This window comes from Labrus bergylta, chromosome 20 (genome assembly GCF_963930695.1).
Source record: "Labrus bergylta chromosome 20, fLabBer1.1, whole genome shotgun sequence".
Taxonomy (NCBI): domain Eukaryota; kingdom Metazoa; phylum Chordata; class Actinopteri; order Labriformes; family Labridae; genus Labrus; species Labrus bergylta.
In genome coordinates, this window is record NC_089214.1 from 5,138,076 (window position 1) to 5,409,727 (window position 271,652).

At 40.7% G+C, this 271,652-nt stretch overlaps 12 protein-coding genes and 1 long non-coding RNA gene across 26 annotated transcripts; 5 read left to right on the forward strand and 8 right to left on the reverse strand.

The window, feature by feature from the left end:
- Positions 1 to 21,243: 21,243 nt before the first annotated feature.
- On the reverse strand, positions 21,244 to 27,810 carry and1 (actinodin1). 3 transcript variants are annotated; one of them, XM_065948973.1, is made up of 7 exons: positions 27,644 to 27,810; positions 27,073 to 27,166; positions 25,230 to 25,274; positions 24,391 to 24,536; positions 23,430 to 23,837; positions 22,851 to 23,105; positions 21,244 to 22,723 (listed from the first exon to the last, which is right to left on the reverse strand). In XM_065948973.1, exons 2-7 carry the CDS (start codon positions 27,143 to 27,145, stop codon positions 21,695 to 21,697), a joined length of 1,956 nt encoding a protein of 651 aa, XP_065805045.1. In that variant the 5' UTR covers positions 27,146 to 27,166; positions 27,644 to 27,810; the 3' UTR covers positions 21,244 to 21,694. The 3 variants fall into 3 exon arrangements, with proteins under 3 accessions (XP_065805045.1, XP_065805046.1, XP_065805044.1); XM_065948974.1 differs by having other exon boundaries at positions 24,391 to 24,533; positions 27,073 to 27,169; XM_065948972.1 differs by having other exon boundaries at positions 27,073 to 27,169.
- Positions 27,811 to 29,423: 1,613 nt separating this feature from the next.
- Positions 29,424 to 35,443, reverse strand: cops9 (COP9 signalosome subunit 9). The gene is made up of 3 exons (XM_020633664.3): positions 35,275 to 35,443; positions 33,628 to 33,700; positions 29,424 to 29,644 (listed from the first exon to the last, which is right to left on the reverse strand). Exons 1-3 carry the CDS (start codon positions 35,335 to 35,337, stop codon positions 29,607 to 29,609), a joined length of 174 nt encoding a protein of 57 aa, XP_020489320.1. The 5' UTR covers positions 35,338 to 35,443; the 3' UTR covers positions 29,424 to 29,606.
- A 687-nt stretch (positions 35,444 to 36,130) lies between these two features.
- Positions 36,131 to 37,760, reverse strand: otos (otospiralin). The gene is made up of 4 exons (XM_020633583.3): positions 37,678 to 37,760; positions 37,455 to 37,520; positions 36,998 to 37,021; positions 36,131 to 36,645 (listed from the first exon to the last, which is right to left on the reverse strand). The coding sequence occupies exons 2-4, from the start codon at positions 37,510 to 37,512 to the stop codon at positions 36,458 to 36,460; spliced, it is 270 nt and encodes an 89-aa protein (XP_020489239.3). The 5' UTR covers positions 37,513 to 37,520; positions 37,678 to 37,760; the 3' UTR covers positions 36,131 to 36,457.
- Positions 37,761 to 38,453: 693 nt separating this feature from the next.
- apodb (apolipoprotein Db) lies at positions 38,454 to 43,119 on the reverse strand. The gene is made up of 5 exons (XM_020633684.3): positions 43,003 to 43,119; positions 40,669 to 40,784; positions 40,468 to 40,589; positions 40,137 to 40,222; positions 38,454 to 39,125 (listed from the first exon to the last, which is right to left on the reverse strand). Exons 2-5 carry the CDS (start codon positions 40,777 to 40,779, stop codon positions 38,893 to 38,895), a joined length of 552 nt encoding a protein of 183 aa, XP_020489340.1. The 5' UTR covers positions 40,780 to 40,784; positions 43,003 to 43,119; the 3' UTR covers positions 38,454 to 38,892.
- Positions 43,120 to 44,282: 1,163 nt separating this feature from the next.
- LOC109983799 (rho GTPase-activating protein 21) lies at positions 44,283 to 125,010 on the reverse strand. Of its 6 annotated transcripts, XM_065948603.1 has the most exons (26): positions 124,628 to 125,010; positions 123,120 to 123,374; positions 81,449 to 81,637; positions 78,775 to 78,796; positions 69,323 to 69,415; positions 68,096 to 68,174; positions 67,669 to 67,723; positions 64,790 to 64,813; positions 61,382 to 63,356; positions 57,058 to 57,204; positions 56,851 to 56,953; positions 56,599 to 56,635; positions 56,030 to 56,149; positions 55,385 to 55,684; positions 54,230 to 54,294; positions 53,973 to 54,124; positions 53,338 to 53,480; positions 53,017 to 53,175; positions 52,604 to 52,682; positions 52,412 to 52,485; positions 51,920 to 52,009; positions 51,694 to 51,819; positions 51,558 to 51,599; positions 51,291 to 51,396; positions 48,506 to 48,537; positions 44,283 to 47,132 (listed from the first exon to the last, which is right to left on the reverse strand). In XM_065948603.1, the coding sequence occupies exons 2-26, from the start codon at positions 123,195 to 123,197 to the stop codon at positions 45,459 to 45,461; spliced, it is 5,964 nt and encodes a 1,987-aa protein (XP_065804675.1). In that variant the 5' UTR covers positions 123,198 to 123,374; positions 124,628 to 125,010; the 3' UTR covers positions 44,283 to 45,458. The 6 variants fall into 6 exon arrangements, with proteins under 6 accessions (XP_065804675.1, XP_065804674.1, XP_065804672.1 ...); XM_065948602.1 differs by lacking the exons at positions 123,120 to 123,374; positions 124,628 to 125,010 and adding an exon at positions 113,952 to 114,047; XM_065948600.1 differs by lacking the exons at positions 123,120 to 123,374; positions 124,628 to 125,010 and adding an exon at positions 86,278 to 86,984.
- Positions 125,011 to 129,856: 4,846 nt separating this feature from the next.
- prtfdc1a (phosphoribosyl transferase domain containing 1a) lies at positions 129,857 to 139,889 on the reverse strand. Of its 2 annotated transcripts, XM_020633682.3 has the most exons (10): positions 139,763 to 139,888; positions 139,524 to 139,621; positions 138,563 to 138,669; positions 138,301 to 138,484; positions 135,861 to 135,926; positions 133,990 to 134,007; positions 133,506 to 133,588; positions 133,080 to 133,126; positions 131,678 to 131,754; positions 129,857 to 130,160 (listed from the first exon to the last, which is right to left on the reverse strand). In XM_020633682.3, the coding sequence occupies exons 2-10, from the start codon at positions 139,554 to 139,556 to the stop codon at positions 130,113 to 130,115; spliced, it is 663 nt and encodes a 220-aa protein (XP_020489338.2). In that variant the 5' UTR covers positions 139,557 to 139,621; positions 139,763 to 139,888; the 3' UTR covers positions 129,857 to 130,112. The 2 variants fall into 2 exon arrangements, with proteins under 2 accessions (XP_020489338.2, XP_065805143.1); XM_065949071.1 differs by lacking the exon at positions 133,990 to 134,007 and having other exon boundaries at positions 139,763 to 139,889.
- Positions 139,890 to 140,027: 138 nt separating this feature from the next.
- On the reverse strand, positions 140,028 to 142,116 carry enkur (enkurin, TRPC channel interacting protein). Its single transcript, XM_020633658.3, has 5 exons — positions 141,959 to 142,116; positions 141,583 to 141,728; positions 141,281 to 141,504; positions 140,956 to 141,102; positions 140,028 to 140,331 (listed from the first exon to the last, which is right to left on the reverse strand). The coding sequence occupies exons 1-5, from the start codon at positions 142,036 to 142,038 to the stop codon at positions 140,158 to 140,160; spliced, it is 771 nt and encodes a 256-aa protein (XP_020489314.2). The 5' UTR covers positions 142,039 to 142,116; the 3' UTR covers positions 140,028 to 140,157.
- A 428-nt stretch (positions 142,117 to 142,544) lies between these two features.
- On the forward strand, positions 142,545 to 146,822 carry LOC109983776 (threonine synthase-like 1). 2 transcript variants are annotated; one of them, XM_029277273.2, is made up of 3 exons: positions 142,545 to 142,787; positions 143,070 to 144,473; positions 145,228 to 146,822. In XM_029277273.2, exons 2-3 carry the CDS (start codon positions 143,100 to 143,102, stop codon positions 146,029 to 146,031), a joined length of 2,178 nt encoding a protein of 725 aa, XP_029133106.2. In that variant the 5' UTR covers positions 142,545 to 142,787; positions 143,070 to 143,099; the 3' UTR covers positions 146,032 to 146,822. The 2 variants fall into 2 exon arrangements, with proteins under 2 accessions (XP_029133106.2, XP_020489313.2); XM_020633657.3 differs by having other exon boundaries at positions 142,546 to 142,867.
- An 8,314-nt stretch (positions 146,823 to 155,136) lies between these two features.
- On the forward strand, positions 155,137 to 159,533 carry LOC109983796 (patched domain-containing protein 3). Its single transcript, XM_020633678.3, has 4 exons — positions 155,137 to 155,885; positions 156,327 to 156,448; positions 157,407 to 157,552; positions 157,791 to 159,533. The coding sequence occupies exons 1-4, from the start codon at positions 155,172 to 155,174 to the stop codon at positions 159,359 to 159,361; spliced, it is 2,553 nt and encodes an 850-aa protein (XP_020489334.2). The 5' UTR covers positions 155,137 to 155,171; the 3' UTR covers positions 159,362 to 159,533.
- An 806-nt stretch (positions 159,534 to 160,339) lies between these two features.
- LOC109983797 (uncharacterized) lies at positions 160,340 to 161,986 on the reverse strand. Of its 2 annotated transcripts, XR_010664833.1 has the most exons (4): positions 161,846 to 161,986; positions 161,539 to 161,648; positions 160,807 to 160,948; positions 160,340 to 160,478 (listed from the first exon to the last, which is right to left on the reverse strand). It is a non-coding gene; the product is annotated as an uncharacterized lncRNA (long non-coding RNA). The 2 variants fall into 2 exon arrangements; XR_002277974.3 differs by lacking the exon at positions 161,846 to 161,986 and having other exon boundaries at positions 161,550 to 161,633.
- Positions 161,987 to 162,240: 254 nt separating this feature from the next.
- On the forward strand, positions 162,241 to 224,426 carry gpr158a (G protein-coupled receptor 158a). Of its 2 annotated transcripts, XM_029277274.2 has the most exons (12): positions 162,241 to 163,125; positions 172,567 to 172,672; positions 190,651 to 190,753; positions 195,963 to 196,189; positions 198,599 to 198,667; positions 210,908 to 211,017; positions 212,819 to 213,057; positions 214,562 to 214,700; positions 216,863 to 216,968; positions 217,434 to 217,580; positions 217,686 to 217,769; positions 218,176 to 224,426. In XM_029277274.2, the coding sequence occupies exons 1-12, from the start codon at positions 162,245 to 162,247 to the stop codon at positions 220,057 to 220,059; spliced, it is 4,095 nt and encodes a 1,364-aa protein (XP_029133107.2). In that variant the 5' UTR covers positions 162,241 to 162,244; the 3' UTR covers positions 220,060 to 224,426. The 2 variants fall into 2 exon arrangements, with proteins under 2 accessions (XP_029133107.2, XP_065804925.1); XM_065948853.1 differs by lacking the exon at positions 217,686 to 217,769.
- A 15,442-nt stretch (positions 224,427 to 239,868) lies between these two features.
- On the forward strand, positions 239,869 to 246,896 carry anxa13 (annexin A13). The gene is made up of 11 exons (XM_065948992.1): positions 239,869 to 240,028; positions 241,169 to 241,244; positions 241,363 to 241,457; positions 241,558 to 241,728; positions 241,843 to 241,876; positions 243,513 to 243,592; positions 243,971 to 244,039; positions 244,128 to 244,229; positions 244,547 to 244,622; positions 244,826 to 244,938; positions 245,516 to 246,896. Exons 1-11 carry the CDS (start codon positions 240,014 to 240,016, stop codon positions 245,633 to 245,635), a joined length of 951 nt encoding a protein of 316 aa, XP_065805064.1. The 5' UTR covers positions 239,869 to 240,013; the 3' UTR covers positions 245,636 to 246,896.
- A 1,076-nt stretch (positions 246,897 to 247,972) lies between these two features.
- Positions 247,973 to 254,731, forward strand: LOC109983772 (coiled-coil domain-containing protein 106). Of its 3 annotated transcripts, none has more exons than XM_020633638.3 (5): positions 247,973 to 248,131; positions 252,129 to 252,409; positions 252,596 to 252,808; positions 252,917 to 253,123; positions 253,773 to 254,731. In XM_020633638.3, exons 2-5 carry the CDS (start codon positions 252,133 to 252,135, stop codon positions 254,150 to 254,152), a joined length of 1,077 nt encoding a protein of 358 aa, XP_020489294.2. In that variant the 5' UTR covers positions 247,973 to 248,131; positions 252,129 to 252,132; the 3' UTR covers positions 254,153 to 254,731. The 3 variants fall into 3 exon arrangements, with proteins under 3 accessions (XP_020489294.2, XP_020489295.2, XP_020489296.1); XM_020633639.3 differs by having other exon boundaries at positions 252,599 to 252,808; XM_020633640.3 differs by having other exon boundaries at positions 252,195 to 252,409.
- Positions 254,732 to 271,652: the final 16,921 nt, after the last annotated feature.

Sequence of the window (271,652 nt, forward strand, 5' to 3'; positions counted from 1 at the left end):
CACTCCGTCTGAGAGGGGTAGCCTCTTGCTGTGAGGCGCACATGTGAACAAGCAACTGAGGAAGATTTCCAGCGCAGCCTGAGGAAAACGTTCTACTAATTTTCTGGAGTGCATATGTGGAAAATGGTTTTCCTTATCTGGAGGGTATCCAAGTCCTGAAGATCTCTCAAGGTCAAACATGACTTAAAAGTAAACAAACATGGCAGATGACGGGCAGGAATAATTGGCGATCATAGTTTTTGGACTACCCTGTAAATTAATGACGTAAAAAAAAGGAAAAAATTGGGATTACGTCTTGGAAATAGCTGTTTACATGCTCCAGCACAAGCTGAAGGTGAGTGAAGGTTGGTCTTCTGTAGTTGCTGTTCTTCCTTTTTTAGTTTCTTCCTGATTGGCTATCGTATGGTTCCTTGTGACAATCCACAGAGTGCATGCTTTGCTGTCCTCGGGTTCCCTAAAACAACAGGTTCTCAGATTGCAAATATAGAACATTTTTAGTATTTGTGATTAGATATCAGATAGAGGGAAGTCATAGCGCTCGTAACATCCCTCACACCTCAGGAAAACCTGGAAAGTTGATCTAAAGGAACCATCAAATCGACTTCTCTTGTGGTGTGTACCTTGGTTTAATTGTGCATCACCATTCTCTCTTTACTGTAGTAGAAATCCCCAAACATGACCATTGATTATATCCTTGACATGATCCTTCAAGATCCTTGAAATAAGTGAATCAGCTGGGTTTCATATACATTGCTAACGTTAGTGCACAAATAGCCCTTTACAGCATTTCAGAGTTTCACTTTAAAGATTCAACAACATCAAATCTGCACCGTAAAATAGATCTATATCTGTCTGTGTTTAGATAACGCTGTCTGTCTAGGATGCAATAATAAACACAGAGGAGTGAATGAGCCTTGGTCTTATCACACACAGAGACACAGAATATATAACCAAACTGATTAAGTATGGACTGATTATCAGTTCCAGACATCCAAACTAACAGCAGCCCTGTTTATGCAATTTCTAATAAATTGTTGTTCTGTTGTGATGGAACGTCAGGACACAGAGTTCATATTATAATTAAATTACAATGTCGAGTTGCAGCCAATAAATGTCACAAATTGAAGTGTGCAGTTGTAAGTCTGCTCAGCTCCATATGTTTATGTAATGTTTTATATTTGAAGTGTAAATCAACCATATTTGATTAACACAAATAGCAATATTTCTTAGAGCAAGCAAACATTTTTGAGCAGAAAATAATAAAAGGGATTTTTAAGGTAAAGTATTACAAAATCTTGACGCAAAAAAAACTTTCTCTCACTTTGCAACATTAATGGCTACACACCAAATTTTTGCCCATGGCAGGAAAGCAGTTAACCTTACCAACTATTTGTCTGCCTCTGTCATCAACCTCAACCCACTGATGATCTAAAAAATAGAAACAAACAACAAACTTGGTCCCTGATTTCTGTTGATTCATTTGTAAAAAAACCGAGCATTACATGCAGCTAATGCTACAGCTAACAGGAGGAGGTAGGAGAAGCCGCGTTTCTGCGCATAGATGTGCCTAAACATGCACAGGACACATGGAAAACACACTAAAGAGCAGATAAAACCAGAAAAAGCAGAGTATGGGACCTTTAAGTCGTCCCATAGTAGCACTTTCAATGTACTCGAGACCTAAAGATGGTTAAAGAGATGTCAGTGTCGATGATCACCAACGACCTTTAATAATATGGATTAACTCATTTGACTCTCAGTGGTTACAGCAAGTAAACATTGATTTACACACTGAAGATGAGTCAGCAAAGATAAATGAGCTCATTTCCAGAGTCCCTTTGTTGCCAGAAACTCAGAAACAGCAAGTAAACACCTCCATTATTAACAATTCAATGCATGACATGTCCTCAGTGTGTCCCTTCTCTGACTCTGTTGTTATTGGATTAAGCAGGGTTGTTCTCTCACCAAATCACTGCGTCATTTGTTACAGGATCGAATCCTAGCACGCTCACATTGGAAAAGTGAGCGTGTCTCTCCACGAAATCGTTACATGCATCCTCATTAGCAGACTTATGAAGAGAGGGGGTTTAAATTGGTTTTTAATTGTTGTGTTTTTCAGGGTGATTATGGATATTGGTGAGGAGAAAATGTCAAAAAGATTCAGTTGTTATGGAAACCCATATGTCATTTAGAGGTCTGATCTTTTACAGTAACTATTTATTGCCCTGAATTCAAATTTAATGAGTTTTATTTTTGGATTCAACTTCAGAATTAAATTCTCTTTGGCTAAGAATGTAAATTATGAACGTAAATTCAAAATCTTTCCAGTTCTGTAAAAAACAAACAAAAAAAAACTCAACATTTTCAAGCATGAAAAAGGACAGTTTTTCATTGATGACTATTTTACATTTTATTTTAAATGTTTATATTCCTTTAGAACTCGTCATCAGAAATTCTTGTTCTGTCTAAAGATCGCATGCACATTTAAAAAAAAAAGATCTGCTGCTTAAAACATGTTGACCACTCACAGGTCTAAGTGGTGAACTGACATTTCTGTTGTGGTAAAAGAGAAAAACAAAGACTACATGGACCGCACTTGTATAGCACTTAAGGACCACCTCAATTGCTGCTTTCACACATTCACTCAGACAGCAGGGGGAATTTGCAATTGATGATGCATCAAAGCTGTTGAGCTATGATAGCTTCTCCATTTTTGATTCCTCCATCTGTCAGATCAGGGTCAGTACTGGCAAGGCAGTTTGATGTTCCAACATTAAATAATAAGGCTAATACTTACAAACAAAGTCTCTAATAAAGTTATACAGATAACTTGAAGCACTACAAGGAAAGATGGTTTTATTAGCCTGGGACTTTACTTGGGATGGATGACTTTCTGCACCCGGTAAAGCTGCTAAATGTTACGTTGCAATCTTTCATTAATATCTGCAGGGATGTGCACTCTGCTGTCTGATTGTTGCTTTCCCATTAGCAGTGAAACAGATCATCCTACTTGCAGTAGGTAGTAGTTACATTATGCAACCATGCATTTCTAATATGCTACGTTTGAACATTGTGATTATGAATTACTGCTGCTTAACGAAGCTCTTGCCAACATGTAAAAGCCTGTCCAATATTTCCTCAGGTCTGGCTTCATGTCTGGCTTCTTGCTTGGTTACTCTCTTTCTTTTTGTCTTCTTATGTCATGATCCATTCTTTAGTTTGTATTTTGTCTATTTCAACGTTTAGGTTTCCTTGTTGTTTTTCCCTTGTGCGTTTCTTAGTTTAGTCTTCAGTGTTTCCTGTGTTATTTTGTCATTTCATATCTTGTGTCCCTCTATGTTGTAGTGTGTCTTGATGTTTCCCTCCAGTGTTGATTGCCCTCATTGTCTTCACCTGTGTCGTTAGTCTCACCTGTGTCTGATTACCCCATGTCTATTTAGTCTCTGTGTTTCTTGCCCTCAGTGTCAGTTCATTGTTGTTTGTCGGTGGTGTAAATTCAGAGTAGTTGTCCGTCAATGTCAGAGTTTCTAGTGTTTCCCTGTTTCCCCTTTTTGGATTTTGTTCTTGTAAGTTTCTGTTTTGCATTTCGCATCTAGCCTTTTCGTTAAAATAAATAGTTTTTGCTAAGCATCTCCATTTGGGTCCGGTTCGTTCTCAATCTTTGACAGAATGAACTGACCAGACCATGGACCCAGCGGGATTATTTTCTTTTGAATTGCGTGAGGTTACTTATAACCTCACGTGCCTAAGAAATGACAAAATAACACTTAAGACTAAACTAAGAAACACACGAAGGAAAAACCAGCAATGCTAGGGAAGAACAACAAGGAAACCAAAACTTTGAATTAGACCAAATACAAACTAAAGAATGGATCATGATATCTTAACTTCAACTAGTCCTCTTCTGTCTCATAACCTCGGCCATTGTATTAAACAGTAGAGAGTATTATAAAGTGACAAACAGCTTGGTTAGGATTATTAAAATAACATGAACAAAGCCCTAGAAGTCCAAGTTTCTGGTATTAGTTTACACTTAATGATAATAATGCTAACACCGTGGTTTAAATCTTTGAAGTTTCTGAATAAAGACTTAACGTCTGTAACAATTAGCCTACAGCTCCACCATTCAGGATAAAGACTTCCTGCTAATAGATCACCATCATTCTGCACAGCACTCCTCTATCAACAGGTCGATCGTAAGAAAGGGCTCTGGTGAAAGAGCCACCTGAGACGAAACCACAGAAACACTAAAGGAAACACTGATCACCCACTTCTTCAAAAGCTGCTGATTGAGAATCCATCACGGAGCCTCTGCTTGAGAATCAGAAACTGCAATTAAAACTCATGGTTTATGTAGTCCCGCTGGAGAATTGATTCCCCTACTCTGAACTGTAAGCTGTTGACATGGAGGTTGGATTATGGTACCTCAAATCTGTCAAAAATAATTGATAGATGTGGCAGTTTATGTTAAAATGTAGGATTTTTCAAGACAGTATAGCACTCGGGGCATAAGCACAACACTGAGGAGTCCTGAAATGGAGATGCAGTGCATGAAATTGACTGGGTAATCTGTTTTTGTTACTGTTAATATTTAGTACCAGTGACTTGATAATTGTATCACACAAGACAGGATTATGCGCTGCCATAATCGATATTTTGTAACGTCCAAATTGGCAATTGCCCATTATCCAAATCAGATGGTAGTCTTAGAAAACCTATTTCTTTGAGAATAAAGAGGACATTGCAGTGCAGTAATCAGAAAAAGAAATCAGGTTGTCTACTTTCCTAATTGATAATCACACACCTTTAAACTCAGATGAATGCTGTACCAGCTGTGTCCTTGTGGGACTTAATTAGTCAATAGATGATTAACTATGAATCTCTTGTCGACTGGGCAATTCAGTGTAACCAAGACATTTTCTCACATCATCCACACAAACAAACACAAGAGCCAGTTACCTGTCAATCTGCTACAAATAACTAGCCTTATCCAACTATAAACATCCATGATAAGTGGTGGTGAAAATGGTCCTCTGGAGAATTACTGACTTTATTTAACATTTGACCGGTGCCGTCTCCTACACGCTGGAGAGGCTGACAGCTGGCTACCTCATAAGCTCCCAGCATGCATCAGCAGAGAGACCAGCAACTCTCTTGAGCCTGCACTGTTTATTTTTTCTTGTAACCCCTCTTCTCAGTGCTTGAGCCCGCTGTTTATTTCTCACCTCCCTGTGTGATCATTAACACAACGCATGCTTCAACGCTCTGTCTCTCTCTCTCACTGATCTCTCTCACCCCTGCCTCCTCTGATTGCCTCTGCTTTGTGTTCTTACTCTATCCCCCCCCGTTCAAAATGTGTTAACAATGAGCAGGCTAAGTCTGATTATGCAGTTTGGGTGGAAAAAAAAAACCTGTTTTCAGTTTGTTGCATGAAGACCTTTGAAGGTTTAAAAACAACGAACCAAATGGCCCAATCCTTTCTGATTATGAGGACAAGATGTGATCATCATTTATATTAAGAACATGTGACACAAATGTTTTCTAACAGCGTGTTAACAGCATGCAACGCGAGCGAGCCTCAGCAACAAAATCAGATTGATTACGTCGTATCCCACTGGAGTATCCTTATCGTCTGCCCTGTTTTTACACTGACGCCCCATTTCTGCTTCCTCTCCGTCACAGGCAGAGAAACAAGGAAGTAGAGCCTCTAGAAGGTGCCAACGGTGTCAACAAGAGTTTGTTTTTCTTGATTTTCTTCGCTTCTCTCATTCAACAGGGCTTGTTTGGCTTGTTTTACAAAGTGGAAAATGTTGGTGAATTATTAATATTTACATCCATGACTTAAATGTTGTGCTTTGACTTGAGTCAACTCGGGAGAAAAACCTCACCTCGGCTCACCATGAGTCGTTTATTGACGAGCCTTGAAGTGGTGTGCTTACAGGCAAAGACTCGTCAATATAAAGCACCGCACTTCCATTCCTGCAAAACTTTTGCAGCTGGAAAATAACTTGAGATAAAAATCCAATCGTAATTTTTCACCTCAACACGCCTTGTCGACAAGAGCTGTCAGTTAGAATGGCGCTAATTGGGACTAAAGGTGTAGGCAGTGTCATACATTGACTGAAAATCCCTCCGGCAGCTGCAAGTATACGAGCATGAAAATAATGAAAGTTTTTCATTTATGACTCATCTACCTACCTTCAGCCAGTCAGAGTGAACAAAGTGAACATCTGGTGAACTGAAGAGTAAAATAAATCTGTTATGCATCTCTCCTATTATCACTGATTCTGTTTATTTATCCAAAATCATGCTTTACCTGTCCTTATTGTCATTTGTTTACCAATATTGACTCTATAAAAACTACTATGTATGTGTGTGTGTGTGGATATGAGAACTCTACGGGAACAAGTTGAGAGCATTTATTTGGAAAGAAACACTGAAGTAAGTTAGAGAATAAAGCACAATTATCTTGATACCTAACTATTTCACGTACCAACATGTCATGTATTTCATGGCGGCCACTGTGACAAGACACATCCCGCTTCAACTATATAAATGATGGCTTTCTCTGGCTTTGATAACTGTTGGAAATATTTGAAGTAATGTGAGTACTCAACAAGAAAAAATACATAACATATATTTATTAGATTTGTCGTTTTAGAGTTTCTCCTTGTATTTTTTTCCCAATGCTTGTTTCTGTTTTAATTTTTTTTAAAAACCTTCAATAAAATAAAATTTAAAAGAATTTGTTAAATCATTCTAATAAATTCCAAATATTGGTCTATGTTTTCATTTCTTGTTTTTAACATCGCTCGATGCCCCTGCAGAGCTCTTTGAATTGCCTTGCCTCATCTGTCCTCCACTGGCTCACAGCTGTGAGCTCACACGGCTCTGCTGTAAACAAGACTTTTCCTCACATGCAAACATGCACATACATATTCATGCATTTTCCACTCCCTCTTTTTCTGTTTGTCTTTTTCTTCGGAGCGCTGAAATAGCTCCCGAAGGAAATGTCAGAGGGCATGTTTAGTAATGAGAATATTCATCACAGCAAATGACTCTTCAACAGTTGCACACAGACTCTCTGATCCACACCTGGGCACGTAAATATGAGCACAGAGCCGTGTGACACTTAGTTTATGGTCCTTCTGTTTCCTTCAATCCATCATCTCTCACCTTTCTCTCCATCCTGCAGCTCATAACAGTGAAAACAAGTGCCACTGCTGATCGTCTCCTCTGAAACAAAATCCTTACAAAACATCCTTGACCTGTCTTCTGCCTGAGTGTAGCAGTTCTCTCCCTCTCTTCACCATTTGCTCTAAGTTTCTAGTTTGTTAACTTAAGAACCCCTCCCTCCACCCCCCCCCCCCCCCCCCCCTGTGGCTTCAGTTATAACATTAAACTGAAAAGAAACTGTCCTGCCGGGGAAGCTCAAAGAGGCGGGAAAGGTTTCAGCATTTTGTATTTTATACTTGTGTAACCTTCTTTGTAGCTGCCAGTTGCTGTGTTTTCCTATAACATTTTACATTATTCGGGGCCACTGACAGAGCGTGTGCATAAGTTTCTCATTTTCATATAAAATAACACAATTGAATAAAGACTTTCTTGCTTGTTTGATGCTTAACAGTTGTGAACATCTTGGCAAACAAAAAACAATGAACAAGACAAGGCCAGCCAAGCCCAGCTGGACTGTGGTGGATCCTGTGGGGAAAGTTGTCGAGGACTAATGTGGGTTTTTCTTTTTAGGCTTCCTCCTCACTACTTGAAGTCTTTGGAACTTTATTTTGTTTTGTTTTGAACAGTCCTCTGCTGCAGATTTAGTTTGTGCACCAAATATGGATTGTAGTGCTCTCACTATGGATTTATTTGTGCAGTTTTGTCCACATGCTGAGCCTTTTTTCCTTTGTTGGAGACCCACTGGCAGCTGTCAAATACTACACACAAAGACTGTTTGACCTATTTTGCTGCAACAAAATTATTGCTCAGCCTTATTCATGACATGTTTCAAACCAGGAGAATTAAGTAAACTTAAGAGATAAATCGTGTGAGCGGTCGCTAACTGCAACACTTGAGGATTCAGCCACACGGACAGATTTCAGACCACAACATTCAGACTCATTCATGTATGGAGGCATTGCTCCTTCAAGCAGGCGGCCCAGGTTCAAATCCCACCTGTGGCTCCTTTCCCGCATGTCATTCCCTACTCTCTCTCCCTGATTTCCAACTCTATCCGCTGCACTGACTCTGCATTAAAGGCCCAAAAATAAATCTTTAAAATTAATAGTAATTTAGCATAAAGCACAACATCGCTAAACTTTTAGGAGAGGGCTTTAGTCAATTAGGGTGCACTCACACTAAATAAAGTTGTCTCGTACCAGGCATGAGCGGATCGCAGCACTCAAACTAGGGCTGGGCAATATATCGAGTTTTTAAGATATATCGATATTTTCAAACAAAATATAGGGTAAGACAGTATCGTTAATATGGATATAGTTTATGTTGCATTAAAATAACGTTCTCGAGGTGCCAGATCACCTTTTTCTCATCTCACTGATGATGACTGTCTGTCCCTCTTCACCCTGCTCCTCCTCTCTCTCTCTCTCTTTTATTGTATTTAAGGAACATTTTTATTTTATAATATAACTTTTTTAATTCACAAACAGGTAGTTTATTTTCCACGTGTTTTCACTGTTAATAAAATACATATCCATATATATATCGAGTATCGCCATTCAGCTAAACAATATCAAGATATGAGTTTTGGTCCATATCGCCCAGCCCTAGGCGACAGCACTAACTCACACTAGTCAAACAAACTGGACTTTAGGTGTGAAGGGTGTTTGGGCATGTTAAGGATTGTGCCCTTAATATGCCCTTTGCACTGTAGGGAGCGCAACAATCTCTGAAACATTTCAGACTAAACAGAAATGAAAGCTCAGTTCAGTGACCTTTTCATCCTGAGTGTTGCATGCAGCATCAGACTGAAACAAAAAGATTTGCTCAATTTCTGGCTGATACCCTTTGAAGAGTGAGGCAGCATCATGCTTTTTCTGCAGCCGTGACTGGGAAGAAAAGGTCCCACTGCACTTGACTTGACCACGACAGCCAAAGTGAACAAGCCAAACTTCAAGCTTCGTTGAAAATATTTTGAGGAACCTGAATATAGCAGGTCACAGATGTGCCCCATCTGAAATAAATAGAGTTTGAGAGAATCTGAAAGGAGGACAGGAGAAACTGCCAAAGCATGCAAAGCTGGTGGAAGTAGACGATGCCAATGATGATCCAACAAAGACAAGAACGGAGGCTATAAATGTTCATGTACTAAGATTCAAGAGCTGCTGATGCATTCACCAAGTTGTCCCTTTGTCACTATGGGACAATGACTGTGGACTCATTACGATGAAATGTGACATAATGATATAGATTAATTAATGAGAAAATAAAAAATGAAGCAAACCAAGAAGGCAACTTCTTCATTTCCAAAGAGAAAGCACATCAGACTGAATACATCAGGACAATCTGTTTTGCATACTTGAGCATGAGGAGTTTATTGAATTGAATGCATACTTACTCAACCGTTTTTTGGGGGGAAAGTTTAGATGAAAAAGTCAACTTTTAAGTGTCAGTGAACATCAGCTCATACTGATGTGGATAATCTAATCAAATTTTCATGTTTGGTTGTTGTTAAGATCACAAAAATGGTGGTGTTGTAAATTACTGAGTCTATTGGAAGTGCTACTACTCTCACACTTTTTCACTGATCTTTTCATCCTACCAGGAAATATAATCTTTGAAACACGTCCCTCCCTGATGTATAGCTCACATCTCACAGCATATTGATGCTGCACAAAAACCACTTGCCTTCTCGCAGATCATCGGAGAGAAGAAACATAGAGAAGAGATGAAACCCGAGAAAATGACATGAAGAAGTTAGAAGTTCTTTTTCCCAAACTTCTTTTATTTTAGGGTGGGGAGGGGTGGGGGGGGGGGGGGTGGGGGGGGTAAATAACAAGCTTAAGCAAAGGCTGTTTAAAAGAAATGCAAAGACGAGAACTATCGGCAGGCCCTTTTATTATAGAGCGTTTTGGCAAAATGTGTATACTTGTCAGCTCGGCAATTTGACTGCTTGTTTCACTTTCTTGTTTGCATGAGTTATTTCTTCCACAACAGCCATTATAAGGTAACGCAGCTCTAAAAGAAAACCCATCATACACCACCTGACCCACCAAACAGCCAGTTAGTGACTAGCCAGTGCAGATACTAATGCATTTAGGAATAAAGAAAGTCCCTCGGGAGACAATTGAGGTCAAAAACAGAGATGAGAGAGTAAATTGTCCACTTAGAATTGGTGGTGTGTTCATCAGGAGTAAAGCAGCATGACTCAAAATAATGATTTGTTATGTAGCTGCAGCATATGTAAATAAGCAACTGTTTGCCAACACTGTCTCTTTTCTTTGCTAAATCGACTTCAACACAATGACAGAGTAGTGAAAGCATCACTTCAGTTGCTCCCAAGTGAACGAAACAACAGTTATTGAGAGTCAATGTTCCCAAACTGTAATAGAGGGGGGGATTCTGGAGGAAGATTTTTAATGTTGTATGTGATGGAAGGGCTAAGCCTGGGGTTCTCAACCCGTGGGTCGGGACCCAAAAGTGGGTCGTGGTGCAGTTTTCAGTGGTTCGCAAATGTGTGCCTGTAAAAAAGAAAATGTGTCAATATAAAAGGTGTCGTTTGTTTTCTTTGTGGTATTAAAGAGTAAAACTATTTTCTTATTACTCCTATAACAAGCAGACCAGGCTTGGATTAAAATGTGTTCCTTGTACAACACAGAACAAAAGGTTCTCTGTTTTAAAATAATGTTTTGACCAATGTGAATGTGATTCTTTTAATTTGCAGGAATTAAATCGATGTAGAAATAAATCAGTTTGAGGCCTGGAGGCAGTTCTTGTAACGTTGTGATAACCTCACATTGGCAGAAAAACTGGCAGATTGGCAGATCACTCTTTTGCTTTAGGAGCTCCATTTTCTCTTTCCGTCAAGGGTTAAATGTGAGGGGTCCTCAGGGGACTGAAGGAGGGTCCATCTGTTGTCATTTCAAACAGCTGCTTCTCCAATGTACACACACATCAGAGGCATCGTTGCTCCAGATGGCACCGCTTCATTGCCAAATATGAAAAGTTTGGCATAAAGGTACCAAGGAAGAGATCCACTGACATATTTCAGAGACACACATGCTGACACAATCAGACAAATGTTATTAGGATGGACTGTGTCACGCTGGGCGAGAGGCAGCTCCGCTTTCACGGCCCTTCACGTTTAATTTTCACATCGTTCCATTACTTTGCTTTAATTAAATGTGCGAAAAGGAAACACACAGAGAGTAGAGGCAGAGCAAATCCTTCATCTGTTCACTTCTAGATGGAAGCAAGTTTGGAAAGCAGTCATTACCAAACCGGACTTGCGGGGTGAAGAACCCCAAACACAGACCTGGCACTGTTTTAAAAAGTGATTAATATTTAATCAGACACGCAGTTTGCCAGAGACGTGCTCCCGTTGAACAGCAGGATGATGAATGGGTGCTCACGGCAAAGGATGGGAAGATAAACACCAGAGCATCGCCAAGACGACAGCGGGAGGCGGGGACATCTATCACACCAAGGTTGCCAGGACAACCTGTCGTCGGTTGTCGCCAGGCGACCGCTTAGTGCCCGCTTGACTCATAGTGCCGTGGCCCTCAAGCAGCGCATGGTGCAGGAGCCAACTAATCACCAAGTCATACAACGACAGGAGAAGGAAACCAACGGAGGGGAGGGGGATTTTTAAGTGGGGACAAAACAACAGTCACACACACTGAGGAGCGGGTGTGTGTGTGTGTGTGTGTGTGTGTGTGTGTGTGTGTGTGAGTGTGAGACACGAGGCCCCAAAAACTTTTCTCTCCGTTTGTTTTTAAAGAACAACCAGTACGAGGAGCAGAAATAAAATTACATTGCTATAATAATGTCTGCATGTGGGTCAAATAATTGAATCCAATATACCTAATATATCTGAGTAATTAACAGTAATTTTCATGTAAATTTGGTATGAAATTAGTTCATGTTTTTTTTAGTCTCTGAGCAGCCCTGTTTCACACCGATAAGACCCCCCCCCCCCCCCCCCCCACTCTTCTTCTCTGCAGGCAGCTTCCTCCCCGTGTCCTTGTTAGCACAGCGTCTTTTCCCTCAGGGAACCAGAAGACCCTTAAAGACTGATCTATAAGAGGAAAGACCGTATGTCTTCAGTGAGAAAAGAAGTTGAACATTCTGTATAAGGTAAATAGGAAATGGACTTGAGCTTGTAAAGCGCTTTTCTAGTCTGCTGACTACTCAAAGTTTACACCGCACGTCACACCTACCCATTCAAACACTGATGGTAGTGGCCAATAAAGGTAGAAAAAACATTTGTCAATAAAGACATTCGACCGAAGTAGAAAGAGTAATGGCGTTTATTTCAGACTGACATAATGGGTTTTATAGACTGTATAAAAAGATGAGCTCCTCCTTCTGGCTGGCTGCAGTACAGGTCATAAGCTCCGCCTTCTTCATGTGTACAGATGGGACATGTACTTTAAAATAAAAGTACATGTCAAATAACTTGCTCTCAAACATGGTTTCTGAACTTATAGGTTGTTAATATCACACTGATTTAAATATCAGAGTGTTCACTTTTTTGAGAAGTTTAGATTTCATTGGTTATTTTAGGCTAAAGGGGGATTAACACCGAGATGACAAATCCAGCTCTTCTGGCGCTGTGTGCAGCGGAATAGCAGAGTAGAGGAGATTTAAACACCAACACAAGAGTCATTCAGACTTCTGATGATTGTAAACGTCCACCGCATACCGACACAAGAAGCCAGAAAATGATTCTGCTGAGTCTCCGCTATTATTTGTTGAGCTGTTTTTAGTATTAGTGTCAACATCATACCACATAAACAATAAAACTCCAGTGTTTTTAACTCATTAACAAAGGCAAAAAATCTTCTTTTAAAATGATCTGCAGTCTTCATAAGAAAGTTTAGGTCCACTTATTTACTAACCGCCTTAGTTAATCAAAAGATTGAATCTGTTTGATTTAAAAAGAACAAGATAACTCCTAAATTAGTTTTAGAGATTCTAACATAAACTCAATAACAAAATCTCTTTCAACTTCTGCAAACAATTTCACTTCAACCAAACTAAAGTGGATGAGTCAGAGGCTGCCTGATTAAAATTACCTGTACACTCTGAGACTGCAGGTATCTGATGTCCTTGAGCAAGAGCAAAAGCAAAGTCAAGCTGCGACAAAGTTGGTATAATGCAGGAGGGGGGGTAAATGAATAAGGATTCTGTATAATATGGGAGGTAAAAGTTTTTTTAAATCCCCTTATATTCATATTGTGGACTCTTCTTCAGTCTAATCCTGCAGATGTAAAGCCGAGAGAATCTACCGGGGAAAATCTGCTGACTCTGTGTTCCTCTGACCTCTCTCCTCCTCTTCACTGTAGATTCACCTGTGCTCACAATCAGAGGTGATACATGGGGCTTTCTTACTCCGATGTCACCTTTGACCTTGTGGTCCTACAGTAGAAACTGGATACTTTCGGCCAGACCATTTTAAATGTAATTAAAGAACTATCTTAAAAAGTTAACTTATTACTGCAAATCGTCATATTGAGATGTCTTTCTATTCTGCTTTTTCTGGTTTTATATACTCTTTAGTGTGTTTTCCAAGTGTCCTGTGCATGTTTATTCACATCTATGTGCAAAAAGTCCACGGAAACGCGGCTTCTCCTACGTCCTCCTGTTAGCTGTAGCATTAGCTGCACGTAACGCTCGGTTCTAACCCCCCTCAAAAAAATGTTTGCCAGTGTGACGTCTTGTCAGTGTGAGATCACTGATCTAAGCCCATTGGCTCATTGTGGTAAGCCCTGCAGCTCATGTTGCACGCCCATTACCTTCTGTAGCACGCCCACGATATGCCGCAGCCTGCGGTAGCACAGTAGTGCTAAGTTGCTAATGTTTTTGCTCCACTCAGAGCCAAAGTGGCTGCATTCCCAATATGGTAAAAGGGGCGGGACATTTTCGAGAACCGTGCTGAGCGACTGACCAATTACGGCAGAGCCGACAGGCCGACCAATCAGACCAGACTTGGCACACATGGAGACTCTGAACGTGGGCACTTCAGAGCCTTAGAGAGAGAGTCAGAAGAGAGCCGGTGCATGGAGCGGCAGGTCATGAAAACAGACACTTTTTTAGAACTTTAGCTATTGTGAACATACTTTAGTAGGTACATAGATTAAATATACGAACCCCAAAAAGGGCATAATGACCTCTTTAAGTACTGCTGCACTTCTAGATTTTTAGAGTAGCTACACCAACAGTGAAAATGTCCTCAAATACATTGAACTGACTTTTGCTCACATCAAAATATTTGCTTTAATTTTAATTTGCAATACGAGCATTTATTCTGATTCATTTTGTCATAGTGTAAAGTTCAACCATTCTACTCTAAAACAAACTGGGCTGTAAAGGTCATTTGTGCCATGGGGGCTTTCACAACATTACACACTTCAGTACACACACCTACAATGCAACCACACAGACACGGTCCACCTGTTAACTTACTATGTCGGGTTTGGCGGCATATAAAATCTACCTTTTCTGCCCACTATGACAACATGTTGCCCTGACACGCTAAAAAGGATCTTTCAATGTTTCTCAGGATTTTAAAGGGCATTAAGTCGAATATGACCTTTACCAATCTATACTGCTGAAGACCAGAACAAGCTGCAGGGAACATCACTTATTATCTGAACCACCTCACCTCTAACAGTCGCTGATGATTTAGCACAGTGCGTTTCTGTGTGACAAATCTACCTCTCTGACGTATAGGGGGAAAAGAGGAAGCGGAGAACCATTTATCCTTCACACCATGACGTCTTTAAAACGGTGACATGTCCTGGAGTATTTCTGTACATGGAGACACTCTCTGAACGCAGCCTTTCAGCAACAAGTCCAATGTGCATTCATATCTTTCACATTCCCTTTTCTATATATGTGCATCTTCCATCTCTTCCGCCCTCTCCAATTTTTTTCCACTTTTGTCAGTTTAGCTATGGGGGGGGAAAGGATAAGGGATGGACCCCTCCCAAACCCCTGAGGCTTCATTACGTCTGGTAGCAGTTTTTCAGCTCTGAACACAAGGTGACAGAAGTAACACCTTTTCTTTTAGGTAACACATCATGCCGACATACCGTCTCAGTTTGTGAGTCATTTCTAGCAGTCCATTATCTTAACCACAGGATAAAAAGCTTCCTTAGACTTTGAGGCAATGTGGCAGCATAATGCATTTAGATTTTAATATCTCAATCTCTGTTTAAAGTATGGATACAGATTTAATTTGAGGGTAAGAATAATATTTCCTGGCTTTTAGGGTAATCTTTTCAAAGGTCCCTGAGACCTGAGAAGTGGAGAAAATGCATCCTTCTTCTTCTATAAGGGAAACAAAGTTAAGTTTTTCTACACGCATTTTTGACTGACTGCCTTTTTTTTATTTATACATTTCTGGACCACCTTCCAATTTTTTTCTTTCTTTCTGTGGTTCCGTTTTTGATCGCGTCTCAACATGAAAGTCTGGGGGTTCAAACCCCAGCTCTTGCACTCGTGTCACAAGTCATTAGCTAACAAACTTAACTATTATTTTTTATCCACTGTCACAGATGCTGTTGGCGTTTGTCAGGTTTTTTGTTTCTTGAAAGGTTTTCAGTTTAATTCAAACAACAAAGACATATTGCCCAACCCTAACTAGAGCACTAGTCTTCAAGTCCTCATCTTTTGGGGGGATGCCGCCATGAAATGCACCTTCTCTGCTTATCTTTGATTGAGAAATATTTGTTATTTTCCATGTCCAGTTTGATGGACAGAAAAGTTTCTACAAGCTGAATACTTTTGACACTGACTGATTCTTTTTTATAAAATCACATTTGGCGACCTTCAACAAAAATTCACCAGATGTTTTTATTGTTCGAAGATCAACCAAAACCCCCTTCACTATTTTAGAGCACTTCCAATTGTTTTGTTCTAAACCATGATGCCGCATTCTGATCAGGCAAAAAAAATCAATAAACTTCAAAACAAACCGAGTCAACAACAGTGAAGCTTTTCATTTCTGTCAGTGCTGCTCTGGTTTGAAATGGGAAGCTTAATGAGAGCTCTTAACATTCACCATGCTTCATGGTCAGATTGATTCTTGTTTAGTTGTGTAAAATCTAAGATAAACACAATTTTCAATCAACAAGAAGTGGGCTCAGACAGTTTTTTGTGTTAAAGTACAAATTTTGAGTGACAGTGTAATGTGAATAGCAAGACAAGAAAATTATATTTATATTGTCCAATACTGCAAACCACACATTTGCCTTAATAGGTTCAAAGTGTGTACAGCATACGACACCCACCACCTCTGGTATATGCTTGTTTGAACTTCACCTTATCACATCAACATGGTGTAAAACAAAGCATGCTTTTTTTCATAAAATAATCTGCAGTTTGCAATAAAGTCAAACTAAAGAGATGCGTTTATTACAAATTAGCGTTAACATCGAAATAATTTTAGAGCGCAAACCTGAAAAAAAGATAAATGTAAAAATCCTTTAAAATAATAACAGACACATTGATAGTAAATTAACACATGTCCATAAAGGGAAACGCACTGAAATCTATGATTTAATATGATAAAATGTACTTGTGATAATTCCTCATAGTTGCCAGTTCCAGTTATTAATTAGTTTGAGGTGAGTTAAGGGCCTTTTCCAAGTTTAAGGTGGTATATAAAACATCTTTTGAGTGTGAATAATGCATTGATTTAACAGCTGATGACAGGACAGAGGTGTTAAGGATGTTAGTGAAGACCACTAATTAGTCTGACAGCGTGCTCTATTGTTAGTCTATGACAAATAATCAGTTTTGACTGTTGTTGACAGTAGTGACGTACATGTAACGTGTCTCTACATCAGCAGCCACTAGAGGGAGTCCTGGCTTACAGTGTGTGTGTGTTTGTGTGTCTCTCCCTGTGTGTGTGTGTGTGTGTGTGTGTGTGTGTGTGTGTGTGTGTGTGTGTGTGTGTTCCTGTCCTTGCAGGGGGTTTGACTTTGAGTTAGTCTGCCTCCAGCTGCTGACAGATATTTTTAGAAGCGTCATTCACTTCATACACTTGGTTTGAGTTTGCCTCATGCTGTCTTTCCTTTGATACGTTTCTTTTCATCGTCTTTTTGCCCCGAAGGAGCCCATGAACACACACGTAAAGATGGAAGCCTCTTTCTTGTGATGATGCCCTTGCTTGTTTCTCTCTCTTCAAACACTGTATTTTATATTTTTCTTTCTTTCAATAATGGGACCAATTGTGCCACTATAGATTTTATGTTTATAATGTTTCCAGAGGGAGTCACAGAAGCCTGGTTTAGTTACAATAAGTGAACCTCTGCTCACTGAGACTCAATGCTGCCCCTTTGTTTTTGTTTTTAAGAATACAGAGCTTAATACTTAGGCAAAAAAAATGTCTTTGTTGTGAATTAGGATATTTAGTCAGCAATTTGAATTGTAAATTATGTTTCTTTCAAACAGTAAAGACTATTATGAAATGTTTCAGTTTTTGTAAAATAGGACAACCTATGGAGTTAGAGCTGTAGCAGTTTAAACTGCTTTTAAAAATACTTTAAAGGGTTAACTTTATAAAGACGCGGCTTGGTAATAATCACATAAAAGGAGAGAAATAGAATAGACATCAATCAGCTCTTTCAACAGAAAGCAGATACTGCTGTCATCACTTCACCTGCAGTGGAAACCTGTCAGAGTAAAGTAAAGGTAAGTCTGAGGGGTTTTCCCACACCCAAGGAAAATGAACCTATCAAACAGGAAAATGTCAATTTCAGGATAAAAGCAGGTAATGACAGGGCTCAGGTTTAGTCTGCAGGCACATGTGTGTTTTCTGACCCTGCAGCTGCAAAGTACAACAAGAGAGAAGGAGGAGCGGGATGATACCGACAATGACTTTTTGAATTTTGAGGGCTTCATGCTTTAGTGATACCAATCAATACATCCTTCAAACCATGTTTAAAACTTGTAACAACACCGCATTAGCAACAACAAACAAGGCAGCAGGTAGTCTGGAGCTTCACAGTAAAATAGAGCACATCTGTCTTGTCCTTTCACTTTAACTCTGCATCAACAATTTATCGAACCCATCAATATAAGAATAACAACTGTACAACAATCATAAACCTATTTAGTACGCTAATATTAACGGCACAATGAGACACCGTTACAGATGTTACACAACTGACGTCATGATACGGTCCATTGCACCACTGCGTTTGTCGAGGCAATAAGCAAATAAAAAAACTAGTACCGTTTGACAGTTTCCAGCCAGTGTTTGACTCGCTCACAGTTTGGCTGCCATAGCTTCCCATTCATTATCAAACTCAACAAAAACACATTTGAAAGTAGCGCTCGGAGCCAGAGACTGATCAAAACACGACAAGTTCATCTATACAACTTATAAAAGATATTTGAAATATTTCTTACATCATTTGAAGTTTCGGTGACTGTAGTTTTAACTTCAGGTGTTAGCAGACTGTGTGATGCGACCAGTTATGGAAGGTGATTAGGGTCAGGCAATAGAAATAAACAATGGCAGGAGGAAGATGTCCTTCGTTATGCACTTCCAGAAACAAGAATAAATGTCAAGAATAAAATTAAAAAACTTACAATTTTGAGAATAAGGTCGCAGTTTCTACCCTTTCTGACGACAATGTCATCTGTTTTTGTGAACTCTGATATGAATTTAAGAGAATGTTTAAAAATTTTTCCAGGGCAGCATATTATTTTCTAGGACATTTTGTATATTCTCTTATTGTCCATGTGTTTGCCATGACTGAAACATTGTTTTCTTTGTTTTCCAGGACCCTGTAGATTTTAAGATTACTGAAGAAATTGAAGAAACGTTGAACCCCAAAATCTGTAAGTTCTGTAATCAAGCTCCAATTTTTTTTTTTAGAAGGTCATTTCCTGTCTGATTTGACATGTTTGAATCATTGTAATTCAACTGTCTTTCAAAGATTGGGTTGGTATTTCCTGACCTCTATCGCCTCTTTCTCAGAAACTGGAACAAACGACAAAACTTTATCTATCTTTCTTCTTCCTCTTCTCTCAATGCTTGTTTTCTTAGTCTCAAAGTAATAAATATATGACAACAAAAAATGTTTTCAGTGTTAATTGTCCCAAAAAGTCAGTGTTTAGTGTTTACCCTCGCAGTCAGTTAAGTTACAACTGCACACAATATTTTGTTGTACAATTAACTAAAAAATCCCAACACCTAAAATATTGTTAATCATACTTTGAGAGCAACCGAATAATCAGAAACTACTTTAATTGCTTTGTGCTTTACTCCCTTTAATATTTAAAACCAATGCTGTGTAGATTTTACAAACTTTGTACAAATGACTTAATTAAAAAAATATCTATCTAAAAAAAAAGATGCTTTTCAAACTTAATCTAAAGATATTTATAGGATACAATTTACAACAAAATGTATATCAGTTAAATCTTAAAGGAGAACAATGAGAGTCTAACATCTCTGAGCCCTCGTCTGTTGTTTTTGTTTTACTATCAAATCTCTCTCTCTTTCTCTTTTCATCTATAGCTCTGGTGAATCATTTTAGAAATAGCTTCTCTGTAAGTATCACAGCACTACAGAGCTTCCCTATGGACCAGCCCTGTATGGCTGCAGAAGCTAAAGTGTCTTTGTCTTGGATCGATACAGTCAAGTCTCTGCTCTTTGTGGCCCCAACACCTCGTGTTGTGTGTGTCTGGAGACTGAGAGAGAGATGCAGCAAAAGAAATCCCTTTTTAAAAAACAGGCTTTACTGCTCATCTGTAAAGGTTCAAGTGTTGTTTGAGGGTTTCTAACAAACCAAACAAACAAAAACAATTTTTTTATGATTTTAAAAATGACAAAATGAAAGTTTTTGGGAGATACGGGAAGAACTCGACTGCGGGAAGTATACTTTGAAAAATGACAGGTAACATTATAAAGAAAAAAAGGTTTATCGCAGATAAAAGTGTACAGTATGTTACTCGGTAATGCAAACACAATTCCATACACTGCTAATGAACATAGCAAATACATAAAGAGAACAACCATAAAACAGTAACGGTCAGATTCAATAATCAGGTGTTCAATTGACGATATTTGGTTTTCTATCCATAGGTGTTGCTTGGAAGCACAGGCGCTGCCCCAGTGGGTCCCCCAGGATTGTGACATGCTGTGACACAAAAAACACTACAGGACTGACAGCTACATATGAGGGCTGCAGCTGTAACCAGCAGTTAGCTATGAAGAACCCCCCTTTGATTTTTACAGTCTGACTACAATTGTACAATTCACTTAGCAGACGCTTTTATCTAAAGTGATGTATTCATGCATTCATACACCACCACCACCGGGGTTAAGTGTCTTGCCCAAGGACACATTGGACATGTTGCTCAGCTGGGGATTGAACCCCCGACCTTCCGGTTGAGAAGTGACAACTCTACCAACTGTGCCACAGCTGCCCTTGATTTGCAACTTCAGAAGGGAAAAAAAGTTTCAAAACAAAGTTTAAAAGTCAAATTGTAGGCTGCACTCGCCAGCAGATATATCTTAAAATAACCCTAACCCAAGTCATTTGAAAATATGATTAGTTCTTTAAAATTCTAAGACAAATCAACATGTCAATATACTTTACCCCCCAGGAAAATGTAAAATAATTATTTTTGGGAGCTCAAGAATTCTGTCTCAACACTTCAAACTCATGAAATTTGCATACGCCTTCAATGTCCTTTGTTAATTGGTAATAAGTCAATATTACTTAAATTAGCAAACCTACAAGGGCACACCTTTGTAGCATCAGCATTGTAGTAAGGATGTTGTGAACTTTGCTTTGAGCTCAGAGCTCTACTGAAGCACAGTCTCATAGAGCTGCTGTAGATTCTAAGTACTGTTTAATGTGTTGTCTGTGCATTTCTGGTCTTTACAGTAGAATAAAACTAACGACTAACTTTTAATGATTTTCCATAAAAAGCTGTACAAAGACATACAAATGTCTGCTTTGTGAGTCAGATGTCCCATGATGTTGCTTTGGTGGACTTGTACGGTTGAGTCAAATGCAAGGATTCAGTAAAACACAAAAAACACATCTTTCAAGAGCTTTTTATTCGAACATTCAAAATGAAAAAAAAAAAAAAATCTTTACATAAACCATCAGACAAAAAGCAACAAACAAAATTAAAAAAATGTGAGCTGCATAGATACAGAAGCAAGCTGGGCATTTAAAAAAGTCAGAACGCATTAGAGTGGTTTTTAGAAAGGTGAGGTTGAAACTGGAAAAGCAACAGGTCTAAAGCAACTATAAAAAAGATGAAAACATTGCAGGAACACACTCTGCTTTTTGCGCATGCTCCGACAGCTGGAAGCTATGTGTGGATGTACATGCATGTACTTGCTCATTGGGTCCATAGGCTTCTCTTAGTGTCCCATATCAGGTCCAGGTAGGACCTACTGCTTGTCGCGATCAAGGGCTAAGCTACAAGAACGCACGGGACTGTGTAGTCATGTCCATTTGCATGCATGTGTATGTTAGCACGTCTATTTGTTGCGGTAGTCGTCTGCGTAGCCTCTGTGATCCTCCTGCTCTGGGAACTGGTCTCCGTAGCGCCTCAATATGTCCTGGAGGCTCATACCCTGTGAGAGGGGCTGGTAGGACATGTGAGGTTCCTCCTGGCCGCTCTGGAAGGGCTCGGCCTCATATGGGTCCTGTTCCTGCTGCTCGTGTTGCTGCTCTGCTGCCCCCTGGTGTTGGTCCTCCTCAGCGTAATGCTCGGGCTGGGCGACGGCATGCGACTGCTCCGGCTCGACGCGACGCAGGCGGCAGTCAGGGTCGTGTTCAGGGTCACAGTGTGGGTTGGTTGGCTCCAGGACGCCGCTTCGGGAGCCGTCGGCATTCAGGTGGGGTTCGTAGGCTTCAGCGGAAAATGCGATTTGGCGATGAACCCCGGAGCGAGGATTGCTGGGCTTCGCGGGAAAGCAATCGCGATCGTAGCCGATGAAGCAGTCGTAGCCCTCCTTGGTCTTACCTGGGGGGCCCAGAGGGTGGCGCTCCTCCCGGGTGGGCTCTTCATAATTGGGATTGGAAAAAGGATACTGCTGCCTGGGGGTGGGATGACCACGGCGATGCATGGCGGCCGCGGCCTCACGGATTGCAGCGAAAGGATCATTGGGGTTGGACTCCGGAGCGGCCTCCATTTGGGGAGCAGCCTCCATCCGGGGAGCATATGGGTCGCTTGCTTGAGCTTGGGCCATGAATCGGCGCAGAAGTGCATATGGGTCGTTTGCTGGAGGAGAAGCTGGGGCGCTAGGTTGGCGATACATAGCATAAGGATCTGAAACTCTGTTAGCATTAGCATAAGCGTCCCTAAACATAGCATACGGGTCGTGGTTCTGCTCTGCAGGAGACGGGGCAGCACGAATGGCAGCAGCCTCCTCTCTCTTGTCAGATTTGTATGACTCAGGTGGAGTGGCAAATCTGGTGGCTGTAAGGGGGTTGCAGCCTTCCTCGAAAAGAGGGTTGCAGGATCCAGGACCAGCAGGGGCAGGGGGGTTAGGGGCCCGCGGTGCCTGGAAGACAAGTCATCATTGCTAAGGCATGAGAGCACATTATAATGTGAAGTTACAAAAGGCAGATGTTAAAAATCTAATGGACTGAAATTACAGAAATGCATTGCAGTAATAAAATAAAGCATACCACAAGGGAGGCAGAGTAGGCGCAGAGCGGGTCGCGGACTGGATCACAGTTGGGGTACTGCAGGTAGAGACCAGAGGGGGCTTTCTGCACCAGCTTGGCTTTGCATTTAGGGTCTTTGCTAGGGTCGCAGCCAAGGTGAGCGTAGGAGGGCGGAGGTCCAGCAGAGGGTGCATAACCTTGGGCCGCTCTCAGGTGGTACTGCAGACACTCCACGTCTTCAGATGAACAGATACGCAGGAGTTCAGCCTTCTGCTCCTGATGTGGGAAATACAGACAGACTTGGTACCTTGGTGACATAGTGTTTAGAGGAACTATTATATCTCACAGTAATCCTAGAATCTTTTCATTTTTGCTTTTGTAAGGACAAAGTTTAGGATTTTTTTGAAAGACTCTACAAATTAAGACGAAAATAAGTTTAATTTAACGTTGTCTTCAGGCCTTGATTTTTAGTATTGACGCTGCCAAAGTGTGTTCTTTACCTAATACACTTTTACATCATGTGTTTTATTTTATTAATTGAATAATTGAGTCTAAAGTGGACTTTAAGAACTACATTTGAAAAAGTGTCTGAAAGCATACCTTGGAAAGGAAAGGCACTGCGGATGGAGAGTAGTAGTGAAACCCTGACTGTGGGTCCTTGGCTTGAGCAGCAGACCTGACGTAGAGAGGTGCAGGGGCCTTCACTGGTGCTGGGGCGGCATCTGGGATCACCAGGGGCAGGTAGGGGCTCTTGCCCTGGACCAAAGCAGCATACAGACAGTAGGGGTCCTTGGTGGGATCACAGGTTTTTACTGGTGCAGGCTTGGGGGGTTCGGGTTTCGGTTTGGGCCTGCTGGTGTAGGAAGCCACACAGTTGGGGTCATCGGAATCAGAGCAGGACTTGTATACCTCCCCCAGATGGCGCAGGTAGGCTTTGTAGGAGCGACGTCCCTCAGCGCGATTCTTGTTCTGGAGGTAAGCCAAGTAGATGCGGTCCATCTCCTGAACCTGGGAGAGGAGGAGGCGGAGGAGGAGGAAGGAGGAGGAGGAGGAAGAGGAGCAGGAGCAGGAGCAGGAGCAGGAGCAGGAGAAGGAGCAGGAGCAGGAGCAGGAGGAAGAACTTTTTCAGAATATGCTTGAGCACAAAAGCATAGACTTCATATATGGTATCACTTTGAATTGTCTTTAGTATCAAAGAGTTGTTGTCTGCTTACAGGGTGGCATCTAGCAGAGCACATATAGCTAGCATTAGTTACATTTCCGGGGAACTGCAGAGTTTACTTCTAATTCTATGTGGAAATACTGGTGCAAGTCACCTGACAAGTTACAAAGGTGTATGACTCATTGGTTATTTAAAATTATTGAAAACTGCATATGCTTTTTGTTTCATCTGAAGACTTATATTTACAGTATATATTAGTCACCTGCAATGTTTCTTAATTTCACATATTAAAATTCTTCACTGTTTTGCATTTATTCATAATTTTTAAACATCTAATCACTGTTTTTCTGTCTTCCTAAACTGTCTTGTCTTGCCTTCAGTATTTGTGTGTTCACTTACTGCCTCCGTATTTCCATTTTCAGTGAAGAACTTGTACCATCCCCAGAAGTCGGAGTGCTGTTTGTACCAGCTGATGTTCCTGCGGTTGCGGCTCAGCCTCCTGTGTAACTCTGCAGCAGCCGAGCTCTCCTGAATATTCTCTCCTGCTGAGATTTTAAAAAAAGAAAAGATGGCACAGCTGATCCTAATTCTTCAACGCTCACTTGGACATCAAATTCTTTTTTCATGACTTTGAAAGTTCGCGACAAGATATTCAAGGTCTTAAACTTGTTTACCAAGGGTTAGGCGTCATTAAGCCATAATTGTTGTTACTTGTCGACCGTGTGATGATGGATACCTAATGTGATATAGCTGTGAGTCTGGTAAGTGCTGATGATACATTGAAGCAAGGTGAAGTGTGGCGATAAATCAAGGTGTTACTCTTTAATCTAAAAGTACCACCTTGGACTCATATTTCAAGAACTTTTTTAGTCTATTATCCCTGGGAACTTGCAGCTTAATACTTTGAATTAAAGAATTGATTCGAGCCGGGCCGTCCACTTTGAGGACTATGGTCTCCGTACGTGGGGCGCCACTTAACCGCTAGGCTATCTGCACCCCACAGTAGCTAAGTTAACATACAAAATACGCTGTTATATTTGAAATCTGGAAATATGTTACATGCATTTTCGCTTTCTAGACGACCAACTCAAAGCAGTGTTATGATATCAACAGTTTGAAACTATTAATAACTTACCACAGCAGTTGACTAAAAACAATTTAACAGCAGTTGATCTGTAAATAACTGCATTGTGAATAAGGTGAATGTGTATGCAACACGATAAAGTTCACATATTTACCATCTCCCTTCTGCTTCTTCACAACTGGTCCAGCAGACAAAAATGCTAGAAATAAAGAGAAAAAGAAAAACAGATTTAAATCCAAAAACTTCTATAAGTGTTTTTTTAATGTGCCTTTAATATATAAATTACAATAAATGACATTAAAGCTCAAATAATTCCTGCGGATATTGTTCCTTAAGTAGGGCGGGGGTAATTGGCTCTGCCTGAAGCTCTGGAGACTGCAGCTCTTTGTAGATTTTATAGGTGAGCCTTTAACTTCAGGCCCCACGCTGCGCTTCCAAAGAGCTGTGTTTGCACTTGTCTCATGTGTTCGTATGTGCACTGTTTGACCCCATGCAGCGAAGGGAACAGCAGATTCAGCTTGGTGTTTCTTTCATCTCGGCGGGGAAAAGGTGTTAATGCCTTACAGAAGGAGAGGGGAAAAGGATGAAGAAGTGAACAGGTTTAAGAGAGAGCGATCCAGAGGGGGATAATTCAGGGTTATGTGACGCGTGACAGAGTTGGGAAAACACCAATCTTCTGATTAAAAAAAAACAAAAAAACAAAAAAGAGTTGTGATAAGCTTTGATGGGAGTAATCAGGCAGATGTGGTGCTCACTGTAGCGTGGAAGGTCAAAGATGAAGGGTAACAAGCATGAATTTACAGAGGAAAGAAAACAGAATCAAAGAAGAAGCTGAAGGTGACCCGGGGTGATGGAGAGATGTCAGGGAGGAAGGGGAGGAAGGGGAGGAAGAGGAGGGAGGGCTAAATGATGCTGTCTCAGTGGATCGGCTGTTTGTTTCTTTATGAGCCTGTAAAATACTGGCTGGCACATCTGGAAACAGAAGCGCTTTAAGAGGGCAGAGGAGGAGGTGATGCTGACAGGTACTAATTTTTTACAGGACCAGGAATGATGAAAGAAACTCCCCCCCCCCCTTTAACCATCAAGACGTGCGATTTCTAAAACCACCTTTAAAGGGAAGATAACTCTGCTCTGCTGTAAATATGCCAATCATGTGGAAACAGGTGGTGCAGCCGGTCTTTATGTTGAAGCTTTATAGATGATTTATGAAAACCACGGGCTGTGTTAGAGACACATTATGATAAAAAAAAAGCTGCACAGTTGAGTTACAATCACTCTTAGCCAGCTTAGCAATGACAAGATCTTTGACCATGAACTGATGGAGGGCAGAAACCCTGAGCAGGCCGACTAACCCATCGCCTGAAACCTTGCAGGCCGGATTACGCAGCTATAACTCAAATGCCTTATTATCTATTCAGAGGTTTAAAAAAAAAAAAAGCGGAGTAACACTGAGGCTTCAGAGCAAACTGAAGAATGATACGCAGAATGTAGAAACACAGGCAGAAGGAGATAACGTGTAAATGTTAAGCGCATATTTTAATGAAGGAAATGCTCTCTACTTCTAGTCCACTGTATTTTCATGACACATTACTTTAATTTTTAAATCCATACATTTCTGGAGAGTATGAATTTAGAAGCTTTGAAGATACAAATTGATTTTTACTTAACAAAAAAACCCACAACAAAAACATATGTCCATATCCTAAAAGTTGCCCTATGATTTTAGGATTTTATCACAATATAATCCAGCTCTACAAGCTGAAAGCAAGAAATTTAACCGTAAAGAAAATATAGAAAAAAAATGGATTTTTTATTTATTTTTTAAATCATATATAATTACAATCAAAAGTCCGCTGTTGAAAATCTGCATTGTACTTTTACTTAAATAAAGAATCTGAATACTTCTACTTGAGCGAGTGATTGCATATGCTTTCATTTTACCATTGACTCCCTGCTACAGATGTTTGCAGATGTTCTGGTCCTCACTGTGTACTCACCAGGCAGCAGCATCAGGGCCAGCAGAGTGGCGACCATCACACCAGAGAAACTGGTTTTCCTCCTTCCAGTCATGACTTCACCTCCTCCTCTCTCCTGCTAAACACAGACACACGTTCAAAGTCAGGCTGTCCTCTATTAAAACACTCAACACCATCACTTTTACACCTTAAAACTCCTCGTTTTAATCTCCAGATCCACTTTTAATGTGAGCGTAAAGTCACATTTTTTGTTGCTCCAAATTCGAGGGGGGTTATTGCTAAAATAATAAGGTTAAATTTCAAGTTTTTTTCTGTACAGCTGCAGATTTAGTTGCAGAACTCAGAACAAAAGCCCACAAAGATGATTTGTAAGCAGCCAGAATTCTCCCTTTTGAAGACAAACTGCTTTTAAGGTGTTACATTTCCCTTCTTAAGATGTGCATGTTTACACCTGGAGGGCTGTGACCTAAACAAACATGTTGCCACTTAGCTGCTGGCTCGTCATAACCAGATGTTGTTTAGGGCTCAAACTTGACTCCAGCCTGAACTTGGATCCCTGGAAAGTACCTAAAGTAAACATTAAGTCTCTTACCTGTGGTTATCTTATCAGCCTGTCTGTCTGTAGATCCAGATGTGGACTCAAATGATGACTCGGCCCACCTGGACTCAAACACTAATTTTGTGTGAGTGTGTTTTTGTGCGGGGTTGTGAAAGAGGTTCCTCTGCACCCTGTCCCTGTGGCCCTCCTGACAGACTGCTCTGACGGAGGAATCGGACGACGGTTTTAAACCGAACACACACACACACACACACACGCAACAAACACTCATTAACAGCCACACAGTAGAAACACATGTAGGGAAGCACCTGAGGGGGTCAAGGGCCACCGCAACGAGACGCCTGATTGGTTGGAAAACTTTCAGAAAGTTCTACCCAATTGGAGGAACCGTAATTAAAGACAGAAAAAGAGGGAAGGTGGGAGGGCTTGAAGCAGACATGGAGACGTGGAAAAAGGTACAGGACGTTGTCTTTTGAAGTAAACAAACTTCACAATTCATTATAAATATTGTATGTCATGTTGAAGGGTTAGAGTCAGAGTTTAAGTCGTGTTTTTTTAAATGCAATAATCCTCCAAAACGTGTAAAACAATAAAGAACAAAACATCATTAGAGAGCAGACATGAGGATATAATGAAGGGGGGCTGAGGTGCCACATAAGCACTTCTCAGAGACCCTCAATGATGCCTAAACCACAGCTTCACACATGCAGGGGACAGCTGGTCTACACATGAGGAATTTGTTAATCTACAGTTTCCTCCTCACTTTAACTGTGTTCAGGCATGCCAGCCTGGTAAGACACATACACAGGCCTTTCTTTTTTAAGGGTCTCTGTAAAGCCTGTATAGCTGCAATGTGTGATGCAATATCAGCACATATGACTGGATCAGCCTGTAACACTCAGGAGTCTTATGAGGTTTGAGTGCAGACCGGCTTCTGAGCGGCTTTTATTAGTTTATGCAGAGAAAAGGGTCGGCTTTTTCATACCTGAAATGATTTAACTCGAATCATTCATGTTTATTGAAGACAAAATGAGTTTTTAATCAGAGTAGAACTCAGTGAGAGGATATTGTCTTGGGAAAATAACCTCCCTTTGAACAACTCGTGCACAGGTTCGTTTAAGCACAGAGACTAAACTTCTTTGATTTTCCTATTTCAGAAAGCTGAGACGTATTTTCAAAGCACACTCATAGTGCTTCTTGTAATCTTGAGTCTGTTTGGGATTGGTCTCTTGAAGGATTTTAGGGACTTTTCTTTTTTAGCCTTTATTAAGTCTCTGAAGAGAGACAGGAAATGTTGGGAAGAGAGAGTGTGGGATGACATGCAGCAAAGGGCGGAGGTCGGATTCAAACCCACAGCCGCTTGGATGAGGACAATAGCGTCTGTACATGAGGCGCGCGCCAAAAACCCGCTAGGCGCCCCGTCACAAGTGATTGTTATCTGTAACGATGAAGTAGAGCTTTAACATTCGGCCTCTTTATGATCACTGACTGCATCGTCACTCTTTGGCTCAGACGATGATTTTACAGCCGGAGTCTGCACCTGAACAAGACCGCTTTATTTGCTGTTTTATTTTAGTATTTCCACATTTTTTTGCAGCCCCCTTTTCCTGTCCCGTCCCGTCGTGAGCATTTAGCGGTCATGTTAACACTGAATCTCGTATGTAATTAACGTTTGCTAACAGGTGTTTCGCAGAGCCAGCAAACCTGCAATCCAGCCAGGAGCAGATTCAAACACGACAGCGCCAAAACCATACTCATAATTTTCTCTGAAGCTGGAATGTGAGCGATCCTCAGAATTTAAAAAAACACCTGGTTCACCAATGAAGACAGCTTTTTTTATTTTCTGTACAAAAAGAGAGAAAAAGGCTTTATTCAAGTGTGGTGGTGTGGGACATGTTGGGGATATAAATAAGACAGAAGCTGTGGTCAGAATGAGCACGATTTCATTTTCTTATCGACACGTTCACAGTGAAGCTCAGGTGTTCAGGGGATGTCGTCACTGCAGGTCGTCGTCGTCGAACAGATCCTCAAAGTCTGCAGGTAGAAAAAAAAAGAGAAAGACACAAAAAGGAGAGCAGGGTTAGAAGAGGTCCAGCTGTTTTATCAACTATACATCCTTACCTGTGAATTACGTTTTGGGCACTTTTCTGCAGCTTTTATTTTGTTAACGTTTATGGTTTACTTATTAGATTAGTAAAATGAAGCCACATGTACGAGTAATACGACACTTCACATGCGCTGGTTGACTAAACACATAGCGGCTTGTCTCTAAGCTTCACCTGACGAGTAAAATAAACACTGAAGATCATTTTCCAAAGTGTCCCCAGAAGGAAGATGCATTTTTAAACTCTATGCAGAGCAAAACAAGAGGTGCAAAATAATTTATCATTTAAAAAACTGGATTTGTTGACATTTCTTTCAGAGCTTTTTGAGCTTACGAGTCAACGCTGTATTTAGTTTGTAGTTTCATCTGCTGAAAGTGAATTAAAAAAAGTTTTCTTTTTTAATTGGTGCTACTTTGACCACTAACATCTTTTGCTTAAGTGTCGTTAGTTCCAAAGTAAAACGTACTCTGACCATGTGAGTCGTCTTTTGGAGACACATCCACCACGATCTAACTGTTGAAGAAAGTACAGAAATATTCCTCCAGGGTTTTTCAAACTAAAAGTGATTTGCAGCTGTAATTAAACACTATAAAGCATCACATGATGTCGGCTTTAATCATACTTATTTACACCAATCAGCTCAAAATGTCCACGGGCTGAACCTGTGTCAGCTCACCAGGCTTTGGGAACTCTTTTCTTTCATGTCTGTGTGGTTTCCAGGAACAGGACATTCCTGTGTTCAGCCTAATAAGGGACAGAGTGAGTCAAAAAAAGCCTTCCCCACGGCTACCCATAACCCCTTGCAACTGTGAACACTGTAAACAAGCCCCCCTGACCCCAACACTATACCTTCTTTTCACAACCTGCTCACAACCTGTATTTCACACCGATAAGTTGACCTTTTTAAAAAGGCTTTAACATGATGGTGTCATGTCCGCGTCAGGTCAGAGAAAACCTGAAGTATGGAAGACGTGGTGCAGGCTTTTGTTTCACATCCCTTGACTTGAAGTTAAAACCTCATCATTGCAGTTTGCTGTTTTCTAAGCCGGATCTTATCCACAGGGTAAATGCGTAACAGGACCACAGCATTAGTTTGTTTGCTGTAAACTGTTTTTCTGCTCCTCCACTGATATGTTGATACGTAAAACACAAAAAGACAAAATACCAGTTAGCAGTTGAATTCTTTTTTTTTTTTTTAAAGTGGCTTAAATGAAAATTTTGCAGATATTGGATCAATCACAGAAAAGTAGATCTGCAGGGGCGCTGGTGGCGCAATGGTTGGTGTGTGCACCCCATGTATGGAGGCTGTGGTCTCAAGCGGCCCGGGTTCACATCCCACCTGTGGCTCCTTTCCCACATGTCATTCCCTACTCTCTCTCTCCCTGATTTCCAACTCTATCCGCTGTCCTATCTCTCCATTAAAGGCATAAAAAGACCAAAAATAAATCTTTAAAAAAAGAAAGTAGATCTGCAAGCTCCACCACCAGTGTTTCAATCCTTTTAAAGGGAATTAATCCCAGAACTTTAAGACCCACAGGCTCTGTGTCCGCAGGCTGATCACGACCTGTCCAGTAGTCTTTGTTAGTGTTTCCACTGCACACTTCATCGCGGTCTGTCCCTGAGTAACATGTGTTTTTGTACGTTGTTCTCTTTATTCCTGAGTGATCTTGTAGTTCTCCTGAGATTTTTCATCTTTACCGCACACACAGAGCCCGTTGGGTCTCAGCGTGAAGGTTGAAAACCACAGTTTCTTCAAATGTTTCTCGATCCTGAGGAAAGTTTCTGCAGCAAAAAGGGCTTCAGGTTGTAGAGTTCCTTTAGTGCTTCAGAAAAAAACACAACATTCTGTTTCTAATAAAACCTTTAAGTTGCATCATTCTGTTCACAAACTGTCTGTCAGTCTAACTCTGACTGAAACACAGCATTCAAACATTTTCAGTGGATTTCATTATTGTCATGAAGGGACCTGAGGGGACTCCGGGCGCCTCGAGCAAGTTGGTACCATTCATGAGATTTCACCAACTGACAGTTTCACAGTGTTTACAACCCAGGTGATCTCAAACCTGGGTCCACATGGTGTGTGTGTGTGTGTGTGTGTGTGTGTGTGTGTGTGTGTGTGTGTGCGTGTGTGTGTTTTTAAAGCAGCTGACTGGCGAGGTGTCCCGCTGAGTTTCAGTCTGACTGCAGCCATAAACTCTCTTTACCATCCTCCCTCGCTCTCTCCTCCTTTCCTCTTTCGTTCTCTTCTTTTTTAACAATCAGCTCTTTTTTTTTTTTCTAGGTCATGTGCTGCTGAGACAAAAATTGTTTTGGCCTGCAGCCCGACGCTGCAAGACGGAAAACCGATTAGCCTGGTGCTTTTGTGCGTCCTCTGCGTGCGTGTGTGAGGAACACATTCACTTGTGTTTACAGGGAAATAACTGGATTTTTGAGGGTTAGTTAAAAGAAGACATTGTGGTTTAAGCAAGAAAACAGGATAACGTGCTTCCACTAAAATTCCCTTTTTAATGCAGATTGTTAATCAGCTGTTTCTCCCATTTATTCATATTTTTAAATACTGGAATATTCTGGGTGTTCCTAGTGATATAATGCAGCCACTTAAAAGATGTTTTATTATGTTTAGGTGTTGGAACAGTTCTTCCTGATTCAGCTTCCTGATCTCTTAAGTTATAGAATAGAATTACTTTATTGATCCCAAACTGGGAAATTGTGGCGTTACAGCAGCAGGTTATCAAACAATAACAGTAAATATGAGTAAAAAACACAATGTTAGCAAATTTAAACATAATATAATATTAAATACAAAGTAAATAAGTACTAGAAATATCAAAACTAAGAATGGAAATATATACAACCAGGATTTAACTAAGCATTACTAGTCTTAAATAGGAAGATTAAATATGGAAGATTAAATGTAAATGTGCAAAAACAGAGTTGTAAATGGACAGTTTTGACATAAGTTAAAGTGCATGAGTGTAGACATATAAACTATACAATGTAACACACCTCAAGTGAAAGCTTAACACGCAGTAGGTGAGGCTGAGTCTTTTGATGCTTCTTCTGTAGCATCATGCAAAATGTCTTTGCTCATACTGAATAGAGTCATGATACAAATAAAAGAATATAACATATATTTCTCTGCTGTGGTCTGCTGGGGGAGCAGCATTGGAGCTGGTGACACTAAGAGACTGGACAAACTCATTAAGAAGGCCTGCTCTGTGATAGGCTGCAAGCTGGACTCTTTATAGTAGTGACACTTAACAAACTGTTATCCATTATGGATAATCCTGATCACCCTCTGCACACCCTACTGGACAAACAGCGGAGCAGCTTCTCCAACAGACTGATTCAACTCTGCTGTCACAAGGACAGACACAAGAAATCTTTCTTACCGAAGGTCAGAACTCTGTACAACAGCTCACCTCATGCGAGCAGAGAACTGTCATCATGATCATATCTGTCTCTCCATACTGTCATCTGTTCTGCACATGTTACATTTACAAATTATCCCTGCACTCATGTTCACTTCATTTGGCTGTCTACTCGCCGTTATATTGTATAGTTTCTGCTTATAATATGTCTACACTCCTGCACTTTAACTTATGTCAATACTGTCCATTTACAACTCTGTTTTTGCACATTTACATTTAATCTTCCATATTTAAGACTAGTAATGCTAAGTTAAATCCTGGTTGTTTATATTAACATTCTTAGTTGGGATCAATAAAGTTATTCTACTATATTCTATTCTATAAAAGCCTGTTGATGACACTTGTTTTTAGTTCAGCTTTTAAATACTTCAGCAAGATTTGTGTTTAAAATATGAATCACATTTATTAAGAATCTATTTAATTTCTCATCCACTCTATATTGAGTCACTTAGATGGGAAATAAAGTAAGATAGACCCTTACCATTAAAGAAATCAGAGTGAACTGCTTTCTCATTGGCTGCCAGGTCCATCAGCAGGCCGCTGCTGCCCCCTGCCTGTCAACACACAGCAGTGCAAACACACATTACTCACTACTTTTAAATTCACAAACACATGGCATAATGATAATAATATTAATTTACTTACCTTTTTAATGTAAAATAATCAGTAAATACACAAAATCCAGAAACGGGACCCTCTGCACATCCAGTACTCATACTTGTGTCCTAAATATTTTTATTGTGTGTTTATCTTCATTACATTTATGTTGGATTAATCATACACTGCCTGCCACACACCGCCACCAAAAAAAAAGGTCACACACTCTGATATTTCATTGGAGCGCCTTCAGCTTTGATTACTTCACGCATTCGCTGTGGCATTGTTTCCATAAGCTTCTGCAACGTCACAAGATTTATTTCTGTCCAGTGTTGCATTCATTTTTCACCGACATCTTGTACTGATGATTTGGAGAGTCCAGGCCATTCCAGGTGTGAAAAAGACGTCTCATGCACCCTGAACCACTCCACCACAGTTTGAGCCCGATGAATCCTGATGAATCATCTTGGATTATGCCCGTGCCATCAGGGAAGAAACAAATCCATTGATGGAATAACCTGGTCATTCAGTATATTCAGGTAGTCCCCAGATCACAGCACTGCCCTCCACAGGCTTGTACAGTAGGCATGATGGGTGCATCACTTCACCTGCCTCTCTTCTTACCCTGATCACTCTGGAACAGGGGAAATCTTCCTTCCAGTTTTTAATAACGCGTTGGACAGTTCTCAACCTAACTTTAGTAGTTTCTACAATCTCCTTAGATGTTTTCTCTGCTTGATGCATGAGACTGATTTGACCCTCCTCAAACAGACTTAACATCTTTTCCACGACCACAGGATGGGTCTTTCAACACCGTAGTTTAAGAAGTGAGAAGCTACTCATTGCATCAGTTGGGGTTAAATAAGTTGTTACCAGCTGAAAGATAATCGCCCATGCAGTTATTATTATCCAATGGGAGGCTCTTACCTATTTGCTTAGTTAAATCCAGGTGGTGACTTTTGTTTTTTGGACAGGCAGTGTACTGGAGCTTGTCTTTCTACAATGTTTACTATTTAGTTCCGATGTGAAACGACCAAAGCGCTTCCCTTCAGAGAGAGACCAACTTAAAAAGTCGGGCAAAGATACAATTTCTAATCTTGGTCCTATAATCAACGTTAAAGATTCACTTTGTAAAACATTTAAAAAAAAACAAATGAAAAACATCCAGTATGAGGTAACAGACTGAAAAACACATAAAAAATTAATGTTTAAACAAAAATCAATGAAAAGATACTAAAACATGTTATTAACATGTTATCAACATGTTATTAACATGTTAATAACATGTTAATAACATCTTAATAACATGTTAATAACATGTTATAACACCTTCAAAAACCCGAAAAAAAATATCATAAAACATTTAATACGTGTTGTATTAAATGTTATGAGAGCACTGACTTCATAATCTAATTTATAATTTGTTTTCTTAATGTTTACATTCTTCTAAGTAGCATTGAGCTAAGCTAACTTTAGCTAACGTCAGCCTGAAAATAGACATTTTCTCTCCACATCTCCACAACAAACGTACCTCGTCCAGGTCCACGTAAGGTCCGGCTCCTTCAGGAAACATCTCGTCCACTGCAGGTTTCATTTTGTTGTTTCGGTTCGACAGTAATTAACTTACAAAAATGTTGTTTGGGAGTCACTGAAATAGATCGCTCACATAAACAAAACAACGGTGTCACACTTAAATGGGCCCGGCGGCTAACTCTTGAACTGAAAGGTTCCGTTCTTCTTCTTCTTCTTCTGCCGGGGATTATAAAAGGCGGTTGGTATCCAAAATGTTGCATCACCGCTTTCTACTGGTTTCAAATAAATGTACAATATCCTGACTACTATGAACTTGTGAAAGAACAAAAATAGCTTTCTTTATCTTTATAGCCAAAATTCCGCCCAAAACTATAGAAGCATGTAGGCTGTTTCAAATACAGCATTTGTCTAACTATATTTTCAGTTTTAAGGTTTAATTAACCCAGAAACAGCTCTCTTACCAACACTATACAATCTGTAGATATCAAATATAGTATCATAAATATAGTATAGCAAATTGTATATAGATAGATTGTATATATAGAGAGATTATAAGGATCACAGGAAGTTAATTTAATGTAATAAATATTAATTATTGAGCTGTGGAAAAGGGGTAGGGTTAAATAAGTTTTATACTTTTTTTATACAGGCATATCAATTGAATATATGTAATTTTATTTTTATTTTTATTTTTTTGTGAAATAATTTGAACATTGTTTATTGTATTTTCGTGCTTTTCATTTTGTTTTGTATTTTTGATATGTTTGATTTTATTTTGATATGTCTGAAATGAATGTAATCAATCAATCAAAAACTATAAATTCAAGAAAAATACACAATACAGTTTGACGTGATTGAGAATAATCATTTAATAATAATCATTTTATTATAATAATAAAAAAAGGAGAACCATATCCTTTTAAAGACATTGCTTAAGTTGGCACATGCTTATTCATTCATGGCATATAGCATTATGATATTGTACAATTCCTCAAAGGGGCTACATCTGTTCTCTCTATATGTTTGGCTAGCCTACAAACAGTATAACACTTGACACTCTATGCCTTAACTTCTTTCATTTAACGTCTGTAAAAATGTCCTCAACTCTTATTTCAATTGTGTACGGTATTAAAAGAACAAATTCTGAACAGCCGCCTTGCTGCTCTCTTCCTGCTCATCTCTCAGTGCTCATGTCCCGCGTTGCTCTCATACCCCAGGGTGTCCCCGAGGTGCTGGTGGGCAAAGAAGGCCCGGGCCAACTCGTTGATGTGGTTATAGGCACCGATGGTTCTGAAGTATTCAACGTAGTTCCAGAAGTCAGAGGTGGAGTAAGGCCAGTAAGGGACAGCTGGAGGTTCATCATAAGGCACTAAAGATGGGCAGGACACAACCGTTACCATGGTGATGTGGTCACACTTTGTGTTCATGTATACACTATATATCAGTAGAGTAGAGTAGGTATTAAACATTTTAATATGCAAAGTAACTAAAGCTCTCAGACAAATCTATAAATAGTAAAATATTTTCCTTTAGTATGCAGACGAGTGGAATTTAAAGAAAAGACTACATTCACAACTTTTCTTATATTTCAAGATTAAAATCAAAAGAAATATAGCAGAGAAGGAAGTGAAAGAAAGAGAAATCTGACACTTTTATATGGAATGTATCGTGTCAAAATATGTATGCATCTTAAAAAAAGAGATGTTATTTATTTACTGTACCTCCTTCTGGGATGACTCTGGCCTCTGTGAGGAGGAGGAAGGAGAAAAAAAAAAAATTAACATTCCCAAACATTCCTGGGCTTTCCGAACACAAAGACGGGATTCAAGATCGGAAAACTGAGCTCTCTGCCAGAGGACTTCAGGATACCCTCCTCAAATATTATTTTTGACCAATCCACACACACACACACACACACACACACACACACACACACACACACACACACACACACTTGGACAGAGAGCTCTTTGTGCACATGCAGTCACTAACAACAAATGATGTCCTTTAAATGTGACAAATCACATCGAGGAGAATCATTCATGACTAAAAAACAGATACAAGTATTAAAGCATGCATATACAGATTATGTAATACTTCATCACTACTGCATTTCATTACCATAAAAATGAACTTAACTTGTCTTTAAAAGAACATGTATTCTGTATAAAAACTCACCACTATGATGAACTGCAAAAAGGCAGAGGAGAACACCGAGCAAGACCAACAGCTTCATCTTTCCTCCTACAAGAACAACAAAGCCCACAATGCTTCAGGTTTCAATCCAATAAGCACAGTCACAGTACGTTCATGCAATATGTCATAGACATAAAATTCTTCAAATCTGTATTTGTCTAGCTATTAAAGAAATTGTTTGTTGAAAGAAATTTTTTTTTTGTACCTGTGAATGGTTTTTGTGAAGCCCTGCAGAGACGCTCTCCCTCCTGGTTCACTGTGACCTGTGGTGTGAGGCTCAGTGTGGAAGAGCCGACAGACCTACACACACACACCAAATGCAAACACACACTCATGCACACACACGCACACACACACCAAATGCAAACACACACACAAACACACAGCTCACTGTGCAGGTTACACCGTTTCCAGAGAAATTCTTCCATGATTTTTCCAGCTGGCAAAAATGTGTTTGTGTGTTTTATTTCTGTTTTTATTGTGGATGCAGATTCAGTTATTCCCCTCGGTTGCTTTAATTTATATATTTGCCTCGAATATTTGTTAGTTTTCTTTTAAAAAACTCAATTTCAGAAAGGGGGTCAGTGAAATACTTCAACCAACAATCTGTCCTCCACCTCATTAAGGAGCGCTACTAATGATTGTTTTCATTACGTAAGACTTAGTGGGAGGATTCTTTTTGATGAATAGATTTCTGTTGTTTGTAAAAGATAATAAAAATGTGTTGATAAGATTAAAAGATCATCATAGATATCAAAATCCTGAAGTGATACCTTTACATTTCTCCTTTAATCACCCTTTTCATTGTTACTAGTGAGCTATTGATTGAGCTGTAAATACTGTGAAATGAACACCAAAGGATTTTCTTTTGCAAGAAAGAAACCTTTATTCAGTGATCAAAGCTTGGACGTCAAATTACAATATTCCTCTCCTACAATGGAATGGCAATAAAACGTGAATGAAAAGTACACCACAAGTACCTCAAGTATGTAGAAGAATGTAGTAAATTTATTTTACATGATTAATGTAACATCACCTTAAAGACAATCAAAGTACAATAACTTTATGTAACTTCACTGCTGATGAACCCAAAGAATGTCCTTCATCTGTAACCCACTAATCATTCATTTTTTGCAAAACAAAGTAGAATTGGTAATTGAATAATATAATGAGTTCATTTAAATTATTGGTTAACTTTTTATTTAAATGATGAAAAATGTATATTTAATGCAAATTGTATTTTAAGCAACATTTCTGCATCTTTAAATACAAAATATAGTCAACACCTGATCCTCTACCTAAGAATGAGCACAGTAATGTTTATATCAGGAGGATTTGAGATACAGTCTTGTTGAACCAGTGTTCAGACCAGACTTCTCTTACTGGTTTAGGGCACTAACGGGAAACTCTTCATTTATTTCTAGTTGTCTTTGCAGCCGGTCTGATCCGTTGGCTTCATCCTGAAAATATCGATTCCTTCCTTCACCAGCAGTTGTTTGGCATGCTCAACGGTGCCAAAAGGTATGAAACGTGAGCGTCCGAGGATCCAGGCGAAGTCGATGTGGAAAATACGGAGGAAGTCTGTGCAGGAATACACGACGGCCACAGTGGAGTAGTCGGTGGAAAGAATCCAGTACGGGCTGTAGGGAGTGACTACGAGCAGAGGGAGCAGACATGAAAAAGAAAGATGTTTAATATTATACAATACATTCAATTTCTGAAGTGTAGCTTTTATTTAATAGCTGGAGAATCATAATTCATATAATCACTTAAACATGACCTTGTTCATCTTTAGTGAGACTTAAAAAGCACTTTGACCATGTAATGCTGCGTACATGGAGTAAAAACAACTGACTAGAGTTGTCTCTTGGAGATATAACAATAACTGATTATAGTAATTTTTTTATTATTAATATTTAAGTCAGGGATGGGCAACTTTGGTCACAGCAAGGGCCACATTCGTTCAATTCTCACTGCCAGAGGGCCAAATTGTAGAATACAAAAATGATTACAGTCGATTATGTCTCCAATTTAACTCGACACATACCAGGGATCAAATATTATTATGGACATATTTCTGGTTTTCATGATTTAATGGCAGATTTTGTCATGTTTTCTTCATGTTTCCAATTAATTGATATGTAAAAATTGAGCTGAGGGCCACGTTGAGGGTTGATGGGGGCCGCATGTGGCCCCCGGGCCACCAGTTGCCCCCCCTGATTTAAGTACAGATGGCTAGTAATCAGAACCAAGCATGAAGTCAAGATGTTTAATGAAAAAAGCCCCCGAAAGGTTCTGCTTGAGGCCCTTAGAGGTCGGACTTGAACCTGTTGCTTTAACAGATGTGTCAGTGATGTAATGCTCATGTTGGCTAAAACGGGACGTAAACATCTACTGATAACTAAGATGTCCAAAATAGATGATTCACAGACAAACAAACAGGCTTATTGTCACTATGATAACAAATGCACTGAGGCTGTGGCGCCATATGTCTGCTGATATATCATCACTCCAAAGGTATGTGTGCACAAATAAGCTCGGGGATGAGGGAACAGTCTGCTTTAAAAGTTATTTTTGTTCTTTGTCCATTGAAAGACTTCATAAATATAAGAACAATATTCAAACCTTTCGACTCGTCTCTTAAGGATGAAGATGAGGACTTACAATACGAGAAGCTGACTCCAAGCTGTGCTTGTTCTCTCGGGTCTGGAATCACTGCGGTCCCTTCTGCTACCCTCGTCTTCTCTTTACTGAGACACAGACAGAAATAAAAGATGACATTTTGATGGGCATTGCAGCTTTTTTTCCCCATGTTATCTCTTAATAAGTCTGTTGAACAAGAATTACATAAACTTATAGTTTCACACTCTGGTTTTTGTACTCTTTAGGATATGAATACTTCAATATATTCTGACGGAGGTTTCATATTGACCTTTTTTTAAAAATACAACTGGCTGAATATTAAAAACAACAAAACAAACTTTTCAATACTCACTAGAACTGAGTGTTGCGCACTTGAATGGTGCCATCTTGCCTCACAGCGTAGTTCGCCTCGATGCACTTTCCTCTCTCAAAGGAAGCAGGCAGCTTCTCGATCTCGTACCAGCGTCCGAGATACTAAAAACAAACAAGGCTCGATGAGTTCTGTGTAGTGCAGAGTGGACCTGAATGACTGTTTTTACTTGTGCTTGTTTACCAATTGAATGTTGAAGCCGGGCTGGACTTTAGGAACAGGACAGGCCCCCCAGTGAAGGGTCTGCGCTGACACCAGAGGGAGTAGCAGGAGGAGAAAGTAGACGGCTGACATGGTTCCTTCAGGAGAGGAGGGAAGATAAGATGTTGATGTGAAAAAAGTTTGAGAAACTGCTCTCTGGAATAGACTTTCACAATCAATCACGTCTGCTTTAGACTGCTATAAGAGGCTACCCAAAGGCAGAACGGGACAAGAGTTGGAAATTAGCAATAGCTATAAACACTCTGTGCAGCACATCAGTTCCATGCTCTGTATTGAAATGTATGTATGTTAAATTTTCTTTTCCTTAGTAAATAAATAAATTCAATTCAAATTCAAACTCTCCATCCCTGTCATGTGTTTTTTTATATCATTTTTTGTTTGTTCAAAGTCCTGTTTTTTCTTTTGTGTATTATTTTTTATTACCGTTTTTTCTGTCTGGTTAATTCAGGGATTAAAATCCATAAAAACATTTTCCCAAAAATGCTCTATGCCTCAGCTTAAGGTTATCAATCAATCAATCAATCAATTTGTATTTGTACAGCGTCAACTCATAACAAGTGTTATCTCGAGAAACTTGGTGTCAGGTGGTTAGTGACTGAGATTTCCAGATAGATACATGCAGTAATATGATGTACTGTATGTGCACAGAGAGAGAGAGAGAGAGAGAGAGAGAGAGAGAGAGAGAGAGAGAGAGAGAGAGGAGCTCAAGGTGCCAGTTCCCCCGGTAGTCTAGTATTATATACTACATTCAATTTGATTATAAGAGACATCATTTCTTGTCATGTTGTCTGACCACGTTACCTTTCTGTTTCCATTCTTTAAAGTTCACTGAAACTTCAAATACAACCAACAGAGTGTAATCTATACCACATACTGAAAATACAAAAGATAAAAAAATAAAAAGATGTATTTATTTGAATGTTGTCTGAAGCCGACTCATTACAGTACAGCTTTAAGTGTTAGGTGTGTGAATAGGCCTGAGTGTGTTGGACTCACTGACCCTCAGACTTGTGTGAGCTTTTGTTTTCAGTAACTTTTGACTCAAGTCGGTATGATGGAAGATATTTGTCAAACCTGTACTGTTAACATTTCAGCTTCTATTGTTCCCTATAGAAAGTTCATGGTATGGTGAAATAAGATAGGAGTACAAAAATCTCTCTCTCTCTCTCTGAGTGAGCAGCTCACGTGCAGCTCAGGTGTTTGTCCCTTCATGTCTTTTGTCTCTTTTTATACAAATGTCACCACACCTGTTCCTCGGGTTTCACATAACAACTGTTAATGCATGCAAGCTGAATCTTTTCAGAAGGAGGTAACAAGAATGCACCAAACTCAGAAACCACAGGTTTGATCACCTTACCATCGAAAAATAAAAACATGACCTGACCCAAAAGCTTTTGATAACAAGGCAAAACAACGGCTTCAACAAAGGCAAATGTGTGAACACTGAGCTACATGTTTTATTTTATAGCACAGCTTATTTAACTCCTCTTTTTCTTTATGGCTGTTCTTAGTTGTTATGTTGATCATTGTCATCAACCTGCCAATGTCTGCTTCACTGTTGTATCATGTGTTTTATTTCCTAAAAGCCTAACCAGGGACACACACTGCAAATTAATCATGCCTAGAAGTCCTATACAATGCACTGGTTGCATTTTATTTGAATTTTTATAAACATATTTTTAATGAATTTCACATTTATCAGGACATGTACAGTATATGTATATGCATGTAACAAAAGTATGACATAAAACAACCCTCCCAAAATAGAACATGTGGCAGTACATCAATAACACAAGAATAATAAAAGTAATTTGTACAATACAAATGAAAAAATAAATAAGTTAAATAATAAACAGTCACATTTGACACATACTCGCACTAGTGACAGTTCACAGTCATGCTCTCAATACATTGTCCAAGTCAACATTTTTAACAAAAAAACCTCTCAAATTTTACCAAATTCTGAAGCTTTCTTCCTAACTATATATTTAAGTTTTTCAAGAGCCAGACTTGCTGATAATTCTTTAAACCAACGTCCACTGGTTGAATTTTAATTAGATGTAACACTGCCTGTTTGTAGAGTCCCTGACAAATAAACTGATAAATAACATACATAAAACTATTATATCTAATCACTTATCTAATGTCAAGAGGTTTAAGTGATGCAATAGAATATTATAAATTAATTTAGTAACAGGATAAAACAAAATGCAAAACCAGTTATACACGGGAAGATCACAGAGTGGTGAAAAGTTAATTTCTGTATCAACATTAAATTCATGAAAACGTTCTTACCTGAGGTATAAAGGTGTTAACTCCGTCCCTCCTGTTTCTGCTGATGATGTAAACTGTCTCGAGCTCTCTTTACAAAACACACTCTGGGAGTGTTCACGTTCACGTGACGTCACCGCGGCAGCACGAGGCAGCTCGTTAACTGAATTGTCTTCACGCGCACATTCCCGCCCTGTGACAATGCAGCTCACTGTGATAATGGTTGAATATTTTAATCCGTTTTTTTTTCCCCACAGCACCTTTCTCCTAAAGCACAATCTTTTTATATTCATCCTTCATGTTTGATTTTCGAAAGAACTAAATATTTTATAAATAAACATTCATTAATTTATTTCGATATACTGATCCATAATTTTAGCAAAATTAACAACTTATATATTTACTGATTTCAAATGTGTTTGTCGGTCTTGAATTATTATTTTTCCCTCAAACATTTCGTTACATATGTGTATATATATTTATATATTTATTTTATATTTTCTTATTTAGGGTACTTGTTCAATGTATTTATATTTTATTCTCCCATGCAAACTGTAGTTGGGGTATTTTGTTTTATCATTTTAATTAAAGATTGATAAATAAATAGTATTTATTATAACCATTAACATTATTATTGCTCTTATTCTTATTTGTTTATTAATGGTTATAAAATGTACCTGTTCAATCAACTTCTTTTCTGGGCTGTTTGCTGGCACGGTTTTCTTGTCCCCGTCGTACATCAATGTGTGATACTTAATGTAACCACTAGGTGTGACCAAAGTAAAATAAGAATAAAATCAAATCTAAACATTCAGCACATTTTATATTGTAAATTAATGCTTTAAATCATGGTCTGCAGACTTTGAGCCAATCTCTGATAACTGGTTAATATTTCATCCTCTTAACACTAAAGAGGAAACAGTTAAAACACTTCTGAAGTTATTTTTCACATTATTAGTAAGACATATATTGAAAGGTTTGTTTTTCAAGGATCCATAGACATACGTCTGAAGAAGCAATGCAGATATGTAAATGTATACAAATAATATCGTTCAATATCTCCACCTCAAGGCTCAAAGTTAAACAGAAAGTAAATCATCTTTACATCAGCACAGTGAAATGATGCTGTTGTCATATTGTAGACAGGTGAACTCAATGTAACATCGTCAGTGATAATAGAAAGACTGAATGGAAAGAATAAGAATACATCTCTGTGTATTTAGGTAAAAAGTAAGCAAATAAGTCTTTAATCATTTCCAAATGTTTCTGTGATATAAAACAATGACACCAAAGAGACACAAGGATCTAATAAAGATGATTTATTTCCAGTGTTTGTTGAGGGAGGGCGAGATGTTCACTGTTCAGAAAAACGTCATCTCATGCAGTTTCAAAGATTTCAAAGTCTGTCGTCGCTTTCTCCCAGGTTTTGTTTTAGCGCCCATGCATTTGACTGCACTTGGAAACATACAGAGAGGAGAAAGTAAAACTACGAAAAAAAAAAACATGGACGTACATTTGAACACTTTGATGTTGCTGTGAGTTTGACTAAAAACAGAAAAAAAAACAGAAAAAAAAGGAAAATCTCTGGAATGCCTGTGAGTTTTTTTTTTTTTTTTTTAGACCACCGTAAATGTTTTAAAAATTCTTCTTGTCTTCACAACTGTTGGTAAAAACAGTTTAAAAAAGAAAAAAAGAGGCACTTTTTGAGATAAAAACAATTCACACACATGTAAAACTTATTTTTGAAGTATAACTGGACAAAGTTCAGAAATTAAAAGCACTGTACCAAGCATTACATACTCTAGTATCAGCATTTCATGACTGTTTTTTTTTTCAGTCTTTATTTGATAAAACTATCATAATCCTCCGGTCCTTCCAGCTAATATCTGGCTGCTTTGAGTGTGCTGTGAAAAAAAACCAAAAAAAAAAACCTTCCCACAGCACGCAGCTCAGAAAGCAGCCCTCAGTTACATCCACACGCTTCAAGTACAGGCAAATCAAAAACATACATGTCGTCTTGAAAATGACAAAAAAATATTGTCATGAGCAACTAGTGTTAGTCCAAAGAGAGATTACATTCTTCATAATGCTTATAAGAGGAAGAACTGAAGCATCATTCCTTAAAAAATAGGCTTCCCTATGCTTTCTTCAGTAATAGTCGAGTTGAATCTTTTTCATTAGTGCTGAGTAACAAGAGTCCACATGAAATGTCTTTTTGCATTTTTGCAGGAGGAAGTCTTGAGTTTTTTGTTTTTTTTCCATCGTCTGTTCCAGTATGGCCGACAATTCAGAGGAATCACACACATAAAACATCTCTGTAGAATTATTCCAGTAACAATCAAAGAAGCCTATACACAGTATGTACAGTAGATACATAAAGTATACTTTGTAGAAAAAATATTGTGCAGTAACCTCGGCTACAATACACACATTCGTACATTTAACGCATTCATCCTCCAGATAAAACCACTGTTTCACTTTCACAGATACTGGTAGAACCGCGAGCGGACCACTTGAGCTCCAGACAGTTTGTGTGGGTGAGCGTCCGGCGTCAGGTTGGTTTTGTTTTTGCCTTGCAGCCCGCCGCCGTTGACCTGCTCCCCTGTGAGCGGCTGAGCGCCCGGAGACGCAGAGGGGGGCGGTCTTTCTTCCGCTCTGTCGCGTGCGTCCGGATGGTCGTCCTCGGGGACGGCTCTCGGTGCGACCTCGCCGCTTGAATCCGAGCCTCTGTGGCGATCCCTGGAGATCCAGCCTCTGATGGAGAAGTCCTGAGAGGAACATCTGGGCTTGAGGCGATCCTGAGGCGACAGCTCGGCCGCCTGGTCCACGCCGCCTTGCTCTCTCCAGTCGTTGATGACCGCCAGCTCTGCGAAGTCCCTCTGCCCTCCCATGGTGTGCCGCCGTCGGATGTTCTTCTTCTTCGCTCGGGCTTCTTGAGTCCGGGTCTTCTGCGCGAACATGTCGTCGGCTGATGTCCGGATCCTGAACTTTAGTCGCTCGGTGATCTTAAGGTGCCAGGCCGGTTCGGGACGCTCTGATTCGCTGCGTGAGGACGAGCTAAGGCTGCTTGTGGACCGCCCTTTTTTCATCACCTCCAGGACTCTTGAGAGCCGCGTGGAAGACTCTGCTCTTCCCTCGCTGCGCTCTGTACTCCCAGACACGCCCTCTACTGATGATTCACTGTCTGTTTTCTGCCTCAGGGACCACCGTCTGGAGAGGGTGTCACACTCGATCATTCTGTGCGACGGGAAGAGGCGCCGTGCTTCCATTTTTGGTGTGGCGCTCCCCTCAGCTGATCCTCTTGGTTCAGTTTTCTCCATACTCTGATCCGGGCAGGGCGTAGACTGACTGCTGCCTCCACCGGGCGCAAAAACGGGGAAGTCGCTCTCACTGTCTGTCTCCATGGGTCGTCCCTCGCTTATCAGCTCACTGCGTTCATCGTCCGCCTCCTCCCCTCCTTGCAGCTCCGGGCTGAGAGCGCTGGACTCCGCTCCGGTGAGGAAAGTGATGGAGGATGTTGTGGAGTAGTCTGAGGTGATGGAGCTCACCTCTGCACCTGCAGACGCTCCTGGGCCTGCAGCAGATCCGATCGCGGCAATCGCTCCTGCAGGAAGCTCGAGGGACGTTCCTGCTGTCCACTTTTTGGGTCTCGACCTCGGGACGGACGCTCCGGAGCTCATGGTGCCGAGGTCTGAGGTGTTCTCATCCAGCAGGGAGGGGGGATCTGACAGAGAGGACTTCCCCTGAGGAGCTGCTTGGTAGCTGGAGATGATCGGGGAGGGCGAGGGTGAAGGGTGCCTGGGTGGAGTTTTATCCTTCAGGAATAAAGAGTTCCTATGCTCTCTCTTGGCTTTAGGTGTGAGCTCCACAGTCCTCCCATTCTCCTTCCTCTCCTCTGCTCGCGCCGGCTGCTTGGCGTTGGGTTTTGCGTTGGGGCTCAATCGAGTCTCGCTCTGCGCCTCAGTCTGGAGGCCGTGGTGGTTCGGCTTCTGAACGGGGATTTCCTTCTTGGGGAACACGGCGTCCAGATCGTCGTCTGAGCTGCTAGGCAGCGGCTTCTCCTTTGACTTCTTTCTTTTGCGGCTGGCTGCAGCAAAGATGGAGGAGACCAGGAGCTCGCGGCTGCACTGGTCCTTCCCTGAGCCCCAGGAACCCTGCAGAGAGAGGAGAGAGAGGAGGAAGAAAGAGAGAGGAGGAGGATGCTGAAGTGAGTATTTCTGACGCAGAGACACAAAGAAAGGGCACAGAGAGAACACAAACCCTTCACCCCCTGTCTGGAACTTAAACCTGTTCTCCACCTGCTCCCGTGAAGCGCCACAAACCAGAGAAGTGGACAGAGAGAGGAACATTAACAGACAACATTAACAGGGAGCACATCAGTGTTTCCATGCCGACCTTAAAGCAGAAGCAGGACGAGCAGCAGAATGACTTCAAGCTGAAGGAAAGCAGCCACATAGGAGCAGTGCAGTGATGGAAAGCACCCGCTTACGCTGATGACCCCATCGCAATTATGTTTCTCTCATTACGAGCAGCTGAATCAGCCTGAGCTCTCCAGCAACAACATTAAGGACCCTGAATGTGTCACTGAGCAGGAATCTTAAAGTTGAGTGACTTCAGCTCATTGGATGTACAGACGGCTTTGTCTCCTCAGTGCTGACAGACTTTACATTACGTTAACTTAAAGGGTTGGTTCACCCAAATTACAGAAAAATATATTTGTATGTCCTTCTCAGTTTATCAAACGGTACCAAGCCATGCAGATTGTTTTGGTTTTATTTATCTCTGTATCGAGGTCAGATAACTGAGATGTCCGCCCTGATACTTTGGATTTAAATTAAGTATGATTTGTTGTCAAGCAGCCAAAAGGTTTGACATCCTGGTTACTCTGGATTATCAGCAGAACATGCTGTTTACAGTTTTCATTTTGACCATTTCTGCAGGAGAAAGTAGTGCCAAAAGAAAGTTGTAGTGTATGATATTAAACATGGAGTATTTTAAACTTCTGCTGAGTGGTTCATGTAGAGAGAATGCAGTTTGTACACGGCACTGATTACGGAAAACAGAAAAAAAGACGATTGAAATATCACAACACTTAATATATTCTGTTGGTCAGAGTATCTGAACTCGTGCCTACAAAGATGTAGTTTGTAGCTGCACTATCTCTGGGAGTTAGACTGAAAATGTTTCAAAGCTCATCTCATGACTGTGGGATTTTGAGCTATTACAAACACAGCTCTTTTCATTTTTATTGTTGCACTACAAACTGATTTCTACTCTGCTGTACTTGGATTAATGCAGAACATGGGATAACCTAATGTAAGCAAATCTGCACAGCTAGAAACACCACAGGCAATTAGTTTGTTTTTTGTTTTGGGTGAAACAACCCTACAAGGAAGAATTACGATTAGTTAATTTAATGCTGTTTTTTATGGGTGCGGAGGAAATCTCTCCAGCTCGTAACCTACCTCCTGTCATCCTACACTAGCAGTGGCCTGAGAGGTTTCAACACTGGACACAAAACACTCACCTTTGATTTAGCTGAGTCACTGGTTGGTGAATCTGCGGGTAAAAGAAGAAAAACAGGAGAATTAGCTGGCGTGGAAAACACAGAAAAACACATCTCTGAGGTGCAACACAGGAAGATGAATCAGGGAGAGAAAAGGAAAAAGAACCGTGTTGATGAGGAGGAGCGTGTGGAGTGAAAACACAGAACAGAGTGATGAAGAGTGAGCGCAGACATGAGCAGACGACAGGACATGCTTCACACACGGACAGATGAGCTTTATGTTACACTCAGGTCCACGACGTCTACCTTTCAAACCCATGACAAACATGAGCAGAGTCAAGTTCTGGTCTGGTCCCCCGAGTGATTCTGAGTGCAACTTCAGCAACAAACACAACGAGAACACTGAACAGCAGCCCAACAGTGAGGCAGAGAAAGTGCCATGCAACACATCGATGGTGTTTGATTTGATGAAGGTAAAGAAACATCCAGGTATGCAGACATGAACCCTAGTGTATTATTAAGAGCATTTGTAACAGAAAGGCGTTGTGTTGTTTTTTAAAGGGACATTTATGAACTGTTAAATGTGGTCTCAACCTGTGCTTCCATTTACTTTAAGTTTGAAGAAATATCAACTTCCAGCCTGTTGTCTATATTGTCTTGTGATAACTGCATCCAGCTTCAAATGGAACTTAAGTCAATCCATTTTTATTTCTTTGTTATTCTAAGGTTAAGATGCCCAGAGTTTTTTTCAACATCAGGGTTGCAATAGCATGGGATCATTAGGTTACAATAACCGTCCAAGAAAATGTATTTTTAGAGATAGGACAGTGGATAGAGTCAGACATTGGGGAGAGAGAGAGTGTGGGGAACAAAATGCTGGAAGTTGGATTTGAACCCGGGCAGCACACTTGGAGGACTATAGCCTCGGTACATGTGGCGCGCACACTAACCACTAGGCTACTGACGCCCCAGACTACAATATCTTAGTAAGAAAACTTTAAAATGTAAACTCCGCTGATACAAGCAAATGTACTAAGAATAATTTTGTTCATTTTCATATTGCTGCAACCATATTATCAAGAAATCCTTCAGTAGAATGAAATCTGTGATACCAAGTCAGCTGATGTGTGGTTTCATGTTCATAAAATGATCCTATCTAAGAATGAGTTTGCCGTCTCAGACTGTTTTACTTCTAAATCTAAAATAACTGGCATGGGGTGAACCTGTCCAGTATTTTAGAAAATTAAAAAAAAGCAGCTCGTACAGGAGTGAACTTTTTGTGGAACAAGAAAGTTATTCATCGCTTTTTATGATCTCGCAAACCATTCATTTCGATTTGAGCCCCAGCAGGTCGAGATCCACTGGTTTGAACCTTAAAAAAAAACCTCCTGGTGTAATAGTAACTACATTATAATGAAGATCTGGAACTAGATGATCAGAGGTTGTGTGATGTGATCATGTGTCACTCCAGACCAAACAGTATGTGAGTGTGACACCTGAAGCCGGCCTGCACACAGCTCTTTGCTCCCTAATTGTGATGCTGTTTGACAAAGTGATGAGACGTGATGAGGGCTGCCATGACAACAGTGACACAGTGATGACTATGGAAGAAACCAAACAGAATATAAGTGAAGTGACAGGGGGGTCACAGAGGGGCTAGCTATATGAGAAGAGGGGACACTACATGAGAGAGAGAGAGAGAGAGTGTCGGCAAGGAAATCCTATAATCAGTCCTCACCTGCTCTGAAATCACATCTATTCATGTCGTCCTTCATTTCCAGCTAAAATTTGCTCTTGTTTGTTTGTGTGACATAGCCGAGCCCCCCTATACACCCCTTTGCAATCACATGATGGCACGATATGCAGGTGCACAGTGACTGGAGACGTAGAAACCATACCATGCTATCTCTCCTGTTGGCAAGCTTGCAGGACAGTGAGGAGAGACAGCGGAGAGCCTTTCAGACAGTAGCACCGGCCTGTGTTAGGTAAACTCTGATACAACACCGGACACTGTACAGTACCGTGTAGCCGCTTCGCTTCCCCACTTCTCCGTCACGGTTTCTGTTTCTTTTTTTTTTTTTCTCTTTGGCTTTTCTCGCTCTCAAAAGAACTGCGGGTTCCTGCAGACTAGGCAGCTACACTGCGGGCAACAATCCTCCTTCTTCCTACAGTTCCAGCTGTCCATCACGGACACTACAGAGTCCATCAGTGTCATCATGGTGTGATAGACTCCGCCCACTTGGCCTGTGTCAAGATCAGTATGTGTGAATTGCTGGGAAAGCCTTTAGGACACCCGACAGAGCCTCACTAGAGACAGAGGAATCAGAGGTCGCCTTTCACTGTAAAAACATCTATTGGTGACGAGGGAAACAACATGCCGTATTAGTGCAACAGTAGGCGGGAAAAAAAGGGGGAGTTGGACGAGGCAAACGAGAAATTAAAGGGCAGAAGGATTATTCAAAAAGAAAGAGGACTTCTTACATTTATCAGAAACCGACAGGGGGCTAATTATTTTGAAAGCAAATGAAGAAGCGTAACAATTTATTGCATTGAGATGCAGATAAATTGCCCACTGAAACCCGCACAGGCGCTTGGACTCGTGGTTGGCCATAGACATTTCTATCTAGTGGCACCACACAAAGAAGCAGAAGGGGAAGCTTAGCCTGAGGGAAGAAGCAGCGTTATCATCAACATCTGTTACTAGTTCACACACACACACACAGGTCCCGGTTAGAGTGCAGCAGAAAGAGGGTAGAGAAAGGTAAAAACCCACCAAAGAGTTGGTCTGCCAAAGGCAGCACGTTACCTGATACTTCACCCTGCGACGTGCCCGTACGGCCGATGTTAGTGAGCAGGTGGTCTATGTTGGGGACGGGCTGCGACTCCACCGCGCTCTCATCATGCGACGCAGTCTGTAGGGAGCGATTGTGACACAGTGAGGAGCAGATTCACAAAGACATTTAAGAGTAACATGCCGTCAAAAGCAAACAAATGACAGCTGTTTTTTAATGCTTTGAAAAATGTGACATTAAAATGTAAGAAAACATTTAACAGCAGTGCTGCCTGTACTCACCACTGGATCTCTGTCTCCATCTTCAGTGAAGAACCAGTCGTACTAGAGGGAGAAAAACATTCAAATGTAAGTCTCTGTGTTTGAATCTGATGTTTAGTGAAGGATCCTTAATATGAGTTAAAGATCTGCTGCTCACATTTTGGATTAGGGCCTCAACTATCCTGTACTGATCCGGCATGTGTGTCACCATGTGGGTCATGTTGTCCTCTGTGGTTCGCACCAGCGTCGGACCAAACACGATGGCCAGATTCCTCGGCTCCATCTAACAAACAGAAACAAAACATCACAGTTTTAATGATACACTGAAAGTCCTCTGATGAAAACTAAAGGCTTAGATAATTGACATTTTCTGAAGCACACACCTTATTCTTCTCCGAGTTATCAGCCACAGTTTTCAAATGGCATGAGAGAAACTTCAGAGTCTCATAATGATGATCCGGCAACTCATGAAGCTGGAAGTACAAAGAAAAAAGAAAAAGAGACAAATGTGAATGTTATTTCTTTATTTTTCTTTGCTGCATTCATGCTTTTTCGATTCTTATCGTGTTTATCAAAGGAGGTTTCTTCATTTAGTTTGAGCTTCAGAGGCCTTATCTCTCCAGACCTTTAATCAAACTAGTTGTAGCAATAATCAATCTGTCTATTTAAGATATGGCAGAAGCAACTATGACCAAAACTGTAAACTACAAATATTCTTTGTTGAATTTAAAAAGGATTTGCAGGTTACAGTGCACAACACCTGATGAGTCAAGGTAACAAAGAAAGAAAACAAAAACATGACTGTAGCTGTTTACAATGGGATGACTTGGGCATAAAGTAAATAGCTTCAAAAATAATAATAAAAAATAACTCACCATTCTCTTGAGCACTTTGAGTCTCTCCACTGGGTCCTCTGTTCTGTTGGCCTCGATAAAATCTGCGTACCTATCTGCAAAGACAAATTAAGAAAGGCTGCAGGATCAACACAGCATTTTTTTTTTACAGGGTTGTAATTCTCATTATTGGCCACTAGATGGCATGCACGCTGTCTAAAAATAACAACCTACCATTGGTGAATAACGGCTCTGGAAGTTTACGGAAGAAGGATTTGAGTAAACTGCTGATCACATTGAGGTCCCTCCATTTCTGCAAAACATGACATGAGAGTTTAAGTTGGTATTATGCAAAAAAAAAAAAAAAGTTAATACTTATAGACTCATATTTTTGTTACATCCACCATCAGGATGCTCCTGCTCTCTGATTGATGCAACGGTTCAACTTTCTGGAAATGCAAGTTTCTGCTTTGTCTGAAAAATCCCCAAAATATAATAATTCATGACATACATTTAAACTCTCGTTTCTGTTTGAAGTACACACATCTGCATCTGCTCCAAACACATCAAGGACAGCAGCCCTGCAGAACGCGAGACTCCACTTAGAGTTTAATTATAGCAACATGGATCGATAAAGGGACACTCACATCGTCCTGGACATCGATATCGTTCATGCCCTTGTTATTGAGCTCCTCCTGCATGTTGGAGATTGCAGCATTGTTTCCTGGGACTCTGTAGATGCCCGTGTACTCCAGCCCCCTCTCCTCCACCAGATTACAGCAGACCTCCACGATCAGAGGCACAAACTGGAATACAATAGAAATGGTTTAGTCTATGATGAAAACTGTATTTATATGTAACAGAAAAAACCTCACAAAGCATGTCTGACATCTTTAATACAGATGCAAACAACTTCAAAAGCAGATTTTCCTTTTCCTTTCTTCATGAAAACTCAAATCAGTACAGACCTTGTTTGACTGTGCAGGAGGACAGTCGTCCAGCCTCACTCCAAACGTGACTCCAGGAGACGGCTTCTTCTCAAAAGGCTTCCTCATCAGCCCCGGGATGCCCTTCCTCCACGTCCCTTTATCCTTGGGAGGGCTGGTGTCATCTGCAAGGCACAGTGCAAAAGATTCAGTAAAATGAGAGCACACAAGTCAGCCACGTTTCACACCTTCAAAGAGGGCAGCTGTCCTACTTCTCCGTGCTCTAAACTTTGCATCTGGTGTTTTTATCTGTACTACAGGTAAGCATTAATCAGAATCAATTAGAATATTTTTTAATGTCACTGCAAAGCCCTATGTCACCTTTTTATGTTTTCATTTTATCTATATTTCACAAGGAAGTCTAATTGAGATTAAAAACCTTTTACATGCGAGACCTGGCCAAACAAGCAGTACAGGCAAAGTCATATTTACAACTATGATGTTTCAAACAGAGTTTAAAGTGGAACACCTTGGGATGTTTGAGTGAAATACTTGAAATCAAATATCTATCAAGCCAAAGAATATTTACAATTAAAATGTTTCAAATATCAGAAAATCAATAGTTTTTCCTCTTGCAGACACAGTCAAAAGTTAATTTGAATTGTGTCTTTTTCTACCTTTGTGCATGTTCTTTCTCTCCTGCTCGGCTTGTTTGGGTGAGTGTGGACTTGTCGCTTTGGTCTCTCCTTTCCCTCCCAGCAGCGTCTGTCTGATGCTCAGAGACTGGCGTGAGGTTCGGGGTGACGGCTCCGTCTTGCTGCCGGTCGGGCTGTTTGAGACGTAAAGCACAAAATGAGATCTCCAATCAGAGATAACCATCACAGCAGCACTGGGTTTCATGTTCCAGACGTAGGGTCCCTCCCTTTTCATTTACCTCATCAAGGTGTTGTACTCCTTGATCTTCCTGCTGATGAGGTCATGGCTGGTGAAGGCCGCGTTCTAAAAAAAGACAGAAAAAAGGAAGGAAGGAAAGAGGAGCAGAGCAGGACAGAGGACACAACAGGTTATGGTGGAGGCATCAGGTGCAGCAGCCCCCTTCCCCCGACCCTTTACACGCCATAACCGATCTTTATATAACCTGTTGCTCTCAGGTGACACAGGTAAGACCATTGGAATGTCATAGCATGGATGAATAGTAAGGTCTTAAAAAGGAGGGGAAGATGAGCTTTAAGTTCTTATGGATGGAGACTCGGCTATGATAAGAGACCATATTGTGAAATATATTTGATAAATGTTGAATGATGTTTGATGACATTTGTAATGGGTTTGGTTCTTTTGCACTGTTTTTGTTCGACTGTTGAATAGTTTGGTAAATTTGATTGAGTTTGTTTTTTTATGATTGTGTTATGGTCTTAGCTGCAGTCTGTAGTTTGTACTCTGTACTCTGGATTTATTGGTACTTGTAATTCTGGAACAATTAAGGTTGAATCTAAAGGTCTTATTGTGAATTTGAAATGGGTAATGCTAAGCAACAGAATCGAATAAACAAAACCAAATCAGATTCAAACAACGTTTTAAGTTCCTCAACAATTCTCACTATTAATGTGCAGTTTTCTCGTGATAATGTTACAAAACGTGTTCAGAAAAGTCCAGTTAGAGGCTCCAGGGAGCCGGGTGGTTGGTTTGCACGCCGAGTGAAGGCTGAAGACTCTATCCACTGTCTTGGTCTTTCCCATTTTTAAGGATCTTGTAAATAATCAGCTTGATTAATTGCTCATAAAAGCAATCCCTAGTTAATATTTTGATGACAAGTATGCACCGAATAAAAAAGATACTTTAAAACCTCCAAGTACATTGTAAACCAATTAGAATGATGACGTGATGAAATATTTTAAGTGAATCTTTTCCTTTAGGTTTCAGGCATATTTTACTTATAAAAATAGTTTTGAAAAAATACATTCAGGCAATTTTATCTTCAGATCAGTGGCTTCTTCACCCTTACCCTGTCACCATCTATACATTATACAACAGGACTTGACTGCTATGCATCTGTTTGTAAAAGGGGTTGTATCACAATTAACTATTTTACCTCCTCATCCAGGTTGCTGTTCTCCTGTATGACTCTGATCCAGGCCAGCATGTCCTCCCGGTCCTCTGCTTGAAACAGGTACTCACAGTCGGACGTCGTCAGCCGCAGCACGTTCTTACGCTTGGTGTCGCTGTACGAGATGTCGATCAGACAGGCCTTGATGCTGATCGACACGGGCTCGTCTACTGCTTGGCAGTTGGCGTGAGCCTGCCCCTCCTTTTTGTCTTTATACAGGCAGAGGTAGTGGCCTCTCAACACGGCGTACATCTGTTTCCACGGACGCATCCCCCCTCCGACACGCTGCAGAAAGAGGTCAGGAGTAAGAGACGAGTTTAAGGTAAAATAGAAGAGATTAAACTGTAATCTTTCTGTAAATGTTGCTTTTGTTGGAATAGTTACACATAATCACTGCCTTGAGGGACATAGGGGAGACAATGTGAGACCTCAAACAAGGAGGTCAAAGACAGGTATGAGTATAAACTTGTCTTACAGGTGAGTACAGCATATACAGGTCAGACTCTGGGAACAAGGGCAGCCTTACTACTGTTTGTAAACCAACTTCTACAGTAGGTCACATCATGCACACACGCTTTCTGTGCCAGATAGTGAACTGTTTGATGTTACGTATGACGAGATGGTTCCCACCTTGCCCTTGTCTGTATTCAGCTGCTTAAAATGCAGCAAACCCTCCTTTGTGGCGTCACAGAAGACGTCTGAAGAGGAATCCCTCCTGGAGCCCGAGTCTTCAGATGAACGGTCTGCAGCCTGTGATGGATAAAAAGTAACACATGAAGCTGTGTTGTATGTGTCTTATGGTGCTGCTGCAGCCAGCCTCAAGCGGACACTCGATGGACTACATGCACTTCTGGTTGTCGCTTGTGTTGACAAGGGTTGCACTGTTCTTCAGTCAAATTTTTAAAATGATGGTGTACAGAGACAGCAAACACACACACACACACACACACACACACACACACACACAGATCGATTCCTACTTTTTAAATCAATGATTCACTGACTAATCTTGAGCGTCACTTCTCTATATCCATAATAATTTCACATTTCACTGTGAGATGTCTTATCTTCTGGGTGTGAGCAAATAGGCTCATAAAAACCTCAGAGCAGGAAATTCAGATAAACCACTCGTGGCATGTGAGCACAGCTGGCACAGAACAAACAGAACTGTCTGATAAAATATTGTGGATTAGACTCACCTTCCTGAGACTTTTCAGACCAGGTATTAAGGACCTCCTACATTGAAGATGAAGAAATATTTTAATAATGACAGAGCTGAGAGGATTATGAGAGGAGCAAGAGCAACAGAGCATGATGAAAGTGCTAGAAAAACATTCAAAGTTTTGTGTTATGATGTAAAATCCATCGTATAAAATAGACTAAATAAGTAATTTAAACAGGTTTTCTTGGTAATGCATGTTTGTGATGACACTAGAGTCTGTATAACTTACCCTCTGCTTTCTTCCCGGTAGTTATCCAGGCCTTCATCATACGACTTGGACCGCTCAGATTTCGTACCAGAGTCTGACTCGATAATTGTGAGACGGAGAGAATCTATTAAGAAAAGGTTGAACAATTATTTAGAACTTTTATGAAACTGTACGGTCAAGTTAAGTCATCAACCCGAGGCTCAGTTTGCTGCGTTGACGTGAACATACCTTGGTCGTGCGACAGCTGCCGTCGAATGAAAGGCGACGGCGAGGTGGGGCTGGGTGGGATGGTGGTGATGATGGGTGCTCCAGATATCACAGAACAGGCAGGTATGAGGGAGCTGTCCAGTTCAATACTGGGACTCGATGGTTCATCTGAAGACAGAAACAGGATACATGTAGATATAGAAATATAAAAATGCTTAAAACAGACTTTTAGCTTAATTAATTAAACAAATATACTTTTAGTCCTGAGACCCCTTTGACCAGCTTCTGCATCAGCAGGACACATTACATGATCAGCCAGAGACTCAAAGGCCTAATTTAATTAGCTGGCTTTATAAGCTATCACACTAAATGCTTTAACTGATAAAATCTGACAGCAACTGTTGTCATTTTAGTGAATAAAATCTACAGTCTGGAAATAATAAGCCTGCTGTTGTCTACCTCTGTCTGGGATAAAAGACCAATTATTTAAAAAAAACACTGAACATTTGGTCAATCTGAAACCATTACCACTGCAGCTAATGTTCTGTTTTTAAAAACAGAAAGTCTGACAGGCATAGCAACAACAACTAAGGGGTCAGACAGGACACTCCTGTAAATCTTTAGCCTAAGTCCATGTGTCATCTGCAACAGGATATGTAAAAATGTAATTTAAATGAACCAAAAAACAAAGTCTTATTCATCTCTGCTATCTTCAGCTGAATAAACATTTCAGCAGCCGGCCATAAAAAGCTGTGATAGGGCTAATTGAGAGTAAGCAAAGTGATGCAGACAGAGGCGCAGTCAGTCAGTAGATCGGTGTTTCAGTTCTGATAAACTGGTACACACCTTCACTTTAAACACCCAGACGTAGGGTAGTCAGCCAACATTACATCACTACAGACGAGACAGTGTCATAACATCTGATATCAAATGTCAGCAAACCCTAAAAAGCAAATTAATAAACTTGTACAATGAACAACCAGCTTGAGAAATGAGTCATATCAACGGCTCTGCTGATGCATGAAGTCAGGTGAGATCAAAAGCAGCACTACGACCAGTATTAATAATCCCTTTAGAATAAATAAGGACCAAAGAAAAACATGTTGAACACTGAATCAAACAGTTGTGTGTTTTGATACGTACTTTGGTTAAAATTCTAACCATCCTAAATGTATCCCATGAACTGCAACTGTTAATTAACTTTATATCCTTATAAAGAACTGGGGAAAAGCAAGATCGACATGATTAAATTCCTCCAAGTTGCAAAGCAGAGATTCAAATCTTCAACTTTCAAATGGCACAACTTAACATGAAACATCTGATCAGCTTGTTAGATGGGTACAGAGCACTGCTGTGAAATCCCCCCCCCCCCATCAAACCTCAAAGACTTCTCCCAGTACACTGCAAACCTCATTTCTGCCAACCTAGACAAGATGCCCATTTCATCTAATCACTTCCAATCCAGTTTCTGGGAAACTGGCAACAGTCAGGGATGTCTGACATGTACAATTACAATTTATTCTTCATGGGATGTCATTTGTAGAAATCAAGATGGAATTGAAGTTTAACAGAAGATGCAGATCCATAAATATTCAAACAAGCAGTTATACATTAAACATTTTTTTGTTTTTTTGCTAAGAAGTAGATAACGTCATCAATACTACTCACATAGTTTTCACTTGATTATGAATTCACAGTAGGAGATGGTTGTCTGAGCCTCAAAAGACTTTCCAGCAGGGCTGGGTCCGACAAATACGTTCATTACTGATTCATCTGCCAATTGCTTCCAAGATGAACAATTCATCATTTGATTTATAAAATACTGTAAAATAGTAAATGTTTGGCAAGTCCAGGGCGATGTCTTCAAATGTCAAACCCAAAATGTATTTTGTTTAATATCAGACAAAACAGAGGAATACAAACCTCCATATAATAGAGACTGAAGATAACCTTTTCTGCAGGTTTTGCATGAAAATGACTTTAAGAATTATTCAAATCAACTAATAGTCATTGCTGTGAAATGGGACTCCAAGGGGGAATATCCATTTCCTAATAGGAAATCTGAATACCCTTTAAGAGCACAATTTGTAATTTTTCAATGTATGAACAAACATGATAATTACATTCAAGAGCTTGTTGTGTGTTTTTTTTTATATCCTTGGACAGAGTAGGTTAGGCTATTTCACATTGCTTCCAGTTTTCTGTCTAGCGAAAGAGTGATATCAATCTTTCAAACCCTGAAAATGTATCCAAAATGTCAACCTACAATTTTAAGTTCTGTCAAACTAAAGCATCACTGATGTTAAAATAAGAGCACGGAGAAACCTTTTTATTTAATCTAGAGAAAGACAGGTGGAAAATGGTGTGTGTTAACATTGAGCAAAGTGCTGGAAGTTGATATATCAAGTTTTACACCTGCAGGATGTGGGCCACAATGAAACAAAAGAGCTGCTCCCATTGGTCGGTGATGAGTCACTAACGTGGATTCAAATGTGACTGCAAGGTCAAGTTTAAGCTTGTCGGGTTATGTCAGCCAATAAGTTGGGAAAGATGTAGAATTACCAGAAGAAAACATACTTACACATTTTCCAGACAAAGACAAGCTAATACAGAGCTGCGTTACACTCACATGACATTGCTTTGACATGAATGCTTTCAGTTTCTTAGGAAAAAACCCACAGGCTTTCTGCTCATTATAAATGGAGGGGGACGTGACACTTTGCATGTGCTTTAGCAGCACCAAATGCAATCTATTCTCAGTACATAATGTTTGGCAGACGCCTAACAATCGGCAGTTGTTCCACTCATTGTTTGGACTGTACTATGAAATTTAATTGAAGCAGATTGCTGCAGGAATGCTCTTATTTCTCTGTTATGTCACAGTCTATTAGGACAATGTTCTTGGGTTTCTCTTGCTGTACTTCACTGAGGGAAATTTGAGACTTTTCAGGGAGTGGGTGGGTGGAGAGTGTACTGAGTTGTGTGTAATTGTGTGTACTGGTGTGCACTTATTGACTTTATTTTCGGTGCTGTCTTACTCGGATGCCAAAGGGTTTTTTGAGTACGTCACGTTGCCTGCCGTACAGTGTCACGCCGTCACATAACCGCACACCTGGCTCGATGTCAATGCTGAGTTCAAAATGCCATAAGCACCCAATTTCTGTTAGAATTTAAAAACCTATTTATTATATCATGCTATGGTTGTAACACGAGTAATATGCAATATGTATTTGTGACACTATCTTCAAAACCCGGGACAAGTGTTGTCAATGGCAACATGCCACATTGCACAGACTTTTTTTGTTTTTCTAACAGGCGATAAAATTACTGGGGTATTTCCTGCTACTAACTATAACTTGTGATGATCCACAGAGATGACATTTAGACACAATGGATTTCCTTGTAGCGTAATAAGTAGGCCTTACACTTGATTTTCAATGCATTTTTGTAAATTAATGCCAAAACTTACAAAGCGTAAGGGAGCTCTAAAGACACTAGATATGCCATCGTCTTTGCAAGGTATACACCTCGAAGTGAACATACCATGAAAATCCCACCAGTTACACCTTGCAAGAAGAGAATAGCATAATGCATAACTGCCTCCACATGCTAAATATACACTTTAGCTACTGATACACATCCCCTATTTTGCTGCAGGAGTTATTTTCTCCTGTGATTGCTGGAGGTATTAGAGCAGAAAAACCCTGGATAGAATTTCACAATGGAAATAATATACACCTTACAAAAATAACGCCCAGTTTTTTCTCACATCTATTGTATATGGAGCTTAGAATCCCCTGTTTTTTCCATTCTGGTGACATTACAAGTTTCAGAACAGATACTAAAACATCTTAAACTGTCAATAAAAACTTGTCTTTCGATATTACTTCCCAAAATTTTAAAAACTTTTAATGCATCAAAATGAATGATTCCTTCAGCACAAGCAGCTCAACAATTTGAGCAGCAGCTCTCCCTTAAAATAGTCTAAAAATGTCCTTATTTGCATCCACAGCCTTTCTTCATTTACATGAAAGAGTTTCAGATTAATATGCAAACGAGATAAAAATCAGGCCAAGCATTTTGATGCCCTTATTCAGTGCTTGATGGCAGGTCTGGGCTCATAAATTACATGGTTTGAGCCCAGTCCCTACTACTCAGCCAAATTTCCATAAAAAATATGGTGTGAATCCAGTCCACCAAGCTTTCATGCATAAACATACTTTTCCACTCACACAAACACATGCTGTGTCATTTCTTCACAAGACGACCCTGTCACTGCTGTTGCTATAGAAACAGGAGGAGCTCAAAAAGGATGGAGGTAGTACAGAGTATAATGCAGTCTTACCTATGAAGGGTATTGAATCCAGGGAGTCATCAAGGTTGTTGGAGCCTGACTTATGTCGTGTGTCTCCAAGCCTTCTTTGATGCATGTCATTAGACATCCAGCACATCGCTGCATCTGCAGAGCCTGCCTTCACCAATGGTGGAGACTTATGCGTCACTGCTCTATGGTTGTCATTAACAGCTAGCACGTAGGACGGAGGTCGGATGTGAGGAGTTCCAGAGTTTTTGTCTCTTCTTAGGACAACAACTGTTGCATCTAGTCCTTCTACACCCTCTGAAAGACCACCGTTAGTCCGTACATTTGCTTTTGGCTTTTGGGTCACAGCTCCATTGGTAGTGGTGGAACCAGAAGAAGAGGCAACAGCTACACCTTGTAGTTGTCTCTGAATGGGCAGTTTAGAAGAAGGACCAGAGCAAGAGGAAGATCGGGCTGCCAACCCAGCCTCAGACCTGCTCTCCATTTTCAGACTGTCAGCCCTGCTTCTGAACTGAAGGTGCAGAGGGGATGAGTAGCCCAGGTGGTTGCCCATGATGTTAGCTCTTTGGTCTTTAGGAGGGTCCTTGGTTTTGGTGGACGATAAGGCAGACGAGAGGTCTGAGATGGAGTTCTTGACAGGCAAACGTGATGGTCTCAAAATTACACTGTCTGTCCTTGATGGTAGAACAGAATCTGCCGTACCTTTAGTAAACACAGGAGCAGCTAAAGCAGAGTTAGATAATCCACTTCTTCGAACCTCTGGTTCCTGGCCACTGAGACTCCTGTTCAGGTGAGGTAAAACTCTCAGACCTGCTCCTGGCCTGCTACTACTGGCTTCCTCGATCTGGCAAGTTAGCGGCATGTCCTCCAACCTTGCTCTTTCTTCAAAGAACGCCCCACCTGGCTCTCCAGGTCTATGCCCCAGGTAGTCACAAGACCGGGCCCGAGCTTTGGTGACTGCTGTGGGGCTCGAGAAAGGCAGAGCATCTTCTGACGCACTTCGAGGCCAATTCCTGATTGGTATTGTCCTCTCTGTTCCACCCCCAAGCCTCTCTTGGGAGGCACTACGTAATGGGGTCAATGCAGAACCGTGGATACTAGCATCCACCCCACGGTCATTGGAGGTGCTTCTTCGTCTGCCCTGGAAGACTGGCACCCCTCTTTGACTTGTGCTTGGGGGAGGGGGTTGACGTTGCTGGGCATAAGCTGATGTGGAATTGGCAGCTGCACGCAAGCTGTCCAAGCGCTCCTGGATTGTGCGGCAGCCATATGTGTGCAGCCTCTTTGAGTCGATATAGTCCTTATAGGTGGTGTAGTTCTTCCAGTCAATGTTCTGGTGAGGAGATGTTGATGGTGCTGTTGGAGAGGGTGAGTAGACGTTGGCGCTTTGTGAAATGGCAGCAGAGAATGTGTCTGGTGAGGCAAGGGTAAGAGGTGCTCGTACAGATGGAGAAAAGGTGTCGGGATAGATTGGGCTAGGTCGAGAACTTGAGGAAGGCGAGTAGACTGGGGATACTGTCTGACGGGAAGATGGGTACTGCAACTGTGCACCCCCAGGTATTGAGGGAATAAGTGGCCTGGGTCTAGCTGAGCCGGAATCAGCTGTTGGACTGTACCGGTTTTCTTCTGTCCTATGGCTGGGACCAATCCGAGCCACCCGGGACCCCCTATCTACTGGATCAGGAGGCATGGCAACTGTCCTGACATTCTCATTGCAGACACAAACCACCGTCTGAGACTTTGTCGTCTGTTGGGGTGGAGGGGATGGCGGAACAGGGATTTCCACCCTGTAGCTCTTTTCTGTGGCCGTTCCTCGTCTTTCTGGTCCCTGAGCCGGCTCTCTGGGGGTCTCACTTACGGTGGCAGGCTCTGACGCTTGAGCCATGCCCGCAGCCTTCACTTCTATCCGTGGGTAGCATATAGGAGGGGGCTCTGGGATGTTTTGGGCATTTCCGCTGTATGCCTCATTTCCTTTGAGGTATGCATCCTGGGAATACGCCTGCAAAAGATTACAGAACATTATGTCACTTACGTTTGGTGAGAGGTTAAAGCTCTTAAATAGATCACATTAAACCCCTAGAGAACATCATACCAGACCAAGGGGAGGATACCTAAGACACCTCTAAAAGACATGTACAGAACAGGGAGTACTGTAAACCTGTTAAGGGCAACGTCTTCCGTTGCTACATGACACATTTTTTTGCACTACCTCACCAATTACTCATGTCAAAAACTCTGTTTGTTTTTTTCAGCTACAATTTAAACCTTTTTTTCTATTATACCCTAACTACACCATGGCAATGTCTTTTCTGGCATCTTGAGAGTAGAGAAAAAAAAATGGTTATAGAAGTCATTTACTGACAAGAGTCTTTGTGTAAACTGATGAGATTATCAGCAAAGTAAACACGGTTACTGCATTCCCTCAGAGAACTGTAAGTGACAACTGGATTCAGCTTGTCTATAAAAACAAAACAGCAGCATGCTAAAAGTAGACACAGCGCCCCAGCTCGCTCCAAATCAAACAACACTTTGTTAACAGTTTCTCAATCTTTCCCAAGGAAACTGAGAACAAAAATGCAGCATGCAATGAAACAAATTAGCAGCCCTGAGAAACAATAGTTGTCCAAGAGCCAGATAGGCAAATAAGTAGAAAGAGAATGCTGGAAAGTACACAATAACCCCATGGAGCCAGAGTTAGGGATTAAGCTCGAGGGGCTTACCCACCTTTGGTACTGGAGAGTGTGACCTGAGGCATGAGGTGAGGGTAAACGGGGGACGCCTCTGCCTGCGTTTGGCAGTTAACATTACTTCTGTCAGCATGGCTCCACAACTATATCCTTACTGTAGCAACTGCAGTACTTTCCTTGATTATAACTGGAAGAAAAACCTTCAAATGTCTCTAGATGTTAGCCTGCTGTCTGTCCAGTGAAAGATCACAACGGGTTGCTTCAGGAAAGAAACTCCTGGTGGCATATTGAACGCTATGATTCCTCTCTCATCCCTTCGGCACACAAGCTCTTGAGAAAATGAAAGGGAGAGCGTCGTGCTGTTGGACTTTAATCGATAGCACTCTACCTGGGGTGTCAGATTACAATTTCAATTCAGCTACAGCAGTAAGTGTGCTGCTGGATGGCTCCCTCTGGATTTGCATAAGTCATACAGTCAAGTTGAAACCAATTTCCTTGACATGGAAAGTACAGAGCAATATGTTTGAAGTCGTCGGACATATGATGCCCGCATAACCTGCTACTCAGGGAAATGAAAGAAATTCCAGCACAAAACCACAACCACATTACAAATACAGAAAAGTAGAGGAAGTATATTTTGGAAATTTTAGGGACTTGCCCGCTTTTACATGTGAAAATACAGGCTCTAAAGGTGATGCAACATGTCATGAGAAGTGTGAGGGAAGAGATTAGTTAACCTTCTTACCAGAGCAGTGATATCTCTTGAAAACTGTAGTCCACATGTGAGAGAAGTGCAAGCAAGGAGGAAAAAAGAGAATAGAGAAAAGAAGGCAGGTGAGCAAAAAGAAATTAAGAGCTCTCAGATGGAGGTGAGACAGGCAACTTCCAAGTCTTCAGCACAGGATAAAAATACATTCTGGTTTGGAAACGCTGAACAGAAGCATCAGTCATGAGTAGAAGAAAGAAGAATAGAGGTCAAATTCGTCCTTCTCAGACCTGAATATCCTCAGAGTTCCTCTTCATCCCCATTATTTTCTCCTCTTACCAGTTGTCTTCCTCTACCCACAACACAGCTGCTGTCAAAATACAGTAAGCTGGTTTCAGCTGGCTTTCTCTCTCTCTCTCTCTCTCTCTCTTTCTACTCAGCATTTCTTTCCTTTGCTCTGTCACTCTCACCTGCTTGCTGTGGTACCTCCCCTCCCCCTCTCTGGTTTCTGGAGCATGTCAGCGAACACACACTCTCTCCTAGCCTCTTTCCTCCTCTCTGTCAGCCTTACGCTCATCTGTTAGACAATTCGCTTTATCATATGTTCGGCTTTTGGGTGAGCATAGCAGCGTGCCTGCCTGATCTGCGCTGGCTTCCTCCCTCACTCACTTACTCACTCCTGTAAACAGTGAGCTGAGAGGGAGTCAGCTGACTGCAGCTGCACTCCCTCTGGTAGTGGGAGTGGGATCAGTGACTCCCAAAACACAAAAACAGACAAACAAAAACACATTTTAAACCAAACACTGATAAATATAAAGACTCCTCCTCCATTGATCCATATCAAACAACTCGGATGGAATTATGTTATTCTGAACTCTGCAACAATAACTTAAAATTGTCGGTGAAAAACCAAGTATTTATTTTTTGTGTGTGTCTTTATTCTTGTTCAAATGAGAAAAATATGTCAAACATAGCATCCTTAAGTGGCATAGTAGTAAATATATTTTTACTGGAATTATTCTTTAATTTCTTTTGATCTATGTAGTTATTTAAATACTGAGAGAAAGCAAATTAAATCAGAAAGAAAATAGAAACATATGCCGCTTTAATCACATCTTGTTTTCATATTTTCTTGTATAACTTTCATACTCACTGAGATACAAACATAGAGAAAACAAAGTTAAAACATGTACAGCAAGACACATGACCCAGTGTAATCACATCTTGTTTTCATGTTTTTTTCATTTGATCTTTGATACATATGTTTATTGCAACATTATGCACCATTTAAAGGCAATAAATCTGTCTAATGGCAGCTGGACTTCACAGAACTGTTAGCAGAGAACAAACCCAATCTGGCACATCTGACACTGAATTGAATTGCTAGTGAAGTTTTCGCTCAATAACAAAACAACAGCTAATTGCTCCATTCAAATCCCTCAGCCTTGTGAGCGCTCAGACTCTTTCCAAAATGCCAAAAGCAAGTTTCTGTGGCTTTTGGTGAGCTGAGGCCAAGCTATGTGTGGAATTTAGCAACACAGTGGGATCTGACTCAGTGCTCTGCTCCGAGAGAGAATTTCCCAAAGAGAGATGAATAATGTGTGACGACTGATTTGAGGTGGCCAGGCGCTGTTTTTTATCGTCTGTGGGGCTCTGGACCCTGACTGATGGCGTGGGGTGGTTGTTTTTGCATCAATGAGCTCATCAGTGTGAAGACCACAGGGGGGCTGTGGTATGAAGGTTAGCGCTTCTCCTTCTTTTAGCTGTTTTCTTACTGAATAATAAAGTTCTTTTTCTTTTTTTTAAACTAGCACACCATAAATCGATGAGTCAATCAAGAGCAGAAGTACGCCGACAAGACCGATTGTCACCTTTAACCAGAGGCCTCCCCACACCGTCCATATTTTTTACATGTGTAAAACTGAGCCTAAAGAACAATCTGTCAACACATCAGACCACTTTGTTATCATATTTCAAATCTTTAGCATAAACTTACCACCCACTCTTTTACAAAAACTCAGAAATGATCCTTGCTTTAACCATTCCAAAGACGCTGTCTGTTAATCATAAACCCAAGACACATTTTATTTCATCTTGAATCATCATACCGTTGTCGTAATAATCCTCTGCGTCCAATAAAATAATTAAGGTCCAATCAAGACTGAGCCAACATGAGGCTTATCAGATAAGTTCTGGATAGCATGTCAACCATTTCGCTCCATTTCTGTCACTCAGTCAGACTGTGGCTTCTGCTTTATAGAACATTTTCTAGGCTACTGCTAAAGGAGTAGTATTCTCATGATTTTGGCTTTTTCATCAGAGTGACGTATGGGTTGATTTTGATCTCAAAGGTTTTAGCTCAGCATAGCTTAGCATTAGTCCTAGAAGTATTGAGAGAACGACTGACCTGGCTCTATTCCAAGTTCAAAAACACGCCTCCCGCCAACATAGAAGCTAATCAATAAAAAAGTTGTTTTTGTTAGTTTAACCTGTGTACTGGAAAGTAAAAATAACTTGTTTTTGTTGTAGGGCGTGGAGGTATTTCTCTGTAAACAACAGTTAAGTGAAGTGACCTAACAGGGAAGTTGTTTTCAGACAGAACAACCTGTGTTCACTAACCAAATCTGACAACCTATAAAAGTAAAGTTCAGACATAGCAGCTGGATGGATATCTTAATCAACTCCCCTGCCCATAAAACCACAATGTGTCATTTTAACACTACTCAGAGGTTGAACAAACAAGACACGGCCAATACATGCCCGTCATGGTGAGGTCTTCTAGTAAGAGCAACCTTTGACAGCTCTGGTTTCAAATCTGGGAATGATTATTAATCCAATTTGTAAGGTTTGGTATTATATCAACAAAAAGGTTCATTCTCAAGCACACTTGTAATATTTACTGATGACTGAATGCTTACCAGCTGCAAAATGTCCTCATCCTTTGGCATCACACAGAGTTCCAGTGAGGCATCGCTGAGGGACGAAACGAGTGAGATAGAATCAGAGTGAACGTGAGAATAAGAGGAACTGTTTCAACCAAAAAAGCTCAAAGCATCGGCGCTTCTTCGTGGAGCAAGTTTAACTTATAAACTCCAACCTTTTAAACGCTGCAGTGTAATGAAGTGTGAATGAATGTTACAACATGCTCTTGTTGTAGGGGAGGAGGAAATGTTAAGCTCTGGAAAACTAAATAGTTAAATAACAGATTATTTTACGTGTTGTTAGTCCAGAAACATTCAGGTGAGTGTTGGCAGTGAAATAAACTCAGGGATCAGGGTGGGAGTCAGTCAGGTTTTTGCCTTCAAATGACCCATAATAATAAATGACGGATGATGAGGAACTCACCTGTTCTGGATCAAGGCTATGACTTGTGAGTAGGTCTTTCCGATGATGCTCTCTCCATTCACCTTCACTATCCGGTCCCCTGGAACGAATAAGAGATTCAATTACAAGCCTGATATTTGCTACGAACAGAAACAAGACAAACCAGTTGGCCCATGAACTGATAAAAATCTCACATATGGGATGGGATATTAGAATATTACAAAGAGGCCAGTCTATTGACCGGTAAACTAATTTTGTTCATTTTTCTTAGCACGCGACCAACTCAATAAAGCGCCTTCAATAACGCCAAACCCTCTTTCCCCGATTTCCAACTGTACCCACTGTCTTATCTCTCTAATAAAGGCACAAGATGCCCAATTAAAAAAATATATATCTAAAAATCCCTGAAATAAATTCTGTATCCCAGAGAGAATCATCTGGCATCCAGTCATTGTGGTTATGAGCAGAGGAAACCACTCTGGAGGAGCGGCTTCCAGTACAAACACCCATCTGAGCTCCGATCAAAAGCGGCATACCAATACTTGTTTATTTAAAGGACCCCATGTGAGGAGCCATCCCCATTCAAGTTTTCTGAAGATGGCCATCTTACAGGAAGAGTGGGGAGGTGAGCTTTGGGGGAGAAAGGAGATAATTGTGGGAAAACAGAGCTCTCTCTCGTCCCAGGAGGGGGAGAGCGAGGACAGATAAAAAGCAGACAGTTTAGAGGCCACTTAACATTTCCTGTAACACTGAGTGCTAACCGGGGCAATAACGCTGACAGCAGAGAGCGCGGAGCTTCAGTTGTCACTTGCGTTTCATGAAAATGAAAAAGGAGCTGACTCACTTTTTCACTCCGAGTGTCTTCGCTGCTTATAATTAGGGGTGATTCACATATTGATAAATGAAGAAACAAAGTGGGAGATGGGAGAGAAACGGAGTCAGGGGAAGGCTGAAATAACAGTGTGCTTATTACACTTTGTTCAACCTCCCACAAAGGAGCCATCTGTTATTTTGTAACTCGTATCTGTTTGGCCTGGCAGGTTACAAGGAAGCGGAATTACCTACAGTACAGACGTGAAGAAATCTTGGCATCAAACGGCGCTTTGAGTTCAAATACAAGACAGGCAGAGTTAATCATAAGATCTGCCGGTTATCAGGAGTGAAACCGCAGAGTGTGTGTGTGTGTGTGTGTGTGTGTGTGTGTGTGTGTGTGTGTGTGTGTGTGTGTGTGTGTGTGTGTGTGTGTACCTGTACAGAGTCCAGCTCCATGGGCGGGGCCTCCCTCCTTCACTTGCTTGACGAATATGGTGTCCATTGGCTCCAGACGATTCCTCTGTCTCCCTGGCAACGAGAGAGAGAGAGAGAGAGAGAGAGAGAGAGAGAGAGAGAGAGAGAGAGAGAGAGAGAGAGAGAGAGAGAGAGAGAGAGAGAGAGAGAGAGAGCACATGCACCGAGGCAATTGGTCACACGGAGAGGAAGAGCAGCAGCAGAATCAGAAGTAGGCCAAACTGAAACTGAACGAGAAACTTAGGCGCAACATCTTCTGTGAAGTGTTGTTTACACCTTCACGCTGGAGTGATGACCACACAGATCATCATCTTTGTTTGTGATCTTTTTTTATGCATGTTACGTCTTCTGATTTTATGACTGCTGCCTTTGTGAAGCACTTTGTAACTTGTTCAAGTGCTCCGTAAATAAAGGTTAAATAATGATATTGTTATCTGTTATCAGCACTATCAAAACAAAGTTGACATTCAAACAGCACTCACCAAGGAGATACATAATTGCAAGACAGAACGAATGAATGAAATGTTTCTCCTCTGTTAAGTGTGATGGATTGTGTATTGGAAAATATGAACGCTCAAGCTTTGAACTGTATCACAAGAGACTTATTAACAAGGAGCTACGTCATCCTGACTGATAAATAAGATGATTCCAGTGTTCAAATTTAGTGGCATTGGAATTTAAACCGTAAGCATCGACTGTTTTTCTCTGTCCCTCGTGCTAACACATCCTCTGTCCCTTGATGCCTCCCTCCATTGACTCCACTCTGCTGTCAGACGTGTCCCGAGCTGCAGAACAGGACAGCGAGCAAAGGTCACGGCATGCTGACAGAGCTGCATGCAAACAAGCCTCGAGGGAGTTTCATTTCCCGTGACAGAGGGAGAGACGGCACACCATGTTGTGAGACGAGAGATGAGTAAGCGAGTAGAGAAAACAGAGATAATTTAAGAAGACCATTGAAGCACTAATTACTTTTTTTTTTTTTTTTTTTACAGTACATTCACTTTAAAAACAGCAATTATGAGCATGTGCATAGATCAAAATAAATTCTCTCTTTGAGCCCTTAATGAGCCTCCATCTCTTCTGGCCTCAGCTGCCTCTTAGAGACCACAGGCAACATCAGAGCATCGCACTGTTCCTCCCTTAGGGAACTCCGGCTAATACACATGCTCTTTTCATAAACACTCTGCTTTACATGTACAGCAGCAGCAGCAGCAACATGCATTTATGACCCTCTGCAGATCTCTGAACAGCTGGACTGCAGCAGATGTGGGTTCAAAGTGTTGCACAGGAGCAAATTCAAAGACGAGGAGGGGAGAGAGATTTTACTCAAGTTGAATCCAAATGTGTAACGTAAAAGTCTGAAGCTCAGACTATCAATAAACACTTAAAATAAAATGGATTTGTGGACTACCTTTACAGCACGAGCTGCTGTTCAGCTAGCATGTCACCTTAAATGACTTTTACCTGCAGTAACATTGTCATGACAGTAAGGTAGTCAGAACACTCCCTCTTGTGGCTGAAAGTGTAACTGCAATCTATGTAAAAAAATAAAATAAAAAAGCCTTCAGATCCAGGGAAAAACAGTTTGATCATTTGTAAAAAGGGACCTTTAAGTGACATCTTTTTTTTTTTTTTTATCTCACTCTCAGGTCTGATTAGATTAGAAGATGTAATCAAGGGGGGAAAAACAGCTAAATACACATTTTTATAGAAAGGATGAGCACAGATTTGATACCCAGGTTAGCCAACGGGTCTTTTTGAAGTTGAACTGTATTTGTATTCGTGAACGCAATATTTAAAAAATAATAGTTAGACTGGGATCCTGCAGGCTTTTGTCAGATCCAGTAGAAGGCAGTGTAGCACATAAAATCACTGCTCTGTATCAGAGTGGAAAAGGGCAACACTCTAGTTTCCATCATGTTATTGCAGGTTATTATTTTGCTGGTGGTTGATTACACGACAAAAAAAAAAGATTTATGATGAAGTACTCCATTGTGGCTCTAACTCACAGAGAATGATGGAAAAACTGCACTCATGCATTTCTGAGTTACATCACTGGCACGATGTCAGGCATGGCTGACCCTTCATGTAGGTACCGATGTCAACAAACGCCCCCCCCCCCCTTCCCCTCCTCCCTCCTGCTCTCTCTATCTCTCTTTGACCAATCCAGAGCCAATCTCATCGAGCTTCAACTCCGCAGCACAAATTGGATTCTGGAAGTTTCCACGGCCCCTGCAGCTGGATGAACGGGATTAAACCTGGAAATCTAAAGCTTTGGACATTTTTAATGCTGCCAACTGTCTTACAGAATCAAAAACGACTGCGTGGATTAAAGAAATACAACATCAGCCTGCCTCAAAAAGACTCTGAGCTGCTCCAAAATACAAAATGATGTTTAGATAACCTAGGCTGCTCTTGGGGGGAAATGTCTTCCACCGTGGACACAGCACTAAATACTCTTGATAAGATTTTACAACCTGGCAGCAGGTGCACGCTTGAATGTTGATATGACTCCATGTTTGTTAAGAACACAGTGCGAGCAAAACTGCTTGAGTTTGACACATTAAAATGTCAAATCAGTGAAGCACTGCTCCAGGCAGCCATGACAGTTACATTTTTATTAACTACCTCCCCATGCTTTAGTTATGTTTTCCCGTGAATTATTTTCAATCTAGCATCTAAAACACTGAATCTGGTGAGTCAAAACAAGCATGAACATATAATTCAGCAAGTTATAAGTGAACTTTTCTCAAGTTTCTTAAGTGTTAACAGCAATGACATTAAAAGTGCTGTTTCAATGAGCCCTGCGTCTAATCATTATCCCCTTTGTCCATGATTTATGACGCAATAAAGTTTTTATTGATTTACTTTATCACTTAGATTTTCTGTGTTTTTTATTCATAACAAACAAACAGATGTTTGTTTGTTTGAGAGGTTATCAGAAACTGCATTTAGTTTTTTTTTCTTGTGCTTTTGTTTAAAAAAATGGCTCCCTTAGTAGAAGTAATTGACACATTCTCAATTTTTGTGGATTTCTGCAATTTTTACAAATACAATGATGACACAACTTTTTAAAATGAATGATAGGACATTCATGACAGCCTCTATTCGCTTAAAAGCCTCGGTTTTATCTGGTTTGTTGTCGTCTCAAACATATCTTGACACAGGCAAACTGACAAATGTCTTATTTTGAATGATAACTCAATTATATGAGAAGCAAAAAAGTGCATTTTTCTCATTCCTATAAGTTTTATAAAAGCATATTTAAGGTCTAATCCTTCAGTGCTCGCTCTCTGGTCGTCCATTGGCTCTGTGCTAGCGCTGCTCTCTGGTTTGGCTTTGGTCCCTTACTGCACAGCTGGGCTCGCTTGTGTCGGCCAGCTCCCCCTCTCCCCCACTCTCGCCCACTCCCCCCCCCCCCCCGCCCCCTGCTCCCCTGTTGTTTTGGGTTAGATAATGTTATTCTTCAGAGGGCTGGGCCTGCTGCCCGCTCACTGCATTAACCCTGTTGTAATACCTCTCCATCCAACTCCCTGCTCTTAACCAATCATGTCACACTCACGTGTATATAAGGAGCACAACCTTGCACAAATGGTCAAGTGAAAAACAATATACAAAAAACTATGCAGATGTATGCTTTTTCTTCACTGTGGTTCTTAAAGGAAGTGTTTGTCTTCTACGTTCCCATCACTTCAAACACTGAGGACGAGGAGGAGGAGGGCTGTGTGTATGTTTAGATGGTTATCTGTATCAGGTCTCTTGCAACAGAGAAATATGAAAATGCGATGCACAAAATCCTGGCACAGCTCCCCCCCCCCCCCCCATACTGTGGAGAAGGTCAAAGCACAAGAACACTACACATAAATACTTAAACTCTGGCTCCCTTCAAAAAGCACAGCGAGCTTTGTTGTCAGACTTCTGCTCAAAGAAACAGGATTTCTCAAAGACAGCAGACGAAGCCTCGCTGAAAACAAATACTGCAATTCTTTCTCTGTTTCTCCCGTTCCCATGAAGGAACACTCGGTGCAGTTCACACACAAACTGGTCCAAACACAACTTACTTTGAAAGCTTAATCCTCATAGAAAACACACCTGCATACTCGAGCCCTGACCTCTGTGAAAAACTCGACAAACCCACATCCGTACGAACTGTGTCAGAAGACGGTTAAAGGATTTGTTGGCCGTCTCAGATGGACAGGTCTCATTACAGTAATCTGAAGTGTGTAAAGAGCCGCAGCTTTATGTCAGTCATCTCTGCACACACTGGTGCAGTGTGTGTCAATACAACTTAAAGGTGCTGTCATCACTAAAGCTGGCAGGTCAAGAGTTTGTCCTTGCATGGAAGTTAATAAATAGATAAAAATGATGTCTAAATGCAGTCGTTACTAGAGGTGGGAATTGCACGTTACGATGAGATACGAGGCCGACAACAGACGAAACTCAATGGACTGCAGAAGAACCTGGTAGTACTTTTAGAAAGCTAGCAAGGGGCCCTTTGAGGTGAAAATGTTCTCGTCAAACCTTCCCATATCACCTCAAACTAAACGTTTTGTAAGACAATTTTAACTTGATCTACCGACTTCTATAAGATATCATGAATATCGAGGTGTTAGGATCCCTTTATGAGTCCTTTCCATCATCGTAGCATTCCTTAAAATTGGAAAGAAATCCAGATATAGATAAAGCACTGCTTCATCTGTATACTCATCCCCTCATCACACACATTTACACACACACACACACACACACACACACCTGGTGTTTTTTCCACCACGCACGAAGGTGGTCGAGCACTTTCTGGCTCTTTTATTTTCTAGGAATTCCAAATACCAAAATCCACCCAGGGGAAAGGGGATATTACTCTGACCACAAAGCAGTCAGAAAAGAAAGAGAAATTTGATGTTTTGTTTTTCTTTCTGTATAAAAGCAGCCAAACTACGTTACAGAGGGAGTTCAAGTTCAAGTGAGGAAAATAAAGTGACAAACATCTGGAAACAGATGGGCTGATTTTAGCCTAAATGATTGTCTGTTTCTTTAAGCACTGTGTTTAATGAGCCAACACGCTCTGAAAGAATGTGAAGGGTGGCGTCTGCTTTTTGTAACCTTTGGAAAAAGAACAAAACTGAAATGATTGGTAGAAACATTGTGTTAATCTGCACTCAAGTCCAATGCAACCATTAGCATGTTTAGCTCTAGTAGCAATTAATCATGCCAATAACCTCAAAGCCTTGATTCTAATAAAGCTTTCACTACACTGCAAAGATAATTACCCAAATCCAACAAGATGGTTTGAGGTATAGACCTGAGAGATGTGCCTCAAAGTTATTTATTATTCTGTACCTCTTTTTTCTTTTTGCATGTAGTCTAAAAGTAAATATTAGAGACTTTTTCTCCAAAACAAATAAGTGGTGAATATTGTTGAAGTCATTCAGAGGTAAGTCAGTCAAAACACACAAAGAGAACACACACATGCACAAACACAACAGGAGAGACAATTGTTGATGTCCCTGTTAAACTGAATGATAAATAAACTGAAATAACGTGGACGCAGGCTGCTAGAAGAATTAAATTAACACACAAAAAGTTTCTTACAAGTATGAAAAGTCACAGACTGCTTTCAAAACATTTTTAAAAACTCATGAGGCTTATTCTAGCCGCTAGTCAGCTAGTTAAAAAAAAGATTTCAGCAAAGATGTTGTTGTTTCCAGGCAGAAAAAAAGATCTGTGCTTTTCGTAAAGGTCCGTCTGAAATCAAGAACCATGTCGATTTTTTAAGGGTTAAATCTGTTTATTAATGAATCACTGAACACTGCATATGTTCTGTAAGAGCAGAAAGCCTAACAACAGTGAGTAGCATGAGCCTAAAACAGCTTGTATGACTTGAGTTTAAATGTTAAACAACTGAAATGTGGGTGGTTGCGGAGAATGTCATAACAAATAAACAAGTTAGAGTTACAATTACTCACGCGCAAGATAAAAAGACTACACAAATCAAGGATGCAAGGAATGTGAAGGAGAGAAAAACACGCTATTAAATCAGACTGGATTTGAGGAGTTCAGTGTGAGGCCAGGTCATGAAGTGTCTTTGTTGGCAGTAAATATACAGACAGAGAGAGAAAGGATACAGGCAAAGGCAAAGGAGCAGCAGAGAGGAGGAGAAACAAAGACGAAACTTTGGACCGAGCTTTGTTAAAGAAGGTGGGGCGTTTAAAAGCTCACTGGAGGATTCTGGGGAATTCTGTTTGCTTGTGCTGCATTACATTCCCTCCGCAGACTTTATGGGAACTAACCCGAATCTGAAATAGAAAAAAAAAAAAAAAAAAAACGAAATGAAGAGAAAAGTGTTTCTAGTTGAATGAAAAACAAATATTTTAACAGATGGAGAAACTTTTTATGTTGCTTTTTCTTCTTGCTGCGCCGCGGCACCAAAGCTTCATGAGCAGAGCAAGAAACACCTCATTTGGATTTTTTAAAACACACGGCCGAAGAGAATGAGAGACAGAGAGATGAGGGAGGAAGAGAGAGGAAGTGAGATAAAGAAGAAGATTTGAGATTACTGCAGCTTGGTATGTAGACAACCACTGTGAAAGGGGAATACACAGATCCATACCCCACACACACACATCGTTCAAACTGTGCAGCTACAAACTGTACATCATGTGTTTATCCCTGACTCTATGTCAGCGAGTATGTCTTTCTGTGTGTGTGTGTGTGTGTGTGTGTGTGTGTGTTTTCTGCAGGTCTGAAGTGTTTCCAGCGGCAACACCCAGCTAGTCAACATGCGGTCGGCTCGAGCCCCCCCCCCCCCCCCCCCCCCCCGTCCCCACTCTCCAAACACCAACAGCCTCATCACACACTGGCATAAAGTCAAGCAAACAAACTGAACTACAGCAAGCGATCATCACAGAGCTGACTCAGAAAACTACAGAACGCTGACGATGTGACCTAATCAAAATTCATTTAAATTCCCTAAACATATTGGACTTGTTAACTGTGTATCTGTGTGAAGCCTGTGAATTCACAGGGGTGCATTCAATCTCTGTTATACAACATTGGCTGTTAGTTTTCTCTGTCTTTGGGCACATCATGTTTCAGAATAAAGTCTAGAGTCATACAGCCTCGGGTAGGCAACAACAACAGCTGTTCTTGGCCATAAACAATCCTTCAGAAGAGAAGCTGAATCTGCAACGCCTCCAGTTACAACAAACATGTTTGATTTTTTTTTTTTTTTTTTTTTAAGCTGTTTACAATACGAATCTTCTTTTTTTGTCTGCAGACTCACTGTATGAAAAGATGGATTACATCACAGCTTATCAAATGTGAACCAAACATTTGGAGTTCCCCCTACTGACTAGCTGCAAGATTGGTCATAAGCTCCGCCCCCCTCCGTGTGAACAGATGGGCCCTGCGTCAACTAAAAACTATTGTTTTCTCAAATATGGTTTCTGTCATTATAGTTCGTTCTTATCATCCTGTTTAATGTCTCCTCAGACTCCTGAGAAGTTTAGTTTTCGTTGATGATTGACAGCTCTGTTTGCAAACGTGGTTCCTGCAGCGTTCTTTAACCATCTTAGCAGAGTAGAGGAGGAACAGCGAGGGGAAACATAACAAATATCAGTCGTTCATTTTTCCAAAACTTTGAGTGTCCGCTCCAAACAGACACAAGAAGCTGTTCTGCAGTAGACTGTACCAACCGGAGTTTTGGTTGGCAGAAGGGGCGGGCCTTCAACACTACTAAGCCAACACAGATTTCCAAATGTGCAAAATTACAGCACTCGTTGTGGGGGGTATTTTGGCTTTACTTTTGTGAAACAGGAGGAGATGCGTCATCCATCTTTATATTCAGTTACAGGTAGGATAGGAGCAAAGAAACATGGACGCTACAGTACCTATATCACAATGGACTTGTGTCACTTTTTAGTCTTAAATACTTTTGAGGATAGATATTCATTTCTGAGTGTACTGCCTGTCAGCATCATCAGTGTCTGCGAGCCCGCTGAGAGGCGTAGAAGGATTTATGACAAGCTGGAAGTAAGCCAAGGGACTTCCTGTGTCACTGCAGGCGCTCTACAGGCGAGGATCATTATTCACCAGCTATTCAGCCTCACGATGAACGGTTCTCATGCACTTACTTCACACTACTTAACACTAACACAAGTGAGTTTTAAGTGACCACATCTCTCAGGCAGAGTCACACAAATTAATTCAGAACGAGAATGTGTAGCTACATAAATCCCCATTAAAGTTTGTTTCTTGCCACAGCAGGAGTGTCTGTGGTTATTTCATGTTTTAAGGCCTGATTGAATGACACTGGTGGACATGGAGGGGTTAAACTAGGAGGGGAGAGGAGGGGGTGAGTGTGAGGAATGCGACACCGAGGGCCAAGAAGGATGATGAGGGACACTTGCAGGAATCTCTCAATTTCCCGTTGAGAGGAGTTTAAGAGTCACATTTATCACAAAGAAAGTGCACTTTCCCTCCTCTAACCCTGACCTCTTCGCTTTCACTGTCCACCCATGCAATAACAATCGGCTGAATCACACCTGGTCTGTGTTTGGGTTCATTGCAGGCTAAACAAACAGCCAACAATGATATTCTTCATTTTACGACAGACAAAGAAAATAATGCAACAGCCAAAAAATCTGGCCACATAAACCGGGTTTTCTTTGACATCCTTTTTGTGTTTAATCATCTGAAAACACAAAAAAGTTGACCTTTTATTTAAATTAAAACACACGGGATTATTTCTTTGAGACCACATTTTTGCTGTTCTGTCTCGGTTTATTTTTTATGGGCGCCCTTGTACACATGAGTCTCTTTAAGACACAGATGTGAGATGAAGGGCTGTTTTAAGACGGCCTGTGATGAACCGCAGCAGAGGAATCCTCCTGCATTCATGCTGGGCTGCAGACGTGAGCAGAATACCAAGGAAGACGTACGCTGGATGCTCTGAGGAATGTCGAGGCCCTGCCAAGCTAACAGGCTAACGGCACAGCTCTGACTGCCACTCTGAAGAGAAAAAGGGACTGAGGCTTTTAAACTGCAAAGTGCAGCACAACACTGCCGGTCTGCGAGACAGCCTGCAGAAAAGACAGCTGCCCCTGCCGCATGTTGTTTACTAAGACCAAATCAATGCACTTATAAAGCTATTGAGGCTTAATTAGTCATGGAAATTAAATGTTTGGACCAAAGAATCATCACAATGCATCTATTTCAATTTATAAAGCCTGAGAATACATTAAAGTAATGGCCTGTCAATCCTAATTTGATCCCTATTCTGGAGAGTAACTGAAGAATATATGAAGGTAAATGGTTTCTGTTATATCTCATTTCAACAGCTGATCCCAGATCACACAGCACATCTATTATTCATGCAATTTTAAAACATAAAAAACATTTTTTTGGACACTTACCACGGCTGCCATTCTCTTCATCCTAAAAGAGGAAAAAAAAAAGAGAGTCAATGTCAGAAGATTTGTGGTACAACCTTATTCCTGTTCCCTTTTCTAATAGGCTTGCAGGATATGAGAAAAATTTGTGATGAGCGATAACATTGTTTAGTGCCCGATGTGGTCAGAAAAGCAGCATTATGGCCACGTTGATGTTATTTCCTTTCCCCTCACACATAAAACCTTAATTTCCCTCTGAGCTTTGGTGAAAAATCCACACACTGCGGCTTTAATCCCGCTCCCCTCAGTGACACATATGTTCTCCATGTATCCTTTAAGACCCCCACACACTCCCAAAGCTCTCCTTAAGATGCTCTGACCCTCTTCAAGCTAAACCCAATATCCTCAAACTGCGATTAATCAACAACTCCAATCCAAGACGCTCAGAGTAATTATCATGAAATGTTTTAAACCCAGTCCCCGTTGGTTTGGGTTACGTAATGGGAAGACTGGTGAGAGTTTACAGTGAGTGTGACCTGACGGATTTAAAGAGAAGGTCTCACTTTGACTTTTTCCCAGAATCAAGTCTTATGATAAGATGGTTACATGAGGCTCAAGACAGTCAGCTAAAGGGCACAAACTTAAGCTTAACAGTTAGTTTATTTGTTCAGACCGTTGTGCAGACGACTGTAAGCTCTTTGTCAGTGTTTCAAACTGAATTAATTGCCCCAAATTGTCTGGTAAAACTGCAATATTCAAGATTTTTCTAAATGTTTTAAGGGCATAAACTTGATTTTGAAGACACTAACATTACACATTACTGTTTGAGCTGCTCACACTTTGAACAAACGACAAAACACATTAAAAGTCAATGCAATGGTTACCATGGGTCAATTTAAAAACAAGATTACAATTCACTGTGTTCATGAGTGTAAATGTTTTTAACTGTGGTCCCCTGCTCTGCTGGCTTCTGGTTTTATAATCCATGTATTTAGTCTGTTTTGATTTTGGTCATCTTTTCATTTAATTTGTACTCTCGACATCATCATAAACGAGAGCTTTCCCTCAAGGATTTCTCCAGAATTGAAAAGGTTTAATGATGAAAAATGATGATGTAATATTAATCAAAATATGTCTTAATATTGTTTTACAACTAACACTACCCTCTGGAGCTCTAGCAAGATTTATGATTTCATCAGTAGCTTCTATGAAAAACCTTCCCTTCACTGTGCTTGATTGCTGAGCTGATATACGCGAGCTAATTAGGTCCAAAACACTCTGGCATTTCAAAAAAACTGAAATTTATCTAGAACTATCATTGTTAAAATTGTGCATGATACAAATGATTCATGAAATCAAATGATTCAGCAAGTTTTCTACGTTCTGTTTTTGTGGCTTGCTATAAAAGCGATTGACTGTGATGCTGTGGATACATTTTAAACAAAGGTACCCTCGCTTTATAGTACACAGAAATCTCTCTTTCTTCAACGCAGAGGCTAAGGATTGGCAGGGATACATTGTGATACCCCAGCAGGCCTTTGGGAGAATCTTTTGGTTACACAGAAGTCTGAAACTCCTAACTGTCATGCCACAGTTTCTCTTTGAATGCGTAGAAGCAAAGCCAAAAGCTATAAACAAGCAGCACTGTGCTAACTTTGAAGGAAATCCATCTGTGAGAGCTGTAGAGGTTGTCCAAATACACTTCAGAGAAACGTAAGCCCAACTTATCCCGAATTATCACTTAGAAAAACTAATAGTCAAGAGGCCGTGATAAGCTGACTCCAAACACCAGCACATTTTAACATTACCCAGAAGCCCTGCAGTGTTTACCCAGAAGACCTTTAGTCTGTGTGTGCCTGTGAACATTAGAAACAGGAAGAGCTGCAACGACAGGATTAATGCCAAAGGGCAGATCCGTGCTGATGTTGTCCAGAGGACGGCTGGCACACTTCCAGGTGGGATGATACAACAACAGAGAGGCTGCAGCTGCATACTGACATGTGCATATCAATATGACTGTTCCATAGAAAGAATGTACTGCTCTTTAGTCTGGTGAACAAAATGACCAGAGATGCAGAAACAGATTTCCAACCGAGGGTGGGTAAGTGCTGAGGGTGCCACAGTACCAAAGGTGATGCGTCAGAAGTTCACTTTTTTTTTATATATCTGCTGTCTGAACATATTTATAACATATTGTTCAGTGCCTGACAGAAAACGTGTTGAAAAGTAAGTTTAATATGTGCGAATATGATTTATTTTTCTGACATGGCATCATGTCAGGTCAAAGTGCTCAAGGGTTGACTGTGGGTCAGCGTATCTTGGAGAGACATTTGGTCCCAAAAGCGCCAAAGCAAACACACAAAGAAGAGAAACTGAGCAAGAGGATGCTGGGTCAAGTTGCTGTACGAGTGTGTCTGCCAATGTTACACCTGCTCCCTCACCGAACACACATGGCTTTGCTGCATATCCAACAGGATATTTTGGACAGGTTGGACATTAGGCCTTTAACACAGATCTTTGTGCAGCACACAGTGGAACGCAAGGTCACTTTAGGCATCTCCAATTAAAGTAAGGAAATCCATTATTTCAAATTTTTGCTGTTAATATATGAAAAATATGACGAAGAAATATTGATGTTGTTAGAGTTGACTGTTTGATTTTAGTGTCATCAGAGGAATAAGATGTGACATTCTCTCACCTTCAGAGAGTTGTGGACGGCAGACTCAGGCGGGTAGACGATAAAGTGTCGCAGTGTGAATCCGAAGCCTTGTGAGGTCCGGCGCAAGTGAAGCGTCTTCGGCCCCGGCCAGGAGAAAGGCTCCTCCTCAGCCCCAGGAGAGGCCAGAGCTGATGCCTCACTCTGATCCAACCCATCCTTCTGCTTGGCCTGAAAGAAGGACAAACAACAACAGATGTCAGAGTTGATCTTAAAAATGGAAACAGATTAAAAAAAAAAAGACCAGTCACATGACTTGTTGAGAGTTAGATGAGAACATCAGATAGCACGTTCAAGCCTGTAAGGTCAATTCAGATAGCAGAGGCCAGCTTAGCTTTAGGATAACTGAGCATAGAGATGTAAAAAAAAACAATTCTTTACCATTAAATGAAACACCAAGTTTGATAGAACATATTCAATTGGTAGTTTTGGAGAGGCTGGGTGGCAGACACTGTGACATATAGACCCAGAACTCCCGCCTTTTCCTCTTGTTTCAAGTCTTAACACTATGTTATGCATACCGACCTCTCGCTTTAGGATCACTACTAGCATTAGACTCAATTGTGAGGTATTAGTGTGGACAAATTTTTTTAGTAAAACCACTTCATCTAGTTAAAAGTACAATTTGAGACTTATCAGATTATTTTTTTCATCAGCATAAAATAACAAATTCAAATTGTCAGGCAAATCTCAGCATGATGACGTGAAACATGAATACTTTTTTTCAACCCCCAAATTCTATTCAAACCACCTCAATACCTCTGTTCCAAAATGTATCATAGGACCTCCTGGAAGAATCACTGCTGTTGTTGATGCACTTCTCCCCAACAAATAAATCAAATGTGGTGGTGAAAATAATGACACAGTGATCATAAAACTCTCACACCCACAAAAACAGGACAGTCACATCATTCTCTTCACACCTCGTCATGGTGTAAGCAAAGTTGTTTTGCTTGAACAACGCCAAGTGATTTCGCTGACAGCTGAGCATTGATCTTATTCATCAACTTGATATGAAAACACAGAAACATCCCCTGATGGTGATTCTTCACAGTCACGCTCGGTTTGGTTGTTAATGCTCAATAACAGAATGTAATTTGGCGGTCAGAAAATAACTCTTCTTGGAATAATATGAGTGTTAACAAGAGGCATTATCTTCGAAAGGTTAGTTCTGTGTATCTTGAGTAAAAGTGCACAATCAAAAAAACTTGTTTCTGTCTGTTAAAAGTTACATTTTCCTACCACTGTGACTCTGTTTCATGTTGCTAAGTAATGTGCTGGCTTATGTTGGGTCTAAATAATAAAACAAAGAGTGGTCTATAGACCTTCTCTTTTTGGTATTTGATTGGAGACAACATTTGCTATAAATTGTGGCTACACACATAAAGATTTATGAATTGATTGATTTAAAAAGGCTGTATTTGAGTTTCAGTCTTTTCTCCGTCTGTGGACACAAACACGATAGTCAGATGCTTCTCACTAACATCCAAACCACACAAAAATACTTTACTTATCGGAGGTCATATCCCTTTTTCCACCAACTGAATTCATTTGTCAGGTGGTTATATAACTATTTCACTTGTTTATTTTATGGATTTTTCTGGACTTGATATGTATGTATGTTGTATGTACTTTTAGTTCATGCATAAGAAAAGCTCAGGATATTCCCTTATTTAAGACGTCATACACAGTTTGAAATAATGCAGCAAAAAGTTTCAAACTGCAGTGAAATACTTCATACCTAACTTGTATTTGACATTGACAACCATATCTGTCAACATAAGCATGATTGTTATTAAAGCCACTCTTGTTCTGCCCAGAGCTCCACACAAACATACATGTGGCTTCAGTTATTGCACGTTTGGGGCTTTTCTGGGCTGTTTGGCGTGTTTGCATGATGACAGACTTATCTTCTACATTCCTACTGTGACTAACACACGGGATAAAAACAACCCTTTAAATGCTGGCGATGCTCTCGGCTCGTGTAACATTACAGTTATGCCTACATAACACAACACATGCTCCACATCACAGCTGCACAACTTTGATTTTAAATGTTCTGGAACAAAAAGCTGCTTATTAGGAAAAAATGTGTTTACGCTGACTCGGTCTCAAATGGCAACTGTAGCTAAGCTAGAAATGCAGTGAGTCACTCGGAGCTACGTTCAAGAGCCTGTTTTACTGGAGATGACACCTTATAAAACACAGTGATAGACACAGAAACACATGGATGCAGAGGACGGTCACATATAAGATCCTGGATGTTTCATATTATATTATAGATCCAGTCTGGGAGTTGGGCTGGTAGCTGGAGAGGTGCCAGTTCACTTCCTGAGCCCTTAAGCAGGGCCCTGAACCCCTTACTGCTCGGGCGCTCTTTCATGAGCAGCCCCTAAATCGATATCTTTCCATTGGTGCATGTCCATAGGAACATGTTGTGCATGTGTGTGTAGTCATGTGTGTAAAGCACTCTTTTTGCACAACAGAGAGCAAAAATGGAATTTCCCCTCAGGGATTTAAAAAGTATAATAATAAACTGTATGTTATCTTATCCTACGGTGATGAAAAGCTCAATATTACGACGAAGGGCTGAGGAAATATTTAGTCGATAACTTGTTACATCCAAAAATGTAGCGGAAGAATAGTTAAAGATTAAATCAAATTCTTTTAAAAACTTTTAAACGGCCCTTAAGAGCTTATAGCAGAGGAGCATAAACGCCAAGTAACACAAAAAAAAGAAGAAAACTCAAATACAGAAGAAATGCAGCACAGCTGGTTTTGGAGGTACAGTGAATAAAAAGGGGGGTACTGTCATGGTTTCCCTGAGTCCAACAGTTGTTTTGTTATGGTCCAACTAACAAGCATAAGACGATACAGCTCATTATAAATGATCATTATGATGATGTCACAATGGGCAATTAAAATTAGCAAATGATCTACAATGTTTCCCATCCAACACCCAAAGACATTCAGTTTACTGCCACAGAAGAAGTGAAGAAACCACATTTTCTATATGAGAGCATGTTGTTATAAATGATGCAAGTTTTTTAAGAGTTTTTGAATTCATTTTTGTTCCAATGTTTTTTTTACCAAAAGCATTTAAAAGAATCATACATCTAAGATTTAACTTAACGTACAACAAAAGGCTCAAATGTTCTGTATTTCCTAATCACAAGAACTTCATACTGTGCACCGTCGTTTACAAACACTCTGACCTCTCCTGCAGCTATGAGCTGTCTTAGCAGTTAAGACTTCTGCCACATCCATCATCAGGCTAACGATGGAGCAGAACCGCTGCACCACAGGGCGTGCGTTAGCGGTTACTGCTAACACCACCACAGCGACTGGAGGCTACAAGGGCCTGCCAAGAGTCTCAGTCTGAACTCGGCTCTCTCCATGGGCTCTTCTTCTACCAAAATACATCTGAGGTGTGGATCCAAAACAAAGACCTCCTCCCTGGTCGCCCCTCTCCATCAGAACACCTCTCCTCCTTCTCCTCAGGCTCAGTCTGGGAGCAGCAGATGTCGGAGCCTCCAGAGAGCGGGATGGGTGTGGGCTTAATGGTTTGACTGGTGAGATCATGAGCAATACCCAACGGCGAGGAGCTGGAACTGAGCCACAGTCCACAGTGGAGCTGGGAGAGGAGCGCTGATGGTTCAACTGGGCTGTTTGTTGTGTTTTTATGTTAAAAGTTTAATGTTGGATTATGCAATAGCTAAGCTATCTAGCGCTAATGCACCATGTCTGAGGTACTCACATCATGCATATTCTATCTTTCTCTAGATTCCTACTGGAGGGATCAATATGGTTATAGTAGCATTTTATTTTTCCTTATTTTTCGGTGTATTTATGAAGCATATTATAACCATACAGATTATGACTGACTAAAATATTGCGATAGTATCATAATATTGGACCTTTTGGTGATTCCTACTATAACTCAGTCATATCAAAAAAGATAAAACACTGTAAATCTGCTCCTAACAAGCTCACACAAGTACTTGACAGTCAATTTATTCATGCAATCTGTTCATTAAAGCAGTCCACACTATTATGTCTACGCTAAGGGTTTGATCAGCGTGCTGCCATATGGTGCCATGGCCTGGGGTTTGGTGCATTTGCATGCTTATCCCTGCTTTCTTTGTGAATATAAGATGAGACATTTGAATGGCATCATGTCTGGACTCTCCTTACATTTTCAGTTTTTTTTTTTTTTTTTCAGTAGGTGAGTCACTCGGGTAGTCTGACCTCATAGATCTACCTCTTCCACTCCTTCATGCATTTTCTTTCCAAACTTCTCTCCCTCTCTGACCACAAACTTTAACCTTAGTCACAATCCTTCACGATAACATTGGAAAATACGCCTGCGACTCCCTACTTTAGCCCATCACTGAAGGATGACTTCATGCCATTAAGCTTTAGAGCACTCTGTAAGTGCTGTAGATGTATGCACAGCTGGAAAATAAACAGTAACTTTCTCCGACAGCCAAGTGTCGATGTGAAACCACCAACAATAAACGAAACCTAAACCCAAACAGACACAGGTTACACAAGATATCGGTCAGTGAAACAGGACTACCCTGCCGCTGGAGAGTAGGATGACGCACACAAAATTCCTCAGACAGCACAACAAAGTGCAGCCGCCCCTCACCTCTCCTCCCCTCTCAGAAGCTTCCTATGTAAACCTATACACCTCTGCCAGACACTGATAATGCTGAGCACATATTTCAGTCAGACGGTGTTTCCCCTAAACGCCTCAAAACTGTAACACAACTGTCAAATCACAAAGATGCTTTTCCGTCTTTCCTTACCCTGGATCGGACACAATTCCTCCTGGAAGCTTCCCTGAGCCGAGCCCAGGACACGCTACGGTTGGGACTTGTCAGCCCCAGTTCCACCTCTCCCCAGTAAGCTCGGGCTAAAAGCTGGAACCAAAGACAGTACGGCTCCGACAGGCAGCCGTCCACGCCAGCCAGCCGAGCCCAGGGACAACCTCCTGATGATGGGGAGGGAGAGAGGGAGCAACACCCTTCTGCGGTCACGTCCACATCCCGCAAGTCCGGTCGATCCTTCAGAGGGACCGGTTTACAGCCCGGAGGGAGCCCGTTCTTCTGGGCCAGCATTGCATATCCAGGTTTGATTTGGGATAAAATCCCAGGATATATCCTTCCAAATGAACTGGGTACTTGGTGTATTGGTTCCTTGTTTCTGCTAGATAGTCTACTCCAAATACAAGAACAATCTTCAAATCCAAGAGTGGAGAAACACGGGTGTTCCCCTTGGTTACAATAGAATAACAAGGTTTGAGGTGGTGAGATTTAATTACCATACAGATCCTTAAAAATGCTCAAGCTTCTGCGCCTTTAGTTCTATTCTCCCCTTGATAATTTACTCCTAATCCAAGGTCATTCCAGCTTCTTTTCTCCCTCAGTCCGTCCTTAAATCTGGCCTCAGTGTGGAGAAACAGGGCTGTTCCTCCTGGCGTCCCACAGACACATGATGTTTCCACTCAGCCGAGAAGAGAGAGCACAGCAGGCTGAGTGCAATGCAGAGAGCCCGGGCCGACCGACGGACTGACGCACCCACCCACTCACCACACAAAACTCTCCCTCTGAAGTATGCATACACACACACACACACACACACCAGGCAGCCTCTTTCCTGTCTCCTCCATCCCTCTCTCTCTAACTCTCCTCCTCTGCTACCAACCTTTCAAAGTTTTAAGTAACAGACTCACGTGTAAAGGCCGATCAATAAATCATAAGAACAAATTTAAGGAGAGGCAAGACGCACACAAGTCACAGGTAAGGGAAAAAGGAAGCGCCATACAAAACGTTTTTGGGGCCACAAAAGCAGCACAGAGTGTCCATCTGCCATGACACACAGGAATGACTTGGATTGTTTTCTCAGCCAGTTGAGGAAGTCAAGTAGGGCTAATGCAGATAAGGAAGCATATGTGCTTTGTGAAATCTATAAGGCACAAAAATGTACTGCTGACCCGCCCACCTCTGCACGCCTGCAGCTCATCTGGAGACTACAAAGAAGTGATCTATGTGTGGCAAACGTTTTTGTCAAAAGGACAGCAATAAGTTGAACATGTGATGCACACGGTTTTGCAACAATTAGAGAGAGTTTTCTATATAGAGGAATATATCCTTTTTGGGAGACAGACACAAATCTATCTTAAAAACAAACATGAGTCCTGCATGGTCACTTGCATACTTCCTTGTATCCAAAGTGGCAGTAAAAAGATCCTTCAGTGTAACTAAAGGGGCCAAAACACATCTCTTTTTTTCACTTCAAGGCTGTTTGTTGTTCTTTGTAACTAATGTCAGCGCTTAGCTCCGCCCCATGGTTTCCTTGTTAAGGAAAAGAAAAAACATCTCAACCAGATTTTGGGTATAGCATTCACAGTAAGTTTACAACAAAGCCATAAAGTAACATAATAAGCTCCAATATTTTAAAATACGCTGACTGTGCGACAAAGTCAACATGGTAAACTGGAAGAAATTGAGACACAATTCAAACCAACTGTCCTGTAATGTTCTTCCTCCTTATGAGCATGACAGTGAACCACCCCCCCTCCCTCACCCAGCACAATCTGCTTAGTGTTAGAACCTAACAAACATGTAAATCTCAACTCCAAGACCTGCTCTTTGCACTGGTTTTGTAATGTTACGTAACAGGGCGGCCATGATGCCACAGGCCAAGGATATACTTATTTAATCCTCGGAGGTAAACAAACTACTCAAGAGACTAAGCACCTGTGTTTACATCTATGGAAAGCAGTGAGAGCGCGAGGAGCCGGATGGAATCAGGCCATCTACCTTTTAGTCCATCTCTCCTGTGAGAGACAGGGAGGCCAAAACATCCATTTAATATTTAATCACATTTTTATTTCAGGCCTCTCTGGAGCATTTTGTGCTGCGCTAACAGCAACATCAGGACTCACTTAATGGTGAGTAAGTCTGCGCTGAGGCTTAATCTCATATTCTTCTTTTAGAGTGTTTTCAAGGTGTGCTTTGCTTATTTACCTAAGGGCAAAAAGAAGTTTTTTTTTTGCTACTTTAAAAGGTTTTCCACCTTATTAAGTTTAAAAGATTGATTGATAATACTTTACGAGTTAAGCTGATATTTCAGTCGACAACCACAGGATTTGAAGGCCCATAAATGTTCTTACTTTTGATGTGTGATTAGGCTCCATGTTTAATGTCGGATCGATTGCTGTACAAAATTGACTGAAAAATGATTGCTTTTTGACTGACAACTATGAAACTTACAGGGAAAACACAACTTTTGAACTAAACTATCAAACTATGGGTCTTAACCTTGAGACATAAAAGGGATAAAGCTGCCAGGTTAAATAAATGTATAATTTCCTTTCAAGTGTGTGACCTGCACATTCATAACATACATTAACATTGGATTTGAAGTGAATTATTCACGGATAGACTCAAAACCATAATGGTAACTGGTTGACTTCCACTTCTAACTGGTCCGTCGAAAGCCCCGATGGTTTGTGAAGTTGCTCAACTAAAATGGTGAAAAACATAAACACCGGTCTATTTTGATTCTGCGGGATGTTCGCCATCCGACGCGGGCAACAGGCGACTGTGAAAACAACATCAGGAACCCAGCCGAGGAATGTTTCCTCTCGGCATTTTGTTATGGGCATCTTGTTACCACATTCGCTGGGCTTAATATAGCGTGTGGTATTCTGTGCGGAAAAGACGGCAGAAATAGAAGTCGTCAAACAGCCAGCTGACACACTCGAGTTGGGGAAGCCAAAACAAGGATTAAGTCTCCCATTCCCAAGTATTTTTTTCTAAACGACTGTACCATTTCATCATGCTGTTGTCTACTTTTTTGAAAATAACATGTTATTTCCATTTTAACAAAGACTTCCAAGCCAACGCTGCAATAAGAGGTTCAATTTCCAACCAAAAAGTACTCAGTCATACCTCCACTAATACATTTCAGGCTGGTATATGGTTTCAGACCCCTTCATATATGTCTCTACATTCCTTTAAATCGAAAACACATGATAAGAAAAAAAAAATATCCCTGAATGGAATTCCTGTTGGAGAGGAAATGGATTTGATGGCATGGTGCTGACAAAAAAACGAGTCATGGCGGCGAGAAATATTATGTCGTTGTTGTAGCAACAAGGCCGACCACAACAATGTCGACGACTGGCCTGAGTTTTCTCTCTAGACACTCGTGTGATGTCAAGTTTGTGTGTGTTTATGTATAGATCTGTGTGTCATGAAGGTCTAGGAAATCGTGACCGGAGGGGAAATAGGACGGGACGATCTCACTCCTTCAGATTTGACAAACTTTATCAGAGTTAATGTATGTGTGTGTTTTGAATTAAGCTGTGCTGGGTTTGTTTTACTTTGGAGGATATTTGTTTAAATGTGTGTGCAGAATCGATTGTAGCTTTAAGGATGAGTCATGTCATCTGAGGTGTTGCAGTTGCAGGAAAAAGTAAGCAGAAGAGTCAAGTTCTGAAATATTCATCAATTTCTGTAAATAAAGAGCTTCATTTACAGAGATGTGTCATGGAAAAAGTAAAAACCTGAAGAACAAAGAAAAATCAGATGATATTAACAAACGCTACATTTACTGGAATAGACTGAATACCCTTAAGTTATGTAAACAAAGGTCTGCAAGTAAAAACTACAACCTTTAACAAAAGTCAAATGCGCAATATGTTACCTCCTGTTGGGAGGTAATTTGGCTTCACTTATGGACAATGCTTTGAAGTGGAGATGCATCGTCCATCTTTATAATTCAACAAATTAATAAAAAGTCTGCAAAATTAAACATGTGGGACACCTGAGATGACAGCTGTGGAAGGGGCCTGATTCTACATTGTCAATTAATAACATACATGTCCTCTCTACTGGTAGATTACTTCTTCAAATGTCTTCCAATTGCATATTCCGCTTGTATAACTACACAAAACCAAAATGTATTACTGTCATATAAAACAGAAAAACAGGGAATAAAGGGAAAATGGCCGAGTTCAAACAAACAACAGTGACCACAGCTCTCACCAGCCTTTGAAGAAGTTTACACAGAGGTGTAAATTGTAAGCAGGAAAAGAAGCAACAGTAAATAAAACTGCTGTACAAACAATTTACCTAAGGATGGCCGGAAATGTGTGAAATTCTAAGGAGTGCGTACGGAGTGCAGTGATACTCTTTGTTTCTCTCTCTCCGCAACTTTGGACCCTACACAGTACAATTTTGTCTTGGAGTCCCCCTGCTGATAATTCTGCAAATGGCCTTGTGGCTTCACACAACATGACATGTCGAGCCAAAACCAACATCCAGACTGCTGCTGTGGTGAAATAAAGACAAGGATGGAGAAATCCACGAGCTTTTCTCAGAATGGTGTTGTTCTAAAGACCAAGGACGGGTCTTTAAGATGAAATTACATTTGGATTTTTGGTCGGTCAGGTCAAGTCTGTTTATTTGGTACAAGACAAATTTGCTGCTCTGTCTTTCAAAGTTACTTTAAAAGAACTCCAACACTTCTCACAGCAAAAAAAAAACATTAAAGTCCAAACTCCAAAAAGCCAAGATTTTGCCAAAGTTGTGCTCCCTGAGATGTTAAACTTGTTTCAGATGTTTACATTTCTGGAGAACACAACACGGTGGAAACCAGGTTGTTTGATGATGCGGTTTCATTTCAATCCACTCAAATCTTGGAGTCCTGGATTTATTAGATGATTATCTGCAGCTCTGATTTGTGTAACAAAGAGAAAAGAGGCCGTGGACTGTAAGCAGCTGACAGGATCTCTGGATGCGGATTAAAGACACAAGGCACCGACAGGGCTCCAAAAACTACAATGCTGAAGTCTCCGACCGGTGCACTTGTGTGACCAAGTTTATGTGTGTGCGTTTGTCTGTGTGTGGTACAGAGACGGAGAAGAAAGGGGAAAGTCTTGCAGGAGGATTAGGCTCGATTCGGGGTGGCTTTTTAGGACTCCTGTCGGGTGTAAGATCTAATCTGGACACGCTGCATCTGGGCTCCGCGAGGTATGGCTTACTGTAACAAAGGACCGGCTAATGAGGGCCGAGCAACAGACTGCGCGCCCACACCACTGCACACCCATAATGCCCTGCTTCATTTGGGCCTCAGGGGGGATCCGGAGGGGAATGAAGCCCACAATCGACGACCCTGGGGAGGTAGCAGGCTGATAGGGCAGATACAGGGGCGGATTGATCTTGTTTCAGGCTCAGATAAGTGCCTCAGTGCGAGTGTGGGAGGCAATAATAGAGTCAGGTACTGAATGTGAGGGCCTGTAATATAATTTAACAACACCGTCCTCTGCCAATGCACCAAGAGGAGGGGAGGGTGTGCACATACAGAGCCAGGATTTCTTTTCTGGAGGGTAGGAAAGAAACTGTACTGTAAATGAGACAAAAAAAACAAAGTGAGTGAGAGAAGCTGTTTGCACCTGAGGATATTATAAACAGTCCAACAAGGCAATGCAAGATGAATCAGAATGTGAAAAAAGCTGCATGTCCAAAAGGGAAAATATGCAACAACAACACAAAACAAGTTTTCACTTTATTAAAAGAAATTAAATATTTTTTTAAATATTTTTTTTGGGGCTTTTTGCCTTTATTGGACTGGACATGTAGGACAGTTTCTAGATTCAGAAATTGAGGAGAGAGCGAGTGAGGAATGACATGCAGGAAAGGAGCCACAGGTCGGATTTGAACCTGGGCCCGCCCACTTCAAGGACTACAGCCGCTGTCCATGGGGCTTGCAAACTAACCAGGCCACCGTGAAATTGGCCCCAAGAAATTAAGTTATCTATAATTAACCAGACATTGGAAAACAATTATGACCCTACAGAGGATTATTTGCCAAATCTGCAGCTACCCCCAGCGTTGTCTTCATTGTGAATCTCAGGTCTGTAAGCTCTGTTCTAAAACCTTACTTTTCATCCTCAACGGTCTTTTTGTGTCGTTGTTAGCCGTGCCAGACGGTTGTTTTCATAGAAACCCACAAAAAAAAAAAAACCCTGTTCCGAACTGAAAAGCAGATTGTCGCTGTTGAAGAGCAGCTGGTGAACAAAGTGGAGCATTTAGACGCCAAAGAAACAGAGAGGAGGTGGTGGAGGAGAACAAAAACAGAGCTCAAAGAGAGAACAAGTTGGACTTAGTTTGCCATGTTAACTTAAAAGATGATAGTATGTTTATTGATTTTTTTTCAATTTGTCTCCGCTCCATCCAAGTTTCAAGGTTTAACCCACCTCATGAGTAAGAATTTGCTGCATTTCTCTGCTGAATAAGGTCATGAATTAAATATTTTGGATTTGGACAGGTGTCAGAACCAAAACAATAAAGATGTCAGCGTGGACTTTTATCTGGACGTTGTTACATTTTTTAGGCATCAAGAAAAATTCCTCAAATAAAGGTCCACTAAAAATAAAACGGCTGTCTTTTCTCATGCATGCTTTCGTTGTGAAGAGGAAGTTGGCACCAGTTTTCCTTTTATTTTAAGAATCCAACTCAAACACACGTCATGACGCAACAACTCCAACCGGTTTCGCTCTCTGTGAGTTCTGCCCAGTCAAATTTATGAGCCCAAGCATCTCTTCTCTTCCATTGGCAAAAACAACTATCAAACTTCACAGTTTGCTATGGAGACCATCTGTGCGACGCCGAGAAGAAACACAACAGCTTTGAGAAAGGGGATTTCCCTCAAGACAGAGGAGCTGTGGCTGCAGAATGGAGAGGTTTTGGGTTGTACATTCACCCCAAAACTTACCAGGAAGACAAAAAGCCTGAGCCCACAGGGGGGTTTGCATGAGCTCAGCGTATTAGCAAGACTCCCTGGTGAAGGAGCACTGCTTGATTCGGACAATTGTCTCCAGAAGTCCCTTGACACTCCCAGACAAACCCCTGAGCCAATCAAGCATTCAGTAGCCGGCTCATTCACTCCTCAGCAGCTGCTCTCAGAAAGCAAAAAAAAGAGGAGAAAATACGTTTCTGATGACAGCCTGCCCCAACCCCAACCCCAACCCAAACCCCAACTTGAACACTTTTTGAATTAAAAAAAAACAACCCCTCTGTCGATGGTTAATGATTGGATCTATTCTCTGAGCTCAGATTGTTTCCCTCAGGGAGAGAAATGTGATTCAGAGGAGGTGAGACAAGCGAGAGCTTTAGATCAGATCAGGAAGCGTTAATGAAGACACAGTTATACACCTGTCAGACGGACACAGCGGTGTGTGATAGGCCATGTGTTTGAGGTCAACACTGGGGAGCCAACATGCATCAGCTGACCTGCCTGTAACATCCTCTGTACGCACAATGTATGAAAATAGTTCGAAAAATGGTGCAATTCCCAATTGCAGATGTTGGGAATTTTCAAGTTGACAAAACAGCATTATTATAATTATCTTGTATGATGGTTGAACTCATATAATTGGGTTTGAACTGAACTGAACAAAAAAAAAAAAACAGTTTGAAAACCCACCCTGATGGGCTCTACAAAGTCCTAGTTTTCATGTTTCCTTCCATGATATTTCAGTTTACTTCTATAACACTGATATACAAGAAGGATGAAATAAGACACAGCAGCACCAAAGGTACAGTTCTGGTGTGTGATGATGTAAACCGCGTGATTAGCCTCGTGCAGCTAGCCTCAAGCAGATATTGAGTGGAGGCTACAGAGATGTGTTCTAGGCTCAAGTGACATTACACAGAGAAATGTTGCACACTTTGAGGAGCTCCCTACTGGGCCATAAAAGGCTTCATATAATGTTTTAAGTTTTGCTTACAATTGCAGAAGTTTTAAAAAGATTTTGATCTCTTCCATTTAAATCAATTAGGATAATAAACAACAGAAAATTAGGAATAAAAACAAATGTTATTTACGGTTGCCGCCTTAAATCCCTTTTTGTACTTGTACCAACTTCAATCCTTTTAATTTACAGCTTTCCATATTTAAAGTGTAGGCTGTTTTCTTATTATAATGTCTCCCATCTTGTCCACATTTCCCGCTATGAGTGCTATTTTCAATGTAAGCAGTCCACCATCCACTTTGTAATTAATAAGTCCCTGTAACAGGTACAGAGTATTTATATCAGGCCAGGTTTAGCAGCGGTCTCAGCTGCAGCAGCAGTAGCAGGTGTTGCGTGAGTGACCAGGGATTAACCTGCGAGAGCGCTCTTCATGAATGGGTCAGATTTAACACGTCAGACACAGGGCTTATGTGTTAACGTGATTCCAGAGGCTGGAAAAAAACCCCTGAGTCGAGCAGGATTCACCTTCATAAGACAGCAGTGTTTCATCCGGAACCAAACCCAACACCGTTTACCGCCCAAGTCTGGAAAGTTCACATAAACTTCATCAATCAGAAACACAGACAAACACCCAATTCAAGACGCGGAGCTGCTCAGATGCCAGAATAGATCATATAGACGAACCCGTCCACCCTGAATGTAAACTAAGTCACTCAAGCTTTCCAGAAGTCTGAAAGGCTCCTTTAAGAACGTGTGACAGTGTCGTTAGCCAACATGTGCTTCATAAAGAGCCCATATAGATGTGGTGTAAAATGATCCAGGAATTCCCTGGGCTGAGGTTTGAGGTTGGACTGCTGCAGACTCCAGAGGGGGGCTCGAGGGGTGGAGGGTCCAGCTACTCGAGACACGCGTCTGACGGGTGCATAATCACACTGTGAGAGGTGACAGCACACATGGAGGGAGAACAGAGAGCAATCTGCATAATGACACCTCATTTATTAAGATGTATGTTCAATACAAAGGGATTCAAATAGTCCAGGTCATTTCTTTTTTTTTTTAATCAATGCAAACAGAGCAGTATGATGAACAGTAAACCAGACTGGTTAAATTAATGTCTGACATGCATTCACCAGTCAATGTGTCTACATTATGCCAGTATTAAGTGCTGTGATGCACTTTGTTTTAACTCTACATTAAAGCTGTAAACAATTATTCTGTTATTGAAAATTCCAGCAATCAATCATAAAAAAAAAAAAAATCCTCATCAGGCCTCCAGACAAAGATAAGATCAAACCGAGAAGGAGTGTGAAAACATCTCTTGACTGCGTCAGGAAAACATCAAACATGTCATCTTCCTGCGTCCTGCCCGGCTATTCTGGTCGTCTGGTGAAATATTCACGACGTCCATTTAAAATTGATAAGCGACTGCGGAGATGCTTTTCCAAAAATACTCCTTACAACGTAATGGAGTATGAAATATTCATCTTGATATGAACTCCTTTTCCATGTCTGGCCCTGCCATGTTTACTTTTCTCACGTGCAGCAGCTGCAGCATGTGTTCATGTTGCTCAACACTGCAGCCAACACAGCAGCTGTAATTCTTTTGATTGTAATTATAACTGTAGAGAATCATACCACATGAAAGAGGGCAGAGATACAGCTCTGCAGAGGAGGTGCAGTATCACCACTGTTTAACCTTTTCTTTGTCACTTTTATGTGACTTTTCATCTTTTCTTTACTGATGAAACAATAATTTATGTTAGAGAATGAATCAAATGCTACTTTTATGTTTCGAGTTTGTGCACTTTTTCAAGTAAAAGTGAAAGAATGTGTGTGGTCCTGCTTCTTAAGTGTGATCATCTGCTGCATTCATCTGTTTTTTAAATCATTAAAATATCTTATATAGTTGGGCTTTGTCTGTTTGTTGGATACCACAGGGTTTGCTCTAGTTTTTTTATGGATATGCTGGATTTTATTTGAAAAAACATGCATGCATTAACTCTGAAACACATTTTATTCAGTCATACTAATGCCATTGCGTTGTTGTAATGGCATTCAGTGGAGTTTTAACAGATTTGGTATGGGACAGATCTGGTGTTAGTTATGAAGAGAGAGGAGCTCTGCACTGGATCCAACACTGATGAGGGCTGAGGGACACGCCCTTTCAAAAACACATAAACACACACACACACGCACACTGAGCCGGGGGCTGACCAAGAGCTGTAAATTACACCACTATTATGATCCAGAAGGAGGGAGGGAGTGTGAGGAGAGAAAATGAGAGAAACAGACAGAAAATTAAGAGGAAGAGTTCATGAAAAATTGAGTCATTATGGATGCCCGTTGTGTCTCTGAGGGAAATGAAGGTCCCTGGAAAACACCTTGGAGCTTGACCTGAGCCTGGGCACATACAGAACTGTAGATCTACCCTCCTCCTTTCTCTCGATATGGGTGTGTCTTCTGTTCTTCCCCCCTCTGGCAGCAACCTTTTCTGCACTTCATCAGCCCTCAGAGTTTTGCCGCAGCCGCTTCATTAATTAAGGAGGTTGGCGACGTGCACGCCCAGACACTCACTGAGTGACGTCATGTAGCAAATCATCAAATGGACTATAAGCTGGTGAGTGTGCATTAAGGCCGGAAAACCACAGATATTGTACGCTTTAGATCCAGCTCAGCACATTAGCAAAAGTGCTGGCAAAGAAAATAAAAAAAACAACAGTGATGAATGGACTGAAGCTAAAAAAAAAAAATGGTAACAAATCACCAGTGTGTTGCCAATGCTTTATTCTAAGTGCACCTTTTTTTTCTTTTAGTTTAAATGAAATGCCAGCCTCTGACACGATATCATTTACGCCGATAAGACAGTAAACTCAACCTCTATGGGGTTTGACCATTTGCTAACATCATCTCAGGTTTTTTGAACCAACACTGTTTGACTTTTTATTTTTACTTTATTCTAAAATTGTACAGACCTAACAGCTGATCAATTCATTAAAAAGAGTCAACAATCCTCACAAGGAATTGAATCCCTTTGTTTCACCACACTATCCACCAAACAAGTGACAGAAAATCTTCCAATCAAACCAATAGAGAACTGGTTTACTCAGTTTGAAGCAAGCATAGTGAGAAATGCTTACTTCATGTAGATGGAAATAAACACTAGTTGCTACTCTATTGAAAAAAACAAAAAACAAAACAAGTCATGGCCTGAGAAAACCAAAACGACATAAGCCCACTCAGCTTCATTTGGGCTTTATTGAATAAAAGTATTGACATGTCTTTAGCTGCAGGGAGAGGCGTTCCTCCTGAGCTCAGTTGGCAACATCTCACAGAGGATGCAGGTCTGATTTATGGCCCGAGTAATTCTGAGGATCTGCATGACTTTAATCAGAGAAGTTTTTTTATGTCTCGTCTGAGCGGCTGTCTGATGTCAGCTGGTTCTTCTCACTGAGGTTAGTGCAGATGTATCTCGGGTTGGGTCTTTGGGTTACATGACTAAACAAAGATGAGGATACAAAAAAAGGCCGTTAAGAAGCTGGGAATACAAGGGGTGGGGGGGGGGGGGGGGGAGAGAGCTACGGGTTAGTGTGTTTCAAAGGCAAGTGTTGCCAAAAGCAAAGAGTAAGATAAGGAAGTGAAACTGGATGGAAATGGGAGCACAGATAATCCAAAGGCCCCAAGGAGAAGATGTCTCTCCCAGTTTTTAAAATGGTTTGGAAGCTGCGTAACTGTTGCTAACGTCAGCCAGCGGGTGGGGTTCAAGAGAGTTCATATGACCTGCAGACACACAGACAGACAGACAGACAGAAATGGGATTTATTCAAGGCGGGGCAGGTGTGACCGACCGAACAGAAACGTCCTGTGAAAGCCGAAGAGGGAAGAATGTCGTCTTTCAGCTGAGCGCTAACGTCACTCGGTGGAAAGAATTCTGGGGTTTTATGCTGTTTGAAGTCCGTTAACAAGGAGCCAGACAGATGTGATGTCCTGACAGACGTGTTACATCCCTCTTCACTGAAAAGCCCCGTCTCCTTTCATTCAGCAGAGGTTAATATCAAAGTGCATCAAAGCATTCTTTCAGGGCTGTTTACTCAAGCAGCATGTACACAAGAGTCCCTGCTTTCCTTAAGTCCGTTCTCTGAATGTCTTTACAACAAAACCCAGTTATGTAACGAGGACCTCGGCCAGATGAGGTAAAGAAAAGACTATTTAGCTCTGCACCTCTCTCCCATGCAGCGTGGAGCAGCTCAGCCATTATTCACTGGAATGTTTTCCTCCCATGTTTGTCCAGGAGGGGGGGGGGGGGGGGGAGGGGAGGGGGCAGAGACCCCGAAGCCGCAAAAAGTGACGAATCGCTGCTCCGTGTCAGAGTGTGTTTGTCTGTCTCGGTTTTCCTTAATCTTGGGGGTAAATGATGACTAAGTGTTTATAGGAAACACTCAATAATAAGCGTTTTAATTTTCCCGTCACACACACCCCCTTCACTTAACCGCTCCAGGGTCAAAGAAGAATCATTTTGGCATCAAGGGTAGATCTGAAGACAAAGAGGGCTGTGTATTGTCTTCTATAAAAAAATATCAATATGGATATAAAAGACTGTTACCATCATGCATGCACCACACCTCAATTTGAATTCTTGCAATCACTCATATCCATCCATTTTAAATTGTAAAGTCTCCTTAAACATGACCTTTAACCCTTACTTACAAAGCCACAGTCACTTACACAACAGCTATAATGTATGCACAGCTTAAGTAACAAACTGACTGTTCTCCATATTGGGTTTAGTGTGGTAGAGCTTACACAGAGCTGGTGCAACAAGCCACAGAACAATATCCTGTTAGGATGCAGTTCAATTACAACTACAGTTCAAAACATTCCCATCCGTGTGTGTATATTTGAGTTAACATAAATGTTATTAAAAGGTTCTGCTCACTCACTCAGACTGTTACTCAGCTGGATCCAATAACAGAACATCAGGTAGGTGTCTGACATCAAGGGCAGCCAAAAACTACTCGGCAGTAAAACTTTTGGACTTCAGTTCTGGCCTTTAATACAAAGAGTTAGCTTTGAACACTGAGCTGGTTCATAGTATATGTTAATGTATGTTAATGTGACTAAAACGGCTCGTTTAGAAAGTTTGTTGTTACTGATCAAGAGCAGAATAGTCAGAATTAGGTTTGTATGCCATTTTAAAGAGGGAAATAAGATGCTTTTCAATTTAGACATTACTCCCCAACACACTGCTCGTCATTTGAACGAAATTGATCCACTTTCTTGTGTGTGACATTTCCCTCATCTCATGTTTTAGTCGTGTATTATCACACAGAACACATTTAAAGTGAGTTTTGTTGGCTTTGCATGTTTTTTTCTTGTGATGTTTATTTTTCTATTTGAGACTTAAAAAATGAACATTAATAAAATGGTACAAACTTATTCACAGCCTCAACAGTTAGGTTACTGTAAGTGTGAGATATTTTAGCATATAAGGAAGTTTGTCATTTTCATCAAACCTTTCTGACAAGTTTGGAGTATCAATTATTTTACTAAATCACTGTTATCCAACTTGTGACAGGTTACAGCTCAGAAAAAGACACAGATATCATTTAAAGGAGACTCAAGGACATGATCCTGCCCGCTGCCAAGACACCGACATATGCCTTATCTTTAACACGAACAGCTGAAGTGCATCATTTGCACCACCACAATAGATTTTGTCCCAGAAGTGCTGAAAACAACATTTCTTATAACAACATCCTGAATATTTTAAATAACTGCAGGCAGAAGAGTGGAATATTTAATTCTTTATGGTGTTATGATGTTTCCCCCCTGCGTTACTTCTTGTCCTTTAAAAGCAAACACAACTTGCGGATGTCATTAATATTAAAGGGCCACATGCAGAACATACAAAATACACAGAAATAAACAAATGATGATCCCTAAAGAAAGAGCCTTCATCAGACACAAACAAACTGAGGACGCATGGAGAAGAAAGAGAAGACAAAAACCAGCTTTAAAGCCATTAAAGAACGGAATGATCTCTGCACTAATCTGAAACTTTGCACAGACTTAGAGCTCCCCTGAAATACAGACTCATCAGGTGCAGTGGCTAAACAAAAGTAGTGTCAATCTGTGACTCAGCAGAGACTGTTTGTACTGGGATGTGGACGAGTCTACAGTGAGAGGGAGAGAGAAATGGGCTGCTGCTGCTGGTTCCACAACTCCAGATTGAGGACCAGATGGCTTCGCCAGCAGACTCCACGGACTGCCACTTGCTCCTGAGGGGTGGGAGGAGGGGCAGGAGTGTGTGTGTGTTTGTGTGAGCGTGTGTCATGTTGGAAAAGAAGTCAGAGATGGTCGTGGGGCTGAGCTAGAGCAACTGATTAAGCATTAAATCTGTAATCTGTTGACGGGAAAGAAGTTGTTGTTTTTTTGTTTTTTTTTTACTGGAAACAGAGAGAACTTCCACATGGCAACTTCTTGTTTATGCTGAGTAAAGACACATCCATTTGCGCACACAAACACACACACGCACACAAACACACACCCTGAGCTCTCACTGACAAGTAAAATGGAATTAGGTGTCAAGGTTAGGGCCAAAGGTGAGTCGCAGGGTTACATGTGAGTAACGGCAGAGAAGACACTTTTCCTCAATGGAGACATGGATGGATGAAGCTGCTGTCTTTTATGTAAGCACTGTTGCACTGACTCAGACCAGGTGTGTGTGTGTGTGTGTGTGTGTGTGTGTGTGTGTGTGTGTGTGTGTGTGTGAGTCTGCAGGCTCAGCAAATAACCATTTTATTACAGAAACCTGCAGCTTTTCTGCCACTACATGTGCATGTGTCCCTATATATCGTCTGATTTTATGCCTGGTTTAGGGTTAGCATCCCTTGACACGACTTTCATCTTTCTATCTTTAAATCTGAACACCCATAAAAGTTTTTTAGGCAATGAAATATGTCGTTGGGGCTCAGTTCATATCCTATTCACTACTGTAGAAAGTGCTTAAAGTGGCCATTAACTTGCAAAGTAGCAGCAGTAAGAGGACTTGATAACGATGACAGGTCAACTAGTCATGATTAACTGGCTCGCAAAGGGAAAGTGTGAGGAGGCAAAGAGAGATAATAAGCAAGGTTCACTAAATCCAGAGCTCATTAGTTCAGCACTCTTCCAGTCTAAATTGGCAAGGACAAGTCAAGTATGTAGACCAGAGTGCTTGTGAATGAATGACAGCTTGGCAGTAGTACAGTCACAGACAGTAGCAGCCATCAATGGATAGCCTGGTGTATAGCTTCGAGGTAAAAGCACTTTAATCCTTTTAGGAGAGCTGAGATCAGCTGCTAAACTGAGCAAACCTCACTCAGTCAATCCCATTGACAGAAATGTTCCAGCATCCAGTCAGGAATAGTGGCAGCAGTCAGTCTATATACTTGCTCTGCTGCATGAGGCTTTCGTTGCAGTTGAGGAAGCTGCCAATTCTAATGTTGGTGATAAGTTTGCAATCAAAAAACATCACTTTGACTACCCTTCATAATTACACCAACAGGTCGACTCTGCCACGAAATCTTTCCGCAAGGCAACATCTTTTTGTCTCATTTTATTTTTAAAACATAGCTGGTGTTTTAAGTTATGAAGAAGAAAAAAAGTGTGATAAGAATCTGAGGTTATAATGCCCACCTGTACGCTATTGGGAGTTTTACTTCTGCCACTTGTCAGGTTGATGACCCCTTCATACCTACTACTGTAAAACTGATAATTATCTTCCTTTTTCTTCAATCAGATCGAGAATCATGGGCCGCCAATAAGAGCCACATTTTGGCCCACAGTCACATTGTCAGTATGGGACAGGAACCTCTCAGCTGGACACGAGCTTGAGGAACAACTCGGTACTATCTTTTGATCACATTCCACTGAAAAAAAAAAAAAGTCAGACCATCCCAGACGTTTCCGTTCGCGCGGATGTGTTGTGACCTTCACCCAGGGAGCGCTCCCTGCGAGTATTAACTGAACCAGCTTGCGATGAGAATGAGGCGAAGTCAGCCCGTGTAACGTGAGAGCCTAAGCAGAGGTGACGAGGGGAAAGTGGAAAGGGGAGATTATTACTACAGTATCCAGGTTACGGTCGTAAACACTGTCAAAGCAAGACTGAACAAGGAGGAGAATCAAGGCACGAGACTGTATAATGACATGCTGACAAAGACCAGCTAAGACTGTAGATAAACAACTGAAGGGATTCAATTACTCTTTATGAGCTTTGTCTGTGTTGGTATGGCTACAAGACAGTTTAAGACTATCACACCTGCCAACAATATCTTGCTATCACTGTCCAGCTTTGACTGCTGATCTTTTGGACCAATTGGACTTTTCTTTTCTGGACTCTGATACAATAACACCTTCTTCTTCCACAACTCCCTCCCCTTTTGACAATGTAAGCTTTTTAAGATATGCAGGATGTAGAGATGTTCCAATGCAGTAAGTGAAGGAACGTTTCCAGGTTAATGTATGAAGGGACAGGTTCTGGTAATGGTAATGAACAACTCTTAACAGATTTCTTACATTTTGCAATCTCTGACAGGATCTGCAAAAACCTGTCCCATCTTTTTCTCTCCTTTTCATCTCTTTCTCTTTCCATAGCAAACTCTGACCCTGTTATTACAGTAACCACGCTACTGATTCAAACAAAATCATAAGTCTTACATTCACACCAGTTATGTTTAAAAGTATGGCTGAATTAAGATTTTTAGTGTGAAAGCGTAATGTTACATTTAAATGCTGATAGTTAATAAGCAAAACATCATCCGATTACTTGATTAATTGTTTCAATAATCGGTGACTTGTCAATGATCAAAATAGTCGTTAGTTGCCCAATCTTAGGGGAAAAAATAAAAAAATGACATGAACACCTTTATTTCCTCAGACTGTAAAAGAACATCCTGCAAAGACGCTCTCCAAAAGCACACAGTGCTCTTTTCAAAACATTTGGAGCATGCAGTGTGATGATGGAAAATGTTAGCTAGTAAAATGCTGGAAAAGTGAGAGGAGCCTCAAAAAAAGCATGCGCCCAATACAGCAGAGCCAATGTAGCTCGAGCTGTCCAGCACGGGTCTCTGAGGAGGGTGACGCAATACAGGACGGGAGGGGATGTTGAGGGATGGAGGGGAGGGGGGGCGGCACAAATATGTTGACTATTACGAGCCCCCCCTCCTCCTACTCCACCAGCACGTCCACGGCAGACCCACCCAACGCTGAGGCCCATCTGGAGTGCCTCGTGACCCGACTGATTAAAAGCAGTTGGGGCTGTCGGTGAGATACAGCCAGAGGAATGCTGAGACTGTGGAAAGGCCCAGAATAAGTGTGTCTGAGAGGTGTGTGAATTTCTGCAATGTGTGGATGTGATACTCGTGGCTGCTGGTGGTGTGTGCATGCATCCATTTGTGGCTTTTCGCATCAGATGTGTGTTTGCAGCCACATGTCCATTAGTGCGAGTCATTAGCAATCAATCAAATCAGAGAAGAAGACAAAAAGCCCTGGAGCTTGGTTGATTGATGCTCCCACTGGGACTGATGGGATGAGTGGATGGGAGCATCTCTGCACCTGAATCACAGCTCTTTACCCAACTATTTATTGACCCCATTAGCCTCTACATACAGACAAAGACTAATGCAGATATAGTGCTCAGGGTTATAACCATCAGCCATTATAGTAATCACAACTAGCAGGAGCTAAATGTTTCTTCCACTTAAACCTTTTCTCCCTGGCTCTGGTACCCATATGTGCTTCATCAACCCCAGACCTGGAAACCTTGCACTACGCTGTCTCTCACTCCAAACCAGAAGGTATTTACTAGGTACATCCATTGAGAGGCATCACCTTCGTCCACTGGAGCTCCAAATGGGAACCAGGCCTGAGAGTCTAATCGCTGCAGATGGAGCGTGATACGAGACTACACGGTTCATCTTTACTGCTCTCGTCTCAATAGGGGATCCTCCCGTGCGGTTAATGTTGAGCTTAACGTGTGTTTTACTGCTTAATTGAATAATGATGCGATGAGAGACGAGGAAAAACCACACGAACGAGTGCTGCACCGAAAGTCAGCCTGAGGAGGATTGTGCGGTAAAGGCCGAATACTTTGGTTTTAGAGCGGCTTTTTTTTATTTTTTTATAAGCGCTGTGGCTACATGTCTGTCAGAGACACTTAAGAGTATCTATACATGCCAAAAACTAAATCCTGACCACCCTCCCTCCCTATTGTCAAACTCTATCCATCACTGAGATCCAAATTAAAACATTTGAAATGTAGCATCTTGTTGTGTAATTAAATCCATGCTTTATAATTTAGTTTGGCTAACAGAAGCCAATTCAAGCCATGGTAACTGGCATTAAAACTAATGGAGTTCTTTCAGTCCATCTGGCTGGCTGTTTTCTTCCCGTAACTGTTTGGACATCTTCGTAGCATTTTCCGCCTCATTTGTAAACTGTGTTCAATTATACTCAGCATTTAGTGCAACCCAATACCGGTAATGTCTCTCTGATTCATTTGCAGGTGTTTGTTACTTTTCTGTAAACTTTCATACCCAAAACGAGGATATTTTTTTTTCCTGTTAAGTGTTACATTTTTGGTCGTGATTTGTCTCCCCGTCATATAAAGAGATAACTGATGTCAACGTGGATTTGTGCCAGGCTAGACAGGAAGCGCTGACAAAGCTACGCCCCTGTCACTACCTCAGCTGACCCTCAGCAGAGAATAAAACATGTCAAAAAGTGACTGTAGCCACAGCAAACAAAAAAAAGAATTGAGCAGCGACCAATTAGATTTATAGCCTGTAGACAGATATTCCACTTGCTTGATTTCCTCCATTTTCAACGGCTCATCCTGGAATGGAAACAGAACAAACTTGATTCCTGTAGGAGCTGATTTGTATCAAAGCACTCACTGATTTGCAAAGATACCCTTTCATTTAAATGTTCCAAAATGAGATCATAATATCCAACAACAACTGTTAAATGATCATTAAAATTGAACATGTGCAGCACCATATGCAGACACAAAATAACACCCAAAGAAGCCATTTGGCAGACAGGTCACTGACTGTGATGGAGGACTCGGAGCAGAGCTGAACACAGCAGGTCTCCAGGCCATGATGACCACACCCAGGCCCAGCTGGAAACAATAAAGACCTCATACTCCTCATCTCTTCCTCTTTCCCTCCATCCAAAGTCCATTATTGTTGCTTTTTCTTACTGGACATTACAGCACAATCATCTTAAGGATTAATACTTCTCATATCAGAATCACCTTCTATATTTGTCTTGACACCCGCATTTCTTTTGTCCGACTTCATTATATGGTTTTCTAATCATCCTTCAGTACAACAGAGAGGGAGCGTCCACTGCTTTTGCCATCTCCACAGTAAACACTCAGTCAACTGGTGAGCCATTCTTTCTGGCATGCAGGCCCAGGCCCCTTAACAATACAAGCCAAAGAAAAACAGTAAAAGAGGAACAGATGGATGTCATTTGTGTTATAAAGACAGACAATGGAATCGAAATGGATTTCTTTAGGTGGGCAGGGAGAAAAATAGCAAATTTGGCACCACTTTCCTTTGATGACCTCTCATGTGACACTGTCAGATTGGTTTTTCTTGCAATTCATCACTGTTGATTAGTAAATCAGGACTCAGCCTATCTCTGCAGGGCTGTCAGAGGACCTTTGGAGGTGGAGGTGCTCTGAATGCAAATGTGGTGTAGATTCATCAGCATGAGAACAAAGCGACATGTGCAGACTGACTGATACAGGGCAGCCGTCTGCATCATTAAGCTGTCTGTACAGCTGCAATGAGGCCTGCACTGCTGTGCAAACAGGACAGTTCGATACGCTAAACAAAATATGACTCACAATTTGATATCCACTTTGATCCATATTAATATTTAGCTCTGTAAAAGGGAAATGTTGCAAGTTTGTGAATAAGCCTGACATTGACAAAGACCCTGCACAATTCAAGTAGATAATTGGTTAAACTTTTGTGTTTATTGACATGCACAGCAGTAAACCATTTTAAGGCTGTATTCTTTCTTTTGAAAGTAAAGATGTTTCAAACCTCTAAAAACATGAAATAAAGCCGTCATGTATATGGGGGCTGCTAGCCGAGCTGCGGGGAAACATTAGCTAGTTTGTTTTGGGGTTAGGATTTTTTCAGTATTCATCTTTTACCCGTTTCAAACTGGGGCCACAATTCGAATAACACTGTAATAACATGCTGATAAAAGAATGACAGTTTCAGGATAAAAAAGTCTGTTTCTCCAATTCTTTATGGGAGACACGTGCTGTTGGGTTGGGGGCTACAAGCCAAGCTGCCACTTTATTCCAGAGAGGTTACCTCTTTATGGCAAAGAGTTCCTCACCTTAGAAAGAGACCAGTAGCTCACTTCCACAGTCCCTTTCAGAACTTCTTTTTTTATCCTACAGAAAACATACACGTTTTTGTTTTTTTTAGCAGCTAAAACAGTGATTTGCAGTGATAAGTGAGCGTGTATGGCGGTTTGTACAAGTAGTTCACCATTGCCTGTTTTAAGATTTACTGCTCAAGGAACCATCCATACTGAGGTCAAAGTCTGAAGCTTTTTTTGAAAGTTATCTAAAAATGTTTTTATCCCAATCCCCGATAGAGATAATTTTATCGCCCAGCTCCACAAGCCGATTGAAAGCTCTGACTGGCACTGAACAGTCAGCCAATTAACGGCCCGTTTGCTTCAATGCCTTGGGGCTGTGTGAGGACAGCAGGAAAATATGCCTAGCTTGTTGTTTTATGGAAGAGCTGGAAGCACAGAGGGAGAAATTAGTTCAGAATTCAGGTTTTTTAATAACACACTGCAAGCAAAGTACTCACTTGGAGTTAATCTCTTTATGTAAGCTAAAGCAGAATGTGAAGTGTTAGCACTGCTGCCTCTGATAGCAGGAGTAGAGGGTAAGCGTATAGAGAGGGTGACCGACACACACCAGTGATCTATGGATTCTCTGTCAGGGCTCTGCAGAGGGATTATACCTCCCCCCCCTCTGTTCCACTCTCTGACTCTCTTTCATGACGTAACTCCTCTCGGTAGGTTGATCGAGTTTAGATGTCCACCGTGCACCACAGTGGGATTGAAATGATGAGAAAACAAACACATGCTTTAAACATAAAATCATCACAGCAACCACTTGTCTACCAGCGTGCCGGCGATAGTTACAACCTCACTACGAGATAATCAAAAGTGAGGAGGATGGCCGGGCCAAAGAGCCAATGTGTAAGCACTTACAGACGAAAACAAAACACCTTCTTACAAACACAGTCACACATGCTCCTCACGTGCACATGCAGCTCCACCCACAGATAACGCTCCTCCCCGCCCTGCCTGCATTGCACCAAAGAGAGCTGCATCTTTTTCCGAGGCGGTTTTTCATCATCTGAGCCTCAGCAGCATCCGGCATCTTCACACTCTCTCTTTTTTTTCTTTCTTTCTTTGGCTTTCTTGCTTTTATCATAGAAGAAATGGCTTCTTTCTGTGCCATCTGTTTCTATGGTGCCAAGGTGACACTCCAAGGACGAGGTGTTTTCACGGTTTTGCTTAGCCAAGCCGCGAGATACTTTCTCTCCAGCTTGATTCAGCTGGAAAGCCTCAACAAGCATGTTCACAATTTGTATTTGTTTCTGTGACAGTGACAACGTGTGCTACTTAAAAATCAGTATGAAATTAAAAGATGTAAGCATGCCAGAGTTTGCATGAATACTCATAACTCATTTCCAGGCAGTTGAAAAAAACAATTTCTGTGAAAAAATACAGAATACAAAAAGCACCCACATAGGTATGTTTACAGCAGCACTGAGCACATATGTCGGAGGGATTATGTCTGTGTGTGTGCCTGTGTGGGGAGGGGGAGTGGGGGTTAGTGTGGCAGCATGAGGTGAATCAGCATTCTGTTCACGTTGCTTTCACTACAAAACCAAGCCAAACTGCTGAGGACTACGGCACAGCTCAAATTTATGACTACAGGCAGAGATGCTCGGAGTCCACAGTGAAGAAAACCTCGTACTCTGCAGCTGTATGCAGTTACAATGACACAGCAATAGTAGCCAGACGGATGTCTTGCATTTCTTTGTGGCGGTGGATCAAATATGATCTATTTCTGAGTTATAGTGAAAACTAAAACAACTTTAAATTAAGTTTATTAAGTACAATCTGTGACATTCTGATCATTTCTGATAGGTTTTTGTAATTATATTTTTTTCTCTAGTTTTATCGCTGTGTAACAACACTCATAAAAACACTGTGACTTACAAATGCACCCAATCAACCCCCCCGCTTAAAACACTCCTGTTCTCATATGTCAGAGGTTCAGAATGGTCTGAATAATCTGTGTCATGAAGCTCAAAACTCTGTGTTTAAACATTAACCTGTCTCAGTGGGAGGTATATTACTCCTTCATGGGTTAATGCCTCAGTTTGTAACTCACTTATACAACACATGTCTCATATCATGTCCTTTTCTCTCCTTCTCCATCCAGATTTAGGTTTAGAAAACAAATGTCTTCCAAAGTGAATACATCAAAGTTTACTGCAAAGAGGCACGGTAAATATACAACGCAATGTTTGCTTAGACATCCCTAAGAAGACTTACAAAAATGTGAATAATCAAAACGTCTTAATGAAGTGCTCCGCTGTAATGAAATGCGACACTGATCATGCAGAATAAGAAGAAAGAACAAAACTTAAACCCTGTGGACAGAATATTCAGGCTCTTCTGTACTACTAAAAGGACCAGAAAATGTACATAGAGGTAAGTCAGTTCCTAATATAGACAGAGATTATCAGATAAGTCAAGCATAGGACACCATAGCCTCTATTTGGACGACACAAAGATATCAAGGTAGTGGAGCCAATCCTTTAGACTGATTGATTTCATGTCTGAGATAAGTCTACAAGGAGTAGGAAAGGGCACTATCAGGGTTCAGACTTTTTGTGCTGAAACGATAAGCTTGTCAGTGATCACTGCACACAGGATTTTCTGATCGAGAGTATTTGCTGCACAGGCGAAAATGCAACCACGAGGCGGATTTAAGTTCAGATGTCCGCTCAGGACTGATTTGGAGGTTTTATGACTCGCTGTCCCTCCCCTTTTCCCGCCTCACTCTCTGCCCTTCGGCTGCTTTCATATGCTAATGGACGGGCGATTGTGTGAGCCAACAGCCTGGAATTCCTGCCCACAAAGGAGAGATGGAGTTGGAAGGAGAGAGGAGAGAAAGGGACAGACGGACAGAGAGAGAAACAAGACAAAAGTGGGCTGATGCGCATCAGAGGCCCCAAGAGTTTGATACAAAGGTGCATAGCCCAGGGCTGGTCCTCCACACTAAACTATGTTTAGTTAAGATTACAGATGCAAAAACAATATTGTTATTGTTGATTAAAACAATCTCTGATAAGTTGCTTGTATTGCTAGTTGCTTGTATTCTGGAAATAAAACATCAATAATATATTCATTTCAATTAATCTAGGTCTAAAAGGACGTATCCAAATAGTTCAACATGTGTACCACACCCATAAATATTTCAATAATTTCCTCTATGGGGTTTTCATTCATGCACAGAACTCCTGGAGCTGCTTGTGTAAATGTAAACAGCCACATTTTTTACCACAACTTTAACCACACTTTTCCCTATCAGCCCCCAAGTCAAATTTCAGTCAGGGCGAGGCCGATGTGTAAATGCAGCCAGATTTATTCAGGAATTTCACCACGAGCTAGTGGAGCAGGTGCGATGATGTTCATATCACGCAACTGGTGCAGCTTCACACTCTTTTCTGCTCACCAGTATGTTCTGTCTCACTTCTCACTACATTTCTTGTAGCATTGATATGAAATATGGTACTATAGTGTCTTGCCTCCTGCATCCTCCATCCCCACCACATTTTGAAAGAACTATAAACTGGGTACTTTTTTGATGAGTAGTTTTGGAGTAGTCCACAATCTTCAGGAATTTTGTAAATGTAACTATAAACAATTACTTTCATTATTGATAATTCTTCATTTGTCAAGTGTAAATACCTTGTATTATTCTATTATTGTATTTTTATGCTTGATTTTTAACTTCTTGTTTTTTTTTAATAATTATACTCCTGTTTCCTGTTTTCTTGAGCAGTTGTAACACAAAAATTCCCCCATGGGGGATCAATAAAGTTTATCTTTATCTTTAGTCGCCTTGTGAGAGGATTGTCAGAAAACATCAAAAATAAAAAATGAAGTTCAAAGATTCCAAAGGTTATGTCTACACAGTCTATGTTTTGTTGCAGCAGAAGTCCGACTACATTGTGTCAGAGAAACATCACAAATTTCACAGGAAATTTTGATTTGACAAGCTTGAAGTAAAGCTTAAAAATGAACAGGAATTCAATGTATTTTCTTTAAAATACATTGATTATAGATTGACTAATTGTTTCAGCACTTGAAACAAATAATTAATTGGAAACAAATCAACAAGATTAATCTTCCAGATCATTTAAATCACTTTGCTATTCTGGCTTGCCTTGTAAAAGTCATTGAGGGGCCCTTTGGAGGCCACCCCTCCTGTGTTGGGTGTGGTCCATCACTGCAGGGATGTCACTGCACCACAGAGGAAGCCCCCCCCCCCCCCCCCCCCGAAAGCTGAAAAAAGCTCAGAAGCATCCAAACAAAGAGAGAACAAACCCTCCATCCTCCACATCCAGCCAGCCACCTTGGCGACCCCTCGGAGACAGAGAGCAGGTGGGCCAATTAGAGTCCCCTGGGTCCCCCCCCCCACCCAGATGCTAGCAAAGCCCTGTATAATTGGTTTCCTCATCTATGAATTATTAATCCTGGTTGCTCTTTGAGGTTTTTGACAGAGTAGGGTCAAGACAGTGACACTCAGACTCTCCTGTTTTAACCCCCCAGAGCCATGTTAAAACCAGTCCAGAGAGTAAAGTGATGACACTCGAGCAGATCCAAGAAACACCACAAAAACAAAGACTTCACAGATAATACCTATGGTTGTTTCAGATATGAAGAACGCTCCATAATGCACACTTTGAATTTGAGTAGCTTGAGTATGATACATCCTGACATATAGTTTCTGCATGTTTAAGCGGGATGTATAGTAGGAAAAATGTTATTTTTGCAAGTGCCAGTCTCAGATGTGCAAAAGAAAAGAGAGCACTTCCGAGAGTGTCCACTTGAGGCTGGCTCCTAAAACCAAGGAATCCGTATTAGAGCCCGTATAAAAATTGTCCATTTTTGCAACAAAATTATACATGTTTACAGCCTGGTAAAAAAAAAAAACAGTTGGCCTCAACTCCACTTCTTTGCCTTTTACTAGACTGATCAAAAACACCATTTCAAAAAAGGCGACTGCCATCGTTGGGCTTTGTAGCACCTCTTCAAAAACCAATGGGTGATGTTACTAAGACTACGTCCAAAGGCCCAAGGTTTTTGAAATGTAATCCAATGTCATTATTTTTTATTTATTTAACCTTTATTTATCCAGGAAAGTCCCACTGAGATTAAAAACCTCTTTTTCAAGGGAGTCCTGGCCAAATAATTATAAACTAAGGGCAGAGAGGGAGATTTTAAAATGGCATCGTCAGCAGGGGAATAATTGGTTAAAAATGTGGATTCAGATACAACCTGTGTTTCCGAGGAAGTTATGGCTTTAGAGATGAACTAACCATTATTTTCATTCTCAATAAATCTGATTAGGTTTGAAAAAAATATCCACACCTGTCTTTCGATTTTATGTTTTGTTTTGTTATTTCTTTTTTTTATTGCATTGATACTGGAAAGAATGTGATTGCTCACGAGAACACTTAAGATCAGACAATAACAAGCCAAATATTTTTCTCAGGCCACCACATTAGTAAAGCGGTGGCCTTCCTGCTATTGGTGGCAGTGTTGTTGTTTTCCCGGCTCCTGTCTCTCCCTGTCTCACACCAGGTGTTAGCCTGTAAATATTTCATGAGGCCTCTGTGCTGAGCTACTGGCGCACAAAGGCCGTTTTCAGCGCCTCGGAAAGCAGAGGCACTCTGGAAACAGAGGCCTATCAGTTCAGCTTGGGACGCAAACAATTTTCAGCACTGCTAAAATTAAATTAGGGGAAGGGGCATACCAGAGAGCAGAGAGAAACTCTGCCACATTGCTCGACGCGGCAAGACTTCTTTACTCCTCACATCAGGCATTCCATGGTGAAATGAAAGAAGGGGAGAGGGGAAAAAATGTACGAAACAATGAGCCGTCTGTGTGTTTCCAGTAAGCTGAAAAGGCATGTCAGAGATATGAAGTGTTAGTAATGGTGCCAAGTTGACTTCTGTGCATATGGAGACAAGCGGACACATACAAGACATCCCCACAAAGAGCATTGTATGACACAGATAATGTCCACATTCAAAAGTTCAGATTCACTGGGATATATACAATTTTCTGAACATAGAAAGGAGACAGCCTTGCACCCTTGAACTTAACATCTCATCCATTAAAAATGAACATCCTCCCATGAACTTCACCAACAGGCCTTTGATCTGACACTGCAACCAAAGTGTGCAGTTTTCCATAGTGCATATAATCAGATATCCTTCAAGATTTTCTACGATGAAATCAGGACATTCCCAAGAACAAGTTGATGTGAATTTGAGCCAAGAGAAAGAGATATGCAAGCCAAGAATCACCCACTTAATATGATCATTCCAGAAAACAAGTTTATTAAGTTTTATGTCAGGCCACCTGAGGCTGCATTAGGCATTCTGTCTGCAAGAGCAGGGACACTCAGAGGTCAGCATGCCAAGCACTCCAGAGTCTCCTGTTCCACACTGCACTACTCAATGAATTCTGGCTATTAATACAAGAGATGTCAGGGATGCCTTTCCTGGAGAACTCCAGCCAGCGAGGGTGAAACAGAGAGGGAGGCAGGGTGAGAGAGGGTGACCAAAGCTCAACCTGCTAAACACTGAGCTTTACCAACCCTGGTATGATTTCTTTGCAACGTTATTACTTCATGACTGCCTCTATAATGAGAATAGATTGTCAACAGTTTTAAAGCCTTGAGTTGAGTGTTTTAGTTTTTGGAGCCAGATGAGACAATGTTTGAACAAGAGGGTTCTGTCCTGATTGACAGGTCGACGTCATCGCGACAGATAAATCACAAGTAGACACACCCAAAGCAGGCTAGTTCATTTATCTTACATTTTATTCTAAATGGTGTCCATGACGTACAAAGGAAACATTATGCAGCATAAAAGAGGACTTGAAACTAGTAGATTATGCAAAAAATAAAAATAATGTGAAGCCTGTTTACTGGAATAATAAATCAAGTAAGAAGCAGAGATATTTTGACATGAACTTCCATAAAATCTGACATCTTTTAAAATGGAACTTCCCTCTTTTAAGTTTGAGGCACTTCTGCATTGGCTTCTCTGTTGAAACCAAGAGGCTAGTAAAAGTCGTACACACTGTCAAAGCGCCTGATCTAGTTTGATCTAGTTTGATGCTCAAATAGAGTTTGGTGTTGTAATTGCAACAACTTGTGGTAATTTCAGCCAAGAACTTCTGTTGACAGCTCTATCCTTACTACCACACATGTCAATGCTTAAAATGCAAAACAATACTGAACAGAATGGAAACATACGACCTATTTCTCAGCCAGTTCTGTAAGTTAAATGCTGATGAAATAAAGACCAAACTGACCTGATTGTTCCAGGCACAGTACAGGTCGCAGATCAGGCTCCAGTTGTTGTTAATCATACAGTCCAGAACTTTAAGAGACATTTTGCGTTGGACCAAAGAAATCCAAGCAGCCCAGACACCTGCCCCTCAGCTGTGTGTGCCAACCCCGCTGTGCACTGCTGCACCCTGCTGTTCTCCGACGCCACCTTGACAGGGATCATCAGCTGCACACGGCGAAGGATGCATCTACATGCACATTTGCAAGACCAGCAGGCATCCTGTATCTGCTGTGGCCGTCGCCCCAGACACGCTTCATTAGCAATATGTTAATGACTCGTGCTGCGCTGAAACTCTGGGGATTATCTCAACAAAAAAAAAATAGAAAAAAAAAGTCTTCCATAGACAGGGATGCAGCGAAATAAAGTTGTCAGCACTCCAGAGTGACAAAGTCCACTTGGGTATCGTCGTGTAGGAGAGGTATTTTCATGGTAACGCAGGAAAATGCAGACTCACCGATGGAGGAGAGTTAAAAAAATGAGACGGATGAGACTGCACTTTACGTTGTCTCTTGCCGCTGCCTGTTTCTGATCCTCTCTGTCTTGCTTCCTGTGACGGTGTCTCCTCCAGCTGGCTGTACCGCCCGGTGCTCGTCTCTGCAGCGGTGCCAGGCTGAGGCAGCCCGCAAAGCAGGGCAGCAGAGGCTCACTCTAAATCATCAGGCCGCAATGCAGGACATAGGATTTCTCTCTCTCTTTTGGACACAGCCAAGAAAAGAAAAGGTCCCTGCCACTGACTCACCTCCCTCTGATGTCTCACTTCAACATGAAAATGCACCTGAGGCTTGCGACTGTGTGTGCACGCTCTCTGCCTCTTGCTCCAGACCTGACTGATGCACTTTGCCGGCAATGCGGGACTCTATCCCATTTATTTATTTCATTATTTTGCAAAAAAAAAAAAATCTTCACCCTTACTTTGCAGGGGAAACAAGGCAAGAAGAATGCCGCAGCCCCCACCGAGCAAAGAAGTCGTCTCTCTGGAGTAAATCAACATCAAGTTTAAGACTTCCTCTCACCGCGGGATGTCAAAGAAATCGAGCCTTTGAGAGAGAGGAATATGCCGGAAATGCATCAGGAGAGAATCAGGAAACTACTGTGTGCCAGTAAATAGTTGTCTGAGATTGTTTATGTTCTTTCCAGCCTTTGATGCCGTTTGACATCCAGATGGTTGTGATTGTGACATGAGCTGGGAAGCGGCTTCATCAGTGAGAAGCTCTAAGCTCAGTTCAAATGAGAAACGCCACAACCACTTAGCAGCAAAGAGTAGCCTGAGGTGGGGTTTAAAAACATCCACACATTATTTCAAAACCCTCAATACTATGTGGCACTGTGCTGCTTTTCTCTTCTTCACAATAACAGGGAGCTCTGGATGTCAACTTAGCATGAAAGCCAATACCCACTCGGAATAAAATCAGCACATCACTGGGATGACTCTGGTCATTGCACAGGTGCAGCAACACTTAGATCAAATTCAGCATCAACAGTACTATGAGGCAAAGTGTTTTGGCCCTACATTTTGGTTAAAAAAATGAGAATGTATGAGACATGGACGGAGAAGAAGAGTGGAAACAACTTGAGTGATACCATAGACAGAAGACTCAGTGTTAGGTCAGGAGGCTACACTCAGTCTGGTCAGAAAGGTCAGCCAAGTCCCACAGGCCGTACTCAGGCTGTGACCAGACATGGCATCCCATGGGCCCCTCTGCAAACTACCAGCAGACCAGCTGGGGAGGGGGATCACTCACTGCTCTCATCTGCTCATACCCAATAACTCCTGCAGTGTGTCCGCTGTCCTATCACCTGGATTATCAACAGAACACCTCTCAAGTTTATCAAAGCCTGGAGTCCAGCCTCTTGAGAAAAACACTTGTTCACATACGGATGCTAAAAGTGAGCATATCAGGGTTGTTGACAGGCAGCTTTAACAGAGCAGTCCAAAAATCTTTATGCTGCGTTTTCAACTATTGCACAAAAGCTGGTTGCCACAAGAATTGCATTCAGGGGTCAAACATGTAAGACATGACTCGGACAAATTGTCAGTGACTGAAGATCTTAAAATGTGATATAAGGCTAAACCGTCCAGCTGTCTCCAGATTTTTCTAACATTCGCTCCACAAAATTATTAATGCAGGGATTAATGCAAGAAAGTCTGCTAACAAGATCTGCAACAATGTTGTAATGTTTACAAAAATGTCAGCCTGGCCAAGTGACAATTAAAAATCACTTCAATGCAGGCCAATATTCCATTATCATAAAGTAGCCTTTAAATTGGATGTAAAGGGAAACTTAAATGTTATTATAAAATCAATAAATAACCCACAATGCAGCATGCAAAAAAAGACTGTTCTTATATCACCCTCATAAGTTTGGAATTTGTGCAGCTATTTAGAGGTTTTACACATTGCTTTAGCCCAAATAATCTTTTGTTGGAATAAAAGAAAACATAATGAGATACAACTGTCTGTGAAAAACACAAGAAACCGCCATGACATCATGACATCATGCAGCAACATGTACAAGCTGCAGCTCCCCCAACACCAGCCGGCAACAGGCCAGGAAAGAGTAAAAGCATGTTTCCTCCCCCCCCCACGCTGAAGCCAATATAATCCAATCAATCCTGAGTTATGGATCCTGTGGTGCTCTCTGAACACACACGTATGCACACGCACACACACAAACCCCTCCTACAGTATTCAAAACAACAATGCATGTTTTAAAGATGTGGAGGTTACATCATCTCACTGAGAAATTTAGCTCCATGACAGTCATGGGGGGATCTGAAGCTTATTGAGACGTTGACGGACGACTTGGGTTATTAAATTCAGAGAAGAAGAAAAATAACTGAGTGAAGCCAACAGCTTTATCCTTTGGAGTCAAACTCATAGGGACTGCAGCTGAGTGTCAATCAATGTTGACTAGATCCAACCTGCATTTTTACACTCAATAACTATTATTTATGATTTATCTACCAATTCATTTGTTGAGTTATCGTGTCTCTTAAAGTCAGAAAAATGTGAAAAAAACATTAACAAGCTCAAAGATCCAACGCCAAATCCCTAAAATTGCTTATTTTGTCCCACATCAATCCAAAAAAATAAAGATTATACATTTACAAAATTTCAAAGCTAAAAAAAAGTCTGAAAATCTTCACATTAAAAACGAAGGAACCAGCTAATGTTAAGGCTGTTGTTCAAACGTATATGTCTTAAAACACACCAAATTAGTTTCAGCAGGAGATAACTTTCCTTTAGCACTGAGGAAGTCCAGGAAATGAAAAATCCAGTTGTTATTCGTTACTGGTCAAATACTTTTATGACTGTCTTGTTAGCTCTAAAAATAATCTTTAACAATATTTCTATAACTCTATTCTGTGTAAAATAATGTTTTAGGATCAAAACAACATAAAAGTCACAGATTTTTATAACTGACAGGCTGTTGGCTGATTCTTGGATGACGTAAACACAGTGGTTTTGCTGAGAACATCGTCTTGCCTCCAATTAAGCAGTTGAGGTCAATTTGGGGTAAATCATATTTGCTGTAAATTCAGTCTTGAACTGAAGACAGCCAATCTGATGAGGACTGGAGCTCCAAAAACAGAGCATCTCTGTGATTTAGCGGCTTCTCTGCCATCCATTCATGAAATCTTTCCTTCATCAGGGTGCCCTTGTTCATTTCCACAACTGACGTTGTCAGGAAATAATGTGGTTTCCTGCCACGACCTCAGAGACCACACCACGGGTTAAGATATGTCCCGATAACACCCAGTTACGTAAAAGTCTGTTCAAAACAAATTATGCTTATAAAAACGTGGTTTTCTACATTTAAAAACACACAAAATTAGTAAAAGTGTCTGTAGGAGGGAAATGTTTTTTGCAAAACATTTGTGTCTTGCACTGCCATCTGAAATGTTTGTATTTTGCATCTGAAGGATATAACTGTCAGATTAGAAGAAGTATTGACTCATGTTTTCCAACAAAGCCTGCTCTTACTCTTTAGCTTGTGGTACCTTCAGCACTCTGTCAGCACAGCTAGGAAGACTGTAGACCAACATGATTGGTCGACAATGTTTAATAGTGGGAGACATGTTTTAACAAAGTCATTTGTTTAAGAAAGTAGAGAACTTCAAAACCAACATCAGCACTGATATCAACTCCCAATATCCCCTGAAATACGGAGTCAGTGTCAGTCAGTACTAGTCTAAAAAAACATCTCAACCCAAAGGGGCTTCAGTATCATGTACTGTTTTTAATATACAGACGTGCTTTATGGCTGCAGTCTGTATGTCGGATACCAGCCTCCACACACTGTGTTGCATAATTGGTGTAAAATATGACAGAATGGTGAATAATGCCTTAAGAAATGAGCAGATAAACGGAGCTCTTTATGCTCTTAACACCCCTGACTCGTGTATGTCACGTCTCTGAGCCAAACACAGATGCACACAGAGGTCGAGTTTTTGACAGAGATGCCTTGGGCAAGTGTAATGGATAGCGTCTCAGCCTCACTGAGCATTAGACTGGTTCTGTTCTGCCTGTCAGCCTCTGCGTCTACAACTCCTCCTTCCCCCACCCCCCATCTCTCACCAGCTTCTTCCTGCCCTTGCTTTATCATAAGGAAGGACCAGGGCATTCAGGCAGAAGAGACTGTGACACTGAGCCAATTGGCAAAAAAAAAAAAATAAATAAAAAAAAAGATTAGAAGGAAAAAAAAAAGAGGGATGCACTTTTTCCAACTCATATCTGCCTCGACACCCCTACCCTCTTCCCACTCCTCCCTTCCTCCCTCTGTGTATCCATCTATCAATCATCCATCTTTCCCTTCTGATGATGATACCGTGCAGCCACAGTCTGTGCTTTTTGCAGCCTGAAGGATGGACATGCACAGGAGCCGTGCCGAGCATGAACGTCACCTCTACACGAGGGGAAAGAGATTAGTGAGCCACCTTACACACATACGAACACATATTTCTGGTGACCTTGAGACCGATACAGCGCACAGATTTCCCCTTTCCGTCTTTTCCAGGAAAAATAGTGACAATAGCCTGGAAGTTTGATTCCGATAAGCGATGACAAAACACGTGGTTAGGTTTCAGTTTGATGACAAAAACTAGGAGGTAGATCTGGTGAACCCGAACATGGTGGGGGGGGGGGGGGGGGGGGGGGGACCCTTCACAGAGCATGCTACTGCTTATTCCCAGGACACTTTGCCTCTTCAAGTGTTTGTGCTAAGAAAGAAGCAAGGTCATGTCCAGGTCAGTGTCTTGTTTGCTGAATAGAAAAGGAGCCTGATGTGCTGCATGACACATATTTGCTTTTCAAATGTATGCAAATCAGCGTGTGTTTTTCACTGCTTTGATTGATGCACCGACACTATTCGTAATGCTGATAAATGAGTCTGTCATTTCCTTTTGTAGACACTGTAATCTTTTGTCTTTCCAAGCAGTGACTAAAATACACCCACAGACTTCTAAACTACAAAAAGTGAGATCATAGTGAGCGTAATCAATAGGGCTGAAATGTAGCTTGTCTTTTTACACGTGTGCAGCTGGGGATGTAAGTGGAAAGACAAGCGGGACATTCTGGTTTCCTCAGTTTAAAAACAAGCTTTTGCATGTCCCAAACTGACCACTGTCAAATTCCCCAACCCCTCAAAATGATACAGCCCTGACCGACAGTCACATATTCTCTGCCTTTAACAGCGTTCAGGAGAAGGAGAAAAAAAAAAAAAGGAACGTGGCTTCCAGCACAGTGATTCCATTTTTCCCTCCCCGACGCACACAGCATTCATGTTTCCACAGGGTTAAATATAGCAGCACCAAAAACACGCGGGAATAGAGGACGAGTGAAAGGCAAGCATGTGGACGAGGGAAGAGGGAAAAAAAAAAAAAAAAAAAAGAGCAGGGGTTTATAGAGCTGGGAGGGGCTATATTTAGAGCAGAGCATCAGCAGCAAATCGCAGCATCGCCATTGGTCTCATCTGCTCCGACATGTATGAAGATGTGATCAATATGTGTTGGAGGGAGCAGGTTGAAGCAGTGTATTCTTTAAATGCCTTGGAAACACATTTTATCATCAGGGTTTGTCAGGAAGTTAATACATGGAGTATGTGGTGAGAAAGACTGAGCGGGGGGGGGGGGGTCCAGCAATATTTGAATGTCTACATCAGTATTGACCCCCGTTGAAAGCTACAACTTACAGTTATCCTCAATGTCATCATGCAAGTTTTCCTTTTTGACTAATCCATAAACTATTGGTTGACTGAACATCTCAATTTGTCCAACCAACATACCAAAATTGGTAGAAATAGCAAATTGTCAACACAACATTTGTTCAAAACAAGAAATTTGATAGCCCTCATTTCACACAACAAAAAAAACTGGGACATTAATTAATGATGAAAACAATTGTTACATCAAATTCACTACATACTCCTTTGAGATGTGAGGGCCTCAGCTGCTTCAAAATGCCCCTGCCCCTATCACTGTGACAGCAGGTCGAGAGGGATAGGGAATGTGAATGAGGCCAAGAGAGAGCGAGAGAGAGAGAGAGAGAGAGAGAGAGAGAGAGAACAGCAGACGTTACACACGTGGGGTGTTTTTCCTCTTAATGACGAGGGCAGCTGTGCTTGAATTACCCCACCGTCACTGCCATCGCTTAGGCGGCATCAGGGTGGGGCGGGCGGGTGTCTCTATGTCTCATTAACAAGCTGAAATGAAGCAGCGGAGTGGATGGAAGGGGGGGGGGGGGGGGGGGGGGGGGGGGGGGGGGGCAGGGGTGGGGTGTCCCGCCTGGGGTCTCTATACTGTCATTACACCCCAGGGGGGCCATGGTGATTAAAAGCAGTGAATCTGAGGACGAGGTAATAATGTAAAAAATACGATCTGGTGTATTTTGTTGTATTTAAATCAAAATGGATATTTATCACAATACAATGACGGAACCCTGAACAAACATTAAAACATATTCATGTAGTTTAGTTTTAGACTATCACACTTTGAAGAGGCTGCTTCCACTTTTAAGCAAAGATCATTGTACATATGGCAAAATAAATAAATAAATCAGGCTCACGTTAAAGCAAGAGTCTCTCAAACCTTCTTTGGCAGATACAGAACAATAGTAGGGGCTGAGAGCTGAGCTGCCTGTCAGGACCTTAGGTCAGTCATTGAATCAGATGTATTATTGTTTTCTATCAGGAGCTGAATTAGTCCCAGCGGTCTCCTTCATACTGAAAAAAAGCTAAAATATGTGTCTCTCCAGTGCTGTTTGCTGTACGCGATGTCTGTGAGCCGAGCTGCCTTCGCCACGGTAAGTTTAGTTTGAAGGTTTGGATTCCTTCAGATTTTATCTTTCACAAGACCCAAGTTATCAAAGCCCATTAAAATAGTCAAATGTGCAGTTACATGTTAAAATCTGTTTCCAGTGGATCTTTTCATGGTCTTTATGGGCTGCCCACTGAGCTGTTGCTTATGCTAGCTCAGCATGTTTCTCTTATAACTAAGCTAAGAAATAAACAAAGAGTCAAAGTGGTACAAAGTTTATCATTATTTACATAAAATTCCACACCCAAAACATTTTATCGCCCTACCCTGAAGAGGCTTGAAAGTTTGTGTTTGTGTGAGCGGTGTAGGAGGCTCCAGGTAGATAAAACACGACCTGACTCACTCCAGTGTCAAGCCTCCGGCTGCAAAAATTATCAGGCTAAACATGTCTACTGACTCACAGGTGACTCACACCTGCGGCAGAAATGTAGAGTGTGTTTGGCCCTCCTGGTTATTTAAAAGAAATGGAGTCAAATCTCCCTTTTTATCAAAGCATCCAGTCGATTCAGTGGGCAATAATGCTCCTACAAAGCCCCTTTTTTTTATAATTTGCACTTCCTTAAGCTCAAGAGTATCCAAATTTAAGAAGTTTGTAGAGGGGCAGCTTGTGCTTTCAAGTAATGGGTGTACTTTTGATGCTTCTGCTCAACAGCTGGGAGTTCGGCAGGCTGTGGTGGTGTTTGTGAGGGAGAGTTAAGTGATGTTACGGGAAACATTTTGAAGACTGAAGAGACAGATGTGAGGAAAAACCACAGCGCAGAGACACTCCAAAGAGCCAGTGCAGAAGGTAGAAGAGGTTTGCAGTGACAACAACACACTCCCGTCTCGTTATCTCTGCAGATTCGGTCTCTGTTTTTGTTCTAAAATGTAACTAATAAAACAAAAATGTCAACGTTGCAAATGCTGCTCGTTCACCTCAAACAAACTCTACATCTCCAACTTCTCATTAAGACACTTTCACACAAATATGTACATCCTGTGCTCCTGCTTTACTCCATCAGCTGTTACCCAATTTCCAAAGATTTATGTCGTCCATCCTCAGCTAGTTCTCGTAAGAGGATTATAGACCCATACACTCACACAGACACACACAGACACACACACACACACACAGAGCACTGTTGCCATTTTCTAATGATGGATTAATCCAAAACATGCCACCGCTGCAGTGCTGCTGTTATGACATGCATCAAGCCTGGCTGGTCGCTGATGATGATTATGATGATGTAACCATTGAAACTGCCATAAGAGGAAAAGGGATGAGTTCCACAATGTGCCATTTATGAGAGTTTGGCATGCAGACCCATAAAGAGCCTGTAAGATTAGCACTGCAAGTATAAAACTCTCTTTGTGCACTTAAACAGTTGTCAGAGTGGGAAAAATGTGAACTTAGTCACCCTGGACGCTGGCAGATGTGGTGTGATGTGCTTGGCGCTGCAACGCTTAGCTAACACACTTGCTCTGAGAGACACTTTGCACCTTCTGCAACATGTCATGAGATTTCTGAGAGTGAAAGTCTATTTGAGACCGCACTGAAGAAGTTACAGAAGCTTAACATGCGTCCAGATAAATGTTTGTAACTAATGAATCCACATGCAAGTGATTTACACTTCTGTGAAGTAGAATGAAGTATGCATTGTGGCAAAAATATATATTACATAAAGAATCTCGCAAAAATACAAACAATTTAAACACACAAGCTGCTTTATTATGTCAGCAGATATGAAAACACAACAACTGAATCAAAAGCCACTATGCCAGACTGCACAGTGAACCATAACAGACCCAGACTCGTCTCCATACACACAGTCCTACCTCACAAGACGGAGTCACAGCTCTGTGTTTACTCTCTTCATTGTCCTGGGGGGAATCACTCCAACGTGCTGCCATCATTTCATTTCGAAGCGCACAGGAGCAAAAAGTCCTTTAGAGACCACATGGAGATGAAGAGGATGAAGCCAACAAATAAAAATATATAGAAGAACAAAAAAAAAAGAAAGAAAAAGGAAGAGGACAAAAAGATCCTAATCCACACCGTCCTTCGTCTTCATGTCCATCAGGGGCGGAAATCTAAAACAGAGGACAGAAGTTAGTGAAATAAAAGGTGTCGAAGTGGCAACTCCAACACATTTTTATCAAAAAGATGAGCCTGGGCATACAGGTACAACAGCCACTGTAAGTTACCCTGAATTGAAAAATACTACAGCCATTAAACGTCACACTAAAGCTCCCTATACAGTATGCATGGACCTGGTCAAACAAGGACAGCCTCTTATCTTCATCTGTAAAATAAGATATGATGCAGCAGACACTAGAGCAAAGTTATAGCTGTCATAAGTTCATATAATACATTGAATTTATTACATTTAGAGCATTATGGTGATGGCACTGGGTTTTTGCAAAGCACACTAAGATCAATAAAGAAGCATAAAGGGTAATGGTGCTTTTTACATGGCATACATTAAGGGTTGGTTACTGTTTAGCTACTTGTATTCAGTTAATATTGAGTTTATGTGTCTTGAAGCGAGCATTGGCAGGTGGATTGTGGAGGGGTTTTTTTTGCAACCTTGACAAAAATCATGTGGAAAAAATTGGTCCTCTGTGATGCTATCCTCAAAAGGGGGGGAAAGCATGGGCAAGGACATGAAGCACTTTCGCTGTTTGGAGGTGCAAACAGCACGACAACATATTCACATTTATGTAAAACGCACAGCAACCATCGTGAATTAAGCCCTAAGCTAAATACACACAGATAGGATACGATATATTTTACACACACGCCCAAAAAACGAACCATTTTACTTTAATCCATGAGGTCAAACTTTTGCATATATAAAATATATACATATTTTTTTCCATCAACTCACTCATTCACTGCGTTTTTAATAGATCAAGATAAAGGGTTAACATTCACAGTCTTTCTATTGTATGTATGTGTCTAAGTGTGTGTGTATGAATACGTGTATAGGTTACTGTATATGTGTTTATATTTAATTTTGTTTTGAAATTGTGTAATTCGATTTGTTTAGTTGATTTATTTGTCTCTAAAGAGGTGAGGTCCCTTGTATCAGCCTGTTGGCTTCTTCAACTCTCCTGACACACCTTTTATGTTTTTTTAATCCTATTTTGATGTATTCTTACATGTGTGCAAATAAATAAATAAATAAATATTATATTTCCATCTTTCATCAAGAAAACTCCCCGTTTTTTTAGATACTGTTGCCAAATAATGTTACTGTTGTTGATGTTACAATGTTAATGACCCGGGGCGGACGACAGGTTGTTGCCATGGCTATAATTGTGAATAACACCAAAAAACCTACCTGTTACAAATTCATAAAACTATCCCAAAACGACCGAATAAACACATTGTCCATGTTTGCGGGGCAAGTGAGGTGTCCTCCGTCGAGCCAAAGATGGGTTAAAAGGGCTGTCAAGAGATTACAAAGCGGGATATTCAGTCTCCTTCTAGTGCTGCATTCACTGACCGCTGAGGCTCACTACCTGTTAGGAAAAAACACACTGGAAAAAACACGGTATCCGCCCTTCACTGTGCATTTCTTCGTCAGGGACACCCGACAAAAAATAAACCTCCCGTGTTCATTCATTTCCCATCATTTTCGAGCCTCTACTCGACGCGAAAACAGCCAAAATAGAAACAAAAAAAAAAGTAGTATGCACTCCTCCTACGTGGTCCCCCGGTTGGCGGCGCGACAATCTCTATGTAGATAGATGAATCTCCCCGACTCGGCCGAAGCCCCGCCCCTCGGCTTGCCCTCCGAACAGGGCGTCGTCCAATCAGGTGGTTAGTTTAATTTTGGAATTTTAAAGCGGGCCTATTGGAGCTGTTGTTACATAACATTTCTAATAAAGAGTGGAAGCTGGTCCATTCTGGTTACTGGCTCAACATCACTTCAGTGTATGTTCTTGTGCAGTGGTGGAAAGTCTCAACGCATTTACTCAAGTCCTGAGTAACTTCATTTTATATTGATTTATACTTATAAACATTATTGTCTTTCTTTTCCATTATTTGCATGATACTTTTGGTGACTAATACTTTAAAGATTCAAATATTTAATACATAAACACTACCCTGCAGCATAAAAAATACAATAGTGCCACATTTACCATTACTTAAAAGTTAAATTACATTAATGTGAGAAATATATAAATTTATAATAAACAAAAACTGTTGTTTTCCAATAATATAAAATAGTTAACTTTATTTTGTAATGCATTTTTCTGCATTGCTAGCACTTTTAGTTTCAGGACTTTAAGTCTGCTTTATATTGATGCTAACACTTGTCTACTTTTACTGTACAGCTTTTACTTTTGATGCTATTGCTGATTTGACCCAAGTAATTGGTTTTTAGTTTTTTTTTCTACTTCTTGTTCAGTACAAAATTATTAATTTGCCAAGCAGTTTCCAGAAATTAGGCATGTACATTTACTCACGGTCTGACTTTTCACTCAGATAATGCATTTAAGTACTCATCTAACCATCTATATCTTTACACTGAGCAATACATTCCCACACTCTGTCATCATGAAGCCTTTCAGACCCTCTCCGATTGAAATCACAGCAAAGTCATTGTGATGGGCGAGGAAAAGCCCTGAGGCTCCACACATATGCTGAACTCTCCAATTTCCTAACGTTCAATTGGTGAAACATATTTGCCCATCCATTATCAACTGTAACAGCAGTGTCCTTAACTTTATTCTGGTGACATATAGGGCATGGCAGCCACATGGGACTCCACACAGCAGGGTTTAAAAAAAAAAAAAGATGCACAGCTGATCCTGACAAAGACAAAGGCTGACAGTGTTCTGTTTGCAGGCTACTCCAGCAGCACAATAGAGGACAGGACAATGGGACTCTTTTGACCCATACTGTGGCGAGGTTTCCCTGGTTTCAGAGAGGAGCTATTGTCTAAAGACCTAGTGCACCCTCATTCAGACAATGGAGAACTTAAACTGATGTAAGTGGGACTCTGCATTATGTGATGGCAAACATGAGGTCCATGTCTACCAAATGCAATTTGTTTTTTATTGCACTATTAAAACAGCAAGGACATCTAGTTGATTTGGTGGTGTGATTATGCATCAAAACTAAACTCAATCTTTTAGCTAAGCAATGACTTTAAATGGGGGATGACTGTTTTTTTTCATCGGTTTTTATTTATATGCTGTCAAATCATAACAAAAGTTATCTCATGTAACTTCACACATAGAAGGTCTAGAGTCTTGTCCATACTCTTTGAAGTACAATTTAAAGCAACTCGGAATAATCAAACAATATGCAAGTACTTGGCAACAGTTGCAAGGAAAAAAACTTCCTTTAACAGGCAGACACCTCGAGGAGAAACAGAATCGTTGGTAGTACGCCATCTGCTGCAACAAGATTGGCTGAAAGCTACAAAAAGAGATACAAAACTGCAAATACAAATTGTCAAGTGAATGATAAAAATATGTCAATGCACCAATATAAGACTCAAATGTGTGTTTTATTTCCTGTGATACTTTAGTTAAAATGCAGTCCGGCCGGTTCTCTTTGCTCTGTGCAGCACTTTGTTATGAGACATTCATTCAGGGTAGTGTTGTTTTCATGAATGGCAAAGTGCAGGCAGAGGATTTCAGATCAGTGAATGGTGAGTAAAGCTCATTGAAGAGTCATTATAGGCCTGTAGCCAGTGTCTGCAATGCTTTTTTCAGATGCCATTGTGTTATCTTGTATTCTAACTCGCCCTCGTTCTGTACCTTTTTGCCCTACTTTTTTTTTTCTTTTTTTTTTAGATTTTAGGTTTTGTTGGAGCATTTGTGAGACCATTAACAGCTCATGTGAAGTTGCAGAGTCAGCGTGACTCGAACATTCGGCAGCAGAGGGAAGATTACGGGCTCTCTCGTGGCAGCAAAATGTTTGGCTGGATTAGGACATCACATGAAGTCCAAGTTCAAAGCCAAGCAGCGTAAGGATTAGGACAGGTGGAACGGATTCTGCCAACAACATGTAGAGTACGTGATCAATGTTATTATCGCTTCCTTCATCCAAAAAAATCAATCAGGGCGATACAATATGTAGAAATCTAATGAATGCTTATTTTAGGAGCTGTAGTTAAAGTAAGGGTTTAAGAGGATGACCACCACCCCAGCTCGGGGTTGTATAAGTGGATCTGGCACTAAGTTTGATGACTGGATGAATCCCAACAGCAGTCAATGTATCCAGCCCTCTGGCTGGCCGGTGCCATAATTGGAACACAATGAAAGCTGGAGAGGATGTACTTTCTATTTGTGTACTGAGATCTGTGAGTGAAGCGCTAGATAGTCAGTCCGAACTAGGAATGAAAGCTTTATTTAAACACCTGCTTGCAACATTTAGGTTAAATTAGTCTTTTAGATTAAAAAAGGTCATTTTTTTTATTTGTAAAGGGACCATGTATAATGTTGCAATTTGATGTATTACAACAAAGTTAGTTGAAAGCTTTTTTTATCTGCAGGTCAAATGTTGTGAGTGGACATTAAAGTAATACCATGAAAAGAGCTTTAACATGCAAACAAATATCTAAAATGTCAAAATCGTCTTTAGCAGGAAGAAGATCATGAAAGTTTTTCTAGTCAACAGTCCATTCATTTGAACTGGTGATCTGAAATGTATTCCTACTGCACAATCTCCAACCACAGGCGTCAAATGTCAAATGCATAGATGCGAGTCCATTCAAATGTACAATTCTCGTTTTGTTCCTTTTGTCCTGAGCGCAGTTTTACCTGTAGCCTACTTTTTCTTGTGGTCGGCCCCGTCCTGTGTTCCCCTGACGGAGCACCACAAAGACGCAGCTTGTGAAACCTGCCATGCTTTGTGTCCCGTATCACTTTCACCAAGCCCTGCATCGAGGCAAAGCACAATGGCGTTCAGGTTCCCAGGGCAGTGCGGGAGGCATTAGCACCAGGATAGGTTAACCACTACCGCCAAGTGCTGATGCTTTATGATAAGGACACACAGGTTTCAGCTCAAGGTACAATGATGGTCTTTGTGTGCGAGTCTGCACAGATAACTAAAAAGCTGGATATTTTGTTTTAGTGTCTTCCTTTTGGGCTTATCTCCCTTTTCTGCACCTTAGAGGTCAGGGACAAGACCTGATTGAATTTAATCTCCCTCGGAATGTATTAATCAAGGTGTTGTTTACCCCCATAGACATAAAACGTGAGGAAATTTTAAAAGCACTACGTGGAATCTGAGTGCTCCAGACCTCCCACGTCACTCTTTTGTTTGCAGTCACTCATATTATCCACATGGCAACTCATTTATCAGGTCATTTAACATGAAGAGACCTTGTGGCCTGAGCTGGATCATAACCTTTGGATTAGAAACTAGTTCCTAAAAAGTGAGGGAAACAAACAGTTAGTAGAATTCAATTTTTTATTCCACAAAGTTATTGAACTTAGTCTTGAGAATTGCATCATATCATTAGTCACTTGAAGCTTCAGTTATGGCTGGTTTGTACCTGCAGGTTTGAAGCATGTTGGGGTTAAAAGTCAGGCACTCTGACTCTTTTTGCTCTATACTTTGAGATGTCATATCTGAAATAATCACAGAATAATGCCTGTGTGTGAGCATGCATTCCTGCTATGCTGTTTAGAGTTTCAGGTGACTGAGAACCAAGAGTGCGTATCCAGATGATAAAGCTACCCCAGTGCACGCTGCATGAAGTGAGGCATGCGCTATTCTGTCTGCTGACATGCACAATTTGCTTTCTTAGTCACCCCAACAATGGCAACAAAACATAAGAAGTACCTCTGCCTGTGGTTGTGTTTGAAGTTCAGAGAACTAAAATAAGAATCAGAATCTGATCATGAACTGATGCTGCAGGTATTTGGATTTGTTGCCATTGCAGTCAGCGTTTTCCCATTGAGATCAAGGTCTCAGAGCTGACTTATTAGTCAAATAAACCTTATAAAAACACTACAGTTTATGTGAAAGTCAGACATTTTTCCTGAACAGAAACAGTTATTTGGGAATATTGATGAAAGAAGTAATTTATCTAACATTCCGAAAGTTTTATTTCTGCTTAATTTGTTCTCGCTGGAGCTTGCAGTTTCTAATTGTGTCGAGTGAGTCGGTGTAACTCTCAATATGAAAAAGACAATTTAAAGAATTAACATCTGCTAAAATGCTTGAACACTGTATAAAAATCAATATCAAACATTTGGTGGGTAAACTAACTAATAAACCGAACCTGTAGGTTAATTCTTTCAACAGTTTTGCTAAATGCTCAGTTGAATTCTCACACATTTCCTTCAAGGTCAAATCAAAGTTGGGAACAAATAGATACAGAGTGGTAAAACTGGTAAGTCGCCCGGATTCTACACCCACTCTGTGTTTTCCATGAGTCAGTGTGGGCGTCATCCGGGCGCGGGGATGCCAACGTCCATAAGCTTACTCCATCTGTCACCAACGCTCAACACTGGTGGTCAGTCAACTCCTCTTTATATCAATCTGTTTGTTTTTTAGCATGTGCACCACAACAAAAGACAAAATAGAGAAGATGAGGCATTACTATGCTTTAGTATTATTTTTTAATATAAAGACATTATATAATGACACTGTCAAGCTTTTAAATGAAGTATTTTGTAGTTATTCAAAACCCTAAAAAAATCTCAAGACATACAAATATAAATACAAATATGTTTTTTTCTTCTAAAAAAATTGGCTTATTTAGCAAAATAGTGCAAAACTGCTCCATGACTTATTGTTGAATAAGGTAGATGAACAGTTTTCTGCTGCAGATGGATTACTTATGGTTTTAATTCTCCTCAAACCTTGTACTTCATCCTCCCAGTCTTGCTGATGACACAGATATGCTGAGGGAGGAAGAAGCAGAAGAAGGAGAAAAATGAGCATGTGTAGCGTAAATGTTCAGTCTTGTCCACATCAAATGACAGAAAAATATTTGTTTAAGACCCCCCTGCACTTTGGGGGAATTCCAGCACGGTCTGCAAATTCCATTATATGTGTCACATAGAGCATGAATAGATGAAACAAGTGTTAATTTAAAAGTGAGGAAGGTTTTTTCGACATAGATATGACACGTTCATTAATCTGAGTTTGGAGCCTCCCAGGGGTTCAGCTCATATTTCTTGTGTAGGATACGGACAGATAAGAGGGGAAGCTTTAACTCAGCCTGATAAAGGGATCCTAACCTCCACATTCCACAGGTCAACCTCTTTTAAAGTTTCATAATGAAAACCACCCCCCTCAAACATGCAGACACACACAACCATACAGTATGCACATTACATGCCACACAGACACACACACCAGTAAAAAACACAGGGACACACACACACACACACACACACACAGAAAGAAGGCAGGGGAGTCAGTGTAGGCTCAGTGTTTCACATGAGTCAGGGGTAAATACGAGGTCATGCTTTGTCAAATATAGAAATGTCAAAATTCCCATACGTTTGCACTTTCTAATTAAAGACTCAGAAATCGAGATTAAAATAAGATGTTGAAATATCAGAGGGTCAAATGTACTCCTGATTCAGTGTTTGCAGGGAAGTGAGCTGGTTGAGCACAAGTGATGTGAAAGAGTATCACTGAATGAATCAAGTGGTGAGGGAGGGAAGGCATTTCACAGTTTGCTGTTGGTGCGTTATCGTTCTGAACCTTGATTTTAAAGAATAAATGTTGATACGATTTTTTTAGTTAGATGTTGTAGACGGATTTCAAAGAACGTACCAGTAATACAAACACTCAGCCAGTGATGTACAGTAAAGTTTAGCTAACATAAGATAAAAAAAAATGCTGCAATCTTAAACTCTCAAAATACTGTACTGACATGTGACTCTTTAAAGTCACACTGTTTACGTGTTATCACTTTAAATACAACATTTTTTTTGGAGTAAGCAGTTAAATATTTTAACCTTTTCCGCTAAATTTCAAACCTTGTAAATAAATGATTATCAATTAAATATTGTGGCAATAGAAACTTTTTAAAAGATGATGCTAATGAGCATGCCTGCTTGGAGTAAAACAGTCTTATGTGCTCATTTGTACATTTAAAGTTAAATAGCTTGCTGTTAATGGTTCTCCTTCTTTTTCTGCCTGAAGAGATGTTTCTGTCTGGCTCAAAGCGGAGGCATGTATTGAGCATCCCTAAATATTTTTCTATGTAGATTTTTGTGATTGGAGCAGCATAGCCTCCCTAAAGTCTCCTCAGGCAGGGAGGGATACCTGTGTGGTGAGTTCAGGTTTCAGAGAGGAGTGCATCTCATTGATTTACCGTGTTTACCTCCCCGCCCACTTTCTCTTTCATCTCTCTCTCTCTAAGCTCTTTTAAAAGGTCAGGTGCCGTGTGCAGATGTGGACTCACATTCAGGTCTCGAAAGTATTCATTGTAGTCCAGGGCATAACCGACCACGAAGCGGTTTGGGATTTCAAATCCAACATCTATCAGGGAAAACACAGAAATGAATGTTAGAGAGCAACATGATGAAACGGTTCAATTAATAAGTGGTTAAGAGTACAATCTATATTCCAATATTAAAGGTGACATCCATAAATCAATGTTTAAAGAGTAAACTGAGATGTTGCAGAAGTTCTTTAAACCTGCATGGTTCTCATAAAAAATCTGTGATTTTTAGTTAATCAATGACCTCTGTCAAAATACAATTGCAAGTTTAAAGAATACAGTATGATGATCATTTGCCAATCCAAGGTCCCATTCAGAGTAAATATAGATCCATAAATTAAACATGTGATTAAGCATTAATTTGCTGCAGCACCACCCTCCTATCCAAGTATATTCACCTCTTACTCCAAACAGCCTGACAAAAACAGTATTTCACAAATCACAGGCTAAAGTTTTGGTGGCTTTGTCCACTTCTTTCATACAGTCTGTGATAAAATGTAGCAGAGCATCACCCATTGGAGTCAGAATTGGCAGCTTGAAGGCTGGATTTGGATTTATTACATTGCAAAATGTCCTTTACTGAAGCCAGAGACTCTAGATTTTGCAGGACATGTATTGGCTCATGGGAGAGTCAAAGCTCTGTTAATCATGAAAAGCTGCCATAAAACAGACAAGTGAGACAAGCATTCTCAAAATCACCAAGAAGGTAAATATTACAGGGGAAATCTTTTTGTGGAAACTGTCATTCTCGGCATAGATAATAGGCTTTTTTTTTTACAGAAAGGTTGGGTTTTGTAGGATCACATTAATACTTTTCCTCCCTAATAGTTAGTTACCAGCAAGTTTCAAGGGATGGGGGGATGGCATACTGAAATTCATACATTTGCATGGTACTGTATATGCATTTACCAATAAACTAACATGACACCCTTGACATTTTGAATTTAACTCAGTTGTTATCCTTCTCTTTAAGCTGCTAATATATGTTTGAGAATCTGCCTCCATGCTGATTGTCTGAATAAAAAAATGGCTTCTTCTTGACCCTTCTCGACACACTGCAAAAAGCCACCCACCCTGTAACTGAACCTCAATTCTGCAGTTTTTATCTACATTTTTATTGTCTTGGGTATGTAGTCCAGGGCTGATTGGAGACGGCTTATCATGCCAGGAAGCATTCTTGATTATCAACACGGTATAAAACGCAGAACAGAGCTTGCCTAACAACTGCTTTAGCTTCGAGAAACACTGAAAATAATGCATCTGAGTCTCTGTTACTGACATATTAGAGGAGGTATGACAATGGCTTGATACAACTGCAATAAAGTGACAGGAATGGATGCAGTTAAAAGAGAAGGTTACTTACAGTCAGTCAAACTTTCTGTCATGTTAGGGACCCTCTTCACCAACAGACTAAAACACATTAAATAAATATTAGTCAGTTTCCAAAAAGTTACAGGCCAGAAATAACCTTGATTCAAGGCTTAACTCAAGTTTTTTTTAAGTTAAAAAGAAACACAAAGACAATTCCATATCAAAATCTAAAGCTTACATAAATTCATCCAACATGTTAACAGTTGAAAAGTGCTAAGGTCACAGAGCAGATACACTTTCAGCATGAAACTTGTGTGAGGAAAGATGTGTATCTAGCTTCTATGATCTTGTGTATGAACAGCCCACAGACATGAGCTAGTGTCTCGTGGACGAGCGATATCTCTCCTTTGTGCTCGTCACATGCTTGGCATTTCCACCCCTGATAGGGGAATCACAGACGACTGAGAGGCTGGCTCACCCTGCGACCTTGACCATTTTGGGTTCAAAGGTCTCCACATGCTTCAGAAGGGCCTTCATGGTCTTTCCTGTGTCCAGTATGGCCTGAGGGAAGGGAAGAGCAAAGGAAGAGGAAGAGATGAAGAGGGACGGACGTGGGACATTGGAGTGCAGAACGCTTTGAAATATGCAGATTGCAGGATGGAAAACTTCCAGCGACATGATTTTAAAAAGACACCCACTGGAAACTGGGAGTTAACAACCATTGTTGTACTGTGCATATGTGATTCTGATTTGAGTTGGAGCTGAAACATGATCCTAACAAGCAAGCACTTGATTCTTTTTGTGCTTTTGAGGAACAAAAACAAAAGAGAAGCAGCTCTTACAAGCACAATGGCTTCTTAATCAAAAGGACACAAACAGGAGTGCAAACAATAAATCAAAAAGGTGAACATTAGAAAGCAGTGCTAAATAGAAAAGAATCTACAGATGCACCTGAGACTCACCTCAACGATGAGCACACTCTTGGTATCATGTGGAAAAAGGAGAAAACATTAGTAAAGTGTCACCTGTATTTAAAAAAAAGTGCAGGATAATAAAGGCTTCACTGTTTCTGTGTGATCTACATTCCTCACAGATGATCTCTATGGCAACAACATTGGCAGTATCTTAACAAAAACACAGTAGACTCATTCTCTTCCACATTGTAATGAACATCTGTGTGTCAGGAGTGAGAAAAAGTCACTTCTGAGAGTCCGGGCTGTTGCACACTTTCACTGCTGCAGGGTTTCAAATGACTCCTTGTTCCCTGAGTTGGGTGTATGGAGCTCTTTGTGAGCGCAGAGGAGAGTATCTATGGTTTGGGGAGAGTGAGCACAGAGAATGCAGGCAGCTGGCCAGTGTTCTCTCAAGTCTACACCTGAACACTGTTACACAATACTCAGAGAAAGTGGGAAGGGGAAAGTAGAGAACACAAAACACTCAAATAAATCTCTCCCGTTGTTCTGCTTGCTGCGGCTATAAATATTCTTTACAAGTGAGTTGGGCGATAACCAGGCACTTGCAGTTATTTCACTGTGCATAGGATCGATGTTATAGTTCTGACAGGACGCCTGGATCATGATTTTGTTTTATTCCTGTTGCTGGATTGATGAATACTGACACTCTGAGGAAAAATGTGGTTATCAGTCATTGTTATTGGATGAAGGTTCATCTATAGACTGTAAGAGATATGGATGTACACTCAGAAACATCAATCATCATTGGTTTCTGAAGAGACGTTATGAAGCCCATAGATGGCAGTCGTCATTCTGACTCGGACTCTAAATAACTTTCGGTCAATCTAGAAACAGGCAAAGAGTTTAGGAGGGCGCACTCACACTAGGCAATCGTGCCTAAGCGTGGACAGCCTTCCATTATCGAGAAATCCCAGAGTGCTACGGCTGTGTCTGCAACATCATTAACAGCTGGGATTAAGACGTCTGAAAGCTAAGAAATCATTGTGATAGGATCTGCATGAGAAACTCTGAACAGTGGTTGTAACTGCTGCTTTCTTTAAAATCGTCAGTCACAATCACAACACAGATGAACAGGTTCTAAAGCAGCAGGGAAAGTATCTCCACACTTCCACAGTCATCTGGAGCTGTGACTTAATCTTGCTCCCAAAGAATCATGGTTATATACATATTGAAGATCTTGTGTTTTTGATGATAAAGAGGTCCTTGTGGGAGGTTAAAGGATTGTAACGTTGATTTACGTAACACAGTCAAAGTGTGATTCATGTTCTTTGTGCAAGGTGGGAGTAAGGTGTTCCTTTTTTTAGCACTCAGGACCTTTTCACCTTCAGTACATTTCATTTCAGGGAATTCAATATGAGTCTTTTTTTCGTAGAACGCGTGAGGGCATATTTGCAAACTCAGTCTGCTGAGTAAGCAGGGTCGTCTGTCTTATATCTGAGATAATAATGTAGTGAGGAGGATCATTTCTCAAGAACCTGCGTGCCCCCCTGAGTCCTCTATTCAGATAAACTGTCAGTAAATCTGCAGTGTAAGAACATTTGTTATCCTGTTACATGGAGGAGGTGGTAAAAAGTAAAACTATTTTTTTTTTTAAGGAAAAAGCTTCAAATGACGATGCATAGGGTGTTTTCTGGTCCAAGGGAAAACTCAGTGCAATAAAAAACATGTTTAAAACTAAATATAGTCCTGATAGCTATGTATTTAATCTCAGAGGATCACTCATACGTACATAAATTAAATCTTTGTTGTTTTGACAGCTCCTTATTGAAGCAGACTTATATCTCCTAAATAAAACTACCAGAATATTGCCAATTCACCAGTTAATATCCAAAATCAGTAGGAAATTAATTTACACCCACCTTCCCTCGCAGGAAAGACAGATCTCGGCTTCCTATGATGTGCAGCTCCTCTGTTGATTGGTCATTCTGGGGAAGATGAAAATAGAGAGTAATCATTTATAAGTAGAGCCTCACAGATCTGTAGATTGGTCTACACTAATAAAGCCTTTCACAGTTAAGTCGATATATGTGTTCTGATATCAGCAATTATGAAAACTGTTTTTATATAATGCAAAAAGCAATGTTTTGTGTGATGCAGAAATTGTGTCTTTATGTTGTTTGTTCAAAAGAGAGTTGGGAATTTTTCACATCAGTCGAGGCCCGATCGTATAACAAATGTTGTCTCGAGAAACTTTACAAAAAGAGCAGATGTAGACCATGCTCTTAGTTAAATTGTTCACAAAGATCAACCATTACCTCACCATGAGCTCAGCACTAAACAACATCAACAAAGTTACAGTGAAAGGGAAAAAAAATCCTTGAAGAGGCAGAAACCTCAAGCAGAACCAGACTAATGAAGAACCGGCCATCTGCTGCGTTGGGCTTGGTAAGAAGGATAGAGGGAGATGAATTTTAAAATGAAATTAAGATTTATTATCTTTAGCATCAGAAATTGTAATATATATTCTGTCTTATTGAAGAAAAGTGACATTTTCTTGTGGATATTGAAGAGTTTGCGTCTGTCTTACAGTCTTAGAGCGATCAGTCTGCGGCATTATGAAGGGTTAACTGCCTTACTAAGATGATGAATGCACCACATGATTCTAAAAAGTAAAGTCAGGCTCTCTTTTTGTCACTGTAGGAGTCCAGTGGTGAGCTTTGAACATCAACCTTTGAAGTTAGGGTCGCTCAGCTACCGATGCATCACTGTAGGAGGAGCAGTGACATGGACAGAATCCTGGCCCTGGAGGCAGTTCACATGACTACATCATGACCTGTGAGATCGACTAACAGAGTCATCACTCTAACACACACACACTCTCCTCCAGTGAAGAAACAGTCACCACTGATTGCTGCCATTTGTTGACATCAAAATGCAACGATGATGTTTTCATACATCCTACTTTTCTATATTTCTTTACAAAGTTATCATTTTAGATTTGTATTAACTAAATAATTCATGTATTTACATTCCACATGCAGATTGTGTGATGGTTTGTTTTTTCTTCTTCTGTGTATTCGTTTTGTGTCAGTTGATCTGTGTATAAAGCTGCTGCTTATAATTGTGCTCACAGAATTAAATAAAGTTGTTTTTAATAAGAATTTCATTACGTGTTGTTTATTTGAGACATTCTCATGTGGCTGAGTCGACAGCCTGCAGGTATGTTTCAGTCATTCCTTCATTCATACACTTATTTATTAATATAAGTCTATTTTTTCTATCCTGATTTTACAAAATGACCTCAACGTGTTTTCACTGATCCACCAAAGCTAGAAAAAATCTATAATTCAATCTAGGATGTCCTTTTAGCTACTAAATCCTTCTTTAAGTACAAAGTGAGTCTTCCCATGTGCTGTAAGGGAAGAGAAGGAATGTGACCACATGCAGAGGAATGTAAATCACATCATTTTGGATGCTTTGTGTGCCAAAACACACACAAGAATCATATCTGACTGTGGTGGCAAGTGATATCATAGTAAACATTGATATTGAATTCCAAAAGTTAAAAATCCTCCTTTTATGAATTCCAGGTGTTAGACGGTGTCACAATCGGTCTCTCTTGGCAGCTGCACCAAAACAAACGATCAGAGTGTTGTGTTTGTGACCTGAGCTCTGCACTCGATCCATGATCAATCGCCCTTGAGGTTGTCCTGCCTGAATGAGCTTCAAATGCTAAACAGGATCAACAGTGACATCTAGTGGTTAAGATGAAGTCAGAGTTAGATTTGGGATGTAAAATAAAGGGGAAGTGTCTTCCATGCATGATTGTAGGGATGTTTTCAAGAACATCTTTGGTTATTGATTAAGCCGTCATTCGTTACACCTAAACAAAATGAATAAGAACTGCCTATCACAAATTCCAAAAGCAATATTTGACCTCTTTTCATAATTTTGACGTTCTCAAAACCTAAATATATTCAATTCACAGTGATATAAAACATAGGAAATCTGGTTATCAATTTGTTTGAGAAGCTGTGATGATGGAATATTTGACTTTATTGCTAAATAGAATTAACTCATTCTCAAAATACGTCAAATTTTCAATTATATTTTCTCTAATCAAATGAATCAACTCAGTTCTTTCAGCACTACTAGATTGCTTTTTTAAACAGCAGAATGAAGTAAATTTATGTTTTGGGGGGGCTTTTTTTCCCCTTTAAAAAAAGGAACAGGAAATGAAGAGAGGAAAGGGTGAAGAATGACTTGTAATTGTTTCAGGCACTGGATACCAAACCTGCAACAAACTCCAAGACAAAATAAGAAACAACATCCGATATTGTTTTTCCTGAGGTCACCTACCAGGTAGCTCTTGAGACGGATGAACTCCACCCTGGTTTCCAGGTACTTGTTGGAGTTTCGACCAAGCACCTTTAGGAACTCCACCAGGTCTGCACAGAACTTGTAGCCTCCCTTCAGGACGCACAGCACCATGATGTTGCTGTTTCCAAAGTCATCCATGATGTATTTGGCCATACGCTCTATCCTGCAGGAGGAAAAGCATCATCAAAATACAAATGAGCAGGTAGTTATTAAAAGAATCCCTTTTCAGGTGTGTTTTTACCTGTTCATGATAACGCCATGTGGAATGTAAACACTCTCTATGTCTTCATGGTAGTGTTCAGGGTACGTGAAGAGATCCAAACTGTATCCAGGCCAGTCATCTTTGATCTAGGACAGACAGCAGGCCATTAGAAATGGAGAAACAGCACTGGAACAGATTTAACTTATCAGTTTTGTTATATTTGAGTGAGATATCTCAAAAGGTCCAATTCATTTCTTTACATAATCCTGAAATGTTGCTGAAGTAAGAGAAGTAGGAGGCGCTGCTGTGTAAGAAACAAGCAGCAGGTGACTGTACTGCATGCATACCTTTTTGAGATTGTGTCCTGACTGAGTCTGTGTGCTTCTGTTGTCTATATGTTTTATTGTATGACCTGGATGGAAAACAAGTTTCCACTGTGGGACAATAAATCAAGTGATATTTGAAACTGAAGGAGTATTTTAAAACTAAACACTCATAGAAATTCAGGAGAGCTGACAACAGACATAAGTTAGAATCTTCACACAAAAAGTAATCACAGCAAGAGAACAACAGAATAAGTAACTCTGTAAGTCCCTTCAGCAGTAATAATGATGAATTTGCCTTTTTAAAAAGTGTGTTTAAAGTGAAAGTTCCAGGGATGTAAACAGAGAGTTAGAACCATATTGGATATACACAAGTTGTTTTTCTAGCCGACGGCATCCTGAACCTCAAACATGTAGTTATTTCTTCTTCCATTGTTAATTATATTCTTCTCGGTTTAGAATATTAAAACCTTGAAGGTATTTTAAAGCGGCTTAGTGTAAATTAATCACACCAGGACCCTAAGGAATTCTTTCAGAGAAAAACAAACATGTTATCATTTTCAAACAGCTCTAATTTTTGTAGCTGAGGAATTAATCATTCTCCAGTAATGTCAGTATATAACTGGGACATACTACATTTCTGAATTCAGCAGTAATAATCCTTTGTTTGAACATACCACGATTCCTTTTGTCACTCCTGTGTTGTCCATCTTGCAGAGGCTAAATCGATCCACCCTGGAGTAAAGATTGAGGCTATGATGCAGGTAGCAGTAACCTTCAGAGGAAATGCACAGAAAATGTTAACCACACATCCGATTAAGAAATGATTTCCATCTTTGTCTGAACAGCTCCAGTGACAGAAAAAGTCCCCAAAAATGATTAAAGTTAAACAATTTTCCCCCATAGCATGACTTACTGTTCAGCTGCCTTCGTTCAGTCACAATTCACAAAACAAAAAAAAGACAACAGAAAGTCAGAAGATATCCAGAGTAGTCCCGTCGCAGCCCGCCACATGGGCTGTGGGATCACGCTTGAGTCATTTGTGTGTAACAGGACAGCGTTGTTTACGAGCGGTGGAGGAGAATTACGGGGATAATCAGCCTCATGTGACGCTGGCTCGCGGCAGAATCACAAGCCACAGAAGCACAATGGAACAAAATGAACAACAAATTCTTAGTTTCTAGGCAGAACATTTTATTAATGTCATAATGAAATTGATTTAATAGATATTTGAGGTGAAATCTTTTTGTCTTAGGAATAGAGGTTTTTTCAGCACCCCAAATCTGATTTAGTCAGATTTTATTTGATGTCCTAGTTTTTGGGTATGTAGATGGTCTTGAACCTCTCCAAAAATTTGATGTCAGTCTCCAGCTGCTTCATGGAGCCCTCCAGGCGCTGCTTATGGGCTTTCTTTTTCATGGTGTCAGTGACAAGTGAGAGACCCTGGTAATCATGGTGCAGCTGATCCCAGCTCTGCTTCAAGCCCTGGATAGTAGAAAAAACACACATGCACACCCGCACAAACACACACACACACACACACACGCATACAAAGGGAAACCCATCACTGTGACAACAAAGTCATTTTGATTTTGCAGCTGTCAGAGTTTAAGGCTTTTCTGTGGCTAACAGCCTACAAAAATGTATACGTTAGGTTACAGGGCTTTCTTGTGCAATCAAAAAAAAGTGTTTGTTCCAACCTAGTAATCTGATTGGATGAGAGGCATTTAACTATAAACACTGCAGTAGTACAGTTCAACCCGTGCTGTGAGACTGAGAGCTGTACTGATTTGCATTACATCAGCCCTCCCATTGTGTAATATTGCTCCAATAAAGCTCCTATCACTGGAGTAGCAGTTCAGAAATACAAATACATATTTAATAATATAATAGGAATTATGATTGGCTAAGGCTGTGTACTTTTAAACCCACTTCCAGGACGCTCGTACACAGGGCATTCTTACTGAATGAAAGTACTTTCCTCAAAACTTCAAAGACATTAAATTGTCAGAATCCCTTCCTGTTCTCCTCCAGTTGTTCCAGATGTCTGCATGCTCCCCTGCTGATTAAGAGAGAGACTTGCAATTGCACAGTCATGTGTTTGCGTACCTCGATGAGGCTCTGGCGCTCCTCGTCAGACAGCTGTTTGATGGTTCCCTGCTCCCTCTGGTCTTTCAAAAATCTTAAATTCTCCTCATGAGCTCTTTGTTCTTCCTCAATGCGCTGTTTCAGGTACTCAGGTACTTCTCCGTAATCCTGAAAATAGGAACCGGTTAATTATTAGACAATGTGTTCACCGTGGCCCTTAAAAAGTGTTAAATTAAATCCATAAAATGATCATTTCATAGATCAAACTGGGACTTTATGTGATGTTTTGATAGTTGTGCTTGCCATCTCTATCTTAGCTGATCTCCCTGTGTGTGTAGGAATGTACCTTTTTCTTAATGTACTCTGGGAGGAGTCCTGATTTCTCAAGGGGCTGCTTGTGTCCCTTGCTTGTGTCTACACATGCAGGCCGGGGCTTCATTGGCACAACTGAAGCTGTCCTTATAAAGTCCCTCTTCGTGTGAAGACCCATAAGTGGCTGGTCTGTCCTCGCAGGAACAGGAGGTTTTCTCACAGCGCAGGTGTTTCGACCCTCTTTAGAACACTGTGTAACTGTGAAACAGAAAATGTGAAGTAAACATCAAAACGGCTGCTCAACAGATGTAACCACACCATCGGTCAAGGACTCACTTTCAGGTAATTTGGAGTCATTTGAATGCTTCTTGAGGTATTTGTCCGGGGGCGGTACTTCAACTTTTGCAGGTCCCATCGTCTTCATGGCCTCTTTGATAGATCTCTTTTCAAGAACGACTGCTGGCCTGAACTTGGACATATACCTTCAGATACAGCAGAATAAAGAAAAACATTTGATTGATTAAGAAGGTAATCATTTATTACTGTAAGAAATTACAATAAAAATACAATAAAGTACAAGTTTAAATCTAGAAACAACGATAATAATATTGTAATTGTTTAAAAAACCTCAATTACCTCAACTACACCTTGATATTTGGTTAATTTTGGACAAAGAAAGCAACAGTTTAGTTTAAATTTGGTTTTAAAATACCTGGGTGGCCTCTGAGTATGAACCTCTTCCTTGGGTAACAAATTGTAAACACTTTCCGGTGGATAAATAAACCCTGACATGTTGAAGGACGAAAAAATGACTCCAAGCTAACGGAGACAAAGTTATCTAGATCTGTTTGACAACACGCTGTTGGTTTGTTGCTGGGCAACAACAGGAGTTAATGTAACATTCACTGACAGTTATAAAGCACGGATTTAGGCTCAATTGGCTGTCCTCGTTTTAAATTGACGGACTTTGTCTTGGTTTAAATCATATTCTACATGAATAACTCTAACAGCTAAATCTATTTACCTCGTGTTATTCTGTTGCAGCAACTACTTTCTCTTAGCAACTTGATTTCTACAATTTATTATATGCCGTCCTGAAACATAAAACAACGTAAACGAAATAAGTGTGTCACGATTTATTGTGCTACCCATTCATTCATTCATTTAGTTTCTAGGATTGTTAATAAATCACTATTGTCATAATAATGCGAGTCGCTCTTTTTTATTTCTGCTCCCCTAACGGAGAGATTTCCGAGAAGCCCCTGAATGCAGCACAGACCGCTGCTGTGATGTTGCCGCTGCTAATGCTTTAACCTTAACTCTTGCACATTGTTTATTCACTTAACCCACTTCAGAAAATATAACATAATTAATTCAATAAAGGACGCATATTTTGCTTGGAAATGGGGAAACTGGCCAGTAGTTGAGTACTCGTTGAAGATTCGTGTATTTTGTCCCTCCAGGCTGACCGTAGATGTTTTTCTTCTGACTTCAGTGTGCTTTTCCTGTCAAGCATGTGCAGCAGAATGTGACTTTGCATGGTAAATAAAACTATATCAACACTACAGACAGTACTAAAACAATATTATTGAAGGTGGAGTACGGGAATAAAACATTACACGTGAGTGTCTCCCTCATATAAGCAATATATTTTTTTTAAATCTAGGTTACTGTTCTGGCTGCAAAGCACAGTGCAGTGTGTTTAACCCCATAGCAGAACTGTGCTTAGAAAAAATACATGGTGGCTAATCTTTTTACTAGTCTTAGTCAAACGTGTCATTGCAGTCAAATGTCCCCTTCTTAAATTAATTTCTGATTCACAGGAGAGCTGGTAGCTGTTATAAGACTCCTCTATGGGTTTAATGAATGCAGGGCCGCTTGCAGTGAGAGCTGTCAGATGTTACCTAACTGCCTTTACGACACCCAAATCATGGCTGTCGACCAAAGCCTCCCAGCTGGGGGGCAAGAACATCCTGCTTATGGGTCCTCCTGGAGCGGGAAAGACCACAGTGGGCAAGATAGTCGCCCACAGACTGGGACTCCCTGCCATTGATGTGGACGACGATGTCTTGGAGATGACATGGAAGATGCCCGTCGCTGCCAAGCTGGCGTCGATCGGCGGCGAGCGATTCCTGGAGGAGGAGGGCCTCGCTTTGTGTAACTTCTCCGCTTCAGGGTGTGTTGTCTCCCTCACCGGCTCCAACCCTCTCCACGCTGCAGCGATGCAGCACGTCAAAGAGTCCGGCCTGGTCGTCTACCTGGACGTGGACAGCGAAGACATCGTGGACAGACTCGCCGGGATGAAGGTGAACAGGATCGTGGGCCAGGAGGCGGGGGTGCCCATGAGGGACATTCTCCTTCACAGGAAGCGGTTTTATGAGAAGTGGGTGGACGTGCGCGTGCTGTGCGGGAAAGGGGAAACGGTGGAGGAAGTCGCTGAGAAGGTATTGAAAGCGGTGACGAGATATCAAAACCACTCTGGAGAAAGCTACATGTCGACCAGGAGTGATGGCAGGGAATCGTCCAATCAGAGAACGTACTTCAGCGATGTGGTAATTGAGGGTTTGGCTACAGATGGAGGACTCTATGTTCCTAAAAATGGCTTCCCAAATATGGATGCTCGTGAGTGGAGAAGGCTTGTTGACATGTCGTACCCGGAGCGAGCATTGATTTTACTGGAAAAGTGCATCCACCCCTCGGACGTCTCCGCTTCAGATCTCAGAGAAATGATCTTCAAAGCATATGGGTGTAACTTTTCCAGCGAGAAGGTAGCACCTGTGAGACACCTCATGAATAATCAGTACCTTCTGGAGCTTTTTCACGGGCCCACCGCCTCCTTCAAAGACCTCGCCCTGCAGCTCATGCCGCAGCTCTTCGCCCACTGCCTCCCGCCCGTGTGCAATCACCTCATCCTGGTCGCCACATCTGGAGACACAGGGAGCGCGGTGCTCAGCGGTTTCAGTGGACTCGCCGGCGCCGAGAGACACAGGACAGGGGTGCTTGTGTTTTTCCCAGAAGAAGGTGTGAGCGAGATCCAGAAGCTTCAGATGACGAGCTACGGGGAGGGAAACGTCCGAGCGGTCAGCGTCGCCTCGGACTTCGACTTCTGTCAGAGATCCATAAAGAGGATGTTTGGAGAGTCCGGGCTGACGGGGCACCTCGCTGTGGAGTACGGGACCGTCCTCAGCACCGCCAACTCCATCAACTGGGCACGTCTGCTTCCACAGGTGGGTGGCGCCTAATTAATTGATTGTTTAGAATAAATGTGACGCACATATACTGAACATGGCCTCATGTCAATACACACCCTTTTTTTTTTTTTTTTTTTTACACAGAATTTTTCCTGCCAGCCCCTTGTTTCACCTGAAGTCTTTCTTATTATGTCAGCCCACTGCCCCCCCCCCCCCCCCCCCCACCCCCACATCCGACAGGGGAAACTTCACGCTGTGAGGGACATAGCTCCTTCCCGCATGTCATCAAAGTCAAGTCAAAAGTCAACTTTATTGTCAATTTCAAAATATGCCAGACATACAGTGGAATCGAAATTGCATTTGTCTCCGTCCCGTGGTGCAATACAACCAAAATAAGGTAAAATAAGATAAAATAAAATGAGGTAAAATAAGATAAATAATATTTGCAGTAATAAATTCTAAATTGTGCAAAAGGTACAAAATGGTAACTAAAATGAAATAAAATTTAAAGAAAAAGTAAACTTTGTGCAATATGTGCAATGTGCAGTAAACTGAGTGTACTTTTGAAAAGTTAGCTTCATTCCCCTCCCTCTCTCCCCTAGATATCTGACACTATCCTCTGTCCTATCTCTAAATAAAGGCATTAAAAGCCCAAAAATAAACCTTAAAAAATATATCATTAAGTGTTTTGACACTTCCAAGAAAGACTGTGTGATTTAGTTTGTCCTGTGATTGCCCTCCTCATTCTTACTTTTTCTCATTTGTCACATTTCTTTTCCTCCTCCTTCAGGTGGTTTATCATTGCTCCTCCTACCTGGACCTGTGCAGAGACGGTGTCATCAAGTTTGGGGAGCCCATCGATGTTTGCATCCCCACGGGTAACTTTGGCAACGCGATGTCAGCCGTGTACGCCAAGCAAATGGGCGTCCCGATAAGAAGAGTAATCTGCGCATCCAACCACAACCGCATCATCTCAGACTTCATCACCACAGGAGAGTACGACCTGCGCGGCCGACCTCTCATTCCCTCCCTCTCCCCAGCTATAGACATCCTGAAATCCTCCAACCTGGAGCGGTTTATCCACCAAGTGTCACACGGAGATGGACATCTCGTGAGAGAGCTGTTCTCTCGTTTAGACGGTCAGCAGCACTTCCAGGTTCCTGAGCCGCTCCTCAGCAGGATGCAGCAGGAGGTGCAGGCCGGCTGGTGCTCTGAAGACGACTGCCTGGCCGCCGTACGGAGCGTTCACGCACAGACGGGCTACGTCATGGACACGCACACCGCGGTGGCTAAAGTGGTGGCTGACAGGCTGCAGGACGGCTCGTGCCCCGTGGTGATCTGCTCCACCGCACACTACGGGAAGTTTGCCCCCGCTGTGTTCAAAGCCTTACAAATCCAGAATATTCCAGAGGATCCCGTGGAGCAGCTGAGGACGCTGGCAGCGACTGCAACCGGACCAGACATACACCGAGACATGATGAAACAGCTGCTGGAGAGCAGCAGGAGAGGACACACTGTGTGTGAGGCAGAGTACAGTGTGCTGGTAGAAGAGGTGGAGGCCATGATACAGGACTCCTTTTTGAAAGTGATGTAGGACTATTTCTTCCTTTAACTAATGATATTAAATAAGAATAATTGAATGCTATAGACACAATAAGAAAGGTTTGACTTGCCTGAGTCTGCAGGAATGAGAGCAATCAAGCGACATATTAACTGTGATTATACTTTAATTTAACTCTAAACTGTTTTATGATGCATTTTAAAGCCTATTGATTGTGCAGCATTTCTTTACATCGTCATTCAGAGGCCTCAGGTTTCTGCCTCTTGGCCTCAGCTGTATGAAAACAGTACTGGAATGGGAACTGATAACTGGCTCGTTCTGGAGTCTGTGAAAAGAAATCGAAATCAGCAGTCAGGGAGATAAACGTCTTCTCAAAGTTAATATACAATGTTTTGTCTACATGTTTTTAATGACTTAACTTATCTCGGCACTGAGAAAAGTTGAGCTGGTCTGAAGCTAGCTGAAGTTCATTTCAGGTACAGCTAATACGTTGATCTCTGTGAGTTTTACCATCCATTAATTACCAGATGAAGTTCAACCAGCTGCTCCTTTAAGTATCCACCGTCTCATGATCTACCTCACTTAAAGTTAAAAGGTGACTTTTTCCACTAAAGACCACACTACCTCTGTCCTTTGTGTCACTTGTTTCTCAGCTTTAGGATCGTATCCTCTTCTTAAGTCCTGTGTACGCTTTAGAATATGACTATTAAACAACCAGTTGGAAGATACTGTGTGATCACTTTGTTTTTATCCAGGACGTTTCTCAACATTCTCTACTCATGTTTCCTGCAGAGATCATAAATAAAAAAAAACATTTCAAGATACATTTTGGGCCTTGTGTGACTTCATTTTTTATAGATAGGACCGTGGATAGAGTCAGACATCAGAGAGAGATAGAGTGGGGAATGTCATGCAGGAAATGAGCCACAGGTCAGATTCGAACCTGCAGGCTCATGCACTAACCGCCAGGCCACCGGCACCCGATAATGTTAATTATTATACCTGTGCAAAACCAACAACTGATACATTTCAGATATTGTTACACTAAAAGAGACCATAATGCTTCTGTCATGAAGCAAATAAATGCCTTTATGAACCCAAATATGTTTTATTCTCAATTTAAAATATGTCTTATATCCGTGTTGTGAGGTTCTGCAGTTATGTTTCCTGTTATTTGCTCGAGAACAGAGGGCAACAAAATGATGTAGTCTTTACAGTAGATATTTTCCATAAAAAACTTGTGTGAGTGAAGATGGGAAAATCTACTATATTTGATAAAAATGCAATTGATTGTGGTTAAAATGGACCAGGAACATGCGCTCTCAGAGACCAGGCCTGCTTTAATTACTTTGCTAAATGGTCATCTAGACTAGACTACAGAGGAGATTGTGTTGAGAGTGGATCTTATCAATAAATGTGAGTGTGACATCTTTTGTTCAGATGTTTAAAGTTTCTTTAAAGTCAAATGAAATGGGAGAGAAATTGTTGGAAGAAAAGCTTTGCTCAGACATGGCAAGGCAAGTTTATTTCTATAGCACATTTCAACAACAGGGCAATTCAAAGTGCTTCACACAAGACATCAAAAGCATCATGACAGAGGAAAGAAACATTAAAATAGAACATTTAAAAAATAAAAAATAAAAAATAAATAATAATAATAATAAAAATAAAAAATAAAATAAAATAAAATAAAATAGAATAAAATAAAATAAAATAAAATAAAATAAAATAAAATAAAATAAAATAAAACAAAACAAAACAAAACAAAACAAAACAAAACAAAACAAAACAAAACAAAATAAAATAAAATAAAATAAAATAAAATAAAATAAAATAAAATAAAATAAAATAAAATAAAATAAAATAAAATAAAATAAAATAAAATAAAATAAAATAAAATAAAATAAAATAAAATGGCTTCACCCCCCTGATTAAAAAAAAAGAAAATGCGAGAATCTAAAAAGTTTAAGCATTGAAACATATAAATAAGACATCAGCACTCTTAAACCCCCCCCCCCCCAGAATAGTTGAATCCTTATGTAATGCAAAGTAATCTTTCCCTCCGTGCGATGTCAGCGCATCAATAACAGGAGTGTCCATAAATGATTTCTGTCTCTGTGGCCGTCAGTTGAGTCATTGAAATCCAGGTGCTGCCTCAGCAGCTGAGTGTCGAGGAGGGAGGAGGATAAGTTTCATAGATCTCAAAGATTGCTTATGACTGCAGTTATTAAAATACAGAAGACGGAAAGTCCGGCCAGGTTTGACAAAGCACTTTTAAAGCATGAACTCTGATCGAGATCATCGTGTGTTTGCCAGGATGTACAGGGAAAGTGTTTCCTTAACTTTTTATTGACTGTTTTAATTCTCAATTTAATATAGACTGCACAGCTGTAAGTATGTAAACTCTTGAACATAACATCTGTATTGAATGTAGTGTTTTGTCATTACATTTTTGAAGACCTTTTGCTGAGGGCCAATCAAGTTCTTCCCTGAACAAACTGGATACCTTGTCTTTGTTAAACAGATTTTTTTTATTTTTTATATTTTACATTTTTAAATTTTATTTTATATATTGTAATAGCTTCTTATACTGTATTATTTAAGTTGTTGTTAGTTCTGCTTTATTTCATTGTTAATTGTTTAGCACCAATACACCAAGTCAAATTCCTTGTATGTGTAAATGTACTTGGCAATAAAACCCGATTCTGATTCTGATTCTGATTTGTGCCCAGTGGCATATTTATATTGACACAGAAAAGCCTGACTCTAAACTGTTAGAAACATGTCATAATGAAAGTTTCCAGGTGTGCTAGCTAATGGAAAGACAGTATGGTAATCATAATTTAGAACCCAATTCCATATGCAGCCTTTTAAAAGATTTTTTCCTCATTTTACCTGATAAAAAAAGCAGCCAGATTTTTTTTTGTCCTCATGCCTTTGTGGCAGCTGTGGATCAGTTGTAGAGTAGAAAGGCTTTAAAAGGAAGGTCTGGAGTTCAACCCCCACTTCCTGCAGTCACATGTTAAAGTGTCCTTGGCAAAGACACTGAATCCCAAATTGCTCCTGTTGCGTCAGCGGTGTGTGAATGTGTATGAATGGGATTAGCTTATACTGATGGACACTTTATAGTCAAAGTCAAAGTCAACTTTATTGTCAATTCCAAAATATGCCAGACATACAGTGGAATCGAAATTGCGTTTGTCTCCGTCCCGCGGTGCAATACAACCAAAATAAGGTAAAATAAGATCAAATAAAATGAGGTAAAATAAGATAAATAATATTTGCAGTAATAAATTCTAAATTGTGCAAAAGGTACAAAATGGTAACTAAAATGAAAGAAAATTTAAAGAAAAATTTAACTTGTGCAATATGTGCAACGTGCAGTAAAATAAAATAGTAACTTCTTCCACCAGTGTGTGAATGTTGTGTGACTGGGTAAGTGTGACCTGTGATGTAAAAAGCTTGTTGATAGAGTACACTCAAGTCCAAGTCCATTTAAAATTGTGTCAATGTCATATTCAGGTAAAAGATAGTTAAATATTATTTTCTCATTGCATAAGAGCTGTTACCTATACTGCCATATATTACTTAAACAAATACAACCCATATAAAGTTCAGGTGACATTTTGGCAGATGAACATTTATGTCTGCCTTATAAAACCTGTTTTATTGTCTGTATCACTTTGATTTGAATGTGCCTCACCTCATAATACAGTCTAACAGTGTTTATAAAATATGTGCAGTGAAATTAATGTGGACCTCTGCCTACTCACAATACAAACAACGTAAAGCATGTTAAAATAACAAAATCATAAAGTGAAAGAAGCTGATCTTTAACAGACTATTAACATTTATTATGTTGGACATAAAAAACGTTTTAGTCTGAATCATTTCATTGTTTTAATGGACTGTGGACGCAATGGACATTTTACTTATTTAAATGTCATTCAAACAAAACAATGACAAAAAAAAAACGTTTTGCCTACCGCACCCAAGGCAGGTGAAAAAGTTTCCAACCTAAAGCACAGACAGGTACAGTGTTAGTTACTTAACAGGAATCTGATATGATACGATACAAGACAATATGATACAGTATAATATATTATGCCCTTAGGGATAATTTGTCTTGGTCTCCAGTGCTGTAACAATCCTGAAAACAGAGAAGCACTAACCAATGAAAACCACAAACATGCACAATAACCACACAAGACTGACATAAAGACGCAACCAAATAAAAGAAAAAGATAAGAAGAAGATACATCAACATAACTCAACTGTATGGAAGCAATTAGTGATCAAAATTGCATTAACAGAAATGCTTTTTAATTTTCAGAATATGAGTGTATTATTTGACTCAAAAATAAAATGATTAATTTATCTAATTTGAATTTTAGTTTTCAACTTCAAAAATGCACATTCTTTGACTAAATTAAAATGAAGAAGAAAATGACATTTGCTTTATCATTTTCAAAAAATGCCCCGCTAAATTTGTATCATAATTCAAATGAAAAAGCTCATTTTAAAATGAAAATACAGTAACAGAAACACGTTTTAATTTTCAGACTATAGGTTCTTCTTCATTTGAATTTAGTCAAAGAATGTGCATTTTTGAAGTTGAATACTAAATTTCAAATTAGATAAATGAATCATCATTTTATTTTTGAGTCAAACTCATATTCTGAAAATTAAAAAGCATTTCTGTTCTTGCATTTGAATTTTCAAATTAGCTTTATCATTTGAATTTTGATCACTAATCGCTTCCATAATACTGCACATCCCATATAGCCTCACAACAGACTCACAGTGAGCAGAAACAAGTGATCCAAACCCCTCCTCATTGTTTCCTATCTTTACCGCCTTCCTTTTATTCATTTTAGATTTGGTAAATAAAATCAAAAGAACAGAAAGAGAGTCTGACATTTCTTCACCGACTTGCAGCATCAGCATTCCCTCCTGTTCCTTAAACTGGACTAAACAAAGAATAAAATGAAGGATCGGGTGTTAGAGGGATGAGTGCACAATACACTGTAAACGCTCAGTTTGCTTGTCAGTGAAAATCAGAGGAACCGGGAGAATGCAGTCTTTGTGGTTCGAGGTGATCCATTGCTCTCGAGTGCACTGGTTTTATTGGGTGGAAAACAGAGAGAGAAAGAGAGAGAGAGAGAGAGAGACAGAGAGAGAGAGCGAGAGAGAGAGAGAGAGAGAGAGAGACAGAGAGAGAGAGCGAGAGAGAGAGAGAGAAAGGCAGCGAGAGGGACATCAAGATAATTTATAACCCGGGCTGTTTCTTTGAATCATTGCAATATTTTACGATCACCCCTCTGACTATACTTTAGTGTGTTTCCATGCTTACAGGATGACGGATCACTTTCTTGCTCTGTGTGAATATATTACTCAACACGTGCTGCCATACTGTGCTCTTCTTTTCATCAGCTCAATGCTGTTTTCTCCCGCTTCCCCCCCTCTGAGTCTACGGTTGCATTGGCCTTATTAATCACACTGTTTGGCAGGTGAATGTGAGGAATGGGCGGCGGGTAAGTGTCTTAAGGGGGAGGAGAGGAAGTGTGCAGGTGCATGTGAGTGTGAGTGTGTGTGTGTGTGTGAGTGGTCGATGGAAAAAGAGAGCCAGCTGTTGCTCGGCACCTCGTGGCCCACGGCTGGGTGAGCAGGGATAATTGCAGGTACCAGCCTGTTCCCATCTCCTTAATGTGAACCTGAGGTATAATGGAAACTGCTCTCTCTCTGTGCAGGGAAATAGAAGGAGAGGAGGAGGAAATTAACGCTTACGACGAGTTCGGAGAGAGGATCCGCTGAACTGCGTTGATTTGACGCTCTAGAGCTCATCGACTCTTTAGTTGGTTTTCGTTCTTTTTGAAGCTGTGGTGTTGTTGTGTTTTCAGATTTTGATCATCAGCATTTGTTTTCGAGCATCACTCAGGGTCTACATGTGTGGTCAATAAAAGAGTTTCAAGAAAAGTGTCAGTCCATTTTGTTAAAATGAAAAGTAGTACATTCATTAACCAGTCCCTCAAGGATGTATGCTCTCTCTCTCTTCCTTGTGTAGTTTGGTAAATGTGCATTCCCTGTCTTTCTGTACCTGTCCTGTCAAATGAAGGCCAAAGAGCCCTGATGATGAGCCAGATTTGCATGATTGCAAAAAAAGGTGTAGACAAATTTGTAACTTTCTGAGAGTATTGTGAACATGAAGATTCATCGGGTTTTGTTCCCAGCAACTACGGGTTCTCTTGCAACGTTTTGAAGAGTTCATATTCCCCATGTTCTGTTCCTCTCGATTCAAGTATGACAACTTTTATGAGAGAATAACCACACAGTGTACGTTTGAGACAAAAAGCATCTTCAGGGCATCTACTAATAATACGCAAAATCTTCCAAACCAAATCTATGCCTCTTCTAGGAAACAGTTTTGTCATTCAAAATGCCCTTGAGTTCAAAAATACTCAATTCTAGAATAAAAGGAAAACTTAAATGTTTCTCTTATTTTCTAAAGTTAATCTTTAAAATCTGCTGTGTTAGTTAAGGGTACAAGTGACATGATATATTAGTCAAAAGCAGCAGAAATTATAAAAGTATAATTGCACCTGACTGTCAGGGTTTGTGACCTTGTGACTTTTCATTTTGAAAGTCATCTCATGTGACTGACAACACTGTGAAAACATTACATACGTCCCTTCATTTATGGCTGTTGTCCTTTGAGGAGTATTATGGCGTAGTAATGTCTTTTTTTTTTTTTTTTACTGTGATCAATGGATTCTTTCTGGAAGCAAGAGCCAAACAATCAGCCAACGCATCTCAACATCGTGTTCACCCGAGGCTTCTCTGCTTATTACCTTCAACATTGATTCTCACCCTGAGCATCCCTTCTGCAAAGTGTGAGGAGGAGGAGGAGGGAAGAATCTGGAGGTGTCAACAGGAGCAGGCTACCAGAAGATGATTGTTAGACTAATTTGCATTTTGATGTAAGCTCAAGGCTGAACAATACTCGTCTGCTGTTAACAGTCTTTGATGAGCACACAAGAACAAAAAAAAAACTGTGATTCAATTCAAGGTGAATGAAAAAACTGAAGGGTCCTGAAACAGATTAACTGATGCCTCCATCAGGCTCCTGGCGTCTGTCTGCCATGATCTTCTCCTCTCTGTGATGAAGGAAGAAGAATCCATTTCTCACTCGGAGAATGAGAAATCAATGACCCTGAGATGGATCTGTGTGAAATGAGATATGAGCATTGTCTCGGGCGGAACTCGGCGGAGTCTACGATTGACAGTTGACTGACAGGGGTTAACTGCCAGAGAAAGGCCGACTTGCTGGGAGGTGTAAAGCTGACCCTCTCAGACTCCCACTTCAAATCAAATGTGAAATGAAAGGTTAAAATGCGACATGTTGACGACAGGGTTGCTACATGTTGGATGCCTGTCGCTGGATTCCCAAGAAATTCCTATAATTGACCAGTCACTAAATCCCAAAACCAATTACTCAGTGCTCCTACACCTTTTAGACTTTCTGCTCGTGTACACAACATTTGTAATACTGTAACAGTGCCAGCTTTCCCACTCAAAAATAATGGTGCAATAATAGATACCTGATAACGTCACCTGAACCTGATTTCAGACAAAGGTAGACACAAAGCAGAAAGTTGCAACCACCATCTTTTGCAGCTTAAAGGCTTTCTATGCGATTTTTCACACTTAAATATAATATAAATCAAGTATATCCTCTGAAAATAACTCTGTGAGTCATGACTGTCTACAATGGGTGTAACACCCGAGTCCCACTGTCTGTGATGTTTTCAGAGTTTTCAGAGTCTTATCTTCACTTTGTTTACATCGCCAGGACGGCCGGCTGACTCCTCCCCTCACGTATAAAAGTTGTTTAATTGAGGGACTAGAGAAAAGAAGAATAACATACTGTACTCACTGCTTAACTGTGTTTCTAGATCACGCTCATTTCAGCTAAATTTACATGCAGTGTGAAGATACCAGCATAATAAAAATCGCTAGCATTAGCATGCTAACACAACAATGCACCGCAAGTTGTTTTGTTTTGGTGCTCAAGGGCGACATCTGCTGGATCAAAAAATCACATATAAAGCCATTAAATAAAAAACGGTAGTCAACATAAACTAGCGATATGCTAAAATTAGCTCCATGAGTTGGCTGAAAACTGGAACATATCGTCCTGTAGTAGAAGAAGGGTGTGTTTTGTATTATAAAGAATTTATTGACCTTACCAAATTGACCCAATAAAACAGGAACATGGTCATTTTCATTGGCATGAAGGAGGCTGACGATAGCAGAGTCATCAGCACAATTAAAAATGAGTCAGTTTTAATGCAGGATGCGGGAATCATCGGTGTATGATGATGTGTCAGATGATAAAGTGCAAGGGAGACAAGGACACACCCCTGAGGTGAACCTGTAGATTTAGAAGATATCGCCTCTGATAACAAACCATTCACCCTGACTCTCTGACTTCTGCTGGTTCAAAAAACTCAAGGGTCACTAAGTTAAAATCTAGGTTAACATTTTTCAAAAAGCTTGTCGACTAAAATGTGAGGTCGAATTGTGTTAAAAGCGGAAGAAAAATCAACAAATAAAATCCTTGCATGTGTTTTAGAACCATGGAGATATTTGAGTCTCAGGTTCAGCAGCGTGGCACACCTCGCTTAGCTCTGTGAGCAAACTGTAGCGGATCAAGGAGAGTTTTCATGAGGAGCTCTTTTTTCATCAGAAACAAGGAAGTTTTTTTTTATCTACACATCAAGCAAAGCTACTCTACAGGTTTCCCAGAAGGAATCCCAAAATGGGACTCTAATGGCTAATGTTTAACGCTCTACTCAGAAAACACGTTTTACACGTTATTCAGTAACTCAGGAACTGCACACTGAAGTAGCTGCATTGTCAAGTAGGTCAACGGGTCAAACTTTGCTAATCATTAACTCTGAGTTGTACCAAGGTGCTATTCTTTTTTATCTTTGCACTCGTGTCATTTACTGTATTAAGGTTTGCTACTTCCTTATCCATGTGTGATGTAATCTTGTTCCTTTTTATCATTTTATGGCTGCCTGCCTGATTTCCAGTAAAACCAAATTAACCAACTTAAATATAAAAGAATGCACTTCCTCTAAATCTATTCAATCCATCCTGGCAGTCTAAAGATGGGCTGCAGACGCACAGACTGCCTCTCAAGGCCTCTATCGGGCCTGTTTGAAAAACTCGGATCACTTGTGGGCTCCTTTCCTTTTTATTTTTTTGTAATTCCTCTCATTCTAACAGCAGCACTGAGCGGAGGCCTCAGTTTTATCAAAGACAGGGAGGACAATGATCTTGAGCGGCAATACACTCCCAGAAAAGGACCCTCGAAGGTTACGAGAGCTTTGATCATGGAAAACTTCCCTCACAATGATTCTATGTTTTCAGCAGACAGGTTGTACAACCAGGGCAACTTTGCTTCCCTCATTGCTGTAGCAACTAACGGGGCAAATATACTAGAAAATCCTGCCTTCGAGGAAGTCATCAATCTCAACGCTGAGATCCTTGATGTCGCCGTGTACAATGGGAGCCTTGGATACAACGAGTTGTGCGCGAAAGCATACGGCGAGTGTGTCTCAAACACCGTCCTGGAGATTCTTCAATCTAAAGACGAAATCGGCCTCAGTTTCCCCTTCCACCCATCCAGATCCGGTCCAGTGTTTCTGGGCTCTGTGCTCGGTGAGGTTGTGACAAACGAAAATGGCTCGGTCATAAGCGCTCAGGCTGTAAAACTCACCTACTATTTAGAAGATAACGAGAGCACAGCTGATGCCGCAAAGTTATGGCTGTTGGGATTTAAAAAACTCTTATTTGATCGGCCGGACAGCAAACATATTGTGGTATGTATCACACTCGTACTGATTATGTCATTTCTTTCCTCAAAGCATTTTCCTTTCATTGGCCTACATGAAAAGCTGGAAAATTAATGTAAAGGTAAATCAAAATGTGAATTGTCTCATAGTTGAACATGCTGTTGCTATGGGATACTAAGGGAAGCATTGGCTTATAGGATCTAAAATAAGAAGTGTTAATGTGCAGTTAAAAACATAAAGATATATTTCAAAACATATTAGTCACAGCCTGATTGCTCCCACTCTATCTTAATGCTTCCCTTTGTGATAACAAGGTTGCAGAAGCACTGCTTTGTCCTGCAATCCAAGCTGAGCTGTCACACAGCTTTTACTTGCAGTGGTGACATCCCTGTGTAAACACTGATTTCTGGCTGAAGTGCTCATGTTGGCTTTGTTCTGCTGTACTCTCTCTCTCTCTGTGTGTCGTAGGTGTCTTACTACACCTCCAAATCCAAGCAGGAGGAGATTGACAGTCACACCACAGATGGCATTCCTTTATTCCTCATCACTTATGCCTGTGCCATCACCTTCTCCGTGATATCCTGCCTGAGGTGAGGTGATCAGTGACTGTCACACACCGAGCCGTTTCCTGAATGCACGCCAAGTACGGGACACAGCTGTGGTTGTTTATCAAAAGTGACAGATACAGGAGAAAATACTGGCAGGTTACACAGAGTCATCATTACAATCTGAACATAACTGTATCCACAGCAGCGATATCCCCATTTTAGAAATGTTCCTTTTCATTCAAAATGCAGAATTGTTTTTGTCGCTTTCAAAGTTTGAAGTTCACATTTAGTTTCCTCATGGTGTCGTTGGGAGGGGGTATTTTTATTTGCGTTTCATTTTATCATAAAGGGACTGGGTAAAATAAGATAAAATTAGTTACTAGTTGAATTTCTTTGATTTAGCTGTAAATGATCTCATAGAAGTCTTTTTTTATGTTGTAAATTAGGTTTTTGATTGAGGGCTTTTAAAGTAAGACTGAAAATAAATGTAACATCTGTTCTCTTACTGTACAAATAAAGTTTGAACTAAAGAGCAAACAAATGCAACTTGTCCTTAAATCAACCCTTTCAAATAGTCTTGCTGTTACAGTTGTGCATGAACAGGAACAGACGGCTGTTAAAGTGAACTTGAGCTAAGGTAGCATAAGCTAACGTCTACAGCCTGAGAAAAGTTCAGGGATCAAGATGCAAAATATTTTTTGTCTTCCTTGTGTTTAAGATGACCTATTATTATGCTGATCCCCAATTTAAAACTTAAATATTGTGTTAGAATACTCGATGGATACCCAAACATAAATTTGAGCATTGATGCTACTTGTGATCCTTCAAAGCAAATCTCCCAAATGAAAGATGATTCTGCAGATTCCCAGATTTAAATTGTCCAGATTAAGTTTGTGTAATTCTACTTTTCTTACAGTATATTGTTCCTTTATCAGTTGCATGATATTAATTATGAAATCAACAAGGTTTTTTGTGTTTTTTTTCTTAATTTTGTTGGCAGATTGGACAATGTGAGGAACAAAGTGTGGGTGGCTGTCTTTGGCGTCTTCTCCTCTGGTCTGGCTATTATATCCTCGTTTGGCTTGCTGCTTTACCTTGGAGTGCCGTTTGTGATAACAGTAGCAAATTCTCCTTTCCTGATACTCGGTGAGGAAAAGCCCCTTTTTTTTCCTTTGCTGCAGTTTTTTAATAGTAGTTTAGACCCCAAAAACCATCAAGTTATACTCGACATTGACCTAGAAAAACAGTATTTTGACTGCTACAGATTTTGTAAGGTAGATCAGACTATACAAATTTGTGTTTCATTGTGTAACATTTAAAAATCTTATGTCCCTCAACTTGAAATGTCTTCAAGCTTTTGCATCAACAATACAACTTTTTCCAGGAATCGGCCTCAACAACATGTTCATATTGGTGTCCGACTGGCAGCACACCAAAGTTAAAGATTCAGTGCCTCATCGAATGGCTCACTCTTACAAAGAGGCCGTCATGTCCATCACCATCACCGCCCTGACCGACCTCTTCAAGTTCTCCATCGGCGTCACCTCCGACTTCCCAGCAGTGCAGTCGTTCTGCGTGTACACCAGCGTCTCCATCGCCTTCTGCTACTTCTACACCATCACCCTCTTTGGATCCTTCCTGGCTCTGAACGGGAGGCGAGAAGCCGACAACCGGCACTGGCTGACCTGCGTGAAAATACCATCAGACAAACTCGACGATCACTCTGATTCATATAACATCTGCTGTGTGGGAGGCGGCTACGATCCCAACACTGGAACAGAGAAAAAACAACCTGCGAGTCATTTCTTTAAGGAGTACTACGGCCCGTTTTTGATCAAACCGTGGGTCAAGGGAGCCGTAATCTTCCTCTTTGTAGTATACTTAGCTGCAAGTATTTATGGCTGTTTTCATGTACAACAGGGGATTGAGCTCTATGATCTGGCAGCGGATAACTCCCACGTTACAACATTCAACATTAAGGATCGGCAGTATTTTTCTGCTTATGGGCCGACTGTAATGGTTATTGTAAGTGAGGAATTCCCATATTGGAATGAAGACAAGAGGCAACAACTTCAGGGCTGCTTAGAGGCCTTCAGAGGGCTTCGGTTTGTAGATAAAGATATATTTACATCCTGGCTTGACTCGTATTACGTATATGGAGAAAAGTCAAATCTAAACCTTGATGAAAAAGATGTTTTTCTCAAAAATCTTTCAAATTTCTTTGATTTATTTCCGTTGTTCAAGCAAGATGTGAACCTCATTGGAGACACCATCGCCGCATCGCGCTTCTTCGTCCAGACAGTTGACATTTCCAGTGGCAGCATGGAAATGCAGATGTTGAATGGCCTTACAAGCACTGCAGAAAAATGCAATGCAGCATCTGTCTTAGTCTATAACCAGAAGTTCATCTTCTACGACCAGTATGACGTGGTAGTCAAAAGCACGATTAAAAACGTCGGAGTGATCACGGCGGTGATGCTGGTTGTCTCTCTGCTGCTGATCCCCGACCCCCTCTGCTCATTGTGGGTGACTTTTTCTATCGGTTCAGTGACGGCCGGGGTGACTGGTTTCATGTGGCTTTGGGACGTCAGCCTCGATTCGATATCCATGATTATCTTCACCGTCTGCATCGGCTTCACCGTCGATTTCTCCGCTCATGTGTCCTACGCCTTTGTGACGAGTAAAAAAACAAGTCCTGACGATAGGGCCGTGGACGCTCTCTCTAACTTAGGCTATCCCATACTACAAGGGGCTTTGTCTACCGTATTAGGGGTGTCAGTGTTAGCTACGTCTGAGTTTAACACATTCAGAACATTTTTTAAGATGTTCTTTCTGGTCATGTTTCTCGGGGCGCTGCACGGCCTCATTTTCATTCCCGTCATCCTGACACTATTGACAAGGAAAGAAAAAAAAGAAGAAATTAAAGAAAAACCTCATAAAATCAGCAAATTTTGACTTCTAACCCTAACCCTTACCCTTGATGTTCATCTTTATGTCATTTTCCTAAACTATGGTTTTCAGAAACAGATATTTTTGTATACAATCAAATCATAAAAGATGATTATTTAAGTCTCAATATATAGATATATTATGCAGATGGAAATAAAGTTACTATTTTCATATTGAATTGTTTGTGTATTTTTTGTGTTGTCTCTGTTCGCATCACTTGCGTCAGAGTTAATGATCAAAATAATTATTGAAGATAATGGATGCATGAGACTTTAAAAATATGCAATACTGCAGGGGCAAAATTTATTTATTAAAAACCAATTTTTTTTAAATCACTTTTAAAAACACATTTTTATCGTAAGGCCTTCTTATAACCCTTGATTCATCCAGGATGTTTTATTTGTTTTACTGTTAACTTTAGCCAATCTTTGTCTCGGTTGTTTCTCTTTTCTCTGTTAATTGGATGATTGATGCACTGTTGTTTTATTTTTCATGCTTTTAATAGGATTTCATTGTTGTGTATTTGACTGTTGGGATTTTTTCTTTTTTCTGTAAAGCACTTTGTGACGTTGATTTTGATAAGTTCTTAACAAATAAACTTTATTATTATTATTATAATATTTGAATGAGCCTCGGGCCACTTTGTACAGGAAACATTGGGTAATACAAATACAGGGTTGTGATTGGCCACACCTCAATAAGGATGCAGATCTCTCTTAACATTGAAGGGGTCGAGGTGCAGGAGCTCATTAAATGGTCGCTTTAAGATTAGCCTGTTAACCATGCTATACCTAGAGGTATTCATTTGAGGATTTTAAAGCAAAAATGATCCTATTAACCCTATTCAGTTTGTTCTTAGAAATAAGCCTTTATTCTGTACAGTGATGGCTGCTGATGGATTTCCTGTCAGGAAAGCGGCCTCAGAAGCAGCTGTATGTAGAGTAGGTTGGTCAAGTATTCTATGAGGTCTTCAGGTTCTGACTTCCAGCGTTCCCGGTGGCCTGTTCAGCACGCGGGTCAAGACCCAGCTCAGTCACACTCCGTCACACCTGTCTTCCTCGCCCTCCTTCCAGGAGGAGATGCCTGGAGCCCGACACAGCGTTACTTGACATGCCCCCACACCCTGCACAGAGAGAACCGAGAATAAAAAAGACTGACAGATTGGTGATAGTATAGATCCTTCAGTGTGGTTTCCTGGCTAGCACACTAAGGACCAAGAACTTGCTTTAATTATAAAAAATTATAAATTGAAAAAGTGAAGCATGTCTTTATCACATTACAAATACACCCTGAAGTTTTGGAGAAATAGTCATCCTGTTGTTTCTGAGATTTCAGAACTGAACTGTGGTTTAGAAAAAACATTAAGCATATTTCTTTCTATTTGATGTTATTTTACACCTTGATACTGCAGCCAAACAGTTAGCATCTGGTCAGCTGAACTTATAGCCTACCCATATGTGATTGTTGAAGATCAAAGTTGAGTAAGTTCCTTTCGCAGCCACCACTCTCTCTTAGAGGATTAGATTCACCAGATGAAGGAAGATGGTAGTTGTTTAGGGTGTATGAATTTACCACATCCAGTTTAATCAGCAACTGAAAACAAATTGAACAGAGAAAGTTTGGAGGGGAATTTGGTCATATTTTAAGGTGAAATAACTGCTAACTTAAACATCCAGGCACTTACTTGATAATATTTATTTTGGCTATAGGAACTGGCTGAAACTAACACACACATTTTTGTGCCTTTCTTAAAAAAAAAGAAAGGCTTAAATTCCTAGTTAATAGTGCAATATAATCATTTAATGAATATCATTTATTATAAAATGTATTTATAAAATACACCCAACTTGTAACTGTATCACATAGAAACTGTGAAGCTGTGCAACATGTTTTTTTTGTCCAGTAGACCTAGGCCTGATTTTTTAAACCATCTGCCCTAACCCTAACCCATTTACTTATGTTAACTTTATTTTAGGCTATCAACCTTTGCATTCTTTATCACAGCACGATTGTCTCAATATGTGTCTGTAAACAGAGTGAGTGCAAAAAAATCTGTAAAACTAAAACAATCCAACAGTTAAGAAAACGACTCTCTATCCATTTACTCTAATTAGAAGTTAATTTTGATAAATCAGCCGATAATTCGCTCTATCAGCTTCAGACATGGACAGCTTCTTGTTTACTGCTTCATCACTTTCAGCACCGGACAGCTCCCTCGACGCGCCACCAAGCACACTGCGCCGTGATTGACAGAGTGTGCAGCCATACGCGGACCAATGGCGCCTCCGGAGCCCTATGAGATGATGAAGAAGACGGGCTTTAAGAACAACCAGCTCCTGATGCATCTCTCCGTGGCCTCTGTAGGCCTACTTAATGCTTGTAGTGGTCGGAAGAGGGCGGAGTGCGTTTGTCATCCAAGTGAGAGGCTCCACTGACTGGTGCCTCCACACAAAAAAAATATATAAATATAATCACAACCTGCCCCCTTACCCCTCCCTTCCTCCTCGTTTTGATTCAGTCTGTGTAGCCTACACGCAGGAGGAGAGCATCCGCCGCACAGCAGAGCCAAGACAGTCTTGTCTACAGAGAGAGAAAGAGAGGTGGGGAAAACAGCTGCAAGCGGATTCTCACCATCAACAAGCTGTATGAGGAATCTTTGAAACAGAAGAAGAGATTGAGCGAGGGGATTTCTTACGCTTTCCCCCTCCTCCTCCTCCTCCTCCTCCGCTTTTTGATCCAAAGAACAGAGGCGTGGAGCTTGCAAGAATATCCTACAAGTGGTGAAGCGATGCTTTAGCGGAGCAGATTGTTTTTCTCCACAACACGCCCGCCCAACGACACTGTAATTCCGAGTAGCAAAAACATCTGTGGACGCTTTCTGCAGGGGAGATGGCTGTTTTCCGGCTGTCGTTGCTGCTGCAAGTGGGATTTGTGATCGGATCAAACCATAGATACGCGGAATGGTCAGCACATGGGAGAGATATCCGGGCACGGGAGGAGATTCACGGCGCTCAGACGCACCGTCGGCAGCTGGCGCATCTCCGCGCGTCTCACCACCCACCCGGGGAGACGGCAGAGCCATCCCCGCAGAAAATCGAGGAGCATCTCCCCAGGGTGGTCACGGCTTTTCTTCACACGGGAGACTCGACCACCTTGAAGCACGCCAACTGCTCGCGGAGATATGAACTCACCTCTCTGCGGGGAAGGTCACAAAGCACCCCGCATTACTCCATGAGCGGCGTGCTGGATACGGTGCTGCACGCCTCAAACTTCCTCAGCATGATCCTGCAAGCCAACAGGTCCAGGGAGCACAGTCTCCGGCGAGACATTGAGTGGTACCATGCTTTAGTGAGGAGCATCCTTGAGGGAGACGCGAAGATTCACCGGGCTGTAGTCACTTTCAACGCGGGTTCAGCCGTGTCAGAGGCCACGGTTCTTCTCCAAGCCACCAGGGCTGGGGGGGAGATAGTCCTCCAAGACCTCTCCAGCGTTGCCCACCACCACCTGCACAACCGCACGGCAGAAACAGAGTGGTACCACGATGTCAAAGACAGAAAGAAGCCCACTTCCCGTAAAAAAGTGCTGAGCCAAGGTTTAAAACCAGCGGACAATGCTTTAAAGAAAGGAGAGAGTTTCATCCCAGATAAGACGCATGTCAAATGGTCTGCGCCCTACCTGGAGTGTGAAAACGGGAATTTTGTTCCACGTTGGCTTTTGACCTTATCGGCTGCTTTCTATGGCCTGAAGCCCAACCTGGCTCCTGAATTCAGGTAGGCACACAGATGGCTGAAACCTGAGCTGTAATGATGCTATAAATAGAAAAGCTGGTAAACAACAAGCTCAGCAAAACACCTCTAAAAGAGTCTGTTCATAATGCTGTTCACTCACACCTTTGCATGTGTTTTTAAGATACTGATTTGGGTTCATGTCAACATAAAGGTGAGTTCAGGTAGATTTAACCGCAAGCCACATTCAATAATCTGCTCAGGACCTCAGATGATCGTACCTGCCTCTCTTTCCTCCCCAAACATACCGCAGCTTCCCCCGCCTGTTACACAAGGGGGGTTTTCTTCTCTCCTCCAGTCTGACAAGGCGGCGGGGATGCTAAAAATAACCCTGGATGTTACTGGATGTAGCTGTGGTGGAAACCTCTGGCTACAGGCCCTAATTCATTTTTTTTCTCAAACTCACTCACTGCTGCATGCTTTACTACTCGGGAAATGCCGTGTGCCCTTTACTTTCCCTTTCTTGAAGAGGGGGCGGCTGCTAAATCTGCGATGAGTCAGAACCCTCCTGATGAGAGGCAGCCAATTTTTTTTTTTTTTTTTTTAAAAGGTAAGCACAGCAGCCAGCATCAACAGAACAGGAAATGATGAAATGGTGTTTCACGTTTGTACAATCCATGTCCTAAAGCCACCTCTGCTGCAGCCCGTCTATGTAATGTGACACCAGTCCTTGTATACAATGGAATAGTCTAGTGTAAAGGCTCCATATGATCCTGACCAACATCTTCCCAATGAATATTTAATCCAGATCACTAGTTGTGTGTGTGTACTGCCTGGGATGAATCTTTAATTGATACACTGGAGTCGCTCACGGGCAGGCACAGATTGCAACTGAGTCAAAACCTGCAGTGATGATACTGTAATGTGCTTTCAACTACCTAGTGTCATCCCAGAACAGCTTCATTCACTTAGTCTCATTCTCCCACTGAAGCAATCCAATAGGACAGTAGAATACACTCCAGACTGAAGCTTACCTTACTCCAGAACTCTAGTTCACCCGCATATTTATTGAGCCAAACGTATGATTGACTTTACTCCCACAGCCAAAGAAGCCATTATGTCTTCCATTTTCCCATTCGGTGGCCTCCTCTATGAGGTCAAAGGTGTGACACACGTGTGGGAGTTTGGTATTGTTTGATGTCCCTGGAGAACGGCCTGGTCAGTGACACTTAAAAGGCATGCTTCAAGGAGCCGGAGAGCAACATCCAGTCACAAATGTGTTCCAGTGGATTGCTTGTGGCGCTAACAAAATATAAGAGAAAAGGAAAGCTCTGCACACATACCACCAATATTCAAACAAATAGATTTATCGTTGGGATAAATTGTAGACACGTTCACTTACCTTCTTAGGAATTTAAATTAGAACTGATAATGTCCTTTTTTGTAAGCCACATACTGGCAAACGCTTCCACCGGCAGCCGGTTAGCTAAGACTGCTACCCAGGGGAACAGCTAGTTAGAAACAACATCTTAAAGAAGGTTCATAGTCCGATTTTTATCGGATTCTCTAGCTAGCATAGAAGTGACATAATTGTTACTCTTTTCATGTTAATATATAACTATTAAGCTAATGCCAGTAGCAAGTTTGCTTAGCTAATGTTTAAGACTGCAAGTGGGGGCAGAAAGCTAGCTTGGACACATTTTTTTAATAGTCACCTTAGAGGGGTCATGCCGTTTGATTTTCAGCTCTCTAGACTAGTTTGAGAATTTGGAAATTGTCGCTCCTCATGTTTGTGTGGCGCCGGCGGCACAAAGCTACTGCCGCAATATGCTTAGCTAAAATTAAAAACTCCAAGAATCGATAGACAGCTTGCCCGCATGCAACATTTGTACTTTACAAGCTTTTTAAAGGCTGTATGATAAGAGAGGATAAGTGGAAATAGTTTGTGATTGCTTGAAAAATCTGGAGTGATTTTTTTGCTACATTTTTGCACGACCTGAAAACATTTTTAGCATTTTTTTTAGTCATCTCTCCTCCCTCTCTCACTTTGTTTTTGTCATGCTCTTATATCAAGGTAGTGGGCGTCTCATCCTGCGTACTCCCTCAGCACCCGGGCCAGATGAGAAACTGGAGAGGAGGGGATAATATAACTGCCTGAGACAGCAGCTCTCCTCCGTTTCCCCTCCAGTTGAATACACAATCAATACAACAATGAATTAATAATGAAAGATGTAGAACAACAACCCTGCATGGGCCATCTTGCTTCCAGCCTCTTAGTGCTTCCTGTTTGGGATGATGATGTTGTAAGGAGCACGGTGACTTGCTTTGAGTTCTCATGCACCTGGCATATGGAAGAACCACAGGTTTGAGGTTCCTGTTTTGTTTGCTGAACATGAAGGTGCTAAACAACTTATGTGTCTTGTTGGAGCAGGGACGCATGGACATGTGTTTGCGATAGATCGACCTGTTGTTTCTGTGAACGTGTAAGAAATCGCACCTCTCATACTTGGTCTCTTCTCTTGCCGTCTGCCTCTACAGCTGTACTTGAGTCACAAGGGAGGCAGTTAAGACCACACAGAAGAGTGGTCGTTTTAAAAGGTGGAGTGTGTATCTTTGTGGATACCATTGTACCATTGTATTCTGTTTTAGTCTCAGTCGCTATTTTTTGCTTTTTTAACATGGGTGGATTTTTTTTTATAACTCATCCATTTAGATTTTAATGAAGGTTGAGCTATGAATAATTAGGCAAAATAAGCTACGTGGACGAATTGACTGACAGGTGGGCCGGTTGTAGCTGTTTTCCAGGAGGCTTAAGACCCGCCTCAACTCCACCTCTTTGCCTGTTTCATAAAGCCTCTGCGGAAACCAATTGTTGATATCTCTCAGACTAAGTCCATGTTTATACAATATATTCTTGCAACCTGGGACCTAGCAGTGCATCCTTGCAACAGGATGTGAGCTTCCATCCTTAAGCAAGACATCGTCGTAAAAATGTGCGCCATGTGAACAACAACACAATGTTCCTCAAACTCACATTTCCCAACATTGCTCTCAGGCTGAAACTTGAGCAGGAAAAGCTCTATGATATGGCAATCTATTTCAAACCAGACCAGTAAAAAAATGTACATTTTTCAGCATATTCCTCCAAAGGCTAAATAGGGTCTAATTAGGAGGTAGAATAATCTTCATTTATGCTTGGCTAGGCGCCCCATTTTGCTGTACAAGCAGCTAAAGTTTGGACAAGCTGGCTGCTATGGGACGCCCAGCTGCCTAACAGAGTGGGAGGCCTCAAACTCCGGGAGGAGCTAAAAAACATCTGCTTAAATGGACAACATCCAGAAACTAATAGAAAGGAAACGTCACAATTCCTGGAGCTGAGCATAATGATATGTGATGGTAAAGTTTAGAACTACAGATCACGGGGCGTTGATGGAACTAGGGCTTAGGTCAGGCCCAATGTACAGAGGCATGTAGTCCTCCAGGCGGCTGGGTTCAAGTCCAACCAGTGGCCTCCTTCCTGCATGCAATTTCCCACTCTCTCTCCTGATTTTCCAAATAAATCCACCGTTCTATCTAAAGAAATGGCAAAAAGGCAAAACAGAAATCTGAGTTTTTATATTGCTGTAACAACATTTAAATAACTGAAGTAAGTCTAACCTTGCAAGATTTTCCACTGGTAAGCCAAGAGCAAGCAGGGGTTAAAGATCCCTGAGGTGCTCCTTCTCTCACGGCTGACGTCACTGGGACACCTCAGCTCAGTAAGGTGGCCTGTCAATACGATGCCTTCAGCCAGTAAATGTCATCGTTACAGAGAATTTAACTAGCAGCCTTTCCGGCTCCCTTTGAAAGAGGTATTATAGCCCTAATAAACCCGCTAATGACTGGAATAATCTGAGTGGTTTTTTACACCATTACAGTGATTCAGTGATTCAGCTGCCTTTCTAAGGATTATAAATCTGTAATGTTGTTACCATAGGTTTATCCTTCAGTAATCTGGTGTGAGAGGAACAGAGCTTTGGTATTATAGAGGAGGGTTAGGGTTAGATTGGAGAATGGAGTGCTTTGTTGTTGGGTCTAAAAACCTGCAAGAGTAGAAAAAATAACATGTCCTCCTTCAGGTTGTGAAATTCTTTTACATAGGGGTGGAAAAGGTGTCGACCCAGGGAAACTATGATACACCTTTAATAACCACACGCTTCAAACGGCTCTTCTGATGTGTACATGTGTCAGCAGATCTCTCATAATTTATAATGGACAAAAATGAAGAAACATAAAAAGGATTACACTATGGACATATTCTGAAAAATCCAAGTTTACAGTGTTTTTGAACATATATTTTGGTAACCTGAATGTCTGCAGACCCACAAAATGTGAAGTAAACCCATCCAGTACTTTGTTTGTGATAAGTAAAATGTGTTAAATTCTCATGTTGCTTACCACCAAACATTCAGAGGGATTATTTTAACAAGAGTCCTAAGTGTCAGTTATGGAAAAATAACATCAAAAAGTATTTGTGGCGTCATAAACAGCCGTGCTGCCACAGGGTCTTCAGCTTTTTTTCTTAACAAACCAGCGACAGATTGCTATAAAATAACCCAAGACGAGCATCTCGCCCAGCAGCTACACTCACATTAGCTTCTCGTCCGGGAAGCTGAATGCATTTCAATCACGTGGGAGACATTTTCCTTTGGAGGTTTAGCATGGTTTCTTGCATTGCGACTGTTCCATAGCACAACACATGAACTGTGCCCTTCTAAAAGGACAGCAACGTGTTCCAGTCAAGACGTTGGAGCAGGAGGAAATGTGCAGGCAAGTTCATCTGGGCGTGCAAGTCTTCTGGCTACATGGATGAGCTTAAGGATCATGTTTAAGCTCCTGCAAGTCGTACATGGTCACCTCTGCTTTCTATTATTCTGGGTTTATCTGCACATAGTCGGTGTAGATATGCCCTTTCTTCAGAAGAAACTACCAGACTCATTCTTTTATTAAAAATACAGAATATAAAAACAATCTGCTGCTACACATTAAAAGCCAAAAGAAGATATGAATCTCTGCTGACGTCATTTTCAAATGTGTCTTCTGTGCTTGGATGATTCGGCCTACTGGAGCCAAATGGGCAAAGTACAGTAATATGCAAGATTACTTTCTGGGCTTGAATAGGAACAGCTCAAATCTTATAGGCAGGACATCCAGTTTTCACTCATGAATACATCACAGACTTACTTGTGCCAAACAGGGCATTGGCAAGAGGCCTTTATTTCAAAGATGTTTTTCAGTGGATATCCAATCGTAGCCTAGAGGCAATTACCCAGATGTATCCAAGTTGAGCTCATAAAGCTGGGGCGGACATTAGCGCTGACTGACTTGACTGTTTGAAAGACCAGAGCCCCTGCTGGTGGGGTGCTCCTCTCTTTGCTGGCCTGGCCTTTAGCCCCGCAAAGAATGGAGGATGAAAGGAGAGAGCACTCAGTTTACTGGGGCGCCACTATCTCCTGCTCTCTGTGATAATCCTGTCTTTATGCCCCGCGGGCCTTGATGGCCACCATGATGCCTCTGTTCGTTCTCCCCATAAAATAACGACAAGGTCTTTGTGCTGGCGGCATTCCCAAACATAATCTCCTTTCCTTTCTTTTTTCCCCACATGCTACTTTAAACAGCATATATCCACTTTGGCCCGGGATACTAAAGATGGCCTGGAGAGTTGGAAGCAGAAGAAAAAGAGGGAGGCTATTGTGGTAAAACAGGAGAAAACCGGCTTTTCTTTCAATTTCACAAGGAAAACCCAGGCGAATGTTAATGCTTGAGCTGCCAAAGAAAGACTTTTTGATGTATCTAGCATTCTCAACAAAAGGGTCCTTTGCTTGTACTGCATTTCAGTGGACTCTGTCCTACCCTTTATTGCATAACAGAGAAATGAAACAAGAGGTAATTTCTCAGCAAAACAACCAGCAGTGAGAACAGCGAGGTCAGTTTGCCCCAAGGCAGGAGCGGAGCAGCAGTTATTAATAACAGAAGTACAGGCAAAGAGAGCGTTGCACTCGCCTGCTGTCCACAGGGGGACGGATATAGTAAACCAGCTCCTATACACCTGGAGAACATGCCACACCAGCAGTATTTCTGTGTGTGAGAGAAAGAGAAAGGGCTAAATGAAAGCTAAATGGATATTGTAAATAAAGACCTCCTAGTGATGTCAATGATTGTACTTTCTCTTAAATGTGTTAATACTAATGTACCATTGATTTTGATCAAATAATTCTGTTAAATTCTGTTTTTACATAATTATTATATTAAACCTTTCTTAGGAACTTGCAAAAGATAACCCCAATACATGAAGTTCACAAATGCATTCCAAGTTTTTAAGGTTTTCTTTTTTTTTTTGAAGGCTTGTTTTTTTTTCCGATGAAGATGACAATAGAGAACAAACCATATGACGTATTTTTGTAGGCCAACCCTGAAGTAGCATCGCCATGGGGTCTAACCAGAATTCTCCTCTGGGATGTTTTCATTGGATTTTGGATCATTGCAGAAAATAATCTCTGTGGCAAACGCACGTTTCTGAAGCGTAGGCGTTTTGTTCAGCAGGATGATCTTCACAGATGAACGCCATTTTTATGATGTTTGAAGAGTTAATGCGGCCGACTGAAGTAAAAAGCTAACGTTATGCTAAAGCTAACTACACCACGGTGGGATGATTGTGACGTCACGTTATGCTTCAGACGATCTCCGATAAACTAATCCTCGCTTAGCTTCATAAATAGTTTACTAACATAATATTCACCTTAACCTAAAGATTAAATCTACAGGAGACATCTCCGACTAGTGAGAGAGTTCCCGCCCTCTGTGTCCGGCGTGATGACGTTTAATGTCCCCGACAACCACTGAAGTCACATTTAGCCACTTGTTAGCAACCGCCTTTTTAAAGACGAGTAAAAACTTCAAACTTCACAAGTGGGGGTATTACCTAACGTAGTTTATGTGCTCTAACAAAACACCAACATCTCTTCAGCTTGTGTTAACCACAGACCTTATTTCAGGCGTCTAGCTACAAACACATTCAAAATCCCCGTTGACTTTTAGACGTTAGACCCCATGGCGCTCAAATGCTAACTTACTTCCGGGCTTTAGGACTCATTCCTGTGGCGCTCTATTATCTTGACTGAAAAATACCTTGTGGTACAACTTAAACGATTACAGAATAATTATCTGCACAAACATGAAATAAAGTACATTTCAGATTAAACAAATACCTCGAAACACTGCTTGTCCTGTAAAGAGGTTCTTGACTTAGGTAACCGGAGGTAACGTGTGCTCGCCGTACATGAGTCCGTGCCTTAATTCCGTCGTGGCGGAACCAAAAACAAGGAACTTTAGTTAATAATAGAAACGTGACTATTTAACCACCATGATCTCATGTTGTCAAACGACATTTTACAGCCTTATTAAAGGTAGGGTGTTTTTTATGCTTTTAAACCGTAACCATTTACATTCATACATACATACAGTCTGTGTGTGTTTAAGGTTAGTTTCACCGTAGATTTAAGATGTTTTCGTGGCACAAAACCATAAAGTTAGCGCAACCCTGATTTGAATCCACTTTTACTTGGCCCCTCATAAAGAAGAGGGGGTTAAGTCTAGCCTTAAACAACACTTGTGGTATTTTTTTGTCTTGTAATACGATTTCAGCAGCCACTCGGATAAAAATCACTACACGACATTGTCCAGCATTGTGTTGTAAAATTACGACCTAAATACCCTGATTCCTTAACATGAACAGCAGACACTGTAGAGGAAGTGTGTGTAACACTAAAAATAGCCCCATCAAGGTGTTGTGATTAATGTTACCTATTACACCTGTGCTTTGTCTGCAGCATGTCAAAATGTCTGCTGTTAAAAAAAGCTTAATATAGATCAGAAGTGAGTTTTAACTGTTCTTTTGTTCCTGCTTCTTCTGCAATTTCACAGCTTTTTCTTTTTCACACTTCTCCGAGCTTCATACCATCTCTTCTTTAATCACACAAAACTTGAACCCTCTCATCCCAGAAGTGATAAAGCGACAGTGACAGCATCCTCCGCCGTTTCTCTGCTCTGTGTTTTGTTGTTTCGATAAGTCTCCACAAGATGACGGTTTGACTGAGGCGTTACTATGGTAACCACACTCTTGTGTCCTCAAAACTGAGCAGTAGACAGGACAAGATGTTTTACACTCCTCACTGTCACAGCTTATAACAGCACTGATTCTAATACCTGGAATACCTGGGATTTAAATGTGCCACACCATAAATGGTTTATTCTAGAGACTATTTATCTTTATATGAAATAAGTCAACAGCAGAACGTGTGATTGGTGTGTTGTAGCAATGCTCTTTTCCAAGATGACGGCTTTATCTGCTATGCTAACCCCCAAGCCCTTTGTGTTATTCTTGTTTTTATGTAATATCATTATCATGAGCTTTTTATGAAGATTCTTTTTTATTTAATTCAAAACATAAACAAATGTATTATGCAACATGTAACAATTAGTCTATAGTTTTGTCCCTTTAATTTGCATTTTAAATATATTTTTAATTGTTGTGTTAACTAAATATGTACCAGTAGTTGTTTAATTGAATTGTGAAATTTTCTGCTCATAACTACCTCCTTTTTATAAATCATTGCGTAGTACATTAAAATAGTGTGCAAAATCCTGTTGTTCCTCTCAACTGCAAAAAACTGTAGAAAATGAAAAGGCTGCTCAATCTAATTATTTCCCTTGTAATAATGTTCTCCATAAATAACTCACTGAAACCACAAAGGTCTCTTTAACAAAATGGCACCGGGGGCAAAATACAATGCTAATACAAATCACTCAGCATTGAAATTAAACGGGTTTTAGTCAATGATCACTTGCAGAAATTAATCTGGATCACAAAATGACATTTATCCCCCACAGCGCTTAGAAATCTAAACAAAACTTGTGTAATTTTGAGACACAGACATGAAAACCTTGATGAAAAGTTTGTGCTGGCAGTACTCTGGATTTCCCTTCTCCATATCATCACCCCTAAACCAGATAAACAGATGTTCAAATCAATGCCCAGAGGAGAAATACAACAGCTAAAGGTTATAACACAGTCTCCACAGTCAATTCAACTGAGCGACACTGTGTGAGAGATTGTAGAGCTTTGTCACTTGTTATCACTCTAGAGGGCATCTTATCCATTAAAACAAGTATACATTTTGTTGTTAATCATGTTTGTTCCCTTCCTGGTAGTGCTGGTAAACAAGACTTTGAATAGATCAGCAGCTATTTTATACCTCATTATTGACAGCCAATCGTTCACTGACACATTTTATTGAAATAGGTAATATGCAGCACTCTTCTCTGGGGAAATAAACTGTCATTTGTCTGACTTCTGAGAGGATACAACCTGTAAAAAGTGTCTCTCACTTTGCACTGACATTCTTAATTCTTCAACAGCCGGGTTAATGGTGTCCTCCTGTCTTGCAGGGGCGTGGTGCGCGTTGACATTAATCTACAGGATGTTGATATCGACCAGTGCTCCGCTGATGGCTGGTTTGCTGGAAGTCATCGATGCAACCTGTCCACTATGGAGGTGAGTGTGCAGAACATGCGGATTAGACAGAGGATTGATTTGTTCCGGATAGCCGATCTGTAACGTACACGCACTCAGTCACATCTTCACCAGGCGCTAAATGGAAAAGCACTAAATCTGAACATCTCATGATGAATGGATCTAGTGCTTCTCTAATGATACCTTTATCAACCTATCAACTCTTGAACTCAGAGCTACTGACTATCTATTAAAGTACATACAAACTGTATTATATAATCATCAAAATACAGTCACTTCTTTGCTTTCTTTTTCAGTTTTACCTAAACATATTCCCAATATACTCTAGAGTGGTTAAGACTTGTTGTCTCATGAAGGTTACTGCATGTGTTATGGTACGTATACGATGGGTTGAGCCAACATGACACGGGGTGAAAACATGGTTCTCAACTGGACCAGATTTCAAGTAAATGACAATGACAGAAATATGAGATTTTGTGAGATTTTTTCAGGTTCAGGTCATATATTTAACACACATTTTCAGTGATGGGTAAGGAAATAGAGAGTGTTCGGCATTAGTATGGTAGAAAATAGCCCCCTCTATTCATACTCTCATAGTGATAAAAAATAGTCCGTTTGAAGGTCTTGGAACATGTGGGCAGAGCTGTTGGACAAGATGATGAAACTCTCAACCCTCTTGCTATTTCAAGAGGGAATTCAAACATCCTTGAATATTTAAAGGAGAACTCTCATCCAGTTATATTTTTTAACACTGCTCGCAAAGATACATTGCAAAAGTACTAACTCGTATATCCTGCGAGACTACATCAAATCCATCCAGTAAATACGTTTTTGGCTATTTGTCAAAGTTGGAGTTGATAGCAACAGTTGCCGATTTAGACCCCCAGCAGTTAGAGTACAACACCGTCATTAATTTGAAGTTATTTTGGAAGTCATCTAGCTTTTAAAAGTCCTTGATTTAGTGTCTTTTAGCTTTGTTTTTGGTCTCCACCAACTCCAGAGGGAAATAGCAGGCTAACAGGAACACAACGTGTCATTGTGTTTATCAGCTAATCGCGCAATTGTTCTATGTGCTGCTTGAGGGCAGGTTTTTTGTTTTACTTAAAAAAAGTGTCTGCTGTTTCTGGAAGTAGGACTGTAAATTTGGCAAAGGGATTTTAAAACATTGACACATTTTTTCTCTTCCATGTTTTACTCACATTTTTAATCTTTTCTCAAATATAGATACATTTTTCTTATAGTTTTTGTATTGTTATTCTTGATGTTTTGCTAATCGACACCATGCTTGGCTCAAACTTTGACTTTAACCCTTAAGTTATTAATCCTCTCTGCCGCCTGCGAACACAGTAACCTTTCACGACCAGCGAGTAGGTAGCCCCTCTGGTCGATCCTTCTTACCTTGCCTGTTCAGTCTCATTGTTAAGAGCGATAGATTTTGAAGAGGTGCTGTAGATCAGACTGCTTCATAATGCATGTGATGTAATGGATTGCAGTGAGCCTCTTTGAATAATTAATCACTCTCTTTGTCTGAGTACTTCCACCTCTATGTGGACAGTCAATGCCAGAGACATTTGACATAGTGTGTGTGTGTGTGTGTGTGTGTGTGTGTGTGTGTAGGTTTTCTACTAGGAGAGAAATACAATGTTAGTGTTATAGATTTCTGCTGCTTGCAGAATAATGAGCTCTGTGTGCTCACAGTGCAGGTGCAGAGTTTGTGTTTGCAGGATGCTTGTTTACAGCTGATTGATGGAAACTTGTGTGATCTTGATATGTTGCAGGATGCGTCCCTGTCTTGCATGGCAGCTTTATCATACAGGAATGTCTCATTACAGTCACATCTTCGAGACAAACAGTATAGATAGGAGAAGAGGAATCGAGGTAGCAACATAAACACCGAGTGCAGCAATGATTTTAACCACCTTGTTATCTCTGGGGAATGTGTATCCCAGAGTTTGTCTCGTAACTCATAAGACCCCCTCATGTAACAGCAGTCCTGTGCAGGGAGGAATTACAGCAAGCCGCCTTGTATCTATTACAGTTAACAACCTACCATCCCGGGTTTAAAGTGCACCAAAGGGTAAATCAGAGGTGACGTGGGGGGCTGATTTCCTCCAGCTATGAATAGAAATCTCAGCTGCAGTGAAATAAAGTCGGGTAGAGCTGTGTGTGTGTGTGTGTGTGTGGTAATGTGATTAAAACAGCATTTGGAGGGATGCCCCATTTGTGCAAACAGGATTCATTTGGTGTTATTGCCATGTGTTGTACTTCACGCAGGTATTCCCTCTGCACGTACGATGCAAATTGTCATTTAATGGGTTTCTTTCAGGTGGTTTGAATAAGAAAGGCATCATTTTTTGGGCGCTATGGAGCCACGTAAGCGGTGCTTTTCTTTCCTCTATTGGAAACATGGCAGTTGGTTAAGCTTATGTTGGAGTGGTTTATTCACTTAGGTGGTTCATTGTAGTGGTCACATTTCCAATTTTCAGATGCTCTTTCAAGCGACATTTACACTTCCACACTTCTACACTTCTACACTTCTACACTTCTACACTTCCACACTTCTACACTTCTGCACTTCTACACTTCCAATAACATATAAACGCTATAGAATTTTTACACATGAGCATGTGCATATGTAGAACATTTCAGAACAGGATGCAGCTGAAATCTTCTGACATGTGTGTTCATAAATGCACCTCAAAGTGAGAGATGGAGGGGGGGAGTGGGGGGGGGGGTCTCAGGAGGCAGGACATGAAATATGATGCCTTGGAAATAGCGGACAAAGCAACAGAGATGGACGCCATGATGACATTTGTTTCTATATATCAATGCTATATCAATAGTAAAGAACATACTGTCAGGCAGAAAAGAGAATCACACTGGTTGCTCACTATCGCGTGATACAAACATCATTTCCCATGCTTGCTTACTTGCAATGAATGTTCCTGATTGTTAACTGTTGCATTCACACATCAGCTCACCCAAAACTTTTTTTTTTTTTGTGTGTGTGTGCATACTCACATTCAGTAAAACTAGGCTGGAGCCAAAACTCATTGGGAATTTCATATTCCAAACTCTTTCACAGAGATTAACATACCGGTATATTACCTCAGAATTGTTGAATTTCTAGTTAAAAAGAATATACAACTAAATAAGAATTTATCCAACATCTATGAAGTTCCTTTTTTTTCCAACACGTCCACCCGTGTTCCCCTGCTCTTTAGCAGCGTTTTAAGTGCCTCCATTCCAGCAATTGATTTTGACAAAATGCAATCGTACCGCCCAGCCAGCCAGCCAGCCATCTCCACAGCCTCCCCTCACATCCTGCCTCTCAAGCTGCTGTTTGCCCAGCCAGGCATGCAGGCAGCCCCGACTCAGATGGAGGCAGCTGCTATGGATGACTGATTCAGCAGGCAAGCGGAGGAAGGAGAAACAAAATGAGACTCAGACTGTTGACAAGGAAAATACAACAACACAGCACCGTCAGAAAACATATATGTATTTGAAGGCAGCTGTACTGTGTGTTCAAATCGTTACAAGTTCTCCAAGAGATTAGAACTTGTTACCAACGTAATCCTGATCAGTCTCATAGGATGTCAGGATAGAGGAACATGTTTTTTAAAGTGATGATGGAGGAACAAAATCAACCTAATTATAAAATGCTGCAGTGTGTACAACAACACATCACAGTAGAACCAAGACAATATACATTTAAACTTCATCATTTGTTTTTGCAGAAAGGCTTTGCTTATATCATCATCAAGTTACTGAAACTTGCATGAAAGAAACTGAAAATATACATCAATAAACATCATACAGTCTGACTGCATTAAATAAAAAGGAAACTTTACATCTCCTTTGATTAATTATGAAGTTATAGCTCTGACTAATACCAATCATTAGAAGTCTGGATGAGTCATTACATAGCCAAGCATGGAGCCCCAAAGATTATCATCATGACTTCCTGTTTTAAAAGGCGTACACATGCTGTTAGAGGCTGACGCTCATCTCTCACTTACAGCACTTCCATTAGTGTGTTTCAGCCTCCTTCAAAAGTCCAGGACTTTTCCGCCCTGGGGGAGAGCTTTCATACGAGCAAGGGCCGTGGATGATGATGAACGTTTCAATCAATTAGCTTATTCCCGAGAACAAGTGTTGGTGCCTGGGGGGGGGGGGGGGGGGGGGGGGACTGTAGCCCGTGACAGGCAGTGACACATAACCTGAATGATTACTCCAGCAGGAAATGACAAGGACTCCTGGCTTGGTGCTGTTTTCGTGTTGAGAGCTGCTGAGGGAGAGGAGTGAGGGGCCACCGGGTAGAAATGAAGGTTTATGAACGGAAAAAGTCCGACTTTGACAACACATAGCATCAGAACACCTCAAAAATCACAGTCTGCAAAGGGTTGACTGTCCAAACCAATACTCAGTAAAATCTGGTGAATGAGACGCACTTCTAATACCTTTTTTAATCTAAAAGGTTTGCTGCATTCTCAATACCAGTGCGCCCAATATACCATTATAAAATTCTGACACAGGGTCTTGACCGTATGTGCAGCCACCACCTCCACACATTGTAAGTGAACTGACCTTATTGAACACTGTCCCCCATTCACTTCTCAAAACATGCCGGGATACGTAGTGATGCAGACCAGGCTTTCTCCCTAATTACGTCATAATCCTGCATTTAGAGGAAATGATAGTATATTGTAAATGAACCTTCAGGAGCGCTGGTTTAATGGAAAAGACAATAAGTGACCAGTGGAGGTGGGCACTGGAACTTTTGGGTTGTGGGTCTGTACTTCAGAACTTTCACTGTTGGCTTAGAGCTAAACTAATGCAGGATAGCAAACTCCAAATGTCTAAAACTCAAGAGCTACACAGCTGCACAGAAACTGCACGTTGTGGACTTTGTTGAATAAATGGAAATCATCATCTGTTTAAACCATTTATACTTCAGGGAGACCTCCATAAACGGATTGTGACATATATTGTAGATTTTACAGTATGTGTCAAACCTCTATGTTGCAGAGGATATTTGATGGTCTCTGTGTTTCGTACCCTCAACAGCATGTGTGGTTTTGTTTCTGCCGAGCTGCGGTCGGTGATCTCTCTTTGATGTTAGAAAGCTGAAGTGGATATTTCAGCTCTGTGGGTTGAATCACTGTTACATCTTGACCTTGGCTCACAAGGTCGTCCTGGCCCAGCCGGCTATCATCTCAATCACACGCTGATTTTCACCGCCGTGTAGCTCGTGCTGCTGAATTAATAACGCCATCAGTGTTAAACAACTGCTGCCTCCCTCCTGCTCGCACCTTCTGTCTCTCTCTGGTTCGTCTCGCGCTCTCCCACTCCTATTTTTTGCAAACAGGAAAGAAGCAAGAACACCCTCATTGTCTTCATGTGAGCAAATTATACTGACTGAGATTTGTTCCCTGGATGCTACCAGGCCCAAACCATGACTACTGTATCTTTTAGTTTTTCTAATATATGGGCAACCTTTAAAGAACCAGATTTTATTTCACAGATGTCATAGTCTTGTTTGACCCCTCCCCAAAGAGAAATGGATGTTTGTAAAACCTTTGTTCTGGTATTGTTTATCCCCTCACACTGGCACTTTCTGGTCAGATTTTGGGACTTTTTGACTCGTTGTGGCAGCAAACTTACCAAAACAAGGTAACTAAATTTAGGTTTATGCCCTGTTGTATCTCTATGTGTTCTGATTCTTGTTCCTACAATGTGACTCTTAGTTACTTTTCACAAAGTACATTTTCAATCTGTCCTCTTTTTTTTTTTTAGCCGCTTTTTGATTTTGGCAAAAAATAAATCTGTTGGAAACTCAACCTGGCAAATAAATGTGATATGCTGCTGGGCTGAAGTGTTAAGTTGGCCTAAAATGTTCACATGGGAAACTTCAGAAGATTAACTTTAACTTAGCTAATGAAAGAAGTCAAACAGAGGATGTGGCTCACACATTACTCAGTTAGCCACAGAAATAGCTAAAGAAAAAATATCAGCTCTGTTTGAGTGAAGGACATGACATTCATAGATAAAACTTACATCAATCCATCATCTTTACCATTTTTTTTCCCCCTTGTTGATCCCAAAATATATGTCAGTGCTCTCTGATATTTGGTAATCTTCCCGTAAACGATCAAAGGATCAAAAATCAGAAGTTTTATTATATATTCATTTATTGAGTCGGTGCTAGTTGGATTCAAAGAAAAAATGAAAGAAAGGTGATTGGCTTTGACCCCAGCAGTGACTTCCTACCCGTGCCATCCATGTCTCGTATTATCCCTTTGATTTACGTCTCACTGTCTCTCCTCCTGCAATCTTTACTCACAGCTGCCTATACTAAGGTTCAACAAAGACCACCTCTGTTATCAGCAGCTATAATCAATCCTTTAAACACTGGCCCTACTAAAGAAGAACACACGTATCTATGCCATGATCACTTTTACTCAACATCTCACATTTGTTTTGAATGATTTAAGTGAAGACGAGCTGTCTTTTCTTCTGGTTGGTCCAGATTCTGTGTGGCAGAATGAAATAATGGGATTCATTTAGAAAACTGATTGCCGACTGAAATTCATTAATCAGCCTGTTCAAAAAAAAAATAAAAATGCAGATGTTGCTTTATTTGCATGCAAAGGTTTCGGCCTCATTTTGTCCCATGATGAGATATTTTTATGTTATTCATCTTTTCTCATGAGGGAATGTTTCCCCTCATGAATGGCAGATGGAGTTTAAACAAAGTCGTCAGCTTCCCACCATGGACAAAAAGAAAAGATGTGCAGTAAAGTTCTTCTAAAGTGCTTTATCTTATGTTTACAAGTTACTCATTTAAAGGCAGTGGCGCATTCAAGAGCAGAGTAATAACATTTATTTGATGTGCTTTTGAGTGTTTTATGCAAGCGCTATTCTTCCATTGTGCAAAAGAGGAAATGCTTATGATACAAAGTCTTTTGGTTTGACAATTGTGAAAAGGTATCTCCCATATGATGCATGCATACTGATAATGCATACATGCAAGCCATAGAAAATAAATATACTATGGCTTGATTATTCATGACCCACTCCCCAAGCTTGAGTATCGTTTTTCTGTTTATTTCTCTGACAGCTTCCCCCAGCTAAACGTTCCCTCAACACTCATTCAACAAAAATGCTTACCCCGTCATCTGCAGGCCCTGCTGGGTATTGAGACATAAAAAAAACAACCTCTTTCTAGTATCTTGGATATCGCCCCTCTCTCTTACAAACATCGGGTCCTATGGGGGAGGGACAGGGATTCCCTCAGGGGTCAGGAGTATTTTCACACCAGGCCACGGCCCTTTCAACCTGCTGATCTTGTCTGAGCGGCCTGTGTACAGAGTGAGGCCTTAAAGCGTCCTAATTAACCACGTTCTTCGCTATGTTGCCTATTAGGAGTATGTTCAGGAGCCTATAAATAGGGTAATTGCTAATTATCTACAGTGATCTCACCAAAGCTGTGATTATGCTTCAGAGTTGATAAGGGTGCTTGATAGAAAGGAAATAGAATACTGCTGTGCACCCGCAGATTTAAATTCCCCCCCTTTAATTTGAGCAAATCCTTTTGTGCCTTGTGAATTAAGCAGAGTTGTAGTAAAGTAATAGAGAGACAAGTCAAACCGAAGACCTAGAAATAAAAAGAATCAATACATGTGGGTTTCTTCCGCTGTAAAAAAAAAAGCAGGAATGAAGGAGTTTAAGGCTGAACAGAGATTTGTCTGCAGCTCGCCAGATGGATGCAGCGCTGCATCTTGGAAACAGCTCTTCAAAGTCTTCAGTTGTGGGGGAAGAAAAAACAAACCGTACGTGGTTTTAGAGCTGCATGAAAGTGAATATTCAATCCCATAAATTTGTGCCAAAATAGCCTGGGTAAGAATACTTGAATATTTTTTTGCAGTATTGTCAATTTTTTAGCATTTGATATCCGGTATTCGGTTTCATTCAGTTTATTATATCACAGAGAATACATTGTTTTCATTATACTGGAAACGTCCAGACCCCACATAGGAGACTTCTGGAGAATGCTTTCTGTCCTATAGTCCTTACTCCTTTTGAGTATATATTGTAAAAACATCCATGTTGAGTCCCGTTGGCAGTAACTCAGTGGGATGAGAGATCACAGTCCACTTCTGGTTTCAACTTCACCCCTCGGCATTGCAGCCCGTCCTTAACCGTTGTCGCACTAATTGGCTCTGTGGAAAATTCTTGAACTCTGAATTTACATGAAAACACTTTGAAGACATGGGGTACACTTGCCACTGGGCAGAGTCTTATATCTGCTGCACTCTGCCCAGCCTTCCCTGCACAAAGCAAAACGAGGAAAAAAAAAGCAAACACTGAGGGAGGACGGGAAAACCTGGAACACAGAGGTAACATTTGTCTAGGGACCCATGAGATTGGATGTGAAATGAGTAGAGCTGAATGTTAGCAATGGACAAAAAAGAGAAAGACTGAAAGACACTGACAACAAAAAAGATTCCCTGAGAATTTAAAATAAGAAATACAGCAGATATTTCCCACATTTTCATTTTCTGTGAGTTTCTGAGTCCATGTAAAGCAGGCTGAGCATAAAGCCCCCATTTACTTCTCCTCAACCACATCCTCTCCTCCTCCTGGGAGACCAGACCAGTAGGGATATATGAGTCCCTGCAGTGTGTTCTGTGCTGCCACAGGTTCTCCTCCCAGTTGGACTTTCCTAGGAAACCCTCTGCAGGGAGGCGTCTGAAAGACCAAGTTGCTTAATCCCAATGAAAGAGGTCCTTTTAAACGCAGGGCAGGGTTTCTAGTCCAAACCTGATGTTACTCTTACAGCCTTAATTCCAGAATAACTTCTTTAGCTGATCTTATTCGCTCATAAATTCTTTGATTACTTACATAATTTTCTTACCTGTCAACCCCACACTGTCAGTTTTATAGTATGCAAATGAAGTTTCATTTTACAATGTTGGCAAACAACCTCTTTTATGTGGATTTTTCCATCAATAGCTTAATCAAAATCAGTTCTCCTATTTATTAGCAGATATATTGGTGTCATGATTATCAGTTTAGCATCAAAAAAGACAAAGAAACCAAGTAATGCCTTCCTACAATTCTACAATTCACTTAGCAGACGCTTTTATCCAAAGTGACGTACATCAGAGAGTAAGTACAACACAAGCAAGGATCTAGAAAAAAAGGGAATAATGTCAGTAAGAGCAAACGATCAGCTTTGAGTCTGATTGGACACACAGGTGCTGACAGGAAGTGACCAGAGGCCAATCACAACATTGAGGGCAGTTCTTGAGAGCTCTAATCAGTATAGAAACCATCTTATAAGTCGTCGTTATCAAACAAAAACCATCGTCATTACCATCATCATCATCAATAATATGGAGACCATCATCATTAAGTTAGTAGGTATTCATGAGAGAGCTGGGTCTTTAGCTTTTTCTTAAAGGTGCAGAGGGACTCTGCAGATCGATTGGCGTTTGGAAGTTCATTCCACCACCGGGGGGCGACAGAGGAGAAGAGTCTAGTCAGAGACTTAGGACCCTGTTGTGAAGGTTGGATCAGACACCTTTCATTGGCAGAGCGTAGAGGGGGGGAGGGAGTGTAGACCTGATGAGAGAGTTAAAGTAAGGAGGAGACGTTTCTGTCGCTGTTTTGTAGGATGACAGGGATTTCTTGGTGAAAAAAATAAATGTTGAAATTGCTGTTCTTCTGAGAGTTGTGTAGGGTGAGTGGACAACAGCGGCAAACTTTCCTGTTCTTTATCTTCAGTGACACAATTTTGTGCTGGAGGCTGCTGTGAGGATGTCATAAAACTTTGTGCACGCCTGATTGCGCTTTTTCCACTTCTCATTGTCATCATTTGAGCATGATTTAGTTCCATGTGTGGACATCGTTGTTTTGTCTTTTTGCAGGACTCACTGCTGCAAGATGCAAGGGTCAACATTACTGTGCTTTTGAGCGATCATACAATGAATATGTGCCTAGCTGGTTCACTGTGACACCTACACAAGCTGTGAGTGTGATTATGAGAGCGATGTCCCATGTGCTGTCTGTTGTGTGTTTACTAGTCTCAGCCTGATGGCAGTGTTAAGCTCCCCCCAGGCCAGAGTGTTTATCTCACTGGTGTTTAGGCTTTGGTCTTTGGATGACACCCAAAGCGAGGCCCCCGCTGCCCGGGCAGCTCCTCTCCGGCTAACTCCAGCTAGTTGACCTCGTTTAAAGGCCTGGCTGGCTGTGTAGTTGTCCCTCTGAGCGAGGAGTCACAGCCAGCTCTCTGCATTGTGTCTGTGACGGGCGATGCCTTTTATGTGAATGTGTGTGAGTTAGAGTGATGCTCAGGCCTGAAATTGGGGTCTGAGGCACATCCAGCACCAATTTGTTTAGCCCTGCCCATGCCCCACAGCTGAAAAAGCATGAACCAGGGCTGAAGCAAATGTCAAAAACCTCTCTCCTTGTTTTCCCCTTACACACAATAATGTACACAAAGTTTAGTTCACTACTAAATCTTGCTCTTCATGTAGCACTAAGTGGCTATAGTGACATTCCTATACTTGATGATAGCCAACTAGCCAGAGGGGGTAGAGAGTGTTATATATCTTTATATTGTCATTTTTAAAGACTTGTAAATTGTGATTCCTTTTCTACATATGTTATATAAAACCACCTTCACATCTTACCGGCCCATAAGGCACGTTTGTCTTATCCTGTAAAAAGTGATTTCCCCCGTGTTGCACTTTTTATGCCTCCACACTGGCGGCTTGCCTTGGCCAGACATAATGTGATTTCAGGTTGTCCTCCATTCATCTGTTTGGAATTCTGCCCCTCCTTCATTTTGTCTGTACAGCTAGTTTTTATTTTTTACATCTTACAATCCCATTCGCAACGCAAATCTTAGGAATGCAGACAGCCAGTTGAAGAGAGTTTCTTCAAATTTTCTGAAATTAAAGATGAACTGAATTGAGGACCATTGAGTATTAAGCAAGCGGCAACGTCTGGTGTTAAAAAACGAAGCCGATGTTAAAGTGTAAAAAACTGCAGTTCCACTTGTGTCCACTTAAGGCTGGCTGCAAAAGGGCTGAATTTTGAATTTTTCCGTTTTTATTATTTTAGGGCTAAGAATAATGCTTAATTAGGGCGGTGGCTGACTAACAGCTTGGTGGGTTTTAACTGTTTGCCTAGAGGCTTAAGGACTGCCTCGTCTACACCTGTGTTCAGGTAGAACTAAAGTTAGTTTGAGGCAGCATTTCTAACTTGGCCAATGCCAACTTTGAGCTTCAAAGCCGCCCTTTAGAAACCAATGGGTGACTTTAATAAGACTACGTCACAGCCCTCTGATTGACCGGTGACCCATCCAGGGTGTGCGCTGCCTCCCACCCAATCACAGCTGGGATCCTCTCTGGCCCCCCAGAACCCCAAATGGGATCGATGGTATATGGTGTTTGTTTGAAACTTATGTTTAGAGTTCAGACTTGGCATGACTGAAGCTTATTGGTTTCTAATGTGTATTCATGATGTAACATTTATTCTGCAGAAGCTTTTGCAATGTTTCATCAAAAGTAACAAGAGCTAGGTGGCATCTAAATTCTGAAACATAATTGTACCCAAATAAAAAGCTCAAATGTTTAAGACCTGCCCTCAGGCTTTGGCTTGAGGGTTGAACCTTCAGCAAAAGTTAAAGGGTATTCCATTTAATTGCCCCGATTAAAATGGGAACTTGCAAGAAACAGGAAATTAAAATAATAGTCAATAAAGGCTGAGATAGCCTGCCTTTTAGTCACTACATTAAGTGAATCTCTTACAGCCCCAGAGCCTGCAAATCGCTCATAAAACTTTGTAGTGCTTTGCTTGACCCTCCATGCTTGGTAAATAGCAATATCTCTAACAGCCAGAGGCAAGATAACCCCGGTGACATCTCCAAGTTATTTGGCTTGGACTCGATAAAAGCTCCTCATGAATCATGAAAGACATTACACAACTTATTCACTTGCTAAATGATATTCCCCATGAGGAGAAGTGATATTTTAACATTTAAAATAGATCAAATTTGTGAAGGTTTTCATGTGCATGTGTTTTTTTTAAATGAAGCTCATTAAGTGTCAAGTTGAAAAGTCTCAGCAGAGAAACAAAGCCTGTTAAAACGTGTGATTTTAAATTCTTCCTTCGAAACAATCACTTTCCCTTGTGCTTTCATACAAAACCTGAGCTGTCACTTTACATCTTCACACTAACTGTACTGTTTCTACAGTGTGTAAATTACCCCACAGCTCATTTCCTCTCTGAGCAGTGTACAGCTCAATCTGTAATTATTGTACGTTGAGCTTTCCTCAGGGTTTATGTTGCACTCTGCAGGATCATTACAAATATCTACAGAGGCCTATTAGTGCTTGATTAGGCACAGTTCTGGACCGGAAGAGCGTGGGCTTATTTCAAAGCGATGGAGAGTCCTCGGCAGGTCCTAATTAGTGAGCAGAATCAAGCTAGTTCCTGGTTTCCTGGTCAGGTAGAAGATGCCTGGCCTCCACATCAATTAACGCTTCTCCTTGGGTTGTTTTTTTTATTCCCCAGCTTCATGTCATGGAAAGGTGATGGAGGAGAACTGTTGTGTTTAATATAAGGAGATATAGTATATTGTAGAGTGTGTGCTTTTTTGTATGAAGGGAGTGCTGCAGTGATGTAGATTAATGCAGTGATGTGCAGTAGATACACAGTGAGAGTGGAGTGATGGTCTGAGTTTACAGCATGGTCCTCACTGTCTTGACTGTTTCTAATTTATTCAGAAAACAAGCAAAGTTTTACATGCACTTATATCTCAATCATATCTGAAAACATGGCAAACTGTTCTATATAAAATACGCTTTACCGCCGTCTTTGTAGAAGACAGTTTTGGCATCCTGTACAAGAGTGCAGTGTTTATTATAACAAAGTAAATGTAGGCCTGCTTCACAAAAAATAACTGTCAAAAGGATATTTATACCCAGAGGTAGTGAAAGTTATTGTCCTTAAATGCTGTAAACCTGCTGAACAATAACACAGCCACACTAGACTACTCCCTGTCAACGTGTAGGTCAGAGGTCATGCACAGTGCAGGATCCCATAGTCTTTAAAAGCAGGGTCAGGGTCAACGGTGCTGCTCTTAAAACAGCCTAAAGTCATAAAGAAAAAGAAAACCAATAACTGGATTCCTGCACAAAGTCGTAAATTTCACAGCACCACCACTAAACTCATCGGCTGCTTTTAGTGCTAGTCAGGGTGAAAGTAATGCATTCTGGTTAATGTAGTTTGTGTATAATAAACAGAACTACTCCAAACCAATAATAGATGACCAAAAATATGAAGCATTTTCACAGACTTTGTCTTCCCCAGTGCAGAACAAGACACTTCTAAACATTTAAAAATAAGACACAAAAAAAGAGCGGATGTTGGAGGATATTGCCTCCCTGGGTTCTTTAACATGCAAGCTGCAGCCTGCAACATGTGATAATTTAATTTCACACATTTTTTGACACATTTCAAATATCAAAATGAATGCAGTTGTACTTGTGATCCTTGCTTGCGCACTCGGGAGGACTGCAGGACTCTCAAATTTATCAGCAATTGCAAGTGACGGTCATTTGTAAATGGCACTCGTTGTGATTTGTGTGTATGCAGTGTGGAACCCTAAATTTGTCCCAAAGGTGTTTGATGGGGTTGGCTGAAGTCAGGGGTAAGAGCAGGCCAATCAAGTTCTTAAACACCAAACCAATAAAATAAGATTTGTACTTCTCTCAATGCTGGAAGCATAATCATAGTCTCCTGAGGAAGAGAAAGCCCATTTGTCTCATAGCTTATAAAACACAGCAGCTTGTCAGTGTCCTTACACTTCTGAATGTGACTATCTAGGTATCACACTTGCGTGATTTCTGAATGCTTTCTTTCTTCAAGATCAAAGATTCAATGTGCTGCAAGCCGCAACTTATAGTGTTAAGAAAATTAAGCGGAAATGCAAAGAACTGCAGCTCCTCAAGTGTCCAGAAAAAGCCAATGAATTGCATGAAGAGGTGTGAACTTGCCCTTAACTCCACCTCTCTTTGAGTCATAAGATTGAACAAAAGTTAGGTATAGAGTCAGTATTTCCATTATAGCCACGGCAATCTTTGAGCTTTTTAACACCTCCAACCAGTGGTAAAAATCACTGAGACTACGTCCATGTTTTATACAGTCAGTAGTGTGAAGAGTATTTGATTTCATTTTGATTTATGAGACCTTTGAAATTCTGGATAATTTTGCATTTTCAGCATCATAAAAAAACAACCTCATGGTACATTAATGGGTGGCTTCTATTCTTTACATTTTAATAGAAAGTCCATATTTAAGGATTTTGCTTTAAAAACAATGAAGACTCACAGTGTTGCATGCAGCTGTGATGTAAGAAATGACATCCCAGAGAGAGCGAGAGATAGAAAGAGAGCGCGAGGGAAAGATGAAGACAGGAAATGAGTGTGTGTTGTGTCTATTTTTGACCCCTCTGGTCCTTTGTAGAAGAATTCTGCCGCAGCCTGGTAGACCACACTCCTCTGATGGTGTGACGCACACCCATAAAAAAAGGCTCTGGCTGGCGGGTCACACACATGTCACCATGGTAATTAGCATGTCAGTGTGTGTGTGTGTGTGTGTGTGTGTGTGTGATTGACAGCTGCCACAGCTGGGTTGCAAAAAACAACGAGTTGGTTCTGGCAGGAGAACCTTGGGGAGTTGGAGACACACAGTACAAGCTCTCTGTGACCCTCCTACATGCGACTCATCATAAAAAATAAATGAGGTAGATCTTATTGACTTATCACTGCATCCACAGGTAGCTGCCAGGAATAGATGCAATAAAACCGATGCTTTACTTTTCATTATTCTCTTGTTTTCTGCTCAGTTAAAAAGTAAAATCTAATTCTGTCAGATTGGATCAGAAGAACTGCTGAGATTGTGCACAGTTAAACAAATGATTCGTAATCATACTGACTTAATTAATGATCGGTTAATGTGATGTGACTTCTGCTCTCTGGCAGCACAGTTGATGCCTTCAGCTCATTATAGAAAAAAAAACCCAATATGGCCGCCTGAGTTGCTCACTATCAACACAACATCACACATAATTAATACCAGATGTCATGCATTATGAAGTAGGTCGTTTCTTTGTGCTCTGTTTGAAATACTACAACAGCATGTGGTGCTAAAATTAGAAAATGATGTGGATCAATGTAAGTACACTGTAGATTTATACAGTGTATTTATAGTAGAGATGACATAACCGTATTTTATGCAGTTATTGCAGTAGCTTTTTTTAAAAACCTTTATTTAACTGGGAGAAATACTCATTGAGATAAAAAAAATCTATTTTTTCGAGTTTGTCCTGGCCAAGTCAGGCAGCAGGAATTGTATTCGTGCAGAAAATACAGACATTTAAAGTCTTTCGTTTTAAGATAAAGTTAAATACTTACATTTTTCATTATTTTTAATTGACTTGTTACTTCTTCTAACAACATCACAACTTCTCAGAGCCTTAAGGGAACTTTTAAGTGCAAATATTTTTGAATGCAATGTTAAACATGTACTATAGGGATCTAGGAATATATTAAAGGTGCCCAGTGAAGTATCATTATACCAGAATTTCTTATTCCGATACGATAGAAGTCATCTAAACATAATCATCTTTTGTCAAATAATCATCTTAATATATCTTCTTCCTATGCCTCTACATTCATCCCAGGTCTTTCCTGAGCTTCTCAACCCAGATAAGATCTATTTTATGGCCTGTTGATATGAGTCTGGCTCCTGGTTGGGCGGCTGCCTCTGATATCACACATGACAGGTAGCAGGTAGCTTAAAGGCAGACTGCTTCCCCTCCGTTAAACACACTCCGACACCAGAACCTCTGCATCCATCACTGCAGCAGAGAGCACTGGGATACACTGCCAGGGCTATATCTGGCCCTCACTGATACACACGCACAAAAATATGCATACTCATACACACACACGCGCACACACGCACACACACTCTCCTGTCACTGGCTGTTTCTGCTAGTGTCTTTCTGAGCTGGGCATATTAACAGTGGCAAGCAGTATCTGCAGCGTGCTCCACCTGTCCTGAGGAGACAGCTGCTGGGGGATCAGAGATGAAATCAGATACCTGACTCACGTTGCAGCACAGAGCTCATTTAAATCTGCAAACAGGCAAAATGTTATGCAGGGGGATACACGTCTCAGGAGGAAGAAATCTGGCACTAACATGGTAAAACATCTATTCTGCCAATTTATCCAATTTGCCACAATTAGATTTCACACTGTGGCGCCCTGAGGATGTTTTGAGTGGAATCAAGCCAGACAGTCACCAAGGATTTGGAGGCTGGTTTAACTCAATCGAGATATCACTTTTTGTCTTATAATAAAATCTCTCCGACCAACCAGTTTTGTTAAAATCAGTGCAGTTCACTCATATTTGTAACAGGTAAAAAAAACACCCAACGTTATTGCTTACAATATAAATGTTCCTCCAAAGTCTTTAGAAACTCTACCTTCCTCATTATTGTTCTACTGAATTTTTGTTTTTTCTTGCTCTTTGAATGGAATAGAATAGATGTTTATTGCCATTTGCACAGGTACAGGGCAGTACAGGTACATTGGAATTCTTTTGCGTTTCTCCCTGAGTCAGCTTCTACAACAAAGTTGTACTCTATAAAATAGAATAAAAAGAAAAAGAGTAGAAAAGTACAAAAAAAAAAAAAAAAAAAAGGAAAAATAAACAAGTTGTAGTAACAGCTAAGTGAATTAAAATAAACTGTACAGGTCACCTGATGCTCGTTTTTGATATATTCTAGTTAGTTGGTTGGAGGCTTGTTTGTGTCCCTTTATCCACAGAGGCGTAAATGAAAATATCTGAATGTGGCTTTGAATAAACATAATAAAGTCTGTTTTGAAGTAAACTTACACTTCAGTTTAAGCGTAGTGCGGTAGAATAGACTGTTGAACCTGTTTTCTGTCAGTACACAGGTTCAAGATTCAAAGATCAAAAGGACCCTGTTCAAGGCTGTCACCTCTAAATGGAGCCGTCCTCAACAGATTAGTGTAGTGCCACTTTAAACACTTTGCTCTCTTCGGTGGATTTTATTTAAGGAAATCGTTCTCTGAATAGTAACCTGGTAATTACCTTGTGCTCCGGAGCCCTGCTTTGTCCTCTCTAAGGCTTTTTGACTGAGGGTCTACTCTCGAGCCTCCAGACCTCATCAAGGACCTTGAGAGACAGTAAGAAATAGCTGCCTCTTAAGAAGTCCATTTGGCTGTGAAGAGCATCACATTGACTGATTTTTCATTTAGACGCTGATGATGGCCTTGCCTCCAGGTTTTACGGTCAGGTCACAAACACATCAGAACGTGTTGAGTGTCAAACTGGAGTGCTGGAGCTATTCTGAGTCCAATCTGCTTTATTTGGACTCTTGTTATCGTCTTTGCTTGATAAAACATGTTTCTGTGAAAATAAGACTCGGCGCTTTATTCCAATGACCCAAACATGTTCACACAGAGAACAAACAAAATAGTTTCACATTCCCATGAGAAACAGAATTAATTGTTTCCTTGAATCTTGTGAGTGAGTCTGTTCTTAATTTAGATATTAATTATGTCTTGTCATTTTGGCAAACAGCACACAAGTCTGCCAAAGATGCCCCTTGATGCCCTCATTCTGCTTCCTACCAGACTTTTAATCAAACGCAGGAGGATCTGTTAATTTAATATCTAGTGTTGAACACAGTTAGAGAAAAGAATCTCACGTCTGAAATGTCTTAAATCCCCTTTGTCTTTCCCACAAGACATTCGATCCCACCTTCTGCTCCCCGATCCTCTGCTGCAGGCTCTGCTTTCCGTTTAGTATTGACATGTTTGAATAGCTTTCATGCTGTGTGTATGCTTCTCTGTGTGGTTAATGGGTTAATGTTTTGTGTTTTTCTCTCGCAGTGTATGCCGATCCATGGTCACGGGTTTGTCCTGGACAAGTACAAGTGCCAATGCAAGACAGGTTTCTACCACCCGAGCAGAGTCGCTGTCAACAGTTTCTCGAGTAAGTCAAATTCTATTCTTTAATTTATAAAAAAAAAAGGGGAAGGTGATTTCATGGGTTACTTTCAAAGGAAAGTCATCAATAGAAGATGTTTTTAGCTCCATGAAAAACGTGTATCTCAATACTTCCTGCAAAGAGAAGTATATGTTTATTCATGAAGCACCAACCCACAGCAATCAATCAGGTTTTTAATTGAATCAATTTGAGATTTCCTACGAAATCACTTGATAGGCTGAAAGAAAAATTCTAGGGTTTTTTGTTTGAGCTTTAAATATTCTGGACCTTGATAATGCTTTGAACTTTGGACACAAATTCACAGCATTTTCTTGAGCTATTATCACTGAATAAGTCAGCCGGTTGAGACCATGAGATGTGGTAGAAAGCTCCAGAAAAAACGTGATTTTAAGTTTGTGTTTTGGCCAGAAGGTACGGGAGGAACTTCTCTTAACTTTTGATCCACACATTCCAGAGTTGAATCATTAACAATTATCACATCCGCTCTGTATGCATGTGGAAACATCACAGAAAAGGAGTCGTTTTCACTTCTTTCACATACATACCTCAAATCCACTCTAGAGGATCCAGGGTTCACATAACATAAGATAAAGACTTTGTTAATATTAAAGGGAATTAAAGATTGCTCCAAAATGACAGTACATAATATGAATTAGACAAAGAGCATTGAATATAATAAACCGTAATGTAAATGAAGGTTAAAAGCAAAAGAGGGCCTTAAATAGACTTGTAGAAGTAGCAAGAGTAAGCTTAGTATAAAAGTTATTGCATTACATTAACGGGGATATGAGCCGTTATACTGATGTGAATAAAGACTAAAATAGTACCAGATAATAAATGTAAGATAGAATCTGATATTTAAGTTAACTATGTTTAATATAGGCATGATACAGTATATTATAATAATGAAATGTAGTGGTGTTAATAAGCTTGAAATATTGCACGCGGCCCCTGATATTGAAAAAGAATAATGTGCATGGAAAGTGAATTTAGCCCCATTTTTTACAGTGGCTTTGCACATGATGAGGAACATATTATAGGGCTCAGTTTGGGCATGATTAAGGCGTTATGCATCAAAATGTTCACCCTTTACCCCTCAAACAACAAGTTTGTCTTTGCACTCCAGACGTTTTCCTAATGTTAAAGTTCTGCAAGTCATTCTCCATTCTGTGAAGAAAAGCTTGATTTATTGGCTACTTATCAAGGTGTGTCACGTCGTTCTCTGCCCCATATTCAGCACAACCTCACACGACGCATTTTAGACTTTGAGTTCATCACAAAATAACACCAGGTCACGTTTCAAATATCTGTTAAGAGCAGCAAAGCAGTCTTTTCGGAAGAGACCATTTTCTTCACGTTTTATGTTGTTATGTTCTGTATGTACCAGACGAGGCCAAACGGCTGTCTCCTGACTCGCCTTTAAAGTTGCAGAAACACAAAGACAAACAACATGTTACATAGTTAAACATCTTTACTTTACAACTTTGGCAAAGTGAGGAGACAAGCATCACTGCCCCTGTGTGGAAATTGAAGTAGCCCGGGTACCTGGGGAGGCTAATCAGGTTCAAGATGGGAACAATCTTTTTAATGGGAGTTACCATTCCAAGTTGATTCTGTCTGCTGTGAGTTAATTAAAAAAGGCTTTTGCCGACACAGAGCCCCGGTGGTTTGCACCTGACCTCCTTCAATCTCTCTCCCGTACTTTCATTTTGATCCACTTTCCCTCCTGCATTGCCTCACTCAAACCTCATATTGCGAGTTTCCTATATGTGTCAATCCCAACTCTACCTCCTTTCTCACCCCTTTACCTCCCTCTCCTTCTCTCAGTTTCTGCACCATCTTATCGCCACCGTCTTATTTTTAGCCTCAAACATGCACAGAAAAGTTAAAACTCTCCATGATTTCTGTCTCATATCTTTGCTGTCGTCTTCGGCCTGTTTGTGCACTTTGCTGGGTGTTTTCATGCGTGCAAGTCTGCATGAAAGCTCAGTGCATGTGTGTGTGTCTTTGAGGATACAATAACAGAGAGGAGAGGCAAGCCTGTTAGTGAGGCGCAGTGCCGCAGTCTGGCCCAGCATGGGGCCAATAACAAGCCTGTTAATCCACATGGGGACATCCTTGTCACTCCTTTGCAGAGGAAACGAGTGCAGCTCACTTTCCTTTGTCTCCCAGCGATCTGTCATATAAAGAAATGCTTAGAGTTACTGTAGCTGACTTTTCTCTTCCTGCCAGTCAACCATAGTAGCAACAAACAAACGAAACAGGATATGACTCATCGACACAGAGATAAGTAGTCCTTTGGAAGGGATCAATGATGTGCAGAGTCACAGCTTTGAGAAAAATAGGCCAGTTTCCTTTTTAAAGGCAAAATCCCTGCAAATCTCTGAGACAATGGCTGCTTCCAATAGAGCCTCCGTAAAAAGCTCTATATATGGCCACCACTCGTTATCTGTCCAACCATATGGGCATCCCTCAGGCGATTTCTATACAAACCAACGGGCCTCCAGCTTCCTGTTGTCCCCTGGGTTTGTTTTGGTTTTTACCTTAGTTTACCCCGGAAGGCATATAAGGCCGTAACTAACTCTGAGAATTTGTCAGTCGAAAAACACTTTTGTTTTTTTAAAGCTTTGAATGTTTTTACTTTTTTAATTTTTTTAATTTTGGGGCTTTTTATACCTTTATGTAGAGATAGGACAGTGGCTAGAGGGAGTGGGGACTGACATGCGGGAAAGGAGCCACATGTCGGATTCCAACCCACTTGGAGGGCTGTAGCCTCCGTACATGGGGCGTTCATGTTAATCATGAACCTCGAAGGTGTTTTACTTTTTTTAACCAACTTAAGTTTCACGTCTTAGCTGTAATGTGCTCTTCCTTTTTCCAAAAGTGCTGGCTCTTGTCCTGACATTAAATATTTTCCTGCCGACTTCTGTCTTGCTGTTCTCCAGTAATTTGACTCACATGATCATCTTTTCATCATTACCCAAGATTAAAGATTGTTACAGTACAGTTATTGGCAACTCGGTTGACGCAACCTGAAACCTGTTGGGGAACTATAACTGCAAGTTAACAACTGTGCATCTTGCTGACCCCACTGATGTCCTGAGATCTCCAAAGATGTTCTGCAGAATACTCAGTTTCTTGGACGAACCAGCAAACTAATAAACTTATTTTGAGACTAATTTGTAAAGTTTACAGCCGACCATGCAAAGAACGGGCAAACTCTTAAAACCAAAAAGACTCATCCTGACTGTTGCTAGTTTGACTTTTTGTGGAAACGTTGTCGAGTGTTTTTAAGCATTCACTGCTGTACATTAGCCCAGACATACACCGTTTGAATTCAGGCTGCTAGACTCACACTTAAACTTTATCGTCCCCAGGGGGAAATCCTTCTTCACAGCAATGTACAGGTTTGACATCGACTAACACCTATGACAGCACGGAGAAAAACAACACTTTACAGGACCCAGGACACAAAACACAAAAACACTCGGCTAATTCAACAAGACTTGCTGTTGAGGTCAGTTTCTGGCTCGATTTTGAGATAATACATGATACATGAACCAAGATAAAAGTTGACAGGGAGTATATGTCAGTCACTGCACATATCCAGTAGCATAGCCAGTTAGCTCTACAAAATATGAACAGGCCAAGCTGCCCTGTCTTTACACCTCCCCTCCTCTTCGTCCTTGTCTGGATAAAGTCACTAAGCACAGGCATGTCTCTGTGCGTGTGTGCTCTCCCTCTGTTATCAGCCTTGTATGATATGCCAGCGACTGAACAAGGTGCAGCAGTGTTGACTTTTCATGTTCACACATATAGATCCATTTCCCTCGTGTTGACACAATGTCGATGAATCCTTGTAAGGTCGGAGAGGGATAAGCATATATATACACTGAGGACCGCTCAGTTTGTCATAGAGGCACCTCATCTCCGTTATCTTTTAATACCGGTCTCAGCAGATCCCCGGGAAAATCCAATAACAGAAAAACCTGAAAATGACAAGGACAAGAAGCACAACCTTCTTCCCTTCACTGTAAAAAGTAATGCAAACATTATGGACAAATTCTACTTTAACACCGCTTAACAGTAAGACCTTGATGGCAAAATGAGACTCTCCTTGAATCACACATTTACACATCATGACGGCTAATGCGAAAAAAAAGTTTTCTTAAATACAATCTAAATATGACTCAACATTCAAATCCTTTTTTTCACAAATACAAAGTCAAGAAGTTGAACTTTTAACCCTTACATTTTAACGGGATGTTATTTAACGCTACAGTTTGGATATCCAGACATCCATCATCCTTCTCCCAAGCAAGGTTTTCTCAGTTCTCTTGGGGGATTTGGAGGCTTTCACAGGCCAGAAGGGAATGCCTCGGAATCCCTCCAGCGAGACATCCAAAGGCAAGAGACCAGGAGGCACCTCAATTGGCTCTTTTTTTCGATTGCAATGGAGAAGTGGCTCTACCCCGAGCTCCCTCTGGATGTCAGAGCCTCGCACCCTCGCTCTCTAAAGCTGAGCCCAGCCACCTTCAGAGCAAACTCATTTCAGCCGCTTGTATCTACAATCTCATTCTTTCAGCTACTTCCCAAAACTCATGACCATAGGTGAGGGTTGGAAAGTAGACTGACCGGTAAATCAAAGCTTTCCCTTTTGGCTCAGCTCCCTCTTTACCCCGACATTATGCTGACGCTGCAGCATTGACTTCAGTCTTTTCTTCAGTGGATACAAATCTTCACTGCTCTGACCCTCTCTCATAGTAAAGCTAATGTAGCATGGCCTGTCTCTTGACAAGTGCAGCATATGAAGCTGGTTCACCACAGGGGTCACTTGATAAAAATAGAAAATAATGTACAGACCCCTTTTGTGAGCATGAGAACTTAAAAAACCTGGTCTATATACACTGAGAGATTAGCTACCAGCCATAGCAGCACTGACATTTCAAACCATATTGTTTTCAATAAATGGCCCATATGATTTTTACACATTAACTCTTCAATCGATCCTTCTCGTTCATACTATCCTTCCAAAGGATACGAGTATCTGTGGTGTAAAAGAGAGCACAAAATGATATCTGTGGAAGCTTGATAAACTTACAGATCAATAGTAACGACAGAAAGATGACGGGGTCAGATGTCAAGGCTGTTTTCATATTCATCTGATACATTTTTCCTTTCTCGTTTTCGACAGGGATGGGGAGAAAGGGAAAAGCCGCAGATAGTGGTCCCAATGCGGACGAGGGCTCCTCCAGCGACTGCCTGCCGTGCCAGCAGGGCTGCGCCTACTGCAAGGACGACACCCCTTGTGTGGCCCGAGAGGACGGAGCCCTCCGCATGGCCGTGCTCTCCTTCCAGTGCCTCTGCCTGCTGATTGTCTTTGTTAGCATGGTGGTCATCTACCACTTTCGCAGGAATAAGGTATGACTCCTTACACATTCAGAACCACAATCCCTTCATTTACTTTTCACTACGATAATGGAAATGACATGAAGCTTGAGTAAATTGACACAGTAATGTTGTTGTTTAGTGAAAAGGGAATTTGTTCTGTCACTTTTTGGATGAATAGTTTAAAAACTCAGCAGAACGTAGGCGAGAATTACACATTACTCAGTTCTCGATATCAATGTCACATCAGCTCTGTGTTTGATGTTTACTGTGCCGTACCGTCATCAAAGCCACTTGGATCAATAAACCTGTGAATCCGTATGTGGGTGGTCACAATAAAGCTTTGAAATGGTTTCAAACAGCTCAGCCACTGAAGCTCAAGTTAATGTCAGAAACCTGGACACCAACCAATGTGTGCAAACAGGAGTACCACAGTCCATGTACTCGCTCAGTTCAGACATTCAGTGATAATATGTCGTCATATACTTTTAAAATATGAAATATTTGGTCTGTACTTCTAGATCGTAACATAAAATTTCACTTAATCTTTCTCTTATTCATCATTTAAATGGTAAATGGACTTGAGCTTGTATATCGCTATTCTAGTCTTCTGACGACTCAAAGTGCTTTTACACCACATGTCACACCTACACATTCAAATACAGAGTGTAGTGAGACCATCAGAAGTAACTAATCCCATTCCTATGCATTCATACGCGAGAGCAATTCAGGGTTAAGTGTCTCGCCCAAGGACACATCGGACATGTTGCTGCAGGAGCTGAGGGATCGAACCCTCGACCTTCAGGTTGAGAGACGTTGATTCTACCAGGAAGGAGGCAGGAAGAAATATTGATCTGATTCGTTTGTTTTGATGTGACTGACCTCTTGTAATCACTTCAGTAAATTCTCTACATTACCTTGAGAGTTATGAAGAGGTGAAACTCTAAAAAGTAAAACATTAATACGAGGCTCTGACGAATGAGTTGTTGAATATTTTTGACTCTACCTCTGTAAACTTTTTCAAACTTATAAGATCCCCTGAGCCTCCAGTTGCTACTGTCAATTAATTGGCTTAATTAAAGGCTTTGTCTTGAGCTTGCGAGGATTAGCCAGAAGATTCAGCACCTCTCTGACAGGGGAACGTCTCGCCGCTCTATCTCCCACTCACCTGAAGACACTTTATCATCCAGAGGTGAACGAAGGATCGCTCCTATTAATAAAGCAGATAAAAGTTTGAGATACTCCAGGGCTTTGTCGTAATTATGTAATCCCCATTTATGTGATCCCCTTTAATCTCATCAAACTAAGTCTAAGAGTTTAGATTCCGAGCTCTTCACTCACTTTGAGATGATTTAAAAACTGTAGTTTTCTTGTACAAATTGGTTCATTTTGGATTTTTTAAATTAATATTTCTCAGGGAATAAACATCTGGTCCATATAGATGTTGCTAGTATGTCATGCTGTCTTTTCTATGTGCTTTAAATTGGGTTCATGGTTGTCTTCCTCTCTCTAAAAGCCCCCTCAAGCATCTTTTTCAATTATAGAAAGATACGTTGTTAAAGACGTTACATAAGAGGGGCAAACAAAGTGCTTCAAATGGTGAACCCGTCTATAAAAAGTCCTTGAGGCGGGAGCTTTCTTTGTACTTTGTTTTCTTTGTACCAACAAAGAAGAAAGCGCCCTTCCCCTCTTAAATCCTCCTGGAATATTATGATATCCTGCTGGGTTGGCCTTGCGTAAACTGCTGCAAAAAGAAGTACAGTTTCAAAGTTATATGATTTGCCCCGCATCTAAATTGCAGAGGGAAAAACATTGTGTGAAATTTAGAGCCATTACAAATCTGTTAACCAAGACCACAACCTACCTTCTTTTCTTTAAAAACTAAACGATATATAATTTAAATAAACTGTATTTTTATTTTTGCTATATTGTCCTATAGGTCATACATACGTTAAAACAAATTTGCACAGCTAAACACAAAAACTAAAATTGGTAATAAATGAATCGCAATAGGAAATGTGTTTTTAATAGTGACTAGCCTACAGAGAAATTTCTACCTAGAGTTTAACTCCACTTTAATTAGCATTTTAGCTTCTTTTAGCTCATTGTTTTGGTTCTTTCTTGGCGCACTCAGCTTTTTTACTTACTTTTACAGCTCTTGTTTGCAGCAGCAATCCACTGAAGGCCCCTAAAAAACATAAATTAACTGCTTCATGCAATCTCCCCAGCACAAAATTCCCCTTTGCAAGTCAGCCTACGGTACTTGAGCATTTTGCAGGTGGAGTTTATTGAAACCAAAGACCCAGCACTCAAAGATAGATTATTAAGGTTACGGTCTGTCAGGTGGCCAAGCAACCAAAATTTGCTGTGTGTGCTAGCTAAAAAGCAATAAACTACACGATGCATGCGTGGGAACTCAAGGATTTGTCATTTTTTTTGCAGAGTATCAGAGCATCGGGTCTAGTTCTACTGGAGGCCATCCTGTGTGGAGCTCTGCTTCTCTACTTTCCGGTAAGCCTCAGGCACCTTCTAGTTTGTGTGTGTTTATGGGTGTATGCACATTGCTTCATTTTCTGTGATCATTTTTCAACGTGTTTGTTGATACTCCTCATACCATGCTCCTTTGAGCTGAAACAAAAACCTTCTCTGACTGAAGTTTGGCATTCCGTTTGACCTTCACTTCACTCTGTCGCTCGTTCATCACGAACAGAATCGGAGCTCAGAACAAAGTTTGGTATCTGCAGCAGCACAGAGCAGGTTTGTTTGCTTTGTCAGATAGCAAAAAAACCTGAGTCCATAAATCATAGCACTTGGTTGTTTGTGTTTCTGACCGCTGCATGGAGCTGTGATAAGCAGGTTTTCACAGCCAAGGTGTGCTTGTGATAAAACAGGACAGGCACTGACAAACATCCCTGGGCTTGTTGGTGACCCCCTGCAAACTGTACACAGAGCAGGCTGATGGACCCAGCAGCCTGTCAACACCAACCATCTGTTCAGCAGCCAGGCACGCTGCTTTAGACAGACTGAGCTCATACTGACATTAAAACAGAACACACTCAATAAAGTTTTACTTCACCTTACTTAACTGTCTTACACTTAACTCTGCACCCATAAAGACATGTTTTACCCTTTTATTCTTAGGACCGCATGTACTTTTAAAGTACATGAACCTTTGAACAATTATTCTTCTGTAAGGGAGGACTTCTGTTAGCATCACGTTTACAAACTAAGATGTACTAATTAATTGATCATGTAAAAACAAAATATAACTAATCAGATGTTAAACAGAAGGATGCAAAATGTCTAAGTTTTAGCAGAGAAAGTATCAGAGTTTTGGTCAAGGCCTTAGTGGATGTCTTATAGTGCAAACAAGCAATGGAAACTGAAGTTTTGAATACTTGTAGCATCTGTTTTTTGATTGTTTCCTTTGGCACTTTATGACTTTTTGGTACTGCTAGAAAAATATCCACTTTATCCAAGATTCAGACTAGTTCTTCGAGTCGAAAATGGTTGTATGTACATTGTATTAAAACATAAGAACATGGAAACAAATATACAGCTGTCATTTGCACAATTTGCATCAGCAAATATCAGTCCATATGTGTATTAGTTTAAACACTGACAGTGTTTGCCAACTTCTTCAGCATCTCATCATTCTCACAGATGACCTGACTCTGTCCAACACCTACGTACATACCATTGATTTACATGAATCTACCATCACGTCTTCCTCCTGGGTGCTCAGGGAATTGGCTAATTGCAATTTAGTTGCAATCATGTGGAGCTATATGCTTAGCGAAGCACTGCTGGGTAAATGTAATTAAAGGCAGCTGATTTAGAGTTGGCTAATCAATGCAATTTGCTGCGACAAGCTTCTGGAAAGTAATAATGTTTGAGTTCTGCAGAGTTAAGGAGAGCTGGGAGTCGTGGTTATTGGTAAGTGAATGAATGTTGATGATAATCCTGGATACAGCTGGTGTGTGTCTTCAATACTGAACACTAAAAATAGATGCTTGTCAAATGGTCCTACAAAGGGAACTTTGTCGTGCACTTCATAAATCCCACCTTGTGTTGGTGCAAAATAGGGTAATTCAGTTACAGATAATGCTGAAACGGCCACCGTGAGCACAGCTTTGATAAAATATCTAAGCCCAATCATGTAGAAACAGCATCTTTCTGTGCAGCACGCTAGATTGATCTTCATTCTGATGCATCTCCATGTCTCCCCTGCGAATCCCACATGAGCCGCAACTGAGATGCATCACTCCCAATCTAAATATAGATTCAGAAATATTCCGCCGCCGCTGCTGCTGCTTCTATTTTAAATAATTCCACTGTTATTAAGCAGCAGGAGATACATCTAATCCTGCTCCCATGGCCTTCTGCTTTGTGGAGCAATGCAATTTTTTCCCCCCCTCTCTTTTCTCTCCTGAGTGTGTCACATGCAATAACTTCAGCCCTCCCTTTGCTTTTAAATGAAAAGAGAGAAACAGCGAATGCAGAAGGAGAGACACAAAATGATGGCAGTGCCAGAGTCGGCTATTTCCATCTGGCTGTGAGGATGAGATTGAGGAGGAGAGCGGACACGCATTTGTGATTCACAATGTGATCCCTGGATTAGCTTTCCAGCCCTGTGTTTGTCTCTGTGCAGATTCGTATTGATGCTGTTGGGGGAGGCTTAGACTGGAGGAAAGTAGCAGAGTTTGGATTGTTATTACATTGTTTTCTCAGACTCCAACGTCTTCTCTCATCAAGCGAGAAAAACCTTCAAGCGAGAGGAATGAATCAAAGGTGTTGCATTGTGGGGCCACTTGGCCTAAACTTATCAAAAGACACTGGTGCTTGTTCATTCTTTAATTTGACATGACAATGTATTCAAAATCTAAACATCAATACGCTTTAAGAAGAGTTATAAATAAAAAGAGTGATGCAATTTTTAGTGTATCCTGTTTTTTGCGCTTGGTTTGCCAACAGTGGTACTCTAAATTTCCCATTTTTGTGGGGGGGGAACTTATCTTAATTTTTACTATGCATGATTGTCTTGCTTCTCCATTGTGTTCTGAAGGTGTTCCAAGCAAGCCAATCATGCTTGACTTCCCCTTCATCGCAATGGTTAGCTTTAATAACCGCACTGTATTTATTGCCCTCACTTACGATCAAGACCAAAAAAATACCTAAACTCCGCCACTTGAAAAGGCCTTCATCAAGACTGTCCACCAAAAAGAAAAACCTGAGATAATTCCGGCAAACGTACCAAAACAACATGCATATGATCGACTTACAAAACTTAAGTACATGCTTTTATAGTAAACATGGGGAGGAAGCTCCTGAAACCTTCACAAAGCCGTTATTATAATCCATAAACATGTTGTTTCCTAAACTTAAGCCTACTCTTGTGCTTAGACTTTAACGAACCTGAACCACGCTGTTGGCATGTCATCAAATTGACGTTTTCTTCTACAGTCATTTGTAAAAGGCTGAAGAAAGCTGTCATAGTTGTTGTTACGCCCAATCATAAGGCTTCACAAATAGACCCAATAAAACAAAATATACACCTTACCAAAGTCAAACCAATGGGATTTATTATCAACAGACAGACTATAGGATAACAAAGATCAACTGAGAAACTAAAACAACAACACAAACTCCCTGGTGGAGCGGCTGAGCAGTCCCAACTCCAAAAGCCTCTCCTCCTGAAGCCAGCACTGGCCTTTTAATCACTGAGGCCAGGTCGTTGTGCAATGAGTAGCTTCACCTGGGCAGGAGACAACAGAAGGATAGATTGGACAAACAGCACAGAGAAACATACAGCTGTAACATCGTTCATATTAGAAAAGGCGTATGTGTCATCCAATGCAGATGACAGAGTCAAGGAAAAGCTGGCAGAAATGAGAAGCCTAAGAAATGCAATTTCTAAGCAGGGCACAGTGGGCTTTGTGAACGTCAGACCTTAAACCAATTGTACAACTGCAAGATAATTTGGAGCCTCAGCTCTCACTTCAAATATCAATAGAGCACCAAATGAGGGAGAAATTCCATTTTCCTCCCTCCATTGGAGATCCACAGACTTTGAGAATCGATGCCAATGAGCACTGAATCTTTTCTGCAGGCTCATGGTGTCTTACTCAGACACCTTATGTTGTTTTTTTTTACTTTAATTCATCGCCCAGTTGTATAATTCTGAGGCTTGACAAGTCATCTTTGTAAAGTATTTCCTGTTTGTGAACATAAGTCAGCATTTTCAAAAAGCTGTTTAGAAGTGGAAACTGACTTATCGGCTTTGGTTAAACTTTGGATGTACATATTTTCTTTATGTATCGCTTTCACAATCTGTCTGTTTTTATGAAATGTAAAAACCTTTGTGCAAAAACATGTTTATGTGAATTCATAGCCAAGAACTTAGCAGAAATAAAGCTGTATATGATGTTTCTGACAAGCCCTCACCCTGATCAAAGTAACAAACGCTCTCTTTCAAAGATGTAGATGTACTTTTACCCCATACAGCTGACAATAACAGAATGTAAACACAGAATGAGACGGCCTTCCCCTCAGGTGCTACCTACCCATCTGTGTGTGCAGCAGTGCACGCTGCCCTAGAGACTCCACTATTTCTCGCCCTGCATGTTCTCCCCTGTGAGACGTGTCACGCCTCCTGCTCTGCTGCTTAAACATTCATAAGTGTAAATTTGCATTTTAAAGTGATAATCTCCAAGCTTCTTTTTATAGTTCTTCCATCACCTTTCTGCGAAACATTCATCGCCGTGTTGTTCTTGCAATGCAGATGACTTGTTAATTAGACTTTGATTCAGCTTTGATAAAAATGAATAGCTAATGAGTTTCTGTTGTTCAGCTGTGTGTGTTCTTTCACCGCACATGCAAACTTCTACTCAACACTTTCTTGTTATAATATGCCAGTTTTTGATTATTTCAAGAGCAGCGATAACAACTAGATCAGAAAAAGAATAAGTTGACAAAAAACAAAGCACATATACTCTTGAAAAAAGCAGCATACATAACAGCTTAGCTTCATGCTACATATGTAAAAAAAATAATTGGTTCAACTTTTTAAAAAAATAGCAAGCTAGGTTTTTAAAGTACTCAACCAGGAAATGAACAAAGCCACTCTCTCTGGACTTATTGACTTGCACTGCCTTGCTCAGAGAGATGTGTAATCCGTAACCAAATCAAACACCCTTTTTCTGCCAATTTCGTTCTATTTTTGCACAACGCTAGCTTGATGGGAGGAAGTAGGGCAGGCAAGCATCCCAGTCATTGGAAAGACATTTTGCAGTTGCATCAGCCACATATTCGATATGTTCTTATTTTTTTCCAGAGCGAAGAGGAAGGACAATTCAACTAGTATTAGAAAGAAAAAAAAATCAATGACTTACCTTACCTTTAAGGCTTGAGGAATATTGAGTTTATTTAGAGACCCCAATGTCTTGATCTGAAGGAGCGTACAAACAAAAAATTGTCAGAATGTTAAATCACATAATAAAACCTCCATGCTGAGGGTATTTGGTTCTGGTTTACATGTAAACTCGTGGCTGACTTCTTCCACATAAGAGGTCACCTGTACGGCAAAACGTTGGTCCTAGAATGTTTTTACTTTTGGCTAAAGGTCGCATTTTCAATTTTCAAATTTGGACAGGCTCTAAGTAATGAAACTGACCTTGAAATTATGAAAATACCCAATAATTCTTCCACTTTCAACTGTTAATTAAACACTTCTATCACAGACTGAGTCAAACGTACTTTGGGTTTCTTGCTCAGGAAAACTTTCAAACCGTTGGCCTCTGGGTGCTATTCCCTCGTCCACTCTTCCTTGTCTTTCCACCTGTCCAATTTCAGCATCGTCATGGTGCCAAGCTGGGCCAAGGTGCCACCTCAGCCCAACTCAGGGCTTTTGCATGCACGGCAGACAGAAAGGAAGAGCTTCTGAGCACATCAGGGGGCTAATGAGAAACAGTACGACCAGAGGATAATGCATCCTGACCTGACAGGCCATGAAACTCAGTCTGCCAGCTACCGCTCTCCCGTGCTCTGCTCTGCTTACCATCCAAGCTGTTCTGACACTTTCAATCTGACTTAAGTGGATCTGGAGGGTTGCTGTTTGTACTTCCAGCCCTCACTTCATACCCTGCTTCCCTTCACGCTCCTCCAAAGTGCTGTGGAGTCTCCCAAAACATACGCTTGCTAAGTCAAAGTAGAGGATGCTCTGCTGCAGCTGGAGTGTTCCTTCTGTCTACATGAACAGAGATATTGGAAAAAAAGAAAGATAGCATCACAACATGTAGGCAGCATATTCCCTCACTGATGGGTCTCTTTGTGCCAGAGTAAGATGGGAGTATCTCGTAGGATCTAACTGGTGATGAGGAGGGTAGGGAATTGTGGGTGGCGAGCCTCAGCCAGCTCTAGTCTTGGCTTTCTCAGAGGCTGAACTAGATGTAATTTACACTCGGCCCACCTCAGGGAGCAGCAGGAGAAGAAGAAACCATTACCTCCCTCCAGAAAGCTGCCCATCCCGCGTGGCAGCAAGTGTCGGCTTTCATACAAAAATGGATCCATTGCTATTACAACACCGCCGCTCTACTCTGCTCCCACCTCCCACCAGTGCTTCCTCCCACTCTCTCATTCTGAAGGTGTTTTTTAGATCACACAAAAAAAAAAAAGAAGAGACACAGAGATGATGACTAGAAAAAGCTGGGCATCGGCAAACCGAATGGCTTTCACTTTGTCATGTCAAAACATTCAAAGTGGTACGAGATCATTGTTGTGACAGAATGATTCCCGAGGCTGCACAATCCCCGTTCCCTGCTCAGATGGAGACAGACAAACTAAATGGCCAAAAGTCATTTTTTCTACCTTTTAGCTAGCAGCAGTCTCCAAAGAAACCGTGATAACAAAAGCCCTAAAAAAACAGCTCTGTCTGTCCTCTTGACTGGAACTGGCTAACGCTCTTAGCTCCAGTCATTTTTATATCTCAAAATGTGATGTGTTTACACTGCTTCAGTGACAGATGACGAATAAATGATATTTCATTTTGGCATTTTCATTTGGTTAAGTGCTCCATTAGAATGAGGTTGCTCTTCTAACCATCAGAGCTGCCAACCCTAATAATAATAATTCAACATTCAAACCATAATTTAAACTTCTGGAAAGTCTAACAGGGGCATTAAATCCATTTGGGTCGACCTATCAGCGTCTGAGCGTTATGGGGTTCTGACCACATTCAATTTGAGCTATTAAACTGATTAAATACGTTTCTGAGAACATTGGCAACCACACATCACCTCAACCTATAATTACGGCACAAAACAGCGAGATGAGGTTAATCAAGATAAAAGCTTGCGTGGAAGACTGGTGTCTTATCATCAAAGCAGAATAATTCAGGGTTTACTTTTAAACTTCTAAAAACAAACATCCCTGAAGTGATCCAGTGAGGCTTCAGAAGGTCTCATTATTTAAGAGCAGGATATCAACTTATTTACATATTACCATGGAGCTTTATATCTCAAACAAACAAAACTTAATTTGCTTTGTTTATGAGTCATTTGCAATAGTTGGGTCCTTTGTTTCCACCATTTGACAATAAGTTAGCCAAACTTTTTAATGTCTTTTAGCTCATTGTTTTGGTTTCATGGCCAACCACTTGACTGTTTAAGTTCACTCTTGCTGCTCTTAATAACAATATGTTTTACCTACTGTAGGTAATGATTTCCAAATGAAAAAAACTCTCAATGCAACATGACCAGAAGACAAAGTCTGAGTCTAGCTGGCAACAATATGGGGAGAAATTAAAGTGGGTGGAGACCAAAGGTGCAAAAGCGTCATTACTTGAAATATCCGCACAGGAGCTTTAACTCTAAACACTTGAGAGAAAATAGTATGCCAATAAAAGCTTGTCTTTCAGCCGCTAATTTGCCAAAACAATTTCACTAAATGCTGACGTAAGTGAAACACAACTTTGATCCTCAACCTGAATCCTTTAAGTTTAAAAGAAAAAGAAACTCTAGAGGCTACAAGCACTTCAGATACCAAAGAGCTGCCAGAGATGATGTGTACAAAGTATTTTATCCTTGGAATTTCAACTTTTTATTAGTTTTTAAAGAGGAGAACATTTTTTTTTTTAGAACGTCTTTAAGCTAAACTTCAGCAGGTGAACAGCCAGCTTTTTGTAAAATAAGAGAATGAAGGTTAAAGTATACAGGAAACATACCAGATTGGTATTTTTACTCTTTGGGGAAACTAATTTCACAGCATTAAGAGAGAGGTCTGTGATCGATACCCTGTGGGACACTGACCTTCACGGTGAAGGGGATCAATCCCTAAAGATTTCACCCTCTGCATTGACCCTCCATGCACACATGCATTCACATTTTTATTGTCTACACAATACAAGTTAATTACACACGGCTGCTTTTCACTGCTCTTCTGCCAACATGCAGCAGTCTAATAAAATAAACCACCCACTTTCTTTTTTTAAAGTGTTATTTGTCGAATATCTCCTCTTTGCCCTGCAGCAGAACTAATTATCCAAAGCGGTCTAGCACAAAATTATTTGTGCATGCTCTGAGGTGCATCGAGTGCGGCATCATATTTTGGTTGTGGGTGTGTTTCCACTCTCACATGAAGCCTTTTGGGAATGCAGAATGCCAGATTTTCCGTTTAGCTGATATTACAATTAGGCTGTAACACTGGCTGTGTTAATTACTGGGATAAAATTGTAAACAATTATCCGTATTCCAAGTTCACTATCATTTCTAACGAACTAGGTTGTACAATATCTAAAAAACTAAACTGTCTCTTATCGACCAAAATCAAAGGCATCGCAAATAAGCTTGTGTTCATGCCATTGGTGTTGACAGCAAACCTTTGAACAGTCACTTCTCAAATGCAAAAGCATGATGCTTTTAACAGTTGCTGAGTCAGCCTGTTTGGCACTGCATCACATTATCATACTTGAAAAGGCTCCCTATGGGAAAGACATATTTGATGGGTTGTTCATGAACCATATACCATTTTATGAACCATAACCGAGCGCGGTTTCGCCAGATAAAGTCCAAAAGTGGAACCAGGACAGCCAAAACCTTCTAAGGATCCAGAGATGGCTGGTTTGTTTTAGGGTGCTTTCACTCTTCCACTAAACTCCTGAAAACTTCAATAGCTACAACATAGCTCACTTTATACTCAATCTTTAATTCAGCTGATGAAACAGAGTTGTACTCTCCTTTGCCCTCACAGCTAACAATAAGTAGACTGGTTTTATACTATAAGGAACAAACTCTAAACAAATGTCGAAAAATCAGCTCCCTGGAAAGCCGCTGCTCACACCACAGCTGGCCGCCCTGCGTCACTGTCCTATCATCAGGGACACTCTCTCTCTGCTAACCAGCCCACTGACTTTGAGCCAGCTGGTGGGTGCAGAAATGAGGGATGATTAGGAATGAAATAAAACTGCAAATTAAATGACTGAGCGTTGATTGAATGAGTAAGTGGGTGAGTGTGTGACTCTTGCTCTTGTTCTTGTTTGATTGTTCTTTGAGACTCCCACCTCTCCTTATTTTACAAGCAATATTTGTAAAAATGGTTAAAACAAAAGCAATTGGATCACATGTTAACTGTAAAAACTTATCAGATTAAAATCTAATAGGTCCTGGGCAACAGGTTGGTCATTAATAATTTCCAGTTATTAGCTAAGTACATAAAGATACAGGAAAGATAAGACAAAGTGTAGTGCTGTGCTCTGCAAGTTAGCTCTCCTAAAAGTGTGCTATAGTGCACTTCTACTCCTGAGAAAGCTTGTATCTGCCTATGGAAGCTAAACATTACTCCTCTCAGGGGTTTGTTGGTGGAACACACAGTTCTCTTTTGTCGTCTCCACATGATAGGACTTTGTTTCGGGGGGGCGGATGCAGAGCCAGGTTGTGTGAAGTCAGGTGTCTGGGGAGGCTGGAGACCAAGTCAGCAGATGAACATTATGATCGGGGCGGACATCCAGCTTGTGCTTTTTCACCTGGCGGTCTGTGACCAGAATAAAAGCCAGGATCTTTCTAAAAAAAAAGCACCCATAACCAAATCTTTGAGGAACTTCATTAAAATGTTCAGCAAGCAGACTCTGCAGGTCTGCAATGTTTGCAGTGCTCGATCAGCATTTCTTAAAACCTTTACTCATGCTGTTACTGGTACAGGAGGAGGTCGGCTGAAGAGTAGTGAGTTGATAATTGTTTCCTTGATATTGATGTCCATTAGATAGATATACAGCACCCTGATCCTCTCAATCCCTCCACTTGGAGACAACACCTGATCCCTCTCCTTTCCCACAGCGCTGAATCTACGATTCCCAGCACTTAGCATTGATTATTAATGGAAGGTTTTGAAATGAGAAGGTGGGGGGAGGGGGGAGGGGGGGATCTTAGTCTTTATGAATGCTGACGTCTGAGGAGACCTGTCTGAGGTCAAGGGCCGGTCACTTCCCAGAAACCCTGCTGATAGAAAATGCATGGCTTGTGTAATAAATCCCTGCTCACCTTTGCATGGTCACAGGGTCAAAGCAAAGTTTGAGGACAATGACTGAGCTTGTTTTTGCCTGCATAAATATGGGTATTGATTACAACTGGAGGATGGGGATTTACCTTCATGTATCAGATGAACTTAGGAGAGCTTGAGAGTCCAGGGACAGTGGATTGTGTTGCAAAAAGTAGAAGGGCAAGGTTTTCAGCATCATAAAGATTAAGTTAGATTATTCTTTTTATGCCCCAAAATGTAAGATTATCAGACATTTAAGTTGGTGGTCAAATCTGCCTTCAAACAAATGAATGTCACAATTCCAACAAGGACACACACTGCAGATCTTTTGATTAAAGGTCACATATTATTCCCCTTTTCAATAATTTTCAAAAAGTCTCAAAGCTCCCCAAAACATGTCACATTTTCTGATAAATTGAGCAGGCAGAAGACAGAGAGTATGGACTCATAATTAGGGGGTTTGTAGACAGACTAGAGACACATATTTATGTTAGAAAAGCATAGGGAAGTGTATTTTACATAATACTGTATGTGACCTTTAAAAAGTCCTAACCCATATAGAACTAGATCTCGGCACAAAGTGTTACGAGCTGCTTTAAGGTTTCGAGAAAGTGACATTGTGCCATGTTTTAAGGTATCAAAGGGTTTCCATGTGTCTCATTTCAGCACCGCCGGGTTGTAAAGTGTCAAGTTGTCATGTAAATCTGAATGTTAAATCTTTCACTTTCAAGAATTATTAACCGTGTATCAAACAGAAATGTACAGAGAATTCCCCACAAGGTTTGTCAGCCTCCTGTGCTTTCGGATACTATGAGTTTTGAATGATATAATCTCCATTATGTTATTGGTTCATTCTCATGACATTCAAACCCTAAAACTAATCAGTTTGAAAACTTCTCCATTGTTGTTTTGGTCAGTCAAAAAGAACAGAGGGGTGAGATCTCACCATTTAAAGATAATCTTAAACTGCTAAATGTGTTTCAAACTTTTTTTCTTTTTTGTTTAACGACGACTCATTAGAAGCAGTTGGAGTTGTTCCCCCTCGAGGGAGCGGTACTGACGAAAACACCTCCTGAAACCAGCCTTAAGCCACCACGTGATGGAGATCCAGCTGCTCTTTTGTAGTTCATCTTAAAAAGGAGTCGTGAGCGGTGTCGTTCCCCCGGTGCAGTTTTTACTCATCCTCCCCTGCCCTCCTCGCTCCCTGTGGGGCCTAAATGTGCGTCAGCAAGTTGCTCGGCGCCTGCCCGGCCTCATATCTCTTTATCGGCTCCCCTCTATTTAAAAAAAATGGGAGGATGCACTAAGTAGCAGTCAAGCATTCAAATTGAGATATTATCTTTAAACTCTCTGCTGAATTTTCTACACTATAAAATATATCTTCAAAGTTAGTTTTAATCCTCCCTTAAGTCAAATGCAGCATTAAATCACCCTGTATCTATTTAAGATGAGCAACTCATCTATTCATTATTTGCTCTGCGACATTTTTTTTCTTTTTTTGCAAAGCTGAGTCAACTGGAGGGAGCTTTGTTTGAGTCATCAGAAGTTCTGTGTGTTCGCTCGGGCCCAGCGTCTGTGAGCAGAGGAGGAGGATGTGGGCCACCCTGTCTCCCGTGGGGTCCCTCCGTGTCCCCTGACTGACTTCAGACCTAGCGTGCAAAAAAAAAAAAAAAAATGTCCACATGCCTGCGTCTTCTCTGCAGCCTGGGGGGAACGCAATAATGCCTCAGCTAATCCGATTAACATTAACAATCCCACAGGGGGAAATCGCTGCACATCTGCAACCGGCAGATAATTACGTTTCCCTCAGATGTTTGTTCCTTCCATTTTTTTTGTGTGGGTTTGTTTTGGTGCTTGTTTCTCGTCAGAAAACCTTAAATTTTTACTATTTAGTCGGCTTGGTTGGGCACAATTTCAACGTGTTTCTAGGTCTTTGTCAGATGGATTAGTTTCTTTAGGCAACTCCAAGGATGTTTTTTAAAAATGACACTGCACTGTGTGTTCTGTCATGTTGATCGTTTAATGACAAAGCAGAATCATTCTCAATCGTTCTCAAGGCAGCAACTTCCTACACCTTTGTTTTTGATTTTTTTTTCTCAGGCAGAGGGATTTTTTTTCCATCTGGATGGAAAACCCTGTCAGCCGGATGCCACTCTTTCTCATTTCTTTCTTTGTTTACAAAAGCAATGTGTTTAAAAAAAACCCGCCTCTGTCCTCCTGCAGGTTGGGATTCTTTATTTCCAGCCGAGTGTTTTCCGCTGCATCCTGCTGCGCTGGGTTCGACTGCTGGGTTTTGCCACCGTCTACGGGACTTTGACTCTCAAGTTGTACAGGTAACGCACAAACATTAACACACATCTACACAAAATCCATCCGTCCAGCATCGTCATCCATCACAGGAGACGCCTTGAGGATCACATTGACCTCTTTAACTGCAGTTACACTGACGTTACAGCTTAATTCCTTTGAAAGTATGAGTCTTATGAAACGTCGAGGCATTAGTTTCTTGGATAATTCATCACCATGTGCTACATGTTTCAGGGAAGAGTCACTGCCTCATTAAGTGGAAGAAGGAAATGGATAGTTAAAGTGATTAAGAAAACACGAGGTGCTTTAGCCTCAGTTTATAACCTACTGTAGGACTGAATGATGGTTGGCGAGAGACAAACTGAGAGATGAATGTTTCAGAGATCAGGGGAGGAGGAGAGACTATTGGAGGATACTGAGAGAGAGAGAGAGAGAGAGAGCGAGACCAGAGGGGGGTCATCCAGCACTGAGGAGTCGATAATGAGACAGAGAGTGGACTGTATTTAAAGTAGCGTATTTAAAATTGTTCATCTGTGGGGCTTTTTGTCAGGTGAATCTGTCAAAAAGGCATAATGCAGATGCTGATTAAGAGGATGTGGCTGAGCCCAGTAAACCCTCAGAGGTGCGAGTTAACATATTGCACAGATCAATTTTTGATGGGGGGCTCATTAGTGGCGAGGGCACTGGACACTTCATCAATGTGTGTGAAGGGCAGAGCCTAAGAATAGACCAATGGCTGGTCATGTGTTTGAGCATAATTTGGAATCTGTTTCACGGTGTTTGTCTGATTCTGCGGATTTAAAAGTGTTAATCGTCATGTAGAAATGCAAGGAATTACTAAAGCATTTGACAGCTTTCTGTCATGTTGCATTAAATCAAAAATGAAGGAAAAGAACAAAAACTTCAGGACAAATATTTTTTAGTTCCTGGTTAACATTTCCATGTTACTTTAAAGACTTTATATGAGATATTTCACACTTAATACGTAATATAAGTCAAGTATATCCTCTGAAAATAACTCTGTGAGTCATGACTGTCTACAATGGGTGTAACACCCGAGTCCCACTGTCTGTGATGCTTTCAGAGTTTTCAGAGTCCTATCTTCAGTTTGTTTACATCGCCAGGACGGCCAGCTGACTCCTCCCCTCGTGTATAAAAGTTGTTTAATTGAGGGACTAGAGAAAAGAAGAATAACATACTGTACTCACTGCTTAACTGTGTTTCTAGATCACGCTCATTTCAGGTAAATTTACATGCAGTGTGAAGATACCAGCATAATAAAGATCGCTAGCATTAGCATGCTAACACAACAATGCAGCGCGAGTTGTTTTGATTTCATGCTGGTGCTCAAGGGCGACATCTGCTGGATCAAAAAATCTCATAAAAAGCCTTTAAAGAAAATACCCTACCAGCACACCCCTAGTTGCTGAAACCTACTTTTTAAAAGATGTTTGAAAACCTTATTTATTTATTAAGATGAGAGACATGTTGGAAAGCAGCCATAGGTCGGATTTGAACCCAGGTAACCTGCTTTGAGGACTACAGCAACTGGGGCACTCACACTAACCACTAGGCCGCAGGTGCACCAGCCTTAGCCCACTTAGTTGCAAAGATTGCAGTCATTGCTGGTTACCCTCAATAGTTAAAATGTTGCCTCAGACAGCAGATTTAAAAAAAACAGGTTCACAGAAAGAGCTTTGAGAGGAAAAAGGGGGAAATTCTCCGTTACGATGCCGTCTTCACTGTTTCAAATGCTTCTACCATACTACATATAAAACTATTAATTGATTTCTTTGTATGAACTGATCTTCTCTTCTTCCACCACAGGGTGCTGAAAGTGTTCCTGTCCCGTACAGCCCAGAGAATCCCCTATTTGACCAGCTGGCGAGTGCTGCGTCTGCTGGGCATCATCCTGCTCATCGTCTGCTGGTTCCTGGTGGCCTGGACATCTGCCGTCTGTCAGAACCCGGACAGAAAGTTGGCTCTCATCGACGTGGGCTACACGCCCAACGGGCTGCAGTTCAGCATGTGCCTGCTGGATCGCTGGGACTACATGATGGCTGTTGGTAAGGGTGTTGTGAATAAATTCATAAGTACACCGAGCTCTGTATGGCTGAACAACAGTAAGAAGAACCATGGGTTATTTCAAGTTTCCATGGTGTGAATTCAAGAAATAATTTGTTAGGCACAGTTGGAGTTCAGTGAAAGGGAGCGTATAAGTGAGGAGGTGAAGGAGACGCTGGATGAGTTGGTCAATTTGCATCCATCTACATTTGGCTAAGATCTTAGTTTGCCAGAAGTAGACATCAATCCTCTCCTCTGGTGCTTCACTCTTGGATGTTTGCCTGCGTTTTGTTCAGAGGAGTGGGGCAACCAGCCGCAGATAAAAACAGATGAGGTGTCAAAGACGCCCAGTGGGGAGCGATATCTCGAGTTTGAGGAAATCTGCATGCTGTTTTTAACGTCTGCTGACTCAGCCTCTGCAAGAGAAAAAAAAACAAAACGTGGTCCTTTTTGACTTCTGGGGAAACAGATGGACCCCCAGCAGAGCCTGCATGCTGTGCTACTGTATACTGAAAGCGCACTTTTTCTCTGTTCATTAGGAGGTAAAAATAGGCCGGTTGTAGGGAGCGGCAATTCAGCTCTGATGTCACCGACATACTGGTCATAAATTACACACAAGCACCAAGAGGCAATGAATCTCTCTGATTTACAAATCCTCACCCACATACACTCACAGTCAGGGGTTTATTTCTATTCAGTTTAAAAGTTTAACAGATGCAGACTATCATGCAAACATCTAGATTCAAACCAGTGAGGATTTATTGCTAACTCCAAGTGTGCACAGTAAAAACTGCAGTTCCAACAATGCAACACATTTATTTGACCTAAAATATTACATTACATTTAATCACTGACTGGGACTTTTTAGTCTCCTAGAGACTACTAAAGCTGATGGAATAGGCTGCAATGTGATGTGTCTATTAGAATTAACCATTACCATTCATACACATTCACACTGTGTCTTCAGTGTCTTGAAAGACACTTTGACATATGACTGCAGGAGCTGGGGATTGAATCCCCAATCTACAAGCCACAGCACCCCCTGCCCAATAAATGCCCCTAACAGGTCCAATTGCATTTAATGCTATCTGAGATTCAGGTTAAGGGAAATCATGGTCACTCAAACGGGACAGACTAACAGTTAAAGCAGACAACACAGTAAATGTCAAAGAGAAATGTGGGGGAAAAGCATCCTGTTTATTGCTATGCAGGTGGCTGCCTAGGAGATGTTACATGGGGTTGCCATGGAGGGGCACGGGGGATTCATTTGTCAAGAGGGAACAGCCACAGTTGTTACTATTGGTCCTGATAGCTTCTGTTGAACAGGGTATTTCCTTGTATACCTGTGCTGTACAGCGGTCTGGTCAATGAAAGCACTGAACTGTACAGTGGCTTGTCGGTGGGTGCATGTCCCTTCTTGCACTGCAATGCACTGCATACAGATATTTGCTTGGTCTTTATTTTCATTGTGTCCAACGCTTCGCTCTCATTCTTCTTCCCTCACAGCTGAGTTCCTCTTCCTGCTGTGGGCGGTGTACCTGTGTTACGCTGTGAGGACGGTGCCATCGGCGTTTCACGAGCCTCGCTACATGGCCATTGCTGTTCACAATGAACTTGTCCTGTCAGCGATATTCTACGTCATCAGGTAGGTACTCATCCTAATGGTGTTTTTTTTTTTTTTTTTGCTTTGTATGGTAAAAAAAGAACAGCTATGTCTTCCAAACCAGTGCCCATGATACTGTGGTATGTATTTGTGCATTTCACATTAAGTGGCTCATTAAACATAGGCAGCCACAAGAAGATGTTTTAATCAATATCAATTGTCTTTTATATCTAATAGACCTGCTACAGAAACACCCATCCATCTAAGGCTCAAAGGAGGATAAATGTGAATTATTCCATACCACATCATCTCTCCTCAACATGCAGATACTGTCACTGACATTCTCAACATTTACTAGTTCCACATTTAATATAAAAGTCAACGATTTGATCTTTCCTGTCATTTTGACGGTTACATCCTCCAGTACAGTTACTCATTTCCATCAGATATAGGCGACCGTGAGAGGCTCCATTCCTCTGGGAGTTGTTTTTTTATTGTAGTGAGATCGTCCCCCTCCCTCAAGTCTACATGTCAAATCGCTGCTCCATGCATTTATAAATGAGACGTTTCAGCTGACACCGCCACAGCCATTCCTAGCTGGAGTCCTCCTAATTGAGAGCTCAGCTCCATCACATTTTTAAATAATGAATCATGTCAGAATGTTGTTTTTTTTTTCAAGGCAGCATAAATAGCTAAATTATTGGCAGCCGTATTCCAGTTATAAATTAACATCCATTACTGAAAAATGTGTGTCCAAGACGTTTAACCTGATGGTTTCTTGGGCAGTGGGGGTAGAGCTTTCATATTCCTGATTATATATCTGGATTAGTTATTACTATGCCTCTAATCTGCCTTTAATCTGCCTCTTCAGCCTTGTTGTTAGGCTGTTCTCTGCAGAAAACTGCCAGACAAGACCGCCCCGATAAATTAGAAAGTTGCATGGTGTGGCTAGTTATTCTGACTGCCTGCCACCAGAGACCACGCTGCACACTGGTGCTTGTTAGAGGCATACCATCTCCTTTTGTGTTTCTCACAAAAGCTGCTGTTTGATCCCACAGTGACCAGTTAAAGCTCAGGCTTTCCTGTTCACTGTGATTGTCATGAGGTTTTAGCCATGTCCAGGTGTGAACGGGAAGCTGAGAATAAAGTGTAATAGCTGGAGGTCACAGCATGGGTGTTTTCAGTGATAGGAGACAGCATGCCAAGGTTATTAAATCCTCATCTGTGCACACAAAACATGAATGAAGGAAAGGGTTTAAAGCTCTGGCACGTTTCAAATGCTGGACCTTCACCTTCATTCATGCCTCGAAGCTATTACCACAGTAACTGTTTGTTAATTAGCCATTTACCGACTTCAACAACATAATGAGCCCGCTAGATGACATTAGCTTGGATCGAGGCTCTCTAGTGGTTGAATTAGCATCTGACAGGACATACCTTCATATCCTCTGTGCACATGAGGTCTCACTGTGTTCAAAGCCTGTTAGTTCTTTATATGTAAAAGGCTAGAGCAGCTACTATTGTTTCTGCCAGTAATTATCTCCTGTTCCACCAACTGCTGCGCCACAGCCAGCCTCCTGTATTACCGTTTGATGTATAAATAGGCTGAATATTGTGACCAGATCAAGGTCAAACCCCTTCAATGTGAATCCAAAGGAAAGAATGAGACAAATATTGTGTCCTTGCCAGCAGAAGGATCACCCGTGTGGAACATTATATGTGGAATTGACGCCTAGACAGACAGTGTATAAATCTACTTTGGCTGAAAACACATTAAGTCTGCTGGTCTGTGTCTCTGCCGGCTCCATCTGTAGCTAAGAGGTTCACTGCAGATGGAGCAATGTGTAAGAATATCACAGCATAATTTAATCAGAGTCCACTGCATTTACCGTCTGCGCATTTTGAATTTTGACATCAGCTGTCAAAGGGATGTTTGGGATGTTTAAAAACCCTTGTCCTGTAAAAAGTGCAATGAAATACAATGGGCACGGTGAGATTTAGAAGCTTGATGAATTACAGGCTTTTTGGTAAATGTACTGTTCTATAACCAACACTAATGCTATCTACTACCAGTAAATTATGCTATAAATCTTAGCTATAGCTATATAGATATCTCTGCTTTAGATGTAATACTTAATTTCTCTCTTCTTCCTGATTCTGACTTCCTGTTTTCATTCTTCTTTGTTTTCTCTACACCCTGACAGGTTTATTCTTGCTCCAGAGCTCCACCCAGACTGGATGCTACTACTGTTCTTCACCCACACCCACCTAACAGTAACAGTGACACTGGGTCTACTTCTCATCCCTAAGGTAAACCTTTGAATGATGCTCTACTTTCATGAAAAGAATGAAATTAAGAAATGTTGCTTTGTTTTTGTGAAAAAAATTAATTAATCTGCCAAAGAGGGGCCCGGCAGAAAAGGTTTGGGAACCACTGGGTTAAACTAAATTGTGTTCAATTCACATTCTACATTTCAGACTTTTTGTTAAGCTATCTTAACTTGGTTTTGACTGTGTGAAATAAACAAAATTATATAGCTGTCATTTATTTCTATTTTGACAAAAAAACAATAATGTATTTATCCTTTTTTAAATGTAAATGTTGTAAAATATAAACTTAACATTTGCATAACATTATGTGATTCTGGCATTGAAAGCAACGCTATATTGTACAGTAAAACGTTATTATCTTTACAATTGTTTCACAAGAAATTTGATTTTTCCTGCAAAATGGTAAAAAGCAAAAAAAAATTGTCCTTACTTCCACTCATCCAGTTCCTGTTTGGTGGGACCCACGCGAGAGACGATATAGCCTCTGAGGCCTATGAGGACGAGCTGGACATGGGTCGTTCTGGGTCGTATCTGAATAGCAGCATCACGTCAGCGTGGAGTGAACACAGTCTGGATCCTGAGGACATTCGGGTAAGTGGTGTTTCCTTCCAACTTTGTTTTTTATTATATAACCTGGTTACATCTTTTTAAATCTTGAAAAAAAAAATACTGAGCCATGGCAGTTTTTTATTGCAGACACCAGAGGAAATGGGCCATCTCAGTTCTATTAATGGCTGTGGCGTAAGGTCTTGCAACAGTGTTTGGGAAAAACGTACCAACGTGAGCAGAGATTTCTGTTTGTCTGTTAGAGCTGAAGAAGTCTCTCTTCCAACAGAGGAAAATGTCAAACCTATTTACAAAATGGGCATAGAGACAGAAATACAACAGATACAAGACCTGGGCTTTGAGGCTGTTTCAGACCTAACATTTAAACTCACCTTATTTGATGCTGTCCAAGACTGTCCTGTTTTTGCTTTATTTCAGCATGTGATAATCCGTAACTGCATCATCAAAAAAACGTTTGTAGTCGCGTGTCTTGAATTTGTACTGCATGTTCTCTGTGCAGTAGAACGTCTGCTTTTTTGTGACATTGATTTGACTAGAAAGGCTCCTTTTTAGCTGTAGAAAAGTTCAAGCTCTAAACAAGCGACTAATCACTTACATTTTTTCTTTTATGAATCTCTAGGAGGAGCTGAAGAAACTTTACTCCCAGTTGGAGATTTACAAGAGGAAGAAGATGCTGGCAAACAACCCTCATCTCCAGAAGAAGCGGAGCTCCAAGAAAGGTTTGGGTCGGTCGTTGATGAGGCGCATCACTGAGATCCCAGAATCGGTGCACCGGCAATGCAGCCGTGAAGACAAGGAGGTTGGGGAACATGGTAGTAACCGTAACAGCATCTGCATGTTGAAGAAGAACCCCTTTGATCAGACTCACCCAGGAAAGCCACCAAAGGAGGAGACGCTGAAGAACAAGGTTTTTTCCCTCAAGAAATCCCATAGCAGCTACGACCATGTTCGTGACCAGAGTGAAGACTCCAACAGTTCAGCAACTGACAAGATGGAGGTGGCCACCGCTGAAGGTTCTCTCCTGGATACACTGATGGGCAAGAAGTTGGTGAAGAAGAAGTCCGATGAGAACTTAAATGCCCCCAGTGAGTCTACGGAATCAGTTCCTTTGGTCTGCAAGTCAGCAAGCGCCCATAATCTCACTGCAGACAAGAAACCAATTCCTTCCAAAGCCTCAATGCTGCAGAAGTCTCTCAGTGTCATAGCCAGCGCCAAAGAGAAGACTTTGGGTTTAACCGGAAAGAGCCAGAGCCCAGAGGAGAGCAATAGGAAGAGTCAGCCAAAGATCAAAGACGCAAGGGTCAATGAAGAGCCAGAAAATGAATGCCAACCCAAGATGATTATCAGCCAGTCGGTCGAGTACAAACAGACTGCGACAAAAGGCAGGATCATGAAGCAGCCGGTGAGTGGCAGCCAGCCTACCATCTGTTCAGATCCTGCCAAGGGAAAAGACCTCTATGATCTCTCTGAAGTGTGTCCCTGGGAAGTGGAGGATCTTCCAACTCCGTCTGAAAACAAGGTCCAAAAGCATGTCTCAATTGCACCAGAAGAAACCACAACAGTTCATGGAGGTAGCACCAAGGGAGGCAAGTCTCAGCAGCAGAAGCAGAAATCTTCAGATCAATCTCCAACGAGTGGAAGACCCTCGAAAGACATTCAGAGAACAACAGCAGTACGAGCGGATGTATGTCCTTGGGAAGATGGGAATGACATTCAAGGGGGTCGAGAAGGAGGCTCAAAGCTGCAACCAACAAGTCAGGCTAGCAAATCTGCAAAGACCCAGCAGCCTCATTCTTCAACAGAGAGCACCAAAACATATCAGGCAGAGGTTTGTCCATGGGACTTCGAAGAGCCGCAAAAGACAACAGAGTTAGCTCGTTCACCAGATTTGACGAAAAAAAGAAAAGACACCTCTCCTGTGGATGGGAAAGGGAGAAGTACCCTTCCAGAATCATCCAAAACAGGAGTCTCTCTCCAGCCACCAACTGCAAAAGTTGAAGTATGTCCTTGGGACTACGACAGTACTACAGAATCTCCCAATTCTGGACAGAGGACACCCAGTCCATCTCGGGCGTCCAAAACCAAGGAATCCCCTTCGAAAAAGAAGGGTTCCACTTCCACAAGAACGGTTGAGAAAGAGAAATCAAAAGACGCTGATGATGAGAAAAGTAGAACAAAAGCTAAGGACAAGAGTAAGTCTTCAGAGAAACACATGAGCCAACACAAAATGGTTGAGGTATGCCCATGGGATGTAGAGAGTCAAGAGGAGGTGCAGGTGGTAGAAAAAAGGAGAAGTGCAAATGTTGGCGCAGCCAAAGCAAAGCCTGTGGAAGTCTGTCCTTGGGATTTTGAGGATACGTCAGATAAAAAAGGTACAGACAAAAGTGCTTCTGTAGAGAAACAGAGCAGTCCAAATCCTAAAGGTGGGGCTGTGAGTGCTGCTAAAAAGGCGGATGTTTGTCCCTGGGACTTTGACGACAGCACGTCGGGCAAGAAGGCATGACACTAAACCTAAATGGACCACTGAGATTATACTTATAGATGTATACTTTTTTTTCAGTTTGAAATTGTTAAATATAATCTCTTACTATTAGCGCGGTGACTCGGAAGAAACGTTGATCAAGTTCCACAAGTTGCCTTCTTTCCGAGATATTTGTTCATGTTTTACCTATTTTGAAAATATGTAAAATGTACAACAACAACAAAAAAAAGTCAAGATGAGCATTCCAGATTATTGCAGGAAAATCCTGAAGTTAAATCTTAGACAAATTATGCAACTTTTGATTCAGTCTTTTCACTTCATAAGCAATTTTGGAAATTTGCAGTTAACATGTTCTGTATTCAGTTCTTACATTGTTTTATGTGTGTGCATAAGCATAATCACTTAATGGACTAGGATATGACATGGCAATAGAAAGTGTTTGGATAAAATAGGATGACATTTAGATTTATGTGCAAAACAGCAAAAGTGAAAGCCAAAGATTAAGTGAATATTTGCAAAGAACGGTGTTGGTTTATAGTTAATTTAATAATTTGTATCCAACTCTTGGCATTGAAAGAAGAACTCAGTGAGGAAATAAGTCTATTGCACTTTAGCCAAATCCATCAATTAAGAGGACAAAATATTTTCTTTTTGTTCATTTCATGTCTTCTTTATTTTAATCACAGCATGTTACAGGATATCAAACATCGACCAAACATGACATGTTTTTATTCTTTTGGTTAGATCTATTTAATTGTAGTTCTCGGCAGATTAAAATGCTTCCAAGTCTGCAGAGAAGAACTGTATGTGCCTAACTAACTAGCGTTGTCTTGTACCAGTCTGAAGTGAAGCAAGTGGTTTCTTCTTCAGCATTTTGTGACAGTGAATTATATAAACAGCATGCACAGCCAGGTATTGAGAGTAGCTGGACCTGAACATTTTTTAAAACTTAAGCAGTTCATGTTTTGACAAAAATCTAATGTTGTTTTTAATTCCTTTTTTTAAGTTCAGAGGCACTCATTTTCCTGCTTTCATATTTCCACATGCTTCGTCTGGGTTGTAAGCGTTATATAGGAGCAGCTTTAACATGAATGTGTGTCAAATCCTCTCACGTACGATGTAAAAAGTAAGGAAATAATTTGCACCAGCTTTATTTATGTATCCAGCATGGGTCTTTGTGTTGACTTGCACCAAAATGTGTGTTTCTCGTGTGTCTGTGTACACAAAATGATTAATTTCCAGTAAAAATGTCGAGCAGTACCTGAAAAATGTATCTCATAAATGATAAAAGCCCTGGCAGTGGGTTCAACATGTCTCAAACACAAACTAAATCGGTCAACAGGTCAACAATTTAACTCAACAAATAGCTGATTGAACCTGTTCCTACCTAACAAGCTCTTCTTAGTTGATACTTCCAACCAAGGGAATCAGCTGTTAGTGACCACAACAAAAAAAAAGCTTGGCTTATTGAAGGTATTGTTGGCAATTCAAAGATCTGGAAAGTCCCATTGTAATGTACCTTCGAGAGTAACTACTGCCGTGTTGTTCAGACATTTGAAATGCTTTAAAGGAAGAGAGAAAAAAAACGGTTATTATGATGAAAAATAGTCAGATAATGTTTTATTTAAATATATTTGGCAGATTAACGAACATATAACACAGGAACGCTGGGCTAAAGCCAGGAAAAAGGTATTTTTTTATTTAATGGGGTTGAACTGGTTAAAACATTTTGCTGATTTGTTAGATAACTTGGTCTTAAATTTAGGCCGTATATAGGAGTTGGACTTGGCCACTAGGAAGTCACCCATTGGTTTATGAATGTTCATTTTGGAGGCCTCCAATTCAACATTATGGCCACCACCATCTTGGTATTTTAGATCCAGAAGTGATCATATGTGGACAAAAAAGGAGATACACATAGCTACGTCTCTCTCTTGGTTGAAAGGCTTCTGTGTCAAACACATGAAGCCACGCCCTAAAGCAAACCTCCCTCCAGTTTACCCTCAATTGCACCATAATAAGAGGTCATATTAAAGAGGATTTTTAAGTAACAAATGAGACCTCACACTCACAGGGGAAGTGCTCAATTTCTAATCTAGTCCTGCATGAAAGGAGTTATTTTTCTAATCCATGGAGTCGCCCCCCTGCTGGTCAGTAGAAAGAATGCAGGTTTAAGGCTCTTCTGCGTTGGGTTCACTTTTAAGAGGCTACACTGATATAAACAGTCAAGGACTAAATCTGAGACAAGTCACAGGTCCTGACTTGTCAGACTTTGTTGTATTTATTTTGTCATGTTTACAGATCTTCGGGAAGATTTCTACCAATAACAAATTATTCACGACTATTTTGTTTTAACAAAACTGTAATTATACTGCCATTATGTGATGTCAGTGTAGTGCTCAATCTCTTTTTTTTCATGTGCGTATTGAGGGTTTTCAAATTGTGTAATGCATGTTTCGTTCAGTTTAAAACTTAAGCCCAGTTGATTGATAAAGATGATCATTATAGAACTATAGGCTCTGCGATGTGGCTGTCAGTTAAAAATCAGACTGAACCTTTGAAAGGTTTTATTTGTTCAGTGTTTTGTATCAAAATGTTGAAATATTCATCATGCACTATCCATCCTGGGATTACAGCAAAAAAAAAGAACTCTCCCTCTTATATTTAACTGTTGAACAGACGACATTATCACAGTTTGTGAGGAAAACTATGTATCAATATAGCATCTACAGCAGATTACAGTATATTGTGAGAATAACACGGTATCACTGAATGTTGTCACTGATTGTTATTATCTATAATTGCTGTCAAATTCCTAAATATCCAAACTCAGCAGGACTTATTACTAATTGTGGTTTTGAAAAAAAAAAATCCTTCTTGTGAGTGAGAATTTTCCAAAGTCTTAATATAGTCGCTAAGTTTGTTTGGCACAAGTCAAATCAAAATAATCCAATGTGTAGCTAATTGTGTTAGACGTGCAACAAGACTCTATACAGCTAAGCTCTATAAACAGGATTTAGATGCTATGTCTTATACCTTCGGAGGAGTTATGTCAGCCGTTCACCTGTGGGTGCCTCGCATGAAATATTTCAAACGTTGAGGTGTGTTTTTGCCTGACGGCGTGAGATTTGTCAGCACCTCCGCTTTATGAGCTCCATAAGGATGGTGTCTGAAGGAAGACTGTCAGCGTGCATGGAATGATTGTAATGCTTTGATGGATCTATTCAATATTTATGAACCAGATGTTAGACGTCATCCATCATTTGCATTGTGGTACTGTGTGCACGATCATATCACACCATGGTGGTGGTGGTGGGGGGGAGGGGGGGTACCTGGTACATTTCAAATCCCCACATTTTGTAAAAGCGACTTTAGTCTCCTGAATCACTGCCGCGTTGGATTATACTGCCCTCTGTGATAAATAACGTGTATATTTCTAAAAATGTTTAATTTTAAAAACAGGAGAAGAGCTTGTTTTTATGCTTTCAGTCTTTAACGCAGCTTTACTTTGTCACAAAATAACCATAGCAAGAAATATATCATGACATGCACAAGCTTCATTGTGTCAAACTGATGTCTTTATTATTATGTCTTAAACTTTTTACACACTTAGCCGATGAGATTTTACAGATAGCTGGAGCACAAAGAAAACACAAAAACAGTCAAAGAAACAAAAACAATGCAATCTCCCAGCTTTGGCATAGTACGTCACATTTTCAGTCATCTGTTTCATTTGCGCAATTTCTGACAGTTCGCTTGCTGTAGCACTTCTCAGTTCAGTCAGTCTAAAGCGGTCCGTGTATTAAAATGTGTAGACCTAACCAGTGTCTTACTGTCTGTTTCTCTGGAGATTCTCATTGTATTTTTGCCGTATCACGGATGAATCAGTGAAAGTTTGAACCTCGAATTGAGACCGTTGTCCTCGTACCATGTTGACATAGACGATGCTGTGTCCTGTAGCTCTCTGTCGAACAATCGGAGCATCTGTTTGTTAGCTGCTTTCATTTCAAACCTCACTTTCCCCTCTCTCTTATTGTGACCAAAGTCACCCGACGGCAAATACAACTACTACTATTGCTACTACTACTATTCAATGCTGTTACGTTGTAAATCTTGTGGCTTCTGCATGAATTCAAGAAAAAAAAAATGACTAGGACCGATGTTTCACTGCCCTTGAAAAAATTGATCTTTTATGGACTGTTACCAGTTGTATAGTGAGTGATACTGTCCCTAACCCACTGTATTATGTGCTTGTTATAACTATTGCTCTATGACAAGCTTATAGCATCAATATATGGGAATATTTGGTAGATTTATATTGTGTTATATTGTGATAGCATGTACATAAAAGATACCTCCTCTGCAATAAATATTTATATGAAAACTAAGTGTGTGCTCAGTGTGTTTGTGGACGTTTTCTGCAATTTGCATTTCAAACAAAAAATTGAAAAGTGCCTGCAGAGAACCTTGAAGTAAAAATGAATCTCTTCTCCTTCTTTTTCGGGGGATACAACATTTCTATTCCCGTTACAATTTGATACTAGACACTCCCATGATGCATTTGGGCAGAAATAATCCCCTTCTCAGGTTTCTTTGCTCTTTCCTCGTGCAGACGTGCAGGTGGAGAGACCCAGGCTTTTAAAAGCATTGTGCATCATAACCACTTTGGGCTATGTGTGTCTTGGCGACTGTCCTGAAATGCTTTTATGGCTTGTTGTGGGTTTTTATTTTTTTTTGGACAGAGATCAATGGAGGCCGCGTCGGAAGCGAGCGGTACGAGATGGTATCAAATGCTGACTCCAGACCTCTGCAGAAAAACTGAGTGCTGTTATTTCCCAACTCCAAAATAGTTACAGGCCACAGTGGAATTATTTATTCCCAGATCCAGATATAGAATAATTCTTTGAATACAGAATAATAAATTCAGCATCATTACGAGCACCCGACATCTATTATTCACAATTATTTTTGTCTCTGTAACTACGGCAGTGATGCAGCAAAAAAAAACGTAAAAGGGCACTGTGTAAAGCAAACATGTTAGCATTGATTCCTGTTTACAAGAGCACTTTAGGAGCCTTTATAATAAATAGAAGATCAATACAGGCTGCTGTGGAGAACTAAAATGAAGACACATCAGAGAAGAAAGCAGCTAACTTTGAGGGAAAAAATCTATGACATGAGGAAACAGGAACCAATGAAGTTATATTTGATATCATTAAGACAGCAGTTTGAGTAATCAACTGTCATATAACAGTTAAAGCTGCTATTAAGGATTGTTTTATATTTTACCATGAATCAATAGCTTCAATGTGGAAGGGGTCACTCAAAGAGTAGAAACCTTATTTGAATCTTTCTTTTGCTTTTCACAGATTTATTGTGAGTTTCATGGAAATAGAAATAATTTCAAAGTTTAGAGGGGAGTCTGTTTGGATAATTGTTAGATTGAGGTCAGAACAAAATCCTGCATCCTAATGATGAGGGAGGAGTGGGAGTGGGAGGGGGCGGGATGCTAAGGACATCTGGTGTGTCATGGTGGACTTATGACTCAACTGGTGTCAATCTTTTTAATATTTTAAACGTTAATATAGCAGATATCAAACACATACAAATTAATTAATTGATTAATGACTTTGTAAAAAGAAAAAAAGGAAGAGTGAAGTGAAACTCCCTCTCAATTTGTTTTGATGAGCTCTGTGTTCACGCTGACAGGATGGCACTTCCTTCAGCCTGTCGATGTTTCACTCAGAGGCTCAAAAGTGAATCTTAAAATAAATTTAACAAACCTGTAGCTTGGAGGAAACCTCATCTGTTTTTCTGCTAAACTTCCTTTAATGCTGCCTAAATAAATATGATCATTTTTCATTTTAAGAGCATATACCTTTAACAAAAGAAGTAAAAGTAAAAAGTACCCCATACTGAACCAATCCCTCTGTCCCAGTTGAAACCAAGATGCAGCTGCCGAAGACACATCCAACACTTCCTCCAAAACTCAGGGTCGCCTGTGGTGCATGAAAGAATCACAGCAGGAGGGGTGTGTGCCTCTTTGTTGTCTGTACGGGACAGCAGGACACTTCCTGCAGCATGGCAGGACTTATTTTTAACCATCAGACAGTGATGGGTGCATGAATCACAGCCCTTTGAGGCAGAGCCATGTGGGTAGAGATGGAGGGTGGTGGTGGAGGAGGAGATGAGACGAAGCTGATCACTTGGCACAAGTCTGCATGCTCCGTCGCTGACTCATCTGTCTTTCATATGGAGGGATGATGAGGAGGGGGAGGAGTGGGAGGGGGTGGGATGCTCAGGACAATCTCGTGTATCATGGTGGATTCATGACTCACACAGAGAAGGGGAGTGTGTGTGTGCGGGGAGGGGGGGGGGCAACTAGTGGGAGATTTGTATACACTTAATTCTGTGGGTTCTTCTTGAATTGTGCTCTTGTGAAAAAACTTTGGCATTTAGCTTTTACTGTACAAACAACATTCCTGAGTGAGCTCTCTCTTTCCTCATGTGGAGGCAGGTTACAGGTCAACAGGGAAGGGTTCACCTGAAAATAATCTCGTATGAAATGATTTTGAGCCTCTGTGGGAAACATAAAGAAACTAAAGGAAGGGCCATCCCATCAGTGAACACAGAGCACAAACCAAGAGGAGGACCCAATTGCAGAACTAAAAATATTTATTCAAACAAAAAAGGCAAAAATACTTAATTCAAATCCAAAACGTCCAGAAAACTCCACTTAGGGAAAGGAAGCACAGGTACATAGTCGAAGAACCACAGGGAAGAAGCTGACATGGAGTAAAATCTGACACTGACACTAACATCCAACATGCTGCATTCATGTGGTGTCGGACACATCGGAAAAACAAGTTTCCAAGTTGTAAAAACTGCTCAAGGCGGAACAACAACTCGGAAACTCGGAAAATAAATAAGGTGCCCGACTTGACGTCAGAATCGTCCAATCTGATATCAGTAGATACATCTAGATACTGATTCTAGATACCAGCAAAAGTGGATTAAAATCTATTTATTTAAACATCTTTCCTGTAAGAATTTGATGAAATGGTGTCACCCAAATCATTTGCTGAAAAGACTGTAAAAAGCTCTGCATAGCTTGTAAATGACCCGTGTTTGTTTTTTTCAAACACAACATTGCATTGAAAGAGGTCAGTAATCTTTAGGAGGACTGACTCTTGTGCAGAAAACCCAAATTGTTTCAGATCTTCTGCAGATTTTGGGACATTTACTCCTCTGATGCAGCACCAAGCGTGGTTGTGTCTGACGTGCTGGAGATCTCCACCAATGGGTCCGAAAGACACCCACCAGTCTGTGTTCCTCCCTCTTCTGAGGCCACGCTCTGGTCTGGACTCCCACACAGCTTCCCTCCATCGGTAGAGGAGCCCCCTCCTGATGATGTGAGCACCCATGACTCACACAGAGCCTCGGTTACGCTCCTGCTCCTCCACCTCCACAGCTGCAGGGCAGAAAACCCACAATGCACACATTAACACATTTCTACATCAGCATGCTGGTATTCACTCACAGCTCGATTACTTACGCAGGCATGAGTGTGTGTAATGAACGGGTCACACAATGAGTGATTCATGCACTCGTCAAAAAAATCCACATGAACAACTGGAAACAAAGCTCCTCAAAACCTTGAAATCTGCGTCACTCCGCTGCTGATTTATGAAGGTAGATTGGTTTAAACCACTGATTGACGCAACAGTAGAAGATGTCAAGCTGTGTAAACATCCATAAACACCCCTGTACAACTGATGTCATCGAAAACTCAAATCAGACCTGACCTCTATTCAATACCTTCTGAACAGATGTATTCTAGAGGAACAATGTCATCCTCACGTGTCATTTAGAGGATGAAACTCAAAAGAAAAGGTGAAAAGGTATCATCCTTACACAGCTACAGGTGAAGCACTGCGTTTCTGTGAACGTGTGATTTTGATTCAGAAGAACTTTATGGAGAATAAACCAAAGATATCGTTAATGATGTAGGATAGGATAGGATAATACTTTATTGATCCCCAGAGGGGAAATTCAGGCACAGACAAGTAAGATCAAAATACACATTAAACAGAATAGATAAGATAAATAAAAAATAAAAAATAAAAAAAATAAAAAAATGTAGCGGTGGTGTCTGGGATATTCCGATAAATCCACATCCCTAAAGCCCAACACTCCTAAGACTAACTGTGTGTGTGTGTGTGGGGGGGGGAGGTACTTGTACTTATGGGCCTGAGAGTGAAGGTATGTCTAAGTTAGCCCTCATTCTTCACAGCTCAATCTGCTACTCTTGAACACCCCTGTGACCAGTTGTCAAACGTAATCCTTACAGGGTTAAAGCTGTCAAATGTGATTAGATCTTAAAATCATGTTGTTCAAAAGCAAAATAAATAATTATGTAACCAGATGTATTCTAAATAATAATAATACTGTCTGAACTAAAAAATCAATATCAGCCTGTTTTTTCAATATTGGTAATTCCTTTTCTTCCCTTTCCCTTTTCGATTGAATATTGAAAAACAAGTTGTTAAATGTCCCTTGCAAAAAGACAATGTCAACCTGGGGCAAAGGAAAATGAAAATAAAAATGCACCCTTAATACAAAAGCTGGCAAACAGCCCATTACAACACTTTCCACACAAAGAAACCATTATGAATAACCTTCCATCATTATACAGAAATAAAATGAGCTTCTGTTTGACAACTATTTTAATACTGTGATTGATTGCAGAATATTATCATAAACTCAAAGGGCTAGTGGATAATTTATCTCCCATGGTTGACAGGAGGAGGCCAGTTTTGGCTCCTCTGGGTTATTGAATGACTAATTTTGGGGTTGGCTTTGGCCCAGACTGATATATGCAGAATCTTGGGAGCTGAACTTTCTAAATATTGGCAATCAATAGTAATGCTGACAACGGATATTCCATTTATATCTGGGCTCCCCCTCAACAACCGGTCTTCATAAGATATTTATGAACCAAATTACATTTTATCTGCTTCTTCGGGTCAAACGATAACAAAAATCAGAGATGCACCATCCTGCAGAATTAACTCCCAGTATGATCTTTCCTGCAAAAACCTTTACTATATACTGTATCGTGTACTCTGTATCAAACAGTCCTTGTTTATGTGACATAAGGCTGTACATTTCTGTGCACCCTTGTAGGAAGGAGCTGGGATCCCCCTGAAAGATGAGTCCTTCCTGGCTGTAAATCTCTCCTCACATTGTTGTGATTAGCTGCTGGAGCCTGCTGACACTTTGTCCAATTAGGGAAGCCCTCGTCTTGCCCCTGTCAGACAATAGGCTATACACTGTAATTTTGAAAAGAAAGCACACACACACACACACACACACACACACACAAGGGGCCCACTCTAGCCGTGAATGTGCAGCACAACTGTGTGTATTTGTGTGCGAGTAATTCTATTTTTTTGTCTGGTCCCTCCACCATGTAAAGTGTCCTTGGGTCCCTTGAAAGGCACAACATGAAGTCAATCTTTTATTATCATCATTATTACAGTTTTTTTTCCAATTGCTAAAACACAATTTTGCAAACTAGGCTGGTTTTATCAAAATACTTAACACAATTCACAAAACCACACACACCCAAACTGCAAAATACCTCATTTATCCTACAAAATGAAGCACTGCAACCAAAACTACATGTAGTATTATCAAAATCAAACTTTTGCACCAAATGGCACACACTTCATTCATATTACCAGATTTCTGTCTAACCAACTACACGCTGTTGGGCATAATGAAAAGCACACTCATCTAGTAACAATTAACCATTGAGGTGTTTGGCCAGGTGGCACATACATTGGCCAATTAGCTCATGTAGTGTCATTTTGAAATGGCGAACATGTGACTTTATGTCAGATTGTTGTGTCTTATGCAGAGAACCGTGTTCAGTGCATTTAAAAAGTGAGATTTTGAATGTGTAAAGCAGAAAATGTGTTTAGACTTTTGGAGACTTGAGAAGAGGTTTTGCTCGCTGTGTGTCAGTTTTAAATAATTGTGCTATGCGTGTCATTTTAGTGTGTTAGCAATTGGAAAAAAAAACTGTATTAGGTTATTTGTGAGCCTGCTGGTTCCATTGTTGTTTTGCTGTCCTCTGATTCAGGTGTCAGTGGGAGTGGCTGTGTGTGATGAAGAGCTGGCCCCACTACACGACCTCCTTGGTGGGAGATTTGGAGAAAGAGAATGGGGAGACAGACTTTCCCCCAGTGCTCCGTGTAACCTGGTTTAAATTGGTGTCGTGTAAATTAACCTGCATGTATTGTTGAGTGTGCCTCCATTCCAAGCGACCGTTGGATGCGCAGCGCCCCCTAGTGACAGTAGAACGTTACGTGATGACGTCCTGCAACGTTGACGTTCACTTCATCACAAGTTCCATTCCGCTAATTTTAAATGTGTACAAATTAAATTCACCGCTCATCGTCTGCTCCTCAACTCGAACCTACACATCAAGGTAAACATCGTACACCTGTCGTTCTGCTTATTTTGTTTGTCGTTTAGCCAAAATTATTAAGACAGTTGGAACAATCTCTTTTGAAACGTATCTTAATGTTTCTGGAGTCACTTGTTGTTAAACACAAACCAGCCGACCCAAAAGATCTGCTGAGTATTAAGGCAAACTTTAGTAAGACTTATTCATTCATTTGTTTTATTCATTGTGGAGGTCTGTTTGTGCCAAGGAAGAAGAGTAGTGGAGGAAGTTTTCAGACCTTTAGTCAATTAAAGACAATATTTCCACAATAAGTCCATCAATAGGCAATAAAAGCAAAAGATTTGTTACATTTAAGAAGCTGATTATGATTCTTATTCACTAAACTGTCTTATGTTATCAAAATAGTTGCCATTTGCCAAATTGTCAATTTTTGAATTGACTCATTTACATATGGTTTTGGTTTTTCTTCTGTTGGAAATAAACTACATTCTGTTGTGTTGTGTAAAAATTACAAAATTTTTAAAGTAACTCAGGTTGTCAAATGAATGCATCCATCCATCCAGTTGGGTCACTGTGAAAAATGTAAATTAAAAACAGATTATTTGTAAAACACTGACACCCCATGTTTAATTGAAAACAGCACAATGCAACATATCAAATGTTGAAACTGAGAAATGTTGTTAGAATTGGTTATTTACCCATTTCAAATGTTATGCCAGCAACACTCTCAAACAGCGTCCCGTTAACCGCTCTGTAAAATCACCTCTCCTTTAACAACACTCCCAGTGAAATCAGTCAAAGTGGAAAGATATTCAACATTTCACTTTTCAGCTGCTCCATCAGCTCGTCTGAATTGTTTTATTTTTAGCTCCATAACGCTCCAAAGATTTTCAATCCTGAAAAGCTCTTCTAGGGACAAGTGTTGCAAATTAACACCCGCTATAAACATTATGATGCTTGCATTGGATTGCTGTTTTCATTTTGTCTATGTATAGCGTACCAAATAAACCATCAAAATAAATAAGTCGAGGTTGCAGGAATGCCACTTTAGCAAGATAATGGTGCTTCGATGTTTTGCACATCATTGCATTCTGTTTACATTTTACACATCGTCACAACTTTCTGGGAAATGGGGTCTGTCTGATAATCCATCCATCTATTTAAGGAGAACCACGGAAAGTGAATAGGAGTCACCTCCACATTTTCCTCACTGCCCAGCTACATCAGCAATGATTTGTAGAGTTTGCTTCTAATCATTTCTTCTGCATACATGCACAATAGTACGTCCTTTCAAAACCTCTTTGTAATATGACCATTTGTCATCAAAAATATAAAATATTATGTAGATTCAAAGAAAGGTGCACTTTTTAACCCTGCCTTACAGGTTTGTTAGTTTATGTTTTCTTTAATCTGTTCCACTCTAAGATGTCTGGGTTGTTTTTTGCTATTTTATGTTTCATTTAAAAAGAGCAACAAAATATAAAGCAGCTAACCTCTAAGTGTCAATGGGCTTTTCTTCCTACAGAAATATAGACTGCCATCACATGATCATTACCTAACGAAAGCACGTCTTGTCATTAGGGTCTGTGTGATTTCCGCAGGGCAGGAGACATGTGGAGGAGGTGAGAGGCGAGGAGTGCGGCAGTGAGACGGTGAAACCATCCAAACCAAGAATGTCCCTCATGCTTTCCTTAAGTTTTTGTGAGAGTGACAGTGAAGCCTGCAAGTGAGTGTTGTACTGTTATAAAAAAAGATCTGTTTGTAATCCAGCTCTGTAAGTTAGTCTGATCGTTTCAGTGCTGATGATTCTGATGATAATTGCAGCCCTGGCAGTGTTTACACAATAGTAGATTCATCACAGAAGGACATCCAGCGTGGGAACAACAAAGGCAGGTCCACTTATCTGATAATCCACTTTGTGTTGATTTCACACAATTGCTGCAAAAAAAAAAAAAACTCCCTCTTTTTTTTTTTTTTGTCTCACCGTCATCACTCTGTCTTTCACCAGGGACTGCTGCCGCACAAACACAGATGCCGAGCTCAAAGCCCAAGGCCAGGATGCTGGTGAGTCACCGTCATCCTGGCGTGTATGAATGAAAGCTAAGTGAATGATCATTCAATGAAAAAAAAATAAAATAAATAAATCAGGCTTTCAGTTGACGTCATCAGTCTTAATCACTCACTTATAGCAATTTCCAGAAGGTAACTGTGCTTTATCTTAGCTTTTTTTTTCTTTTCTCTCTGCAGGTTGCATGCAGGCAGCTGCTTGATGGAGACGAGGTGGCTTCGCTCAGCAACCAATGTGAGATCATTCACTCGCGTTTAGTTTAGTCATTCTAATATGTGATGTTTAACAATCCTCTAAAGACGATATGACATGAAGGAAAAACAAGGTGAGCGAAACATCGGTCAGTGAGAGGCCGCAGAAGACAACCATCAAGTGTGATATGTGTAACCAAGGAACAGATGTGGCCAAAAGTTTGTGGATATCCCTTTCAGTTTTTCTGTTGAGGTGAACTCCTTCATAATTTTTTTAACAGAAATGAACTCACACATCAGCGGGGCACACAGTCAGGTAGTCGTTTTTTACTGTGAGTCATATACGTTCATTGTAAAGTGTGTGTTAATATCATCATTAGATCTGCCTTTGCCTTCGTCTGGCTTCTATATTTGGGATGAAATGAATACAGACTGTTAACTGGACCTCTTTGACTTCTCTAAGGGAGCATTTTTTGCAGATTGGCTCCAAAAAAATGTACTCAGGAAAGCCTGAGGATAGAACAGTGGATTCTGTTATAGAAGCACATTAGACATTGCTCTATGGGATGAGATGTTAAGCAATCATAATTGGGTTTAATGAGAGGACATCCACACACTTTGGGCCAAACATTCTGCTCTCATATACAGGCAGGCAACTTCTGTTCAGTGGCTTTACATATCCTCATGATAGTTTAGATCTGTGTTTTCTAAAAGATCACCAAATATTTGAATTCCTGTTTCTAAACTAAATATATATATGCTGAAGTTTGAATTAGTTGGGGTGCTGGTTGAAGGCTTCCTATGATCAGAGTCTTCAGTCCATGATGCACTGGTCGCAAGTTTGACTCCCGATCCTGACGATGTTTGGTGCATGTAATCCCCTTTCTCTCTCCAAACATTTCCTGCTTGTCTTCTTCCAAGTAAAGGAAAAACATGATCTCAGAAAAGTTAGAAATAGAAAGGGTTTGGGAATTCATTTAAACCAGGCGGTGCTGAGGTAGTTGGCTAAATAGCTTTAAAGAAGTTTCTTCAAACACTCTATAATTCAATATTCAAGCTCAGTATGGATAGAACTAAAAAAAAAAAGTCTATAATGTTCAAATGGAAATAAATCAAAAGATGTTTCTGGCTTTAACAAAAAGAAAGGATTACATCCACATTAAAGAAGTGCTGACTTTGTTATATCATCAGGCTGAGACTCATTCATGATGTAATGCTGACTTTTATGACAATGCAACCCCACAGTATCCCCCCCCCCCTCCACACACACACACTTACACACCTCCACTCATGTGAAGCATGAGTGAGTCAGCCTGGTAGTACAACTTATGATGAGTGAGCTTCACCACAGTGAGAGCTAAATGAATAAATCTGACTTTCATAGAAAGCCTTTTTTTCTCTCAGCGGAGGAGACTGTCTGGGCGACTTACTACATTTATTGATTTCAGTTCCTGCTTTAGTCCCTGTTGAGGCGATGCATTTCAGAATAATTTAACCAAATTTAGATTCAAATGATGTCTCCAGGACCATTTTGTTGTCAGAAGAGGTTCAGAGGCAGTAACATTGCAATGTACAAAAAACGTGCAGAGAAAGAATCACAAGAATTGCCAAAGCTTGGATGAAATGTGACGCCATGTTTTACACTGAACTGAATCATGGCTATAATAAAGAGTAGTTCATGCTGCAACAGTTTACTTTTTGATTTATAAATGTCAGAAAAAGGGAAACTTGTGTCATAAAACTGAGCTGACAACGTGAACATTTGCTTTATCTAAAACAAATTAATTTTGAACAAATGATGAAATTAAACAAAAAAAGCTGATAAAACCTCACATTTAAGAAGTCTTAAATAGAGAGTGTGATTGACAGGCGACCAGTCCAGTGTGTAGCTCGCCTCTTGCCCAATGACAGCCGAGATTGGCTCCAGCCACAACCCCGAACCCCTAACAAGGAAAAAGCAGCATTGATGATATATGGATGGTCTGCATTTATTCATGACTAAGTCCTCCTTCTTCTGGTTGACTAATACATGAATCTGTCTCTTGTTTCAGCTCTATAAACAACGACACACAAAGTCAAATAAAAACTAATATTACTGTTTCCTGTTTCTCTCCTCAGCTCCTCTGCCACTGCTAACACTAACAGGGACTGTGAGCGTTGACCTCAAAGGAAAAGCTTCACTTCATGCATCCTTCACTGTAAGTTTCATTGCACATCTACCACAGTGCTGCTGTGTTTATTTCTCCTTTCCATTAGGGAAGAGGTTAGTAACACACAAAATATATATAAAACCAAAAACCTTAATGTGTCCGTGCATCTCTTAATACTCTGACTCCCTGCTCTCAGGTAAAAACGGACTCGTACAAAAGACCAAATATTTATATACAGGACAAACATTTCAATCCTGTAAGACAAAAACACTGTAGTTTGTAATTATGACCCCTAGATGGTGATATTGACCCATTGTCAACACATTTCGCCCGCAAACTTAAACAAAGCAAACAGGTGTTCATGAGTAGGGTTGACATGATACCAAGATTTTAAACTTAGAGCATGAAACCAGTAAAAATCTAAATCTAAATATAGCAAACATAGAAGTCCTAGGAACCAATCAAACTGCTTTACATGTGGCAACATTCATGTATTTGTGGACTTTTGGTTCGATACTGAAATCTGGAAGAAATTGTTTCTGCTTGTAATCTGCTTTATGAGGATTTGGGTCTGGGGGAGCTGGTCCCTTTAAATGTTTTTTAAAGTAGATTTTTGATGATGATGCATCTGGTTGTATCTGCTTTGACTGATAACATTCTGCTCTGTGACCATGGGTATGTTGACGTGTGTTTTGTGACTTTTTGTGTGATGTATGTCTGTAACAAAAAAAAAGTTCTGCCCGGCGTGGTCAGGACACTTTTGTAAAAGAGATTCAGTTAGGTTTCCCTGTTAAAGAAAACAGATGTTGAGAATGTTCTGGAGTTTCAGAATGTTTCGATGGATTCATTCCTCTCATAAGCTGCACCTGTCTTGTGAAGTACGTCTCCTCTGGCAATATTTTTGGGTGGCCCAGGTTTGAATCAGACCTGTGGCTCCTTTCCCACATGACTCTCTGACTCTATCCACTGTCCTGTCTCTAAATAAAGACATAAAAAGCCCCCCCCCCCCCCCCCCCCCACCTCCCAAGTGATGAGAATCCTTCTCTTCCAGGCTGAAGTCTCCATATCAGCTGCCCAACAGGACAAAGCCGACACATCAAGCAGAAAGCCTTCTATTATCAGCACAGAGGTCATTATATAAGTTGAGTCCACTGCACAAAGTAACCACACTTTACCATAACGTTCCTGAGTGATAACTTTTTATGTTTTCTTTAGGGGACAAAAAGTCAGTATTACAAAGAGCTTTGCCTGCAGGTGGAGGAGAGGAAACAACAGCAGCAAGAGGAGAGAAGAAGAAACGCTGCTGATGATCAAAAGGTGACTCACTTTAGAACTGTTCTGCTCTGTTCTTTCATTAAAAACATTGTTGAAGATTTCTAATGGACAGTCATCACAGTTGTCCTCTTATATGCAGCACATTGAGACCATGCTGAACTCCACGTGGGGGATGCTAGGAAGCAGGGCTCCAACTACCACAGGGGCACAGCGAAAAGGACAATGAGCCTCTACAGGGCCGGCATTTTACCCCAAGAGCAGGTAAACAATGCCTCGCCTTTTAGCTAAGAATCGCTCCCTTCAACAAAAGCCTATTGTAGTCAGAAGGTCTCCTGATCAGGCGTTGAGAGGGGAAAAAAAACCAAAGTGTGTCTACAAATCTGTCTGCAACAAATGATGATTGTGTAGCTGTAAAAATCTCAGCTCTGGACTGCTATACACGTTTGACTGATCACAACAAGTTTTAGAACAACAACATAGAAATGGTGGTAGAAATCTGATTAAATGTCTTGTCTCTTATTTTTCTCCTCATTAAAACCTCCCACTGAGTCTCCTGCAGAGTTTCTCCGCCCCAAAAAAATGTTTTTAAAAGTAGAACTCCATCCTGACCTCCTTTTTCCACACGTTGCATTCCTCTTGCAGCAGCTGAAACTCAAACTTCTTTCTGTGTGTATTAACAGTGGGAGCCGGTCTGACTCTAACACAAGTTGTGTTTGAGGTCATAACGCCAGTCTGGGATTCTTGGCCAGCATGACATTACAGCCTGTTTCTATGACCGGGGCGCTCCTCAATGCTGTCTTTGTTCTCAGATCCGCGATAAAGTCCTCAGTGGGGTCCCCTTCCACCGCCTGTGAAATGAAAGACCAACACATCCCTCAACAGAGACGACGGAGAGAAACCACAGAGCAGCCAGGCGGAATCTACTCTCTGACTTTTCTCTTCACATATCTTCTTTTTTTTTGTTGTTGCCATCATGATATTTGGGCTTTCTTAGCAGCAAATTCTGATGGTTACAGATCACTGCAGAATAAATCAAACCAATAAGAACAAAAACATCAAGAGTGTGAACATTTTGAGAGCCCAATTTATTACAGAGCCATGGGTTTGCTTAATGTACAGGTGCCTTCAAGGGACATATTTTCCTCTTTCCATACAGAGAATGAACTCATGGCCTTCATTTATTTCATTCATCGACCCGTGTTATACAAACAGAATCTCAAATCTTGAAAGGAGCAGAAATAATCTTGTCTAGCACAAAATTCACTGATTCTTTTCAAACGAGGGGAGGGATTGTGTGTGTGTGTGTGTGTGTGTGTGTGTGTGTGTGTGTGTGTGTGTGTGTGTGTGTGTGTGTGTGTGTGTGTGTGTGTGTGTGTGTGTGTGTGTGTGTGTGTGTGTGTGTGTGTGTGTGTGTGTGTGTGTGTGTGTGTGTGTGTGTGTGTGTGTGTGTGTGTGTGTGTGTGTGTAGTTTTGTGTGTCTGTCTGTCAGTCTGCCTGTCTATTTGGTTGGATGATCAGGATGCTTTGATTAATCTCTAAACAAACTGGATCCTACAAATCCCATAATGCACCCCAACAAATTCTTCCATTTTACCCTCTGACTTTCTCAAAGTCCTTTTTGTTTCAAACTATGAATCTCTACCTTGTGAAGAAGACTTTTTGCATCATAATGTCTTCTTAAACCTGCATTTTCATTACTGTACATTTGTCTCCCTCTTCTGGCAGTAAGAGGAATTACACAAAGAGTCAATACGTGTACTTAGGACATCCGCTCTCTGACCTTTACACGCTCTTGAGTCAGCAAAGGTTACTACAAGGGTTGTGCACATTTGACATCAGGACTCAGAAAACCCAACATGTCGCCCCTCTTCTTAAATCCTTCCACTGGCTTCCGTCCTGGCCAGAATTGATTTTAAAATCCTTTAAACAGTTTGTAAAGCACTGCTTGGCCCTGCCCCCAATTATATAAAATAATTGCATATACATTAAAAGTCCACAAGAAGCCGTAGATCTTCAGCCAGTGGTCTCCTTGTTGCCTCTCGCATAAAATCGAAGGCAGGTAAAGCAGCTTTTAGCTTCTACGCTCCACACTGGTGGAGTCCCCTACCAAGCATTATCAGAGATGCCCCATCACTAAACTCTGATAAATAAAGATTTAAGATATATGTTTTTACTGCTGTATCTTATTAGGTCAATAAATATAATCACTGCACTTGAATTGCCTGTGCATACACCTATCTGCTTGTTTGCGTCTTTATGTTGGTATTTTTTGTTTTTTAGCATTTCTTTGCTCCTGTAAAGCACGTTGCAATTTCTTTCTGTATGAATACATCTTCTTCTAATTTCCACATAATAATACAGTGAAGAGAAATGACTCACCCCCCTCTAATTACATGGTTTTGTTCTTGGCCTGCTCGTAACTGGAACAAATTATGCTGAAGCTTTGTGTGCATGTATTCAGTTTTCATAGGCTAAGGACTGACCTTGTTGTGGAGGGTGGCACAGTAATGAAGATGTAGGGTAGTTATAAGGGACAGAGAAATACTAATGGTCAGAGCGTAGGCTGAGAAGGTTTTTAATTATACTGTAGGACACTATATTTCACAGAAGAAGAAACTGGTGGGTATTGTTGTCTCATACTAACGTTGAGAGTATGAGAGCTGATCAAAACGTATTGTTGGCTGGATATTTGGAGTAGAAAGACATTTATGGTGTGAGCTTTATCAGTGTGTTTATCAGGTAGAGACACATGCCGTTTACAAAGTCTGGATTAAAAATATAGAAAACGTTCTGCCTGAATTTGCCGTGTCAGTGAGTGGGAGAATTTAGAGAAGCAGCATTAAAACCCACATGGAGAAAGGTCAGGCAGAAAGTCATGGTCAGTGGTTCAACATCAGCCCTGCAGCCAGACAGGAATCAGAATTTTCCTTCATACATAACAGAGGTGTAGTATACGGCCAAGTCTAGCTGGATCATGCTAGACTTCGCCGTATACTACACCTCTGTTATGTATGAAGGAAAATATCTGTTCTACAAAAACAAACCCTGACCGCTGACAGGTAGGTTGTTTTATATTTTCTTGCATACTGTTTAAATATGAATACAGACAAACAATAAGGGTATTCTCTATCTTGTTACATAATACTATGGTTAACACTGTTACCATATATGGCTTTATAAAACTCTCACTTTCCTTAATTTGCTGTTACCATTAACGAAGCTGTGTCTATTCACCTGACAGTGCAGCACCTTTAGTATGTCACAGCGCTCGTTGTCGGTGTTCATGCCGCTTCTTGCCTTGTTATTTTTTGTTAAAATGATGTTGTGCCTTTTTCTATTAATGCCAAATGTTTATATTTGCATTTCGATATGTATTTTTGGTATTTAAGTTGTCAGTGCTCAGTGCTGAGTTTTGTCTTCTTGCTGCTGCAACATCAGAATCTCTCCCTTGCAAAATAAAATAAGCAAAATATAAATAAAATAGTGGATTTGGTTAAACATGTGCAAAAAAAAATCAGAACTACTTGAATAAATGTGCAGTGTTATACTCCAGTATTTTATGAATTTTAGATTTAAACTTCTCAAATAAAAAAAATTTTAAAAAAGCATTTAACATGATGCTGTGCAGACGCAGCGTGGGGGATGTGATGGTGGATGTAAACGGTTAACCCGAGGGTATAGCGGTCCACGGTGACGTCACACGCTGGTTTCTGCTGCTGCTGTGGGCCGCAGTTTGTTCAGGAGGACTAAAGATCCCAAACTACTGTAGGCTACGAGCTCTTCCTTCACCAACTGCAGCCGGATAAAAACTCTTAAAATGGGCAACTGTCAAGTAGGTACCATTGTGAGAAATAGTCGCTGTTTATTACGCGCTGATTGTGGAAAAAGAAAATCTGACAATCGGCAGGGGGGGTTTCGCTCGGGGGTGTAAGGGGGGGTAGAGTTTCAGGATAACGAATAGGAGCAGGATTTTGATCGAGCCAATCACATGATTAACGACAGATTCCGTGGTTATAGCTTAGTCAGATGTTGTCATTATTTCTGATTTTCTACGATTTATTCAACCCTTTAAGGACTCTTTTTGACGTCAGTGTTGCGCACATGTTATAACTCGTGGGGGGGGGGGGGGACAAAAAAAACAAGATTAAGAGCTATAGTTCAATGTTTTAATATATTTGAGGTTTCTTTAAATGAAGCCGATGTAACGTCGCAAATGACAGACAACCGTGTCTGGGTTTACGCAGAGGAAAGAGCCACTCCCCTGCGGAATTCATCACAGCTCCGTTAGGTGTGCGTGCGTGTGTGTGCGTGTGCGTGTGTGTGTGTGCGTGTGTGCGTGTGCGTGTGTGTGTGTGGACAGACGAATGAGTGAGGCGCTGTATGAACTAATGTGTGTTTGTTACGCAACAGTGAATGAATGAAACGAGAGGGGACAGGGAGTTCATTTTAATTCTGACTGTTGAGAAAAGAAAATACTGCAGTTGACTTTAAAAAAAAAAAAAAAAAAAAGCTTAAAAAAGCTTTTTACAGATTGTTTTAAAAGCAGAACCAGTGAAAGTTCCTCAATCTGTGAATAGTTTCTCATACAAACTTAACACAATGAACCAAAAATGTAACACACGTCCTTGTTTGGTGACATAAAGTGCCATTTAACTCTTCTTGTACTAATCTTTGCTGGAGATGATGAAGGTCCAATTATTGTAGCAACACTTTGGAGCTCATCAGACCCCTTCATGGCCCCCCGGACCGAACCCTTTGGCGACCGCCAGTAATTCATGCGGCTCCCACCAAGTTTGTTTAAAGACTTGTGGCCCTGAATTCCTCATTCCTCCCCTCCCCCAGCTGCCAGCTGCTCCTGCATCGCTATTATGACTTCATTTGCCCGAGACAATGATCGGTTAGATAAAAGGCAGAGCGTGACGAGAAGATGTTTTAAAGTCATCCACATAATAATGTTCTTTATTCTTTGTAGCCCACTATCGTGCCCTATGAGGACTTTGATGTCATCGCTGACATTAAGGCGATCCGCAAAGCCTGCAAAGGGTTCGGTAAGTTTAGAATGAGGAATCAATCGTGTTAGTGTTTGAATTCAAGAAAAGTCTAATTTGGAAAAACGACATTTTTGATCTTTAAACTGCATGTTTTTGTGTGTTTTTCTCTCTTTAGGAACCGATGAGCAGGCCATCATCGACATCCTGGCCAACCGCTGTTCATTCCAGCGCCAGGAAATCAAACAGGCTTACTTTGACAAGTATGATGATGTGAGTGTCCTTCAGGAATACACCCCGCAAGTCTTAGTCTTAACATATTGTTCCTCTTGTGTCATGAAATCTGTTTTTACCTGCCGCGTTTCTCTGACAGGAGCTGGTGGACGTGTTGAAGAGCGAGTTGTCGGGTAACTTCGAGAATGCCATCCTCGCCATGCTGGACCCGCCCGTCATCTACGCTGTGAAGGAGCTGAGGAAGGCCATGAAGGGAGCGGGCACGGATGAAGACGTCCTGGTGGAGCTCCTCTGCACCGCTACCAATGCTGTCAGTCATAAAGTCAAAGCAACAGACTTAAAATGAAGAAGTTCATACATCCAATCAGTTTTTACTTACAGGACCTTGACTTCTTATTTATTGTCTTTTGTTGTTTTTCTGCAGGACATCGCCATGTTCAAGGAATGCTACTTTCAAGGTAAGCAGATGAGTTTCATGACAGCATACATTATGAGAGCAGTGATGAACAATATGATGTGATTTATTTAGTATTAAACTTTTCAATTAGGAAAACATTACTTGACATCAACCCATCTTTATTGTTGTTATTGGTTTGTCATGTTTCATAAAGTCTGTGGTGTTAAACTTTTCCCCCACTAAAGACTAAATGTCATGATTTTCCTTTCCGTGTATTTTGAACTCTGGAGGAAATTACTAAGGCTGACTCATTAGGAGCCACATGTAGTGAATTCTGAACTCGTCTTGTTCCTTGTCGCTCTGTGTTTAGTCAAGGCCCATCCTGCTTCTGCTTCCTGATCACTATGATGTCAGTGCTGATAGTTCATTAAACAGCATCTTCATTTCACTCACTGGGTTTTTTTTAGACACTGACTTTAAACTATTTTTATAATATTTAATTTGTTTGTTTTAATATAAAAAATTTACTCTGCCACTTTGTAAAGCGCCATTCTGCACTTAGCTTTGTTGTGAGAGACTAAAGGAAAGGATAATTGAGTGCAGATTCTAAAATCTGTATCTGAGATATCTGAATGGACTTGAATGTTTGTTAATTTGACAGCTAACTAAAGTTGTTTTCACACTTACATTAAACTCCTTAAACATTTCCAAAATGCTAGTAAGCTGCATGCGTGAACTCAGACAACCACATGTTTTCATCCCAACTTTACCCAGACTTCTGCTGCCAGGAAGTTATTGAAATGCTATCGCTAGTTCACAGTTAGCTAAGCACAGGGTTTTGTTATAATTGTGAATTTACTGTTATGCCTTTTAGCACCTCATGTTTAATTATTGTCTGTGTATAAGTGTGTTATTTTCTATTCAGAATAAAGAATTCTATTTATTTATTTTATTTTATTTTATTTTATTTTATTTTATTTTATTTTATTTTATTTATTTTTTTATTTATTTTATTTTATTTTTTATTATTATTATTATTATATCTGTATATTATTATTATTATTATTTATTCACAATTATTATTATTTATCTATTTATCTAAGAATTCTATTTATTTATTCTATTTACTTATTTATCTATTTATTATTATTATTATTATTATTATTATTATTTATTCACAATTATTATTATTTATCTGTTTATCCATTTAAGAATTCTATTTATTTATACTATTTATAAAATAATTCTATTTATTTTCTTCTGAATAGAATTTGATTTCTATTCAGAAGGCATTTGTTTTCGCTCACTCTTGTCAATGAAACATGTAATTGACTGCTTGGAAAGGAATCATTCAATGTGCTCAGTGCTGTTTTGATAGCTTCATAATTGCTGCACATAAAAACACTAGAGGCAGTCGACTTTATGAGAGTTGTGTTCAGGTGTCTGTAGAGCTGTGCAGTAAGACTTTTTGTTTCAGTGTCTGAGAATAAATCTTTCTCTCAATACTCAAAAATGATTTTCAACCAATCAGAAAAGGGCTGATATACCCACTCACATCATTAAACTAAGAAGCTCTGCTCGAGGAGTTGAGGTTTGAGAAAAGGGGTCAGACTTTAAAATGTAGGCTAATTATTTAACTTCAGATTCTTTTTTTGTGTGACCCTTTTTTTTTTTTTAACTTTGTGTCGCTCTCTCAGTGCATGAACGGGATCTTGAAGCAGATATCGAGGGAGACACGAGCGGGGACGTCAGAAACCTGCTCATGGCTCTTATGGAGGTTAGTGCTCTTGAGTTTCTTCTCCACTAGTGAAACCAAATTCCTGTCTGGGCGTTGCACTGAAATGGAGTTCACTTTCCCTGTGCCCACTCTTAAACACACACACACACACACACACACACACACACACACACACACACACACACACACACACACACACACACACACACACACACAGACACACACACACACACACACACACACACACACACACACACAGACACACACACACACACACACACACACACACACACAGACACACACACACACACACACACACTGGACACAATCCAGACAGCTTCTCATTAGTAAAACAGAGGCCGGATACAGTTGCTTCAGTCACACACATCAGATAACTAAAGACTGTTCTTCTTCCAGGGCAACAGAGACGAGAGTTACGATGTGGACGAAGATCTGGCTGAACAAGATGCTACCGGCATGTTTGAGGTGAAGTTTCTATTTTTACACACGTTTATGATAATCTCTTCTTTTAATCCTCAACAGCACCAACAGTTTTTTTTTTTTTTTTCTGCAGGCAGGCGAGGGTTGCTTTGGGACAGATGAGTCCACGTTCAGCTACATCCTGGCCTCCAGAAACTACCTGCAGCTCCAGGCCACATTCAAGATATATGAGCAGGTGGGTTCTGGTGTCACGCTGTGCAGAGCTGCAGTCAGACTGCGTATCACTTTTACATGACCTGACATTGCAACTTCAGCTAGCGTGTGGATGAGTCAGGGCCGGTATCTTACACAACCCTTGAGAAGAACTTCATTGCATTACACTTTTCGAGGACCTTGAAATTATACTCCCTTTGAACATAAATTACTGGTCCCAGCACCTAATCCTTTTGGGGAGACTTGGAGGAAATTATAGAGCTAAAGAAATGCAGCGTCACTACATTAAGTCATTGCTATCGGGTGCTTACATTCAACTTGTTATTTTTGTCTCAATAGCTCTCTGGAACTGAAATCCTGGACGCCATCGAGAACGAGACATCTGGGACACTGAAAAAATGCTACATTGCTCTTGGTAGATATGACGCCCAACATTTATATGAGATAATACAAAAAGAAGAAGTCAATGTGTGACTCATAGATTTGATAAATCTTTAAAAAGTGCACTAAATTGACTTTACTGCACATAGAAGTTTCATTGGAGAGGACTGTGTTGGAACATGTGTTTTAATAAGCTTCAGTAGAATATGATGAAATGTTTATTTCTCCTCTCCTCAGTGAGAGTCGCTAAGAACCCTCAGCTCTACTTTGCCCGGCGTCTGAACAAAGCGATGAAAGGAGCGGGCACCGACGACGACACCCTCATCCGCATCATCGTGTGTCGCTCTGAGGTAAGAACCCGAGAAAGATCAGCAGGTGTAGCCAGTATATTCACCACTCGGATTTTGACTCTTTCTATCAAAAGTAATGTTAAGGATCAGTACCACCAAGAAAGCAAAATCCCGTTGTATCCTCTGCTAAATGTAGTTTCAAGACCGTGATGTAGTACTACAAACATCAGAGCAATGACATCATTCCTAGACGTACACTGAGCATCCCACAGTGTGTAAATCACACCACCAGGGGGCTCTCAATCAAAACAATGACAAAAGATGACATCAAGGCTGGCGAGGAATCATGGGAGTGATTCTTTCTGACATTTTTAGATTCACTCATGTTAATTTTCTTTCAACCACCATGGTCTGTTTTATTTGAAGTCTTTATTACACTTACACGTGGCCAATAAAATGATCATTCTAAGGGAAAAGCTGGTTTCAGTAAGACACAATATCTATGTTAATCCTGCAAAATGCATGACATTTCTTTATTGCAATTCCGAGAAATGTTACACTTCATACTTAGTATGATCAGATGGTTCGGGAGTAGAGACTGGTCAATATTTAATTTCACAAACGAATGCTTTCACAGTTCGATTTGGAGACCATCAAAGAAATGTACCTGGAGAAGTACGACGTGTCTCTGAAGGACGCCCTGAAGGACGAGTGCAGCGGGGACTATAAACGTCTCCTCCTGGCGATCTGCCACTGAGAGTTCTCCTGAGTGGATGTGGATGTGGATGTGGATGACAAAGGCAGAGACGGCAGAGTAATAGCGAGGGCGCGGCTGTTTCCCGTCTAACAAAGTAAAATCACTCAGTCTCTCCATGCGGCATTATGCAGGGAGCAGGAGGGTGGAAGTGGCTCCTGATTCGTCCGAACTCTGAGTTAATGTTTATCTAAGTGGCGCCAATTTTTAACTTTTTCAACAGGCATTCATTACAACGTTGGCTTCGAACTGGATTTACTTAAGTCTCCAAAAGTACAGTTTCTATCAATCACTGTCCATTTCTTCGGCAGTGTTTAGCATAATTTTGTAACGTGTTTACTAGCATTTACAGTCAGTTTTAGTTACTATAAATGAGCAACAAGATGTAAACGTCCGAGGAAAAAACCCAAATGCACTGAGTGTGTTTTAATCAGATGGATCTACGCTTTGTTGTCACATCGTAAAAGTAATTCATGTTTGTACGCTAGCATGAAGTCGGCTTTAACCCGCTGCTGCATTTACAGAAGTTATTGAAAGTGTTACTAATGAAGAAGTATTAGATCCCATTGTTCTGTATTCAAGTTTTGTTGTCCAAGGCCGCTGTCGTTCACCCTCCACCCCCCCAAACTCAGTGACTGTTTTAGTTCACCGCTGTTATTACTAATGCAATCATCCAATAAGAAGCTTGAATTTTGAAGAAATGTGAACGTTTGTTATGAAGGGCTATACGTTTGTATCATGAAGGTTATGCAATGTTATGTGAAAAGACAGGATGAATTTCCCTTACAGATGATTATCAAAAGAGAATATATTTTATCATGTTCTTGTTGAAGAAAACTTTATATTCATTTACAATATGTTGCATTTTTATCCACCAGAAAAACTTGACAAATCCAAATGCACCTCAAATTGCTCTCCTTTTTTTTGTATTTTACTACTAACACAGTAGAGAGTTAATATATTAACATTAATATATATAACATTATTTAGTTGACTGTAGAAGGTAGGTCAGAGAGTATCAATGTGAAGAAACCTGTAGGTAATATGTAACATCCAGACAGTCTGACGTCTGTGTCATTCTCTGTCACTGTAAGGCAGCTGAGATTTGTTCAAATGACCACTATTGTAAACATTTTGAGTAGCTGAGTATACACTGACTGAAATATGAGATAGGTAAAACATAAACCAGGATATCAGATGGGTTGTGTCTCTCTATAGCCAAAGATTTCCAGTGTAATTGCAAATAAAATTCCCTATAACATCATTGTTTATGTTTTTGTTTTATTAAACATTTGACTGTCTTTGGTGCTATGATGAAAAAATTACATACAATGACTTTTAGATCCTGCTACTAGAACATTTAGTTTCAGGTCAGTGAACTGGTTTCAATCCTATTTATCAGTTCAGTTTGAACTTTAAAAGTTAACAAGATATCGTCAATTTTACATAAGAAAGAGAATTACAACTACAGAAAAAAGAATGGCTCAGATCAGATAAAAGAAACAGTTCTTGCTGCAGCTGTAGTTACACAATATATTGTAAAATTCCTTCTTAGGGCATAATCTTTTATTTTTCAAAGCATTACATACTATTATCATTATTTCACGGTGTTATATCGTTACGGAAGAGGATTAGGGCCACACATTAAAAAAAAAATAGAGTTCTGACTTTAAACTCAGAATATTGGATAGTCACTGTGCAGGAGTGAATGTTATTCATTTTGCATTTCATAATTGTTCACATACTTCCTTCAATATTAATGCCAGCGGACTAATATCTATTTGTGTCCAACATGGATGATAATAAAATGCTTTGTAACATTGTCAAAATACTGTTTTTTTTAACCTTATTTACTCTATCTCTTTTTACCTATATGGAATGAGGGGCTTCATCAACATTCAGCTAAAGAACTGAATGTAAATGTGGTGTAAAGAGTAAGTTGGCTACTCGTTTAAGCAATTCCATAGTAGTTTACACAGAAGTTTCTCCTGGGTGCTACACCGTCTGGCAACCTAAAAAACAAAAATACAGTATCATTAAACTATAACTGTGATAACACACAGCAGAGACAAAGCATGCCACGGTTTTTGCTGCTGTTTCCCACTCCAGTAGGCTCCAGTCAGTCCTGCACGGTCCTGCACAGTGACTATCCACCGGAGTTGGTCCTTACAGGTACCCGTAGATCTGAACTCTAAACTCTAAACTCTAAACTCAGAACTCTAAAAAAAAAAATATATAAAAATATATATATTATAGTTTTAAGATGTACGATTTTACTTCGAGCTCCTGAAGGCAGCGTGATGTCTGCATGTCATCGTCAGTTCCCTTAAGCCCCGCCCCTCTGTCTCCACCTACCATGCTGTAATCTCGCATTTCCTACTCTCGTTTGTGTTTATATTTTTCAAACGGGACATTTTCCACGACGTGAGGTTTCAGCGTGCAGAGAATCGACCACAATAAATCTGAGAGAGCTGTTTTATCCTCTGCAGTCACCTGGAGGTAGGTTTTCCTTCGTCTTACACCGGCTGTGTTTGTCCCTTTATCCCCCCTTTTGCTGATAATTATAGTCATTAGCATCCATCTTGGCAAGAGGTAATTAAAAACACTGCAAGGAGGGGACGGGGTGGCCGTGTAGCAAACTAATCAGCACACCTTTGTGTGAGGTTTAACAACATCTGACATCCGGAATTTAGGCTACGTTCAAAGACCGATTGAAAACATGTTACATTCCTTTCATGATCTGATAAATAAATCAGCAGGGCCTAGTGCCTTTGCATGTTTCCCCTTTGATTGCATGTGTTTGTATGTGGTTAAGATGAAAGTGTAGAACCTGTGCAGGCCTTCTAGATGTGGTGGGTTTGAGTAAATCCTATTTTAACATATTGTATTGTGTTCAGGCTCTGCAGCTTGCACATGTTTAAGAGTCCATCATCATCACCATGGCAACATGAAGTAAAAACAGTCATGTCCACTTCCTGCAACAAAACAAGGAAATAAACTGCTCTGATATAATCTTATCTGCTGTTTTTCATTAGTCCACATTCAGAGCTCACGATCATCACCTGTATAATCTGCAGCCAGTGACGTCATTAGAGCTGAAACACGTGAAACAGACTAATGCATAACTGATGAGGATTTAATGCACTATGGTCATTAATGTATCATGAATCTCCTGTTGCTCACCATTGGAGTGTTAAAGGGGCACTCTGATTATGAGTGCGAGAGTTGCATTATGGGACATGTAGGATTCAGTCATTTTGTCACTTACGAAAGACAAATAGTTCACTTTGAACCCGCACAGTAATGGCCGCTGTTTTTTTGGAGTTCTTCAAATATTTTTCCCCGCACAGAACGCAGGAGTATTACCTTATGTCTGTTGCAGTCTTTTTCTCCTGACAAACCTCTTTAAGTTTTGTCTTTACACACTTAAAAAAAGATAAACACAAGAGCTTCAATTTTGCAATTTTTTCCAGGGACAAACATGTTGCCCTCGGTTTGTGATCCTCTGTGAAGTAAGGAGAGTTTCAAAGCTAAAAGGCCGACATTTTTAGCTCAAAATGAAAGATGTGGAGAAGAGTCAAACGGCCTGTTTCCAAAAGGATGCCAATGGTTTCTTTTCTGTAAACTAAAGAATGCATGCTCACATGGATGAGTGACAGTCAGGGAGCACAGAGGTGAAGGGACTACAGAAAACTGAATCGGATCATCTGTCATCCTCATTCGCAGCATGGGAAGACGTACTTTATGAATAATATTGGGCTTTGCACAGAAACATGAGACTGATCTGTGTCTCCTATGAGTCAGAGCATGACAGACTGCATGGTTTCTGCTCGTCTCCTCTGAAGGACGTGGAACATATCATCTGTCTTTTCACTGTGTGTGTTATTATAAACTCTAAAACTCAGAGCGTGGGGACTGTTCAGGACTCTTTTCCCCCTTCTCGTGATGCTTTTAATGTCTCGTGTTGAAGCACTTTGAATTGCCTTGTCGCTGTAAATGTAATGTAAATACATTTGCCTTTCCTTGTCCGGTGGATATATCACCCAGACTGCACTCATTTGTGTTTTAAATAATTGATTTGAATGTTGAGGAATATTAATACTTGAAGTATTAACTGCAGCTCCTACTTCAACAGACAACACGGTCAAGTATGCACAGACATGGCCTGTGACTTATTGAGTTTACAACAGCAATGAAGATCCATTCATTCAGGATGAGTGGAAGCGTGCACATCGACGTGAACTCAGTGCATGTTTGAGTTTATGAGACAGCGTCAGTCTGTTAACAGAGACTCCAGTGTTGGTGATGTTCAGGTACTCGACTGGTAAACAGAGTGACATTAGGACAGATGATCAAATGGAGTTTTTGTCTCCTGTCCCTTCACTTCTGTGCGTAATGTCACACTCCCTCACTCTCACTCGTCCCACTCTCTCTCCATCTTTGTCTCTTTCAGGTTTTCTAATGTTGTCAAAAGAGATCAAACTAAAACTCCAAATTCTAAGGAAGTAGTTATGCTGCTCTGTGAGGATAATCAGACATCTTTGATCATCTCTGAAAAACCTCGACCTGCAGCATGTTGTTTCTTCAGGAAGTCTTATTCACACTTTTTACGTTTTTCTAAGCTGATGGCTTGTATCTGATGGTAGGGCGTCTGCAGCACCCTCTGCACCTTTACTTTCTGTGTCTCTTTACATTTGAACTCTATCCATGCTCCATCCCTTATCTTATAATAACGAGATCAGGATCTCATAATTGCAAGATCCTTATCGTGTAATTATGTGATGCTTATCTTGTAATTACGAGATAAGGGATCCAATGTTTCTTTTCTTTGGTGAAGGCTTACATATGAGAAAATGGTAGACATAAACCCATCGGTAAAAAAAAAAACAGGTTCTCAAGCATGCAATCTTTCCCTGTTCAATCTTAATTCATGCTTAACTGATGCATAATTCATCATGTTCATATATCATGAACTCATCGTGTTCAGAATGAGTTAATGATTTTATGGTCATCAGTTTGGTTTCCTGTTTTCAGGTTATTCAGTTCAAAGCAAAGTCCTGGAATAAAAATCACTCAGCTGTCAATCATTAATGGAAACACATTAACCTGAAGGTCCATACAGCTGATGATGTCATGGAGAGTTAATACTGAACACAGCTGATGAAGTCCACTGATGTTCGGTTCACTGCAGGAGGACATCAACGATCCTGTTCTCATAATGATGAAAACACTTCTCTCCTTGCAGTGATTGGTGTGTTGTGGCTGCGTTCATTACTATCAACTCGTAGGTGCACGCTTCACATGCGTGAGTTGATGCTTAATTCATGCAGAAACTCCTACTTTGATCATGTCGATCATGTAGCCCCCTTGGAGAGTTTTCTGGAACCTTTTATTATCTAATGCATACATAGCAGTATTTGTTAATAAATATAAGTTATGTGGATGAGTAGATTCCTGTAAATTCTGTTTGTCTGCTGCTGTTTTCATGTGACAAAATGTGTCTTCATGTCTTATTTGTGTCCACCATTGCATCCAGAAAACGACTGATCCATTGAAATGTGCTGCCATTTAAAAAAAAAAAAAAAAAATCCACAAGTCGTTTAATTAATCTGGTGAACAATGATTCATAACTTTAAGGGTTTATAAGAACAGGACCAGGTGGCAACGCCTATTTCTTAAATCTCACACCTCGCTCCTAGCTGCTGTAAAGTCTGTAAAATAGGGTCGTCATGGGGTGTCGTTTGAAGCGGTGGAATAACTTGGAGGATGAGGATGAGGAGGAGCAGAGGGTTGAATCTGCTGCTCACACATGATAGATTGCATCCTGTATGATGATTGGTTTGTTTTAGTACTCTCGCTTTTGTTTTCAGAGACAATTTCATCCGTCTAGTAATAAAGTACTGTTATTACCTCGTTGTAGTTGACACTGTTGTTATTTTACACTAGCTGTAGATTAGGGTGGAAGCTGTTCTTATCGCCTCGTCATAATGCTGTGTCATGTTTTACATTTTCGTTGTTGTTTGTTGTTGAATAGCAGCTCGCAGAAGTTGTTCTTGTTATTCTGTTCAGAGACAATAAAACACCAACCTGAGGCAAACACGGTGACAAACACTAAAGTTAAAACATAACTTCATAATGTTTGAACATGTTGTACACTTTTACAATAATGATTATACGAAGAGGACTTAATTGTTAACTTGACTGGCTGAAAGTCGCTCAGTTTGTTCAGGAGCAGCTACACCAGTGTGAGATTCTGCATGGAGGGAAATTAAAGAAGTGAAACTGTATTGTGTGTCTTGAATAGTAAAAACACACACAATATGTTTCAAATGAATAAACATACTTTTGAGATTTGTACTTAAACATTAAAAGGCTTTATACAAGTTCAGTATCTGTAATGAAAACTCAGAAGACTTGGAATGTACTTTCAGCAAACGGGACACAAAGTAGACGAGCGATTCAGAATGCTGACTGTGCCTCGTTAATCTTTCTGTAGATCTATGAGCTGTTCTCTGTCACACGACCCACCAACACGTCCCCCGCCTTGTGGTCCTCATCTCAGGTGTGACAGGATGTCCGTGTGGCAGCAGGAGCCGTCGGGTTATTCCCCCTGCCTTGAGATCGACTCCAGCTCCGTGAGGTGCAAAGACAGGCTCGCCTCTCCGGCCTGGCTGAAGCAGGAGCAGGATGAACTCTGCATCATCAAGTGGGAGAGTCTCCAAACGGGAACGTCCACTGACGCCGTCCAGGACAACACACCCAGCAGCGCCATGCCAGGTGGGAAGACTTTGACACACCGCCTGCTGCTTTGTCACAAACATATGCTGCTGTTTCTTACATTTTCATAACTTTCATAACACTGTATTGCCCTTGTAATGTAATTTGCCTCAGAGCTGCACACACACACATTCATGTATCACCACAGTAGTACTCACGATTTTTTTTAAACATCGTCTTTTCAAGCAGCCTCACATGCAGAGAGCCTCCCACCAAAGGTGCTGCTGACCATCACTAAGCTCCAGTGCATGCTGGAGAGCAAACAGGAGCGCATCGCCGCTCTGGAGAGACAGGTGGATGACCTGATTCAGGACCGCAAGTTCCTGAGGAGCCAGTTAGAAAACCTCACAAGCAACCGTGCCATGCATGCGTTTGCATCGCCCAGTCCAGTGACAGAAGGTCAGTCGTAGAAGTGAAGCAGTAAACCGTGTTGTATGTAGTCTATTTCATATTCCATATATGTTGCTTATTGTATAGTCCATAATCGTTTGTGTCATTTTTTCACAGCTCCGAAATCCAGCAAAATGCAGCACTCAGAAAACAAATCCCGTAAGAGAGAACAAGTTTCCTGCAGTTCCTCTGACAGCAGCAAAAGTCACTCTGAAGCGTCAGAGTCTTCGGAAATGTCTGCGGCCTCGAGTGAACACAAGAGGAGAAAACACCACAAAGACAAGAAAAGGTCAAAGAAAGGGAAGGACTACAGCAGGAAGAGAGGTAATAATCACATCCAAACATATACAGTAAATCTATATTTCAGATTTCTATTCGCTTTACTGGCATGTGATAGTGACAATTATAAGAAAAAGAAGAATTGACTCATGAAATATTACAGAAATATTATATTATTGTGAATGTTAAACTTTTTCTCTGTAAGGACCAGTGTCCACCTAGCTTGTTTTCCGGAGCAGAAAAGTATCTGCTCTGTGAAGAAAAGCGCTGCGTTTCCGTCCTGTCACTATGACAACAGTTTGTTGACAACGGCCGCTGTATGACCAACAAGGCTCTGTTATTTTTTACTGCATGTTTTTTTTATTTGAGATCGTTTTTTTACCCCGGCGCTGGGGCGCTGTGCTTTTTATCCAGGCAGCCACTTTCTGCTGCAACAGCACAATATCTATCTCCCATAATCATGTCAGTTAAAACAGAGCATTATTATGGGATGTTTAAATAAATGACACAGTGAAACTCATCTTGTGGTGAAGTAAGTCCCTTGGGTCCGTTGAAAGTAAGACTGTTAAAAGGTTGAACAGGGTTAAAAATTAATTTAGTTTGATTGTTAACCAAACTCCCTGTTTAATATTACTGTTATAAACTCTACAGTCCACATTGCACATTTACACTTTCTTTGTCATTGCTTCACCAGCCACCGGTGTCCAGTACGTCATCCACCGCTACAAACAAGTCCTGTCAGCCTTCATCAAAAAGAAAAACATGAGCGAAGCTTTCCGCCGTCTAGGAATCGACCGGAACACCATCGCCAACACGGCGTCCATCGCTGAGCTCCACCTGGCCGGTAAAGACATGGTGCCCCTGGTGGGCACGTTTCGTCAAGGAGAAGAGACTTTGGTCAGCTACGCCCAAAGGTGCACCCTGGTCATCGACAGCGACCCCGATCTGGCGAGGAGAATAGACCAGATGAAAGCGAACTGCGAGCTTCTACCCATCTCGGGGAAAAGGCAGAGGCTGTTGCATTCTCACATGCAGCCACTAGTGGGCCCTGCAGAGAGCATTTTGATAGGTTGATGATTATTTCATTTTGTGGGTTCAAAAAATGTTGTTCATTTGTTCTTCCCCTGATCTGAACTGCTGGATTCAAATATTCTATGTAGCATTTTTTTCATAAATATATATAAAGTTGATCAATTTTTCTTAAGGGGAGCCAAAATGTATATTATGTTCACTTTTAGGTTGTATATTTTATACCTGATAGATATTTAAAAAAAAAAGTCACAGCTGCTCTCACCAATTTAGGTTGTTTTTTTTAAATATTATTTAATACATGTAGTGTAAGAAACTGCCCACAAGATGGCAGCACTCACACATAAGATCATTTTTTGTCAAAACTCTCCTCTTGTCTTTCACTCCAAAATGGTGGAAAGTCAATTTCTATTTTTTACAGTGCCCGGGCTCTGATGGAGAAAAAACTTTCATGTTCATTGACTTTATGTAATAACTTGGCTTGACTGTCCTGTCATACATCAAATGTAAAAACTGCATTTAAGTTAAGTTGTTTCAAAGTGTGTCATGTTGTTTCTGAAACTGCCGACAAATGAAAATGAAAACTGTTTGATAATACAGAATGTTTCTTTGCTTGTCTTTTAAGATTTGGACCTTTGATTGAGATATTGAATCTGAAACGCTGGGACACCAAATGTCAAAATTGAAGTCCCAGAAATTCAAATTTCTACAGTATTTGATGAAATGCACATCAACTGTAAGTGGTACTAAATGTGTCCCTGCTCTCATACATATTTCAGTTGTTTCTTGACCAGAGGAATGTGCATGGCCAGTTGTACAGACAGATGGAAAAGCTTGGTAAGACACCCTTGGGCGATGGCAAGTGTCACCCTGCTGTTTGCTTTTCACATGGAGTGACAAATTACTCGTTCAAAGCCATTACAAGGGCTGCACCAAGGCTGTTTATCTTTGCATGGGACTCCGTCACTGTCACTCCCATTTTCACACCCAAGCTATCTGCTTATCTCTCGCTCTCTCATCCCAATCCGCCTGTCCCCTCCCCCTAAACCCCCCGCCATCTTCTTTTATGAACTCATTCAGTCATTGTTCATCTCTTCTCTATCCTTTCTTTTTTAATACTACATAATTTTCCCCCAAAACTAAAAAGCTGAAGGAGTTTTTCGATTGTGTAGGAACATTTCTGGCCGGAAGAGGCGATAGCGAGTGGCCCACAGTTCCTCTCAGCCTGGAGGGGACAGGTGAAGGCTGGTCTGCTCGGCAGCATGAGGTGGAAAAGGGTGGGTGTCTCGTCTCTTCCCACCTCCTGAGGCATGCAAATGTCAGTTCTGCTCTCCTTGTCACCGTCACGAGATGTGAAGGCAGGTTTTTCTGCTTATCCTGAAATGAAAAAGGACAGAGTAAGGCACAGGGTGTTCTTGAGGTATACGACTACTTCATTTCTGCACAAACACTTCTGTTGTTCCAGGCAACAAAATGCCGTCCTCCACCTGCAAATACTCCAGAGTGACAGCTGCGAATTTGGTGTTAATGACTCATGGTGATGGTGCTCAGAGCTGAAGATGGAGATAGGATGTAGGCCTAATAGAGCCTGAAGCATGCTCCCCTCCTCCTCCTCCTCCTCCTCCTCCCCCGGCCTTTTGACTCACATCGATGCGAGGCCAGCTGGGACTCCATTTTGTGTCTTTCCTGGTTGCAGGTGCCACGCCATTGCAGAGGCTCCAAGTGCCTGATGGGTACGAAATCAACCCCTCCCTCCCTTCCTCCTCCTCCCTGTCCAGCTCTAATCCTGACCTTGACAAAAAGAGCATCTGGATGTTCTCACTGAGATTAGCTTGTAATAACCACCAATCACCCTCTTAATGGTGCAAGTAAAATGTGTTTGAACTGGGAGAGTTCAAATGGGTGAGGTAATGTTTTGTTGTTGGCATGGTGGGCAAGACCTACTGCACAACGAGGACCCCAGACAAATTATATAAAGGATTACAAGGCTTGGAATAAAGCAGAAATAACTTACTCTTGAACAATTGATTTTATACTTGCTTGTGAAAATAGTTCTTGGCTTAAAAAAACCCTGTGAATGGTCTCACTCTCTCAGAAAAACTGAGATTATTACAAGATATTGAGTAACCACTGGTGTATGGACTTTTGTTTATCCAGCAGATTTTTGGTTGTGTTCTCTTTGGACTCAAAGTGACAAATGAGAAGGAATTGATGTGTACTTTTTGCAACTACAGCAGCATGTTTATTAGTCTTACAAACAGTGGCGTAGCAGTGAAACACATTTATTTACTTCCTATCTATCTCCACAATAAAAGGGCAACATTTAGATCAGTGACTCTCAACTGGTATAGCTTCAGCGCCCAGTACCAACTCCTCATGAAAAATCATGACCCAAATGTTTGATGTTTTTCAACCAGGCCGATGAAAAATGTTGCCGTTTGGACCTCAGATGGTACAAACAGGCGACAGAAATAAGAAATGGAACAAAACTTATATTTAAAAGGAGCTTCAAAGACTTTCTGACACAATTGTTTTTCCAGGCACACATTTGTGACTCCCTGAAAACGGCTACGCATGTCCTAAGTCGCTATTTAAAATACTTAACAAATGAAATGGGCTGAATGTAAAATGCAAAGGAAGCTAGCAGCAGCCTGTTGTAGCAGCCAAAACAGTTGATTTGAACAATAGTTCCACTTCTGGCAAGGCAAAGTGAGCATAAGGTATTCTAGTAGATGGACATTTTCGCACAGATAGCACGCCACTTAGCTGTTTCACCCTGTTTTCAACTTTAGTACCAAGCTATGCTAAAGCCTAAGGAGTGCTAGCTTAGTATGAAGAATGAATTTAAATGAAAATGCTAGCCTGGCTTTGACAAAAAGTCACCAAATCTGTTTGCTTCACTAAACAGGTTTTCTATGTCTGAAACAGGACATTTAGATAATGTGATCATTAAAAGGTCGTATGAGGAATTTGCTGTTTCCGCTCTTTGTGCTAAGCCAAGCTAATGGCTCGTCATACTTTGATCCTATACAGGCATGACACTGGTATCAATCTACTTCTATAACTGTTATCAAGAAAGTGAATAAGTAGATTTTACAAACAATTGAAGGATTTCTTTCAACCGCTGCCATATAGAAAGAAAAGAATGTTCCATTTCTACCCAATTATTTTTCATGATTTCATGTTTTGAGGGTAGAATGAGTAGGTTACAGTCTGGTTTGAAAGTTTAAACACCTTAACAGAGATCCAAGTGACTCATACTTTTTCAGCGATTTTTTTTATGCCTGTTGGGTGTCTGGTGTTTTTGAGCAGTGGTGATGGCAGTCTCAACCTTTGAACTCGATGATACATTCTACTTCAGCGCAAATTAGGTCTTCATAAGAGGACTGCAACATACCATTAGTCATCATCAGGATTACTCATATTTAGCCCCGCAATTGAAGGCGTACACTTAAACAAGTGGATTTGAATTCCAGAACAGAACGGATGCTTGATAGTGTGTTTGAGCCTCTTCACCTTTCCTCTGCCCTTGGTCTTCTCACTAATGAAATCTTAAAATAACCTGCCCGCTGCTAGGAAAGTGGGTCAGAGCGCCAATGCGAAGCCAATTCAATACAAAAGCATCAAGTAGTGCATTATGGGTATTTCCCCCTGTGGTAGAATTGAGGTGGGGGCCGATGTGCGCATGCTGGTGGATGCCTATTCCTGTGCTTTTCCTGCATTGCATCAGATGGCTGGTGAAGCAGTCAACAACAGTTTCTGTTTGCATGCAGTCATAATCTATTCTTCAGCTTTTTCACTGGGAGTAAAACACACAGGGAGATGCTTTTGTTCTGCAAGCTATTGTCTAATACTTCTAATACTGCACCCAGCTGCTAGCAGGTAGATGCACTAGAAGACATGGTTGTATGTTGACTCCTGTCATATTCTATTGTTAGACACATGCAGACACCCCTGAATGCACAGTGTGCTCTACTGCAGCTGATAAGATTCAGACTGATGGGTAAACGTTACCTAACTATAGCCTCCACCTCAGTGAAGGGCGAGTCTCATAACTGTTTTTAAATATCTTTATTAATCCAAAAACATTTACTATATTTACATGGCAGCCATTTTCCTGGAAGTGCATGGTGGAAACTCAAATGCTGTTATACTTTATGTTTAGGTTAGGACCTCCAGAGAAAAAACTGAAGCCAATGCAGGTGTGTCCACTTAAGGCTGGCTGCAAAAGCCAAGGAATTCCCCTCAGATCCTTTATTAAGATGTCCATTTTACAGCAGAAATAAACATGTTACAGTAACTCATCTGTTTTAATAATGAAGCCTAAGAGTTTTTTATAAATTTGCACTATTCGGGGTGTGGGTTAGTGGACTGACAGGTGGGCACATTGAAGTTGTTTGCCAGGAGGCTTCAGCCCTCCCCAATTCCACCTCTTTGCCTGTTTCTGGATTGATTCAGTTGGGATGAAATTATATTTTCAATATAATGACTGCCATTTTTGGATTTCACAACACCTCTTCAGGAATCAGTGAGTGAAACTGAGACGACATCCACTGTTTAATACAGTCTATGACTTGTCCACATTGTTACACAATCACAAGGAATACCGCAATTATTCATCGATTCATTGCTTTTTGATTAATCAGCTACTTGAAACAAAATATTCAGTTACATGTTCTGTGTCCCTGGCCGAGTTGAAACGATACAATTGGGAACTTGACTAAGGCTAGGCTCAAAAACTTCCTAGCTAACATCACAGTTTGAAAGAGATACGCCTTTTCAACTGTGCCAATTCCTACTGGAGTTAAATTATAGTGTAAGCTAACCAACAACAGTTTTAGTATCGATAATTGGTTGCATACCAAAGTTACATGTTGTCCAACACTAATGGGTTATCAGTTGTTTTGTTTAACTTTAATTATGGCTTGATATCTGTCCAGATTTGAACTAGCAATTTCTATGACCAGAAACAGTGTTGATGCAGCATTTGGGCTGCTGCCATGATGTCATTTGATTATTGTGTGAACGGATGGAAAAAAAGACTCCCACTTAAACAAATCCATTCAAGAGTAAATCTGTGTTTTTCATGTAGGTTTTTCTTCCCTTCTGTCTTTCTAAACCTTTCAAGCTGCCCAAACTGACAAATAAATCCAGCCAATGATATAATAGACATTAATGAGACTTCTCTTGGCAATTTTAAAATAGAGAAAAAAAAAAGAGCAAAGATGCTAATCTGGAACCAGAAGCTCTCTACAATGACAGCTTTTCTGTCAGCGCTGCTCGATCAACAAGTCTTGAGGTATTGCTGGTGTGTTCTCCATCTGGCTGCCGCAGATAAGAACTTACTGGGGGTTGCTGGATAATAGTCTTGCAAGCTTAAAAGCAGGAGAGCAGTCGGAGGAGGGAGGGAGGGAGGGGGGACATAATTTATTCTATGGGAATCTAGCCAACAGGACTCCATAAACCAAATCATCATCTCCCCCCTCTGAGCAGATTTTGGCAAAAGACAGCCCCTTGGATGTCAAAGTGGGGTAGGAAGGTGGGTGTGGACATCATGCTGCTACAGTCATGATTGCCTCCAGCGTGATTTCATTCCTGGAGAGACAAGATGGCTGCACAAACATATGAGGCACCCTAGAGCTTGCACATGTAAAGTACAAAAAAATCACCCATTCATGCTTCTGCACTAAAGTAAATCTGTTTCTCTGCACTGCACCTGCACCTGTCTTTGCACTCAAAATGTAAAGCTTGAATGGCCCCTATTTTCAGGGTCAAAGACACTGACTCTTTTTTTCCTTTTGGTTGAAACCCCCCAGGTGTCCCCAGACTGACAGGAGTGCCTCGTGGGAGATGGGAGAGCGGAAAAATGATAAATGGTTGTGTGCTACAGGCTCAAAAAGGTTGATTTAAAATGTCTGACTAACTGTCCATTGTGTATCTTCTGTCGTGGTATGGTCAATTTACGCATTTAATAGTTGAAAAAGCTGCCGTAACACACGCTTACAAAATCAAACAGCAAAGGCATCTACCCGTGAATAATGCTTTTCTTTTTCTCTCCTCCCCTGAAACCAGCAAACTGGAGACTCATGTGACAGCTACGTCCATGAATGCATCATTTGGACACAGAGGAGATGTGACGTAGATGAATACGCAAGATGACAGCGTGAAGGAACCCCAACCCCACCTTCAAATCCTGTTGGTTATCCGTTCAGTGACGCAGGACGAGACAGACATTGATGGCACACAAAAAGGGTTGGCTGGATTCCGGCAGACTCACAACTCTTGATTTGAAGGTTTTCTTTTCCGATGTGTTCCTGAACATTTGCAGATAACCAGGGATGACCTGTCATGTTCCAGAGTGGACCAAAGTACTCATGAGTAGGCATTAACACAGTGGTCGTGTCTGTTTCCTGATGAATCTCAACATGAGAAGGCTCTTTTATTTCTAAGATTCAGTCATAGGTCTTTGGGTATTTCTTGCAGGGTTAATGGCAGGAAAATCTGAAAGTAAGGGGAAAAAAAAAGATAAATTGGAGGAATGAAATTACTAAAAAGTCATTGACCATTAACAGCCGATAGGAGCTGTCATATTATCTGCTAACACAGACAGATGGGAGATTTGGCCGTCAGGGAAATGCTTTGACTGTCTGCCTTGATGATAGTCTCGGCTGCCCGTGGAAGTCAGAGCTCTGAGAAAAAGATATGCTTTTGAATATTATGGTGACTTTGTGTCACACAATGTCTCTGCAAAAATGTCTGATAGCCCAAGTCTTGTCTGGTTGTATTTTCTCTTTTTTTGTTTCAGTTTCAGGAAGGAGGGATTATGACATATAAGGAAAGCTGGTTTTTTCTGTCTTCTCTATTTGGCCTTGATTGTGAAAACTAATTTTTATTACAAAGTGTCCTATTGTAGACTGCAGACCCTAGGAAGAATAGCTTCTTGCCATTCAGAAGCTAATCTGCATAAACCGCATAAGCAGATAAACATATCAGCCTCAAGTGGCCATTTGAGGAACTGCAGTCTTCGTAACTCATTCGCTTTTTTTTTTTTTTTTCACTCTTGGTTTCCACTATATTACAGGATGTTTAAATGCACAATTTCAATCATTTGTCAAAGCATATAAGGTTCTACAAAATCTTATTTTTCCAAGCTATTCATTAAAAAAACAGTAGTAAACTCTGCTGACGTCATCCCCGGCTGACTGATTCGCTAGCTAAAATGAGCAGCTGACAGATAACAAGATACATTTTCATGGGTGTTTCTCCTACTGTTATTAAAACCCTGCTTTGCCCAGTGAGGCTAAATTCATCTAACATTATGACATTTAAGATCCAAAGTTAGCAGAGATGCTCACTGTTTTAACACCAGCCAGTCTAATTTAAGGCTAAGCAGACCCACCTGTAACCCATGACAACCTGGATTAAACCAACAGGAGAAACATTGAGTAATGAACTAGTAGTACATTATGATTATTTTATTAAACATCATATCTGTAATCTTGAATACAAGGAGCAGAAAGGAGAATAATCTTCCTCTTTCACAAGGCATTCATTAAAAGACACATAATTCAATACAATTAAATTAATAGCTGCAGGCCAACACAGTCTCTCACATCCAGCTATTTCTTCCTAAATACAATTCTGAATTGTTTAAAATTAATTACGTTTTATACCATTCAAAGAAGATCACAACATGATTTATGTGTCACAACAACACAAAACAGAACAAAAACTTAATTATCAAATTTCATCGTATTTCCCCAACATGCTGGCTTTAATAAAAAAAAAAGAAAATAAGATTTAGATTCTTTGTTCTCTGTTAGGATTGAAACTGATTCCTAAAAGCTGCGGTCCATCAATTAGTTCCTGAGTCTCGATTTAAAAAATATATATTTTAAAAGATTTCTGTTCCTTTTAATTTATAAAGGCTTTCTCTCTTTTCAAATCAAAGTTTTCTTATGAGCTTTATACATCATTTGCAGAATACTGTAACCTACTAATTCTTGATTTTAACAACTGAACGAATACAATGTTTGATGGATCTTTATATTTACTTCTACTGATGACTCTTTTGGCTTTTTCTTGTAAAATGAAAATTGAATGAGTATATATTTTACAAACACTTCCCTATACTTCAACACAATAGGTCAGACATTGAACAACCATTGATGATATATTCATTTTATTTCACTTACCCTTCAGGTAGGAAGACTGTATTTTGAGAAAGACTCTCTACCTGCGCCTCCAGTCACCTCTATGCCGATATGCAGTCCTGTAAAACCTGCAGCCTTGAGTAGAATGCTCCATCAACGACTCTACCTACTCGTCAGATGATGGAGGTGCAGTTCTCCTTGGGAATGCGTGAGTATTTTAATTGTACACTTCCATTCAATACTTAACCCTCACACATTGTTCAAGTTGAAGTTAAGCTTTATCTTTGATTCGACCCATACCGATGAATCTGTATTTAATTTGAATAAATGCAGTTCAAATTTGTCATGTATAGAACCATTGTACAACAAAGCATTGTTGTCAATCCAGCTGCACGCGATCGTGCTGTGCAAACCCACCCGTTTAAAAAAAAAAGAAAAACATCAAACTCTGTTTTTTGTTTGTATTCTGTCACCCTTAGTCAGTCAAGTAAAGTTTTACCGAGACTTCTAGGGCTAAAAAGATGAAAAGACACAGACATATGTTCTTTCTGTAAATCTGGAGAGAGACATGATTACTGATGAGCAACAGAGTGCATCAGTTATACAACTCTTCTCCACTGGGGAAGAGGACAAACTGTGTTTTGATGATGAGTCACTGTTGGGACTACTCAGCCTCAGGTCAGGAACCCTGCTGACTGTACCTATGTGGGATGGCAATGTAGTGGGCGAAAGCAGTTTGTTGTTCATGTTTTGTCTGATGTATTTGATGCACTTTCTCATTGCGACATGGCTCTTTGGATGGGAGTGTTACTATATCTGCATCTGGGTCCACTTAGTCTAATTTGAAACATAGCTCAAGTATCTCAAATATAAAAAGCATTGGATGGATGGTAACTTTGAATGAAACGTCATGAGAACTTTAGATGCAGTTGAATGGAAATAGTAATGAGCCCGACAGAGTGAAAAGTTCTGAATTTGTTTTTATGACTGAATAATAATATACCTCCTTCAAAACGCAGTAACCTTGAGCAAAACCAGACCCATGTTGAACTGTACTGGGCTTGAAAAACGGGATAAAGGGAGGTGCAGGAATTTTGCTTTAACAATATTTATGTTAGGGTTTATGTGCCCAGATTCATGTAAACAAAATACCTGTTTTCAACATGTCTTTCCTGAATCCAAAATAAGTTTTCATTCACCGCTAAACAGACACCAATGAATCTGAGGGTAGCAGCTAGAACCTCACTGTTAGGGGATATGATTTTACTGAACTGTAAATAGCAGGGGGGGTAACAATAGTTGCTGTGGCTTCTACTGATTTGCTTTACGTTGTATATGAAAGGCCCATGCATTGTCTTGTCAGCATTTTATTGGAAAACAATATCTAGTTGGTTTATACCTTCATTTAAATCTAAAATCAATAAGAGTACTAATAGCTCACCACTGAGTGAATGTCACTTCGCTTGAACGAGTCAGACTGTAATGTGCTGCAATGCAGAGGGTGCTATGAACAAATGTCTCAGAACAGCTCTGCGTTAAGAACTACGATTATGGAAATCTCTATTAAAATTCAATATTTCGTACATCAAAGGCTGCTAAAAATACACTGTCATTCAACCAAGTAGCAACTCACAACCTGCAACAAATCCATTAACAGCACATGCAACCCTGTGTCTCCACAGTTAGATTAGTTCAGTTTCAAGCCTGCGTGTTGAGGTAATGCAAACTTTTTTTTTTTTTCCTCATTTCACCTCAAGGCTAAAAGTGTTCTCACAGCTTAAACAATCTGTAAACAAGGTGGAATGCTTTAGACTGCATTGTCCTCTGTACAAATTAGAGAGGAAGGAAAAATGATGAGAATACAAATGATGTGCCTTCATTTCACTTAGTCACCAAAGCTGCAGCAAAGAGTCTCAAATGTAAACCATCTTAACATGTTTGCAAAACATTTGAATTGGATTCAGGTCGACTGAAAAGGAAAGGCTTGCAAAATTAAAAATGTAGCTTCATGTGTGTAGCCTACATGGTTACTCCAATGATATCCTAATGATCTTTCTATCAACTGCCCAATCCCTATACCCATTTAGGTGGCTCATGAAATGCTATATTCCACAGCTGGGGAAGTCACGGCCCACTGGTTTGCCACAATGGCAGCCAGTCATTGACAGCGGCCACGGGCCTGTCAGGCATTCACACCACGTACCTACAGCCACAATAGCCTCATCAGTAGCCTTATTCAATCAGCCCTCACTGACAGAGCTGACTTGGGTGCTGCAGACCCAGTCGGCCGTCCGCTGATCTGCATCACAGAGGAATCAACAATCAGAGCGTCCCTCCTTAAATCTCCTTGAAGTGATCTCTGATTTTTCCTGATTGTGTCCGACACTGTGCCATTATTCCACTCACAGTGTGATTAGTTTAGGGGAGGAAGGGACAATGATACACTGTTTAACTGTTTGGATAGCTTGTCTTAGCAGCAGTGTACCAACATAGGCATACATTATATGGTGTTTTATTCAACATTTAACCCATGTAGATTAGTCTTAATACATTAGAAATACAATCTATGTACATGTTGTTTGTCCCTCTGTGACCTACAATTTCAAAATGTTAGCATGTGATAGGAAAATAAAGCACAGGTGTATCTGCAGTGAAGTCTTTTAAAACTAAACTTAACCTTATAATGGTGGTGCAGGGCAGAGCATATAGCGTCTGTGGGGTATTGATGATGTAGGAAGCGATATGAGGCTGATATTGATTACCGCATGTGCAAACACACAAAGAGGGAGAGACTGTGTTAATCAATCAACCTTCATGAACTGCTGCCTGTCCTTCAAACCACCATGTCCCCACTGTAACCAAACTGCTGTTTGACCCTTTGTTTGATTTAGGCTGCTGCCCTGTTACTGCAATCAGGACAAACTTACCGGTACTTGAAGAATTGGACATCGTGCTTAAATGTTTGTTAAGCCTTTAATATGCCTATATTGGATTGGTTTTCAGTTTTTTTTAGTGCAGTGCTTCCTGTTCCTGCTTGGCCTGTCACACCTCCATCTTTGTGGTCAGATCCTGACATGTCTTCTTTGTTAAAGAGCTCCTCAGTTTCAAAATTCAAATTCAAAATTCATAAAATTCAGTTGTTTAATGTTTGTCTTTGACTCTTTTTCTCGGCATATTCACATGAAGTACACTTTTTCTTTGAGGTGTCATTTCAGGATTAAAGCCAAAAGCAGAAGCAGGAGTAATCAGGTCCGCTTAGCTCGCCTCCATTACTATAATATTATATAATATCTCGATATTATTGATGATGATGATGATGTTAATGACGATGGTTTTTGTTTGATAACGACGACTTATAAGATGGTTTCTATACTGATTAGAGCTCTCAAGAACTGCCCTCAATGTTGTGCTTTGCCTCTGGTCACATCCTGTCAGCACCTGTGTGTCCAATCAGACTCAAAGCTGATCGTTTGCTCTTACTGACATTGTTCCCTTTTTTCTAGATCCTTGCTTGTGTTGTTCTTACTCTCTGATGTACGTCGCTTTGGATAAAATCGTCTGCTAAGTGAATTGTAGAATTGTACTAGAAGTCCCATCTTATTTGAGGAATTTCTACAATAATAACACCAAGCTCAGCTATGCTTCTGTAGTATACTCTGCATTGTGCTGACACACTTCTCCAGATGATGTTTCAGCCACTTGTCAGAAAAAAAAAGAGACGAGACAAAGAGGATGTTAAGCTAACAGAAGTGCAGCAATTGGACTTCTTACAATACAATCTTGCCATCATGTAATGTAGTGACCCCCACCATATCCTTTAAAGCAAAGTGTGTAATCTAAATTTTAAACATATTTATTTACAGCATTTCATAAAAAAATAAAATAAAAAGTCAACCTGTTCAAAGAAGAAAAGAAGACAGTCTAATGGAAAAGCTAACCCTCATTTTCCCATATAAAATCAATGCTTGAGTCACTTAAAACTTTTTTTCAAATGTACTTTCTCCTCTTTATAATAAGCAACAACAGGACGCGGCTAGACTTTCAAATAAAGTGTAGGTAATTTCTGTCTGAAGCCAAGAAAATGCACTTAGTTTGTGACACAATGCAGAGACATTCATAATGACAGTACAGTCATAGTTCAACGAGTGGGCTGGAAGAGACGAAGCCGAGGGACTTGCCCGTCGTTCCAGTGCCACTTAGTTTTCAACAACATAATTGTTCTCAACCCCTAACACTGTTCTGAATCGGAACACATTTCACAATTTATCCATCGTCAGAGTAGGTCTGAAAACATGTCTGAAAACATCTTCTTTAATTTCAGGTAAGACGCTTTTTTTCAACAAGCCTTTTTCGTTCTTATTTCCGTTTAAGTACATGGCATAGTGGTGTGTTTAATGGCTTCATGTAGCTTTGTATGTGCATCTGAGCAATTATGGATTGGGCTTTCTATTGTTCGCTAATGCATAAAGGAATACAAAAGGTATTCAGCGCCGAAAAACAACACTTGTAAAAAGCAATTAAAGTCAGCTTTTGTGCAGCTCTAGTGTTTGATTTTGTTTTAGTTAAGCATTTTAAGTTTAATTATTTGAATGTTTTTTTCTGCCACTGAAATGGCACATAAGTAAAAACGACACATAGAAGTCTGTACAGTATGTTAGAAGGTTTATTTGATTATGCAGCTGTGTGTGTGTTTTTTTTTTAATAAGATGAGCTATCTCAGGGGAACAACATCAGTCAGAGAGGATGATTCTTCACGGTGATGAGACGCGGGGCTGATCAGTGGGTGAAGAGTTGGGAGTGCAGCAGAGCAGTATGTAGGTTACCTGTCAGAAATATTAAGCTTATTAAGTGCTTATGTAATGCGTCACACGTTTGACTGTATGTCACACTTTCCTTCTCATCCAGTATTTCATCCAGTGTGTGGCATTAGGCAAAAGGAAGAAGACTTTTATAAAGATGCTGTACTCATTACAATGTTCACAAAGTCTGGTTATAAACCTGTACTAGCCAAACCGAATGTTTCTACTGTATGCTGGTAAGATTTGTTTTTATTATAAAATGATGCATTAGATTTAAACATTAAAACAACGCTGTCAAAGTACTTTTAGAGAGCATTTAGCCTTTGTAGCTTCTACACAAGAGCATGAGTCAATTACTACTGTAAAACTTCAATTAATATTTTAGTAAAAGAGACCGGGCCTTCAATTGGGTTGGACTTTTATTTGAAGTTTTAGGGTGTGCTAGAAAAAAGAGATTAGGCGAAAGCTATTGCTTATGCTGCCACACTCACAATATACTCTACAGGGGTTTAGAAATTCATTTGAGTTAATATTTGTGCTTGAAAACTAAACACATCAGCGTCAGTGAAAATAATTAATCCAAATGTTGACACCAGATTTCGGGACAATCCATCAAAGTGTTGTCAAGAGAAATCACACAAAATGAAGTGTCAACTTCCTTGTTACCCTAGAGGGATGAGTCAGGAGATTTCAAAGTCCTGGTCATCTTCCAGGGACTATGAATCAAGTGGATAATGTAAAATGTGTACTTGCTTGTCTTGAAACTCTGGAAGTCAGTCAGTAGAGTCCATCCTGGGTTTAGGAATATATGTCCTAAACTTTAAGAAAGATCCACCCAATGTTGTAATATTATTCACTTCAACAACTCATGTTCACCAAAGTCTTGCAAATACATTTTCTGTCAACCAAGAATATCTGCAGAAAATTTCAAGGAAACCCTTAAAAAACAATGTTGACATTAAACCTGTTGTTCAACCAAGAAGCTCAGAGACGGACATTTACCATGAACGACAGTTATTTAGGTGAAGGCCATACGTTGCTTTACTGTCTTTCTGCTCTGTTCCAGACTGGCAAAGGATGAAAACCTTGGAGATCTGAATAATCATTAAATGTCACCAACTCTGGACTGATCAACAACCTTTCAGAAAAATGTGAAGTGAAGCTCTAGAGGGACATTGTTCCATAGGTCAAGTAAAACAACATATTTGATGAACTTTTAGGTAAAAACCATTCAGTCAAAACTGCTTATCAGATATCCCTCAAGTCTTTAATATCTACTGTCTTTTAAATTGCTGACCAATTAGGATTAGGTAATTAGTCAGACACCTACATTTGATAATGATTATGATGATAGGCAAACCTTCAACACAGCAAGCTAACATTACAACAGCATTGGAGATTATATGTATGATGTAAGGAACAATGGTTTAATCCTAATTAAAGACGCATAATGGGAATAATATTTGAGCTTTGATTTGAACACTTCAACATTACTAAAAAAAGGACTTCCTGTTCTCAGAGTAGTCTAGTAGTCTCACCAGGGGGGAGGGAGAGTGTGTCTAGTCTGCACACAGAGCTGGACCTTTGCCCACCCTAATCATATGGCTATTACGGCCATCAGTGCATCTCCATCCTTAGTCTTGGTTCAGCTTCCAGGAGCCATTTGTAAAGCAGTGGAGCAGGAAATGAGGTTGGTTTGCCCCCACCTGGAGGATGTGCTTGGGGGAGGTACGCTTAAGTCGGCACATTGATCACGCAGGGTCCCTCCCAGATGGAGAGCAAGGGGGGGGGTTGTGGGGGCTGGGTCATCAGTTGGAGGTGGAGACAGAGTTAGGGTGTACAGTGCGTTTGTAATGGACAAAGACATCACTGGCCCACAGATTTATTGTTGCCAAAATCCAGGAGCCCCCAAAGTCGACTGATTGATGGTGTTTTATTGCATGGTCAAAGCACGGGACCTTTTGTAGTGTCTCTTTGAAAAATGAAATATGACATCTTTTTCCTCAGCCCATTTTTATAGATATTCTCTGTAGGATCTTCTTCCGCTCAATATCCGTCTGAATGGGGCATTCAACAGAGACATAGGAGGATTTTAATCATTTTGTTTTTTCGACAACGGTTGTTAAATCGTCGGCGCGTGTCACTCGGTCGGCCACCCAATCTATAAAGCGCTGCGGGAAACACTGCTGACATTAACTACTGAATATTTGTGATGTTAAACAGAAGACAGTCTGGACCTTTAATGTAGATTCAGAAAGTAAATATGCGCTTTTTATTAACTTTGCTAAATGGATACCAGTCCAGTCAGTACCTTACGCTTTGTTGTTATTATAAAGATTTAGCAAAATGTTCATTGAGTTGGTGCAACAACAATTACCCAACTCAAATGAGCTTTACTGCTTTGTTCAATAACAAACTGCTCGGAGTGAGTTTTTCTCTCACTGACGGATACACACCTCTTACTGTTTTGGAGAAAACAATCACTGTGCCATCTGTTAGTCTGTATGATAAATTAACAGCTTCACTGCGTGAGCAATTAGTTTCTGACAGTTTGAGCAGAATCAATAATTTGCAGACACTAGGCCCGAATTATGGCTGCATGAAATTTCACTTTTCCACTACATGAACTGACTTAAAAAGGATGGAATTGGGGAAAGTTTTTTGTGTCAAATTCAAGATATTATTAATGTAAACAAAGGACACAGTTGCAAAACAAGCATTTACTCCCTTAACTCCATAATTAAGAGGACTCCTTTTTCCCTTTTTTGTTTCACTGGCTGCAGGTTTCATTTAAAAAGCCATCAAGTCTGCTTTGTACATGTTAGCAGCTAAGCTAAGGATAATAGAGCTTACTTTTGAACAGTTAATGTAGCTTCAGTCATGTGTTTCATTCACGCTTGCAATTCACATTTTTATTGACGTCCATTCAGTAAAAATACATTTGCTACCACAACACCCCAATGGTTCCAAATAAGCAACAAAAAGTTACAACAAGACTGTCTTTGTGTTGTAACATGCAAGAAACCTGTAGTAGAACCAGACTCATGTTGAACAGACATCTGTCCCGACTGTGTTCTGCTTGGAAAGTGTGATAGAGGGAGAGAAGAGGAAGAGAGCTGGAGAGCATCAAACAAAAATAAAACACGTTACATTGCATGAAGGCTCGTGTCACTCTGTTTGACTCTCCTGTTCTATCAGTGACGTTTATGAAATCTGCTGCTGTCTGTCTCACATGAACGATCCCTCTGCAGGCTAAACGTGCATTGGAGAGCCGCGTAGGTTTTTATAATTTCAGGACAAAATCATTGATAGCGACAATTTGTTGGTCGTTGTCATATTTGTGTAAGAAATTTCCTTTGCAGCAGCGTCAGAAAATAACAAACGCTCCCTGGGAAAACTATTCGCTTCCGAGTGGTTGTGATTTGTTGTATTGAAAATGTGAAATCTAAGTAACTGAATGTATCTTAACCAAGCATTACACCTGAGAAGTCTCTGAACTGAACTCTCAGTCCAGCTCTTTCTTGAACCCACAGCATCTCTTTTCCCCAGCAGTGCCTGTGTGTGTAATGGGACACTGCTAAACGATGCTGAGAGCGCTTCAGTGCTGTCACGGCCTGTTACACCTGACTCCATCCTCTCTGCCGTCCATGCACTCGCCTGTTGTTAGCTTGTCCTCTCCAGGCTAATTTATGACACTATCAGACTCATCGGCTGCTGGCTACTGGAGGTCCTCATGCTAAAATTAATTACTTAAACTCATTACATAGCTTAATAACTTTGTGTTCCTTATTCTTGATGTATAATACACATCAGAGGAGGCTGGGGCACTCAGGAACTTTACCCTACTCTTGCTTGCTAATGCTATCCTACACAACTGCATACTCAAGCATGTAAAATCACTTAAAGAGTGTAAGTATGATGGATTACTTTGTCTTTTTATGACACTATATATGCTAATACTAATGCTAAAAACTAAAAGTGTGTGCATCTTCACTTGCTTTTTCAGTCAAACAGATTGTTTGCATGGTTGCTTCATTTGGATTTCCTATTTGCAATCTATGGGAGTGGCTCAGCAGGCAAGGGCTTTGTGTGTGTTTACCTGTTTGTGTGTGTATGTGCACAAATCTATGCTCCATGCTTACCATTCACGTGTCTCCGTTCACTTCGTTCCTCTCAACATCAGCCACCAAAGGTCAGTAAAATATGCATAATGAAATACGTATAAATAATTACTTTTTTTTTTTTGCATAAATTACATCTGTAAATAGTGGCATGCATGGCTGCTGTACGCTTTTGAGTAGACGGACTCGTTACCAAGAAAATAAAAGTCATGTCAGAGTTTCAGGACTTTCTTTAAACCTGCATAAAGAATAAATAGCTCTCTTGTGATATCATCAAAATTACAAATTAATTGAATTAGTATTTGTTTGTTGACTAATAGAAAAAAATAAATTCATAAATATGATGTGTTCTTCATTAGGATTGCCTTTGTCCATGCAGTAACAAAAACTTGCCTCTCAGCATTCTTTAACAAAACCTGATGTTTCTGCTTCGATGTTTTCAGTAGGCAGATTTTTTGTGGCTTGTTGACCA

Bases quoted from the DNA above. Each gene is read 5' to 3' on its own strand.
- and1 (XM_065948973.1), bottom strand. From the start codon at position 27,145: ATGACTGGAAGGAGGAAAACCAGTTTCTCTGGTGTGATGGTCGCCACT. The intron at 23,838-24,390 runs GTAAGTGAACAC...CTCCTCTCCCAG, and splicing joins AAAATGGAAATACGGAGGCA to GTTCAGGAGATGGACCGCAT. The intron at 22,724-22,850 runs GTATGCTTTATT...CTTGTCTTCCAG, and splicing joins CCTACTCTGCCTCCCTTGTG to GCACCGCGGGCCCCTAACCC.
- cops9 (XM_020633664.3), bottom strand. From the start codon at position 35,337: ATGAAACCTGCAGTGGACGAGATGTTTCCTGAAGGAGCCGGACCTTAC. The intron at 33,701-35,274 runs GTACGTTTGTTG...GTGTGTTGACAG, and splicing joins CTTACGTGGACCTGGACGAG to GCAGGGGGCAGCAGCGGCCT. The intron at 29,645-33,627 runs GTAAGGGTCTAT...TTCTACCTGCAG, and splicing joins TCACTCTGATTTCTTTAATG to ACTTTGAGGATCTGTTCGAC.
- otos (XM_020633583.3), bottom strand. From the start codon at position 37,512: ATGAAGCTGTTGGTCTTGCTCGGTGTTCTCCTCTGCCTTTTTGCAGTT. The intron at 37,022-37,454 runs GTGAGTTTTTAT...TCCTCCTCACAG, and splicing joins TTTTGCAGTTCATCATAGTG to AGGCCAGAGTCATCCCAGAA. The intron at 36,646-36,997 runs GTACAGTAAATA...GCCCATCTTTAG, and splicing joins CAGAGTCATCCCAGAAGGAG to TGCCTTATGATGAACCTCCA.
- apodb (XM_020633684.3), bottom strand. From the start codon at position 40,779: ATGTCAGCCGTCTACTTTCTCCTCCTGCTACTCCCTCTGGTGTCAGCG. The intron at 40,590-40,668 runs GTAAACAAGCAC...GTTTGTTTTTAG, and splicing joins CCGGCTTCAACATTCAATTG to TATCTCGGACGCTGGTACGA. The intron at 39,126-40,136 runs GTAAGTCCTCAT...CTCTGCTCGTAG, and splicing joins TGGAGTCAGCTTCTCGTATT to TCACTCCCTACAGCCCGTAC.
- LOC109983799 (XM_065948600.1), bottom strand. From the start codon at position 86,589: ATGCTGGCCCAGAAGAACGGGCTCCCTCCGGGCTGTAAACCGGTCCCT. The intron at 68,175-69,322 runs GTACACACACAC...TATTCGTTCCAG, and splicing joins TGGAGCTGGACTCTGTACAG to GGGACCGGATAGTGAAGGTG. The intron at 51,820-51,919 runs GTGTGTGCTTCA...TCTGTTTGTTAG, and splicing joins ATAACTCGGAGAAGAATAAG to ATGGAGCCGAGGAATCTGGC.
- prtfdc1a (XM_020633682.3), bottom strand. From the start codon at position 139,556: ATGGACAACACAGGAGTGACAAAAGGAATCGTG. The intron at 138,485-138,562 runs GTAAAAACACAC...TTCCTCCTGCAG, and splicing joins CATGGCGTTATCATGAACAG to GATAGAGCGTATGGCCAAAT. The intron at 133,127-133,505 runs GTGAGCCAGCCT...AATGTGTTTTAG, and splicing joins AAAATGGTCAAGGTCGCAGG to TCTGTTGGTGAAGAGGGTCC.
- enkur (XM_020633658.3), bottom strand. From the start codon at position 142,038: ATGTCAGGGTTTATTTATCCACCGGAAAGTGTTTACAATTTGTTACCC. The intron at 141,729-141,958 runs GTATTTTAAAAC...CTGTATCTGAAG, and splicing joins CATACTCAGAGGCCACCCAG to GTATATGTCCAAGTTCAGGC. The intron at 140,332-140,955 runs GTACGCAAACAC...TCTACTATCCAG, and splicing joins AGCGCCAGAGCCTCATCGAG to GGCTTGAAGCAGAGCTGGGA.
- LOC109983776 (XM_029277273.2), top strand. From the start codon at position 143,100: ATGGGTTTAATGAATGCAGGGCCGCTTGCAGTGAGAGCTGTCAGATGT. The intron at 144,474-145,227 runs GTGGGTGGCGCC...CTCCTCCTTCAG, and splicing joins GGGCACGTCTGCTTCCACAG to GTGGTTTATCATTGCTCCTC.
- LOC109983796 (XM_020633678.3), top strand. From the start codon at position 155,172: ATGGGCTGCAGACGCACAGACTGCCTCTCAAGGCCTCTATCGGGCCTG. The intron at 156,449-157,406 runs GTGAGGTGATCA...TTTTGTTGGCAG, and splicing joins TCCGTGATATCCTGCCTGAG to ATTGGACAATGTGAGGAACA. The intron at 157,553-157,790 runs GTGAGGAAAAGC...AACTTTTTCCAG, and splicing joins TTCTCCTTTCCTGATACTCG to GAATCGGCCTCAACAACATG.
- gpr158a (XM_029277274.2), top strand. From the start codon at position 162,245: ATGGCTGTTTTCCGGCTGTCGTTGCTGCTGCAAGTGGGATTTGTGATC. The intron at 163,126-172,566 runs GTAGGCACACAG...CCTGTCTTGCAG, and splicing joins AACCTGGCTCCTGAATTCAG to GGGCGTGGTGCGCGTTGACA. The intron at 198,668-210,907 runs GTAAGCCTCAGG...GTCCTCCTGCAG, and splicing joins CTCTGCTTCTCTACTTTCCG to GTTGGGATTCTTTATTTCCA.
- anxa13 (XM_065948992.1), top strand. The intron at 241,245-241,362 runs GTAAGTTTAGAA...TTCTCTCTTTAG, and splicing joins CAAAGCCTGCAAAGGGTTCG to GAACCGATGAGCAGGCCATC. The intron at 244,939-245,515 runs GTAAGAACCCGA...ATGCTTTCACAG, and splicing joins TCATCGTGTGTCGCTCTGAG to TTCGATTTGGAGACCATCAA.
- LOC109983772 (XM_020633638.3), top strand. From the start codon at position 252,133: ATGAGCTGTTCTCTGTCACACGACCCACCAACACGTCCCCCGCCTTGT. The intron at 252,410-252,595 runs GTGGGAAGACTT...CGTCTTTTCAAG, and splicing joins ACCCAGCAGCGCCATGCCAG to CAGCCTCACATGCAGAGAGC. The intron at 252,809-252,916 runs GTCAGTCGTAGA...ATTTTTTCACAG, and splicing joins GCCCAGTCCAGTGACAGAAG to CTCCGAAATCCAGCAAAATG.